This window comes from Cetorhinus maximus, chromosome 1 (assembly GCF_964194155.1).
Source record: "Cetorhinus maximus chromosome 1, sCetMax3.hap1.1, whole genome shotgun sequence".
NCBI classification, from domain to species: Eukaryota; Metazoa; Chordata; class Chondrichthyes; order Lamniformes; family Cetorhinidae; genus Cetorhinus; species Cetorhinus maximus.
Window position 1 is genome coordinate 135316986 of NC_135879.1, and position 288358 is coordinate 135605343.

Genomic DNA, 288358 nt, shown 5'->3' on the forward strand with positions numbered 1-288358 from the left:
GTGGCATGAATGCTACTTACCGCTTGTCAGACCAAGCCTGGATATTGTCTAGGACTTGCTGCATTTGGACTTGGGCTGCTTCAGTATCTGAGGTGTCGTGAAAGGCGCTGAACATTGTGCAATCACCAGCAAACATCCCCACCTCTGACCTTATGATGGAAAGAAGGTCATTGGTGAAACAGCTGAAGATGGTTGGGCCTTAATTCCCGGGAATTTCAATCTGAGTGAAATGTGGATGAATCGGATTATCCCTCTGGAACAAGAAAGAGATAAACTCCAGTACAGCAAATATGTATGGTATTGGTTGGACAAAAATTCCATTTTATTTCCCTAAAGTTGGGATTGCAGAGGCGCCGGCTCATTTAAAAGGAAATCAGTCCCTGCTGGAGAGCTGTCAATAAAGCGCTGAGAGGCTGCCACTTTTTCATTTTGCAGGTGGTGTTCTTGCAGCCTGATGTTCTCTTCTGAGCTGTCTACTGATCATTGAGGGTAAAAATGTTACCACCAAAAGTAATCAAGAGCCAGTTTTTCCTCTTCACTACACATCACTCTCTCCCACATTCATAAGCTGTGACCATTTAAAGGGATAGCCAATAGGTCAATGCAATGTGGAAGGTTAACAAGTGTTTGCAAATTGTAGAATGGGAATTCATTTTGAAATAAGCTGGTGTTTCCTCCGCCTTCAGAAAAGGGAGTTAGCAAACAGTACTCTGGGTGTTATCAACCCCAGTAAATTAAAGTGACAAGGAATAATAATCTCAAACAAAAGCAAAAAATGCTGGAAAAACTCAGCAGGTCTAACAGCATCTGTGGAGAGAGAAACAGAGTTAACGTTTCGAGTACGTATGACTCTTCTTCAGAGCTGAAGGGAAGTAAAAATGTGGTGAAATTTATACTGTTTAAGGGGGTGTGGAGCAGGTGAAGCTGGGTAGAAGGCTAGCGATAGGTGGAGACAAAGGAGAAATTGCCCAACATGTCATAAACAAAAGGTCAAATGGGTGTTAATGGTGGTGGTACTGGCTAAAGGAGGTGCTAATGGTGACATTAAGGATAGAAAGCAGAATGTGATAACAGCCAGACAAGGGTAAGCACTCTGAAAAGAAGAACATGAACAAGTGACAGATGGCCCTAGTGGGGGTGGGGTGGGGGGAGGGGATGGTGGTGGGAAAAAATGATTGAAAATAGGATAAAAATTGGTGATAAAACAATGAATAAAAATGAAAATAAATAAAAATAAAAATAAGTGGATTAAAAACAAAAATAAAAAAATAAAAATGAATATTGAAAAAAGGGGATCAAAAGGGGGTGAGGATGGAGGAGAGAGTTCATGGTCTGAAGTTGTTGAACTCAATGTTAAGTCCAGAAGGCTGTAAAGTGCCTAATCGGAAGATGAGGTGCTGTTCCACCAGTTTGAGTTTGGCTTCACTGGAACATTGCAGCAGGCCAAGGGCAAACATGTGGGCATGAGAGCAGTATGGTGTATTGAAGTGGCAATTGACAGGAAGGTCTGGGTCATGCTTGCAGACAGACTGAAGGTGTTCCGCAAAGTGGTCACCCAATCTGGGTTTGGTCTCTCCAATGTAGAGGAGACCGCATTGGGAGCAGCGAATGCAGTAGACTAAATTGAAGAAGATGCAAGTGAAATGCTGCTTCACTTGAAAGGAGTGTTTGGGCCTTGGACGGTGAGGAGGGAGGAGGAAAAGGGGCAGATGTTACACCTTCTGCGATTGCATGGGAAGGTGCTATGAAAGGGAGATGAGGTGTTGGGGGTGATGGAGGATTGGACCAGGGTGTCCCAGAGGGTACGGTTCCTCCGGAATGTCGACAGGGGGTGTGAAGGGGAGATGTGTTTGGTAATAATAATCTCAATATGTGTGTGCATGTGTATATCTATAGTATATAACTTGATTTGGATTAAATAGGTATATATATATTTAATGTTGCAAGTGTAATATGGAACTCTAATATGTTAGTCGAATTAACCTGGGAACATATTTATCTGACTGCATCAAAAGCAGACTGCTTGTACCCCCTCACCTTCTTACTGAAAAGCAGCAACATACACACAGGAAAAAGTTTACAAACTTTCCACAACACAGATTGAAAGAGGAAAACTCTAATTTAAAAGAATGGCAGCTTGTCAACAACAATTACTTACCTTATAAACTTATTGTGCTGCACATAGAGTAAAAGCAGAGATGTGAACATTAACGTGATCAAGGGTGTGACACTGAATTTTTTGGAGACATTTCCTGACCCAGATTGCCTCCATGTGTCCAAGGTAGAACAGGAGCCCGTTTGGATGGTTGGGAGCACAGTAAGGATCAGTACATCTCCACCATCGTCAGCGAGATAAGTGGCTGAAGGAATTCAGTGATTACACTGGTAATAGTGAGTCTGAGAATAGTTTGTGAAGGTAACTAGTATACTTAGATTTTAATAAAAAAAGAAGCAAATGTATTTGAGTCCAAACATGACCTGCAATTCTTTATCTTGCATGATTTGAATTTTAACTCTGAAACTCAACCTGACTCCCTCTCCAGTCTTAAAAAGATTTGTCTAATTTATCTCAATTAAAGTTTTCCCTTCCTAATCTCAATGGGTTTCATGCAGTCATAGATTCTACAACCTCAAATTTGTACCAAATTAAAGAAGTTTGAATAGACAGTTTAGATTTCACTACCTGACACAGAGAGTGGTGAATGTTTTGGGGGTGAGCTGCCAGGGGAAGCTTTTGGGCTCATTACACCAGCAGGTTTAGGAGAGAGTTGTAGCTGGACAAAAATTTGATAGCGGGATATGAGAAGAATTGTGTGGTAAAATATTTTATAGATATTGGAACCTGTCAGATGGGCTGCAATGTTTTTTTCCAATTCTGAATATTCTTTTATTCCATAAAGATCAGAACCTTCTTGTGAATTTTCTTGCACCCCTGACTCAGTATTGTCAGCAACAACATGCAATTATGCAATTCCCTGAACTCAGGAAAATGCCACAAGGCACACCGAAGAAGTGTAATTGTGGGGGGTGTTCAAAAAGGAAATGGGGAGGGTAAGGGCTCAACATGTTCCCTCTAGGGTGATAGGAAGGAGTAACAATCCCAGAGAACCATGGATGACCAGAGATATTCAGGTTACGATGAGAAGGAAAAGAGAGGCTTTTAGCAGGTACAAGGGAAGCAAATCAGCGGAGGCATTAGTGGACTACAGACAGTGCAGGGTGGAGCGTAAGAAAGCAACTAGGAGAGCAAAGAGGGGATATGAGAAAGCTCTGGCTGGTAAAAGTAGGGAAAATCCCAAGATATTCTATAAGTATATCAATGGGAAGAGGATAACCATGGAAAGAATAGGGTCCATAAGGGACCAAGGGGGCAATCTATGGGTGGAGCCAGAGGACATCGTTAGAGTGTTGAATGAATACTTCACATCCGTCTTCACCCAAGAGAATGAGGATGAAGGTATGGAACTTGGGGAGAGAGACTGTGAGGTTCTTAAGCAAATTGATATAGGGAGTGACAAGGTTTTGGAGGTGTTGGCAGGCTTAAAAGTGCAGCATTTCTTCCCTGGTAAAGGAAGATGCAAAGTGCTTATTTAGCATCTCAACCATACTCTCTGCCTCTAATGGCCTTTTTTGGTCCCTAATTGGCCCCACCCCTCATCTTACCACCCTTTTACTATTGAAATGCCTATAGAGATGTTTGGATTCTCATTTAGGTTGCCTGCCAGTCTCTCCTCATACTCTCTTTTTGCCTCTCTGGTTTCCTTTATCACTTCTACTCTGAAATTTCCATATTTAGCTTCGTTCCCACTTGTACCCTGCTTCCTGTTAGCACAATCATACAAATTTTTTCCTTTATTCTTTCATGGGACGTGGGCATCACTGGCAAGGCCAACATTTGTTGCGCATTCCTAACTGCCCTTGAACTGACCTGTCTAGGTCATTTCAGAGGGCAGTTAAGAGTCAACCACATTGCTGCGGGTCTGGAGTCACATGTAAGCCAGACCAGGTAAGGATGGCAGATTTCCTTCCCTAAAGGACAGTAGTGAACCAGATGGATTTTTACGATAATCAATGGTCCCTGAGAGCATGGTCCCCATCACTGGGGCTAGCTTTATATTCCAGATTTATTAACTGAATTCAAATTCCACCAGCTGCCATGGTGGGATTTGAACCCATGTCCCCAGAGCATTAACCTGGGTCTCTGGATTACCAGTCCAGCAACATTGCCACTACACCACACAGGAGTAGACCATTCGGCCCCCCGCCCCCCGAGCCTGCTCTGCCATTTGATAAGATCATGGCTGATCTGATTGTGGCCTCAACTCGACTTTCCTGCCTACCCCCGATACCCTTTGACTCCCTTGTCAATCAAGAATCTATCTAACTCTGGCTTTAAAATATTCAATGACCCTGCCTCAACTACACTCTGGGGAAGAGAATTCCACAGACTAACAATCTTCTGAGAGAAAAAAATTCCCATCTCCATCAAAAATGGGAGACCCCTTATTTTTAAACTGTGTGACCTAGTTCTGGTTTCTCCCACAAGGGGAAACATCCTTTCAGTATCTATCCTGTCAAGTCTCCTCAGGTTCTTATATGTTTCAACTAGACCACCTCTCAACTCCATTAGATACAGGCCCAACTTTTATAAGAACATATGAACTAGGAGCAGGAGTAGGAAATTCAGCCCCTCAAGCCTGCCCCGCCATTCAATACGACCATGGGTGATCTCATTTTGGCCTCAACTCCAATTTCCTGCCCTCTCCCCATAACTTTTCAACCCGTTACTAATTAAAAATCTGTCTATCTCCTTCTCAAATTTATTCAGCGTCCCGGCATCCACTGCACTCTGAGGCAGTGAATTCCACAGATTCACGACCCTTTGAGAAAAGTAATTCCTCCTCATCTCTGATTTAAATCTACCATCCCTTAGCCTAAAACTATGGCCTCTTGTTCTAGAATGCCCCACAAGGGGAAACATCCACTCCACGTCTATCCCCTTTTGCATCTTATATACCTCAATTAGATCTCCTCTCATCCTTCTAAACTCTAGCGAGTATAGGCCTAAACTGCTCAATCTCTCCTCATAAGACATGGCCCACTTCTCTGGAATCAATCTAGTGAACCTTCTCTGAACCGCCTCCAATGCAACTACATCCTTCCTCAAGTAAGGGGACCAAAACTGTGCACAGTATTCCAGGTGCAGTCTCACCAATGCCTTGTATAGTTGCAACAACACTTCCCTACTTTTATACTCAATTTCTTTAGCAATAAACGCCAAAATTCCATTTGCCTTCCTTACTACCTGCTGTACCTGCATACTAGCTTTCAGCGGTTCATGCACGAGGACACCCAGATCCCTCTGCACTGAAGCATTCTGAAGCTTCTCTCCATTTAAATAATAAGTCACCTTTTTATTCTTCTGACCACACACTGATCCACGTTAAACTCCATCTGCCAAATTTTGGCCCATTCACCTAACCTGTCCATATCCATTTGTAAATTTCTTATTTCTTCAATGCAACTTACTTTCCCATCTATTTTGGTGTCATTTGCAAGTTTAGCTAAAGTACCTTCTTTCCCTGAACCCAAGTCATTAATATAAATTATAAATAGTTGGGACCCAAGGACCAAACCCTGTAGCACCCCACTAGTTACAGCTTGCCATCCAGAAAAAGACCCATTTATCCCAACTCTGCTTTCTGTTGGTTAGTCAATCCTCTATCCAAGCTAATATATTACCCCTAAGTCCGTGTGTTCTTATCTTGTGTATTAATCTTTTGTGTGGCATCATATCGAAGGCTTTCTGGAAGTCCAGATATACTACATCTACAGGATCCCCATTATCCACTTTGCTTGTCACATCTTCAAAGAACTCTAGCAAATTAGTCAAGCACGATTTACTCTTCATAAAACCATGCTGACTCTGATGGATTACATTTTGACTTTCCAAATGCCCCATTACCACTTCCTTAATAATGGATTCCAAGAATTTCCCAACGACAGACGTTAAACTAACTGGTCTATAGCTTCCTACTTTCTGCCTCTCCCCCTTTTTGAATAAGGGCATTATATTAACATTTTTCCAATCCACTGGAATCTTTCCAGAATCCAGGGAAGTTTGGAATATTATAGCCAATGCATCCGATGTCTCCGCTGCTATTTCCTTTAAGATCCTGGGATGCTTTATTTTCTTCGTAAAATAATCCTTTCATACCAAGAATCAGTTGAGTCTACCTTCTCTGAACTGCTTCTGATGTATTCATGTGCCTTCTAAATAAGGAGACCAAAACAATACTCCAGATGCGGTCTTACTATGGCCCTGTACAGGTGTAGCAACACTTTCCTACTTTTATATTCCACTCCCCTTGCAATAAACTGCAACATTCCATTTCCCTTCCTATGCTGTATTTGCATACTAACTTTTTGTGATTCATGTACAAGGACACCCAGATTCCTCTGTACCACCGAGTTCTGCAATCTCTCATTTAAATAATATGCTGCTTTTCTATTCTTCCTGCTAAAGTGGGCAAGTTCACATTTTTCACATTATAATCCATCTGCCAAATTTTTGCCCATTCACTTAACCTACCTATAACCCCTTGCAGATTCCTTATGTCCTCTTCACAACTTACTCTCCTACCTATCTTTGTGTCATCAGCAAATTTAGCAATCATACATTTATTCATCAGCTAATCTAGTAAATTATACCGTATGCCTTCTTAACCAGTTAATCTGCCTGTCTTGCTACCTTCAGAGATCTGTGCACTTCAAACTCCCTCTGTTCCTTTACATTTCTCATCTCCTATTATGATTTCCCTTGCCATATTTGCCCTCTCCAAATGCATTACCTCACACATCTCCAGATTTCATTTCATCTACTACTTTTCTTTCCCTCTGACCAGTTCACTGTTACCTTCCTGCAGTCTATAGCTTGCTTCCACACTATCAACCTCACAACAAGTTTTGTATCAGTTGCAACCTTCTTAATCATACCCCTTACTCTTTAGTCTAAATCTTTGATATATCGCATGAAGAGAAAGGGCCCGCTGCTAAGTCCTGCAAAACCCAAGCGGAAACAGCCTTCCAGTCATAAAAACATTCATCAACCAATAACCTTTGCTTCCTCACACTGATCCAATTTTGGATCCTAATTGCTAATGGATCATGTGAGCTTCTAATTTTCTTACCAGTCTGCCATTAGGGCCTTGTTAAAAGCTTGGTTAAAATCCATGCAAACTACATCAAGCATGCTAGCCTCATGGTTATTGAACAATGATGTCTCATGTGCTGCTGACAGTCAAAGCTCCAGGATGTGAAGACAATTCCATAAAATTTACTCATAGAAAGAAAACTTGCATTTATATCATATCTTTCACATCCTTAGCATTATGCCATGGCCAATTAATTATTTTTGACATGTAATCTTTGTTGTTTTATAGGGCAACTTGGCAACCAAATTGTGCACAGCGAGGTCCTACAAACAGAAAATGAATGAAGTATGTTTTTGGTTCAGGAACAGAAACTAGGCATGATACTAGGGAAATGACCCACTCTTCTTCAAATAGTGTACAGGTCCGAAAGGGTCTTCATGTTTGTGGTGGTATGCCGTGCCTGCTACAATTTAGCAATTATGAGGGCCCAGACATTATTCTCTGGGATGCAGTTGGACAGGTTGAGAGGAACTGCATTGTGAGACTTTGCTTCAGTTAAAAGGAACTTCCCCTTTCCCAATAATATAAAAGCAAAATTCTGCGGATGCTAGAAATCTGAAATAAAAACAGAAAATCGCTGGACAAACTCAGCAAGTCTGGCAGCATCTGTGGAGAAAGAAACAGTTAATTTTTCGAGTCCAATATGAGTCGTCTTCCTCATTCTCAATATAGACCCACAATTCCCTAGTACATCTATTTCAGACTCCCTCCGACAAAGACCTCTTGGCCAATATCATTCAAATAAAAACCAACAGCAAAATAATGGCACACAACAATTTTATGCAGTAATACATGAATAATAGAAAAAAAATGAACTAGTTACTCTTCCTTTTTACTGCTTGTCTTCCTTTGCCTGTTCTGGTGTTCCTATGCAGTGCTATCCCAGTGGCTGCAGCATGCCTAGTAGAAGGCTGCTGACTTTCACTAGGGGAGACTGCAGATCGCCTTGCAGGACAACCTCGAGTAGCTCTGGGTCTAAAAGGTCTGATTTCTAGGTCACTGTAAGACCATAAGACCATAAGACATAGGAACAGAAATTAGGTCATTCGGCCCATCGAGTCTGTTCCGCCATTCAATCAAGGCTGATAAGTTTCTCAACCCCATTCCCCCGCCTTCTCCCCGTAACCTTTGATCCCCTTACCAGTCAAGAACCTATCTATCTTGGTCTTAAATACACTCAATGACCTGGCCTCCACAGCCCTCTGTGACAATGAATTCCATACATTCACCACTTTCTGGCTAAAGAAGTTTCTCCTCAACTCTGTTCTAAAAGGTCTTCCCTTTACTCTGAGGCTGTGCCCTCGGGTCCTAGTCTCTCCTACTAATGGAAACATCTTCCCCACGTCCATTCTATCCAGGCCTTTCAGTATTCTGTAAGTTTCAATCAGATCCCCCCTCATCCTTCGAAACTCCATCGAGTATAGACCCAGAGTCCTCAAACGTTCCTCATATGTTAAACCTTTCATTCCTGGGATCGTTCTCGTGAACCTCCTCTGGACCCTCTCCAGGGCCAGAACATCTTTCCTGAGATACGGGCCCAAAATTGCTCACAATATTCCAAATATGGTCTGACCAGAGCCTTATAAAGCCTCAGCACCACATCTCTGCTTTTATATTCTAGTCCTCTCGAAATAAATGCCAACATTGCATTTACCTTCCCAACTTCCGACTCAACCTGCAAGTAAACCTTAAGAGAATCCTGGACTAGGACTCCCAAGTCCCTTTGCAGTCCAGATTTCTGAATACTCTCCCCATTTAGAAAATAGTCTATGCCTCTATTGTTCCTACCAAAGTGCATGACCTCACATTTCCCCGCGTTGTATTCCATCTGCCATTTCTTTGCCCATTCTCCTAACCTGTCCAAATCCTTCCCACCTCCTCAATACTACCTGTCCCTCCACCTATCTTTGTATCATCTGCAAACTTAGCCAGAATGCCCTCAGTTCCTTCATCTGGATCATTAATGTATAAAGTGAAAAGTTGTGGTCCCAACACTGACCCCTGCGGAACTCCACTAGTCACCGGCCGCCATCCTGAGAAGGACCCCCTTATCCCCACTCTCTGCCTCCTGTCAGACAGCCAATCTTCTATCCATGCTTGTACCTTGCCTCTAACACTATGGGCTCTTATCTTACTGAGCAGCCTCCTGTGCGGGACCTTGTCAAAGGTCTTCTGGAAGTCCAAGAAGATAACATCCATTGGCTCTCCTTTGTCTAACCTACTCATTAGCTCCTCAAAGAATTCTAACAGATTTGTCAGGCGTGACCTCCCCTTGATGAAACAATGCTGACTTTGCCCTATTTTACCATGCACTTCCAAGTATTCTGAAATCTCATCCTAAATAATGGACTCTAAAATTTTACCAACGACCGAGGTCAGGCTAATCGGCCTGTAATTTCCCGTCTTTTGCCTCACTCCCTTCTTAAACAGGGGGGGTTACATTAGCGATTTTCCAGTCCTCTGGGACCCTTCCTAACTCGAGTGATTCCTGAAAGATCACCACTAACGCCTCCACTATCTCTTCAGCTATCTCCTTCAGAACTCTGGAGTGTAATCCATCTGGTCCAGGTGATTTACCCACCTTCAGACCTTTCAGTTTTCCTAGCACCTTCTCCTTGGTAATGGCCACCATAGTCACCTCTGCCCCCCAACTCTCTTGAACTTTGGGGATGTTACTCATGTCTTCCACCGTGAAGACTGACGCAAACTGAAGTACCTATTCAGTTCCTCTGCCATTTCTTTGTTCCCCACTACTACTTCTCCAGCGTCATTTTCCAGCGGCCCAATGTCCACTTTTGCCTCTCTCTTACCCTTTATATATCTAAAAAAACTCTTGCAATCTTCTTTTATATTACTGGCTAGTTTACCCTCATATTTAATCTTCTCCCTCTTTATTTCTTTTTTAGTTGCCCTCTGTTGATTTTTGTAGGCTTCCCAATCCCCTGGTTTCCCACTGCTCTTCGCCGCATTGTATGCTTTCTCTTTAGCTTTTATGCTGTCCCTGACTTCCCTTGTCAGCCATGGTTGCCTCGTCCTCTCTTTAGTATGCTTCTTCTTCCTAGGGATGAATTTTTGCTGTGTCTCCCAAATTACTCCCAGAAACTCCTGCCACTGCTGTTCCACTGTCTTTCCTGCTAGGCTCATCTCCCAGTCAATCCTGGCCAGCTCCTCCCTCATGCCTCTGTAGTTGCCTTTATTCAACAGTAATACCGTTACATCTGATTCCAGCTTTTTCCTCTCAAATTGCAGGGTATATTCTATCATATTATGGTCACTTCCTCCTAAGGGTTCCTTCACCTTAAGCTCCCTGATCCAATCTGCCTCATTATACATCACTAAATCTAGAATTGCCTGTTCCCTAGTGGGCTCCACCACAAGCTGCTTCAAAAAGCCATCTCATAGACATTCCACAAATTCCTTTTCTTGGGATCCACTACCAACCTGATTTTCCCAGTCTACCTACATATTGAATTCCCCCATGATCACTGTAACCTTGCCTTTCTTACACGCCTTTTCTATCTCCTGGTGTATCTTGTGCCCCACATCCTGACTACGGTTCGGAGGCCTGTTCATAACTCCCATTATGGTTTTTTTACCTTTGCGGTTCCTCAACTCTACCCACACAGATTCTACATCATCTGACTCTACGTCATTTCTTGCTATCGATTTAATTTAATTTCTTACTAACAAAGCAACACCACCCCCTCTGCCAACCTGCCTATCTTTTCAATAGGATGTATATCCTTGGATATTTAGCTCCCAGTCCTGATTGCCTTGCAGCCATGTCTCCATGATGCCCACCACATCATACCTGCCAATTTCAATCTGCGCCACAAGCTCATTTACCTTATTTCGCATACTGTGTGCATTCAGATACAATACCTTTAGTCCTATATTTCCCGTCCCCTTTCTTATTGTCGTCCCTTTATCTGATGTGCTTGAAGTTAGATTCCTAGCCCTTTCCAAACACTCTGTCCTATCTTGGCATGAGTGACAGAAGTCCGGACTGGCTGGCTGAGAGACAACAGCAAGGGCAGTGGCAGACTGGCAGCTGTGGGAGCATGAATGCTGTTATCCTGAGAGAGGACAGCAGGTTCACACACCACGGAATCACTGCCATTCCATGGAATGACAGTTCGGCAATCCTTTAATCCGCTGGGGTACAGCTTGCTGGACTGCTGTGTAAGTCAACATACCCCTTTGAGCACTGTCATCCACATGCACAAGGGCAGCTTTCTGTGCCTGGGTGTCAGTGGCCTTAGATCTCATGACCTCCACCTGAGCTTCCACTGCAGCACTGATAGATTGGGAACCTTCACCTGTGCTGCAGTAGAAGCCTGCACAGAGGCAGCTCATTGTGGGTTAGTCTGACAGTGCTGCCATGGAGTGCCCACCACTTTCACAATGGAACAGATGGGCTCCAAGCTTTGCATGTCACCTTGTGTCATGATGTAGTTGGATTCCTCCATGCTTCTAGCCAGTAACTCTGGGCTATTTGGCCAACCTCCCAATGAACCAGTGTGTAGATCCAACGCTCCATCAGCGGTTTCTTATAATCTGCCTGATCAGTCCTCATCTGTGCCTCACCAGCAAAACTTGTCTGAAACCTTGTGCTCAGGACAGGTTATACATGAACTACCTATTCCACATCCTGTCTGCAGCTCATCTGTGCCTGGGGACTCATCATGTGCAGATCCCGACCCGAAGCTAATGTTCGTGCAGTGCTAGTATCTAAGCCTTGGCTGCGAGTGTTAGATCAAATAATGGTGCATCTTCTTTAGGGCTCTATTCCTCCTCTTGTCCCCCTTTGTGAGGCTGCAGTGGCTGAACAGCTGGCACTTCTTGACCATCTGAAAACTGAAAAAAGCATAAGGGGAAGGTAAGAATGAAGGGGGGAGGTGGTGGAGAGAAAAGCAAAAGGTCCACTCTCACTCCATTGGCAGCTTCCATTTCAGGGCACCTTTCAGAATGAGGAGTGAATGGAGAAGATGCACAGGGAGCAACTTAACATCACCCAGGAAGGCCTTGGCTCCGTGCTAAACTGATGGATTCTTGTGATTCTCTGCTGTTCATCCGCCTCACCTGCCTGTTGTGGGACCTTGTCCTGAAAAAGAGAGGGAAGAATGTCAATGCTTGTGTGTCAGTATGTTGTGTTTTAGCTGAAGATCCAGAAGTATGTATGGCGGTGAGAGGTGGGCGTGAGGCTAGCAACATTGGTAGGGATCTGAGGTTGAGGTGGGGTGTAAGGATGTTAGGGGTGAGTCCTAACTGTCATGATGTGGTGATGGGGGAGTGATAGGGGTATAGTGAATTGAACAGCATAAGAGAGAAATATGATTTGCAGTTGCACTCACTCACCTTGACCACCCAATTGAGGTCATTAAACCTTTTGTAGCACTGCTGCCAGGTTCGTGGAGCCACATTCTAGGCATTATCCATTCTCACCCATCTACTCCATTCTTTTCAGAAGGTTAGTCTTGAGGCACCCTGCCCCCACCAGAAAGATGGGGGCATGCAGCCGACCTGACCGGCCATAAAGTAACATATGATGACGTCAGTCGCGCGATATTTAACTCGGCGGGCACATGCAGGTGCCAGACCCGCGCCTGCCATTAATTAACAGGCCACATAAGGCCGTTAACAGTCCAATTGACGGCAATTTTTCATTGCCCATGTGATTTTGCGCTTGTTGCACAGGGAAAACAGGCAGGCTGCAGCCCACAATTTCAAATCCTCATCCAAGGGCGGGATAAAAATGGTCAGCAGCATTGCCAGTGTGAGTAGTAAGGAATTGTGGAGATTGTTTGCTGCTGGTGACTTATTGGCACTTGGCAGCTTCATCTCTGTTCGGGGTTTCATTCTTTGCATTTCCAGGCTTCATTTCAGGACTCATTGGTATCTGCAAAGCCCCCGGAGGATTCAGACCATGTGGATCCTTCCAGGTATCAGACAGCCTTCCGTTACCCTGGTAATGGGGATTGTGCTCTCTGCTGGCGGCACCTCCTCTGAGGAAGAACAGAGGGGCAGTAGGGAGAGGAGGCCAGATGTCCCAATGCAGCTTCCAGGGGAGTGACCTGTGGGAGGAGAGACTCAGGCACAAGAGGCGCAGGGTCAGAAGGAGGTCCAAGGCAGAAGGGGCCACAGAAGACGCCACTCTCCTGTTGCCAGGGTTTATAGGCAATGATGCAGCATCCTCAATATGTCTGAGGTGCAATGCCAAAGGAGGCTCTGCCTCTCCAGGGAGACTGTGACCTCCATTTGTCAGATCATTGGGCCTGAGATCACCTCCAACTGTCTGGGTGGACACCCCTGCCAGTGGCTCTGAAGGTCACAGTGGCCCTGAACCTCTATGCCTCTGGCTCTTTCCAGGGGCCAGTGGGGGATCTGTGTAGAATCTCCCAGTTTGCTGGCAAGCTGGTGCCAAAGGCTCTGTTCAGACAGGTACTGGCCTTTATTCTTTACCGTATGGACAATGCCAGCCAGGCTGTGCGAGCCAAAAGGTTTGCAGCGATTGCTGGGTTCCTCTGCGTCCAGGGTACAATAGACTGTACACATGTGGCCATCAAGGCGCCAGCAGGTGAGCCCGGTGCCTTCATCAACAGGAAGGGCTTCCACTCCATGAACGTGCAGATAGTGTGTGATCACAGGATGCTGATTCTGCAAGTCTGTGCAAGGTACCCAGGCAGCTCCCATGGTGTGTACTTCTTCAGACACTCCTAGGTGCCGAGCCTCTTTAGTGCTCCAGCCCGACTGGATGAATGGCTGCTGGGTGACAAGAGCTATCTGTTGAAAAGGTGGCTCATGACGCCTCTCCACCATCCAAGAACAGAGGCAGAGAAGCATTATAATATGAGTCATGCCTCCATAAGGGCGGTGGTAGACAGGACCATAGGTCTTCTTAAGATGCGCTTCCAATGCCTGAACTGTTCAGGGGTGCATTACAATAGCCCCCAGAGTGGGTGACACTGATAGTGGTTGCATGTTGCGCTCTCCACAATCTGGCTCTGGCAAGGAGGGACCCACTGGAGGAAGAGGATCTTGACACAGCTGCACAGGCCACAGATGGTGAATCCAGTAGTCAGAAGAGCAGCACGGTGAGGAGAACGCTGAGGGTGTGGAGCCAGACCTCGGTTACCTCCAGAGAGGCAAGGACACCTTGATCCAATGCTCCATCAACAAGGCTTCCAAAGATCAGCTTCTACCGCATGCCAGGGCTGCCGCCTCCATCCTGGATGTCTGAAAGGACCCTTGCATTTGAACCCAAAAAACACTCAGTGCCTGTGCAATAAAGTTCAGAGCCATTCATGTCCTGCATTACATACTTGTGTACCTTGCGTAAAAAAATAAAAAAGGTGAAGCATACTCAGGCCATGATGACAAAAACAAAATTTATCTTATTTTGACAATTCCAAACTATTTACATAAACTTCTCAGGTCTTTATTCCCAGACCAGTATCGATAAACTAAACATAAATGAACATAAAATCACCCTTGACCTGTCCCTCCTGTGCTCAAGGTGCCTTAAACTTAAGTTTATGAGTGTTACTTGGTGTCCCCCTCTCACTGGCAGTGAAATTGGAGGCAGCTTGTTGACTCTGGTGTCTTGTTGGCCTTGATAGTCTTGGCGATTGTCCTCTGGCCCAGCGGAGCCTGTGCTAGCCCCGGCTGGGAGGGAGCAGCCAGTGCCATGGCTGGCATCTCCCCAGTGATCACACATACCCTCATCGGATGCCACGGTCACTGGCAGAGGGGCTGAGGAGCTGCTGCCATCATCCAGAGCACCCTGAGAGGAGCCCACAGAGATGACAGGCAGCTGATGCACCAACATGAGGTTGCTCTGGACCTCTCCGCTCGCCATTTGTGGACGGGCACCTAGCTGCGATACTGGGTGCCTCATCCATCTTCCACACTGGCACTGACCACCTGAGGTCATTGCCTGTGTGAGGGCTTGCAGGTCCGAGCGCAACCCCAGGAACTCCTGAATCTGTCACTGGAGCTGGCTCTCCATGGGAGTTGCTGCTTTCTCAATGGAGGAGGCAGTGCGCTTGGCCATGAGGGTCAACGCAGTGCTGTTGCTCTGCGTGGACTCCTCCATAATGGAGATCATGGCACACATACCCTCATGGATCTATGCCAGATCCTCCTGCACATCTCACTGGACGTCCAGCACCTGCTCCCTAATGGATGACTCCAGAAGCTCATCATCTGCCTTTGACTGAGCATCGTCCTCGTCCCCAGCAATCCTCTGACTGCTGGCACCCTGGGAACTCTCTGCCTCCACCTGCACTCAAGTGAGTGTGAAGTGCCCTCACCAATGTGCACCGACATACTTGCCACTGAACTAATGCCCACCGAGGTGCTGGTATCTGCGCTGGTGCCTGCTTCAAAGAGCGGGTGTGATGCAGGTGCAACAGAAGCTTGGTGGTTCCTCTGGTGTCAAGGGTGGCCCTTCAGGGTCTGCAGAGTGAGTGCCTACTGGTGTACCTAAAGGAAGAACAAGGACATGTCATTAGTTAAAGCCACCACACTGTCACTGTGTACGCCAGGCACCCTGGCGAGACCATGGGGACCTGCATCATGGTGCCATCATCTTCCAATGATCAACGGGGACTCCACATTCGAGGCTCCCAACAGTGAAGAGGCTACACTAGAATGGCTGCACTTGCGCAATCCGAAACCCTCACCTCTGTGCACTGGACTCTTTCCTTTGTCTGGCACCCCCACCTCTCCACGGCCGGTTGCATGGGAAGCGTGCCAACTTTCGAGCCCCAGGGCATCTTGCTCGAACCTGTTGAGCAGCAGGAGGTTGGGCTACTACCTGCCTATATGTGCCCTCTCGGCCTGGTTATGGCTTGTCTTCTCCTGAAAGGACAGAGGAGCATTGATTAGTTCACTCTCTACCTGCAGCGCCATTGCAGCCTGACCAACCCCAGCTGAGGAACACTTCCCAGGGCACATCCGAGTCGTGGCCCTCGAGCTGCATGGCACTCAGTCCAAGCAGCCAGGGCTCACCCCCTTGGCCAGCTCTGATGCCATTGACAGTTGGCACTCAGACTCTAGTGGCCCCTGAGCTCTGTGGAGGCATGGCCATACCTTAACACTTCTGCACACTGATCCATGCCAACATAGTACTCACCCTTCCTGAGCGCAGCAGGTCATTGAAGCACTTCCGGCACTGCACCCAGGAGCGCCGCACCACATCATGGCTGCTCACCAGTGCTGCCACCTCCCATGCTCTCTTGGCGAGGTGCGGTGGCCTCCTTCTCCCATCTCTGGGGACAAGGATGTCCCTCCTGACAACCACCTGCTCCAGGGGTACGGTGAGGCACTCATTGGAAAAGCGGGGGCTGAGTGCCCACCTGACCTGCCCTCCCACCTGCTGTGTCCATTGGGACTCCATTAGGAATGCTGAACACATGTCCTTCCATGGCAGCCTTCCAGGGGCTGCCTGAGCAGTTTTTAAACTGGCCGCCGGGTCGCCATTGGACCCAGCGGCTGACAGACCCTCGCCCGCCCCTTCCCGGCCAGTGCGGAGCCGTGTTTCATGCTGGGCGGGCCTTAATTGGCCAGCGTGAAATCACGGTTGGGGGCTGATCGCGGGCAGCAGCCCGTTTCCTGTCTGCTCTCGGGTCCGTCCACCGTGCCTGCCTGACGGCCTCAAAATCCTGCCCATGACCTCCTTCCTGGCTTCAACTTCTTTATATAACGCATCCAGGGTGGCATCACTAACATGGAGAGACCCTCCCTTTCTGTCACAATCTGTCACTCATTGGCAAAAAATAACTATGCAGCATCCTGGGGTGCATTGCTGTAACTTTGCTTTTGTAGGGACTGTGCCTTAAAAAGGAAGGTTGCCTGGAGCAGATGGTTCCTTCCCAATGCTTTCCTGGAGTGTGCAGAGGCCACGTCACAGAAATGGAGACTGGGACAGTGTGGGAGCAGCACTTGGCCATGTTGTAATCATGGAAATGAGGTGGGGAGACAAATTTTGTGTCCTACCCATCTTGGCTTGAAATTTTCCAACTGAAATTAGCCTACTGCTCGGATCAAATGAGGATGCTGAGCCCCGCAGCTCACTGGATGGGTTATTAATTGAGAGGCTGCTGCTGGGACCACTGTCTGATTGAGGCCTTCTCAGATCTGCCGGCTCAGTTAGAGAGTCAGCCGCTCATGGATAGAGGGGGCCACTGCTTTGGCTGTAGGAAGAAGAAGAAGAGAGTATCTCCGTGTTGAGGTGCCCTTGGAGGCCAGGTAATTTTTAAACTCACATTGCCAGTGGCAGGTAGGCAGACCCTGGTGCTCTGGAAGAAGGAACCCTCAAGTGGTGGCTTCAGAGCTATGGGAGTTAGGGGTATGGGGGGATGGGTGAGTGGAGTGGGGAGGTGCTGCCTGGAGGTCCCTCTATGGGGCATGCAGTGGCCACTAAGGGAGGCACCTCCGCAGGAACCCCTCTGGGACATGGCCACAGTTTACTTAACAGTTCGTCCACATGGCAGGGCCCATCCCAATGCAGTTAAAAGCTGGCGGGGAAGGGAAGTGGGTTGTTAATTGGCCAATTAATTGGTTTAACTGGCCACCCACCTCTGGTCAGTGTGCAGCCGCACTGCCCTGATCCCGCTCCTGCAAATATTCCATTGGCAGCAGGAAGGTGTTGAGCTTCCCTTCAGCTGCTTTCTTCCACCATCTTACAAGGTCTTCTGCCTCTCAGCCCGTCTCCAAAAGATTGGTAAAATACGGCCCTTCATTTCCAACAGGCGCAGGCATGATTCTGAGGGGGCTTCACAGGTAGACACTGAGAGGTTGTTTCCCTTGGCTGGAGAATGTAGAACACGGGGGCACAGTCTCAGGATAAGGGGATGATCATTTTGAACTGAGATGAGAGAAATTTCTTTACTCAGGGAGTTGTGAATTCTCTACTCCAGAAGTTTGTGGATGTTCCATCTTTGAAAATATTTAAGGCTGAAATAGGCAGGTTTTTGGTCTCACAGGGAATCATGGGAATTGGGGAGTGGGCAGGAAAATTGAATTAAGGCCAAGGATCATCCATGATCATATTGAATGGCAGAGGAGTCTCAAGGCTTTTTGGTTTTTTCCTGTTCCTATTTCTTACGTTCTTATGAATCACGCCCCTCCCCACAAAGTCAGGGCTCATGAATTTTGTGCCCTAAATACCCATCTGATATTTCTAATATCGCTAACGTTAATTTCTAAGCTACAGATTTTTCCCTGCTAATGGACTGATAGCAGGAATGTATATAATACCAAGCTGCTCAAGCCACCATCCCATAAATGGAGCTCCGTCAGGCTTCAAATGCAGCATTCCAAAATTTTGAAAAGTTACCAAGCCGGAAAATTTGAAACTTCACTCCAGACTTGGATTCTTGCTCAATGAGAGCACAGATTGAAGCATTAGCTGTGGTTTGCAGTACATCTGTTTTATAGGGCTCTCAGTCTTCTGGCCCTTAAACTTAGATTTTGCCCTTTTTTCTGAATGATGTGTGATCAGTGCAAGTTTGAACCAAGAGGCTCAGGAATTGTTGGAAATTGGTCATCCCTCCACGGACAGCTTGCTTGAGCATTGAGATCAATGCCAGGTTGCTTTCCTTGCCATATTAACCTGGATATATATCATCATTCTTTCATTGCCATAGGGACAATAATCTGGAATTTCCTACCTAACATCATTGTGGGAGCGTTAACACCACAAGAATTAAACCAGTTCAAGGAGGAGGCCCATCACCATGTTCTCAGGATAACTGGTGACGGGCACTAAATGTGTCCTTGCCAATTTTACTCACATGCCAAGAACAAAAGGCCCGCTGACTGGAGTAATCCTCGTTCCAACTCATGAGTTTCTTTTGCCCACTGCATTTCCAAACGTTTTTTTTCTTCTCATATCACCAAAATATGCCTGGCAATGATTTCTACATTCATGCATATGATTGCAAACCTCCAATGCTAATTATTACTCCGCTGCTTATGACAGCCCTTCATTTTCATTAACCTCCTTTCTGCTAGATCAGCACTCTGTAATATACTCTATACATTGCTGCATAGGAACAGGAGAAGGATATGCAGCTCCTCGAGCCTGTTCCATATTCAATTAGTTCATGGCTGATCTTGTCTACCCAGTTTGGTTTTACAGTTCTTAATACCCTTGACTAAGAAAAATGTATCAAATTTGGATGCACCTCCAAAGCTCTAAATACTGCGCTAATTACTTATTCATGATGGTTAATAAGGGCTTAGCAAATGCAGTTAGCTTTTATTTCCAACTTTTAATAAACTGCTTGAGGATAGGATTGTTCAGAGCACAGATGACTAATCTATTGATGCTTTCTCCTATAACTCTTTAATCATGTCTTGTTCTTCATGAGCAGAGGAATGCTGGGCCCAAGAAATAAAGCATTCAGAGACAGAATGCCATGGGTGCAAATACTTTTTAAAATTTATTCATTCATGAGATGTGGGCACCTCTAGCTAGGCCAACATTTATTGCCCATCCCTAATTGCTGTTGAGAAGGTGGTGGTGAGCTGCCTTCTTAACTGTTGCAGTCCATGTGGTGTAGGTACACCCACAGTTCTATTAGGGAGGGAGTTCCATGATTTTAGCCCAGTGAGAGTGAAGGAACGGTGATATATTTCCAAGTCAGGATAGTGAATGGCTTGAAGGGCAACTTGCAGGTAGTGCTGTTGCCATACTTCTGCTGCCCTTGTCCTTCTAGGTGGTAGAGGGTGTGTGTTTGGAATGTGCTGTCGAAGGAGCCTTGATGAGTTGCAGTAGTACATCTAGAAGATAGTACACACTGCTGCCACTATGTGTCGGTGGTGGAGGGAGTGAATGTTGAAGGTAGTGCATGAGGTGCCAATCAAGTGGACTGCTTTGTCCTGGATGATATTGAGCTTCTTGAGTGTTGTTGGAGCTGTACTCATCCAGGAAAGTGGGGAGTATTTAATCACACTCCTGACTTGTGCCTTGTAGATGGTGGACAGACTTTAGGGAATCAGAAGGTGAGTTATTCGCCATAGAATTCACAGTCCCTGACGTACTCTTGTAGCCACGGTATTTATTTGGCTGGCCCAGTTCAGTTTCTGGTCAATGATAACCCCTAGGATGTTGATAGTGAGGGGTTCAGTGATGGTAATGCCATTGAAGGTCAAGGGGAATGGTCAGACTCTCTCTTGTTGGAGATGGTCATTGCCTGGCACTTGCGCGCACTTGTCAGCCTAAGCCTGGATATTGTCCAGGTTTTGCTGCATTTGGACATGGACTGCTTCAGTATCTGAGAAGTCACAAATGGTGCCGAACATTGTGCAATCATCAGCAAACATCCCCACTTTTGACCTTATGATGAGAAGGTCATTGATGAAGTAGCTGAAGATGGTTGGGCCAAGGACACTACCTTGAGGAACTGCTGCTGTGATGTCCTGGGACTGTGATGACTGACCTCCAACAACCACAACCATCTTCCTTTGAGCTAGGTATAGTTCTAACCAATGGAGAGTTTTCCCCCTGATTCCCATTGACCCCAGTTTTGTTGGGGCTCCTTGGTGCCACACTCGGCCTTGACGTCAAGGGCAGTCACTCTGAGCTCATCTCTTTTGTTCATGTTGGATCAAGACTGTAATAAGGTCAGGAGCTGAGTAGCCCTGGTGGAAACCATAGTGAGCAGGTTATTGCTGATTAAGTGCCACGAGATAGTACTTTCGATGACACCTTCCATCACTGAGGAGAAAGGTTCACAGAGCAAGTTAAAAATACATTAGAGCTGAGTGAAGTCGGTGTTGAAGTGTTAAACAGATTATAAGGAAACATAACGGGCTATATCTTAGCTATGTCGGGCGGGCTGGGCGGGAGTGGGAGGGGACAGGCGTGAAGCTGATCGCCGTCCGCGATGTGGGCAGGCCAGTTAAGGCCCACCTGCATAACGCGCGGCTGGTAGCACTCAGCGCTATCTGTGCAGGCGGGGAGAGGAGGGAGAGTTGCAGCCTGCGCTCTTTCACGCATGCGCACAAAAGAGTGCAGCAATGCCTCAGGGAGATTAAGTTGATAATGAAAGTTTTGAATGATGAATGGAAAAATTATTTAAACATGTCCCCTCATGTGACAGTGTCACATGAGCGGGGACATGTTTGTACATTTAGTAAAATTTATTTAATTATTTTATTAAACCTTCAGGAAATCTCATCCCGCCCGTGGATGAGGTTTCCTGAAAAATGCGAAGGCCACTCGGGCTCTTTGCCTGCCCGCCAACCTCAAGTTTGGACGGGCAGTGTTATCAATAGAGTTAATTACTTTCTTAATGGCCTTAATAGGCCGTTGACAGTTCGGTGGGTGTGCAGCCACCTCCAGCGCGTGCCCGCTGATCGAAAGATCGAAATGACACGTGACGACGTCGGGACGCACTCCCAACATCACTTCGTATCATTTTGTGCGTTGGCGTGTTGGGCCCGCCCCCGCATGCCAACAGCAATATTCTGGCCAACGTTTCTATGTCGATCAATTCTCACCTCTTCCAGTCAGAATTTTATACACTTTCTTGTACCGTTAAGCCCACTGCAGTAAACTGCTGGTTTTCTGCAGAGTAATGGACCTTCAAAGCTCCTGTTTTCCTTTTATTGCTGTATGTAATTCTGCATAAGACCTGACTCCTATTCTTGTTGATGTTTATTGGTGCAGTGGTTCTGAAGTTTTATTGGTTGAAGGGGCTATTTTCAAAAGAATTAATAACACAGACACCCGCATTTAAATTGTAATGATTATATGGAAATGCTGCTTGCAAAGAGTGTTTTAATAATGCTTTTAAGAAAACAAGCATTTACTATTGTGCTGCTCTCAGCGCTCCTGCATGCATACTCCCCTCCCCTCTACATTGGACATGTGATGGCTGCATTCTGCTCCTGCCTCCCAGCTCACACTTTCAGGTTATTTTGTGAACCCTTTCGAAAGTCTCTGCAGACACCCAGAGGTCCCTGGACCCCAGTTTGAGAATCATTGCTTTTTTTTTGTAAAAATATACTTTATTCATAAAAAATCTTCAATCACATTCAAAACCATTTCAAAAACAACATTACAAGGGTACAATCCAGGTTAAACTTTTACAAAATGTATCACCAGGTGCATCAGTACAAACAATATTACAATCATTTACAGCCTTTCATTTTGATCTGTACAGCCCGAGGGGCTCTAAACAGTTCCCAGTCTCTCGGTGCGCTGTGGTAGAAAGGTCTTAGACAGCGACCCTTCCCCATTGCGCCTTTGCGGCAGCTGCCCCAAGCTTTAGTGCGTCCCTCAGCACGTAGTCCTGGACTTTGGATTGTGCCAGTCCGCAACAATCGGTCGGGGACAACTCTTTGTGCTGGAAGACCAACAAGTTTCGGGCAGACCAAAGCGCCTCTTTCACCGAGTTGATGATCCTCCAGCTGCAGTTGATGTTTGTCTCGGTGTGTGTCCCTGGGAACAGCCCGTAGAGCACAGAGTCCTGTGTCACAGAACTGCTCGGGATGAACCTCGACAGCAACCACTGCATCTCTCTCCAGACTTTCTTTGCAAAGGCACAATCCACAAGGAGGTGGACAACGGTCTCTTCCCCACCACAGCCACCTCGAGGGCAACGTGCAGAGGGGGTGAGCTTCCTGGCGTGTAGGAAGAATCTGACGGGGAGGGCCTTTCTCACCACCAGCCAAGCTACGTCTTGGTGCTTGTTGGAAAGTTCTGGCGATGAGGCATTCTGCCAAATGACTTTGACAGTCTGCTCGGGGAACCATCCCACAGGGTCCACCCTCTCCTTATCCCTCAGGGCCTCTAGGACGTTACGTGCTGACCACTGCCTGATGGACTTGTGGTCAAAGGTGTTTTTCTGCATAAATTTTTCCACCAGGGACAGGTGGTACGGCACGGTCCAACTACTTGGAGCGTTCCGCGGCAGCGTGGCCAGACCCATCCTTCGCAACACTGGGGACAGGTAGAACCTCAGCACGTAGTGACACTTGGTGTTTGCGTACTGAGGGTCTACGCACCGCTTGATGCAGCCACACACAAAGGTGGCCATCAGTATGAGGGCGATGTTGGGCACGTTTTTTCCCCCTTTATCTAGAGGCTTGTACATCGCGTCCCTGCGGACACGATCCATTTTCGACCTCCAGATAAAGCGGAAGATGGCTCGAGTGATCGCCATCGCGCAGGAGTCTGGAATGGGCCAGACCTGCGCCACGTACAGCAACAGCGAGAGTGCCTCACACCTGATGACCAGGTTCTTACCCGCAATGGAGAGGGAGCGTCGCTCCCACATGCCCAGTTTCCTTTTCACCATAGCCACTCGCTCCTTCCAGTTTCTAACGCATGCCCCGGTCCCTCCGAACCATATCCCCAGCACCTTCAGGCCGTCAGCCCTGACAGTGAAGGGGACAAAGGATCGGTCAGCCCAGTTCCCAAAGAACATGGCTGCTGTGAAGAATGTAGGCTACAGTTCGGCTGAGGCTCTTTTAGTTTGCTAACTTCTGCAACTAGGAGATGGCAGGCTGGAGGGAAGCATACTAAGGTCATTGCAGATTTTCTGTAATGAATATTCAGGAGGTATTCTTGGCCAGTTTAACAAAGGTGTCCAGCAGAAAAGTCGTTGTAGCTTGTCATTTTCATTTGTGCAGCTTTGTGATGTGGATAATTTACAGAAAATTTAAGAAATTGAAATGAGAATGGGAGGAACAGTAAATGTAGTACATGAAGACAAAACAACAACATTGTTCCATTTGTTCAGTTACCCCCCAGAGTTGGAGATAAGACAGCATGAGGATGTAATGAGAAAAATAAGAGGGTTTGTGAAAAACAGTGAGAAAGTTATATAAAGAATAAAATAAAACCTGGTAGAAATATGACGTAGGGGTGTATTTTCAACTTGTTACTGGGGCATAAAATTGTTGTTGTAAATTGGCTGCTCGTTACATAAAACTGCTCAATTTTCAAAATGAGGTGGTTTCTATAATGTGCGTCAGATCCCAAAGTTAGTTTTATGCCTGGGTGGAAAATTGAAAATCTACCCCACAGAGTCAGGACTCTTACATCCTCTTTGCCTTCCTCCTAGTCTATTTTGCCAGATAAACAACTTGTCCACAAAAGTTACATTATCAACTTTGCTACCTTCAGTATTTTGATTATTTATGACATTGGTGCTGTTGCACTGAAGAAAATTCTGCTGGAATATTCAAGGTCACAGCCTTCATTTTCATTCCTAGAATGTTATCTTACAGAAAGAGTTTCTATTAAACTTTTCAATCAACTGCTTGATTTTGAGAAAATTGCAAATGTGAAAATGTTCCTTATTCATCTGTATTCTCAAGCTGTTTATGTAAAGCAATACTTGATGGCTCTCCGACTGGAATAATTTGGATTAATATGTTTCCAAACAGGTTGTTGCAAAGCACTATTTGATTTTCCTTAAATTATTATTGATAAGGACTAATTATATGATTTCTGAGTTGAGCATTGCTATAGTTTGGTGAGTTTGCCACTGTGCATTGGTTGTTTTATGCAGAAACCCTTAAATGACAATTCCATTTGGCACTAATTAGGTACATGCACACTGCATAAAATGAACATCATTTTCACAATCATGCGACATTAAAACAAAACTTTATCAAATTTTATGGCAGGAAATGATGAAGAATCGATAGCTTTGTGAGTTTGTTTCTCTTCAATTTAATCCATAGTTTTTTTGTTTTTTTATTCCTCTAATTCCATTTGCTGCACTTCTCAATTCTTGTAAGTTTTTCCTTTTGGTAAATTATAGAACATAAAGATGCATGGGTAGAAATTCATCTCAGGTGGTGATGCAAAACAGGTGTGATCAGATTAGTTGCCGATTATCAGCAGCACCTGAAAGCTGATTCCATTGACTGTAGTGGAACTGAATATCAGGGGTTACACATGACAGGCTGATCTGATATCGCCCATTTTGCACCACTGCCTGAGATGAATTTCTCCATGAAGTTCTTAAAATGACTATTAGCACTGCTTATCGCAGAACAATTTGACCATACATTTATAAGAATAACATCAAAAATTAATGTCACAGACAGCTAGAAACCATCAAATTATAAAACAAGTATATTGGAAAAGTAACATGTAAACTTCATCACTTTGTTTTCAAAAGATAACTCTTATTAACAATTCATACTTTGAAATAGATTTGTAGCCAAAATTAACAAATAACTTCTGATGTTGAGAAAATCTAGAAGTGTAAGCCATTACAAGGCAGATTCATGTGTAATACCATGAACAGGCACTTCATCTCCTGGAAGTATTTTGTGGATTGCTTTCCTTTCCCCTCACAAGAGGAGGTTTTCTCCTCATCCCTACATGTATTGACTCCTCCTCGCCACATTCTGCTTCCACAGGCACTGGTTCCTCATTGATGCCTCACCAATTGTACATGGTTCAGATCTGAGCCTAGGCAGTGTTGCTTGGCAACCTTTATAGTTCAGTGACTCAGTAAAGATATTTCAGATGAAACCCAATCCTGTCCTTCACCGATTTCCACATGCATGCTCTTCCGACAGGATTCACCAGATAACGGTCCAGAAAGAGGAACTGGTCTTATTTTGACCCTCTATCCCAAAAATGTGGTTAGCATTCCTATCCCCATCCTGGCCATCGTCAACAAACTAGCATAGAGCAGGAGGCAGGTATAATGGTATTATTACTGGGCTAGTATTCCAGAAACCCAACGTAATGCTTTAGGGCAAAAACAAAAATAGCTGGAAAAACTCAGCAGGTCTGACAGCATCTGCAGAGAGGAACACAGTTGACATTTCGAGTCTGTATTACTCTTCATCAGAATTGAGGAAATAGAGAAATGAGGTGAAATATAAGCTAGTAGAAGGGGGTGGGACAGGTAGAGCTGGATAGAGGGCCAGTGATAGGTGGAGGCAAAGAAGAGATTGCCAAAGATGTCATAGACAAAAGGACAAAGGGGTGTTGACGGTGGTGATATTATCTAAGGAATGTGCTAATGGGGACATTAAGGGTAGAAAGCAGGACAAGCAAGTGGCAGATGGCCCTAGTGGGGGTGGGGTGGGGGGAAGGGATCGAAATGGGCTAAAACGTGGAGATAAAACAATAGATCGAAATAAATTTAAAATTAGGTGGGAAAAGAAAAATATATTTTTTAAAAATTATATATTGGAAAAAGGGGGATCGGAAAGGGGGTGGGGATGGAGGAGAGAGTTCATGATCTGAAGGTGTTGAACTCAATATTAAGTCCGGAAGTGCCTAGTTGGAAGATGAGGTGCTGTTCCTCCAGTTTGCGTTGAGCTTCACTGGAACATTGCAGCAGGCCAAGGACGGACATGTGGGCATGAGACCAGGGTGGTGTGTTGAAATGGCAAGCAACATGGAGATCTGGGTCATGCTTGCAGACAGACCGAAAGTGTTCCGCAAAGCAGTCACCCAGTCTGCGTTTGGTCTCTCGAATGTAGAGGAAACCGCATTGGGAGCAGTGAATGCAGTAGGCTAAATTGAGGGAATTGCAAGTGAAGTGCTGCTTCACTTGAAAGGAGTGTTTGGGCCCTTGGATGATGAGGAGAGGGGAAGTAAAGGGGCAGGTGTTGCTTCTTCTGTGGTTGCATGGGAAGGTGCCACGGGAGGGGGTTGAGGTGTAGGGAGTGACGGAGGTGTGGACCAGGGTGTCTCGGAGGGAACGATCCCTGCGGAAAGCCGTCAGGGGGCAGTAATGCTCTGGGGACCTGGGTTTGAATTCCACCACAGCAGATGGTAACATTTGAATTCAATAAAAATCAGGAATTAAAAGTCTAATGATGACCATGCAGCCAATGCTAATTATTGTAAAAACCCATCTGGCTCACTAATATGCTTTAGGGAAGGTAATTTGCTGTCCTTACCTGGCCTGGCATACATGTGACTCCAGATCCACAGCAATGTGGTTGACTCTTAAAAATTCCCCCTGAATGAGGGCAATTAGGGATGGGCAATAATTGCTGGCCTAGCCAGCAATGTCCATGTCCCATGAATGAATAAAAAAAGAACTGAACTGGCTCCTTCCATAATTTGGCTGCCTACTGGCTAATCTCACTGAACCAGTGTGGGAGTGATACTGGCTTTATTTTATCATATAGGTGATGTTTTACTGATTGACTATTCGTGAGAAAAGGTGAGCTGCCAGATCATTTATGTTCAAAAATCTGGCAGTGCTTTAGAAACAACTGCAAAATGTGAGTTTTTCATGATTTTTAAAGACTACTAAACATTGTTATGTGACCGGTTCCAAAAGCAGATGAGGGGTTTCATACTATGTAAAGTATTTTTAAAATAGGTTTACACCAATTCACTTTTATACCATTTGGCAGCTCAATATTTGGGAAACATATTTCACATCAAGACTATATGCAATTGATATAAAATAACAAAGCTGATATTTGAAGGAGTACTTCACAGGATAGTAGATTTCAAAAGTTAATTGTTTGGACAGAAATGCTGTCACATAAATGACATTTTTCATTCACAGTGAGTGTTGTGACTATATGGCAGGTAATTTTAAGATGGTGCTTCGTGTCAAATAAAAGTATAAAATAGAAATTAAATTTAGTGCTATCTGTTTATGTTTCTGAAAACTGATTGAACTAAAATTCAAGTACACAGCAGTATCATATTCAAAATTCAGTGCTGATCCATTGGATGATTGCAGAATTAAGGTGCTAAAACCCTAGCCACTTAAAACTGATCTCAAGAAGGTTAAGAGCAGGTGGGTAATCATCAGATCCTTTCTGTACTTTCCGGAAGTTTCTTACTCCACAGCAGCTTAAATTTAAAAACACATTTTCCCCCTCAATTTTCTTTCCTGTTTTATTTAGGATGAAAGAAGAGAAAAATATACCTTTGCATTTCTTCCCAGAATATCCCTACTAGCAAAAGCACAGCTGAAATTATAAATTTCATAATAAGTACATACAAATATATAAAATAAATATGACTTAAGTAATCTATATCTTATTGAATATTGGACTGTATACTTCCCTCAGTTATGACTGACAAGCAGCAAGTTTAAACATTATAAAACATGTGCAATAAAAACACAATGGCCCATAACTTCCAAGCTCCGGGCGTCGTCCGGGCTACCCCAAAGATGCGCTGGAGAACACCCCTCGGAAGTCCCTAGGTAAGGATGGCATAGCAATTGCCCGGGAAGTTCAAACTTTAGTTGGGAAATTGCCCTGCAATGGGAACCGTCCAAAAGTACGATTTAAATCGCAAACTTCAGATGGTTCCGACTGACTTACAGTAATAGTTATGCAAAAAAAGTTGGAAGAAGTAAAACCACTTCTAACTCCTGGGTAACTATAGAATTCACCCCCCAACCCCCATGAGACTCCCGCCACTCCCCTGACCACCCCCAGGGATCTCCCGACTAACCCCCGACCCCCTGACTGCCCTCCCCTCCCACCCACTGACCACCCATCTTACCACCCACCCCGCTGACTCCCCCCACTGATCACCCGAATCCCCTGACCACCCAAACCCCACCCCTCCACTGACCACCCGACTCCCCAACCACCTGACCCCTCCTACCAGCCAACGCCCCTCATTGACCATCCTCCCACTGACCACCCCCCTGACTACCTGACCCCCAACTGACCACCTTACCCCCACCCCCAACTGACCACCCAACCCACTATCATCTCCGACCAATTGACCCCTCCCCGACCAACTGATACCCCCACACCCTCACCCCAATCCTACCCACTTATCTTCCAAAATTACCTTCCCCCTGGCTTCTGAAAGTGGCCGGACCTTTACATTTACCTGTTTTGTGGCAGCTAGTGCCATAAAAAAAGGGGTGTAGCTTCCTTACCTCTGACTCTCCTGCCCTTGACACAAGGCCTCAGAAACTGTACTACCCTGTTCTCACCTGGCCTGAGTGGGAAGGTTGGGCAATAAAGGAGTGGCTTGATTTCAAGGTAAGAATCAAGGGCCGAGCTTTTTCGGCCCCATCGCGGGTGAGACCCGCTATAGGGAGGTGGCGCCCCAGCCACAAGCCCATTGACCGGGAGATCCCGGCGGCGGGCAGGTGCGGGAATCCCGCCCTAGGAGTGGAGTGGCAATCCGACCCTGATTGCCGCTGCATGGAAGTTACGGACCAACATAAGATTAAGATTTGCGACTGATAAATTCTAGGAACTAACAAGTGAGAATTATCTTCTTTTATATTAAAAAAAACCACAGGCTGGGATTTTCTAGCCCGGTCGTGGTGGGGCCACCGCGGGAGATTCGACAGCCCAGCCAGAAGCCCATTGAGTAACGGCGGGACTGTATGATCCTGGTGGTGTGTAGGGCTGGAAAATCTTGGTATTGGAAGGTTTGAGAAGGAGGATGATCCTTTTTGTTTAAAAGAAACTTTATTTCTTCTTTACTGTCTTTGGTCACCCTAAACGCTGCAGTGTTTCCTGACAATGGAGGACGAATAATAACTTTCTCCCAGGTTTCCACCAGTAATGCTCTTCAGTTAGGCTGCATGGTGGGCAAGGGAAGCTGAAGCCCTCACTCCCTTTGAGATGGAACACCCTGTTTTTGCATAATGTACCAACAATAGACCACTGAAAAATTAATTGAACCCAGGCAACCAAATCCAGCAACAACCTAAGGTCCTAACATCCTTCTGACTCAACCTCTGACTTTCAGGCTGGGATTTATACTAATGAACTGTGAAGGCTATCCATTTCTTTGGTAAAATCTCAGTATCAGTCTCCAGGAAATGACAAAAGTGACATTTTCACTGTTATAAATACCTTGCTTCTGTGACTTACCCAGAGCATGTTCACTTTAATAGGACGCTGTAAATGTGACAGCTGACTATTGTTGAAAGAAAATTGAAGAGATTTAAAGGTGTTTCAAAGGATTCATTTAATCAAACCATAACAGATCTCAAACCCTTATTTATGAAGCTTCACAATGAATAGAAAAATGTGAATTAGCATCAAATGCAGATTTGCATCTTTCTTGAGTGTTCAACTTAATAGGTACACAATTACAAGCAAATAATAAAAAAAAATAACCCTTAAAGTACTGAACAGCATATGCCCTGTTTTCTCTAATAAAATAAACAGCTTGACAGATTGATCAATTAATTGATACAATGCTCCTGATGCCAGGCATGCAGTATTCCTGTAATTGACTACAAATGACCCAACTCCCAGAGGCCTGATGACACTGAGCACATTCTGCACGTCTTGCCAGCTGTCATTTGGTCTCCTATTAAAACTCAGAGTGAGGAGTTGTGTTCCCTCCCTCTTATCAAGGGGAAACCAAAGCTTCCAGCCTAGACCTGGAATGGTAGCAAGGAGAAAATAAAATGGGGAAGAGCAGTGCATGGAGGCTATGGGTCACTATTTGAGTGTTGTTCCTCCAGAACCACTTTTATAACATGAAATGCATTAAAAGACCCAAAATGTGGCAATTTGCATCACTAAGATCTGTGAGGTGGAAAATGAAACCACAACATTGTTGCAAATTCAAATTTTGTTGTGACAGATTAAATGGTTTACTCGCGTTTTTTGGGACAGAAAATGTGCTGAGATATTTGTAATGAATGTATTAATACTTCTGTGTGAAATTCTTCTATCCAGTATTTTATAAAGCATTAACCTACTTAAAATAAATTTATTAACATATTTTTTGAAACTCAGGAAAAAGGAATTTCATTTGAACTTTAACGCAGTAGTTACGAATATTCCACAATTCAGTTTCGACCATTGTATATTTTTAACTGTGGCAAATAGTACGTACTACAGACACAATGCAAGGATGTTAATTGTGTAAGATACGTGTCATAGGAAAATTATGGCCTGAATTATGGCCTTGGTGACCGTGCACGACCAGCGGGCCCACGACCGGTCAGGAAACGGGCTGTCGCCCACGATCGCTCCCCGACTGCAATTTCACACTGGCTGGCCAATTAAGGATCGCCTAGCGTGAAACGCATCTTCCCGATGGTCAAGAAGGGCTGGGCAGGGGCCTGCTGGTCGCCGGGTCCAATGGCAACCTGGCGGGTGCTTTAAAAACAGCACAGGCAGTTCCCTGAAGGCTGCCAGGGAAGAACATATTTGCAGCCTTCTGAAGACTGAAGTTATGGCCTCAAGTGCGGCTGGAGACACCAGGCAAGAGAGCAGGTCGAGTGGACGAGTGCCTCGCGGTCCTCCCGGAGGAGGTGGCTGCCAGAAGGGACACTCTTGTCCCTAGAGATGGAAGGAGGTGGTCACCGTAACTGCACCATGCACCTCGATCAACTGGCCACGGAGAGGCTGGGGTGTCAGTGCACAGAGGTGAGAGTTTCGCATAGTGCAAGCATTCTTGTGTAGTCTCATCATTGATGGGAGCCTCAAAACTGGATTCCCCATTGATCATTGAAAGACGATGGTACCATGATGCAGATCTCCATGGTCGCACCAGGGTGCCTGGCATGCACAGTGACAGTGTGATGATTTAAACTAGTGACATGTCATTGTTCTCCCTTAAATTCGCCAGCACGCACTCAATCGCAGGACCCTGAAGAGCCACCCCTGACGTCACAGGATTGCTGAGCTTCACATGCACCTGCACCACACCCGCTCTCTGAACCAGGCACCAGCGCAGATACCAGCACCTCGGTGGGTGTTAGATCTTCAGCTAGAATGTCGGTGCACATTGCTGAGGGCACTTCACACTCGCTTGAGGAGCAGGCGAGGCAGAGAGTGCCCAGGGTGCCAGAAATTGGAGGACTGATGGAGACCAGGACGATGCTGAGTAGAAGGCAGATGATGAGCCTCTGGAGATGTCCATTAGGGGGCAGATGCTGGATGTCCAGCGGGATGTGTGGGGGGATCTGGCGGAGATCTACGAGGTTATGTGTGCTATGGTCTCTGCTGTGAGGAGTACATATGGAGCATAAGCACTGTGTTGACCCTCATGACCGAGTGCACTTCCTCCTCCATTGAAACAGTGGCGACTCTCATGGAGGGGCAGCTCCAGGGACAGAATCAGTGGTTCCTGGGGATGCTCTCAGACCTGCAAGCCCTCACATAGGCAATGACCTCAGGTGGTCAGTGTCAGTGTGGGAGATGGATGAGGCACCCAGTATCCCAGGTAGGTGCCTATCAATCAATAGTGAGCAAGGAGGTCCAGAGAGACCTCACGTTGGTGCACAAACTGCTTGTCATCTCTGCGGGCTCCTCTCAGGATGCTCTGGATGATGGCAGCAGCTCCTCTGCCCCTCTGCCAGTGAACATGGCATCTGGTGAGGCTGTGGTCACTGGGGAGATGCCAGCCTTGGCACTGGCCGCTCCCTGGCTGTGCAGAGCTAGCACAGGCTCCACTGGCCATAGGACGACCATCAAGACCAGCGAGACACCAGAGTCAGCAGACTGCCTTCAATGTTGCTGCCAGTGAGAGGGGGACACCGAGACATAGCACTCGCAAATGTAAGTTTAAGGCATCATGAGCACAAGAGGGACAGGTCACAGGCGATTTTCTGTTCTGTAATGTTTTGTTTATGTTTACTGGCTTTCAATGAATCATGGGGAGTTTAAGGGAAATATTGGAGGAAGAATTTGAAGAAGATATTTTAAGGAATGGATGATTAAGTCGTATTAGATTTTGGAACTAGCCAGATGGATTAATAAGTTTTTTTCTGTCCTCCACATTCCTGTGTTCTTGTTCCAGGAATTAATTCCGAAGCAAAAAAGCAGTTGAGGTCATCAGTAAACATCGTCATATCACAGCTTTTTTTGTTTAAAGTTAGGTGCTGCCATTATAGAATTTTTATTTTATTTATATGGTTTTGGTTCCTTAAATATGGTTTTGGGTGATTAAATTGCTAATTCAGTTTGACTTTCACAATCAACTTCAAACTATCTATAACTGAATGCTTGCTAATTCAATTTATCATCGTCTTTGAAAAAGTTCAAGTAAAGGATGGTAGTGGCAGAAAGCCCCATTGCATTTAAGAAACACTTGGATATGCATTTGAGGTGCCATAATCTATAGAACTACTGAGCAGGAGTTGGAAGGTGGGATTAGCCTGTTTTTCAGCCGGCATGGATCTGATGGGTTAAATGACCTCTTCCTGTGCCATAAATCTTCCTACGTTTCTGTGGACGGAATTTAATGCCCTCCCCCATGGCAAATTTGGCTGAGGGAGGGCATTTAATCAGGCGGGGAGGAAGTTGGTGGAAACCCTGCCTCTTGCCCGCCTCTGCCCAAATTAATGCCCATTTGAGGGCCTCATCCTACCATCCCAGTATACAGCCAGCAGCGGGCAGGAGACTGGCCAAGCAGGAAGCCCTAAAAGAAAGCCTGTCAGGGTTGCTTGAGGGCTTCCGGGGAGGATCCTTCATTCAAAGGCATTCAGTGCTCGATTGAGGGGCCCAGCATTTGGAAGGTGGGGGAGTGGGGGTGCAGTTGAGGGCCATCCCTTGCCCTTGTTGCCGAACCTCCTCCCCACTTCTCTGCAGCACCTACCCTGCAATCCCCTTCCTCCCATAATTCACCTGTGGCCTGGGTCCGTCAGCGATCCTTGGCCACAGGCAAGTGCACTACCGGTAGCAGCCACTGCCTCCCCAATGGTACTGCTGAGCAATGGAAAGTTGCCAGCGCCTGATTGGCTTGCAGCTCTCAGCTAGCAGGATTTCTACTGGGGTCCTTGATCCTGGATAAGGCCTGCTATTGCCGAATTAAGTGCCTGATTTAGGCACTTAACGCAGTGGGGCCTTCTCAAGAAGAGGTGAGGCAGGGCACTCACTGGTTCTTCAGCCAGCTAGAGAGACCCCCTTATCACCTACATTAAATTTTGCCCTATGTTTCTAAACAGAATTGATATCCAGAAAACATGGCAATCCCTAAGGATTATATTTTTATTCTAGCATGAATGATTATAATGTATCAATTGGCTGCTTTTTATTGAAAACTATAAATGCGATAAGTCCATAAAATGTACCTGCATTCTCCCATCAGTGTAAATTTGAAGTGACATTAGCAACCTTATCACTTTCAGTGGAAAAAGAAGGAATAAAATGCTTTGTTAACAGAATTATCACTAGGGACAGACAGTCTGGATTAAATATGCAAATTTTAAAACTTTGCTAAAAGTTGGATTTTCCTGGTCTTGTGTCTGGGTGAATTAGACAGTCTGGAAGCAGTAAAGTAAAGCTAATCAGGTGGGGAGGCATGTATCCCATATGAGAACTTAACAGTTTGCTGTCCACAAATTTAAATGGATGAAAAATCAGGTATAACTATACGCTCCTTCCTGTCTTCATTGTACCCAGGCAATCTGGTGTATCCAGGCTTAGGGTCAGGAAATCTATCTTTAAATGTTAAGAGTATTCAAATTTAAATGTCAATATGGAGTTATGCAACAATGAACGGTTTGGATCTTGTGCATATCACTTCCTTTCACATATATTTTCACAGTGCAGATGCACTATTCAGTATTGAAGGAATAATCCAAGACAAATTGCATAATACACATTTAAAATACAGACTTGGATTATTTTTAAGTATTATTACTTCTGCATATTTAAAAAAAAATCACAATAAAGCAGTTGCTCTCCCACCCAGGGTTCTTACCTTTATGATATTTCTGAATCCTTGGCATCACACCATTAACCTTGCACTCAACTGCTAAATGACAGAACGTTTTGCTTCAACACCCCAGTCTTTGCTATTCAGAGAAGGCGGTGATCATAACTGGGGCTGATCATCTCCTGTTAAGCATTTTAATTTTTACATTTTAAAATAAGATATAAACGTGGCGTAGTGGACCCTTTATGAAACTGATTTGATTTTAGGTCTATTGATTTCAATGGAATAAAATTGTGGCGACTTTGACCATAGTTATCACCTAGATGGTGGTGGAAAATTGCCCCTAGTGACTGTTATAGGGACTGACAGCAAAATAATACTCACTTCTTCAATAAAGACTATATATTAACTGATATAATTACCCACAGTAACCTTAACTCAAGGATCAGATGATAGTTATAAACAGAGCATGTTGCATTCTTAGGGTTTAGGATGCCATCTCAGCCCTTTGTTAAGAGAGTGTCATATTGAAACTGTGCCAAGGATTCACCCAATTAAATGTAATTTGGTAAAGAGATTGCATACACCTTCACAATCACTGTGGAAGATCAAATCTATGTAGGGGAAAATTTTAACCTAAAGAAAGGGCGGGTTTGGATTAGGTGTGGGGTTGACCCAAACTGACCCCTATCTTTAACTGAGGCTGGAAGATGAGCGAGTGACCAACCTGCTTCAAGGAGGCGTATTGGTACTTTAAATATGACATCATTTTCATTCAGCTTTTCTGTTTTAACTGTTGTTGACCGAGTATCCCAAATGTTGTGAAACCTTCACCCCATGGCTTCCGATTTCTCACCCTGGTCTGCAATCTCCCCATGCACGAGGCCTCTGACCTCCCATCAGCTCAAGCATACAGTCCTTCCTGACCCTCCAAACCACTGCTGTGCCCTTCTTCCTATCCCTTCCTTCCATCCATCCATCTGATCTGTCCCTGATTTTTCCTTCCACTCTGGCCTGCAGTTCTCCCCCCAGCCTCCAACACGAGGGCTCTAACCTTCCTCAACCTCCTCCCCAACCACAGAAGTGGAAGCCTACCCGATCGACGCCTACTTTTCCCTCCAATCATCCCTCCCGATGGAGACTTCTGCCACCCTGATTGACCATGCGTCCCATATGCTATGCTGCATACAATGTCTTTGTGTCAGTGTTAAGTTTGGAGATGTGACTTCCTATCCCATCATCTAAGTTGTTTATAAATAAGGTGAATATTGAGGCCCCAACACAAATCCTTCCAGAAACCATGAGTCACAAATTGATGATTAGAAAACATAATAATTATGCCCACACCCTCTCTCCTGAACTCAGACAATTTCCTAATCAGGTCAATACTTTGCCTTCGATTCAGCAAACATTCTCTTATGAGGAATTTTATCAAAAGTCTTCTATAATTCTGTATAAATAACATCCATTGACATTCCTCTGTCCACTAATTTAGTCACCTCTCCAAAATATTCAATCAGTTTAATCAGGAAAGATCAACCCTTTATAAATCCATGCTGCTGTCTCTGATCAGCTGAAAATTTTCAAGGTGTTTAGTCCCTCTATCATTAATTATAGACCCAAGTAATTTCCGGACAACAGACGTTAAGTTAATCTAGTTCTTCCCTCTCACATTTCTTAATTAACGAAGTGAAGCGCACAATTTTTTGATCTAAAGGAACAGTTCCCAAAATGAGAGAACTTTGGAATATCTTAGTTATGACATCTGCAATGTTCTCACCTACATCCTTTAAAATGCTGGGATGGAAACCATTTGATCCAGAGTATTTGTGATTCTTGTGTGTGATTGTTTTCCTCATTACTGTTATTTTGCTTACATTAATTTTGGTGAGTCCCTGTTCCTGATTCAATATTAGTTTTCTTGGAATGTCTGACATGTTGACCTCTTCTACTGTAAATACTGATGTATGTCTGACTGCATGTTTGACATGTTGACCTCTTCTACTGTAAATACTGATGTATGTCTGACTGCATGTTTGACATGTTGACCTCTTCTACTGTAAATACTGATGTACGTCTGACTACATGTTTGACATGTTGACATCTTCTACTGTAAATACTGATGTGTGTCTGACTACATGTTTGACATGTTGACCTCTTCTACTGTAAGTACTGATGTATGTCTGACTACATGTTTGACATGTTGACCTCTTCTACTGTAAATACTGATGTATGTCTGACTACATGTTTGACATGTTGACCTCTTCTACTGTAAATACTGATGTATGTCTGACTGCATGTTTGCCATTTCCTTATTTTCATTGACAACATTACCATTATCAGTTTTCAAGGGTCACATTGCTTCTGTTCGCCCTCTTTCTCCAAATATAATTATAAAACTGTTTTGTGTTGATTTTTATATACCTTGTCAGTTTCTTTTCATTCTCCTTTTTGTAACTCTTGCTGTTTGTTTTGTCACCCTTTTTTTTTGTGTCTTTCTCATTCGCCAGAATTTGAACTGTTTTTGCATTTTTTAATGCTTTTAGTTTTATGATGCCTCTTACCTCTTTAGTTGTCCAAAGCTGTGCTTTCTATCAAGTAGATTTCTTGCTGCTTAGGGGTTTAAACTGGTTCTGTACCACATTAAATTCGTTTTTGAACATCACTCACCTGTTTTATGTCTTCTTCCCATTCACAAATTTGCCAAGTCTATTGTGGACAGTCTCTGTCTCATTGCATTGAAGCCAACCTTACCTAAATCTAGAAACTTTAAGCTGTTTCACATTTGTCCCTTTCAAACACTGGGTTTGATCACTATTAGCAAAAAAAAAATAAAATTAGATAGTTAAATAATTGAAACTAGAACTTATTCTTGATATCATGTTGCAAGTTGCTATGGGGTTCCAATTTGCAAGTGTTTAATTTATTGCTTACATCTAGATTTTAGAGATTTCCATTAAATGTATTGAATATAATCTGAAGATTAAATGAATTGCAGCAATTAAGATTGACTGAGTGAAACTGTTTTTTAACAAATACTCAGGTTTCCATTCCATAGAAAGCCTTCTCTAATTCAGCATTAAGAGTTTAACAGATATTATTTTTGCATATAAACTGTATAAATTTTTGAAATGAATCAAATTTGCCACCTTTTTGATAACACTGCACAGATATAATTCAAAATTCAGACACAGAATCCAAAAATTACCTCTGTGGTCAAAGCGTCTCACTGGGTGTATAGAGCTTAGGTCCAAAGGGGTGTTTAAAATATATCACAAAATTTGCACCCATGTTGACTGTAGTATAAAAATGAGTTGTTTGAAAGTGTTTCACTAGCAGTTTACATTGAGTATTCCTGAGCGTCAGAAAATCTTCACAATTTATGTCTTATAGTGTATGAGACATGAAATTGTTCTGCAGCATTGTACTAAATGATATTAAACCCGTACTAAGAGGATTGAACTTCAGTGATTTTCACTGTAATGTGTATACCAGCACTAACTGCTCTCTACAAAGTGTGGCTAGCACTGTAAGTCAGCTGTGACACATCTTCATCTGCCAATGTTTCTGACCAATATTGTCTCACTCTGAGTGCAGGACATATTGTTATTTCTCAGTGTCAAACACAAGGGATGCACTTTCCACCGGAATGTTTAAAGGTACTTGGCACATTACTTTTCAATCTATATTTTGCAGTCATTAAATTATTATAAAAAGGTTTAAGTAGCAAATTGTAGAATTGTATGCATTAGTGTTCCTAATGTGTGTGACTTAATAAACAATTAAGGCACTATATTCAGCCATATACAGGATAAATACACTTATAAAATCTGTCTGTTTTTACTGCAAAACCTGTGAATAATCATTAGAAATATGGTTGAATATAAAGCTTTGGTACATGAAACAAGGCATGGATTAGAATTCTGCTCTTTTGCTTCTGGATTTAAAGTATAATGACGGAGATAGGTGGTGATAATTTCCTCCATTTGCTATTTGTGATAAAGTTATATATGTGTGAATCAAGAAATTATGATTTCATTACAAATAGTCAACTGAAGAAATCCCTGTGAATCTCACTCTTACAGGTGTTAAGGTCTCTGGGTGAGCTTAGTTTGGGAGCATTCACAATATAAAATCGATGATTAATTCAACAGTCTAAACAATCTGAAAAGACTACAAATGAAAATATTTTGAGATATGAAGATGTCAAACCTGTGCAGTAGAAAGGGATGAGTGGGTTCAATGCTTTGAATTTTTAGATACATGTTAAGGTAAGGACATCTTTACATTGTAATAAATACATGCTACAACTACCTGTAAGTTAACTATGAAGTTTGTAAACACATAAAATGGCCCATCCAATTGCACTGCTAATTCTCATGTCGACAAGCAACTATGTATTGAAGAATACAATAAAAATGTATTTACATGAAGATGCAGAAAGCAATCCTATTTGTTAAAACAAAATTGCTAAAAATAAAACAAAAACAGAGTATCTCATCACCAAAACAGGGGAATTGTCAAGAGAATGGTAATTGATTTTGCTGATTCCAAACTCAAGCCAAAGAAAATCTAAAGATAGAAAGGCAGTAGACTTGAGGGATATAAAAGAGAAAATAATTTAATCAAAAACAGCTCTGGCTGATGCCATGGATTAGCAAACAAGGACAATGGTAAAATGATTCATGAAAGTTTTCTTGATTTGTTATTTGCAACAGCCCTATGCGAAATGAGCTTCAGCAGTCTCAATCCATTTGTTTGTGGATACAGGTCAACAATGCATCATAGAACATCTCACAGTATGGCCCTAAGTTTGTGATATCATGATTGCACACTTCTGTGGGAAATAGAGAAATGCGCGCTGCTCTAATAAGCAGAGATTAAGTTTATCACACAAGGGTGGAGCAGAGTAGATGGAATTTACACTGCATGCTATAGTCTAGGTGGGAGTCCTCAGCCCAGATATTAATAAGGAGGTGGGGAGGGTGAAGAGGGGCGTGGTAGCACGGTTTTAAAGCCTGGGTCTCATTTAAATAATTTTCTTCAAACCCCTGCCTGTCAGGCGGTGATTGGCAGATTGGCTGGTGGGTGGGAGCACAAAATAGTAGCAGGAGGCCAGAAATCCACGGGGACATTTCCCCAGGTCAGTCAATGCTGAGTGCTCTGGGCTGCAATTGGGGCCGGGGGGAGAAATGAACATGGGCATCAGGTTCTCATCATGGGGTTTGCAACTGGGGCTAGGATGGTTTGACGACATCAAAGCTGTAATCAGGAGAGTTGGATCCAGGATATTGTGGCTGTGATTGCTGGGGGATGGACCAAGGACATCAGAGCTGCAATCAGGGTTTGGTAGGGGGCTGTGGTGGTTATCGAAAGGACAGAAATGTGCTTGGGTGGTGGGTTAGGTTGCTCAACCCCAACAGTTTAACCTCCCCTGCTCCCACCCACCCCCTCCCTCCGCCCCAACCAATCTGACTCTCTCCCGCCTGGTTTCTCAATTTGGCTTAGAAATTGCTGTTGCTGATATTAGCAGACACATGCATGATGCCTTTGTATTTGCCCATTTTTTTTTGTAGTTGTCAATTAATTTAAAATAAAGTGGTCAACACTGAAAAATAATGGACAAAAGGAATGTCATACAAAGGCATTAAGCATTCACCTGCTCCTACCATCTGATCAGGTAGGAAGGCAGGGACGAAAAGCCTATCGCCTTCCTCACTCATCCCGATTAAGTCAGGGATGGCCTGGAGGCCAACTGAGGCCCTTAAGTGGCCAATTAGCTGCCATTTAAAGACCTCATCCCAGTGCCACTGGTATTCTACCAGTGGGGGGGGGGGTGGGGTGGGGATATACACCAGGACAAATTTAATGGCTGTAGTGGAGGCCCCGTTTTCCAGCTAGAAAGCTGGTGGCAACCCCGTCGCATCCATTTCTAGGAACCCTGACGTGATTAAATGTTAATCAGGCAGTTAACTGCCATCTGTCGGGGTTCCCGTGCCTTTAGAGGCAAACATCCCACCTCCAAGAGCTGTGGGCCAATTAGAGGGCTGGCAGCTTTTGAATCTCAGTGGCGCCACTGGGAGAAATGGCCACTGCTGGTACTGCAGGAGACCCAAATTAGTGACCACTGAGGAAGCCCCAGAAGACAAGTGAGGGAGGTGGACTCATTGGGGTCAATCAGGCAGGCCCTGGTGAGGGGGTAGGGTGCTCGTTGTGGAAGATAGGAGGAGTCTTTCAGTAGGGGTGGCCCTTGTCTCAATCAAGGGCCAACCCCCTCCCCAAGCCTGCTGGGCACACTGAGTGGCCTCTCCACATGGTGTGGGCCCTTCATGTTACTGATAGAATACCACCAGTGGTGGCAAGTTGAGGCCCTTGTGGCCTTTAATTGGTCACATAAGGACCCCAATTGGCATTCAGGCAGGAAGGTGGTCCTTGACCTTCCTCACTGCTTTAGGGGGGGCTGTGTGGAGTCGGGAAGGCAATGGGCTCTCCACACCGTGCCTTCCCTCCTGATTATATGGATCCTTGCTTCTCTGCCATGTCCTGTCTGACTAGCCCTAGCGAGCCCACCTCTTTCATTTGTCTTCTGCAGCCTCCCTCCCGGTTGTTGCTCCAAGGCTGCTACAGTTCCAGTAGTAGCCACCACTTCTGGTGGCACAGCTGGGACTGACAGCTACTGGCTCTCTGATTGGCCGGCGGCTCTCGGGGAGCTGAATCTTTGCCTTCAGGCCCAGGAACCCCAACAGCAGCCAGTTAACTGCCTGACCTTTAATCCTGTCAGGGCTCCCATAAATTGCTGTAGCATGGCTGCCACCGGCTTTTCATAGGATGGGTGGGCCACCGCCATGACCATTAAATTCAGTCCTAAATGATTAAAGCAGAAGTTACCGAATGGCTATCACTCGGAGTTAAGCATTGAACTACAGCAATATACTTTAAAGCCAAACCATTCATAGTGATCAGACACAAGTTCATTGACAGATACATTTATGTATTTAATCCCCAAAACAATATTAGGGCTGAATATCTTACCTTGAGGTTGTTGCTATACTGCTATTACAGTTTTTTAAGGGTTAATAAAAGAAAACAAGAGGGAATTCTACCTGTACTGTACATAATGTTAGAGCTAGTGCACATAGTAGAGCCAGGAAACCAAGTTAAAAAACCCAGATGTAACAGGAAAGACCACCCGTGACCACCTGTCTATGGCATTCATGTCAGCCAGATCTGGGATTTTAATTTTCAGTTGTGACGTTCGTCGCCGTAACCGTCCCTTCTTCTGAACCATGTGTCTTTCTATTGTGCTTCTACCATAGCTGACCCTGCTTGTAGCTGGCCTCCTGTACTGGATGTTGGCTCTGTCATAAGAAAACATGGTCGTTCTTGGGTCATTGATATTCGTCAACACGTCAGAAGCTGTCACTTCATTCCTAATTTCAAGGGTCATTAGGAGAATATTTCCATGGGCATCCACCTGTGTTGAAAAGAGAAATATTCTGAGAAACAGAGAAGCATGTTGATCTACAGTTGATGTTACCATTTGTATAGAAACAGGGGCACTTCATAAACTGAAGAGTAATTAAGTGTCATTCCTGTGTGTAACCCATGGCCATCTTGATTTAAAACTTGACTTCCTAGATGCACCTTGCAACTCTGACCTTGTAACTTGTTAGGGCTTTGGAATTCCAATTGGCAGCTGTAGCACCCAGAGATAGCTGTTCAGCCCACCAGTCTCCCTGGACACTGACTCTATCCAAAATTCTGGAGATGAGTTCATAAGGACCTGGCATATTTTTGAAATTTCCTGGTTGTTGACCCTATGAGACACCAGAAATTTGGAATGGCATCTTATCGCTCTGTGGGAGAGAGAGCAATGGTGGGTCAGTCTGGCGAAAATTGCCAAGAAAAGGTTTTCACCCTGAGGTACCACTTGCTGTTGTTGTCACTTTCTTAGAAGGCACTCAATCTCTTTGAGGTTGCTGGCCTATGGAAATTATGATGCAATGCTGTACAGCAAGTACACTTGCATTATGACATTGCAACAGGTTGGCTATTGGGGGAATTGGTAGTATTTCCAGATTGTTAGGTTATCCCGCTAGTCTTGACTTTTACATTGATACCATAAAGGGAATAGGGGTCAGGCAGACAAAACACCTGACCCTCTCCTGTTCAAAACCTGCATCTGTTTCTGAAAGGATTTGGTAGTCTAATGGTGATGGATGCAGCCATGAGTTTAAATTCCACCACTGCAACTTGTGAAACTGAATATCGTGAACCTGGTAATTTCTCATTCACTAGCCTTCTTTAGAGAAGGGGTCAGTCTGATCGACATGTGACTTTAGTCCTACATGAAGCGATTGATTCTTAACGTCCACTGAAATGGCCTAACAAATCTAGCAAGCCATTCACTTGTAAACAATTGTTACCAAGGGCAAGGTAAAAATCAGCATAACTGTTCACAATAATTTAGTCATTGAATTGCAACAAGATTCAGGCACTGAAACTCTGGAAAATGGTCTCCATTGGCATTTGGGACTGGTGTTCAAGCTGGAAGCAACATGCTGATGTAGTCACACTTAACGTATCAACATTCAGATGCCTCCTGTATATGTCCTTTGTCACCGGCAGGATGAGCATTCTGGAACTGGTGTACAGCCGTATAGAGTCTTTTGAGAGCCTTCTACATTGATTCAGATTATTTCCAGTCGAAAATGGTGGTGGACAATCAGGCAATTAATAGGAGGGGAAGATTCCACGAGCATCCTGAACCATGGTGGAGTCCAACGTGAGAGTGAAAGAGTTTGAAGGCTAAACTGCTTACAACGTATCGTTAGCCAAAAGTGCCAATGGCCAATCTAACCTGGCTTCCTTCTGAGGTCCCCACCAACACAGTGTCAATGTTCACCAAATTTGGTTCACTGAACATGATGTTTTGACATGGCTGAATGCATTGGTCAAGAAAATATGGACCCTGATAATAACCTGGCTGTAAGTGCTGAATACCTGTGCATCAGAACTAACTGCTCCTCTAGCCAATGTGCCTTTAGTGTGCAGCACACCATGTTAGCTGATGGGATGAATATAGGAAGCCCCGACTTGAAAAACTATATCTGCCTGGGCCTTATACATCTTTTTTCTCACCGCTCCTAAAGCCTTTGTAAACATTGTCCTGGGGTTGTGACATTACAAGCAATGAAGGTAAATGAACATAGAGGATGACAAGGAAACTTCTTTGAGTTCTTTTGAGGCCACTTCTGGTCTATTATCTTAGTTTATTCCTAACGGCACATAGATTCTCATTATCCTCTACTAGTTGATGTCATTTATTTCCTGCAATACCATTACCATCAGATATCCCCTGAAGGAGTGACAGGTTCCCTATGATGAATGAATGATACTCTCTGCTTACCTACCAGTGATTACATCTGCAGACTGAGCTTTGGATATGTCAAAGACTAGGGAGGGTGGCGAATGAAAGATCTTCTAAGGTTGTTGGAACAGTCAAATCTCAAGATGACAAATGCGTGGATGAGGGTTTGAGGGGCAGTTGGACTGAGGTAGGAGTGGACAAATATAGGGAGATAGAAATAAGGGCCAGAATTTTATGGCCCCGCTGTGGCACGTCTCTACCCCCCGAAGGATGCGGCGAGCCATTTAAATCTCCATTCAGTTTGGCAGGACCTTAGGTGGGAGGAGCGGTAAAATCTTGGCCAAGGAGCCAAAGTAGATAGTTTTTGTGATGTCAATGATATGGAGTCACACATAGTAAACACCTTTGTATGTTTTTTTATTAGTTCATGGGATGTGGGCTTCGCTGGCTAGGCCAGCATTTGTTGCCCCATCTCTAGTTGCCCTTGAGAAGCTGGTGGTGAGCTGCCTTCTTGAACCGCTGCAGTCCATGTGGTGTAGGTATACCCACAGTGCTGTTAGGAAGGGAGTTCCAGAATTTTGGCCCAGTGGCAGTGAAGGAACAGGAATAGTTGAGTCGGATGCTCAGGTTTTTAGCTGTCTGATTAATTTGAGACAGAAGCTGGGGAGTTGATGATGAGGGTATAACGTTTGTGGCTGGGACTGGCTCAGTTTGAATACAGCGGTGAAGAGAGTCAGGAGATCAAGTGAAGCTACACCAACCCCTTTTCATCATGAACCAAAGACTCGCTGTTTAAGGTCTATCATCTTTCACCACACACACCATATTTCCTGCTCTTGTAGGCTCCATAAAATCCCTCCCAATGTTTCCCCTCATGAGGGATCTAGAACTATGGGGCACAGTTTCAGAATAAGGGATCTCCCATTTACAATGGAGATGAGGAGGAATTTCTTCTCTCAAAGGGTTGTTAATTTTTAGAATTTCCTACCCTGGAGGGCAGTGGATGCTGCGACAATGAATATATTTAAGGCTGAGTTAGACAGGTTTTGATATACAAGGGAGTCAGGGTTATGACAGGCGATAAGGCCACAGTCAGATCAGCCACGATCTTATTGAATGGTAGAGCAGGGTTGAGGGACCACATGGCCTACTCCTGCTCCTATTTCTTATGTCCTTATGTTTTCCCGTTCTTAACTGGCCATTTAGGTGGCTCAATTGGGCTCTGTATAATGGTGGCTGATCTGCCATCTTTCACAGCACGGGCAAAATGGCATTGCTGCAGGGAGACATCAGGCACGCCATCTCCCAGCGCCATCTAGTCAACCTTCTCGTCAATGCACTACCTGAGAGTGTGGTGCAGGCAAGTTCAATAGAAGTTTAGAGGGAGAAGGTGGGCGAATGGTACTAGGTGAATTGCTCATTCAGAGAGCGGGTGCAGACACGACTGGCTGAATGGCCTTCCTCTGCGCTGTAACAATTCTATCGGCGGGATTTTCCACACCCGCCCACCACCACGATCTTCCGGTGCTGCTGCAAGTCAATGGACTTCTGGCTGGGGCGCCGCCTCACCCACGGCGGGTCCGGAAAATCCCGGTCTATGATTCTGTGAATTCATTGATTTATACTGTTTTTAAATGGAACCGTCAATCTCCGAAACGGCACAGCCTCACCCCCCCACAACAATGTTAATGTTACCCCCCACCCACCGACAATGCTCAACCCCTCCCTCACACCCCTTATAAATGCTCACTACCCCTTGCCCCAACATTGTACAGCCTCTCACCCCCCTGACAATGTTCACCACCCACCCCCCAAAATGCTCACCCACTCACATCCCTGACAATGCTCAAGCCCTCACTTTCCCTCATCACTCGACGATGCTCATCCTCTACCCCTCATCCCCGACAATGCTCACCCCCTCACACCCTCGACAATGCTCACCCCCTCACACCCCGACAATGCTCACACACTCACACCCCGACAATGTTCACACCCTCACACCCCGACAATGCTCACCCCCTCACACCCGACAATGCTCACACCCTCACACCCCGACAATGCTCACACCCTCACACCCCGACAATGCTCACACCCTCGACAATGCTCACCCCCTCACACCCCGACAATGCTCACCCCCTCACACCCCGACAATGCTCACACCCTCACACCCCGACAATGCTCACCCCCTCACACCCCGACAATGCTCACACCCTCACACCCCGATAATGCTCACCCCCTCACACCCCGACAATGCTCACCCCCTCACACCCCGACAATGTTCACACCCTCACACCTCGACAATGCTCACACCCTCACACCCCGACAATGCTCATACCCTCACACCCCGACAATGCTCACACCCCGACAATGCTCACACCCTCACACCCCGACAATGCTCACACCCTCACACCCCGACAATGCTCACACCCTCACACCCCGACAATGCTCACACCCTCACACCCCGACAATGCTCACACCCTCACACCCCGACAATGCTCACCCCCTCACACCCCGACAGTGCTCACCCCCTCACACCCCGACAATGCTCACCCCCTCACACCCCGACAATGTTCACCCCCTCACACCCTGACAATGCTCACCCCCTCACACCCTAACAATGCTCACCCCCTCACACCCGACAATGCTCACACCCTCGACAATGCTCACAACCTCGACAATGCTCACAACCTCGACAATGCTCACTCCGCCTCACCCCGACAATGCTCACCCCCTCACACCCTGACAATGCTCACCCCCTCACACCCCAACAATGCTCACCCCCTCACACCCCGACAATGCTCATCCCCTCACACCCCGACAATGCTCACACACTCACACCCTTGACAATGCTCACCCCCTCACACCCTGACAATGCTCACCCCCTCACACCCCAACAATGCTCACCCCCTCACACCCCGACAATGCTCACCCCCTCACACCCCGACAATGCTCACTCCCCCTCACCCTGACAATGCTCACACCCTCACACCCCTGACAATGCTCAAGTCCTTTCACATCCAATATTGTACGCCCCCACACTCAACCCCAGCAATTCTCACCACTCTCCCACCCCCCCCCCCGCCAATGTTCATCACCTCCCCCCACTCAGTCTCCTATCCCTGCACAGTGCTGACTTTCCTGACATCGTTCAGGCAGTAGTCAGGAATACCAGGTGGGGTGAACATTATCAGGAGGGGGAAAGCATTGTCAAGGGGGGGCGTTGAACAACTTGGGGGTGGGGGGTGGGGCATGGGTGTGATGATCATTGCTGGTGGTTGGGTGAATATTGCTGGCAGTGGGGTGAATATTGCTGGGAGAGGGGCTGAGCATTGTTGGAGGTGGGTGTGAGCATTGTTGGGGGTGGGTGTGAGCATTGCTGGGAGGGGTTGAATATTGTGTCAGGGACTGGTGACCATTTTCGGGAGGAAGAGCTGGACATTGTCTGGGATGGATATTCTCGGGGGTGGTAGTGGTAAGCATTGCTGGGAGGCTGGGGGATGCGGGTGAATATTACTGGGGGTGTTGAGCATTGTTAGGAGGGGGTGATGCACATTGACGGGAGGGGGTGATGCACATTGACAGGAGTGGGTATGAACATTGCAGAAGGGGGATTGAGCATTGCTGGGAGAGGTTGGAAAATATTGTTGGGAGGGGGTGCGAACATTGCTTGGAGGGGATGACTATTGTTCGGTAATGAGTAAACATTGGCGGAGTGTTTGAACATTGGTGGGAGGGGGTGAATATTGTCGAGGGAGGGTGATCATTGCTGGGAGTTGCTGTGGCATTGGGCTTCTTTGACACTCCAGCTGATCTAATTTTAACTGTGCTCCTTAGCAGGCTTTAAACATGCTTGGAAAAGCTCTAAGTAAATCTGTGTGAAAGCCAGGGTAGGTTTAGGGCAAACAGCCCGTGTCTGCATGGTTATTGCTAACTGGTTGCACTGTCATAGAGAATTGTGCAACAATCAGTGCAGAATAAAACTGATAATCGGAAGTTTAAACTTCCTGCATGGGTACTGCGTGTGCTTTCATATCGGGAATTTCTCAGAATCCCGAGGCGCATCAGTGACTTAAGTTGAATCGTTTGCCTCTCCCAATATCAGATGATTCAGGCCTACACTTCAAAAATACTTCACTGGCTGTAAAATATTTTGGGACATTGTGGCGTCATGAAAGGTGCTACATAAATGTAAGTTTTTCTTCCTTTAAGCCTCTTGCTGTCCAACTTAAATGGCTGGACAGCTGCTTCCCTCAGATTTGTTGACTATTAAAACCCCCCTCTCTCAATCGCTTCAACATTCCCTCATCACCTCACCACAGATGCAGAATCTGCACATGCCTGGGTTCTACTGCTTGGGATGCTTTTCCTAAACACCACTGCCTCTCCAGTTCTCTTTTCTTTGTGAAAACTTCCTTAAAGCTCAGCTTTTAGTCCTCTTTCCCAATCTTTCCCTTCCTGGCTCAGTATCAGTTTTCCAGAACAGTACTTGTGAAGCAATTTGAGTGTTTGTTATAATTTTTTTCCCATGAACGTAAATTAGTGGTTAATAATTTTATTGAGCAGTTTGAACCTAGGTAACAGTCCAGTATAGAATCATTTTCTCACCTTCTGAAATCAAGAAAGATCATGCAATAATTCCAATAAGCTGAAATAAAGAGGTTATCTTCTTTTATTCTTGGGCTTGAAATATGAGGGTTGGATTTCCACAGAAAATCTTCTGATTATCTGCTGTAAACTTGAGGGAGAATATCCACAAAGTCCTGGAGAAAGGCCAAAAGCTAAAGTGTAAGGGCTCAGAGTTTACTGAGAGTGGCAAAGGAATAGCTTTCGCCATTCACCTCGTGTACTGTTGCCAGAGAATGTGGGTGAGCTTGTCAGTGGAGACTTCCACTCTTTTGGTGTCAGTCTGAATTTGGTGGCCTCTAAGAGGATCTGTGGTATCTGCGAGCAATGCAAGAAGCAGAGAGGCTATTCAACCAATCAGGTTGCAGAATCCTCACAGATGGCAAAACACAAAGTAAAGGCAGGACATATAAAACACACGTAAATCATCGTCTGGGAAGCAAAATAAAGGTTGGGACATGCACATGGGATTTTAAAAATTCATTCATGGGATGTGGGCTTCGCTGGCTAGGCCAGCATTTATTGCCCATCCCTAGTTGTCCTTGAGAAGGTGGTGGTGAGCTGCCTTCTTGAACCAGTGCATTCCCTGTGGTGTAGGTACACCTACAGTGCTGTTAGGAAGGGAGTTCCAGGATTTTGACTTAGCGACAGTGAAGGAATGGCAATATATTTCCAAGGCAGGATGGTGAGTGACTTGGTGGGGAACTTCCAGGTGGTGGTGTTCTCATCCATCAGCTGCCCTTATCCTTCTAGATGGTAATGGTCGTGGGTTTGGAAGGTGCTGTGTAAGGAGCCTTGGTGAATCCCTACAGTGCATCTTGCAGATGGTACACACTGCTGCTACTGTGCATCGGTGGTGGAGGGAGTGAATGTTTGTGGATGTGGTGTCAATCAAGCAGGCTGCTTTGTCCTGGATGGTGTCAATCTTCTTGAGTGTTATGGGAGCTGCACTCATCCAGGCAGGTGGGGAGTCTTCCATCACACTCCTGACTTGTGCCTTGTAGATGGTGGGCAGGCTTTGGGGAATCAGGAGGTGAGTTACCCGTCGCACGATTCCTTGCTTCTGATCTGCTCTTGTAGCCACAGTATTTATATGGCTAGTCCAGTTCAGTTTCTGGTCAATGGTAATCCCCAGGATGTTGATAGTGGGGGATTCAGTGATGGTAATGCCATTGAGAGTCAAGGGGCATTGGTTAGATTCTCTCTTGTTCGAGATTTCATTGCCTGGCACTTGTGTGGCGTGAATGTTACTTGCCACTTGTCAGCCCAAGCCTGGATATCGTACATGGACTGCTTCTATATCTGAGGAGTCGCGAATGGTGACAAACATTGTGCAATCATCAGTGAACATCTCAACTTCTGACCTTATGATGGAAGGAAGGTCATTGATGAAGCAGCTGAAGATGGTTGCACCGAGGTCTGTACCCTGAGGAACTCCTGCAGTGATGTCCTGGAGCTGAGATGACTGATCTCCAACAACCACAACCATCTTCCTTTGTGCTAGGTGTGAATCCAACTAGTGGAGAGTTTTCCCCCTGATTCCCATTGACTCCAGTTTTGCTAGGGCTCCTTGATGCTGCACTCTGTCAAATACTGCCTTGATGTCAAGGGCAGTCACTCTCACCTCACCTCGGGAGTTGAGCTCTTTTGTCCATGTTTGAACCAAGGCTGTAATGAGGTCAGGAGCTGAGCAGCCCTGCTTCAGTTCCTCGGGGTAGAGTCTTCAGTGCAACCATCTTCAGCTGCTTCATCAATGACCTTCCTTCCATCATAAGGTCAGAAGTTGGGATGTTCGCTGATGATTGCACAATGTTCGTCACCATCCCAAACTGAGTGTCAGTGAGCAGGTTATTGCTAAGCAAGCACCGTTTGATAGCACTGTTGATCACTCCTTCCATTACTTTACTGATGATGGGCAGTAGACTGATGGGGCAGTAATTGGCCGGGTTGGATTTGTTCTGCTTTTTGTGTGCAAGACATACCTGGGCAATTTTCCACATAGCCAGGTAGATGCCAGTGTTGTAGCTGTACTGGAACAGCTTGGCTAGGGGCGCGGCAAGTTCTGGAGCACACCGTCTTCAGTACTATTGCCGGAATATTGTCAGGGTCCATTGCCTTTACAGTATCCAGTGCCTTATACTGTTTCTTGATATCATGTGGAGTGAATCGAATTGGCTGAAGACTGGCATCTGCGATGCTGGGGACCTCCAGAGGAGACAGAGATGGATCATCCACTCGACACTTCTGACTGAAGATTGTTGCGAATGCTTCAGCCTTATCTTTTGCACTGATGTGCTGGGCTCCTCCATCATTGAGGATGGGGATATTTGTGGAGCCTTCTCCTCCAGTGAGTATTTAATTGTCCACCACCATTCACAACTGGATGTGGCAGGACTGTCGAGCTTATATCTGATCCGTTGGTTGTGGGATCGCTTAGCCCTGTCTATCACTAGCTGCTTATGTGGTCAAAATATTGGGTAGATTTTCTAGTTAAATCTGAGATTGAGGAAGAAATGGGCACAGTGGGCTTCATGCCCATCAATTACTTTGAAGTCAACCATGTTCAGGCTTCTGTAGTACATAACAAGATGTAACGCTCAGACTGGGAGTTAATCCACTGTGTGTGTAAGATCTGATACTTTACACTGCCGGTACAGAATATTGGAAGATCCTTCCTCTGAGACAAAAAGTAATCTTGCACAAACTCCATAAAATTGTCTTTGTTTTTCAAAAATGACATCAATTCTTTTCACTTTAATTCTGGTTAATTTAAACTTGTCCAAGATTAATATCCTCCTCCTCATAAAGATCCCAATCTACTCAAACAATTCCATATTGATTTAATCATTTTGCCTCAATGATCTATGGCAGGCTATTATTATTGGTTTTCTACTTGTGCTGTCATACATTTCTATACAAATTAGCTGTGACCACTTCTCCTCTGTGGATACAGCTGTCAGATTGCCCCTGACTAGCATACTAGCCTCCTGCATTTAATTTGTTTTTATCTCTTCTGTACATTCTGAGAATGGTATAAAGTTCACATCCGTTCTTTGCTTTTAACCACATACAGTAAAGGTTGAGTCTCTCCTCTCAGCATGATCTTTACTTGATGGGGGAACAGATCAGGCATTTGTGCGCACAGATCTGCAGGCTCAATTTGCTGCATTTAATTCTACGATCCATGCTCATGCTAGGAGCAAAATCACAAGAAGACCTATCCATTTCTCCAGTAAACTGATTGGGTCTAGCTTTTCAAATTCACAAACTGGCTTTTCAACTTTGGAATGTTTACTATAACCAGATTTATTTTGATTTTACTCTCCCTAAAGACACAAATCTCCTGGGGCAAAATTTTTACCTCAGCAGGCGGGCGCGCGCCCAACCCGCTTGAGCATGGAATAACGCATGTTGACGTCGGGCGAGCGCCCCGATGTCAACGCGCAGTCGCGCGATATTTCGGTTGGCAGGTGCGCGCCCATGTCAGCAGCTCATCCACCGACAATTAAAAGGCCTGTTAAGGCCATTAACAAAGTTATTAAAGGAATATTTTTGCTGCCCATCCAACCTTACGGTCGGCGGGCAGCTGAAAAGGCCAAGCGGCCTTTGTACTTTTTAGGAAACCTCATCCATGGGCGGGATGAGGTTTCCAACAGCAAATAAAAATAAAATAAAAATTTTAAAATGTAATTAATAACATGTTCCTGCTCATGTGACAGAGTCACATACGGGGACGTTTCATAACATTTTTCATTTCTTTATTTTTTTTTTAAACTCTTCCTCTCCCTGAGGTAGCTCTGTGCCTCAGGGAGATTATCAAGTGCGCACGTGCGCGCATGCGTGAAGTTGGCGCTCGCCCCGGTGGCCCTCCTCCCCCCGCCCGCACAGGCAGTGTCGAGCGCTGCCCCTCACATTTCATGCTGGGCGGGCCTTTACTGGCCCCCCAGCTTGAAATTGCCTTGTGGCCTCAATCGCGGGTGGCAGTTGGTTTCTCCCCTGCCCCTGCCCACCCCTGCTGAGATCACCCGACAAGGGCAAAATTCTTTCCCTGGTCTCCGCATCGTTGGAAACCTGACACATGATGGAAGATGTGAATCAGAACTCTGTGGAAGTCCAGACTTACGTGGGAATTGCCCGGGAAGTTTAAATTTCTAATGAGCAATTTCCCTGCTCCCTGGGAATCTCTGTGTATATCTCCAACTCTGAACTACAGACAAAGGCTTGGGACAGATCTTCGGTGCTTTCCTTGATAGTTACCCAGGAAATGTTAGATGGTCTAAAACCTAGTCTAACACCTAGGTAACTCCACAACCGACCACCCTCTCCCCGCCAAATCATCCCCCCAACCACCATACTACCCTTCACCTGACCACCTGACTACGTCCTCGACCACCTGACTATCCCCCCAATATGACCTTACTACCGCCCGGCCACCCAACTACCCCACCCTGACACAACTACTCCCTGCCCCCGCAACTGGACCTAGTTACCCCCTGACCACCCACTGGCAAACCTGACAGGTTGGGAAAATCTTTGCGGACAGCGGCAATCTGCTCAGCATTGCTGCTGACCTGAAGATTCAGGCCATAGTTTTTAGTTTGTCCTGAGATATATCTAGGCAAGTTGTTTTCCCTTCTGACCTCTTTATAAACAGCTTTTGTTTCAGAGTCCCATGCTTCTTCCTGGCATCTTACTGCTTCACTCCCTGTATTATGATATAATTGTGGCTCTGTGTCTCCCACTGTCCTGTGTAGGCACTCATTTCATTCACAGCAGCAATTTATCTGCCTCATGCTCACTGCTGAAATAGTATTTGGCTTGCAGTCTTACATTTCGTAAATTAATGCAACCCTTCAATTGCATTCTAGTTCCGTATTAATGGGCAAGTTCAGTCAGTGTTTGGTTTTCCGTTATACATTTTAATATTCAATGCAACCCCTCTTAATTCTTCGTAATCAGTAGTGACTTGGCATGGTAATCCACTCAGTATGGTCATTTTCAAGCATGAACCTTGGAGCAATCTGTTACTTTGCCAATATAATGATAAGATCTGTTTCATCAGCTATTGCCACCTTCACATTCTTAAGAACAAGACAGTACTAGAAACTATGTAGGACAATTTCCCAAATTCTTGGCCACTGTAGAGAAAAATAAATAGTCAAGTGTGACAGACATTCTTTCATTTAACGATTGACATCTTCTAACCTTTGGCTGGAAAGCACAGGAAAGCACACTGCCCTCTTGATGGTACGATGGAGTTTCATGTTTACCACCTCTGTAAAATAAAAGCCAGGAAAATTAAGGCATTTATGCCCTTTTTTGATTGCTTGTAATTCGTAGAAAATAATGTGCACCTTTATTACAGTAGACTCTGCTCATCAGAAGATGGTGTTGAAGTACATTGTCGTAACAGAATAGGGGGAATTGTTACTCTGGGCTGAATTTAATGCAGCCTGTTGTGGTCGAACCATGGTAGCCAGGTCCACCTATCATGGGAGAGGCTGCATGTCAGGCTGCTGGGGGTGGGAAAACCTCCCCTTGATTAAGTTGGCAGGAGGAAGGGGCAGACTTGGGGTTCCTGGCCAGCAGCAGTGGGATGTCAATTAGGCTCATTATTAAGACAATTGACACCCATTATCCCTGACCCCACTGCAATTTAATGGAGCCTCAGGGATTTAATGTGAGCAACGAGGCTTTCTGCGTGGCTTTCCCACATCCTCAGAAGGCTGTCTAGCAAACCCTGTCAGGTTTTCCAGCAGCCTTCCAGCGGCTGGGAGTGTGGGGGCCCTTCATAGTCAGGTGGTCTCCGTTCGATTGAGGGACCCGACATTGGGAAGTGGGTAGGGCAGTGAGAGCCACCTCCCTGCCTTGCCTCCAATCCACCCCTCTTCTCCTGTCCCATGATCCCTGCCCAGTGACCCTCATCCTGCTCTTCCTCATCTTTGGGCTGGCATCCCACCATGATCCTGCACCTCTGATGGGTGCAATGTCACCAGCAGCCATTACTCCCACTGGCGTTGGTAGCATGAGGAGTTGCCAGCCTCCGATTGGCTGGCAGCTCTAGGCAAGCAGGACTTCCGCCACTGGGGACCTCAAATCCGAGGAGGCCCGATGGTGGCCACTTAAGTGGCTGAAGGACACTTGATTGCGCCAGGCCTCTCCCATGGAACTGATGGGATTCCCCACGGTTCTCCTACCAGTGTGCGAGACCCCTGTCAGCAGGACAGAATCCCAGCCTCTGCTTCTAGCTGGACTGTACCTGATCTATAACTGCCTGTGGCTGACATTGGTTGCTCAAAAAAAAATGGAATCTTGGCCCATTCCCCGGTGTTAACATCCATCACCCTAATGACCATAAATTCACCAAAAGTTGTTGAATGAGTACTGCAGACTGTCATTCCTTTCTGACTCTCAACAATAATGCTGGTACATTCACGCACTGATATCTACACAAATTCACATTGAAATATTACAAATGTGGCACATTCTGTAAAAAAAGCATCTGAGTATTTTGGCACATCAGTTATTAATGTAGTGTTATTAGCAACAATGATCTGCTATTCTGGGTATAATTACAATTCATATTAGCACCAATGCAATAGGAATAACAGCTTCCATTTATATATGCAATACCGATCCATGTACTGAGATATTAAGATATGTGACTGAAAGATTGGCCCAAGAGGTAGTTTTTAAGAAACATCTTAAAGGAGGAAAGAGGGGTAAGGAGGGATTTCCAGCATTTAGGGCCTTAGCAACTGAAGGAACGGCCACCAATCATGAAGTGATTAAAATCAGGGGTGCTCAATAAACCAGAATTGGAGGAGTGCAGTGATCTCAGAGAGCTGAGGGCAATTAGAGATAGAGAGGGGTAAGGTTATGAAGGGCTTTTAGCATAAGGATGAGAATATTAGATTTGAGGCATTAGGGACTGGGAGCCATGTAGGTTAGTGAGCACAAGAATGATGGAATGCATGCGACTTGGTGTAGGTCAGGATATGGGCAGAATTTTTAGCTCAGCTTGTGTGTTGCACAACCTGGTGCTGCAAAGGGTGGAGGACTTGCCAGATGACTAGATGGAGGAGCTGCACACCTCCTCCAATGAGGGGGGCCTCGAAGGGGACGAGGGTGATGAGTTTGAGGAAGACGAGTTTGCAGAGGGAGAGGCCATAGCCTGGCAGACAAGGCAGGCAAGTGTACAAGGCCCTGATAGCCACCAGATTCCAGTTGTAGTGTGTACCCTCTTGGACAAGAGCCCTTCATCATGGGCCAGCATGAGCACCAGCATTGCTGTTCCTCTCATTTCGCCCATGCACTTCAATATGAGATTGAATAGTTACACATCAAGCTCACATTGTCCTGATTTTTTTGAAGTATGATGAACCTTCGGCAGCATGTGTCCTTGCTGAGATGAGGTGCTAAATGGAGGAAGGCGTCCCAGCATCAGACATCAGAAGGTGCTACTTCTTCAAGCATCTCTCCAGCATTCCAGTCGCAACGGCACCCTAAAGGAGTCAGGAGCTGTTGGCCAATCCTCAGTGGTCTCATAGCTGTATGCCTTCAATGTGACAGGGCCCCTCAAGGAGATCCATCTCAAGCAATGGAACTACGCACTCTGTGTAGCATCGATGGTGAATCAGGTGATTCACACTTGGGTCAAGGCAGCCAATGACATTTCACTGTTGTGAATCCATTTATAGATGACTCAGTCATCTGTGTGCCATTCTTCCAAATCACAGTGACATCCAGCACTCTCAGTTACGGATCCTGGGCTGCATTTATCCTCAGCTTGATATGGATGCGGACCACCTGAACATAACAATGTCAAGCACTTACCTGCCATACATTAAAGTGCCTCCTCTTTAACATAGACATTGTGCCCTCATGTCCAGCCCTGGCCTTTGCCAAGTCCAAAATGCACACACATCATGAAGCCTTTAACAGCATGTATCATTGCTAATAAGGATCACACTTCAGCTTCAGTACATCCTCACTCCTATCCCAGCCATGTGTGCTTCCAGAGCCTGCTCAAAGCCTCTATTGCCTACCAGAATTCCATTTGGATTTAGCATCAGTGACCTTGGTGAGTGCTCAGCTGAGGGAACACACAGTGATGCATCCGTAGTTTGTGATGAGCTTGTTTGACCCCGCAAGACACACAAATACAGACTAAGAGATGCACAAGATTGGACGTTAGAGTGCCAGTACAATAATGTGGCTGAGAGGGGTCAAGCTTCGTCACTTTGAGGTGGCAAGGTGCCCTCAGGTTATTGGTGAGCTTAGCAGATGTACACTCAGAAAGTTGAAAATGTGGTTGGCTGACCGCAGCGCACACGAATATGGGCTCATAGCATGAAAACCCTGCAGAGAGACAGAGAGTGCATGGGGTTGCATGATACATGACCCTTCTCCATGAGTGAACACATCTCTCCTTGTACACTGCATCTTTACGTTTCAAGAATGCAGATGAGATAGGAGAACACCTCTGCCTCAATCTTACACAGCCAAGAATAAACATGAGATAACCCTGTAAATTGTGTGAATGAGGTTCATTCCACAAGCACATTTAACATTAAGGTCGAGACATCACTGACGTCAAGAATGATGTGCAAAAGGGTCACATACTGTGGTGATGCCAGCGCTATGATCTTAGACTGAATGCAGACAGGCTCCTCCATCTTATGTTGCAATCTGAGGAATGCAGTTGACATTCCTTCCTGATGTTCCAGTGATTGTCGCTGCAGCTTCAGCAACTGATTTAGGACTGTGTCTTGAAGTTCATCATCAGATTTGGACTCAGCAGAATCATGGCCTCCAGTAGTCCTCCGAGTGCTGACGACCTCGGATATCCCTGCCTCTGCCTGCTGTGGAGCAGATTGTGCACTGTTCTCACTAGATTGTGACCCCAAAGCTGCTCTAGAACTAGCTTCCACTGAGGTGTGTGTGTCTGCGATGTTGGAGGATGTGGGTCACCTTTGTGATGGGTCTTCTCAGGTTCCTCATCTGAGGTGTCCTTGGAGCTAAGGGCTTAGCTGGTTGAGGACCTCGGGAATTTGGCAGAGGTGCCTATGAAAGAAAGTAGAGATAATTAGTGCATGGCAGCCAAATAAAGAACAGGACAGTGCACTCACAGTAGCATTGAGCAAGGGATGAGCTGGTGCAGGACCCTCACGTGGGTGAAGACCTCATCATTGCCGCAGGCATGGTCCATGTCCTCTACAGCCAGCTCAGTAGCGTGATTTTCAAAGGGAGTGAGAACCTTGAGTTCCAGCACTCTACTACCTGGTCTGGGACCTCTCCCTTTTATTGTGTGCAAGCTTGTCCTGCATAAAGACAGATGGAGAGAGTGTGAGCAATACATATGCCAGGGCTGACAATAAGGATGCCTGGCATATATGTGTAGTGAGTGGAGCCATGGATGGATTGAGGACGCGATCTTCAGAGGAGATGAGGCCAGATGGAGATGTGAAGGTGTGTGTAAGAGTGAGTGGTGATGTGCCTTGAGCTGGCGGTGAGTGAGAGTCCTGTGATTGTGTGATGGGCTGGTGAGTGTGTGAGTTGACAGTGATGAGATGGTTGACTTACCCTGGCAGCATGGATGAGCTCATTCATCTTCTTTCTGCACTGGGTGGCGGTCCTCTTGTGGGCAGCGTTAGCACTGCCCGCCACTGCCACTGCCGACCAAGCCGGAGTGGTGAGGTTGGTGAACCTCCTGTGACCATCACAGGGGTGGAGGACATGGTGGTGGGCCCCAACAGCATCCAGCAGGCATTCGAGGGACCTGTCACTGAACTTGGGGGCTGCTGTCTTCTTCCCTTTTTGGGTCATCTGTGGTATCTGCAGCAGTTCTGGGCTGGAGAGATTAAGAGAGCTGTGCATGAGTGCCGTTTAAATATGGCACCTGGGGCAAGGAACTGGTGAACTGACAGCAGGGTGGGCGAATCAGAGGCCGCCCACCAGTGATCTAGCGTCTTTCCCGTGCACGCTAATTAATGCAGCGGGAAACAGACAACACGGCGCAAAAACACCATTTTTCATGTCCGCTCCCAGACTTAATGAGGGGAAAATTCTGCCCTATGTCTTTGAGCCACAAACTTGGCACATTGAGTCCTTCCTGTTTTCAGTTACTCCCAGTCAGGGTCCACTGAACCGCCAGTCCAATTATATCATTGGTCTCAAGAAAATCTTCTTTTTTATTTGGATGCGTTTCAAAGTATTTTTATGTTTTTATGTGTTTCCTTCTGTAGAAAAAAATACAAGTTCGAATCTTGATCTACCCACACGTTTGCTTCTACATTATAGGAGAATGAAAAACTGCATAAATACAGAAAATGAATTAATGCATTTGGTTTATGTATTTGTTGGGTCTTCCATAATTGTGGTATTTATGTTGGTTTCTGATATACTGATCAAGTATGTGCTCCTACAGTTGAAGGATTATCACTTGATGAAGGCCATGAGAGAACTATCCGGATAAATAGGCAGTATCTGGAACTAAGGGAAAGCAAGTACTTATGTCTATTTGGTGTCCTAGTGCTCCTGATTCAGTGTCTTTGCTTTCAATATTCTTTACTGAAATTATGTCACGTTAATTTTGGAGGTAATGTGAATCATTCTAGAGTTTGACTTTCAAGTCTTTATAGCAACAATGAGAACATTTATGAAACTTGATCCTCATGGGCTTGCCACTTTTGACAACTGAGCAGGCATTATGACACTGTAATAATTATAGTTTTGATAAACGTCGGACTGTAGCTTTAAGAATAATCCTGTGTTGCAAGATCACATGATCTGTGTAAACCAATTAGTTTGCAGCGCGGGCAACCTCTTTGAGGGAGTTCTTCTTCAGTTATAGAGTTAGATGCACACATGTAGCTGTGCCTGCTGTCTTGTAAATAAAGCTCAATGTTTCCACCAAGAAAAGTTGCCTGGAAAATCAACTCTATAACAAACTGGCAATGAGGATGGGATCAGATCTGGTACTGTCCTCGCCTAGTGATTGTGAGTATCTAAGATAATTAAAAAAGAAAGGAAGATATACTCATCCAATGTGCCACAGTTTGGCAGGATCGATCCCTTTGAGCCAGCCACAGATGACTGGTCTCAATATATAGAATGTCTTGAGCTCTGCTTTCAAGTCAACGAAATTAAAGGGAGGAAAAGAGGAGAGTGATTCTCCTGAGTATTTGTGGGACCAAAACCTACAGTTCAATTGAATGCTTGATGGCCCCCAGTGTCCTGGATTTGAAGATCTTCAGTGAATTAGTAGACCTTGTTAAGCGACATTTCCAACCCAAGCCCTCACTCTCAATGCAGAGGTCAATTTCAACTCATGGAGTAGAGAACCGGGGGAGACCATTGCTACCTACGTGTCGAACTTAAAACAACTAACGGAATATTGTGATTTTGGTGAAACCCTAGATGATATGCTCAGGGCTCCTTTGGCCTGTGGCATGCAAGAGATTGCTATTCAGCAAAGATTGCTGGCTGAAGTGAATCTTGACTTTAAGAAAGCGTTAGAAATAGCGCTTGTGATGGAAAGCACTGTAAGGGATTCACAAGCGATTCAAGGTGTGCAAAATGGTGCTGTTTTCCTAGATGGACAGGAATGGTTGGCCAAAAGTGGCCTGAAAAGCCAGAACTCCGCCATGAAGCAGGAAACAGTGATGTCACCATTAGACGTATAACTTTATTTTATGCCAGCATGGCTCCTGAAGTTTGCCTATGGTGGATACTAAGTGAGTTGGTATGGAGGGGTTAAGGAAAAATGGTGAGGTGCATGGGTTGATATGAGTTGGAACTAAGTTGGCATTGGGGTTATAAAGGGCCATTGTGATGATTGGCGGGGCATGGGTTGGCATAAGGAATAAGAGGGTTCATGGTGAATGGATAGGGGGCATAGGGTAGCATGGAAGGTAATAGGGGCCAATGGGGGTGTGTGGGGTGTGTGAGGTGGCATAGGTTGGCACGGATGGGGCATGGGGAATTTGTTGGGGGTGATAAGGAGGTGTGAGGGGTGAGGACTGGAGGAGTGCTTTTTGTTTTGTTCTTTTTTAAATAACTTCAACAAAGTGCTGGGGCACTGAGACAGGCCTTCCGCACAGCTGCCTCCGCACCCAGCATCCTCTGTACTCGTTCTGTGGGCAGCGGAGCTGACTTGTAATCCAATCACCCAGCCCAATCCCCCCCACCAAGAGCTAAAATCCAACCCTCCAGGCCCCATTCTCCATTCGCCTGGGTTGAGTCCACAGAGCCGGGAAATGTCCTGACTTCACATGCACACAACTCGGGGGCAAAAATCCATGCCCGAGTCAGACCAGGTATTAACCAGCATAACATTTCCAGGATAAGTATATAGTTATGTCCTTTGTAGCTAGCCCAAGTCTCTGACACTGAAATAAGTGTAAGAGACTTTTGTACAGGGTCCAGGGCAATGCAAATCAGCCCATCGGAAGTTTAAACTTCCTGGGCAATTTCAGCACGTGCACGGACCAGGGCTTCCTCAGGGTCCCGACGTGCCACTGCAACTTAAATACAGGTTGCATTGCTCTGGACATCAGAAGATTCAGGCCTTTGTATCAAGCTCAGAATTTTTTTTTTCACTATTGCTGCCGTGAGCATTATATTGTTTTTAAAGAGCCAGTATATTTAGATGGCCTACAATAAGACAGAATATTTGAGAAGTAATCATAGATGTAGTTGAGAGGAGCAGACAAAACAATTCAATGGGGGCATTGTAGGTGCCTGTAGATTTAAGTAATTCAGGTAATTATTCATTGCTGTAAGACAGTCTGTTAATGCTTTTTAAAAGTAATGTCCCCTAAAAGATTTTCTCTGTGTGCTATATGTAGCAACATCATTGCTATACTTTTAAAGAATACATTCACAACTTTGCTGCATATATGAGGTCATAGATGCAGTCCAGAACATCCAAAGAGGCTGTAACAGTATCCAATCTGCTGTAGAGGCCTAAGGCCTCTAAGACCAGAATTTAATTGAGCATTCACTTCAGTGTACCATTCACTGTCAGTGGCATTACTTCTTAGGTGAGGAATTAACCTGGGGCTTCCACACACAATTTTCTCCTGATTGCCCTTTAATATCAATGAAAACTACTTAGTGTGACCTACTTTTCCCAAATATACTTTGGTTTGAGAGTACAAAAAAGGCAATTAAATGAAAAAAAAAATGGTCATAGTCACATAGATAAAAGCAAAGAACTGCGGATGCTGGGATTCCAAACAAAAACACTCCACCGATGCTGCCAGACCTACTGAGTTTTTCCAGGTATTTCTGTTTTTGTTTTTGTCATAGTCACATGTTTACTTGCAGTTAGCTTTTGAGTTAAACTTTGCTCCCAGAAGGTAAATACATTGCTTACGAGTAAAGTTCTTGAATAACCCTCGCAATGCTTCTATGAAACCTCACCAATGCATCAATATTCTTTTGGAGATATACTCTTCCAGAATGCATCTTCCTGTCATTGACTATTTGATTTAAGTTAGCTAAGCACACAGCACATTCTTCTTGAGAACACTGGAGAATCATGCCTTGTGTTATTTTTGTCCATTTCCTTACTTTATAACATCAACATGAAGCTTTTGTACAGAAATTTGTAGCAAAAATGATTTGTCCAGGAATTTGTCAACTTTCCCTGGCAGCATAACTGATCCCACTGACCAGAAAATCTAGCAAGCAGTACCCTGTTCTTGCTTGTTGTTATATTGCAAATAACTCAATAATCCCAGAGTTGTTTTAATGGAAAATTATACAGAATGTCACTGGTATCTCAGAGGGTAACATTTTTCTTATAGTAGTCAATAGTAAATATGCTGAATTGCATTAAAAAATTAGTTTAATGCCTTTTATCCATCTGACAATTGCATCAATGCTTTTATCTCAGAAGGCTAAAAAGCAGTTTTACACACTTAAGTTCACTTTCCAATTTGCATTACTTCAATTCAGCTGACTGCAGTACATAGTTTTATTTTATATTGGTATCATATTTCATGGTTTATGGAGCGGAACACATTGAATAAGTTTTCCTGGGGAAGTCTGACACATTGGACCACATAAGAACAAGATGCTTAATTTCCATGTCATTGTCTACGTTATCTTTAATTCAACCATAGTACATTAAACAGAATATTTAACAACAATATATGTCACACCATCCCCATTAAGCTAGTGTGTTGCTTGTGAATTCAGAATTAAAATAACTAATTCTGAAGAAATCTTACCAGGTCTTATTATTTGATTTAAAGTAGGACTGATTCCTATGTTTTTTTCTACAGGTTCAAACATGTCTCACTAATTACTTTGGTGAAATTATAAAGTTGCTATCACCAATGTTCTCTCTAGATAGACACTTGACAAGAGTTCCACAGAAATATGTTTGAGTCCCGCTGCAGCGTCTTCAGTGTAAGCGTTGCCGGAGGACTGTGTTTGTTACAAAGGATGAGTGGCGTATTACATAACTAAGTTTCTGTAAATTAAAAATAAATTTCACAGGAGACCTTTATAAGATTAAGAATTACATTACAGAAGGAACCACTAAGGGATAAAGTTAGCAGTTCATATGATTTTAGTTGTATCAAATTGCTTTGCTGCTAGGCACTTCCTCACTTGGGAGCTCCCCATCACTTCAACACAGGCTTGATATTTCTTTCATCAATTGATTTTCCCATCAAAGTTTGAAATTAAGCAAAATGGTATTTGTTTTAGAAAGCACTCAGTAAGGAGATTTTTTTTAAAAAAGAACTCTTCAATTGGTTTTGTATTTGACACTCTGGTTAAAAAAGCGATTTAAACTTTTGGAAAACAGGAAAAAATGATTAGTGTCCCAAATCCAGCTGTCCAAAAACTGGAGTTGTCTGAAAACCAGACATTTTTAGAATGTGTCATGCATTAATTTTAACTGAATAAAATTTTTAAAAATTCCGGGACAATTTGGCTAGGTGCTGCATCGGCATTGTGTGGTGCCTGACCAGTTATCCATGTCGCCTGCTGCCGGTTTAATCCCAGGTTCTGAGTGACCTTTGACCTCACATGACCCAGCTTGACCTATGGCCTAAAACATCCAACACAAAATTCGGCAAGATCTGAAATGAGCATGGCCTCAGTCCTGGATTCCTGTTTTTGAGACACATGGCCGTATACAGAGTAATGGTTTCACCTTTGTACAATGTACATGTTTGCGACAAAGACAGGAGTAACATCCACCAAGCATAAAGCTAGGAACTTCAGCATTGAAAACTCAGAAGTATTGAAATCCTCAATGAATGCTTCTCAAGATAAAAGGTGCCAAATGCATAGCCCTCTAAGGAGAAGTGTCTTGCTAAGCAGGTAGCTTGGTACTCAGGGATTTAAGGTGATACCTTACCTTAGATGTTGATGGATACGCTAAGATATTTTGACTGTGACATTATAAAGGTTTAACTTTTGGATTCTATATTAGAATTAAGATTATGTTCTCCATCTTTTAATAATCTTTAATGTTGCGATATATTAGCCACTTAGTGTGTTGTATGTTGGTTCCTTTAATAAATTTTTAACTAAGTTAGTAAAATATGATGTCTCACATGGTATTCTGCATACAATTCCAAAGAACCCCTCTTTGTACACTCCTAAGTGGAGAGATACATTACTGAAGAGAGACCCCCGGACCCTTATGATATGTGGGATATTTATAACCTAGCTGATGTTAATTAAAGACGGCTATCTGGAAGAAGGTAATTTTAAAAAATTGATTCCTCTCCTTGAGGGAGAGATAGATCAGTTCTTCAGACCCAAACAAGTGCTTGTGAGAGCTGGCTACCTTTAACTTGACTGAGAGTAATTACCAGAGAAGTGTTCCCGATCTGGAATAGCCCATAAGGGTTTAAGATTATCGTCCACTTCAAGGTGTGATTTTGAAAGTGAGAGGTGAGGTTTCAAAGTAGTGCACATCTGCCATGTTGTGCCTTCCCTGTGTCTTTCCCAGGTCACACTGATTTCTAAAATAACTTCTAACATCTGCTTCAGCCGAATGCATGTACCCTTTAAGAGGTACTGGTTGGCTTTTAGTGGTGCCGGCTAGCTTGAACTCATGGTCGTGTCTCATGATTTTCCACCTCCTGTTCAGGCTTGCAGCCACTCTGCAGCGCACTTAAGACTAGCTGCTGGCTGTAATCAGAAATGAGCAGCAAACATGAAGTTTGCTGCCTGCATCAGAAGCAATTGAGACATCATAATATCCCCACCCATTTTTGGGGGCGATCGAATTTTGTCCCTTATGTGCCTTTGTTGAAAGTAAAACTGAAAAATTGTCATCCAAGGGAAGTAAGAATAGAAAGCTCAAATTCATTGATTTTTTTTTCTTAAAAGCTGAAGAAACTTCAGTTATGCCCAGAAATGATAACTAGCTGAAGACTGTGGGTATGAAAAGGATGCTGTACCGTTGAAATCCTGAGGCGATAAATAGAAATAGTAGGGAAAAAATCAATTTCAATAGAGCCAGCACATTATTGAAGTTTTACAGTTTGCTTGGACGAAAACAAACACTTAACACCCAATTTTCTATTAGACCATCGTGACTATAATTAATGTAGGAGCATATTTTAAAAATTACAAATGCTAAATTCAGCAGCTACTGTTTATTGTTAACTACTTCAAGAGGAGGATCTGAGCAGTCAATCTACCTTGTCCCTGCATGCCAGGGCAATATTTAAATATTATATTGTCACAGAATTAGCTGCAAGAGGGACAAAGCAGCAATAATATCAGGTTGAGATTTCACATTGAGCCGATGGCCCTCGAGATTACTGCTGGCTGCTTACTATTTCTAATCTACACAAACAAACTGGATTCAGATTGGTCAGATTAACAGATGATACTAAAATAAGAGAGGAGGGTAAATACGATAAAGCGACCAAGGCTGTGGATCTGGATGAAATTTGCAAGTGTGCAGAACTACTGTGGATGAAATTCAAGCTAATAATTGTAAATTGTTGCACATCAGAAGTAAAATGGGACAGATGCCAATGTTACACATCGGAAATGAAATGGCAAAAGTGTTGGCTGGTGTTATTCTTGTAAATTCCACCCTCATCTCTGACACTGCCATAGCTCTGACCCAACTGGGTTGGAATTCACCACTCATGTATGGCTCCCAGCAACAATTCCAGTGTCAAAGTGGAGCCCTCCTTTGCTGGGTGTAATCCTTGTATGCTGCAGTAGTGCCATTAGAATCAGCCTAGCAACTTAAAGGCAAAAGCATTACCTCAACAGCCTAAACAACTCCAAACTGAGATTCCAACCCAATAATGACTCAGGGCTCTTCACTCCACTTTTGGGAGGGCAGCAGACTTTGTGCCTGACTTTGAGTTGAATTTAAATTCTCCCCTAGACTTATGGAGAAGTGATTTGAGATACTGGGACTCCTGATTGATATGCTATGCATATTGAACATTGCATTTGCTTTTAAAATTCTGGCATTTGCAATCTGATGTTTCTTTATTTCAAAAATTGCACTGTTCCATCTAAAATCTTCAACCCTAAAAATAGAAACTTTACAAACAGCTTATGTTTCATTATCTAACCTTGCCAGATGCATTAACTGCACAATGTTTCATGTTCATAAATTAACTTATATGTAGTTGAAATGAAAACACAGGATGCATTTACTACCTGTCCTCCGCTGGCCTGGGAAGGTGTTGGGGGCTCTCCTTCCTGAACTACTGCAGTTGTTATGGTGATGATGCTTCCACAATGTTGTTCAGAAGGAACTTCAGAATATAGCCCCAGCAATGATGAAGGAATGGTAAAACTGTCCAAGATAGAATAGTGTTTGACTTGGAGGAGAATTTAAGAAGTAAGTATTGCAGGGGAGGGAGGTGTTGGAGCAAGCTTGGTGGGTTGCTGCAGTGCACTGTACCAATGATGGAGCTAATGGATATTTGGTTAAGTGGCAGAGGCACCAATCAACAAATTGCTCCATCCTGGATGGTGTTAAGCTTGTGGAATGTTGATGTAGCTGCATCACCCAAGTGATTGGTGATTATTCCATCATATTTTTAACTCGAACTTTGGAAATGGTGGAGAAGCTTTGATGGGTTAGTAGGTGACACACTTATCACAATGCGCCTATCTTCTACCTTGCTCATTCAGATACAGTGCTGAAGCGACTTATCCAGTTCAGTTTCTGGTCAATGTAGCTTACCAATGACAGTGCCATTGTAAATCTCCAGTTAATTAATCAGGGCCTCTTAAATTTCTGGGCCAGTTTACTGTAAAGTACACTGTCCAACAGATCTATCACATGAATTTACTCAGTGAATTCTGAAACCAATATCAGTTGCTTTCTCTTAGGAAGGAATGAGGAATTATATACACTCTTGTGTATTTGGTTGTAATTAATGATAAAGTGGTAAAAGTCAGATCATGGTAAAAGTTATTTTACCTATTCTTTTGCCTCGAGCATGGATATGTCAGGAGAATATTAAATAGACAGGCAGGCAGACAGATATAGATGGATTATAGATTATTAATTTATGATGTCAACGGCTGGACACATATTACTTTATAACTGGGCGAGAACTTCTGAGGAGTAGCAGTCGTAGTCGGATTGCCACTCCGCTCCTTTTTACTTACCTTAGTTGGGAGCTGAACATTTCTCGTATGAGCTTCTGACTCGGGCCTGCCAAGAAATATGCAGCGTACCTTGTTAGGACTCAATCCAGTGTGAAACCATGCACCCTTTTTGTGGTGCCAGCTGCTGTAACGCAGGTAGGTTTAAAGGCTCCAGCCACTTCTTTGACAAACAGGGAGAAGGTAAGTGTATAAGGTAAGTGGGTGAGGGGTTAGGGTGGTTGAGGGGGGTAGGATGGGTTGAGAATAAGGGTGATAGCTGGGTGGGGGGTCGGGTGGTCAGTCATTGTGGTATGGAGGCTAGTTGGGGGGTGGGGTTTGTCGGGGGGTGGGGTGAGTGGGTAGTTGGAGGGTGGGGTTTGTCGGGGGGCGGGGTGAGTGGGTAGTTGGGGGTGGGGGGGCTAGTCGGGGTCAGGAGGGTAGGCGGGGGATGGGAAAGGTTGGGGGGGGGTGGTAGACGGGGGTGCAGGGGGTGTAGTCGGGGGTCCAGTGGGGACTCAGTGGGGTAAATAATATAGTTACCCAGGCGTTGGAAGTGGTTTTAATCCTTCTAACTTTTCCTGGGTAACTATTCTCCTAATCGAGTGGGTGGAGAGTAATTGTTGGTGCAGGGTAATACCTGGTGCAGGGTAATTGCCCATTGGAAGTTCGAACAACCTGGGTAATTCCCGTGTAGGCCTTGCATAGGGGCTTCCAGGTTTGGGGGTGGGGGTGAGTCCCTAGCACATCTTCTGGAGTACCTCTGAGGTACCATTCCTCTGGGGCATGGAGCTTTTGGGCCAATGTCATCAGCTGGACATACATTTGTATTGAACATTTTTTCAAAAGAACACTTTTGCTAAGCAAAGGACATTGGCCTATAGCAGCTACTATGTTGTATTTGCAAAGGACACAAGCTGCTTTATGGAGGCAGAGAATCTACGGAACTCTCAGAGACAGCGGTTAAGATAAGCCCAGGTTGAAACTAGAGAGAAGTCATGTGACCCAGCTCTTGGGCATAAAATATACTTGATTTGAACTAACAGTCAAAGAGACTGCCACATGGATAGATGGGGCAGCAGCCCTACCCCCTCTCTTTTTCTCTGAAACATTTTTTATCAAAGCTGAGCTATTTGCGATTTGAGAAACCACCCAAAGACCTCATTGCTGCAAAGCAAGAGTTCTTAAAGGAGGATTCAAAATCGACACTACTGTCTCCAAGGGCAAGATTTTCCCCTCATTGGACAGACGCGGCAGGGGGCCTGGGAGCAGCCGCGAAACCAACTGCCAATTAACGGCCAGCCAGCCTAAAACATGCACTACAGCACTCAGCGCTACCTGGGTGGGGGAAGGAGGGGGGCAAGTGCAGAAGTTTGTGCTTGTACACAATTGTGCGCAGTGAAATCTCCCTGAGGCACAGAGCTGCCTCAGGGAATTAAGATTTAAAAAATCAGAAATAAAAAAACTTAGCAATGTTAAAAACGTGTCCCCTCATGTGACTCTATCACATGATTGGGGACATGTTATAAATGAAATTTAAAAATTTTTCTTTAATTTCTAATTGCTGTTGGAAACCTTATCCCTCCGCTGGATGGGGTTTCCTAAAAGATCCAAAGACTGCTTGGCCTTTTCATTCAATTATCACTTTAATGGTTTTAATGGGCCTGTTAACTGTTGCCGGGCATGCTGCCGTCTCCCGTGCATGCCCGCCGACCGAAATATCGTGCGAGTACGCGATAACATTGGGCGCTCACCTGACGTTCTCGTGAGTCATTTTATGCTCAAGCAGGTTGGGTGAGCGCCTGCCCGCTCAGCGCAAATTCCTGCCCCAAGAAAAAAGAAATTCAACCAGTCATGACTGCAGAGTGACTGCTCTAGTGAGAAACCCCAGTCCCAGCAGCTACTGTGGAAATTGACTCTTCTGCTGGAAACAAGCATCTGGACAATCCGTGAATTTTTTTTTTAGTTGGCCAAATTTTAAGATCTGATACTCTGTAGTTTTATTTCTCTTTTGTATACTTGCTGGGAGGGGGAGGGCGGGTGGTGGAGGGGGTGGGGTGTGGTGGTTATAAGCATGCTGTTTTTGCATCAGTTGGTAGTTGGACATATTTGTATAGTTTAAACCTGAGGAAGACTGCAACAAATTACAGGAGGGAATTAATAAACTTGCAGAATGGGCAAATAATTGGAAACAAATTCCAAAATAGATAAATCAAAGGTCGTACATTTCGGCAGGAAGAATAGAGAGAGCTCTTATTATTTGGAAAATGCACGTCTAGGTGGGCGGAAGAACAAAGGGACCTTGGAATACATATATGCCAATCACTAAAAACTGCACCACAGGTTAGCCAGACAAAAAAAAACAAACCAAGCACTAGGCTTTATTTCTAGAGGGATGGAATTAAAAAGTAGGGAAGTTATGCTAAATTGTATTGAAGCTTGGTTAGGCCACACTTTGTAGAATCACAGGGCAGAAAATGGTGGGTGCGCGCCAGAGCCGGAAGTGCGCCCGCCGACACTTAAAAGGCCTGCTAAGGCCATTAAGTTAACAATTATACTGAATTTTTCACTGTCCGTTCAACCTAACAATTGATAGGCAGACGAAAAGGCCAAGCAGCATTTACATTTTTTAGGAAACCTCAATCACGGGCGGGATGAGGTTTCCTAAAGCAAATAAACATTAAATAAAAATTTAACACTTGAATTAAATGTCCCTGCTTATGTGATAAAGCTGCCTCAGGGACATGAAGTGTTTAAAAAAAAAACAAAGGAAATTAAAATGTCATAAAACATGTTCCCTCATGTGACAGAGTTTTATGACATTTTAATTTTCTTTATTTTTTTTAAAATAGCGCTTCGTCTCCCTGAGGCAACTCCATGCCTCGGGGAGATTGAAGTGATCTTTCGTGCCTATACGTGAAGTTTGCGCTAGGCCCGCCCGCAGGCAGTGCTGACCGCTGATGCTTGCATTCCATGCTGGGTGGGCCTTAATTGGCCCACTCATGTAAAATCGCGGTATGGAGCCGATAGCGGGTGGCGGTTGGCTTCCCGACCGCCCCTGCCCACCTCCGGCAAGCACCCCCGCCAAGGGCAAAATCCTGCCCACAGAATTGTTACAGTGTCGAAGGAGACCATTCGGTCCATTGTGCGTGTACCAGTAGAGCGCTGTGTGCAGTTCTTGCCACAGAGGCACTGGATAGGGTGTAGAGAATATTTACAAAGGTGATACTAGCAATGTGTGGATATACATATAGTGCAAGGATTGACAGGTCAGGTCTCTTTTCTCTTTGAGAAAGAAAACTAATAGAGCTCATTAAAATTATGAAAGAATTTGATAGAATAGAAACAGAGGATGGAAGCTTAAAGGGCCTCATTTCATCACCACTGACACTTTACTAGGGGCATGGGGGCAACCTGCCATTTTGGGGGGTTGTGCAGTAAACTGGTAGCATCCCTGCAGGCTCAGTGGGGGGTGAGTTCTCCTGGTGAGCACCCATGCCTTGGATAGCACCTCCAGTGGCAAGGGCTGTGCCCGCTGACTGACACCCCTTGCCCTCCACAATACCGACTCTCACCACCCCCGCCCCCTCGTCGCCTCGTTGGGGCCTGCCTGACTGGCTCTGGTGAGCCGTCTAAACTTACCTTTCCTCTGGATGCCTTCTCCAAATTTGCTGTTCTAGGCCTGCTGTAGTACCAACAGTGTCCACACTCCCAATAGATCTTCTAGGACTGAAGAGCTACTGGTACCCTGATTGGTCAGCAGCTCTTGGAGGCTGAACCTCTGCTCTTAATGGGATGGAAGACCCAATGGCAGACAGTTAACTGCCTGATTGCCATTGAATTCCATTAGGGCTTCCAAAAATTTGCCACAATAGGATTGTCCCTGCTGTTCTGTCCAGAGGATGGAGCCACAGCCCGGCTACTATGTTCAGCCCAATGTTTCCACTAGTGGGGAAGAACATAACTAGCAGCCATCAATATTTGATAATCACCAAGAAATTGAATAGGGGATTGAGAAGAAACTTCTTTACCAAAGGCTGATGAGAATGTGGAACCTGCTGCCACGTGAAATGGTTAAATTAAATAATATAGATGCATTTAAGGGGAAGCTAGATAAGCAGCTGAGGGAAAAGCGATTAGAGGTTTACAATGATAGATTTAGAGGGCAACAAGGGATGGGCAATAAATGCTGGTCCAGCCAGTGAAGTGCACACCCTGTGAATGAATAAAAAAAAACACAGGAGATGACTCAAGTGGAGCATTAATGTCGGCATAGACTGGTTGGGCCGAATGGCCTGTTTCTGTGCCATCTATGTAATCCTATGATAGATAGACAGACAGACAGAACTTTGTATTCTTGAAATGCCTCCATGACAACCCATGTCACCTCATGCCCTGTACTTAGCCCCCAAACTTCTACACATACCCTCCATGCCACCTCATGCCTCTCGCTTACCCCCTTAACCACCCCCCCCCCCCCATGTCCTCCATGCCAACCTCTATTCCTGTACCCATAGCAGTGTTTCTTTTTAACATTCCAGGCTTTTTTTCCCTCAAAAATTTAAAGGGCAGGACTTTTAAATTCTTGGTCAGCTTAACAGCTCTCTTTGACAGTTGGACTTTACAGGTCTTCCTGACATTTCTGACAGATCCTCTCGACAGTCTAGACAAGTTCTCTTGATGTTCCTGACAGTTCCCTTTGTCAGGTCCCTTTGACAGGTGCTTATGACTTCTTACCTGATTTTGACAAGTCTGTTGAAGTTCCAATGAACTCGGCAGTAATGAGTTCATGAGAGTTCATGTACTTTCCACACACATTTATGCCTAATTTTAACAATTCCAAAGGGTACCTAACCTCTCCCAGAGGGCATCTGACCTTCCCCAAAGGTGTTCAGGGAACAAATCCAAGGGGTACCTTACCTGTCCAAAGGGATATATTAGCTATCCAAATGAATCGACAAAATTCAGACCTCCTCTTACATGGTCTAACTTGCATATTCCATGTTTCACACTACAGGGATGCAAAAATCGGAATTGAGTGGAGATAGCTGATGGTTTAAATGGCCATCTACCTCAGCAAACCAACCATGCACAAACTCCACCCTGCCCCCATTCTTGCCCTGCGAAAATAGAAGTGCTGTGTTCAGGGGAAGGACTTAGGATTTTTGGCCATGCCTGTTATTTTCACCATGGCAGAGCACCTCTTCATCATAGCAAAAATTCAGGCCTAAGTTTTCATACAAATGATGGAAATTGTGTGAGCTACCTGAGAGAATGAAGACAAATTTTGTCTATTTACAATTTTTAGCTATTAAATATAGCATGTGCCAGGTTATGAAAATGAAACTGATTATATAACTCTCAATGTTTTCATTGTCCCTCTGACATTGTAATTCATTTTTTTATGATTCCAGAGATGGTCTGATATTATACCCCACACACACATTCATACATTAACTCACATACTTACTCACACCCACACTCACTCATTTGCACTCCCATGTGCACACAGACTCACACTCACACTCATGCAAACATGCACAGTCTTTACTGAATACTACCTCTTCAGCTTTGATTTGAGGGAAATCAACATAAAGTGATTTTTGACATCTTACTCCCTGTTCCAATTTAATATTCTTTGTGCTAAAACCATCCCTATGGCAGCAACGTTAGAAGGTAGGTTCACCTGAAAATTTCATTTAATGGTGACCAATGATCAAATACACTTGCTGAAATATTAAAGATGATACTGTAATTGAGAAAAATGCAAAATATAATCCTGTCTGTTTTATCATAACCTTTATATTTCACAATCTCATTGTATTGTCCAACTATGATATCATTTAAATAAAACCCTATCATGCCTACATGCTTAATTTATCAACTTGTCTTCAAGTTAGGGCTCAAAGGATTTGTAGTTCAATGATCTGCAGTCCTGATTTATGGAGAAACCACTTCTCAATTTCACAATAATCAAGGAGAGCCTGGCTAGAGCTCACAGACTAATGGCTAATCTCAGGCAGTGCACACTATCCGCCACCTTACAAACGGCAGCAGGTACATCCACGGAGGACGGGGGGTCATTTCCACTGGATGGGTTATGTTTAAATTGTGGTCCAAATGTTTGATGTGGACAGTGATGGGAGTTACTGTCTAAAAAGTAACTTAACTCCAAGTAAATTAAAAAAAAAACATGCAACAGGGCCAAGAAACTCCCAGCACTTTTTTGATACCACATTGAAATCAAGGTCTATACAAATTCAAACTGTGATGACATTGGTAGTTTCACCAACAGTTTCATTTTCATAATTTAACACATGCTATATTTAACAGCTGAAATTTACATGAACATGTTACTCTTCGTTATTCTGTTTGCCACATCACATAATTCCCAGCATTTGCATGAAAATTTAATAGATGATATTGAGACACAACAAATACCACGTGATATGCATTGCTATCAGGTCACAGATTGATTTAGGAAAACATAATTAGCAGCAGTTGTGGGCCTCAGAAATTTTCAAACATCTGGCCCAATAATGTTATTTGGACCATAGGCTCCATGAGTCGCACTCAATGTTGATTGCACTGGGCTAAGTTGCCTCACAATTAGTCCAGGGCAGAAGAAGATCAGGAAGGAAACACATTTTAGGCTTCTCATGGTTTCCATGTGGGCCAGGAGCAGGAATCAGTCTTCTGAGCTTCCCCTCCTCCTACCACAGTGATCGCCTCCCAACCCTACCCCAACCACCTCGCACCCTTGCAGCCCGCACCGCAACCACCCCAGCCCCCTGCACTTCATTGCCCCTGCTAGCACCCACAAAGTTGACTCTCAGAGACTGTTCCCTCAGGTCCTCTGTGGTGGCTGCCTGCCACCCTAAATCCACACTTGCTCCTTATCATTCCCACAGTGTTTGCGCTAGAGTCTATTTGGATTGGCATGGGCCTATCACTAGTACAGGGATTTGAGCTTGACTTTCCCCACTCTTCCATTCCCTCTCACCACAGACATGCCTCAAGTTAACATTGGAATTGTAGATTCTAATAGGCATAAATTATTAAGAATGAATACTCCCATTCTTGCAAAAGTAGCAGCAAAAAATAGATAATGTAAGGCACTGTAATGCATACTCCGCCAACATTGCCAAACATTGGATGGCCTTGTCCAGCTTGAATTGTGTGAATTTTTAGATCGAGAAAATAACATTTTTGTTCCAAAGTCCTTTGTTGCTATGGCTCAGGTAGCAGCTGGTCATCCTGTGCCCATCATGCAAAGAGAAATTTTTGGCAGGATGGCAGACATTGGCAGTTCTCGTGTGCAGATGGATGTTGTTCAAATTCGCGTTCAGCGAATGAACCCAAGCAAAGCCTATTTGAGTAATTTTGAATTCAGAATTTTGCTCATTCCTGTGTCTACAACATACGGCGGAATCGACCCAGATTTGCACTAAGTGCCGTCGTGGGCGGGAGAAACGACGTTTTACCCGTTGGCCGCAATGTGGGTTTCTCAAACTGTATTGTCACCACCCTGCCGTATTAATTATGCATTCCCGGGAAACACACCGTTTTGAGGGCAGGCAGGCTCTCATTCGCCCACCGCTCCATCACATCACCATTTCATCACCACGGGCAAGGTATTTAAAGTGCAGCCATGCGCACACCTCTCAGTGCTTCCAGCCCAGTCCTGCTGCATGGAAGACGTGGCCCCAAAAGGTGAAAGGACTGCAGCCCCAAGGTTCAATAATGTGACCCTCGAGCGCCGTTTGGATGCAGGGGAGTCTCGCTGTGATGTCCTCTACCCCCACCCTGGATGCACAATGTGCAGCAAAATCACTAAGCTAGCTTGGGAGGTGGTGGCAGCTGTGGTCTGCGCCAACATGCTGCAAAAGAGGACAGCCACCCAGTGCCACAAGAGGATGAATGATCTCCTCCATTCTTCCAGGGCAAGTCACTCTTCTCATCACTCTCAACTCACACACTCACAAACCCAGCACACATCCGCAGGGCTCTCACTTACTGCCAGTTCAAGGGACATTGCCATTTACTCTCTCACACATACCACGCCAGGCATACTTATCATCTGGCCTGGCGGGCATACTGCTTACACTCTCTCCATCTCTATTCATGTAGGAAAAGGTGGCAAAAAAGAGAGAGACGGCGCAGACTGGTGGAGGAATGCCTGAAATCAAGGTCCTCACAGACATTGAAAACAGAGCTATCCAGCTGGCCATGGAGGATCTGGACAATTCATGTGCTGATGGTGAGGTCGGCGGTGCTCCACTTCTAAGTCAGGATCCAGCAGTGCAACATCCATCAGACAACCAGGCCGTGAGTGATGTGTCCTGTTTCACAGGCCTCTGCCGTGCACTAATTATCTCCCCTTGCTTTTGCAGGCACATTTGCCAAACAGCCGACAGAGTCCGCTATCTAGGGCCTTCAATCAAGCCCTGAATAAACCTCTGAAGAGCAATCTGAAGGCACCCTCTTTGAAGTCCCGTCACAGCGCTCACCCACACCCTTCACCAACGCAAAGACACACACCTTGGTAGGACCATCACTTTCTGATCCACAGGAGGCAAAGGCAGGAACTTCCCAGGTCCCCGGCACTCGGGGGACTGCTGGAGGCCAGAAATTTGCTGAATCCGAATCAGATGACAAGCCTTTGGACTTGGTCATTTCACAGTTGCTGGAGCTGCAAAGGCAAGCTCGGGAATATCAAGAAGAGATGTCTGCTTCACTCCTCAGATTGCAAGCCACAATGGAGGAGTCCGCCCATCTTCAGGCTGAGGTGATAGCACCGGCATACAAATGCACCAAGGCCAACAATGGTAGGATGGCGGCTGCCATGGAGACCTTGGTCCAGGACGGGTCTCCTGCACTGCTGTGCGGGCTTAACTCCATCGCTGATGCCATAGTTGACCTCCAACAGTATGTATGTGAGAGGGGTGTGGGGCAGCTCGATCTTACTCCAGCTTCCCCTTCTCCTCAAGGAGTCAGCCAGGGACCCTTGGGCATCTATAGGGAGAAGGATCAGCAGGTGCACATTCTGGGGTCATCTACCCAGGTGACTCCGGGAGTGTCCAGCCCATTCTTATCCCCTCATCCTGTGACCTCAGTAACTCCAGCTCCACAGGTCGGGAAGGGTGCTACTGCCACATAGCAGGACCCCGAAAGCAGGTCGGGGCCCTCCAAGTCTTGATTGTCCAGAGGATGCCCACCAAGGTCATCACAGACAGGGTGTAGCAGTCAGCAGGCTGCCTCTGCCTCCGCTGTGGATGTCCGGGGAACATCAAGACGTAGTGGCAGAGTTAGAAGAGTTAAGAAGATGTAGTTGCTCCCTTCTTCCGAGGGACGGGAGGCGGAGGCTCCCCACCTGACCAAACGTGCCTGGGAGGAGGAGGCCGAGAGGGTCAGCTCCCATGGTGTGGTGCAACGCACATGGGTCCAGTGCCAAAAAAGATTCAATGACCTCCTGCTCTCAGGGAAGGGTGAGTACTATGTTGGCTGAGGCCACTTAATGCATGGGTGTTAATCACTTGTACATAATGTTCACTATCTTCAGCGTTTATGACCACTGATGCTGCACTCTTAAAGTGTCAGGTGCTGAAGGCGGACAAAGGATCAGATGCTTTTAAAGTTTCATGGTTGAGTCTCCGTGATATGACTCTGATCACAGAGTGCAAACGAGATGTCCTCGGACAGATAGGAGTCAGACATTCTCAGGCGCTATGTGAAGATCTATGGTGTCTCCTCACTGCATATCGTCATAATCCTCCACAAATCTACCAGCTATGAGGGCCTCCTGAGTGCGCCTGCCTTGTCTGGCCAGTGTGAGGGCCTTATTGCCGTCACCGTTGCCTTCGAGGACCTCCTCACCCTCATCCTCTTTGACATTCTCCTCATCAGAGGAGAAAACAGCTTCTCAGCTAGCTCCTCTCCACGTTGCAGTGCCAGGTTGTAAAGGGCGCAGCAGATGACGACGATGCATGGCACCCTCTGCGGACTATATTGCAGGGCTCCACCAGACTGGTAGAGGCACCGGAACCTAAAGGTCACAAAAAAATATAGGGGAGAATTTTGGGTGGGCCGAGCAGGAGCGGACGCGGACCCAATTGCCATCCACGATCGGGTCTGTGTTGACATTTTATGCAGGCGGACCTATTAAGGCCCGCCCAGCGTATTTCTCAACTCCCAAGGATAGCAGGAGTGGGCCGTCAGCGGCGGGCATGCACAGGCCACTGGGTCCAATGGTGACCTGGTAGCCTGTTTAAATGAAGGCCTGGCAGCCTTTGCAAAGCTGCTCATAATGGCCGGCAGAAGGGCTCAGCAGAGGGCTTCTGTTCAGCACACAAGTCCGGAAGGTAGGCCAGTGGGTCAGGCCAGGCCGGAGGGTAGGGCAGCGGGCTGTGTGTCCCTTGGTTTTCGGATGAGTGCCTAGCTGTCTTCCTGGAGGAGGTGGCAGTGCGGTGGGAGGTCCTTCTTCCGAGGGACGGGAGGCGGAGGCCTCCCCACCTGACCAAATGTGCCTGGGAGGAGGAGGCCGAGAGGGTCAGCTCCCATGGTGTGGTGCAACGCACATGGGTCCAGTGCCAAAAAAGATTCAATGACCTCCTGTTCTCAGGGAAGGGTGAGTACCATGTTGGCTGAGGCCACTTAATGCAGCCGTCAGCCTTTCCCCCGAAACCTCCCCCCACCACAGCAACTCTGAGTACAGTTATGGCATTGAATCCTTCACGGCATGTATCCCTCGTTGGGTGTGACAGCAGATATTGCCCATGAGGGGTTAAGCTAGGATGTGTTCTGCACCCGCGGCATGTGTGACACTAACACCCAGAGTATAGAATGAGGTTGAAAGTCAAGGATCTGCACCTAGGCAGAGTGCTGGAACTGATAGGCATGTCAAAGTCAGGGTGCTAACATGCTGGGAGGGGAGCTTCCAGGTGCTGGGGCACCAATCCATCTGCTGGCCTTTGCACTCCATGTGCTTGTGCCTCCTTGATCAGCGAGGTTAAACCTTGTGGTGCCACATGTGATGGAGGCAGCATCTGGGCAATGGTGGGGTTCAGCCTTGGCTTCTTTGTGTGAGTGTGCGGCAGCTGCGAGGTAACCAAGCACTAGAGCCCTGCAATGACCCACTCTGGTTGTGTTGGCAGAGATGCGATGGGAATCCGGGTACAGGCTGGACTAATCAATGCTCCTCTCTCCTTTTCAGTAGAAGACTGCACGTAATACTGCTGAGTGGATTTGGACTGGAGGAGGCCAGGCCCAGTTGACCATCTTGACTTTTTTGAACAGCAAGCCATGGATCTGGAGAGGCGCCATGCCCCCAGGTCCACCGGTGGCGGTGAGGCTGGGGTGCCTTGGGGAGGTATGTTTGCTGAGCACTCAGGTCACCATGTGTGTCCCTGCAGCTGTGGCACTGCTGAATGCTCAGTGATTGAAGGTTACAACATAGGTTGACCATTGATTATGGAAGGATGAGCGCATAATGATCCGCAGGGACCAGCATTCATGTTGACATTGTCTGCACTGTAACTAACCAAATGCCCTTGTTCTTCCTTTCAGCATCACCGGAGCAGGGCCGGGAGGAGGAAGCAGAGGGTCCACCTCTGACACCGGAGGGTACAGGGGAAATCGACTCATCAGCGTCACACCATCTCTGCCAGGCAGGCAACAGTGCCGATACCAGCACCTCAGTGGGAATTAGATCTTCGGCTAGTGTCCCAGGGCACAATGGTGAGGACACTTCACAGTCGCTTGAAGTGCGGACACAGACAGAGTGCCCAGGGCGCCGGCAGTCGGAGGACTACTGGGGACCAGGAACATGCTCGGTCGGTGGCTGATGATGTGCCTCTGGAGTCGACCATGAAGCAGCAAACGCTGGAAGTGCAGCAGGATATGTGGTAGGATCTGGCGGAGATACATGAGGCTATGTGTGGCATGGTGCCCATGCTGGAGGAACCCATGCAGAGCATCACCAATGCAATGAGCCTCATGGCCGAGAGCCATGCTTCCTCCATGGAGAGAGTGGCGACTCTCATGGAGAGGCTTCTCCAGGAGAACAATCAGGGCCTCCTGGGGTTGTACTCGGACCTGCAAGCCCTCACAGCAGCATTGGCCTCAGCTGGTCAGTGTCAGTGTGGGAGATGGTCTGGGTACCAAGTTTTCCAGCTGCGTGCCCATCCATCTATGGTGAGCAGAGAGGTCCGAAGCGACCTCATGCATCTTTGCGGGCTCCTCTCAGGGCGCTCTGGATGAGGGCAGCAGCTCCTCTGCCCCTCTGCCAGTGACTGTGGTATCCGATGAGGCTGTGGCGACTGGGGAGAAGCCAGCTATGGAACTGGCCGCTCCTTCCCTGGCGGGGCCATCAAAGGCTCCACGGGCCAGAGGACGGTCGACAAGGTCATCGAGGCCAACAGGACATCACAGCCTCAGATGCCAGTGCTAGCAAGGGGCAGCACCTAGACATAGCACCCGTAAACGTAAATTTAAGGCACATTAGGCACACCACGGGTTTCTCACTGGTGCTTTTATGTTGCCCCATATTAGTTCATTAAGACTTAGCGTGATGTGCAACGCCTTTTTCTTTGGTTTCTGAAGTTACTTTTGTAACCTCATTAAATTTTGACATGTTGCCATGCCTCAGGGTGATTCCTTACTCCTGCATGTGTACGAGAAGCCATGATGTTACGAGTGAGTTGTTTGACATTGAGCTTTATTGACAAGGGCCTCAGTTAATGTTACTACCCAGGCAGATTTAGCACTCAGGTATCGAGTGTGGAGCCTGCAGCCCTGGCGTGTGTTGAAGGCCCATCTGTGGTGTGCCAGCTGAAGGTTCTTTGGATTAAAGCCTCCTGGGTGTCCCTGCCTACCTGGAGTATGCCTGGGTTAGCGTCCACCCCCTTAGCGTTCCCCTGTGTGTGCTCATCCTTGGACTCACTGCTGGTCTCATCGTGTGCATCTAGAGCAACTGTGTCTACATCTTCTTTGTCCACTGCGTCGCTCCTTTCCAGCGCCAGTGGAGAATGCAGCATGCAACCACTATCAACGACACACGATCTGGGGGGTACTGGAGTGCGCCCTCTGAATGGCCCAGGCATCAGAAGCGCATCTTGATAAGACCGATGATTCTCTCCATTACAGCCCTTGTGGAGGTGTGGCTCCTATTGTACCGCTGCTCAGCCTCTGTTCTTGGATGGCGGAGAGGCGTCATGAGCCACCTTCTGAGGAGATAGTCCTTGTCGCCCAGCAGCCATCCATCAAGCCGGGGTGTAGCATGGAAGTTCCTCGGCACCTGGGAGTGTCTGAGTATGTAAGCATCATGGGAGCTGCCTGGGTACCTTGCACAGACTTGTAGAATCAGCATCCTGTGGTCACACACTATCTGCACGTTCATGGAGTGGAAGCCCTTCCTGTTGATGAAGGCACCCGACTCACCTGCTGGCGCCTTGATGGCCACATGTGTGGGTCTATTGCACCCTGAACACGGGGGAAGCCAGCAATGGCCGCGAAGCCTCTGGCTCGCTCTGTCTGGCTTGTCTGGTCCCAACGGTAATGGATTTTAAAAAATTCATTCATGGTAAGTGGGCTTCGCTGGCTGGGCCAGCAGTTATTGCCCATCCCAAATTGCTCTTGAGAAGGTGGGTGTAAGCTGCCTTCTTGAATTGCTGCAGCCCATGCAGTGTAGGTACACCCACAGTGCTGTTAGGAAGGGAGTTCCAGGATTTTGACCCAGCGACAATGAAAGAATGGCAATATATTTCCAAGTCAGGATGGTGAGTGACTTGGAGGGGAAGTTGCTGGTGGTGGTGTTCCCATCTATCTGCTGCCCTTGTCCTTCTAGGTGGTAATGGTCATGGGTTTGGAACGTGCTGTCGAAGGACCCTTGGTGAATTCTTGCAGTGCATCTTGTGGATGGTACACACTATTGCTACTGTGCATCGGTGGTGGAGGGAGTGAATGTTTGTCGATGTAGTGCCAATCAAGTGGACTGCTTTGTCCTGATGGTGTCAAGCTTCTTGAGTGTTGTGGGAGCTGCACTCATCCAGGCAAGTGGGGAGTATTCCATCACACTCCTGACTTGTGCCTTGTAGATGGTGGGCAGGCTTTGTGGAGTTAGGAGGTGAGTTACTCATTGCACGAATCCTAGCCTCTGACCTGCTGTTGTAGCCACAGTATTTATATGGCTAGTCCAGTTCAGTTTATGGTCAATGGTGACCCCCAGGATGTTGATAGTGGGGGATTCAGTGATGGTAATGCCATTGAACGACAAGGAACGATGGTTGGATTCTCCCTTGTTGGAGATAGTCATTGCCTGACACTTGTGTGGCGTGAATGTTACTTGCCACTTGTCAGCAAGTAACTGAACTGCTTCAGTACCTGAGGAGTTGCAAATGGTGCTGAACATTGTGCAATCATCAGTGAACACCCCAATTTCTGTCCTTATTATGGAAGGAAGGTCATTGATGAAGCAGCTGAAGATGGTTGGGTCTAGGACACTACCCTGAGGAACTCCTGCAGTGATGTCCTGGAGCTGAGATGACTGACCTCCAACAACCACAACCATCTTCCTTTGTGCTAGGTATGACTCCAACCAGCAGAGAGTTTTCCCCCTGATTCCCATTGACTCCAGTTTTGCTAGAGCTCCCTGCTGCCGCACTCGGTCAAATGCTGCCTTGATGTCAAGGGCAGTCACTCTCACCTCACCTCGGGAGTTGAGCTCTTTTGTCCATGTTTGAACCAAGGCTGTAATGAGGTCAGGAGCTGGGTGGCTCTGACGGAACCCAAACTGGGCATCAGTGAGCAGCTTATTGCTAAGCAAGTGCTGCTTGATAGCACAGTTGATGACCCCTTCAATTACTTTACTGATGATCGAGAGTAGACTGATGGGGCGGTAATTGGTCTGGTTGGATTTGTCCTGCTTTTTTCTGTGCAGAAAATACCTGGGCAATTTTCCACATAGCCTGGTAGATGTCAGTGTTGTAGCTGTACTGGAACAGATTGGCTAGAGGCGCGGCAGTTTCTGGAGCACAAGTCTTCAGTACTATTGCCAGAATATTGTCAGGGCCCATAGCATTTGCAGTATCCAGTGGCTTTAGCCGTTTCTTGATATCACGTGGAGTGAATCAAATTGGCTGAATACTGGCGCCTGTGATGCTGGGGATCTCTGGAGGAGGCCGAGATGGATCATCCACTCGGCACTTCTGGCTGAAAATTGTTGCGAATGCTTCAGCCTTATCTTTTAGCACTGATCTGCTGGGCTCCTCCATCATTGAGGATGGGAATATTTGTGGAGCCACCTCCTCCTGTGAGTTGTTTAATTGTCTACCACCATTCACGACTGGATGTGACAGGACTGCAGGGCTTAGATCTGATCTGTTGGTTGTGGGATCACTTATCTCTGACTATCACATGCTGCTTATGCTGCTTGGCACTCAAGTGGTCATGTGTTATAGCTTCACCAGGTTGACACCTCATTTTTAGGTGTGCCTGGTGCTGCTCCTGACATGCCCTCCTGCATTCTACCTTGAACCAGGGTTGACTCCTTGGCTTGGTGGTAATGGTAGAGTGAGGGATATGCCGGGCCATGGGGTTACAGATTGTGCTCGAGTACACTTCTACTGCTGCTGATGGCCCACAGTGCCTCATTGATGCTCAGTCTTGAGTTACTAGATCTGTTGGAAATCTATCCCATTTAACACGGTGGTAGTGCCACACAACACAATGGAGGGTATCCTCAATGTGAAGGCAGGACTTCGTCTCCACAATGACTGTGCAGTGGTCACTCCTACCGATACTGTCATGGACAATGTGCATCTGCAGCAGGCAGGTTGATGAGGATGAGGTCAAGTATGTTTTTCTCTCTTTTTGGTCCCTCACCACCTGCCGCAGACCCAGTCTAGCAGCTATGTCCTTTAGGACTCAGCCAGCTTGGTCAGTAGTGGTGCTACAAAGCCACTCTTGGTGTTGGACATTGAAGCCACCCACCCACGGTACATTCAGTGCCCTTTCCACCTTTAGTGCTTCCTCCAAGTGATGTTCAACATGGAGGAGCACTGATTCATCAGCTGAGGGAGGGCGGCACGTGGTAATCAGCAGGAAGTTTCCTTGCCCATGTTTGACCTTATGTCACAAGACTTTATGAGGTCCAGCGTTGGTGTTGAGGGCTCCCAGGGCAACTCGCTCCCGACTGTATACCACTGTGCCACCACCTCTGCTTGGTCTGTCCTGTCGGTGGGACATACCCAGGGATGGTGATAGTGGAGCCTGGGACATTATCTGTAAGGTGTGATTCTGTGAGGATGACAATGTCAGGCTGTTGCTTGACGAATCTGTGAGACAGCTGTCCCAATTTTGGCACAAGGCCCCAGATGTTAATAAGGAGGACTTTGCAGGGGGTGATTGCCATTATCATTTCCGGTGCCTCGGTCGATGCCAAGTGATCCATCTGGTTTCATTCCTTTTTTGTAGCGGTTTGTTACAACAGAGTGGCTTACTAGGCCATTTAAGAGGGCATTTAAGAGACAACCACATTGCTGTGGGTCTGGAGTCACATGTAGGCCAGACCAGGTAAGGGCGACAGATTTCCTTCCTTAAAGGGCATTAATGAACCTGATGATGTGGTGGGGGGGGGTTTTACAATTATCGACAATGGTTTTATTGGACTTTTAATTCCAGATTTTTATAGAATTCAAATTCCACCATCTTCTGCGGCGGGATTCGAACCCGGGACTCCAGAGCATTACCCTGGGTCTCTGGATTACTAGCCCAGTGACAATACCACTTCACCATCACCTGAACAGAGTGTCTGTCACCTGCTTGACACAAGTGTGGGCAGCTGACTGGGAGACTCCGCAAAGATCACCCACCGACCCCTGGAAAGAGCTGGAGGCATAGTAGTTGAGGGCTGTCATGACCTTCAGCTCCACTTGCATGGGGTGCTCACCAACACAGTTGGCGCAGATCTCAGGGCCTATCATCTGACAGATAGAGTTGACTGTCTCCCTTGAGAGACGGAGCCTCCTTTGGTACTGCACCTCAGACATATTGAGGTAGTTGCTTCGTCGCCTGTACACCCTGGCAGCAGGATAGTGGCGCCTTCTGCAGCCCCTTCCGCCTTGGACTTCCCGTTGGCCCTGCACCCCAGGTGCCTACACCTGTCCTCCCAAAGGTGGCTCCACTGGAGGCTGAATGTGGATTCCTGACCTTCTCCCCCTTCTGGCCCTCCCTTCCTCCTCAGAGGAGGTGCCTCCAATGGGGAGCACAACTCCCATTCCCAGGCTAAGGGAAGGCTTCCTAAAACTGGCATGCCGCAAAAATGATCTTCACAGTAGAGCCCTGACCTGAAGGCTATTACTCATGTCCAAGCAGCTGTGAAGAGTTTTGAAGTATTTCTGCTCACACAGGCAAGTATCAGTAACTTTCACAATTAAATATCTAACAAATAACATTCGCGACCCCACTCACCCCTCTTATCCCGTCCATGGATGAGGTTTATATCAATGTCTCCTACCCGCCTGCCCGTTGCGCCCGTGCGATGTCCTGAAGATTGCACAGGCCCAAAAAATTGCAGTCAATTGCTGCCTCAAGGACCTTAACTACATGATTAATTATTGGCGGGTGCGCATCTGAGAACATCGTGCGACCGCCAACCTAAACATTGTGATAGCACATTGTGTTCCCCTGGAGTCAGGCGATGGACACTCGCCCGACGTCACCACGTATTATTTTACACGTCGATGTGCGGGGACAGGCCCCGCACACCAACGGGAAAACTCTGGCCATACAGATGCTGCCACCTTCACCACAGAATCTGCTGGGACATTCAACCATGGACCCGGTAGAAGGGCTTTTCTTTCACCTTTGTTCTGCCTAGACGTAGTTGCTGTAAAACCCTCCTTAACATTTTCATATCCGATGCCAGGAAAATGCAGCGGGCAATGAAACATTGTGGCTGATTTGGTTGTTAACAAGCTAGTAACTTGTTAATTAGGTATTTCAAAATGGCAGGCAGGCTGCCAGTTCCCACGTCTTCTCGCCTTTCATAATTTGGGGGTTTAGTGTGATGACATTGTATTGCCGACATGGCATCACTATGTCCTATTTTATGTTTGCTCTGTGGGTGTTGGGGGCGGGGTGTGGCGGGATGGCCTGCCTGATTTGTGGATGTAAAATCCAGCCCAATGTTTATGCACCTCACATTCACTGGTTTCATAGTCAACTAAAATTTGACATCCGATTTATCCATTCAATGAAAAGCTCAGATTGTTGGTATCCCTTATGCCCTGTCCTTGTCCCACATCCTGAACAAAAGTGATCTCCCAAATGATGGTTGTAAAAATAAAATCATTGTGAATGCAGACAGCACTACCCTCCAATTCACTATCCTGTCTGTACCTGTTGTGTCTGATGTCCTTTGAACTGAAATGTCCCTAGTTTCTCAGTGACTATTTCATTAAGATCCTACCCGTAACCTTGACTGAATAAACTTTATTTGGTTTCCTTCTATTCTAGGAGTAAATTGTATGTTTTAGTTGTGTACCTTCCATGAATCCCTTGGAGTGCTTTCTGTCAGTTCCATACATTACCAAACATGCATTTTAAAAATCTTTTGCTTAAGAGTATCAAACTAATCTGATCCCTTAGAGAGTTCGGCAATGTTAAAGGTCAAAATGTTTTGGTCTGACATGGAACTGGTCAGTCATACATGTGTCCCCAGTAGAAATTGATATTTTCTAGAGTGTGGGCCAAGTTATAGCTCAGGGTATTTACATGGCATTACTATAATTAAACAAAAAATCTGGTTGTACTTTACATCAAAAGAAATGGCTATTAGGGATTTTGAGCAATTTTTGGATGAATGACAAGGATTAATGATCATTTCCAAAATATTTCTTATTATTTTTGGTAGGAGCAATATTGCGACTATTGTGCTTCATCTAATAGTTTATTATCTAAAGCTATTTCCCTAGCCTTCAAGCCTTTTCATAATTAATCGCAATTCACCTCTCTTTAAAGAGATGGCCAAGGCAGCAATAATTATTTCACACGTTCGCTATTTTGCAAGAAAAGCATTTTTTAAAATATTTAGCTGAGGCTGGAGTTTTTTTTTCCACGGAGGCAAGAAACAGGATCTGGGTCTGTTTCTGTGACAGGAACTCCCCTTCAGTGGGAGACTAACTGAGGTTGAGATGTTTGAGGGGGTGAGTCCTAAATGGATATGGAGACAGGTTTCCTGTCCAATTAAAGATGGTGGGGGAAAGAACGGAGGCAGGTCAGCTGATGTGGGGAGCTCATTTAGACACCCCACAGCAGCCTTCACTGAGACTGCTGGTTGTCCTGAGGTAAAGGATTTGTGCCAAGGCATCCACTGCACCACAGGGAAGCATGATGCCAGAGGCTGGGCACATATGAAGGACAGGAGGGAGGTCTTCTTTGTGGAGGGTGGCAGGAGGAGGCCACCCCATCATGAAGCTGTAGCACCTCTCCGTTCAGCATCATCTCCACCTGCATCCAATTCTCCTCCTCTCTTACCTTCTGCTCCTCCCCCAGTGAGCTGTCCCCTTCTAGGGTCCACTGTTCTCAAGGTCCACATCTCTCTGGAATGCCATGTTATGGAGGGCACAGCAGACCAAAATATTGCAAGAGCAGTGGAGATTTCTTAAAGAGCTAACCACATTTTGAAAACAAAAAAAAAAATCAGAGTGTGACATCATAGGGAAGCAGGTAAGTGATTGTTTGATGAGTACTTTGCTCATTTTTCCTTCAAAACTTGTGTAATTTGTTAGAAATTGAAAGGTTTCATTAGTATCAGTAAACTTTACTAACAGTAGAAAAGCTCATTGTGGGTAGTAGGGTTTATTAATTATATATTAATAAAGAAAATAACAAACAGATAAAAAAGATGACAAGGCAGGTGATCTGTTGTGGCTGCAGAATGTGGGTTTCCTGGCCACCAGTGTGATCCATGATAAACACGTCTACAGTAAGTGTCTGCAGCTTGAGGAGTTTCGGCTCAGAAATGGAGGTCAAGCTGCAGACGCTGCAATGCATCAGGTCAGGGCAAAGTTCCCTGGACACTTTATTCCAGGAGGCAGTCACACTCTTTAGGATAGGGTCACCTGATTTGGTCAGCATCCAGGGACAGGAGGGTGTGACTGCGAGTGAAGCAGGCAAGGGGATCGAAAAGGTAGAATTGGAGGAGCCTCAGCCTTTGCAATTGTCCAACAGATTCAAGGTTCTTGCAACCTGCATGGATGAAAGCAGTGGCTGCAGGGTGGATGAGCAAAATGACCATGACACCATGTTACAGGAAACCATTCAAGCAGGACTAGTAAGAATGTAATAAGAATGTAATTGGAATAAGAATGTAATGGTAGTAGGGAACAACATAACCAGGAGGATACACAAGGTTCCCAGCAGCTGAGTGGGTGAGTCCAGACAGTTGTGTTGCCTGCCTGGTGCTAGAGTTTAGAAACATCTACTCTAGGCTGGAGAGGAACTTGCATGAGAGGGAGGATCCAGTGGCTGCGGTCCACGTAGGTACCAACAACATAGGTTAAACTAGGAAAGATGTTCTACTGAGGGAGTGTGAGGGAGGGGCTAAATTAAAAAGCCGAACCTACCAAAGGTAATAATCTCTGGACTACGACCTGAGCCACGAGCAAATTGGACTAGGATAAATCAGATTAGAGAGTTAAAGGCATGGCTCAAAGATTGGTGTGGGAGAAATGAATTCCGATTTATAGGGCACTGGCACCAGTGCTGGGGAGAGTGGGAGCTGTACTGCTGGGACGGTCTTCACCTGAACATTCTGGGGTCAGTGTTCTGATGAGTTGTATAATTAGGATGTTGGAGGTTGTTAAACTTAATAGTTGGTGGTGCGGGGTGGGGGGGGGGGGAGTGGGGGGCGGGGGGATCGAACTTGGGAAGATGTGATAAATTAACTAGAGAAACAAGGCAAGAGAACAAGGTAGCAATAAGGGAAATGAGCATCAGAACGTGGCAGGAAGGGACAGGGTGTACAAACCTAAGAATGCGCCAGAAGATAAGGCTAGAGGTTACGAAAATAGTAAAAAGACAGAACTAAAGGCCTTATACCTGAAAGCATGTAGCATTCATAACAGAACAGATGAATTGTGCGTGCAAATAGAAATAAATATGTATGATCTGATAGTCATTACAGAGACATAGCTACAGATGACAAAGACTGACACTTAAATATTCAAGGGTACATGACATTTAGAAAGGACAGCAAGGTAGGAAAAGATGGAGGGGTAGCTCTGTTAATTAAGGATGACATTGGTACAATAGGGAGAGATTACCTTATTTCTGGAGATCAAGATGTAGAATCAGTATAGTGGGGGCAAGAAGTAGCAAAGGTAAGAATTGACTTGTGGGAGTGGCTTATAGACCCCATAACAGTAACTACACTGCAGAATGGAAAATACAGGAAGAAATAATGGGAGCTTGTGAGAAAGGCATGGTGATAATCATGGATGATTTCAATCTGCATATAGATTGGACAAATCAGATTGGCAAAGGTAGGCTGGATGATGAGTTCATAGAGTTGTTTTCTGGACAGTTTCTTAAAGCATCATGTTCTAGAGCCAACCACAGAGCAGGTTATACTAGATCTGGTAATGTGCAACGAATTAGGATTAATTAATGACCTCATAGTGAAGGCACCCCTAGGTAGCAGTGATCATAACATGATTGAATTTCATATTCAGTTTGAGGGAGAGAACAGTAGATCTAAGACAAATCTGTAAACTTAAATAAGGGTAATTATGAGGTCATGAAGATAGAACTGGCAGAAGTGAAATGGGGAATTAGGTTAAGGGTTAGGTCAGTAGAGATGCAATGGCAGACATTTTTAAAAATTCATTCATGGGATGTGGGTGTCGTTGGCTAGGCTGGCATTTATTTCCCACCCCTAATTGCTCTCGAGAAGGTGATGGTGACCTGCCTTCTTGAACTGCTGAAGTCCATGTAATGTAGGTACACCCACAGTGCTGTTAGGGAGGGAGTTCCAGAATTTTGACCCAGCGACAGTGAAGGAACGGCGATATATTTCCAGTTCAGGATGGTGAGTGGCTTGGAGGGGAACTTCCAGGTGGTGATGTTCCCATCTATCTGCTACCTTGGTCCTTCTAGATGGTAGTGGTCATGGGTTTGGAAAGTGCTGCCTAAGGAGCCTTGGTGAGTTTCTGTAATGCATCTTGAAATAGTACACACTGCTGCCACTATTCATCGGTGGTGGAGGAGTGAATGTTTGTGGATGTGGTGCCAATCAAGCAAGCTGCTTCGTCCTGGATGGTGTTAAGCTTCTTGAGTGTTGTTGGAGCTGCACTCATCCAGGCAAGTGGGTATATTTCAGAGTACTCAGAAAAAAATATATTCCAGTGAGAAAGAAAGACTCTAAGGGAAGGATGCATCATCTATGGCTAATTAAGGAAGTTAAAGCCAGTGGGATGATTTTCAGGCTCCTCCCACTGCTGGGATCGTCTAGTCCCGCTGAAAATCAATGGCCTTTTGGCTGGGCTGGCGAATCTCCTCTGGCGGGTCCCGCTACAACAGGGCTGGAAAATCCCGGCCTGTATAAAATTAAAGGCAAAAGTCTATAATTCCACAAAGATGAGTGGCAGTTCAGAAGATTGGACAGAAGATATAAAACAGCAAAGAATGAGTAAAAGATTAATCAGAAGGGAGAAATTAGAGTATGAGAGTAAGCTAGCTAGAAATATAAAAACAGGTAGCAAAAATTTCTACAGGTATTTAAAAAGGAAAAGAGTAAGTAAAGTGAGCTTTAGTCCTCTAGAGAGTCAGTCTAGGGAAGTAATAATGGAAAATGAGGAAATGGCAGATGAATTGAACAAATGTTTTGCATCTGTCTTCACTGTAAGGGTACAAATAACACGCCAGAAATAAGTGTGAATTAGGAGGTGAAAGCGAGCGAGGTAATTAAAACAATTACAGTCACCAGGGCCAGAATTTTCTCCTTGTCGGGCGGGCTCAGCAGGGGCAGGCAGGAGTGGTCTGGAAGATGACCGCCGTCTGCGATCAGGCCAGACTGCAGATCGAGCATAATGTAGGAAATGCAGGCCCGCCGAGCATGAAACGTGTGCTTCAGTGCTTAGCACTGCCTGTGTTGTGAGGGGTGGAGAGTGAGAGCGCAAGTTTGTGGGTACCTGGGTTTGAATCCCACTATGGCAGATGGTGAAATTTGAATTCAATAGAAACCTGGAATTAAAAGTCTAATGATGACCATGAAATCATTGTTGATATAGGCTGGGCCTATATCCATTGGAGTTTAGAAGAATGAGAGCTGATCTTATTGAAACATATAAGATCATGAGGGGATTTGACAGGGTGGATGTCAAAAAGATGTTTTCCCTCGTGAGAGAGGCTAGAACTAGGGGAGACAATTTAAAAATAAGGGGTTTAACATGGAGATGAGGAGAATTTTTTTCTCTCAGAGGATCGTAGGCCTTTGGAACTCTCTTCCCCAGAGAGTGGTGTGACAAGTAGTGTACCACAGGGATCAGTGCTGGGCCCTCAGCTACTTACAATTTATATCAATGACTCGGATGATGGGACTGAATATGTGGTTGCTAAATTTGCTGATGACATATAGGCCAATAGGTAGGAAAGTAAGTTGTGAAGAGGACACAAGGAGCTAGCAAAGGGCTATAAATAGATTAAGTGAGTGGGCAAAAATTTGGCAGATCGAGTATAATGTGGGAAATGCAAACTTGAACACTTTGGCAGGGAGAATAGAAAATCAGCATAATCTTTAAATGGAGAGAGATTGTAGAACTTGGTGGTAGAGAGGGATCTGGGTGTCCTGGTACATGAATCGCAAAATATTAGTATGCAGATATAGCGATTGGGAAGGCAAATAGAGTGTTGTCCTTTATTACCTATAAAATAGGTGTGTTTTGCTACAGTTTTACAGGGCATTAGTGAGACCACATCTGGAGTATTGCATACAATTTTTGTCTCCTTATTTAAGAAAGGATATAAGTGCCATTAGAAGCAGTTCAGATAACTTTCACTTGACTGATGCCTAGAATGAGGGAGTTATCTAATGAGAAAACGTTGGACAGGCTGGGCCTATATCCATTGGAGTTTAGAAGAATGAGAGCTGATCTTATTGAAACATATAAGATCATGAGGGGACTTGACAGGGTGGATGCCAAAAGGATGTTTTCCCTTGTGGGAGAGGCTAGAACTAGGGGTGACAATTTAAAAATAAGGGGTTTAACATGGAGATGAGGAGAATTTTTTTCTCTCAGAGGATCGTAGGCCTTTGGAACTCTCTTCCCCAGAGATTGGTGGAGGCAGGGTCATTGGATATTTTTAAGGCTGAGGTAGTTAGATTCATGGCTAACAAGGGCATCAATGGTTGCCAAGGTTAGGCGGGAATATGGAGTTCAGGCCACAATCAGAACAGCCATGATCATATTGAATGAAGGAGCAGGCTCGAAGGGTCGAATGGCCTACCCCTGCTCCTAATTTTTATGTTCGTATGTACCACCACAATGACGGAGACCCTTGAAGTAGGGTATTGCAGGACACCACCAATCCAGACCTCACACCCAATGCCATCTGAGCCAGTGATGCCCCTTCAGTTGTGACTCTGATGTGTTGTCCAACTTTGGTAAAGAGACCATCTGTCACCTGGGTGATGCACCAGTGTGCTGCCACCTGAGATGCCGCAGAGGTCTGCACTGACAAGGGTACAGATGTCTGTCACCATCTACCTAGAAAGCCATGGTCTCCTTCGGTACTGGTCGTCAGTCATCTCCAGATACCTTTGGCTCTACCTGTAGATCGTGTGCTTAGGGTAGTGTCTCCTTCTCCATTGTGGCCCTCTCCTCTGGCCTCCTGATGCCTAGCGCTCTGCCCTTCCTGTGCAGGCTGCTGCTCCTCATCTTCAATGGCCTCGATTTCTGAGGGTGCAGCACCCATTTGCAGTTCACCTTTCCTGGTGCTCAGATGGATTTCAAACAGCTGTGCCCACTGTTCCAACGCCCATATAGTGTCAGGAGAATGAGGGCCTGACAACGTTCTTAATGCTGCCTCTTCTGCTGATGGGCTGCTGCTTCTGGGTCAGGTGCAGAGTCGGGAGAATTCCGAGCTCTGCAAACCTGACCTTTAGAAATAGTCACCTACAAGGTCAGATTTTCATTCTGGGAGTGGGCTGGCTTAGAAGTTGGGCCCACCACCTTGGAATGAGTGTGCAGGCTGCTGGGTGTGGAGGCAGACTTGGGGGGGAAGGCCTGCCTCTGTGCCCTGGCACTTTAAGTTGTTTTAAAAAAAGATTAGAACATAAAGCAGTACTCCAGCGCTCACCCCTCACCCCCCTCATCTCTTACACAATCCCCATGCCCCATCCATGCCAATCAATGTCACCTCTTGCCCTCTAACCCCCATGGCTCCTCACACTCCTTATGTCCCATATCCCCCTGCCCCTTTATATGCCAATTTAGTGCCAACTCTTGCCAACCCATGCCCCCCACCAACCAGCCTTTGCCCTTTACTCCCTCCATGCCAACTCAGCTAGCATCATTTGATAGTTCTTTGAAAGTTCTTTGACAGCTTTCATGGTTTTTATGGTTCCTTGACAGCTTTTTGATAGTTCTTTGACAGTTCTTTGACAGCTTGACAATTCTTTGACAGTTCTTTGACAGCTTTGACATTCCCAATGAGGTTATACACTTTTTAACACAATCATGTTTACTTTTAACAATCCCAAAACGCGCATTACCTATTCCAAAGGGTACCTTACCTCTCCCAAAGGTGTCCCAGGACTATATCCAAAGGGGTACCTTACCTCACCAAAAAGGTACCCTGGCTATCCAAATGAATCTGCCAAGTTCAGACCAAGTCTTACTTGGTGTAATCTGCACACTTCGGGTTTCACACGCCTGGCCTACCAAAATCCCACTTCAGTGGAGGCAGCTGATGATTTAAGTGGCTAGCTGCCTCTGTAAACCATGTATGCAGAAACCCCAGCCTGAATATACTCTAGCCCCCCCCTAAAATAGGAAATGTCGTGTTTGGGGATGGGACTTAGAATTTCCAGTCATTCCCAGGATTTACACCGAGAAGGAGAGCCTCTCCGTCATAGGGAAACCTGAACCTTTACCTCTATTTTAACTATGATCAGCAGTTAACTTCATAAACTTTTCTGGCCTCCATGACTCAGCCCCATGCCTGCATTCAGCTGGTCTGAGGCAGGTAGCTCCTAAATGCTGACCACCTCCACCAAATTCAAAACTCTTTAGGGAGTTGGGGTTTTAACAAGCTCTTAACCGGCTTAATTGGTCTAAACAGTAGCGCAGGTGAGTTTTCAGGCTCCTGCTCCCCGCCACCCTTACAAAGATTGCTGATATCGGGAACAGAGATGAGACATTGCCACCGTTTTCTCCGTCCGCCCGCCTCCACTCTGGCTGAAATTGAGCCATGACAGTCCGACCCCTGATATGTATTGACAAGTTTTATGCTCAAATCCTCTAGTTCTATAAACAAAGTTGAAATATAATCATTGAGATCTGACATGACTTTAGTTTTTTTCTCCAATATGAACAATTCCAATAGTGTTAGCGTATCTTGAATTGTTAACATTTTGAGTGCTGGGAGGTAATTTTCAACCCAGTCACTGTGATGACTCTGTAGAACAGACTGGTTTCATCAAGAAACAATTAAACTTTATTACAGAGACATTTCAGTGCTTGCACACTCGACCAGATCTCTCATTGGACAAATCTTGCCCCGTGGATTGCCCGCACTAAGAGCTCACTGGACGGAGGCCCCACAGTACATCACATGACCTGTGATTGGCAGGAGGGAGTGACTATACATCCAGTTACCACATTTCCTCCCCCTTCAGTTTTTTACAATGACTCTTTACAGAAAAACAGTTAAACAATTCAACAAACATATATACAATTTCAGGTGATTATAAATCAAGTCTCTGAGGTGCTCTTCTTATACATCTGGGGCGGCATAACTCTACCACTGGAGGTTCCTGAACAGGATCGACAGGATCTGGAGCTGCACTGTGAGACACATAATCAGAACTGGGCAGTTCAGGATTGGCAACTCTTCTGAAACATCTGGAATGTCTGTTCTAGGCTGATCACACACCTCAGAAGTCGACAATTCAACTTTAATCACAGCTTGATCAGTTAATTGTTGGAATGCCCCCCTGGCACAGACATGATCTATGTGCTTACAGATGATTCTATCTCCCACTTATACTTGGAAAGATAATGGACCAGCCTCTGAAACAATGGCTTCCGGAGCCCAGCAGGATCCATTGCTGAAATTTTGCATGTGTACTGTGTCACCTGCACTGAAAGTGCAAGTTTTACTGTGTATGTCATGGTTACATTTCTGATTCCTCTGGTTCTGTGCTACCTTCCCCTTTAATTTTGGAAACACCAAGTGTAAACGTGTAAACAGACACATTTCATTAATAACTCCGATGACATGAAACCTCTAGTCAAACGTGGCATTGCACGATGACTGAAGAGAAACAGGGAAAGTCGAGATTCCAGAGTGCCTCCCAATAATTTTTTTCATACCAAACTTAAAAGTTTGTACTGCCCTCTCAGCTAGACCATTTGATGAGGGATGACAAGGGGCTGTTTTAATATGTCGGGTTCCATTCAGATCCATAAATTTTTGAAACCCGGTGCTAGTAAAGGCTGTACCATTATCAGAAACAACAGTTTCAGGTAGGCCATGAATGCTGAAACAGTGATGGAGCTTCTTGATAGTTGCGTTTGGCATTGGGGATTTGACTTCGTACACATCCATCCATTTTGAACGTGCATCTATAACTAACAAGATCATGGTAGCTAAGAATGGTCCTAGCCCAGCGTTGTCTTCTTGCTGATGCTACTGGTGGAATGGCTTTATCCTCGCTGAATAATCCCATTCGTGGTTTATGGTCCGACACAATGGTAAACTGTTGTCCATGTAGGTACTGGTGAAACTTTTTTATAATGAATATTACTGATAATCCTTCCTTTTCTAACTGAAAATCGGCCTTCGCAGCTTGGGAAATGGTTCTCGGATTAGACAGGCCCATTGGCTGTGACTCGAGAACCATTTCCCATTTTATGTGATGACAGCTCCTACACCATAAGGAGAGGCACCACATGTTAATACCAGCTCTTTCAATGAGTTGTAGTGTACCAATAAACATGACAAATGCAGTAATTTATTTGCTTTCACAAAAGCTTCTTCCTGTTGTGAACCCCATGACCAATGGTGGTTCTCTTTTAGCAGCGTGTGTAATGGTGCCAAAACAGTTGATAGGTTGAGTAAGAAGCGGCTATAGTAGTTGATCTTACCCAGGAAGGACTTGCATAGCGATGGTGCGTCTTTTATAGCCTGAACTCTATCTTCTTCGGGATGTAAACTCATGGCGTCCACCCTGTGGCCTAGGTAAGTGACTTCTGGTGCTTGAAATGTGCATTTTTCCTTCTTTAACCATATGGCAGCTTCCATGAATCTTCTTAGCACTTCCTTCAGGTTGGCCAAGTGTTCCGTCTCAGTTGACCCAGTGACAAGAACATAATCCAAATATACTACCACTCGTGGGAGTTCTTGCAAAAGACTCTCCATTGTTCTCTGGAAAATAGCACATGCTGATGAGACTCCAAAGGGTAGACGAGTGTACTGATAGAGACCCTTGTGTGTGTTAATGGTCACGTATTCTCTAGATGTGCTATCCAGATCTAATTGTTGGTAGGCATGGCTCATATCCAATTTCATATGGGACTTGCACCCAGCCAGCTTGGCATGTAAGTCACCTATCCTTGGAATGGAGTACTTATCTAGTTTTGTTGCCTCATATACAGTCAATTTATAGTCTCCACAGGTGCATATGGTGTGGTTAGACTTAACCACTGGAACTATGGGTGCGGCCCACTCCAAGAATTGGACAGATTGGATGATGCCCAGCTTTTCTAACCTGCTCAGCTCTTATCCATCTTTTCTCTCAATGTATAAGGCATAAGTCTGGCCTTAAAGGAACATGGTATCGCCTGAGGATCAACATGTATCTTGACGTGCATGCCTTTTAACTTCCCTAATTCATCCAAAAATCCATGTTGTATTTCCTTAGAAGTTCTGGGATTCCATCTGATTTTATTTCAGACCAGTCAAGTTTAATCTTCTGTAACCAATCCCAACCTAAAAGACTGGGTTTCTCTCCTTTTACTATTATTAAAGGCAGTTGGGCTGTCTGTCACTTGTAAGAGACTGGGACAGTGACGATGCCCTTTACTTGAATAGATTTTCCCTTGTAAGCTTTTAATTTAATGGTTGTCTGCTCCAAGTTTATTGGTTGTCTTTCTTCATTAAGGTATCTGAAAGTGTGCTCTCCAACCACCGTAGTTGAGGCACCAGCATCCACTTCCATTGTCAGTGGCTTCTCATTCACTTGTACTGTCACCGTAATAGGCTCAGTCTTCACAGCAGTCACATCATATAAGGAGTAAACGTCAGGAGCAGCAGTACCTGTACTGCTGTACCTGTACCCATTACTTTTATCATGTTTGTTTGCTGTTTTGCAGACTGCTTCAACTTTGCCCAGCATTGCCTAACCATGTGACCCTTCTTATCTCAGTATTGGCATTCTGCCTCTTTGAATTTACAGGTATCTGCACCGTGGTCACCTTCACATCTATAGCTCCTTAATGTTTCTCGCAGTGGTCATTGAATTGTGCTTTAATTCTGCAGGTTTGGCTTTTGTGCCACGCCCGGCGGCAGGTTCCTGCCCAACATGAAGTATGGCGCCATTATCCATGTTTTGCAAAACCTGCAAGTCTCTTGCAGCACTTTCCATGGCAAGGAAGGTTTCTAGGGCGTGTTTAAAATTGATATTGACCTCGGCAAGCAATCGGCGCTGAATGGCATTGTCCTTGACTCCACATACCAAACAGTCCCTCAGCATATTGTTTAAAATGTCTCTGAAGTCGCAGCGTTCTATTAATTGCTTGAGGTTCACTACATAGGTTGCATGGGTGAACACATTTTGTCACTTTACAATCTGGAAATATATTCACTTTCACTGGATAACGTGTAATGGTATCTTTCAGCTTCATTGACAGGCTTCATGACTCCTCCCACTGCGTCTCCCTGCACCCACCCCCCCCACCACCCCACCGCCCCACCCACCACCAGCAGTTCAGCTGCACACAGCCGGCCTGTGAGTGATTCTGTAGGGAGAAGAGTGTGTGGGGTAGAGCTTTTTGGAGCCTTGTGCAAGCACTCTCCCACCTATGCGGATCCTTCCCACATCACATGCATCTCAATGTCCTGAGCATTTTCAATGCTGCTGGGGTTCACTTTCAGTTGACCATCTGAGCTGAGCTGCATGTCTGCCCACCTACTGATCACATTTCCATGGAGCACCTGATCTCGCCCACCAGAACCCTTATTTTACTTTCAATTTAACAAGCATGGTGTGTCTAACATTTTCCTTCAGGTCCTCCATCCTTTCTCCTTCCCCAGTCACGCATTTTTTTCCCCCTATCACTGTTGAGCCTCTGGCATCACCTTCCACCTCTTCACCATGACCTACCAGCCACACCCCTTTTCCTTCAGGGATGTCCAGGTTAACGTGCATGTTCCCTTCCTTCTCAAAAATCCCAGCCCCATCCAAATTAACCTCCCTGACCTCCTCCGTCCCACCCACAAGGTTCACGTTTGCCTTCGAGTCCCCACCAACCACCCTAACTGACCCTTCTGCTGATACCATTGCACCCTCCCTCTCCCACCCTACTGCCTCACTCTGCCCTTGATCATTCTCATTATTCCCTCCGACCATGCCCACCCTCGGTTCACTCCCCAATAGGCAGTTAGGGACTCAACAGAGCCCTTCCTTGCACGTTCACCTGGACATCCCTCCTTCTGTACTCTTTCCCCTCTTGGAACTCCTCCCCCGCTCCCGGACTCCCCCCCACCATGGACTCCACCCCCGTCCTTAGTCCTTCCCCCTTTCCTGACTCCTTCCTCCATCCTTACTTCTTCTGCCACCCTTACTCCATCCCCTCATGGGACACCTTCCTACCCCTGGACTCCTTCCGCCCCCTGGACTCCTTCCCCTCTCTGGACTCCTTCCCCTCTCTGGACTCCTTCCCTTACACCTTCCTCCCCCCTTACACCTACCTCTCTAGTTGCCATCTTCTCCCTTGTAGCCCCCTCCTTCCCCCACCCCTCAACCTCACCCCCCAACACCTTTGTTTCCCCCCCAACTAACCTCACCCCCCGACACCTTCATTCGCCGCCCCGCCCCCCCCCCCCGCCACTGACCCCCCCCCACCCCCCCCCCCCCCAACCCCACCCCCACCACCGACACCTTTTCCTCTCCTAGTTGGTCCTAGACCTGCCTCTCCCACTCTCCAGTACATCTTCCTCTCCCACACACAGCTGGACCTTCTTCTCCACCCCATCGACGATCATCCGTTGTGAGCAGAGCCTCAACGGTGACTTTCCACCTTTCGTGAGCTGGTTCATGATGGATGCTCCTCCAGGGTCCCGTTGCTGTCCGACTCCAGCATTTTCTGCTCCTCCAATGTGCGCGATGTGAGCAAGGCCCTGACAGTAAGCCTCGACTTCTGCACATCACACTTGTCAAGACATGTTCTGTTTACCCCTGGACATGCCCCCGGATGTTCCAGCGTGGGGAGGATGATTCCATCGAGCTGGGCTTATAATGATATGCAGATGTATTACAGTGGAGTTCCCGATGTCTGAATGTGGAGAAAGCGGCCCGCCATTGATGGGCAGAATAGACATTTATAACAGGTTTCATGACGTCGTGAAACTGATTTTTGGTCTTCTTGGCATATTGTCCGCTCACGCTGCCAAACACGCCTGACGCCAGTGGACATGGAAAACTCTGCCCTTTGTTATATGAGCTGATTACTATAATTCCGCATATGCTGCCATTCAAACTTTCCCAATCTTTTGAAAGCTGGTTTGATGAAAACTTTAACAAGATGTTACCAGCTAAGTGCACTTATCTTTGTAATATGCCTCATAACATAAGAAGTCAAAAAAAACCCCGTTATCCTTGCTGGTGGGATAAATCCACTCTTCTCACCCAAACAAACTATCCCTAAGTTTAAAGAGAGAATCCTTGGATTTTAGGATAGACTTCAGTGCCATCTCAGACTAGGCAAATTCAGACCATGTGCTCCTTTGTTCTTAGTTGGATGGAAAAGGCAAAAAGGTAATAGAGGTGGAGTAGCACTAGTAATAAAGGATGAGAACAGTACATTAGGGAAAGAGGATCTTAGATCGGGAGATCAAGATGTAGAATTCAATTTGGGTGGAGCTAAGAAACAGCGAGGGACAGCAATTTGAGTAATTTGTAGGCCACTAAACAGTAGTGTTAAAGTATGGCATGTAACAATTGGGTAATACAGTAATCATAGGGGACTTCAATCTACATACAGTCTGGATAAACCTAATTAGCACGAATGCTGTGGAAGACACTTGCTGGAATATATACAAGATGGTTTTCTAGAACAATATGTCGAGGAACCAACTAGAAAATGGGCTATCATAGATCTAGTATTGCGCAATGAGAAAGGGCTAATTAATATTCTCGTTGTAAAGGAGCCTTTAGGGAAGAGTGGCCATGATATGATAGAATTTTACATTAAGTTTGATAGTGATGTAGTTTAATCTGAAACTAGGGTCTTAAATCTAAATAAAGGAAACTACGAAGGAACGAGGGACAAGTTGGCTGTGGTAGATTGGGGTTTACAACAAATTTACATTCCTTTGAGGCACAAAATACCCAGCAAGAAAGGTGATCTAACCATGGCTAACAAGATAAGTTAAAGACTGTATTAGATCAGATGAAGAGGCTTCTAAAGCTGCCCAAAAAGTAGTAAACCTGAAGAGTGGGAGCATTTTAGCACTCAGCAAAGGAGGACCAAGAAACTGAATAAGAAAGAGAAAATGGAATCTGAAAATAAATGGGTGAGAATGAGGAGCTGACAGAAATTGTTATTTGTGAAAAAGTAGCACAGAAGAATTTAATGGGGCTGAAAGATCGCAAATCCCCTGGACCTGATGCACACAGCACACAGTGTTGAAAGAAATGGCTGTAGAGATAATGGGTGCATTGGTGGTCATCTTCCAAAGTTCAATAGATCTGGAATGGTTCCTGCAGATTTGAAGATAGCAAATGTAACCCCACCATTTAAAAAAGGAGAGAGAGAGGGCAAATAGGCAATTACAGACCTGTTAGTCTGACATCAGTAGTAGGGAAAATGCTAAGGTCTAGTATAAAGGATGTGATAACTGGATACTTAGAAAATAATTCTTGTCCTTGTCTACAGTTTCATTTTATTCTTCATCTCATCCGACGCCTTAATAAGAAACTTTTTCACTTTCTTTCAGGTGTTAAGGAACGCAAGCTCCAACAACTCACTGATACCAACGCCCATCCAGGACCCTCCACCCCTTCACATCCCTCTGACCCCATCCCGTCTTCTAACCCCAGCCCTTGCTGCGTATTCACCATATCCTCCGACCTTCCCCTCCCTGATGCTGTTCATTCAGTATTCAGCAGAGGCTCAGTTTCATATCCTTACGCCCTCACCTCAATGAATTCTGGGCTCGGCATGATGCTGAACTCTTCTTCCGCTGCCTTCGTCTCCATGCTCACTTCTTTGGGCAGGAATCCTCCCACCGTTCCACGGATCCTTTCACCCACCTCCAGTATTGTCCCTCCACCTGGACCCCTCCCTGTGGCTTCTTACCTGTTCTTGATCTTTTCATTGGAAACGGTTGGCGTGACATTGGCTGTCTCAATTTCTCTGCTCCTCTCACCTACTCTAACCTGTCTCCATCTGAACTTGATGCACCCCGTTCTCTTAGCTCCAGCCCTGACTTTGTTATCAAACCCGCTGACAAGGGTGGTGCTGTTGTCGTCCGGCGCACTGACCTCTACCTCGCAGAGGCTGAGCGCCAACTCTCAGACACTTCTTCCTACCTCCTCCTGGGCCATGACCCCACCACCGAACATCAAGCCATTGTTTCCAGGACTGTCACTGACCTCATCTCCTCTGGAGATCTTCCCTCCACAGCTTCCAACCTCATAGTCTCACAAACCCGGACAGCCCGCTCCTGTCTCTCCCAAAATCCACAAACAGGACTGTCCCAGTAGACCGATTGTGTTGGCCTGTATCTGCCCCACGGAACTCATTTCTTCCTAAATTGACCCCGTTCTCCCTCCCCTTATCCAGTCTCTTCCCACTTACATCCACAATTCCTCTGAGGCCCTACATCATATCAACAATTTCCAGTCCCCTGACCCCAACCGCTTCCTCTTCACCATGGACATCCAATCCCCCTACACCTCCATCCCCCACCTGGATGGTCTGAGGGCTCTCCACTTCTTCCTTGAACAGAGAATCCCCATCCACCATCACTCTCCTCCACCTGGCTGAACTTGTTCTCTCATTGAACAACTCTCAGACACTTCTCCCTAAACTTGTCTCATTTCCTCCAAATAAAAGGTATGGTTATGGGTACCTGCATGGGCCCCAGTTACGCCTGTCTGTTTATGGGGTATGTGGGACATTCCTTGTTCCAGTCCTACTCAGGCCCCCTCCCAAAACTCTTTCATCGCTGACTGTTTCCGCTTCATGCCCTCGTTTGGACCTGGAAAAATTTATAAATTTTTCTTCCAATTTCCACCCCTCTATCATCCTCACATGGCCCATCTCTGACATTTCCCTTCCCTTTCTTGACCTCCCTGTCTCCATTTCTGGTGATAGACTATCCACCAATATTCATTAAAAGTCCACCGACTCCCACAGCTACCTCGACTACACTCCTCACACCCCGCTTCCTGTAAGGACTGCATCCTATTCTCTCAGTTCCTTTGCCTCCGGCACATGTGTTCCAATGATGCCACTTTCCAAAACGGTACTTCTGACATGTCTTCCTTCTTCCTTAACCGAGGTTTCCCAGCCACTGTGGTTGATAGGGCCCTCAGCTGTGCCTGACCCATCTCCTGCGCCTCTGTCCTTCCTCCCAGAACCATGATAGGGTTCCCCTTGTCCTCACTTTTCACCCCACCAGCCTCCTCATTCAAAGGGTCAAACTCCGCCATTTCTGCCAACTCTAGCATGATGCCACCGCCAAACACATCTTCCCTTCACTCTCCCTGTCAGCATTCCATAGGCACAGTTCCTTCTGTGACACCTGGTTCACTCCTCTATCAGCCCCAACTCCTTATCCCCTTCGCAAGTTACCTTCCCATGCAATCGCAGAAGGTGCAACACCTGTCCCTTTACCTCCTCCGTCCTCACTGTACAAGGGCCCAAACACTCCTTTCAGGTAAAGCAGCACTTCACTTGCAACTCCTTCAATATGGTCTACTACATTCGCTGCTCCCAATGCGGTTTCCTCTACATTGGAGAGACCAAATGCAGACTGGGTGATTGCTTTGTGGAACACCTTCGGTCAGTCCGCAACCATGACCCAGACCTTACTGTCACTTGCCATTTCAACACACCACCCTGCTCTCATGCCCACTTGTCCATCCTTGGCCTACTGCAATGTTTCATTGAAGCCCAACACAAACTGGAGGAACAGCACCTCATCTTCCGATTAGTCACTTTACACCCTTCCGGACTTAACATTGAGTTCAACAACTTCAGACTATGAACTGTCTCCTCCATCCTCACCCCTTTTTTAATCCCTTTTTTCAACAATCATTTTTATTTTTTATCCACTTATTTTTATTAATTTTTATTTTTATTCATTCATTGTTTTATCTCCTTTTTTATCCCCCCCTTTTATCCATTTTTCTATCCTTTTTCCCACCACAGCCCCTTCTCCCCATCCCACCCCCCAAAGAGCCATCTGTTACTTGTTCCATGTTGTTCTTTCACTGAGTGCTTATCCTTGTTCTGCTATTATCACATTCTGCTTTCTTACCTTTACGCTACTATCAGCACCTTTTTTAGCCCTTACCACTACCATTAACACCCCCTTTGTCCTTTTGTCCATGACACCTTTGTCAATCTCTCCTTTGTCCCCACCTATTGCTGGCCTTCTATCCACTACACCTGCTCCACCACCCGCCGCCCCCCCCACCCCCCACCCACCCCACGCCTTTAAACAGTGTAAATTTCATCACATTCCTACTTCTCTTTCATTCACACACTTGGAAATATATTGCCATTCCTTCACTGTCGCTGGGTTAAAATCCTGGAACTCCCTCCCTTACAGAACTGTGGGGGTACATACACCACATGGACTGCAGCAGTTCAAGAAGGCAGTTCACCACCACTTTCTCAGAAGCAATTAGGGATGGACAATAAATGCTGGCCTAGCCAGTGATGCCCACATCCCATGAATGAATAAAAAAAATATAACGTGGAAAAATGTGAAGTCATCCACTTTGGTAGGAAAAACAGAAATGCAGAGTATTTCTTAAAGAGTGAGGATTTGGGTAGTGTTGATGCCCAAAGGCACTTGGCTGTCCTTGTTCAAAAGTTACTGAAAGTTAAAACATGCTGGTGCACCAAACAATTAGAAAGGGAAATGGTATGTTGGCCTTTATTACAACAGGATTTGAATACAGGAGTAAATAAGTCTTGCTGCAATTGTTTAGAGTCTTGGTGCGACTGCTTCTGGAGTATTGTGTACAATTTTGGTCTCCTTAACTAAGGAAGGATATACTGGCTATAGAAGGATTTAACGAAGGTTCACCAGACTAATCCCTGGGATGTTGGAATTGTCCTATGAAGAGACCTTGAAGAGACTGGGCCTATATTCTCTGCAGTTTAGAGGAATAAAATGCGATCTCATTGAAGAATTCAAAGTTTTTGCAGGGTTCAATGGGTAGATGCAGGAAGGATGTTTCCCCTGGCTAATTCAGGGGACATGGTCTGAGAAAAGAGATAGGCCATTTAGGACTGAGATAAGGAGAAATTTCTTCACTCAGAGGGTGATGAATCTTTGGAATTCTTTACCCCAAGGGGCTCTGTAGGCTCAGTCATTATGTTCAAGACAGAGATCGACAGAATATTAGATATTAATTATATCAACGAATATGGGAATAGTGCAGGAAAATAGCGTTGAGTTAGAAGATCAGCAATGACCTAGTTGAATGGTAGATCATGCTTGATGGGCCGAATGGCTTACTCCTCCTATTTCCTATGCTCCAATCTTTCACCCACCACTCAGCCCTGGCATTTAACGTGTGATAAGATGTGACAGGGGAGATTTGGACAAGCTGTATTTTGTGAAGGATGGAATGTAGTATGAGAACGGTTTCTCATAGGTATGAGAATGCAGCCACAAAACTTAAAAGCCATTTGGCACAATGGGTGGATTTGACATATTTAATGTTCTAAGCGGAGATCTTCATGTTACACAGGTTGCAGAGGTCAATATGCCCAAGCACTTGATACGCCCTTCTGCAGCATGAAGTTCTGTGAAAGACCACAAAATCTTAAACTGCACCCTTCTTTTAACAATTTGATGTCAAAAAGAATATACCGCACAGATTAAAGTGCTTCAAGAAGGCGGCTCACCGTCAGTTTCTCAAGGGCAATTAGGGATTGGCAATAGATGCTGGCCTTGCCAGCAACGCTAGCATTGCATGCACAAATGAAAAGCTTAAGTGGATAACCCACTAACTGCAGCAAGGATAATGTCTCCAAATGCTGTTGGAAATCAAGATCATAGTTAGCAAATTCTTTTAGTACAAAAATAATTGATTTATGTTAAGCTCCACTTTATGTCAAGCTATAGAATTATATATAAAACTGAAAGTCTGCAAATGCAGATGACAGGTAGGCTGCAAAATTTAGTGCTTTAGCACCATATTTTCAATGCAATATGTGGTGTTTCATATTCAAAATGGCACGTGTGCAGTACACTCACCTTTTGTGTAAGCTGTGCTAAGCACCATTTTGGGTAGGTTAGCATGGCTGCAGGAAGTGTGTGCTGGAAATATGAAGGCAGATTGTGGCCTCATTCAGCATGCAGCACTGATTTGGTGCCAGCACTGCCATTTTTGACCCAAATACTCAGGCCCTCTCTTAACCTTAAACAGCTGAACATGCTTACAGCAGCAGGAAGGATCCTCCATCTGTGCTATTTAAAGGGATTAGCCCTTTCAGGTTAGTTGCTGATTGATTTCTACTGACTGTAGCTGAGTTAATAGAAGTGTTTGATGGGTTGTACTGCTACTTAAATTTGGTGAGGTCTACAGTAAATGGGGTGGCATGCAGTGAAGTCCTTGGTTCATACTTCAAGGGTTCTGTTCAGAACACTTGTTCCCAGTCATGCATGCTGTAGTTTCCATCTCCCTTGGCCTGCAGCATGACATGACAGGGAGAACAAACAGATATGACACAGAGGAGGACAAGCTGCTTGAAGAGAGAGGACAGGGAGCAAGACAAGTGCTCTCAGCATGAGACCATATCCACCCACGGTCATCAGGGAGCAATTGTCCTGCATGAACCTCAGCCAGGAACAGTGTACGTGACATCTCCATTCACTAAGGAGGTGTTGACTGAAACCTTTCAACTGTTGTAAGGAGACCTACAGCCTCAGAGCACTGTGAGGACAGCATTGCCAGTGGCTGTAAAGGTGACTATGATCATGTACTTCCTTGTGTCATATTCCTTCCAGGCTGCAGCAGGTGGCATCTTCGATATCTCACAGTTCATCATCCACAATTAAGGGAAGTAATATATATTCTATATGCGGAGAGATGAATACATTTCATTCTCTCTTTTCAGAGAGAAGCAGGTAGAATGTGCAAGTAACTTCTCCAGGTGAGAGACCTTCCTTATGGATGCAGGGTGTCATTGAGGGCACACATGTTGCTTTGTGGTCACCAAAAATTCGTGTGCAACTGCAAAGTGTTCCACTCGATCAATGTAAAGCAGGTGTGTGAACAAATACAGTATAGTATGCAAATTAATGTCCAGTACCCTGGAATCAAGGCACTTTGAATATCGGTATCCATAGCCATAATGGCAGCAGTCTCTCATGGATGGCATTAAGCTGTGATTGCACCCTAACAAACTGAACTTGCATGACTGTGGCTTTAGTTTTCACTGCAGCAGTCAGACATTGTGTGATTTCTGCTTGTCCTGCCATGGAAACTGAGACATAAGTCATCAAACACTGTATCATGTTGGGCCCACAACTATGTTCATGAGCTGGATACCATTTCCACACTGGAAGGGATGAGCCCCAAGCTGTGTAAAACCAAGGTCAGAGTTGGACTCCTCCATGTTCCTTCAGAGTGAGAGCAGGCTCTCTGGCAGGCCTGCCAATGCACCAAGCATTTCTGTGTGCATGCCCAACAGTCCTCTTCTGTACCCCATCCCATTGAAGTCCTCAAATGAGTCCTTTGCAGCAGAACACGTGTGCAATCTTGCCCACTAGGCAGAACTGGCACCTGTAATACTCTTTCCGTTTTCCCTAGTTGCAGGCCATTAATGCCCACAGTCTTACCACATGCAGATCCCCTTTTATGTTAACTTCCAAATTATGCGCAGTGTCAATATCTAAGCTGATGGCTGTGAGCGTGAAATTGGTACTTGTACAATTTCAATCTCTTCTTCCCCTTCCATTTCATGCTCTTCCATTACAACTTGGTCAGGTTGCAGTTCTTGAGTATGTGAAAGGAAAAGGACCAATGGCAGAATTGCAGTGAGAGGAGGTTGGGGAAGGCAAGGGAGGGTGTTGGTGGGGCGGTGGTGGGGGGAGGGTGGTTTGGGGGCAGGGCGGAGGCGGGTGGCGGCGAGATAAATTGGTGCATCTGTAAACCATCTTCAGTTTGTAAATCAAAAGAGAATATGGAATGAGGGGAAAATGGAACATGAGGAGGGTTATGTATAAGGATACCATCATCTTCAAACTTTTCATCCCTGTTGTTGGCCTCATACATGGCCGCTTCAGTGATGGCAACCAGAGTCTCCTTCATCAGGGTGAGGTCTTGCAAACATGCCTGTCCCCTGCTGATCAGCTGTTGTTGTCTTCAATTGGGCTCCACCTTGTCCTACAACACAGAGGAAATGTGGCTATGAGTGTGGTGCATTGCATCGAAGTGATACTCATGTCATTGAATAGCGGGCAGTATGTGCAAGCCGTGAGATGTAAGTGTAAGGCTTTTAGCTGGGTGAAGTGCTTGAGGGTGAGGTGAAACTACGAATGTGAAGTATGAGTCATAGCTGATAGAGATAGCTGGAAGTTAAGTGAAGGGGGTATGGTGAATTGAGGATTGTGTTAAGCTAATGGTTCAGTTGTAAGGCTATAGCATTTGAAAATGCTTTCACTAGCCATGGCAGCTGAAACGATGTTGCTAAGCTGCATTTAGGTCCTTGGGGCAGCACTGCTGGCATTAACTGCAATGTCTATCTGTTCACAACTGCCTTCTCAGTATGTGTCTGGAGGGTCTCCTGGTTGCCTGACTGTAGAAGACCTCTCTCATTCTGCCCACCTCATGCACCAAACATCCAGTGCTGCATTTGAAACTCTTGGAGTCTGCTCTCTGCCATATTGTGAGTTCCTTTAATCTATCCCAGGTAACATTCTCTCAGAGAATGATATTCAGCACCAGTCAAACAGCACCACAGGCTGGCTTTGAACAGTGCAGGCTAGATTGACCCCATGCTAGCCTCTCACAATATTCCTTCCTCTGCTGATGTGTGTAGCCACTCAGCTGTGTGCTTAGTGCTGGCTGCATTGTATTATGATGTTAGACGAAATCATAAGAAGAGAGAATAATCTTAGCATCCGTAAAGCATTTCTGCTGTCCTCCTGGGGGATCTCCTGCCACGATCGAGTTCCAGGTAGAATAGTTGCTTTGTGAATCTGGTGTCAGACACACGAGTGACATGTCCTGCCCAGCAGAGCTGGTTTTGAGTGATTAGCGCCTTGATGCTGGCAAGTTGGGCTTGGGAGATGACGCTGTTGGACCACCTTTCTTTCCACTGGATTTGGAGGATCTGGCAAAAGCACCACTGGTGGTACTTCTCCAGGTCTTTGAGGTGCCTGCCTTAGGCCGTCCAAGCCTCCGAAGCATAAAGGACTGCAGGATTCACTGCTGCCCTATAAACCTTGACCTTAGTTTCAGGTTTGAGATCCTAGTCCTCAAATACTTTTTTCCTTAGTTGGCTGAAGGCTGAGCTGGCACATTGGAGGCGATGATGAATTTTGTCATCTACGTCTGCTTTCATTGAGAGGAAGCTCCTAAGATACGGAAAATGGTCCACATTCTCCAGGATCTCGCTGTTGATCTTAATCAACAGGGGGAGTTATTGTGCTGTGGGAGTTGGTTGGAAGAGAACGTTATTTTTCCAGATGTTTAAGGAAAGGTCCATTTTCTCATATGCTTTAACGAAAGAGTCGAAACTGACCTGAAGTAAGTCCTCACAGCTGCTTTCTTAATTACTAGTGGGAAAGGCTTACCTCAAAGAATATTTATTTTCTACACTTTGGAGCTTTTGTGAATCACATCAGGAAGGGGAGCATTTTGGCTGCCTTAGATTGGAACTCAGGCAAGGAGAAATGAGATGAGAATTAGGAGCAATGGCAGCCAGCTGTTGAGTTACCTGCAGACCTGTCAGCTACCAGAGAGGGGAGCAGCAAAGAGACGAACAGAATAGAGGGTAGAAACAAGGCCAAGATTTTCCAGTGGTTGGGTGGGCTCAGCGGGCCTGGGGGTGGTTGGGAAGCCAACCACCACCCGCGACTGGGCTCCAACCATGATTTCACGCTGGCTGGAGAATTAATGGCCAGCCAGCGTGAGCGCTGCCAGGGTGGGGGCGAAGGGAACGTGAGCACTGAAGTTCACGCACTCGTGCGGGAGCGCAGAATTAAAGCTCCCTGAGGCACAGAGCTGCCTCAGGGAACTGAAGGTTTTTAAAATTAAAAATTAAAAACTTAAGCAATGTTAAAAACATGTCCCCTCATGTGACTCTGTGGCCATTAACAAGGTTATTAGATTATATTTTTCGCTTGCTGACCAACCTCAGTTGGCGGGCAGGCGAAAAAGCCAAGCAGCCTTTGCACTTCTTAGGAAAACTCATCCTAAAGCAAATAAAAATAATACAAAAAAATTAAAATTTAATTAATAACATGCCCCTGCTCATGTGACAGAGTCACATGAGGGGACCTGTTTTATTAAAATATTTATTTATTTATTATTCTTTTTGAAAATGCTTCATATCCCTGATGCAGCTCTGTGCCTCAGGGAGATTCTGAAGCGCGCACTTGCGCGCATGCGTGAAGTTCGCCCTCACCCTCGCCCCACTCACCATCCTGCCCCACCCACACAGGCAGCACTGAGCACTGCCGCTCGTGTTTCACGCTGGACGGGTGTTAATTGGCCCGCCAGTGTCAAATCACCTTCCGGTCTGGTTCACGCCCGAAAAGGGCAAGATTTTGCCTCAAAGGCCTTAGGTTTAAGGTTTAAAGGTCTTAATAGGCCTGATAATTGTCTGCAGGCGTGCTGCCGACTCCGATGCGCACCAGTCAAACGCAATATCGCTCAAGTGCGCGATGATATGGGGACAATCACTCGACGCGAACGCACGTCATTTTACGCTTGTTCGGGTCGAGAGGGCGCTCAGCCGATGAGCGCAAAATTCTGCCCTGAGAGACGAGCAGCAGAGAGGGGAGCAGCAGAGGGAAGAGCAGCAGAGAGAGGAGCAGCAGAGAGAGGAGCAAAAGAGAGGAGAACAGCAGAGAGGGGAGCAGCAGAAATGGAGCAGCAGGGAGAGGAGCAGCAGAGAGAGGAGCAACGGAGAGGAGAACAGCAAAGAAAGGGGAGCAGCAGAGAGGGGAGCAGAATAGAGGGGAGCACCAGAGAGACAAACTGAAGAGAGAGGAGAAGCAGAGGGGAAGCAGCAAAGATGGGAGCAGCAGAGAGGGGAGCTCAATAGAGGGGAGCAGGACAGAGGGGTGCAGCAGAGAGAAGAACAGCAGAGAGGGGAGCAGAGGAGATGGGAGCACAAGAAAGAGGAGCAGCAGAGAGAGGGGAGCACAATAGAGGGGAGCAGCAGAGATGTGAGCACAAGGGAGAGGAGCAGCAGGGAGAGGAGAAGCAGAGAGGGGAGCACAATAGAGAGGAGCAGCAAAGAGGGGTGCAGCAGAGAGAAGAGCAGCAGAGAGGGGAGCAGCAGAGAGAGGAGCAGCAGAGAGGGGAGTAGCAGAGATGGGAGCAGAAGAAAGAGGATCAGCAGCGAGAGGAGAAGCAGAGAGAGGAGCAGCAGAGAGAGGAGCAGCAGAGACGAGAGCAGAAGAAAGAGGAGCAGCAAAGAGAGGAGAAGCAGAGAGTGGAGCAGCAGAGAGGGGAGCAGCAGAGAGGGGAGCAGCAGAGGGGGGAGCAGCAAAGGGAGGAGCAGCAGAGAGAGGAGAAGCAGAGAGGAGAGCACAATAGAGGGGAGCAGCACACCAGGGTGCAGCAGAGACGGGAGCACAAGAGAGAGGAGCAGCAGAGAGAAGAGCAGCAAAGAGAGGAGAAGCAGAGAGTGGAGCAGCAGAGAGAAAAGCAGCAGAGAGGGGAACAGCAGGGAGGAGATTAGCACGGAGCGGACCAGAAAAGAGGAGAGCAACAGAATGGGGAACAGCAGGGAGTGGGGAAACGGAGAGGAGGAGAGCAGAGAGGGGAGCAGCAGAGAAGGGAGCAGAATAGAGGAGAGCAGCAGAGAAAGGAGGAGCAGCAAAGAGAGGAGAAGCAGAGAATGGAGAAGCAGAAAGGGTAGCAGCAAAGAGAGAAGCAGCAGAGAGGATCAGCAGAGAGAAGGATTAGCAGAGAGAGGAGGAGCAGGGAGAGGAGCAGCAGAGAGTGGAGCAGAAGAGAGATGAGCAGAAATGAGGGGTACAATAGAGAGAGGAGCAGCAGAGAGACGAGCAACAGTGTGAGAAGCAGTAGACAGAGAGCAGCAGAGAGGGGAACAGCAGAGAGGGGAGCAGAAGAAAGAGGAGCAGCAGAGAGAGGCGAGCAGCAAAGAGAGGAGAAGCAGAGAGTGGAGCAGCAGAGGGGGGAGCAGGAGAGAGAGGAGCAACTGAGAGAAAAGCAGCAGATAGAGGAGCAGCAGAGATGGAACAGCAGAGATAGGAGCAGCAGGGAGATGATCAGCAGAGAGAGCGGAGAAGCGAGAGGAGCTGCAAATAGAGGAGCAGCAGATAGAGGAGCAACAGAGAGGGGAGCAGCAGGGAGGAGATTAGCACGGAGCGGACCAAAAAAGAGGGGAGCAACAGAGAGGGGAGTAGCAGGGAGTGGAGAAACGGAGAGGAGGAGAGCAGAGAGGGGAGCAGCAGAGAAGGGAGCAGAATAGAGGAGAGCAGCAGAGAAAGGAGGAGCAGCAAAGAGAGGAGAAGCAGAGAATGGAGAAGCAGAAAGGGTAGCAGCAAAGAGAGAAGCAGCAGAGAGGAGCAGCAGAGAGAAGGATTAGCAGAGAGAGGAGGAGCAGGGAGAGGAGCAGCAGAGAGTGGAGCGGAAGAGAAGGGAGAAGAAGAGTGACGAGCAGCAGTGGGAGCAGCAGAGAGAGGAGCAGCAGAGAGAAGAGCAACAGTGTGAGAAGCAGTAGACAGAGGAGCAGCAGAGAGGGGAACAGCAGAGAGGGGAACACAATACAGGGGAGCAGCAAAGAGACAAGCTGAAGAGAAGGGAACATCAGAGAAAGGAGCAGCAGATAGAAGAGCAGCAGAGAGGGGAGCTGCATTTAGAAGAGGAGCAGAGAGAGTAGCAGAAGAGAGAGGAGCAGCAGAGAAAGGAGCAGCAGACAGGGGAGCAGCAGAGAGGGAGTAGCAGAGCTGGAACAGCAGAGAGAGAAGGAGCAGGGAGAGGAGCAGCAGAGAGAGAAGCAGCAGAGTTAGGAGCAGCAGGGAGATGAGCAGCAGAGAGAGCGGAGAAGCGAGAGGAGCAGCAGAGTGAGAAGCAGCAGATAGAGGAGCAACAGATGAGCAGCAGGGAATGGAGTAGCAGAGAGAGAAGCAGAAGAGAGAGGAGCAATGGAGAGTAGAACAGCAAAGAGGGGAGCAGCAAAGAGGGGATCAGAATACAGGAGAGTAGCAGAAAGATGAACTAAAGAGAGAGGAGCAGCAGAGAGGGAGCAGCAGAGAAGGAAGCAGCAGGGAGAGGAGCAGCAGAGAAACAAAGTGAAGAGAGGGGAGCAACAGAGAGAGGAGCAGCAGAGAGAGGAGCAGCAGAGAGAGGAGCAGCAGAGAGAGGAGAAGCAGAGAGTACAGGAGCAGAGAGGGGAGCAGCAGAGAGTGGAGCAGCAGACATGAGCAGCCGAGAGCAGCCGAGATGGGAGCAGAATAGAGAGGAGCAGCAGGGAGGGGAGCAGCAGGAAGAGGAGAAACGGAGAGAACAGCAGAGAGGGGAGCAGCAGAGAGAGAAGAAGCAGAAAGAGGAGCAACAGAGAGAGGAGCAGGAGAGAGAGGAGCAACTGAGAGAAGCAGCAGAGAGAGGAGAAGCAGAGAGGGGAGCAGCAGGGAGAGGAGGAGCAGAGAGAGAGTAGCAGTAAAGAGAGGAGAAGCAGAGAGGGGAGCAGCAAAGAGGGGAGCAGAATAGAGGGTAGCAGCAGAAAGACAAGCTGACAAGAGGGCAGCAGTGAGATGAGCAGCAGGGAAAGGGGCAGCAGAGAGAAGAGCAGGAGAGAGGGGAGCAGCGTAGATAGAGCACCAGAGAGAAGAGCAGGAGAGAGAGGAACAACTGAGAGAAGCAGCAGAGAGAGGAGCAGCAGAGTAGGGAGCAGCAGAGAGGGGAGCAGCAGAGAGAGGAGCAGAAGAGAGGGGAGAAGCAGAGAGAGGGGAGCAGAGAGAGTACAACAGCAGAGAGAAAAGCAGCAGAGAGAAGAGCAGCAGAGAGACGAGCAGCAGAGTGGAAAAGCAAAGAGAGGAGCAGGAGAGAGTAGCAGCAGAGAGGAGGATCAGAGAGAGTGGAGCAGCAGAGAGGGGAGCAGCAGATGGGGGAGCAGAATAGAGGGGAGCAGCAGAGAGACAAGCTGATGAGAGGGCAGCAGTGAGATGAGCAGCAGAGAAAGGGGCAGCAGAGAGAGGAGCGGGAGAGGTGGGAGCAACATAGATGGAGCAACAGAGAGAGGAGCAGGAGAGAGAGGAACAACTGAGAGAAGCAGCAGAGAGAGAAGCAGCAGAGAGGGGAGCAGCAGTGAGAGGAGCAGCAGAGAGAGGAGCAGAAGGGAGGGGAGCAGAGAGAGTACAGAGAGAAGGGCAGCAGAGAGAGGAGCAGCCGAGAGAGAGGAGCAGCAAAGAGAGGAGCAGCAGAGAGAAGGGAGCAGAGAGAGTATCAGCAGAGAGAGGAGCAGCAGAGAGAGGAGCAGCAGAGAGAGGAGCAGCAGAGAGAGGAGCAGCAGAGAGAGGAACAGCAGAGAGAGGAGGAGCAGAGAGAGGAGCAGCAGAAGAGATGGGAGAAAAAGAGTGATGAGCAGCAGACAGGCACACAGAAATGAGGGGAACAGCAGATAGAGGAGCAGCAGGGAGAGGAGCAGCAGAGAGAGGAGCAGCAGGGAGAGGAGCAGCAGAGAGAGAAGCAACAGAGAGGGGAGCAGCAGAGAGGGGAGCAGAAGAGAGGCGAGCAGAAACGAGGGGAACAGCAGAGAGAGGAGCAGCAGGGAGAGGAGCAGCAGAGAGAGCGGAGAAGCGAGAGGTGCCACAGAGAGAGGAGCAGCAGATAGAGGGGCAACAAATAGAACAGCAGCAGGGAAGCAAGTAGCAGAGAGAGGAGCAGCAGAGAGAGAAGCAACAGAGAGGGGAGCAGGAGATAGGGGAGCAGGAGATAGGGGAGAAAAAGAGTGACGAACAGCAGTGGGAGCAGCAGACACGAGAGGAGCAACAGGGAGAGGAGCAGCAGAGAGAGCGGAGAAGTGAGAGGAGCTGCAGAGAGAGGAGCAGCAGATAGATGAGCAACAGATAGAGGAGCTTCAGGGAAGGGAGTACCATAGAGAGGAGCAGCAGAGAGAGGAGCAGCAGAGAGAGGAGCAGCACAGAGGGTAGCAGCAGAGAGGGGAGCAGCGGTGAGAGGAGGAGCAGAGATGGAACAGCAAAGAGAGGAGCAGCAGAGAGACAGGCAGCAGAGAGAGTAGCAGCAGAGAGTGAGGAGCAGCAAAGAGAGTAGAAGCAGAGAGGGGAGCAGCAGAGAGAGAAGCAGAAGAGAGTCGAGCAGAAATGATGGGAGCAGCAGAGAGGGGTGCACAATACAGGGGAGCAGCAGAGAGACAAGCTGAAGAGAAGGGAATATCAGAGAGAGGAGCAGCAGAGAGAGGAGCAGCAGAGAGGGGAGCAGCAGAGAGGGGAGCAGCAGAGAGGGGAGCAGCAGAGAGGGGAGCAGCAGAGGGACAAATGAAAGAGAGAGGAGCAGCAGAGAGGGAAGCAGCAAAGAGCGGAGCAGCAGAGATGGAGCAGCAGAGATGGAGAAGCAGAGCGAGGAGCAGCAAAGAGGGCAACAGCAGAGAGGGGTGCACAATACAGGGGTGCAGCAGAGAGACAAGCTGAGGAGAAGGGAATATCAGAGAGAGGACCAGCAGAGAGGGGAGCAGCACTGAGAGGAGGAGCAGACAGGAGAGCAGCAGAGAGAGAAGCAGCAGACAGACGGGCAGCAGAGAGAGTAGCAGCAGCGGGAGGAGCAGCAGGGAGAAGAGCAGCAGAGAGAAGAGCAGCAGAGATGGAACAGCAGAGAGAGAAGCAAGAGAGAAAGGAGCAGCAGAGAAAGAAGCAGAGAGAGAGGAGCAGCGGAAATAGAAGCTGCAGAAAGAGGAGCTGCAGAGAGAGGAGCAGTAGAGAGAGGAGCAGTATAGAGAGAAGGAACAGAGAGGAGAACAGCAGAGAGGAGAACAGCAGAGTGGGGAGCAGCAGAGCGACGAACTGAAGAGAGAGGAGCAGCAGAGAGGGAGCAGCAGAGAGAAAAGCAGCAGCAGAGAGTGGAGAAGCAAAGAGAGGAGCAGGAGAGAGAAGCAGCAGAGAGGAGAAGCAGAGAGAGGGGAGCAGGGGGAGTGGAGCAGCAGAGAGGGGACCAGCAGAGGGGGGAGCAGAATAGAGATGAGCAGCAGAGAGGGGAGCAGCAGTGAGAGGAGGAGCTGACAGGGCAGCAGCAGAGATGGAACAGCAGAGAGAGAAGTAGCAGAGAGACGGGCAGCAGGGAGAGTAGCAGAAGAGGGAGGAACAGCAGGGAGAGGAGCAGCAGATAGAGGAGCATCAGAGAGTGAGGAGCAGCAAAGAGAGTAGAAGCAGAGAGGAGAGCAGCAGAGGGGGGAGCAGCAGAGAGAGGAGGAGCTGACAGGGGAGCAGCAGAGAGTGAGCAGTGGAGATGGAACAGCAGAAAGAAAAGCAGCAGAGAGACGGGCACCAGAGAGAGTAGCAGACGAAGGAGGAGCAGCAGGGAGAGGAGCAGCAGATAGAGGAGCATCAGAGAGTGAGAAGCAGCAGAGAGAAGAGCAGCAGACAGAGGAGCAGAAGGGAAGGAGCAGGAGAGATGGAACAGCAGAGAGAGAAGCAGAGAGTAGAAGAGAGAGGGGAGCAGCAAAGGGGGGAGCAGCAGACAGGGGAGCAGAATATAGAGGAGCACCAGAGAGGGGAGCAGAAGTGAGAGGAGGAGCAGACAGGGGAGCAGCAGAGATGGAACAGCAGAGAAAGAAGCAGTAGAGAATTGGGCAGCAGAGAGAGTAGCAGCAGAGGGAGGAGCAGAAGGGAGAGGACCCGCAGAGAGAAGAGCAGCAGACAGGGGAGCAGCAGGGAAGGAGCAGCAGAGATGGAACAGCAGAGAGAGAAGCAGAGAGTAGAAGAGGGTATGGAGCAGCGAGAGGAGCAGCAGGGAAAGGGGGAGCAGAGAGCGAAGCAGCAGATAGTGGAGCAGAAGAGAGGGGAGAAGAAGAGTGACGAGCAGCAGTGGGAGCAGCAGAAAGGGGCGCAGCAGAGAGAGGAGCAACAGAGAGAGAAGCAGAAGAGAGGCGAGCAGAAATGATGGGAGCAGCATAGCGAGGAGCGGCCGAGAGAGGAGCAGCAAAGAGGGCAACAGCAGAGAGGGGTGCACAATACAGGGGAACAGCAGAGAGACAAGCTGAAGAGAAGCAAATATCAGAGGGGGGAGCAGCAGAGAGGGGAGCAGCAGAGATGGAGCAGCAGAGAGCGGAGCAGCAAAGAGCGGAGCAGCAGAGATGGAGCAGCAGAGAGAAGAGCAGCAGAGAGAAGAGCAGCAGAGAGACCGGAGAAGCGAGAAGAGCCGCAGAGGGAGGAGCTGCAGAGAGAGGAGCAGTAGAGAGAGAAGCAGCAGAGAGTGGAGAAGCAAAGAGAGAAGCAGGAGAGGGAAGCAGCAGAGAGGGAAGCAGCAGAGAGGGGGGAGCAGAGAGAGTGGAGCAGCAGAGAGGGGACCAGCAGAGGGCGGAGCAGAATAGAGGTGAGCAGCAGAAAGACAAACTGAAGAGTTGACAAAAGGGAGATGAGCAGCTGAGGGCGGGCCAGCAGTGAGAGGAGCAGCAGAGACAGGAGCATCATAGATGCAGCAACAGAGAGCGAAGCAGCAGAGAGAGGAACAACTGAGAGAGAAGCAGCAGAGAGAGACGCAGCAGAGAGGGGAGCAGCAGAGAAGGGAGCAGCAGAGGGAGGGGAGCAGAGAGAGTACAGCAGCAGAGAGAAGAGCAGAATAGAGAGAAGAAGCAGCAGAGAGAGGAGCAGCAGAGTGGGGAGCAGCAGATATGGGAGCAGTAGAGAGAGGAACAGCAGAGAGAAGAGCAGCAGAGAGAGGGGATACAGCAGAGAAAAGCGCAGAATACACGTGAGCAGCAAAGAGAAGCAGCAGGGAGGGAAGAAGAAGAGTGAGGAGCAGCAGCAGCGGGAGCAGCAGAGAGAATAGCAGAATATAGGCGAGTATCAAAGAGAGTAGCAGCAGAGAGAGGAACAACAGAGATTGGAGCAGAAGAGAGTGGAGAAGAAGAGAGAGGAGAAACGGAGAGAGCAGCTGAATAGAGGGGACCAACCAAGTGGGTGCAGCAAAGAGAGGAGAAACAGAGAGGGGAGCATCAGAGAGAGAGAGAGGAGCATCTGAGAGGGGAGCAGCAAAGAGTGGAGCAGAAGAGAGTGGAGTCGAAGAGTGAGGAGCAGCATAAAGGGGAGCAGAATAAAGCAGATCAGAAGAGAGGAGAGCAGCAGAGAGGGCAGCAGCTGAAAGTGGGTAACAGAGAGGGGAGTGAAAGAGAGTGGAGCAACAGAGAGGAGCAGCAGAGAGAGGAACAACAGAGATTGGAGCAGAAGAGAGGGGAGAAGTAGAGAGAGGAGAAGCAGAGAGAGGAACAGCAGAGAGGTGAGCTGAATAGAGGGGAGCAGCCGAGTGGGTGCAGCAAAGAGAGGATAAGCAGATAGTGGAGCATCAGAGAGAGGATAGCAGAGAGAGGAAAAACAGAGAGTAACAGCAGAGATTGGAGCAGAAGAGAGGGGAGAAGATGGGAGAGGAGCAGCACAGAGAGGAGCAGCAGAGAGGGGAGCAGCAGGGAGGGACCACACATTTAGAGAATAATTAAGGAAAAGGTAGGGCCTGTCAGAGATCTACATGGGAGCTTGTTGGTTGATGCAGAAGATGTTGGCAGAGTTCTCAGTGAGAACATTGCCTCAGTGTTCATTAAGGAGAGGGGTCATGCAGACATTCTCGTTAAAGAGGGGGATTGTGAAATATTAGATAAAATAAGCATAATGAGAAGGGAAGTACTGGAGGGACTGGCATCTTTGAAGGTGGATAACTCACCAGGGCCAGGTAGATTGTATCCCAAGCTGTTGAATGAATCCAAGGAGGAAATAACGGATGCTCGGAGGATCATTTTCCATCCTCACGAGGTACAGGCAAGGTCCCAGAAGATTGGAGGTCTGAGAACGTTGTACCATTATTTAAAAAGGATGTAAAGGATAGGGCAGTTACTATTGCGCTGTAAATCTGTCTTCGATGGTGGGTAAATTATTGGAAACAATTCTGAGAGACAGGATAAGCTGTCACTTAGAAAGGCACAGATTGATCAGAATAGTCAGCATGGTTTTGTTGGTGGAAAATCGTGTCTTACTAACTTAATAGAATTTTTTTTGAGCAAGTAACAAGGGGGATTGATGAGGGTAGTGTAGTGGATGTTGTTTACTTGGATTTCTGTAAGGCATTTGACAAGGTCCCACATGCAGACTGGTCAGAAAAGTGAGATCCCATGGGAAGTAGAAGGTGGCGAGGTGCATCCAAATTGGCTCATCGACAGGAAACAAAGAGTAATGGTCGATGGATGTTTTTGGTTTCCATTGGTGTTTCACAGGGCTTATTATTGGGGGCTTGCTGTTTGTTGTATACATCAATGATTTAGACTTAAATGTGGGAGGCATGATTGGCAAATTTGCAGATGACACAAAAATTTGATATCAAAGAATGATATCAATGATTTGCTTGAGTGGTTGGAAAAGTGGCAAATGGAATTCAATCCAGAAAAGTGTGAGGTAATGCATTTGGGGAGGGCAAACAAAGCAAGGGAACACTCAATAAACGGGAAGTTATTGAGAGAGGTTGAGGAAGTGGGAGACCTTGGAGTGCATGTCCACACGTCCTTGAAGGTGGCAGGTCAGGTGGATAAGGTGGTAAAGAAAGCATATGGAATACTTTCCTTTATTGGACAAGGTATTGAATACAAAAGCAGGGATGTAATGCTGGAACTGTAAAAATTGCTGGTTGGGCCACAACTGGAATTTTGTGTACAGTTCTGGTCACCACATTGCAGGAAGGACATAATTGCACTGGAGGGAGTACAGAGGAGATTTACAATAATGTTGCCAGGGCATGAAAATTGCAGTTATGAGGAAAGATTGGATAGGCTAGGGTTGTTTTCCCTAGAACAGAGGAGGCTAAGAGTTATCCTAATTGAGGTGTACAAAATTATGAGGGACCTAGATTAGGTAGACAGGAAAGACTTGTTTCCCCAAGCTGAGGGGTCAATTACCAGGGGGCATAGATTTACGGTGATTGGTAGGAGAATTAGAGGGGACATGAAGAAAATCTTTTTCACCAAGAGGGTGTTGGGTGTCTGGAATTCATTGCCTAATTTGGTGGTTAAGGCTGAAATACTCAACTCGTTTAAAAGGTACCTGGATCTACATCCGAAATTCTGTAACCTGCAAGGCCACGCGCCAGGTGCTGGAAAGTGGGATTGAAATAAGCAGCTAAATTATTTTTTCTCTTTTTGGCTGGTGCAAACACCATCGGCTGTATGGCCTCTTTCTGCACCGTAACTTTCCCATGGTTCTATGGTACAGACATGGCATCAGCAGAGAGAGAAGCAGCAGAGTGAGGAACAGCAGGGAGGGGAGCAGCAGAGAGGGGAGCAGCAGAGAGGGAAGCAGCAGAGAGCGAAGCAGCAGAGAGAGGAGCAGTAGAGAGAGGAGCACTAGAGAGGGGAGGTGCAGAGAGGGGATCAACAGAGTGAGCAGCACTAGAGAGGGCAGCAGTAGAGAAAGGAGCAGCAGAGAGAGCAGATGTAGAGAGGGCAACAGCAGAGAGATAAGCAGCAGAGAGAGGGATATCAGAGAGGGGGCAGCAGAGAGGGGACAGCAGAGGGTGCATCCTCTTTACCGGGGTAATGCATTTGACAAAGGTTACACAGGGAGAGGCTGAGTTTCCTTGGCATACAGGAACATCAGTGCATCAAGAGGCTCAGGCTATCACATCAGGTGATGGCAGTTGTCTTCAGGCTCCTGCAGAAGACCTGTTGCCTGTTGGACATTAGCTGCAACTCTCAATTTCACTAGCCCCCTCTTGCTGTATATGGGCACAGACTGCTTCAGTGTTTTGAGGAGTTACGAGTGGTGCTGAACGTTGTGCAATCATCAGTGAACATCTTACTTCTAACCTAATGTTGGAGGGAAGCAGCTGAAGATTGTTAAGGCTAGGACACTACACTGACAAACCCCTACAATCATTTCCTGGGGCTGAGATGATGGGCCTCCAACAAACACAACTATCATCCTTTGTGTTAGGTATCACTTCTACAAGTAGGGAATTCCCTCCTCCCACCCCCTCACCACCCGCCCCCCGGCCCTTCCCAATCCCATTGACTTCAATATTGCTAGTCATTCTTGATGTCACACTCAATCAACTGCCGCTTGATGTCAAGCACAATCACACTCACTTCACCTCTTAAATTCAGCTCTTTTGTCCATGTTTGGATGAAGGATGTGATGATGACTGGAACTGAGTGGCCCTGGTGGAACCTAAAATGAGCATCAATGAGCAGGTTATTGCTGACTAAGTGCTGCTTGACGACAACTTCCACAATTTGATGATTGGAAGTAAATTGATTGGAGATGGAATAGGTGGTAATTGTCCGGGTTGGATTAGTCCTGCTTTTTGTGGACAGGACATTCTTGGGCAATTTTCTACATTGTCAGGTAGATGCCAGTGTTGTAGCTGTACTGGAATAGTTTGGCAGGGGTTCAGGTAGTTCTGGAGCACAAGTCTTCAGTACTGCTGCTGGAATGTTGTCAGCGCCCATAGCTTTTCAGTGCATTCAGCCATTTCTTGATTATCTTTGTGATTTCATGCTTCCAATTACACTCATCTTTCATCAGGACTGATCACTCATTGACCTGAAATGTTAATTCTGTTTCTCTCTTCACAGATGCTGCCAGACCGACCTATCAGTTCCAGCAGTTTCTGTTTTTATTTCAGATTTCCAGCGTGCACAGTATTTTGCTTTTCTATATGACTGATTCTCTTTCGAGTTATTAACAGATCGCATGTAACTCTTTCGGGTACATTCACAGTTCTTGGTTTCCGGGAGTGGGACATGAACCCACAACCTTCTGATTCAAAGGCGAGGGTGCTATGAGCTGAGCCACAGCTGACACCTCCTCTATATGACTGATTGTTGCATAACATGTGAGTCACTGATAATGATGTCACCAGGTAGTAGGCATGTCTTCACCTCCAATGACCAGGGATACTGAAATGACACTGATCCCTAGTGTTTCCTCCTGTGACATCTGTGTGGAGCCCCATCCAGTTCTCTCCCTCTCACTAACATTTTGTGCTCTCTTCTTCTGGAAAGGGGAAAGGATAGACCTATAAATGACTGTAATGGTATATGGTCACCTGATGGACACAGTGCTTTTAGCGATGGTGACTTTTGCAGAAAGGAATCAAATTGTATAAAGGTGAAAGTGACTGCCAGCAGTCGAAGGATAGATGGGGGTGTGAGGATGTTCATAAAGAGGAAAAGCTAGGTGCGCTGTATAATGTATAATACATAATCAATGTGTAAAGAGACAGGAATAATTAATAACCTCATGGGAAAAGAGCCTTTAGGTAGCAGTGATCATAACGTGATTGAATTCTGCATTCAGTTTGAGGGTGAGAAGTGTGGGTCTAAGGCTAGTGTTTTAAACTTAAATAAAGGCAATCAGAATGGTATGAAGACAGAGCTAGCTAAAGTGAACTGGGAAATAAGGTTAAATCATAGGACAATGGCAGACATTTAAGGAAATAATACATTCCAGTGAGAAAGAAAGACTCTAGGAGAAGCATGCACCATCCTTAGCTAACTAAGTAAGTTAAAGATAGTTTCAAATTGAAAGAAAAAACATACAATTTTGAAAGGATTAGTGGTAGGACAAAAGATGGAATAGAATTTTAAAACTAGCAAAGAATGACTAAAACAAAAAGTGCAGAAGAAATTAGAGTATGAGAGAAAGCTAGCTAGAAATAAAAAAGAACAGATAGAAAGAGTTTCTACAAGTATTTAAAAAGGAAAAGAATACCTGAGATGAGCATTGGTCCCTTAGACAGCAACGGCTGAATGTTTGGCTCGGCGAGCGGGCGTGAGGCCTGCTCGTTGAGGCATAAAATGATGCGTGTGATGCCAGGCGTGCGTCCCGACATCACGGCACATCATTCAGACTTTCAGTTCAGCAGGTGCGCACCCGAGTTGGCTGTGCGCCCGCCAAACTTTTAAAGGCCGACTAAGGCCATTTAACTGTCAATTAAAATAATTAACAGAGCTGTCGTCCAACCTTAAGGTTGGCGGGCAGGCGAAGAGCCCAGGCGGCCTTCATATTTTTCATGGAACAGTACCCTTGGGCGTGATGAGGTTTCATGAATGATTTTAAATTTTGAAATTTTTTTTTAATTGACATTAATGCACATGTCCCAGCTCATGTGACAGTTTCACATGAGGGGACATGTCCAAATATTTTTTAAAAATCTTTTTCCCTGTTTTTCACACTCAAATTAATCTTCCTGAGGCAGCTCCGTGCCTCAGGGAGATTTCTGTGCTCTTTCGCGTGCATGCGTGTAAGAGAGCAGTCCCGACCTCAGGGAGCACCCCCCCCTCTCCGCCCGCCCGCACAGGGAGTGCACAGCATTTCTGGGTGCACGTTAAGGCCTGCCCACGTAAAATGGCGACACGGACCCGGTCGGGGGCGCCAATCGGATCTGCGCCCGCCCCCGCACACCCCCCCCCCCCCCCCCCCCCCCCCAACGGGGAGAAAATTCTACTCCAGGTGTGGGGAATTAATAATAGAAATAAGGAAATGGTGAAAGCATTGAATGGACATTTTTTGTCTGTCAGCACTGTAGAAGACACAGATAACATTCCAGAAACACTTATAAATCAATAGGTGAAAGGAAGAGAGGAACTTAAAACAATTACAATCACCAGGGAAATGGTACTGAGAAAATTACTTGAACTAAAAGCTGATAATTCCCAAGGTCCTGATGGTCTGTATCCTAAGGTCTTAAAAGAAGTGACTAGTGAGATAGTAGATGCATTGTTAATAATTTTCCAAAACTTCCTAGGTTCTGGAAAGGTCCCATCAGACTGAAAAATAGCTAATGTGAATCCTCTACTCAAGGAAGGAGGGAGATAGAAAGCAGAAAACTATAAGCCAGTTAGCTTAACATCTATGATAGGGGAAAGCTAGAATCTACTATAAGGAGGTTATAACTGGGCACTTAGAAAATCTTAATGCATCAGGCAGAGTCAACATGGTTTTGTGAAAGGGAAATTGTGTTTGACTAATTTATATGAGCTTTTTGAGGAAGCAACAAGTAAGATGGATAAAGGGGAACCAATAGATGTGGTGTACTTAGATTTCCAAAAGGCATTTGATAAGGTGCTACATCAAAGGTTACTGTGCAAAATAAGAGCTCATGGTGCGGGGACGGGTGGGGTAACATATTAGCATGGATGGAGGATTGGTTAACTAACAGGAAGCAGAAAGTTGGGATAAATAGGTAATTTTGGGGTTGGAAAGCTGTAGCTAGTGGAGTGTCTCAGAGATCTCTATCACTTGGATGAAGGGACCAGATGTATGGTTGCTAAATTTGCTGATGACACAAAGATAGGTAGGAGGGTAAGTCGTAAAGAGGACATAAAGAATCTGCAAAGGGATACAAATAGGTTAAGTGAGTGGGCAAAAATTTGGTAGATGGAGTATAATGTAGGAAAATGTGAACTTGTCCACTTTGGCAGGAATAACAGAAAAACAGCATACTATTTAAATGGAGAGAGATTGCAGAACTTTCTAGTACAGAGGGATCTGGGTTTCCTAGTATATGAATCACAAAAAATTAGTATGCAGGTACAACAAATGATTAGGAAGACAAATTGAATATTGTCATTGTTTGCAAAGGGAATGGGATATAAAAGGAGGGAAGTTTTTGATCCAGTTGTACAGGGCTTTAATTAAAGCACATCTGGAGACTGCATACCATTTTGGTCTCCTTATTTAAGAAAGAGTATAATTGCATTAGAAGCAGTTCAGTGAATGTTCACTTGACTGATCCCTGGAATGAAGGGGTCATCTTATGAGAAAAGGTTGGGCCTGTAACCATTGGAGTTTAGAAGAATGAGAGGTGAACTTATTGAAACATAACAGATTCGGAAGGAACGTGACAGTGTGAATGCTGAAAGGATGTTTCCCCTTGTGGGACAGACTAGAACTACGGGACACAGTTTAAAAATAAAGGGTCTCCCATTTAAGACGGAGATAAGGAAATATTTTTTTATTGCTGAAAAAGACATTTTGTGGAAGCTTTTCATGTTGCACTCATCAGAACAATCACAAGAATACCAATGTCAGGGGAAGCAACAACTTTATACTGTATGAGAAGAGAGTGCTGATTGGTTGGCAAGTTGTCTCTGATTGGTAGAGGCATTGCCATGGAGAATGCACCAGTTAATGGTGACTGACCATTACCTGCCAAGCATTGTTTGAAATTTAAACCAGGGAGCTTGACTCTAATTGTTCAAGGCATTGCCCTGAGGAATGAACCAGTGAATGTTTTTCTCTCAGAAGTTAATTAATCTGTGGAATTATCTTCCCAGAAAGCATTGGAGGCAGGGTCATTGAATATTTTTAAGGCTGAGTTAAGTAGATTCTTGATTGAGAAGGGAGTCAATGGTTACAGGGGGTAGACAGAAAAATAGAGGCTACAATTGGATCAGCCATGATCTTATCAAAGGAGGAGCAGGCTTGAGGGACCAAATGGCTTACTCTACTCCCAATTTGTAATTAAAATGCTGCAAGGTAAGTGAGTGTGAAGAGTGATCTGATGGAATAGTCTTGACCAAGCAGAGAAAGGAGAGGAGACATTTTCATTGAGGTGGGGCCTTTGAGAATTTGGGATCCATTATTACACATTGACAACTATTGTTTACAACTCCAAATTCCTCTAACTTCTATCTTTGGATTGGTTCTTTCAATACTGGACATGAGATTGCATCATGAAGGCCCTCATCATTCCCTCTGCTGTATAATTGACCTCAAATCAGGAAGTAAAATGGCACGGGCAGACATGCTGAACTTACTTCTGAATTGCTGAGACAATGTTGGATGCCTGCCAGCTCCCAATGCACTTCTGAGTTAATATTAGGGCTCATGTTTCAAACTCATTCTTGGCACATAGGCATAGGGCTGTAGCCTGTGTCAAATTATTATAACAATTCCAACAGTGTTCCTGATAGTTTTACCAGAAAGCTGCTCATAATCACTTTAAATACTGTTCCAAATGGTGCTCATCTGACTTGTATTATTCGTAGTTGGTGGATGGGAATAGAAATTGGCAGCGGGAATGTGGTGAGGGTGGAAAATAGCTTTGGCATCCAATGCACATCACTGGGCATCTACCTGCACATATTGATGAGGCTTTCACCTGTTTTCAATGACAGGATTCACCTCTGTCCAAAAGCCAGTCCACATAGAAGAGGAATGGCTGCATTATTTTCAGGTCACCATCACCCTGTTTTTTCTTGTTAACACAAATTGGATATTAATGAAGAAAAATTGCCCATCATCTCCTGAAAGCGAATAGATTTTAAAGGGGGGAAAGTGCAGATAATGGCATCATTGAGGACCAGGGAGAAATTGCAAAGCACTTTTACATAGGAGATTAACTAACCAGGGCCAAGTCCACAACAGCAAAAAATGTGTTTAGATTGGGAGAAATGGGGCTAAATATCCTATGCTATATTATGTATGATTCTAAAACAAGGAAAGGTTTGAAATGTTATTTGAAAATAAAAGTAATGATGTATATCATTTAGAGCAGAGTATCATAAATTTTATGACATAGAATCTACAAGGTAATTGGATATTGACAAGAACTGCATGAGTGCTGGAAAATTCATCATATGATATTTATTATAATATCTTCCAAGTCCTAAGCTCTATAACCATCCACAACTTAACAATATGCATTTTTCAAGCTGATGTTCCCATTAATCCTTCAGAAACCTTTTTTTGGAGGGTGGGTTTCTTATTTTTACTTTGTCCAAGTTATCTTTTTTTTTTAAGGTCACTGCAATTTTCTTGAAATAAATCATTAGTATGTCAGCAGGCTTCAGACAAAACACTGCAGGATGCCAATTATTGCAGTAATGAAAAACTGAATTGCTTGAAGAAATGGGAAAAATGAAATGTATTCCTCAGACTCTGTTGATATGTTTACTGTTGACTCAGTGAAGTGTAACCTAAGGATTTTAGAACAGGAAATTGAACTTTGTACAAATCCAAATGCATAAGGCCTTTTGCTTCAAAGGATTTGAAAACAAACCTTCACAAGTACTCTTCCTGTGAAATGCTGTGACACTTTTGTTTCACAGACAGCTTCTCTGGCAAACATTTATTTTTGAAATAATTCTCACTGCTTTGCAGTCAGAGCATTGAGTTTCAGCAGCTTTGACTGGTAGATGTTTTTGCATTTTAATTCAATTGATGCCTGACACTCATAGGGTTTGAATAGGTGTGGGTCATAGTACAGAAAAGTATTGAAAATATACTCTCAAAATATTCAACTTACCATACTGGTAATATGTTATTATTTCTAATCATATTGTGTTAGAATTGAACTGGGTTAATTTTGGGATTCACTCGAGATTATACATCATTTTCCACCCAGGAGATAAATAAACATACCATCAATGCCATTCTGTAGTGAGCTACTAAGGTGTATGTGAGAGTAACTCACACTGATGCACTCTTTTGTTTTCTCTGTAGGAATACGCTTCAGCTTCTTTTGATGATTCCTCCTAACAACACTCTACACAGGTGTGATCTCTTTTCACTCTATTGTGTAACATTTTTAACACACGGGACAACTTCTATCTCACACTCTTTTTGAAATAAGATCTCTCTGCCTACTGACATTTACTTGTCCCAATTAACAGGATCATTCTTAATGAATACTTGGCTATAATATTTTGATGGGGCTTATGATAATTGGCTTCAAATTAAGATACGTTTGTGTTCATTTTGAGATTTTCCGTACAGATGTTAATAGTTCGCTCCAACCATTCAGTTAAACATTTTGCCCTCTTTTCTCATATTAAGTTGTTTTCAAATGGTTGTTTGGTTGTACAGAACTTGAACATTGCTGAAGCGAGAACATGTTGCTGGAGCTTTTTGTCTTGCACTCATCAGGACAAATGCAAGAATGCCAAATTTCAAAAGATCACAAAAATTTATACTACAGGAGAAAAGCGTGCTGATTTATTAGCAAGTTGACTCGAGCTAAGGCATTGCCATGGAGAAAGCAGTGGGGAACCAAAGGCTCCACAAGCCTTTGGGTAATTCAAGAAAGGTGCAAGGTTTGAACAATTTCCTTTTGTTTGTAGAGAATGGATCCTTCTAATGTGGCTCATTTAAGATTGCTAGAGGCAACACACAGTCATATGCAAGGATCCGTTCTCTGCAAACAAAAGGGACATATTTAAGCCTTGCATTTTTTTTTGATTTACCTGGAGATTGGGAAGCCTATAGTTCTCCTCTGCTTTCTCCATGGCAATGACTTGGCCAATCAGAGTCGACTTGCCAATCAATCAGCATCCCTTCTTCCTGTTGTATAGATTGATGTGATCTTTTGAAATGTGGTATTCTTGCATTTGTACTGATGAGTGCAAGACAAAAAGCTTCAGCAACAAGTCTCTCTTCTCAGCAATTTTCAAGTTGTTTTCATCATTTTTATGGATGAAACATTGTTAAATCAGTCTACTGGTAAAGAAATGATTCACAAAATTTTCATGAATATAAATCATTTATACCTTGCATTTTACTCTAAATTTTAAATGCTGGAATGTAGCTGCAGGTTATACTAACATAGAATGCCTTTATTTTCTGCTATATGTCTACATTGGTAAGCCATGACTATTAATAAAGGGACCAGAATGACTCAGTGAAGCAGAGTCTTAGGCCAGGGAAATCCCTCAGCTCTCAGTTGTCAACAGTTTTAGGAATTGATTTTACTGAAAGACAAGAAGTCACTAGGGGGAAGAAATAACCTCTGTATTGAGTTTTATAATTCTCCCATCCAATCAATATCAAGTAAAAATTACATTTTCAGAAGTACTGATACTTTCAGATATTTGACTACTGTACCACACAATGATAAATGATCGCCACCAGTGTAATAATGTCAGCAATGAATACAAGGTGGATCCTAGTGATGTTAATCAAGTAACCATTTCAGATATTTTAAAGGTCTTCTATCACCAGGAATGTACATTTTAATCAAGCAGGTCCTTTATTTTTATTCATTTAAGGGATGTGGGCGCTGCTGGCAATGCCAGCATTTATTGCCCTTCCCTAATTGCCCTTGAGAAGATGTTGGTGAGCTGCCTTCTTGAACTGCAGCAGTCCCTATGGTACACCCACAGTGCTGTTAGGGAGGGAGTTCCAGGATTTTGATGCAGCAACAGTGAAGGAACGGCGATATATTTCCAAGCCAGGATGGTGAGTGGCTTGGAGGAGAACTTGCAGGTGGCGGTGTTCCCATCCATCTGCTACCCTTGTCCTTCTAGATGGCAGTGGTCATGGGTTTGGAAGGTGCTGTCTGAGTTCCTGCAGTGCACCTTGTAAATGGTACACACTGCTGCTACTGTGTGTTGGTGGTGAAGGGAGTGAATGTGGGTGGGATGGGGTGCCAATCAAGCGGGCTGCTTTGTCCTGGATGGCGCCAAGCTTCTTGAGTGTTGTTGGAGCTGCACTCATCCAGGCAAGTGGAGAGTATTCCATCACACTTCTGACTTATGTTTTGTAGATGATGGACAGGCTTTGGGGAGTCAGGAGGTGAGTTACTCGCCACACGATTCCTATCCTCTGACCTGCTTTTGTAGCCACAGTGTTTATATGGATGTTCCAGTTCAGTTTCTGATTAATGGTAACCCCCAGGGTGATGATAGTGGGGCATTCAGTGATGGTAATGCCATTGAATGTCAAGGAGCGATGGTTAGATTCTCTCATGTTGGATGTGTCCATTTCCTGGCACTTGTGTGGTGCAAATGTTACTTGCCACTTGTCAGCCCAAACCTGGATATTATCCAGGTCTTGCTGCATTTAGACATGGGCGGCTTCAGTATCTGAGGAGTCGCGAATGGTGCTGAACATTGTGCAATCATCAGTGACCATCCCACTTCTGACCTTATGATGGGAGGAAGGTCGTTGATGAAGTATCTGAAGATGCTTGGGCCGAGGACACTACCCTGAGGAACTCCTGCAGTGATGCCCTGAACTAAGCAATGTCTTTTCAGCCATTTGGAAAATGAGTTTGTCTACCAGAAATCGTTATATAGTCTGAGGCAGTCAGAAAATGCTGATGTAATTTAAGTGGCCCTGCAATGCCTGAGATCCAATTTCTCCCATTTGCTGCCTGTTATCTGGTCATCACTAAAGAACCCTTCCTTTCAAAATGACTTCAGCCTTGCTAGGTGGCTGCTGAGAAGTGGAAGTAGATTTCAAATGAATTTTTATTCAACAGAACCTCATTGTAATCCTTGATGTAATCATTGTGATTTTCTTGACTTTCTCCATCCAAATCATCCTGAGATTCTGCATTGCTCCTCATACATATTGTAAATATCAGAAGCATACATGATGTTGATGTAATAATGATGCCAGACCACATGACTGAGTACTAAGTGAGATCTTGAAAAGTGCAGAAGCTCTTAGCTTTTGTGGACATCCAATAGTGGAAATACTTCCGGTTAGTAAATAGTTCTGGTTAAAAAGACTATGGATTCACGCAGCATAATTTTGGAAGACTAGACAATCCCCAAATTCCATGTAAACCCCTACTACACGGCAAAACATGGTGGCAGTGAGTGAAAGACACAGAAAAAAACTGAAGGAAGCTACAAGGGTGGCAAGAAAAGAGAACCTCAAAGGAAGGACAATAGAAAAAATTCCAAGACTCACTAAGTCAATGGAACATCGTGAGAGCAGCAGAGGCAAGTTGTGACAGACCCAGAGTCCAGGCAGCAGTGAGCACAGACCCAAAACAGCGAGCAGCAGTGGAGAAGCAGGATCAAATGCAAGAATAAGCCTAGAATGTGGCAGAAGCATGGAATCCACCCTGCCATGCTCAGAACCATTTTGGCGTGTGGAAGGTCCACAGCAGGCCCAGAAGTGGGGCAGCTTGAGAAAATAACTGCTTTAGGGTTGCATAAAAAAGACTGGAAAGACCAGGTCAATACCCTACTTTATGCTGTAGGAACTATTGCTGACAACATGATAGCAAGGCAGGGGGTTGATGAGACTCTTATGAAGAAGTCATGCAAGCCTTTGACTCTTACTTCTGCATCCATGGGAACTTAATAATTGAGAGGAGTAAAGTTGACAGAATAAAACAAAAGTCAAGCAAAAGCATGGATTTGTTCATTAACAATTTCAATAGGCTGGCAGGGAACTGCATTTACGGAATTTTAAAAGACAAGCTGATTCACAACAGGTTCATTGTAGGGGTGTTACATGAAGCATTATCAGTTCTCTTACAGACAAGGGAGAATTTAATGTTTTTGAAAGTGAGACAAACGGAACTTAGAAAACAGAATCAGGCATTTGTTCATGGGGAAGGAGGGATCCCATGGAAAAGATCAAGCGAGACCACTGAATTTGTAGACCATAAAATGAAAAGCATGTCAAAGTCTAAGCCTACAAAAATGGGGAAACGTGTGCCAATTGCTATTTTAAAATGTCTGCGGTCAGGTAGGGACAAGCTACATGTCCAGCAAAGATGGAGGGCTGGGGGGAGTGGGGGTGGTGATGGGGGTGGTGGTGATGGGGGTGGGGTGCACACAGTGCCACAACTGTGGAGAAGTAGGCCACTTTAAAGCTATTTCTTGCACAAAAACACTGACTACCTGTAAAAAGAGGGAGAAAATTTTAAAACAGAGCCACATACAGGGAATGGAAGAACCACAAGAACAGAAATTAACCTTCCTATGGGAGATATTGACATTGAAAACAAGTATTAGAGTGTTAAAATCGAAGTAGATGGATACCCCATAGAGTTTAATAAATTAAACACAGGAACAGGCCTTTCTATTTCATCAGGTGAAGTAAAATAGCTTAAACAGATTCCCCTGCAACCCTCATACATGAAATTATAAGCTCCTGGGGGGACTACAGTAAAAGCCAACTGATGGCAAAGCTGAAATATAAAGATCAAAAAATTCTCAGAACTATGTTTTTCAAGATCAAGAATACCAAGCAGAGAGGTTTGTCTAAAAATGGCATTAATCTGTGAGGTGGATGAAGTTGCTGCTGAGAATTACAACACTAAATTCCAAAACAAATTCCCAAATTGTTTAGAGAGCAGGGAATATTAAAGACCAAGTACCACATCACCCTATGAGCGGATGCTAAACCAATTTGCCTCTTTACTGCAAGGAAAGTCCCTCACCCACTCTTGGTCAAAGTCAAGGTCAGAATAGAAAGGATGCAGGAGGTTATTTCACTGGCAGTTGCTTCTGGATAAAGAATCCAGATTGCTGGCCATATTTATAATGCCCTTCGAATAGCGTCCACTCCAGAAACTTTCCAGAGAACGATGTCAAAAATTTTATAAGGCATGGAAGGAGTAATATGTCATATGGATGATGCACTCATATATGAATTCATGAGACAGGAGCATGATCACAGGTCAAAGCAGTCCTGAGGGCCTTACAGGATGCAGGTCTAACACTGAATGAAAAGTATGAGCTTGTCAAAGCCATGATTAAGTTTCTAGGTCATATAGTACAAGCCACTGGAATTACAGTTGGTCCGAAGAAACGGAAGTTATGGGAGAATTCCTGCAACCCAGGAACATGACTGAACTTCAAAGATTCCTCAGTTGGTGAACAAAATTAGGCAAGTTCCTAACAAATTTAGCAGAGGTCAGCACACTCTTGAGACAACTTTTGAGACAGAGTCAACAGTGGTGCTGGAACGTAGACCAGGGAAATGCTTTTGAAAGGATTAAACAACTTTTAATCTCTTCTGAAATCTGGACACATTACGACCTAGACTCACTGCCCATTGTGGCGGTGGATGCTTTGTCTACTGTCTGGGGGGCAGTACAATTTAAAGTGCAAAAAGACGTCAAGTGTAGACCAGTCTACTATGCCTCTAGGTCACTGATAGAAATGAACAATGATACGGCCGTGATAGAAAAAGAAGCTTTGGCAGCCATGAGGGCATGTTAAAAAATTTCAGACTATGTTATGGGATTATGTTTCAAAATCAAAACAGATCATAAACCACTAGACACCCTTCTGAACATGAAAGAAATTGCGAGGATGCGGCCCAGAATTAAACGGTTCAACTCCATCATAGAGTTTGTGCAAGGAAAATGTCAAACAACAGCGGACACAGTGTCATGAACACCATCAGAAGGAACTGATAAATAGGATTTAGACTTCATTGAGGCAGTTGAAGCATATAAGGTTGAAGTCCTTAATCATACAGCACTTAGCAGCTACCACAAGAAAGTTGAGGAAATAAAGCAAGCCCAGAAATGAGATGAAGAATGTTTTCAAATCTGGGAATATTGTCTGGAAGAATGGCCAGGCTATATCCCCAGTAATCTGATATTACGTCAGTATTTTGAACAGTGCAAGCACCTCACTGGCATTGACAACTTACTAGTTTTCAATGAGACATTAGTCATACTGAGAGCCCTTCAGCTTGATATTCTTCACTGACTTCACCAAGGATATTTAGGAATTACAAAGTGTCATACGAGGGCACACAAATCAGTCTGGTGGCCAGGTATTACTCGCTCTATAGAAGAAATTATTTCTAACTGTGTTACTTGTGCCATACACTGCGAGGAACAAAAAGAACCGTTATTATCTTCTTCCTTTCCAACAAGGCCTTGGGAGTGCCTGGCTTATTTGACTTTAAGGGGAAAACCTTCCTTATTGTTATTGATTATTATTCATGGTGGATTGAAGTAAACCGATTGCATAGTATTGTGGCAGAAGCAGCCATTCAAGCCCTCAAAAGAGTCTATTCAATGAATGGCATTCCAGACATTGTAGTGTCTGACAATGGGCCACAGTTTGCAAATGAACAATGCTAATATTTTGCAAACAAATATGGCTTCATTCATGTAACCAATTCACCTCACTATCCTCAAGCAAATGGAGAGGCCAAGAGAGGGAGTCATTAAAGAAAAACAAATACCTTAATCTAGCTGTTGTGAGTTATTGATTCTCCCTGCTACAGAAAGGTTTCTCACTATCAGAGTTACTAACGTGTAGGAGATTGAGAACACAGCTTCCATCTCTGACACAACTTCAAACAGAATGTCACCATGAATGACCATGAGAGGGTAAAACAGTGTGAGAAAGAACAGAGAACCAACCAGACTTGGATACTTTAATCACAGGCATACAGCACATGAGTTACCAGTGCTGAAGCCCAGAGAAAGAGTATAGGTCTGAAACCAACAAATGGAAGGTACAATTGTCTAAAAAACTCCACAACCAAGATCGCACAGGGTTAAGGCAAGCCAGGGTATCATAAGGAGTTACTGCAGCACCTCAATATCCTCAAAGAAAACCAGTAGAAACTTGGGCTTACTACTCAGATCAAGAGGAAAGACCTACTACAAGCTCTGCAGCCACCCAGGAGAAGAACACTCACACCAACAGAAGGGAGAGTATTGAAAATCGTCAACCTCAAAAGGAGATCAGAACAATATCAGGGAGTTGGTCAAGACACCTCAGAGACTAAACTAGCAAAGCCTGTGACTTTGGGGGGAGATGTAGGAGGAAGTAAATATGATGGCTTTTAAAGATTTGGTGTGGAATAATACAGGGGGGAGCAGACGGCACGACCCCCGAAAACCAGGTCGGTGTGGAGCCGACATGCTGCTCGCCGACCCGCCCCACAACCATAAAGCACTGCGGGGCAGACTAATGAGGGCCAAGTGGGACTTCTGCTACTCATTGGGGTGGAAGTCCTGCCCTCTGGAGCTGCCAGCCAATCAAATTGGCTGGCAGCTCAATCATTCCCAGTAACATCAAGAATACATCAGTGGCTGCTGCTGGGACTGTGGAAGGAAAAGAAATTCAAGACCTATGGATCCCCGGAGCAGGTAAGGCCGAGGTCTTGGGCTGGGAGCGTTTGAGTAGGTTAGGTAGAGGGACAGAGCAATGCAGGGGTGGGCTTAAAGGAGGAAATGGCTAGGAAGGAATGGGGAGATTGACCTAAGGGGGCCACCCCACAACCAGTCAAGGGCAGCCCCAGAAGAGCAAATCTCCCCCCTTGCTTCCCGCCCTTTAATTATTAAAGTTTAAAAAATGGACTTCCCGCTCCTGCCCTGCTGCCCATGCCAAACATTTTATGGTGGGGGCAGCATATTATCAGTCAATTGACTTGAAAACAAGCCTAATTGACCCTTAATTATTCATTTAAATATGTTGGGTGGGGTGGGCTGCCGATTTTGGCACCAAGGAATAGTTAACTGCCAAGGTTTTTTAAAAATTCAAACTAGGCTGGTCAACTCTGATTGATCAAGGCATCACTACGGGGAGGAACCAGGGAATAGCTATCTCCCAAGCTGTTGTTTAGTTGAAAAAGGGACAATGCATGGGCATGTTCTTCCTGTTTGCAAAGGACAGGGCCCTGTGTGTAAATATATGAAGCATCTAGCATGTGTAAGTGAGCTATACTGTGAGCCTGACTGCTAATCTTAAATTTTCAATATAATTCTTGGCAAAATCAGGATAGTTTAGCAACTGTTGTCCAATTGCAGAATCACATCTAATGTTGTACACAATGTCCAGAGTTTTGCAAGCACAGGTTGGTTGGTTATGGTCAGTCATTTGCCTGTTTCAAACCGATCCCTGATGCATTCTCCATGGCTATGCCTCTACCAATCAGAGTCCACTTTCAACTAATCAGCACCTTCTCATGCAGTATAAATTGTTGTTCCCTTTGAGATTTGGTATTCTTGTGAATCTGATCTGATGAATGTAAGACAAAAAGCTTTGAAAGCATGTCTCTTTTTCAGCAATGCTCTGATATATATACAATAGGTGAATAAACTGACAAAATACAACATTTAGCATCCTCAAAAGTAGATAAATTACCAGGCCGGCTTGAATGTATCCCAGGCTGTTAAGAGAAGCAAGGGAAGAATTAGCAAAACTCTGACCATCATTTTCCAAGCCTCTCTGGCTTCAGGTAAAGAGCCAGATTGCTGCTAATATACTATTGTTATAAAACGAGGAAGGGATTACCTGGGTAATTATAGGCAAATCAGCATAACCTCAGATTAGCATGGATCTGTTAAGGGATGGTCATGCCTAACTTGATTGAATTTTTTGGGGAGGGAACAAGGAGGTCAATGAAGGCAGAAATTTTGATGTACTCTACATGGATTTTAGCAGGGCTTTTAACAAGGGCCCATGCGGCAGAATGGTCAGAAAATGATTAGCTCATGGGATCCAAGGGAAAGTGGCAAATTGGATTCAAAAGGGAACAATAGGTAATGGTCCGTAGATGTTTCTACAGGCAAAAGGTTGTTTCCAGTGGGGTTCTGAAGGGCACTGAAGTAGGCCCTTTGCCGTTCATGAAGCATATCGATGATCTAGACTAAATGTAAAGAGCATGATAAGAATTTTGCAGACAATATGAATATTGGCCATGTGGTTGAAAGTGAAGAAGAAAGCTGTTGAGTCCAGGAAAATAGGAATGCACCCGTCAGGTGGGCAAAACATGGCAAATGGAATTCATTGTGAAGAAGTGTGAGGTAATTCATTTAGCAAAGGGCAACAAGACAAAGGAATACACAATAACTGGCGGAAACCGAGAAATATAGAGGAACAGGGGGATCTTGGACTGCATGTGCACAGATCCCCGAATGTAGCAGGGCGAGTAGATACTTCCCTATGGCCCAGATCATCCAGTCTCCAGATAATCAGAGAAGGGAAGTACCCCAAAAGATATGCGCGGAACTCCTTGGAAGTCCTGATGTAAACCCATCCCCAACACTTACACAGGAAGTTTAAACTTCCAATTGCTGGTTCATCCTATCTGGATTACTCTGTGACTGGCCAGAATCACGGAGGCTTGGGCTGTTTGCCCGATACTTATGCTGGTTTTTACACAGATTTACTTAGAGTTTTTCATAGCAGATATAAAACTAGCATAATTCTAAGTAAATCAACTGGAATGTCAAAGCACTCCAGAACCCACAGCAATGTTCACCCCACCTGTGGTAATCTGATATGCAATATACCTTGAAAAAGAACTTTAAAATAAAAGATCACATGATCTTATTATCCAATGACCGAGTAGAGCGGGCTACTTTAGTAGCCTGTCGTCCGCAGTCAGTAGTGAATAGCCCTAGAGTAAGAGTCTGTAATGTAGAGACAGGGTTTTAGTGGTAAGTACACAAATGTAGCTGCTGAGTTCTTTTGTAAATAACTAGAATGTGTTCGACATAAGAACCATCGACTGATCTGCTATGTCTACGGTACCAACTTGATCATCCCGAAACAAGCGTGCGATCCATTAGTCCATCTCAACTGGTGACCAGGATCCAACATCACCCCTTTCCAACAATCCTCACCCCCTCCTGCACCTCCTCTCCCAACTCACCTTCCAGAATCCCCATCTCCTGGCAGCCGCTGCTGGAAAAGTCAGCATTGTTGGGGAGTGAGGGGGAGACGGGGTTGAGCATTTTTGTTGAGTTAGAGGTGGTGTCGGGGGCTGAACATTTTCACGGATGTGGGTTAGCACTGTTTCTGGGGTGAGGCTATGCAGTTTTGGATGTTGACAGTTCCAGGTAGCCTAAAACCCATGAGTTTTTTCCCTCAATCTCAGCGTGTTCATTAAAAGAATTGTAAGTATCACAGAATCACACAGTGCAGAAGAGGCCCTTTGGCCCATCGAGTCTGCACCGACAAGTGAGAAACACCTGACCTAACTACCTAATCCCATTTACCAGCACTTGGCCTGTAGCCTTAAATGTTATGATGTGCCAAGTGCTCATCCAGGTACTTTTTAAAGAATGTGAGACAACCCGCCTCCACCACCGTCCCAGGCAGCGCATTCGACTGTCACCACTCTCTGGGTATAAAAGTTTTTCCTCACATCCCCCCCAAACCTCCTGCCCCTCACCTTGAACTTGTGTCCCCTCGTGACTGACCCTTCGACTAAGGGGAACAGCTGCTCCCTATCCACTCTGTCCATGTCCCTCATAATCTTGTACATCTTGATCAGGTCGCCCCTCAGTCTTCTCTGCTCCAACGAAAACAACCCAAGTCTATCCAACCTCTCTTCATAACTTAAATGTTTCATCCCAGGCAACATCCTGGTGAATCTCCTCTGCAGCCCCTCCAGTGCAATCACATCCTTCCTATAATGTGGCGACCAGAACCGCACAGTACGCCAGCTGTGGCCTCACCAAGGTTCTATACAACTCCAACATGACCTCCCTACTTTTGTAATCCATGCCTCGATTGATAAAGGCCAGTGTCTCATATGCCTTTTTCACCACCCCACTAACATGCCCCTCCGCCTTCAGAGATCTATGGACACACATGCCAAGGTTCCTTTGTTCCTCAAAACTTCCTAGTGTCATGCCATTCATTAAATACTTCCTTGTCAAATTACTCCTTTCAAAGTGTATCAGCTCACACTTTTCCAGGTTAAATTCCATCTGCCACTTATCTGCCCATTTGACCATCCCGTCTATATCTTCCTGTAGTCCAAGACACTCAACCTCACTGTTAACCACCCGGCCAATCTTTGTGTCATCCACATACTTTCTAATCCCACCCCCCATATAGTCATCTATGTTGTTTATATAAATGACGAATAATAGGGGACCCAGCACAGATCCCTGTGGTACGCCACTGGACACTGGCTTCCAGTAACTAAAGCAGCCTTCTGTCATCACCCTCTCCTACAACTAAGCCAATTTCGAATCCACCTTATCAAATTACCCTGTATCCCATGTGCATTTGCCTTCTTTATAAATCTCCCATGTGGGACCTTGTCAAAGGCTTTGCTGAAAACCATATAAACTACATCAACTGCACTACCCTCATCTACACACCTGGTCACCTCCTCAAAAAATTCCATCAAATTTGTTAGGCATAACCTCCCTCTGACAAAGCCATGCTGACTATCCCTGATCAAACCTTGCCTCTCCAAGTGGAGAGAGATTCTCTCCTTCAGAATTTTCTCCAATAGTTTCCCTACCACTGACGTAAGACTCACTGGTCTGTAGTTTCCTGGCTTATCTCTACAACTCTTCTTAAATAGTGGAACCACATTAGCTGTTCCCCAGTCCTCTGGCACCTCTCCCGTGGCCAGAGAGGAATTCAAAATTTGGGTCAGACCCCCTGAGATCTCCTCCCTTGCCTCCCTCAGCAGTCTGGGACACATCATCCGGGCCTGGAGATTTGACCACTTTTAGGCCTGCCAACACCTCCAATACCTTGTCACTCCCTATATCAATTTGCTCAAGAACCTCACAGTCTCTCTCCCCGAGTTCCATACCTTCATCCTCATTCTCTTGGGTGAAGACGGATGTGAAGTATTCGTTCAACACTCTACCGATGTCCTCTGGCTCCACCCACAGATTGACCCCTTGGTCCCTAATGGGCCCTACTCTTTCCCTGGTTATCCTCTTCCCATTGATATACTTAGAGAATATCTTAGGATTTTCCCTACTTTTACCAGCCAGAGCTTTCTCATATCCCCTCTTTGCTCTCCTAATTGCTTTCTTAAGCTCCACCCTGCATTGTCTGTACTCCACTAATGCCTCTGCTGATTTGCTCCCCTTGTACCTGCTAAAAGCCTCTCTTTTCCTTCTCATCATATCCTGAATATCTCTGGTAATCCACGGTTCTCTGGGCCTGTTACTCCTTCCTATCACCCTAGAGGGAACATGTTGAGCCTGTACCCTCCCCATTTCCTTTTTGAATGCCCCCACTGCTCCTCTGTAGATTTCCCCACAAGTAGCTGTTCCCAGTCTACCTTGGTCAGATCCTGCCTTATTTTACTAAAATCCATTCTCCCCCAATCCAAAACAGTTTTTTTGCAACTAGTTTCATTCATAAATACCGACCACGGGATATTTAATAATTGTAGATACTGAAAATAACTGTGAAACAGAGCTGGAAATAGCACAATTAACACAAGTTTTGGGACACTTACTCTTACTTCCCAGAATACGCCAGCTGGTGCCATAAAAAGGGGCACGGCTTAGCATTGAGGCCTGCCTCATTTCCCACGATGGAGGTCTCAGGAGAGGCCAGCATCGGAAGCCTGGCCTTTAAAACACTGGCAGGTAAGTGTGCATTTTTTTTCTGTGATTAGCGTTGGTCAGAACTGTTCAGACGCTAATTAGAAGATTGGGCAGCAATTGATCGAGGCCTCGGGTATAAGAGCAGGGAGATTTTGCTGGAATTGTATAAAACCCAAGTTAAACTGCAGCTAGGGTGCTACAAACACTGCTTACCATGCTACCGGAAGTATGTGATTGCTCCAGAGAGGTTACAAAGGAGATTTAGGAGGATGTTGACAAGACTGGAGCATTTTAGCTATTAGGAAAGATATAGTCTGGGGTAGCTTTCTATGCAACAGCGATGGCAGAGAGAAGATTTAATTGAGGTTTATTCATTATCAGGGGACTATATTGAATGGATAGGAAAGATGTAAGCTCAGATTTTCGCTCCCAAGTTGAGTGCGCAGAGATGGGAAAATTCCCAGTTCCACGAACCCAACCTTTACAAATATCTGCCTGAATTTCTGATGTTCAGTCCCGGGGAAGGGGCAAGCTAGAATTGGAGTCGGGGTGGTCAACCATGGAAGTAGTGAGTGGTCAGAGGCAAGCCTAGCACAAGGCAACTTGGACACAGATAAAATGCCGGGCCTTCAGAAAGGCCCATTTGAGAGGTAGGTTGTCAATGTCCTCCTTCTTCAACCCCTTTTTTGAAATCCTTTTTTATATATAGATTTTTTAAATTTACCTACTTTTTATTTTTTTTATCTCTTTTCTAATTCCCCTTTTAAATCCTTTTTCCCTACCACTACCCCCTTCCCCCCCCCGCCGTCCCCCCAACAGGGCTATCTGTCACTGGTTCTATGTTGTTCTTTCACAGAGCGCTGACCCTTGTTCTGCCATTAACACATTCTGCTTTCTCATCTTTATGCCACTATCAGCACCTTCTTTAGCCTTCACCACTACCATTAACGCTCCCTTTGTCTTGTACCCATGATACCTTTGTCAATCACTCCTTAGTCCCCACCTATTGCTGACCTTCTATCCTGCTTTACCTACTCCCCCACCCCCTCAACAGTATAAATTCCATCTCATTTCTACTTCTCTTGGGCTCTGAACAAGAGTCATATGGACTTGAAATGTTAACTCTGCTTCTCTCTCCACAAATACTGTCAGGCCTGCTGAGTTTTTCCAGCATTTTCTGTTTTTATTTCATATTTCCAGCATCTGCAGTACTTTGCTTTTTCATTGTGAAGTCCCTGTGCCTCGGAGGAGATATTGCATTGTCAGGTGAGTGTCCAAGCTGTAAATGTCATTCAGATGTTAGCTGGCCTTGGAACGGATGGCCCATCATGGGCTTTCCCTAAGGGAGAATTGTCATGGTTACTGCCTAACCAAAGTGTGCTGTACTGAACCACTGAAAGCATGGAGTGGATTCTCAAGACACAGCCATGGAGATGGCATCATCTTGCCACCACTATCTGGTACAGATATTATGCTGCCAAGACTCAGTGGGTGGATGAACGATGAACAATGCCATGTTCATTATCCCACCCACTTGTCCTCATGCCACCCTTCTATCAGATTGTGCCTGCACTCTTGATACTTGACCAGGTTCCTCACAACTGCATACTGTCACAACGTAAGAGTGTAACTAAGAGGGAGAAAAACAAGAAGGGCTGTCAATGATTGCAGTGTACAGCATGTTATCTTGGAGTCACAGCCGCATACATACACAGCACCAAGCATTTGTGCAGAGCCAGTTTCTCCCCAAACCTTACCAGTAATTATTGATGATATGGTGAAAATGGCTAGTGCATGTAAGCACACAAAAATGAATAAGAGCATTGTAATCTGCATGGCACATGATTCTTTTCACCTTACATTTTTAATCAAAGAATGTCACACAGACGAGATCAGCGCTCATGGATTCAGTGCCGATTCAGTGTCAATGACCTGCTGCGTTCCGGCTAGGTGAGTAGCTTACCTCATCCACAAAGAGCTCCAAGGGAAGGGTCATATCTGCATGCTGCAGCTAAGGTTCAAGACATGGCACATAGCTCTGCTTCAGCGATGAGGCTTGTACATGTATGCAGCTCATGTAGGTGTGCACAGAGTATGCATGAATGAGCACTGTGGTGCACAGACTTAGTGAAAAGCAATATCCGTATGTATCAAGCTAATGTAAATTCATGCTGTCCTTGCAGACCAGAAGAACGCCATGGAGATGGCCCAGACTGGGGGTGGGTCTGCCTGGCTGGGATGCATTTTCCTCTGGGACAGGTGGCCATGGAGATTGCCAGGGTGCCTGAACAGCTGTCTGTTGGTGATGGTGAATCACTGTTACGAGGTGGTAAAGGCGCTGTTGAAATCACCTTGGCACATGGTGGTAATGGTAGAGGTAATGATGTCACTTTGGTGAGCACAGTGGCACATTAGCAAGACAGGGAGTGTAAGGATGGGGCTGGGTCGTACGGGCAGCATGAGCATGATTAAGGCAATGGTGTGCATCACAGTGTGCTTTTATAATGAGAAGGGCTGTCCCTAAATAACTCCTCTTGTGTCTCACAGAGGTCTCAGTTCTGCTCCCTCACCCCTCCTACAACCCCCCACCCCCACCACCAGCTAGATCATCCCTTGAAAATCAAGAGTAGGAAGAGATGCCATAAGGAAGTGATGTCATGACATAGGAACCCACACTCCACCAACTCAGATATCAGCACTTTGGAAGGAACTAGCGCACATGTGGTGTTGGTGGCACAGGATGAAAGTCACCGCACCAGAGTGCAGGAGGAGGTGTCAGAGACATCTGTGCACAGCGCCCTCGGAGGAGGGAGGAGATGCACGATGATGCTCCAGTGGACAGGAACATGGAGCCTTGCAAATCACCTGTTAGGGCACAGTATTTAGAACAGGCTTGTCCAACCTTTTTATGTGGGTGGCCACATTTCAATTTTTTTTTTCACTCAAGGGGCAAATGAGCAAATCCCGCAAAGATAAAGTTTGGCACAAAATTAAGCATCAAATTAAATAAAAGGTATGAAAGTATACCACTTGCTGAGCAAAAGGACAATGAGTAATAAATAAAGATGGGTATTAGAGTGTAACAGGGTGAGTGTGTGTGTGTCCTGCTCGTTCCCAGGCTCAGGGTGCTCACTCACTTGCCCTCACCCACTGTGTGAGTGGATGAAAGTGCATGATGTTGTGTGTGGGTGAGGGTGAATGAGAATCCTGATACTGGCTGTGAGACAGACTTGTGGACGCACTCTATGCCTGCAGACATGCTTCCCTCACTTTCTCTCCCTTCCCCCTCACACTCTCTCCCTTCCCCCTCACATTCTTCCCAGTTTTTACTGGCATTCCATTTTAAGGTATACAAGATCGGTTTAGATCAGTATTCTTATTTTCCAGTTTTTATTGTTTTTTTGTTCTGCGTCCTCACAGTCTCTTACCACCTCTCCCTCCCCCGTCACACTCTCTCCCTCCCCTGTCCCACTCTCTCCCCCCACCTTCACGCTCTCTCCCTTTCCCATAACATTCTCTCCATTCCCCTCACACTCTTTTCCCAGTTTTAACTGGTGTTCCATTTTAACTTATTCAAGACCAGTTCGGATCAGTTGTCTTATTTTGCAGTTTTTATTGATTTTTCGTTCTGGGCCCTCACACTCTCCCTCCCCCTCCCACTCTCTCCCTCTCCCTCCCACTTTCTCCCTCTCCCCACACCATCTATCCCTCCCACACTCTCTCAATGCCCCCCCATACTCCCCTTGCACACTCTCCCTCCCCCTCAAACTCTCTCCCGCTCACACTCTCTCCTTTCCCACAACACCTTCTCCCTCCCCCATCACACCCTCTCCCTCCCCCTCACACACTCTCCCTCCCCCCTCACACCCTCTCCCTCCCCCCTCACACTCTCTCCGTGCCCCTCACTCTGTCCCTCCCTACTCTCACTTTCTCCCTCGCCCATCACACCCTCTATTTCCCTGTCACACTCTCCATCCCTATGGTAAAGTGGAGTGCTATGTACCTTTAAGAGAATGTAGTTAATTGAACACATGACTGTATTGACTAATCACTATGTAGCGTGGGCTACTTTGGTAACTGTAAGTCTAGAGCTGGAGGTGATTGGAGAAGCTCATCATGCCCACTGATGCAGAATTGATGCCAAAACCAGAAGTAAAATGATAAAGGTCTGGCTACATTAAAATGCCACTGACAGAAGTACTGAACTTACTCCTGGATCTCCCTCTGTAATATTGACCATCCCCAACTTCCAATGAACCCCGAGTTATTATTGGGCCAGTATTGGAATGGGGTCAAAATGACAAGTAGCCCACTGGGCCCCCAGTTAAAACAACGATGGAGTTATACACTCAGATGCATGAGTCACACACAGTTTCAGAACTGGAAACAAAGTCTGATGGTAAGCAGGTTTGTGGTGAGAAGAGGCCCAAGTAAATTCCTTTTTATTTTCCAAAGTTTCCTTTTGAGCCAGGAAGAACAGAGGAGTTTCTCCTGATCCCACAAAGAAATGGTAGATGTTATTTATTTTATTCTTATTCGTTCATGGTGGGCGTCGCTGGCTGGGCCAGCATTTATTGCCGATCCCTAATTGTCCTTGAGAAGGTGGTGATGAGCTGCCTTCTTGAACCGCTGCAGTCCATGTGGTGTATGTACACCCACAGTGCTGTTAGGGAGAGAGTTCCAGAATTTTGACCAAGTGACAGTGAAGGAATGACTATATATTTCCAAGTCAGGATAGTGAGTGACTTGGAGGGAACTTCCAGGTGGTGGTGTTCTCATGAGCCTTCTGCCCTTGTCCTTCTAGATGGTAGTGGTTGTGAGTTTGGAAGGTGCTGTCTAAGGATCTTTGGTGAGTTCCTGCAGTGCATCTTGTAAATGGTACACACTGCTGCTACTATCCACCGGTGGTGGGGAGAGTGAATGTTTGTGGAAGGGGTGCCAATTAATTTTGGGCGCAATGGAACAGTTTGACAATTTGGGGCCCCTGTGCTTCATTTGGATTGTGAAGTTTGTTCAGCCCAGTTTTAAAATGAACAGCCTGTCACTTTAATAAAAACAGAAAATGCTGGAAGAACTCAACAGGTCTGCCAGCACCTATGGAGGGAGATACAGAGTTAACATTTTGAGTCCATATGACTTTTCTTCAGAACTGAAGAGAGGTAGAAATGTGATGGATTTCATACTGTTGAAGAGAGGGGGTGGAGAAGGTGGAGCAAAATAGAATGTCAGGGATTGGTGGGAGCTTAGGAGAGATATGACAAAGATGTCATGGACACAAGAAAAAGGGAGGGTTAATAGCAGTGTTAAAGACTAAAGCCAAAGCCAGAAGTAGAATAAAGGTAAGATAGCAGAATGTGTTAATGGCAGAAGAAGCGCTCTGTGAAAGAACAACATAAGAACAAGTTACAGATGGCCCTGTGGGGAGAGGGGGTTGGGAAAAAATTTTTAAAAGATCAAAATGGAGGACAGAGTTCATGGCCTCAAATTATTGAACACAATGTTAAGTCCAGAAAGCTATAAAGTGCCTGATCAAAAGATGATATTGTTCCTCCAGTTTGTGTTGGGCTTCATTAGAACATTGCAGTAAGCCAAGGATGGAAATGTGGGCATGAGAGCAGGGTGGTGAATTGAAATGGCTAGTGACAGGAAGGTCGGTGTCATGCTTGCAGACTGAGCAAAGACTTGTCAAATCTCTCCTGAGTTCCCACCTATCCCTTACCTTCTGTTTTGCTCTAACTATTCCCCCCGCCCCTTAAAGGGTATAAAATCGATCACATTTTTACTTCTCTTCAGCTGTGAAGAAGGGTCATATGGACTCAAAAGGTTAACTCTGTTTCTCTCTTCACAGATGCTGCGAGATCTGCTGAGTTTTTCCAGAATTTTCTGTTTTTATTTCAGATTTCCAGCATCCACAGTATTTTGCTTTTAGTCTGTCACTTTAAGCAGCAGCAGCAGCATCTGTAGCAGTGCTGGTTCCCCAATGCCCCTAGTTCAGCAAACTCCCTGCACAGAGTGCTAATAGCTCCGAGAACCTGCACTGAATGCAATAGACCCTGAATGAGGGGATATATGGCAGGTTCAGAGCTGGGTCACACCACTGGGCAGGAGTTATGCCACGATGCATTTCTGGCAGGAACATTGACATGAAGGAAAACCTAGGACAGAGTTTTAACAAATGGCTCTCTCATACTGAATCAATCTTATGTGCTTCATTAGTCTGAGAAGAATGTCTTTTGGGAACTCTGAAAATTGTTTGAAAGCATAGGCTCTGATGCTTTTACACTAACCACAAATGCCTGCAGAGTATAAAGTCAGCTAGGAAAATTCTGCAATCGCAATTATACGAGAGATATTTAGGTTACTCAAGGGTAATTTGAGGGTATTGACCAACCCTGATAATATCCTGCACTATAACAAATTAATATTTGCAAATGTTTTGTAAGGGGCTGCATAACACAATGGTCTGGAATTCGTATGTCTGTGTGCTCCATTAGTGAACTTTTTCCCATTAATCTGCAGCTCAAAAGATGTTTGCACTGCAAATTGCTGAAAATGCTAGCTGACAGCAGCATGGAGAGGACAACGGGGTATCTGGAACCTTGGTGAACAACAGGGCCAACAGTCTATCTCCTCCATCACCAAGATTTAAGGTTTAAGAAAACAACCTAGTAACAGTGGAATATGAAATAGGATGAATTTGAGTTAAATTTGGTACAAAAAAGAGAAATAAAGAGAGGGAAAGAAAGATAGGCTTAATGAGACAGAATGGAAAACTAAGAAACATTTTTCAAAATGTTTCATTTAAATAGTCTCCAAGAGCAACTTACCACCTGTAGGAATGCAACTCCACAGTCCCCTTTCTGGCTGAAGAGATTGAGTGGTATTGCAGGAGCTTAAATATTGTCTTTAAAAAGGCACTTATGCCACTAAGGATCATCTCTAACTTTCTACAGCAAGTTGAACTGGTATAGAGTTTAGTGAATTTTTATGATATTTTTATGATGTTGATTGTCTGTTTATGCCAAGGCAAAGAGGCACTGCATGACTGTTAGCTTTGCTCAAAAGATGTCAATTCAAGTTGTTTGTGCCACTCCGTGTATGTTTAGAGAGGAAGGGTATTTAGACTCCTAGGGCAGAATTTTCTGCTCGTCAGGCGGGCAGGCTCGACCCAATCTCCGGCGTCTGGGGAGCCGATCCCCGCCAGCGAAGTGGGCCCCACCGCCATTTTACGCTATGTGCTTCCTGTGCAGGCGGGCGGGGGGATTCCCCAAAAGCGAGAGTGCGCTCTTCCGCGCATGCGCACGAAAGAGCACACATCTCCCTGAGGCTAAGTGCTGCCTCAGGGAGATCGCTTACACTCTGAAAAATGTTAAAAATAGAAAAGAAAATTCCCTAACATGTCCCCCTCATGTGACAATGTCACATGAGATGGGACATGTTCATAATATACATACTAACTTTATTAAAATGTTTAAAACCCTGCCTGAAACCTCATCCCGCCGCTGGATGAGGTTCCATATTCTATCTATTAGCCACCGGGGCTCCTGGCCTGCCCGCCAACTTTAAGGTTGGATGGGCAGGTCCTTTAATGATCGGCCATTGACAGGTCGGCGGGCGCACAGCTGAGTTGGTTGTGCCAGCACCTTCCTGAAAATTTAAATGGGGCGGGATGATGTCGGAGGTTCCACCCGACATTATCCCGCGTCATTTTACGTGCCAGCAAGCGGGCCCCACCCCCTACTCGCCAATGGCAAAATTCTGCCCCCGTCTACATAAGCAAGCATTTGGTAAGTTAAATTAATGTGTGTAGACTCTTCTAGTACAGATGAGCTGTGCTTTTGTCACTGTATTCATAAACTGCTTTAATATTAGAAAAGTAACTGCAAGGTATAATGATGTAGCCTCAATGAATATAATAATAGGTAAATATGATAATTTGACTTATATACAATTTTGATATACTTGTACAAGTGCTTGTGTTAGAGAAAACCCTGACCTTTTTCTGATTAAATATTAGAAAACCTTGTTTATCTGCACTAAGAACAATGGCAGAGATAAGGAAGGTCAACAGAAACAAGTGAGTCCACAAAGTTGCAAACATTAATTCAGTCATAAAAACAAAAAGCTAAAAGCTACTGCGGATGCTGGAAATCCAAAACAAAACAAAACAAAATCCAAAACAGTGAAGCCCAACGCAAACTGGAGGAACAGCAGCTCATCTTCCGACTAGGCACTTTACAGCCTTCCGGGCTGAATATTGAATTCAACAATTTTAGATCTTAAACTCCCCCTCCCCCCATCCCCACCCCGTTTCTTCCCCCTCCCCCTTTTTTTCAATAATTTATAGAGATTCTTCTTTTCCCACCTTTTTCCATTATTTTTAAATCTACAACTAATACTTTGTTAGTCTGTCCACCCCACCCCCACTAGAGCTGTACCTTGAGTGTCCTGCCATCCATTCTTAATTAGCACTTTTCTTAGATAATATCACCACCTTCAACACCTCTTTGATCCTTTTGTCTGTGACATCTTTTGATTCTCTGCTCCTATCATTGCTTGCTTATCCCTACAACGACCCCACCCTCAACTTCTCTCTCCCCCCGCCCCCCACCTTAGACCAGCTTATATTTCACCTCTCTCCTAACTATTCTTCAGTTCTGCCGAAGGGTCATGAGGACTCGAAACGTCAACTGTTTTCTTCTCCACCGATGCTGCCAGACCTGCTGAGTTTTTCCAAATAATTCAGTCATGTTAGCTTGATTACTGTAAGTCTAATTCAATTATGTTAGCTTACTGAATGTCATATGGTCATTGGGGAGCAATGATGTAACGCAAATCTAATTATGTTAGTATGACAAGGCACGAGCACCCTGAAAAAGATAAAAATGAGATGCTTCAAGACATCAGTGCACACTGACAGAAGAAGAATTAAAGATCATCAGTCAACAGAACACTTGAAGAGACGGTGTCACAGCTATCTGGAAGGCAAGGACCAGACTCATGATGAAGCTGAAAAATGCTGCCTAATGCTAAATACCAAATCATTTAACTTGTGTTGCTTAATAACTCATCTTAGTCACTCTAATAACTCAACTCAACTTAGTCACTCATAATCACGGTCTGTATCTGTGTGGTCCTTAATCAGTCATGAACAAGCCTCAAATCAACAATCCAACAATGGTAATTAATGCACTAATGTAGTGATTTGTTGAAATTCATGGGGAGGTTGAGGGTGAGCTGCCATTTTTGAAAGGCTAACAGCAGAATTTTGCAAATCATCCAGCAATTTCTGGCGATTTACAACTCTAGGGGTACCCCTTCCATGCCAGAAGTTGCTGAACATTTTACACACTAATAGTGAAGAGCACCATTAATCTCATTGTTGTTTTGCCAACAAATTCTGACCCATAGCCTCACAAGTCAGAGGGGCATTTGCTTTGATGTCACTAAGAATGGATCTATTCCCAGAATGTAGGTGAGGGAGAATAAGCATTTATAATAGAAGTTCATGATTTCAGCATTGAACACAATTGATGAAATCTCTGTCGCCAATGATTTCCATTCACTATATATTTTCTGGTTAATTAATTCATTTTATTTTCATTATTTTCTAATAATGATATTATTGGTGTTATCATGAAGCTGCTGAAAAGTCTCATCCACTTTATTTTTAGCTCATTCATACTTATCAGCACCTTTTTTCAGACATCTACTGATTACTGACAGTATGAGTTAAGAAGCAGTGGATTAGAATTTTCTGCGCTTGTAGCTTACAAGGTCTGAATGTAGCAAACACAATGGGAGCCCAAAGTCCACTTGACTGACCATACAGCATTTTGGATTTTGTCATGTGAGACAATTGTTTTAAGGGATAATTTGCTGACAAACATACATGGAACATTTTACGCAAATATTACATTGAGCAGAATCGTCCCAGATTTGCAGTAAAGTGCGGTAGCGGACAGACAAAACAATGCTTTACTCGTCAGCCGCAATGGTGGCTTTTCATGCCATATGGTCCCAAAATTCCCGCATTAGTTATGCATTCACAGGAAACAGACCATTTCCATGGTGGATGGGCTCTCATTCGCCTACCATGCAATCACCTTGCCAGGCACCATATTTAAAGTCCAGCCACGTGCACACCTCTCAGTGCTTCCAGCCCACAACTTCTGCAAAGAAGACATGGCCCTGAAAGACAAAAAGACTGCAGCCTCTAGGTTCAATGACGCGTCCCTCGAGTGTCTTTTGGACACAGTGGAGGCTCGCCATGATGTCCTCTTCCCATGCTCTGGCCACAGGATGGGCAGCAACCTCACTAACCTGGCTTGGGAGATGGCGGCAGTGGTGATCAGTGCCAATGCCCTTCAAAAGAGGACAGCAAGAGGAGGAATGATCTCCTCCTTTCTGCCAGGGTAAGTCACTCTTCTCATCACTCTCAAATCACACACTCACAAACCCATCACACATCCAAAGCTCCACAGTGTCCTCATTCACTGCTGGTTCAAGAGACATCACCATTCACTCTCTCACACACCTTCATAAGACCATAAGATGTAGGGGCAGAAGTAGGCCATTCAGCCCATCAAATCTGCTCCCCCAATCAATGAGATCATGGCTGATCTGATAATCCTCAACTCCACTTTCCTGCCTTTTCCCCAAACCCCTTGCTGATTAAAAACCTGCCTATCTCAGCCTTGAATATACTTAACAACCCAGCCTCTACAGCCCTCTGTGGTAAAGAATTCCTCAGATTGACTACCCTCTGAGAGAAGAAGTTCCTCCTCATCTCTGTTTTAAACAGCCAACCCCTTACACTGAGATTTTGCCCTCTGGTCCGAGACTCTCCCACAAGGAGAAACAACTTCTCGGCATCGACCCTGCCAAGCCCTCTAAGAATCTTATATGTTTCAGAAAGGTCGCCTCTCATTCTTCTAAATCCCAATGAGTACAGGCCCAACCTACGCAACCTCTACTCATAAGAAAATCCTTCCATGCCCGGGATCAACCTAGTGAACCTTCTTTGGACTGCCTCCAACACCAGTACATCTTTCCTTAAGGGGACCAAAACTGTTCACAGTATTCTAGGTGTGATCTAACTGATGCCTTGAATAGTTTTAACAAGACTTCCCTATTTTTATACTCCATTCCCTTTGAAATAAAGGCCAACATTCCATTTGCTTTCCCTATTACTTGCTGAACTTGTATGCTAGCTTTTTAGGATTCATGCACAAGGACCACCAAATCCCTCTGTGCTGCAGCTTTCTGCAGTCTTTCTCCATTTAAATAATATTTAGCTCCTCTGTTCTCCTTGACAATGTGCATAACCTCACATTTTCCCACATTATATTCCACCTACCAAGTTTTTGCCCACTCACTTAACCTGTCTATACCCCTCTGTAGACTCGTTGTGTCATCCTCACCACTTGCTTTCCCACCTATTTTCATATCATCCGCAAACTTGGTGATAGTACATTCACTTCCCTCATCCAAGTCACTAATATATATTGTAAATAATTGTGGCCCCAGCACTGATCCCTGTGGCACTCCACTAGTTACAGATTACCTTCCTGAAAATGACACCCTTATCCCAACTCTCTGTCTTCTATTAGTTAGCCAATCCTCTATCCATGCTAACATACTACACCATGGGTTTTTATCTTATTAAGTAGCCTTATGTGTGGTATCACTATCCTCACTAATCACTATCCTCATCCCATCCATGGGACCACTCACCACCCACACATACCAGGCATACTTATCATCTGGGCTGGCAGGCATCCTACTTACACTATTCCCATCTCTATTCGTGCATGACAAGCTGGCACACAACAAGAGGGAGAGATTGCACACTGGTGAAGGAATGCCTGAAATCAAGGTTCTCATGGACTTTGAAAACAGAGCCATCGAGCTGGCCTGTGAGGATCTGGACCATTCCTGTGCTGACGGCGAGGTTGGCGGTGCTCTACCAAGTGAGGATCCAGCATTGCAACATCCATTAGACAACCATGCTATGACTGATGTGTCCTGATTCACAGGCCCCTGCTATGCACTAATTATCTCCCCTTGCATCTGCAGGCACATCTGGCAAAGAGCTGATGGAGTCCATGACCCAGGACCTCCAATCAAGCTCCGAAGAAACCTCTGAAGAGGAATCTGGAGTCACCGTCCTTGAAGTCCCGTCACAGCGCTCACCCACAGCCTCCACCAGAAGAGAGACACACCTCAGTGTGACCTAGCTCTAGAGTAGCCCTGGGATCACAATCTGGTGAGCACATCGCACTGCCTGACCCACAGCAGGCAGTGGCAGGGACTTCCCAGGTCCCCGACACTCGGAAGATTGCTGGAGGTCCGAAATTTGCTGAGTCTGAGTCAGATGATGAGCCTCTGGATTTGGTCATGTCACAGTTGCTGGAGTTGAAAAGGTAATCTCAGGAACATCAGAAGGGATGCCTGCTGCACTCCGCAGATTGCAGGGCACGATGGAGGAGCCCATCTGCCTTCAGGCTGAGGTGATAGCGCCGCATGCCAATGCACCGAGGTCAACACTGGTTGGATGGCGGCCGCCATGGTGACCTTGGTCCAGGATGTTGCTCTTGCATTGCTGTGTGGGCTGAACTCCATCATCGAGGCCACAGTTGACCTCCAACAGCGTGTACGTGAGAGGGGTGCGGGGAAACTCGATCTCACTCCCGCTACCCCTTCTCCTCAAGGAGTCAGCCTGGGGCACTTGGGCACCCATAGGGAGGAGGATCAGCAGGTGTACCCTCCTGGAGCCATCCGTCCAGGTGAGTCTGGGAGTGTCTGGCCCGTCCAAATCCACTCTTTCTGTGACCTCGACAGCTCCAGTTCCACAGGCCGAGAACGGTGCCACTGCCACACAGGACCCCAAATGTGGGTTGGAGTCCTCCAGATCTCGGCCCTCCAGAGGACAACCACCAAGGTCATCACAGACAGGGTTTAGCAGTCAGCAGGCTGCCTCCACCTCTCCTGTGGGAGTCTGGGAAGCATCAAGACATAGCGGCAGGGCTGGGAAAGTTGAATAGATGTAACTCTTTCGAGTTATCAACAGTCACAGATTGTAACTCTTTCAAGTACATTCACAGTTCTTGGTTTCCGGGAATGGGACATGAACCCACAACCTTCCGATTCAAAGGCGAGGGTGCTATGAACTGAGCCACTGGACATGGGTGTTAATCACTTGTACATACTGTTTCCTATTGTCAATAAACTACCAAGAATGTCTCCCTGCCTATGGTTCCTTGTTTTGATGAGCCATTTTCATGTCACTCAAATGTGAAACCTTTCTGTACAAGATAAAGGCAGGTGTCTCAGTCCAGGGCCTCTTCCCTATTCTCTGTGCAGCCTTCAGACCAAAGTGATGGTCCGGCCTCTCTCTCCCTGGAAACACTCCCTGAACCTCAGCAGTGCTTGTCATTGCTGCCAGAATGTCGAGGGCAGGTGTCACAGAGTTCCATCATTCTCTCTGTGTACTCTCAGCACCTTTTTAAGGTGGGACTTGCCCCCATCTCTCCAGTATCTGTGACCTGTGACTCTACGCTTCTGAAGGGCTCAGGTGCTGAAGGCAGACAAAGGATCAGATGCTTTTAAAGTTTCATTGCTGCGTCTCTATGATATAACCCTGATCACAGACTGCAAGCAAGCTGCGCTCGGAAAGAGAGGAGTCAGACATTCTCAGATGCTATGTGAAGATCTATGGAGTGTCCTCACTGCATGTCGTCATCATCGTTCTGCAATCAAGCAACTATTAGGGCTTCCAGGGCGTCACAGAGAGTATGTGCATTGCCATAAGCCAGACTGGAGTCAAACGTTCACAGATGTAATGTGAAGATCTATGGTGTCTCCTCACTGAGTGTTGTCATCATCTTCACAAATCCAGCAGCTATAAGGACCTCCAGAGCACACCTGCCTCATCCGGCCAGTGTGAGGGCCTCATACCCATCATCGTTGCCTTCGAGGACCTCCTCACCCTCATCACCATCAGCGTTCTCCTCATCCGAGGAGACTCCAGCTCCTCCACCTCCTCCTCAGCCAGTTCCTCTCCCTGTTGCAGTGTCAGGTTGTAAAGGGCGCAGCAGACGATGACAATGCGTGACACTCGCTGTGGACTATATTGCAGGGCTCCACCAGACCGGTCCAGGCACCGGAACCTCATTTTCAGCATCCCTATGGTTTGCTCCACCAAGTTGCGAGTTGCAGCATGAGCCTCATTACACTTTCGCTCTGCTGCAGCCTGAGGCCGCCACACGGGTGTCATCAGCCACGGCCTCTACTGGTAGCCCTTGTCCCTGAGGAACCATCCCTGGAGCCTCAGTGGACTCTGGAAGACGCCAGGGATCTGTGACCGACTGAGAATGTAGGATCATGCACCCTCCCTGGAAACTGTGCACAGACCTGCAGGATGCGTTTGTGGTGGTCGCACACCAGCTGCATATTCAACGAATGAAAGCCCTTGCGGTTGACATAGTTGACCGCGTGTTGCGACAGAGATCTGAGTGCCATGTGAGTGCAGTCGATGGCACCCTGGACTTGTGGGAAACCCAAGATCTGGGCAAATCCAGTCACTCTTGCATCCTGGCTGTGCTGGTCCCAGGCCAAATGCCCGAGTTCTGTACCCTCACGAAGATGACATCCATGACCTCATGGATGCATTTGTGGGTGGAGGCTTGTGATATCCCACAGAGGTCACCTGTGGAGTCACGAAAGGAGCCACTGGTGTAGAAATTGAGCACCACAGTCACTTCCTTGCCCGCTGGCAGTGGATGCCCTCCATGTCCCCATGGCACCAAATCCTGCAGGAGCTGATGTGTGTGACCAACAGTTCCCTAGACACTCGCAGTCTTTGGCGACACTGGTTCTCAGTCATCTGCAGGAATGAAAGGCGGCATCTACAGACCCTAGCTCTAGTTAGGTGCCGACTAGCAATGGCTCGCTGTGGCTCTTCGGCAGCGAGTGCGGAGCGCCAGCTGCCCCTTCTTCCAGAGGTGTCTGCTCCTCCCTCTGTGCAGCCAGGCGCCTCAGTTGCTCTCTTCTCCATCGTCTTCACCTTCACTGTAAGCCATGAGGCATACAGCTAGCTTACCAGACTCCACGCTCCTGATGTACTTCTCCTGCAGGACAAAAGAGAGGGACATGTGGGTCAGCATGGGTATACTAAAAACCTGTCTTGGTTAAGTCTCAAGGTCCCTTAGAGGTGTCCCTTAAGTCTCAAGGTCCTGGAGAGTGCTGGCCACCACTTGGATGGCCAGAGGTTAGTGAGCTTCATGGCTACTCAAAACCCCACCCACATCTCCCCCACTCCACCTGACAATTGGCTGCAGCTTTTCCCACTGAACTTCATGCTGTGCTCTCAGCTCAGGTGCAGGCATTATCCTAACCCGCACTGCTAGGCTGCATTGTTAGCTTGAACCATAGGGGAGACTGGTCCAAACTAGGATCATTACATTGCAAGGAGCTGTGAGTGCATCCACCAGTGACTGCTCCTTGTCCAGCTTTAGCAAAGAGATTGTACAACATGCCCAGTCGTCCAACTGCTCTGCAGTCCACTAAAACGCTCATAACTTTGCTCCCCCAAGTCATCTCAGCCGCAAGGCAGCTCTTGTCCTCCACCCCTGCCCCAAATGCACCTCAACCGCAGGGTAGCCCTTGCCCCCCCGCCCCCCAATGCGCCTCAACCTTGCAGTCCAACAGATGACCCGCGTGAGCACTCTGCAACATTACTGTGTACTCACCTCCGAGTCTCTCTCAAAGTGCAGCCCGCCAAGTGCACACCTTTTATATGCTGCTGGCCTTATAATGATATGCAGATGTATTACAATGAGGTTCCCCACATCTGATGGTGGGAAATGCAGCCCACCATCGAAGGGCTGAGTGGATGATGGCAAACTGGTTTCATGACGTTGTGAAACCGATTTTTGGCCTTCTTGCCATATTGACCGCTAACGTCACCAAACACACCCGGTGCCAGCGGGCATGGAAAATCCCTGCCATTTTGTCTTGTTCCCAGTTATAAGGCAAAATGTACTTGTCTATAATATATGTGCCAAATATCCTGTTTCTAATAAGAGAGACTGAAGGTTATCACAGTCATTATCTTTGCTAGCTTTCAGCTGTGAGTGTATTTAAATAGCTCATTTGGCTTTAGCCCAGGCTTTGATCTCGTCACAAAGGATAATTACTGCCATTTTATTCTGAATTCATTAATGAATTGCTAGAGTGTAAAAAAAAATCAAATGGAATATTAAACTATACCCAGGAATAAAATGACAACGATGATGGTGGCAGGATTTAAGGCAATTGGACCTTAATACAGATTCTGGTTGGCCTTAGGTAGCTCCTTGGGTTCAGTGGTGTCAGTCACACCATCTGAGCACCTTTTTACAAAAATTCCTTTCCATGGCCTGGCATCTACTTGTACCAGAGTGGAACCATGGAACAGGGCCTTCCAGGACTTTATTCCCTGCAGTCTCCCTACTTTTCCAGCCTCCCTGTAGTCATGTGTTACTTGACTCTTCATAATGTTTAAGATCTAATTTTCATATGTGTCCCTACATATGAGCATACGATTTCAGTGCAGGAGTAGGCCATTCAGCCCTTTGAGCCTGCTCCGTCATTTGGTAAGATATATGATTCTTGCCTCTCCTTTCCTGCCTCCTCCCTAAATCCTTGACTTACTTGTCAGTCAAGAGTATATCCAAATCAGCTTTCATAATATTCAATGAACTGCTCCACTGCTCTCTGGGGAAGAGAATACCACAGACTGCTGACCCTCTGAGAGAAAAAAAATCCCCTCATCTCAATCTTAAATGGGAGACCCCTTATTTTTAAACTGTGTCTCCTAGTTTGAGTCTCTCCCACAAGAGGAAACATCCTTTTGTCATCCATCCTGTCAAGTTTCCTCAGGGTCTTATATATTTCAATAAGATCAGCTCTCGTTCTTCTAAACTCCAGATGGATGCAGGCCCTCACAAGCTAACAGAGATTTAAGCCCCAAGGTGCAAGGTGTCTTCCTGAATACCCAGACACACTCATGAACTTTGCATTTCTCATATTGTTTATCTCCTACCTGGCCATGGATCCTCAACTTGAGATTAGGTTTTTATTGGGAAATAAAACTCTTCGGGTAACATTTTTAGTTAGCTTTTGCTCAAAACACATCTTCAAAATACTTTACCAAAATATTTTCGAAGATCGAAAAATATAGTGACATGCCCATTTAACTGCCCGCTGTGTCAGTTCAGTAACATCTTGAAAAAACATTGGAAAATTAACTAAGCATAGCAGCCTAGAATATATGGACTTGCGGAACCCAATTTTAAAAGGCACAAAAGGACTTCCAATTCTATCGTTATGGTGAGCACAAAGATTGCTATATAAATACATATTTCTGTTTCCTCAACTGATCAAAATCAAACCTACCAGGACATCAGTGTGCAGCAGGGATCAGTGTGAAGCAGAGCGGGACGATTGTGAAGCAGGCCAGGATCACTGAAATGAGAAAGAAAGAAAGAAAAAACATCAAACAATGACATCACAAGAAGGCTGTGATTTTATCGGTTGTGAGTATTACGACTTTATTTCTCTTTCTCCAAATTATGAAATTAGTCTAAGGAGCAGCAAAATTTTTAATTTTTTTTTGATAATAATGGTTAAGTAAAACACTTCAATTAACCTCATATTTAAGTGACGACAGAAGAAGTGAGTAGCTGTTGAGTTCTTAAAAAGTTTTTTAAAATTATCGAATAGGTAAAGGAATGTCAGGGCAGCTCATTGCACATCCTTTTAAAGTTTTTTTTAAAATCTGGAATTAACAGTCTAATGATGACCATGAAACCATTGTAGATTGTCATAAGAACCCATCTGGTTTATTAATGCCCTAAAGGGAAGGAAATCTGCTATCCTTACCTGGTCTGGCCTACATGTGACTCCAGACCCACAGCAATGGGGTTGACTCTTAAGTGCCCTCTGAATTGGCCTAGCAAACCGCTCAGTTGTAACAAACTGCTACAAAGTCACACTGTGGGTGTGCCTAAACCACATGGACTGCAGCAGTTGAAGAAGGAAGCTCACCACCACCTTCTCAAGGTCAACTAGGGATGGGCAATAAATGCTGGCCCAGCCAGCGAAGCCCACATCCCATGAATGAATGAAATAAAACTGGAGTATTGAGTCCAGTTCCGAGCATCAACTTTAGGAAGGACCTGAAGGCATTAGAGAGAGTGCAGAAAAGACTCACGAGAATGGCTCCAAGGTTGAGGAACTTCAGTTACATAGAAAGATTGTAGAATTTGGGACTGTTCTCCTTTGAGAAAAGAAAGCTGAGAGGAGATTTAATAGAGGTATTCAAAATCATGAATGGTGTGATAGGGAGAAACTGTTCCTTTCATGGAAGGAATGGGAGCCAGAGGACATAGATTTGAGGTAATTGGCATAAGAATCAACGGCAACATGAGAAAAAGCCTTTTCACACAGCAAGTGGTTAGTATCTGGAATGCACTGCCTAAGAGTATGCTGGAGGCAGGTTCAGTTGAGGCTTTCAAAAGGAATTAGATCAATACTTAAACAGGAAAAACTTGCAACGCTATGGGGGAAAAGGCAGGGGAGTGGCACTGGGTGAACTCATTCAGATGGCCAGCACAGACACGATGGGCTGATTGGCCTCCTCTTTTGTAACCATTTTACGATTCTGTGAAACCTGCGATTCTCTCATCCACACTAGATTCAGCTGAGATGAGCAGTCCTACCAGTGGATCAGAGCCATTCACCTCCCTGTATATACCCAGATGGAATGCAGTGCCACACGAGCACAATGTCACAAGCCCCATGAGGACCCCGCCTGACATACATCACCCATCCTCATCCTTTAGTCTCTTTCATGCTCTCTATTTTAATGCCAAAATATGTGGTCATGGGCCCACTGGGGTAAAAAGAATCACATGACATGTTGAACTAAACCTTAAACATATCTTTAGAAACACAAATGAAAGTGTCATACATGAAATAAAGTCAATGCTGAGATTCCCATTGTGCAACTATGTGTAATTCTATATTGTGTTCCCCCTGTGTTTGGAGCTGATGTTGGGGCAGCCTGCTGGCCTAGCTGCTGGAGTGTCTTGGTTGCCATGGTGAATGACTTCTTACTTATAGTGGTGCACTTGAGAGGCCTGACACAGACTGCATCACCTGCATCTCTGCAGTGAAAGCTGCTGTCATATTTGCATGCCACAGTCAGAGAGGACAAGGGGCCAGGGGACGTGGTGACATAGTGGTATTGTCACTGAACAATGCTCTGGGGACCCAGGTTTGAATCCCACCACGGCAGATGGTGAAGTTTGAATCAATAAAAACCTGGAATTGAAAGTCTGATGATGACCAGGAAGCCATTGCCAATTGTCATAAGAACCCATCTGGTTCACTGATATCCTTACATGGTCTGGCCTACATGTGACTCCTGACCCACAGCAATGTGGTTGGCTCTTAGTTAGTGATGGACAATAAATGCTAACCTAGCCAGTGATGAACGAATTATAAAAAAAAGCTACCATCAAAGCCTTGAACTGCCTTGAGCAGTAGCCTCATTACCGCAACCCTTGGCTCTTTCATCATTCAACTGCACTCCCCTGCTTACCAGGATCACATGGTCACCTGAGCCAGCACCCAACATTGCTCAAGATTGACATGACGCTTTGGAGACCAATGCGTGTATCCTGTGCGCACTTGGTGGCCTGTCACATATAGCTTTCCATGAGGGTCACCACTTTCTCAATGGAGTAGGCCATGTGCCCATAAGCCAGAAACATGGACCTCCCATGGCATAGATGGGCTCCGCCATCGTACACACATACAAGCTCTGACAGATGTCTGCATATTTCCTGCTGCTGCTCTATAAGCACCTGTTTCACTGATGAGGCTCAGCATCTGCATGGAGCTAAGCATTGCTGGGCCTGTCCTTACTCCGCCAATAGTGGCATAGCTTTCACCACCTCCATCACCTGCTTCTGCACGTGTACTGTGCTTACTCATTCTAACCACGATTCATGCCCCTCTGATCTGGGAGTATCTGTGCTGGTGGCGGGTGCACTGGGCCGGATGTGACTGTGCATCCTCAAATATGGCACCTCTTCCTCTGAGGTTTTTCTGCTGGCTCTGATGTCCCCTGCTGTGCTGCATCCACCACTGACCCCGCAGGAGACACAAGATGCTGTTAACCATGAGTCCTGTGCATTCCCTTCCTCCTGGCTGTAAATGCTCCTGAGCCCGTTTTGCCCATGTGACGAGTGTGAAATCGCACAGGCAACATAAAATCGTGGACAAAAGGATTTTTAATGGCCTTAATTAGTCCTTTAATTGTCAGCAGGCAGGACTCCGACTCAAGCGCACGCCCACTGACCTCAGTATTGCTCGTGTGTGCAATGACATCAGGACACATGCCCAACTACATTTCGCACAATTTCACGTGCATTTGGGTCGGGCACGTGCCCGCCTGATCAATGTAAGATTCTGGCCATGGTGTACCTAATGTGTATAAATGATATAAAAGTGTTGAAAGCTAAATTTTCATACATAAAGAAGAAACACGTGGCCTGGGTTTAGTGTTTTCCTTGGGCTTTGATTATTTACTCTGATCTACACTTACTTTAAGTTTGGGGTTATTCAAACGTGATTGGGAGAATCCTTTGGTGTAACTTGACATCAACAAAATGGACACAATATCGAGGACTTTTTTGGGTTTAACTTCTGGATTACCCTGGAGAAGGAAACTCCAAGCCACTGTATTTTACATATGCCTTCAACAACTGCATTTTTTGCTTCATGTCCTTTTATGTCCTGTGCAAACGCTTGACTGTTACATTCATGCCTTACCTTGGTGTTGTTCTTTAAATCATACAACTTTTCCCAGGTGATGTCAGAGTCCTCCGAGTAGTTGAGAAAGACTTCAGTCTTCCTGGAACACATTTAAATAGTCGATGCCACCCTTTCAAATGTGGGAGATCTCGTCTTCCACCAAGGTTATGTCTATGTTACACTTTTACATAGGATACATTTGGAAGGCCTTGTTAAATTGGATTTTCTCACATACCCAACCGTTTTCACTAAAAATGACACTTCATCAGCTGAATCTAATTGTTGAGTAGTACATTGACAGCTTGGGAAGCATCAAAGGATTACTGTTATTATAGTGCACTATGGTTGGCCATTAGTCCTTCTTTGCCACTGAGGAAATCACAGAATGCTCAGAAGTTGCACATTTCAATGCTACCCATTGCTACATTTAGTTTTCAGCAATTCATTAACTATGTTGAACAAAGGCATTCACTCATTTTTCTTCAAAAGGAAAATGGCAGACTGTCTGTTTTAATTGCTTTAATAGCAGCTGGTGCAATTTCAATTCAATTAACTAATCTGGAATTAAAACCTAGTCTCAGTAATGGTGACTGAGACTATCAGATTCTCGTAAAAGCCCATCTGGTTCATCGATGCTCTTTAGGGAAGGGTATTTGCCATCCTTATCTGGTCTGGCCTACATATGGCTCCAGACACAATTGTGTGGTTGACTCTTAAATGCCCTCTGATATGGCCCAGCAAGTCACTTGGTACCAAACCACTACAGAAAAATCAAGAAGAAATAAAATTGGACAGACCACCCAGCATCGACCTAGGCACCAAAAATGACAATGACATCTTGTGCCCTGTTGATCTTGTAAAGCCCTCCTTACTAACATTGGGGGAGCTTGTGATAAAATTGCAAGAGCTGTCCCACACAGTATTCAAGCAATAGCTTGGCATAGTCATTCTCACTGAATCATATTTTACAGACAATGTCCCAGACACTGGGTGGAGTTGTCCCTGATTTGCGCTAGGTGCAGTAGTGGGCGGGTAAAATGATGTTTTACCTGTCGGCTACAATGGTGGCTTCTCACGCCGTATTGTCTCAAACCCGCCGCATTAATTATGCATTCCCGGGAAACATGACATTTCCATGGCCGGTCGGTCTCCCATTCATCCACCACGCCATCACCCCACCGCTTCATCATGCCGGACGCCATATTTAAAGTCCAACCGTGTACACACCTCTCAGTGCTTCCACCCCAGGACTGTTGCACGGAAGACAGGATGGCCCCAGAAGGCAAAAAGACTGCATCCCCCAGGTTTAGTGATGCACCCCTCGAGCTTTTGGCTGCCACGGAGGCCTACCGTGATGTCCTCTACCCATGCTGTGGCCGGAGGAGGGGCAGCAGCATCAGCAATCCAGCATGGGAGACCATGGCAGCAGTGGTCATTGCCCATGCCCTACAAAAGAGGACAGCCACCCAGTGCCGAAAAAGGATGAACAATCTCTTCCATTCTGCCAAGGTAACTTACTCTTCTCATCACTCCCAACTCACACACCCACAAACCCATCGCACACCCACAGGGATTTCACAACTCAAGGGATAACACCCCTAAATCTCACACACACCCTCACATCTCAATCAGGCTCATATCCTTTCGAGCTCACGTTCTCATTCCTGTCCATGGCTCCACTCACCACACAAACATTCCAAGCGATGCTGTGCGTCCTGTTCACACTCTCTCCATCTGTTTTCATGCAGGAGAAGCCTGGTCACATCAGTAGGGAAAGGTCCCAGACCAGGGGTGGAGTGGTCCACACTGGGCCCCTCACTCACTTTGAGGACCATGCCATCATGCTGATTGGTGAGGACGTGGACCGTGCCTGCGGTGATGGTGAGGTCAGCAACGAACATCCGCATGAGGGCCCTCTCACAACGCAAATGTGAGTGCTCTCTCTCCTGCTTTTGACTCTGCTGCTATGCACTAATTATCTCTACTTTGGTTCACAGGGAGCTCTGCCAAGTGACCAACACCCTCAGCCAGCAAGTCCCTCAGCTCCATCCAGGTCCTCACCTCCAGTGAATAGGACACCTCCTCCATTGAAGAGCTGGAAATAAGCAGCCTGGAAGACCTGTCACAGCTCTTATTCATACCCTCCACCAGTGCAGAGAGACACACCTCGGTGGGACCTAGATCTAGAGCAGGCTCGGGTTCACAATCTGGTGGTCACCGCATGGACGTGCATTCATAGCAGGAGGAGGCAGATTCAGCCGAGCTCCCTGTCACTCGGAGGACTGCTGGGGAAGAGGCATCTGTGAGGTCCGAGTCAGATGACGAACCTCTGGGTTAGGCCTTCAAACTCATCCTGGAGAGTCGGCAGAAGGTGGGGCAACATCACGCAGAGCTGTTGGAAGCCCTCAACAGAGAGGCACATGAGTCGGAAGAGTGCGTCCACCTGCTCTCTGATGAAGTGGTGCCCACATATGCACGTATGGAGGTCTCCATGGGGAGCATGGCGGAAGCCATGGAGAGCCTGTTCCAGCAGAATGCAGAGATGTGCATAGACCTGCACTCCATCACTGAAGCCATGGGTGAGTTCCTGCAGTAGTAAAGTAAGAGGGAAATGTGGCACCTTGGTGCCCCTCCAGGTGCTCCTTCTCCTCAAGGATTCAGGCTGGGGCCCTCAGGCACTGAAGGGAGGAGGACTGGCAGCTGGACACCCCTGGGTCATCCACGCAAGATTTTCAGAGTCTGTCCAATCCCTCCGGAGCCCCCTTTGCCTGTGAGCCCCTCAACCTTGTCCTCTGTCACCGCAGAGGAAGCGGTTGGCCCATGAGTGATTCTGGAGGGAGAAGTGTGTGTGTATGTGGGGCAGGTCCTTTCGGAGCTTCATACAAGCACTCCCACACGCACACAGATCCTTCCCATATCACAGTCATTTCAATATCCTGACCATTTTCAATGCTGCCTGCTGGGGTTTGCTTTCAGTTGACCATCTGAGCTGAGCTGCATCTCCGCCCACCCACTGATCACACTCCCATGCAGCCCCTGATCTCACCCTCCACGACTGTCATTTCATTTTCGATTTGGACAACATGGTGCTAATTCAGTTTTACTTTCGCTCTCCCATCCTTTACCCTCCCCCAGTCACCCATTTCCTTTCCCCCATCACAGTTGACACTCCTGGCATCACCTTTCACCTCTCCCCCTTGACCTACCAGCCACAACCCTTTTCCTTCAGGGATATCCTGGTAAACATGCAGATTCCCTTACTTTCCGAAAATCCCATCCTCATCCACATTTAACCTCCCTGACCCATCAGACCTCTCCCTTGCACTTTGACCTGGACATCCCCCCCTCCAAACCCCTTCTGCCCCATAATAGCATCATCCCTCCGGACCTCTTCCCCTCCCTGAAACCCTAACCCCCGAGAACCCATCCCCCCCCTTAGTCCTCCCAGCCTTCCTCCAGCCTTACTCCTTCTCCCTTCCTGACCTCCTCAGACACCCTCACTTCTTCCTCCAGCTTTACTCCTTCACTGTTCCTGACTTCTTCCTCCACCCTTACCCTCTCCCCTCTCCGCACTCCTTCCTTCCACAGATTTCCCCTCCTCTCTGCACTCCCTCCTTCCCCAGACTCCCTCCCCTTTCCGCACGCTTTCCTCCCCCTTCTGCACTCTTTCCTCCCCCGGACTCCCTCCCCTCTCCACACTCCTTCCTCCCCTGAACTCCTTCCCCTCTCCACCCTCCTTCCCCACTCCAAGCTCATCCCCTAATACCTTCCACCCACTCTACCTCCCCAGATAACATCTTCTCCTCCGTTACCTCCTTCCTCCCCCCGAAACCTTCGTTCTCCCTCCCAACCTCACTCCCGACACCTTCATCCCCCCCCCCAACCTCAACCCTTCCGACACCTTCATCTCCCCTCCCAACCTCACCCCGACATCTCTTCCTCTCTTAGTCGATCCTAGACATTACTCTCTCACCCCCTCAGCCATCAACCGTTGTGAGCATCAACAGTGACTTTCCAATGTCCATGAGCTGCTTCGCAGCAGAGCCATGTCCATGAGAATCCACCCAGTGTGCTATGTGTGCCATTGCCGTTGGGCTCCAGCATCTCCTGCTCCTTAGATGTCCGCCGTGTAAGCAAGGCCCTGGTGGGTAAGTCCCAGCTTCTGCACATCACAGTTGTCAAGACATGTTCCGCACCGGCGTGTGTTCCCACTGATGTGGGCGGACGATCCAGCATGAGGAGATAAGTCCGGCGGACTGGCCTTAAAAAGATATGCTGATGTATTACAATGAGGTTCCTGATGTCCGATGGCGGGGAACGCAGCCCACCATTGACAGGCTGAGCAGATGATCACAAACTGGTTTCATGATGTCGTGAAACTGATTTTTGGCCTTCTTGCCATATTGCCCGCTCACACCACCGAACATGCCCGATGCCAATGGGCACAGACGATTCTGCCCACCAGCATCACCATCCTTGGACATGTACTGTCCCATCAACAGGACAGAGCCACCAGTGGTGATGGCAGTGATAGACACTGAGGAGGCAGTTGCTCGTGGAGTCCTCAACAATGAGTCCAGGCTCATTGAAGTCTTATGACATCAGGTCAAACATGGGCAAGGAAGCCTACTGATTACCACCTACCGCCTGGTGAGCTGATGAATCTGTACTCCTTCATATTGAACATCACTTGGAAGAAGTGATGAGGGTGGAAAGGTGCAGACTGTCCATCAAGAGTGTCTCAGTAGCACCACTACTGACTGAGCTGGCCAGGTCCTGAAGGGCATAGCTGCCAGACTGGGTATGCGGCAGGGTGTGAGGGAACGAACAAGAAGGAAAAACCTACTTGACCTCGTCCTCACTAACCCACCTGGCATAGATACTTCTGTCCATGACAGCATTGGTAGGAATGACCAATGCACAGTCCTTGTGGAGAGAAAGTCCCGCCTTCACACTGGGGACACCACCCTTGTGTTGTATGGCACTACTATTGTGCTAAATGGGATAGATTCAAAACAGATCTGGCAACTCCAAAACTGTATACCCTAGAGGCTCTGTAGGCAGCAGCAGAATTGTATTTAGCCACTGTCTGTATCTTCATGGACTGGCGTACCCCTCACCCTCCCATTCTGATCAAGCCAGCAATTTTTTTTATTATTTCACAGGGTGTGGGTGTCACTGGCTGGGCCAGCATTTATTGCCCATCCCTAATTGGCCTTGAGAAGGTGGTGGTGAGTTGCCTTCTTGAACCATTGCAGTCCATGTGATGTAGGTACACCGACAGTGCTGTTAGGGAGGGAGTTCCAGGATTTTGACTCAGCGACAGTGAAAAAAGTGATATATTTCCAAGTCAGGATGGTGAGTGGCTTGGAGGGGAGCTTCCAAGTAGTGGTGTTCCCATGTGTCTGCTGCCCTTGTGCTTCTAGGTGGTAGTGGTCGTGGGTTTGGAAGGTGCTCTCTAAGGAGCCTTAGTGAGTTTCTGCAGTGCATCTTGTAGATGGTGCACACTGCTGCTGCAGTACATTAGTGGTGGAGGGAGTGAATGTTTGTGGATGGGGTGCCAATCAAGTGGCCTGCTTTGTCCTGGATGATGTTGAGCGTCTTGAATGTTGTGGGAGCTGCACTCATCCAGGTGAGTGGAGAGTATTCCATCACACTCCTGACTTGCGCCTTGTAGATGGTGGACAGACTCTGGGGAGTAAGGAGGTGAGTTACTCGCTGCTTATTAGATTCCTAGCCTCTGACCTGTTCTTGTAGCCACAGTATTTTTATGGCTAGTCCAGCTCAGTTTCTGGTCAATGGTAACCCCAAGGATGTTGATTGTGGGGGATTCAGTGATGGTAATGGAATTGAATGTCAAAGACTGATGTTCAGATTCTCTCTTGTTGGAGATGGTCATTGCCTGGCACTTGTGTGGTGTGAATGTTACTTGCATCTTGTGGCCCAAGCCTGGATATTGTCTAGGACTTGCTGCATTTGGGCATGGACTCCTTCAGTATCTGAGGAGTTGTGACTGGTGCTGAACATTGTGCTATCATCAGCGAACATTTCCACTTCTGTCCTTATGATGGAAGGAAGATCATTGATGAAGCAGCTGAAGATGGTTGGGCCGAGGACACTACCCTGAGGAATTCCTGCAGTGATGTCCTGGAACTGAGATGATTAACCTCTAAGGATCACAACCATCTTCCTTTGTGCTAGGTATGACTCCAACCAGCAAAGAGTTTTCCTCCTGATTCCCATTGACTCCAGTTTTGCTAGGGCTCCTTGATGCCACATTCAGTCAAATGTTGCCTTGATGTCAAGGCCAGTCACAGTCACCTCACCTCTGGAGTTCAGCTCGTTTGCCCATTTTTGAACCAAGGCTGCAATGAGGTCAGGAGCTGAGTGGTCCTGGTAGAACCCAAACTGGGCGTCAGTGAGCAGGTTATTGCTAAGCAAGTGCTGCTTGATAGCACTGTTGATGATCCCTTCCATTGCTTTACTGATGATCAAGAGTAGACTGATGGGGCAGTAATTGGCTGGGTTGGATATGTCCTGCTTTTTGTGTACAGGAGATACCTGGGCAATTTTCCACATTGTCGGGTAGATGCCAGTTTTGTAGCTGCATTGGAACAACTTGGTTATGAGTGCGGCAAGTTGTGTAGCACAAGTCTTCAGGACTATTGCTGGAATATTGTCAGGACCCATAGCCTTTGCAGTATCCAGTGCCTTCAGCCATTTCTTGATATCATGTGCAGTGAATTGAATTGGCTGAAGACTGACATCTGTGATGCTGGGGACCTCCGGAGGAGGTCAAGATGGATTATCTATTCAGCACTTATTGCTAAAGATTCTTGCAAATGCTTCAGCCTTATCCTTTGCACTGATGTGCTGGGCTCCCCCCTCATTGACGATGGGGATATATGTGGACCCTCCTCCTACAGAGTTTTTTAATTGTCCACCACCATTCAGGACTGGATGTGGCAGGACTGCAGAGCTTAAATCTGATCAGTTGGTTGTGGAATTGCTTAGCTCTGTCTATCACTTGCTGCGTATGCTGCTTGGCACATAAGTAGTCCTGTGTTGTGGCTTCACCAGGTTGACATCTCATTTTTAGGTATGCCTGGTGTTGCTCCTGGCATGCTCTTCTGCACTCTTCATTGAGCCAGGGTTGATCCCCTTGGCTTGGTAGTAATGGTAGGGTGGGGTTATGCCAGGCCATGAGGTTACAGGTTATGGTTAAGTATAATTCTGCTGCTGATGATGATCCACAGTGTCCCATGGATGCCCAGTCTTGAGTTGCTAGATCTGCTCGCAATCTATCCCATTTAACACGGTGATAGTGCCACACAACACGATGGAGAGTATCCTCAATGTTAAGACATGACTTCATCTCCACGAGGGCTGATACTGTCATGCACAGATGCATCTGTAGCGGGCGGTTGGTGAGGATGAGGTCAAGTATGTTTTTCCCTCTTGTTGGTTCCGTCACCAACCGCTGAAGACCCAGTCTAGCAGCTATGTCCTTTAGGACTCGGCCAGCTTGGTCTGTAGTGGTACTACTGAGCCACTCTTGGTGATGGACATTGAAGTCCCCCACCCAAAGTGCATTCTGTGCCCTGGCCACCCTCAGTACTTTCTCCAAGTGGTGTTCAACATGGAGGAGCACTGATTCATCAGCTGAGGGGGGCGGTATATGGTAATCAGCAGGAGATTTCCTTGCCCATGTTTGACCTGATGCCATGAGACCTCATGGGGTCGATGTTGAGGACTCCCAGGGCAACTCCATTCCAACTGTATACCACTGTACTGCCACCTCTGCTGGGCCTGTCCTGCTGGTGGGACAGGACATACCCAAGGATGGTGATGGTGATGGCAAGGTATGATTCCGTGAGTATTAGATCAACCCTGGTTCAATGAAGACTGCAGGAGAGAATGGCAGGAGCTGCATTATACATACCTAAAAATGAGGTGCCAAACTGGTAAGGCCACAACACAGGACCACATACATGCTAAACAGCATATGCAGCATGCAATAGACAGAGATAAGTGATCGCACAAACAACGTATAAGATCAAAGCTCTACAGTCCTGCCACATTCTGTCGTGAATGGTAGTGAACAATTAAACAACTAACCTGTGGAAAAGGCTATATAAATATCCACATCCTCAATGATGGGACTGCCCAGCACATCAGTGCAAAAGACAAAGCTGAAGAATTTGCAACCATCTTTAGCAAAAAGTGTCAAGTAAATGATCCACCTCAGCCTCATCCTGACAGCTAATTTGAATCACTCCACATGATATTAAGAAATGGCTGAAGTCACTGGATACAGCAAAGGCCCTGACAACATCCTGGCAGTCAGACCAAAGACTTGTGCTCCAGAACTTGCCGCGCCCCTTGCCAAGCTGTTTCAGTATAGCTACAACACTGGCATCTTCCAGACAATGTAGGAAATTCCCCAGGTATGTCCTGTCCACAACTAGCATAACAAATCCAACCTGGCCAATTAGCACCCACCAATCTACGCTGCACCACCAGTAAAGTCATGGAAGGGGTCATTGACAGTGCCATCAAGTGGCACCCACAAAGAAATAACCTACTCATCGATGCTCAGTTTGGGTTCCATTAGGGCCAATTGGCTCATGACCCCATTACAACCTTGGTCCAAACATGGACAGAAGATCTGAATTCAAGAGGGAGGGTGAAAGTGACAGTCCTTGACATCAAGGCAGCATTTGACCGAGTGTGGCATCAAGGAGCACGAGCAAACCTTGAGCCAATTGGAATCAGGGGGAAAGCTCTCCGCTGGTTAGAGTCATATCTAGTTAAGTGGTTCATGCTCCTGTTTCCCCTGACTGATGGTTCTTGACTTTAGGATTTTATTAAGGACAAAGTTACACAACCACAAACCCGTTTATTAAAACATTCCTAATGCCCTGATACAAGAGCTCTAAACTAGTATAAATAACACTACACAACACTTAATTGGGTAACACCTTAATTGGAACATCTTCGGTCTGTCAACAAGCATGACCCAGACCTTCCTGTCGCTTGCCATTCTAACACACCACCCTGCTCTCATGCCCACATGTCCATCGTTGGCCTGCTACAATGTTTCAGTGAAGCTCAACGCAAACTGGAGGAACAGCACCTCATCTTCCGATTAGGCACTTTACAGCCTTCCAGACTCAACATTGAGTTCAACAACTTCAGATCATGAAATCTCTCTCCTCCATCCTCACCCCCTTTTTGATCCCCTTTTTTCTAATAATTATTATATATTTTTTATATATATTTTTTCTTTTCCCACCTATTTCTATTATTATTTTTAAAATTTATTTCCATCCATTGTTTTATCTCCACCTTTTAGCCTATTTCGATCCCTTCCCCCTACCCCATCACCACTAGGGCCATCTGTCACTTGCTCGTCCTGATTTCTACCCTTAATGTCACCATTAGCAAACCCTTTAGCTAATATCACCACCATTTACACCCCTTTGTCCTTTTGTTTATGACATCCTTGGCAATCTCTCCTTTGCCTCTGGCCCTCTATCCAGCTCCACCTGTCCCACCCCCCTTAAACAGCTTATATTTCACCACATTTCTTATTCCTCTTTAGTTCTGATGAAGAGTCATACGGACTCAAAACGTTAACTCTGTTTTCCTTTCCACAGATGCTGTCAGACCTGCTGAGTTTTTCCAGCAATTATTGTTTTTGTTTCAGATTTCCAGCATCCGCAGTATTTTGCTTTTAACTTAATTGGGTAGCTCGATTTAAATCCCTCCATGCATTATCCTTGGCTTCCTGTAAACACATTTTAAAAAATCATGACTTATTAAAAATCCTCTACAGAAAAATCAGTCAAAATCCCACGCTTCTGCTCGAAACCTTCCTCAGTTCAACCCAACCCCCTCAGGATTTAGTTGTTACCCTTAAACTACCTTTTAGACCTCAGCTGCTATGCCCCTCAGATTTGGCTGATAACTTACAACTCCCCACATGGTTGATCCTCGCGATGAATGTTGTAGGGCCACGAGTCAGGTCAACCATTCTTCTGATGAAGAGTCATTTGGACTCGAAACATTAACTGTGTTCCTCTCTGCAGATGCTGTCAGACCTGCTGAATTTTTCCAGGTATTTTTGTATTTGTTATGCATGTAACAAGTTCCTCTCCTTCTTGGCCATTGTTGATGTTGTTTGTATGATAGCTGTTGTCTGGGGCCATTTGTTACAATGGCCCTCCCAGCTTCTTAATTGAGCTATCCGATGGCAGCTATCTTATGTCATTGTGATAATGTCCCAATGTAGAATCGGTTTTGCTTCGATATTGGAATGTTTTGAAAAGTAACCTTGATAGTATAGCCTGTCTCATGTGTTTTTCGTGTTGAGGCTTGGCCTGTTTATTTGCAGTACTTGTGTTCGTGGGTTTCTGGAGTTTTTATATTTCATAAAGTTTGGTTGGAGGGGATTCCGATCTTACACTAGCACAAAGGAAGGTGGTTGTGGTTGTTGGAGATCAATCGTCTCAGTCCCAGGACATCGTTGCAGGAGTTCCTCAGGGTAGTGTCCTCGGCCCAACCATCTTCAGCTGCTTCATCAATGACCTTCCTTCCATCATAAGGTCAGAAGTGGGGATGTTCGCTAATGTTTGCACAATGTTCAGCACCATTCGCAACTCCTCTGATTCTGAAGCAATCCGTGTCCATATGTAGCAAAACCTGGACAAAATTCAGGCCTGGGCTGATAAGTGGCAAGTAACATTCATGCCACACAAGTGCCAGGCAATGGCCATCTCCAACAAGAGAGAATCTGACTATCGCCCCTTGACGTTCAAAGGCATTACCATCGATGAATCCCCCGCAATCATCATCCTGGAGATTACCATTCACCAGACACTTAACTGGACCAGCTATATATTGTGGCTACAAGAGTGGGTCAGAAGCTGGGAATTCTGTGGCAAATAAATCACCTCCTGACTCCCCAAAGCCTGTCCACCATCTACAAGGCACAAGTCAGGAGTGTGATGGAATACTCTCTACTTGCCTGGATGAGTGCAGCTCCAACAACACGCAAGAAGCTTGTCACCATAAAGTACAAGCAGTCTACTTGATTGGTACCGCATCCTCCACCTTAAACATTCACTTCCTCCACCACTGATGCACAGTGACAGCAGTGTGTCCCATAAACAAGAAGCACTGCAGGAACTCACCAAGACTCCTTCAACAGCACCTTCCAAACCTGTGACTTTTATTGCCTCAAAGTCCAAGAGCTGCAGATGCATGGAAACATCACCATCTGCAAGTTTCCCTCCAAGCAACACACCCATCCTGACTTGCAACTGTATCTACACCACGTGGATTGCAGTGGTTCAAGAAGGCTGCTCACCACCACCTTCTCAAGGATAATTAGGAATGAGCAATAAATTTTGTCCTTGCCAACGATGCTCACACCCCATGACCGAACATAAAAAGAAACGCAGATGGAGAATTTGTAGTCTTTAAGTCCGATAGTATTAACAAACTATCTGCAGAGCTGAGTCATCAAGATCACAAATCATTCTATTTTCCAAAGACAAAGTTAGATACAGTTAGTCACAAAAGCATATTACCGTATGACGCTTGATGTTCATCTGCGTTTGCTAATTGATGTGTTGCCCCATTCATCATTACATATTAGAAGGACATCAGATAGTTGGGAACACCTGGAAGTTCCCCTCCAAGTCACTAACCATCCTGACTTGGAAATATATTGCCGCTCCTTCACTGTCACTGGGTCAAAATTCTGGAACTTCCTCCCTAACAGCACTACACCTCATGGACTGCAGCGGTTCAAGAAGGCAGCTCACCACCACCTTTTCAAGGGTAACTAGGGATGGACAATAAATGCTGGCCCAGCCAGCGAAGCCCAGATCCCATGGATGAATAAAAAAAAACATAATCTGAATCGCAGTAACAAAATCCCTGTAAGAGATTTTTATGAGGTGGTACAGTAAAATAAGTTCCACAATGCTGTGCTCCCAGTGAGGATTCTGAATGGATTGCACAGAAGAAATAGGTCAAACTTTGTAACCCCAATTCTTCGACCCCAACTACCTTAAAGCATGGTTCCCCACTGGCCGTGCAGAAGTTCTAATCCTTATCATCTTCATAAAATTTCATTAGGGAGGTAAATAAAAATGTGATCCAGCATAACATGTTAAAGAAATAGCCCTAAAATTCCATTAAGAAGGCAGAGTGCACCAATTTTCCACCATAACTTTGATAGTAGATCAATAGCAACCGGAAAATAACTGGAAATGGTAGCTCCCCATTTTTACCTGAGGATTTTGATAGTCTTTCATTGAAGTTACAGGGGAAATTGGGAGGACCCTCACAGAATTTGCAGATGGTGAAAATAGGACATACTGATAATATTTTATTATTTATTTGTTCATGAGATGTGGGCACCACTGGCTAGACCAGCATTTATCGGCCATTGAATCTCCAGTAATAATTCATTATCTGAAGAAACGAGACTCCACGCTTAACTCTTCACTTTCTGTGACAGAGAGGTTGATTGGCAGTCATGAACATTCATCAGTGGGAGGGTGGGAGGGTCGGCAGGGAGGTGGCGAGTGGGAGGGTCAAGCAGGGAAGTGGCAAGTGGGAGAATCAGCAGAGAGGTGGCAAGTTGGAGGGTCAAGCAGGGAAGTGGTGAGCAGGAGAGTCAAGCAGCGAAGTGGCAAGTGGGAGGGTCAGACAGGGAGGTGGTGAGTGGGAGGGTCAAGCAGGGAGGTGGTGACCGGGAGGATTGGCAGGGAAGTAGTGAGTGGGAGAGTCAGGCAGGGAAGCGGTGAGTTGGTGAGTCAGAGAGAGAGGGTTGGCGAGATAGAGAATGTCTATCTGCGGAAGGGAGTAGGCCAATTGAAGAGAGTTGGATAGCAGGAGAGAGGAGCGAGTGGCAGCGAAGTAGAAAGTTAGCATATTTCTTTTATATTCTTAAATTTATTACAATTTAAAAGTACTTCACTTACGAATATAGGAATTAAGAAATGTACAGTATTTCAGCTGAGAGGGTATTAACTTTTAAAAGGGCCTGAACGTCCTCAGAGTGGCAATCAGCGTCGGATTGCCATCCTGTTCCCACTTTATTCGCTTAATTTTTATCCCAGTCTGTCTCGCCCAACCTTCCAACTCAGGCGAGGCACGATCTGAGCAGTGCAGTGCATTCCCAGGGCCTAGTGTTGAAGATGAGTTGAAGTTGAAGCACTAGCTGCCATAAACCAGCTAAGTTTAAAGGTCCATTGAAGTTTAAAGGTCCTTGACAGGTGATGGAGAAGGTAAGTGTCTAAGGTAAGTGGATAGGATTTCGGGAGTGGAGGGGTTCAGAGGTCAGGAGGCTAATTGGAGATGAGGGCATGTTGGAGGTCGAGGGTAGGAGGTCCGCAGGTGGGTGGGGTTGGAGTTCGGGGAGCCTTGGAGGTCAGTGGGGATGGTGGTCAGATGTTGGAAGCATCAGAGGTCCGGGGATAAGAAGTTGGGGAGTTGGAGGTTGGATTGGGCCAGAGGTTGGGGGTTCGGAGTTCAGCGGGGTTGTAGCGGGGAGGGTGATCGGAGGTTGGGTCGGGTTTGGGGGATGGTCAGGGATCAGGTGTGGGGGGCGGGGTTGAAGGCCGTGTTGTGTCGGGCATTGGGTGCTGGTGTTGGGTTGAGTTGGGCTTGGCAGTGATGGGTTGGAAGAGTTCCCTGTTGGGGTAAACAGCACCTTCCGAGCCCATGACTGCTATCATCTAGAAGGACAAGGGCAGCAGACACATGGGAACAACACCACCTGGAAGTTCCCCCAAGCCACTCATCATCCTGACTTCACTGTTGCTGGGTCAAAATCCTGGAATTCCCTTCCTAAAAGCACTGTGGGTGCACTTACACCACATGGACTGCAGCAGATCAAGAAGACAGCTCATCACCACCATCTCAAGGGCAATTGGAGGTCGGCATGATAGGAATGAAAATAAAATCCCGTGGGTTGGATAGTTCCTGTCGGGGGTTGTAGTCCCTGGGGTTGAAGGGAGTCTTGTTGGCGGGGGGAGCCCGTGTGGGGTTTGGGAGTTGTGTGGGAGTCCTGTGGCGCGGCGAGTTGTGGGTGTGGAGGGAGTCCCCTTGGTCTGCACAATAGTTACCCAGAAGTTAGAAGTGGTTTTAATTCTTCTAACTTTGTCTGGGTTGATGTAACCCAGTTGGAACCAGTTGCAATATAAATCACATCTTCAGATGGTTCCTAGCACAGGGCAATTGCCCAGGGGAAGTTTGTGCTTCTGGGCAATTGCCATGAAAACCTTACCTGGGAACTTCCGAAGGGGATTTCACGCATGTGTCGGACCGTGCCCGCCATCAATTAAGGGGCCATTTAAGGCTATTAAAAACCCAATTGAACCAGATCTAACATTGCACATAAAATTTCGTGCTCATCACATGGCCAAAACGGGCAGGCGGGCAGCCCACATTTTGCAAAGCCTCATCCAAGGGTGGGATAAAAAAGGTCTGCAGCATTGCCAGTGTAAGTAGTGAAGAGCTGAGGAGATAGTTTGCTGCTGGTTGCTTATTTGAACATGACAGCTTCATTTTAGTTCTGAGCTGCATTCTTAGCATTTTGAGGCTTCATTCCAGGACTCATTACTGTCTCCAAGGCCCCTGGAGGACTTTGACCAGGTATCAGACAGCCCTCTGTTACCCTGGTAATGGGGATTGTGCTCTCCGCTGGAGTCAGAAGGGAGAGGAGGCCAGGTGTCCCTATGCAGCTTCCAGAGGAGCGACCTGTGGGAGGAGAGGCACAGGCACAAGGAGTGCAGGGCCAGCAGGTAATCCAAAGCGGAAGGGACTGCAGAAGACGCCACTATCCTGCTGCCAGGTTTTACAGGCAGTGATGCAGCTACCTCAATATGTCTGAGGTGCAATGCCGAAGGAGGCTCCGCCTCTCCAGGGAGACAGTGACCTCCGTTTGTCAGGTGATTGGGCCTGAGATCAGCTCCAACTGTGTGGGTGGAAACCCCATGCCAGTGGCTCTGAAGGTCATAGTGGCCCTCAACTTCTATGCCTCCAGCACTTTCCAGGGGTCAGTGGGGGATCTTTGTTGAGTGTCCCGATCAGGTGTCCACAGTTGCGTCAAGCTGGTGACAGAAGCTCTGTTCAGGCGGGTAATGACATTCATTCATTTTCTTATGGATGAGGCCAGCCAGGCTGAGCGAACCAGAGGGTTTACAGCGATTGCTGGCTTCCTCCACATCTAGGGTGCAATTGACTGCACACATGTGGCCATCAAGGCGCCAGTGGGTCAGCCAGGTGCCTTCATCAACAGGAAGGGCTTCCACTCCATGAACGTGCAGATAGTGTGGTGACCACAGGACGCAGATCCTGAAAGTCTGTGCAAGGTACCCTGGCAGCTCCCATGACGCTTAAATCCTCAGACACTCCCAGGTGCCAAAGCTATTCAATGCTTCAGCCAGGCTGGATGGATGGCTGCTGGGTGACAAGGGCTATCTGTTGAGAAGTTGACTTATGACGCCTCTCAGCCACCCAAGAACAGAGGCAGAGCAGCGTTACAACAGGAGTCATGCCTCCGCAAAAGTGGTGATAGAGAGGACGATAGGTCTACTGAAGATGCGCTTCCGATGCCTGGACTATTCAGGGGGAGCACTGCAATACCCCCCAGCACAGGTGTCACTGATAGTGGTTGCATGCTGCGCTCTCCACATTCTGGCACTGGCAAGGGACCCAGTGGAGGAAGAGGATGTTGACACAGCTGCACGGGCCACAGAGGATGAATCCAGTAGTGAGTCAGAAGAGGAGCACGGTGAGGATAATGCTGAGGTCGTGGAGGCTGAACTTGGTAACCTCTAGGGAGGCAGGGACACCAGGGATGCCTTGATCCAACGCTCCTTCAGCTCGGCTGCCAAAGATCTGCTTTCACCTCATGTCAGGGTTGCCGCCTCCATCCCGGATGTCTGAGGTGACCCTTTCATTTGAACCCAACGTCCACTCAGTGCCTGTGCAATAAAGTTTAGAGCCACTCACATCCAGCATTACAAACTGGCGTACCTTGCACCAAAAAAATAAAAATGTGAAGCACACTCAGGCCATTATGACAAAAACAAAATTTATCTCATTTTGACAATCCAAACAAATTAACATAACCTTCTCTGGTCTTCATTCCCAGAGTAGTAAACAAACAAAACATCACAGAACAGAAGATCACTCGTGACCAGTCAGTCTTGTGCTCATGTTGCCTTAAACTTATGTTTGTGAGTGCTTCGTCTTGGTGCCCCCCCCCCATACCTCGCTGGCACTGGCATTGAAGGTAGCCTTCTGACTCTGGTGTCTTGCTGATCTTGATTACCTTGGTAGTCATCCTCTGGCCACTGGAGCTTGAGCTGGCCCCACCAAAGTTTACTTAAAAGCACGATTAAGTTAGTTAAAAATATTACAGTTTCTTACAGTTGCTTTCTTGCAGCTTGTGGCTGGTTTAAGACCTCTGTTGTGTAGTTTGAAGACAAGCAGGATAATAGATGACACGCTTTTCCTTTTCTTCCTTCTTGCACCATTGGCACTAACATTGTTCACCCTCTAAAAATAATTACCAGGATTTTCCGTGCCCACCGGCATCGGACGTGTTCTGTGGTGTGAGGGGACAATATGGCGAGAAGGCCAAAAATTGGTTTCACAACATCGTAAAACCAGTTTGCGATCATCTGCTCCACCTGCCAATGGAGGGTTGCGTTTCCCACCATTGGACATCGGGAGCTTCATTGTAATACATCAGCATATCATTATAAGTCCAGCCCACCGGACATATCCTCTCTCCCAACCAACCGCCACGCCCCCCACCGGCCCCCCTTCCCCCCACCCCATCCCCTCACCTCTGGCAGCTGGATCGTCCGTCCACGTCAGCAGGAAAATGCACCAATGTGTTTCACAACAGCACATAAGTGGTGATTTCCCTTGAGCTAGCAGTGACTGTGAGAATGGCCTTGTGAGTGTGTGAGTTTAGAGCGATGAGATAGTTGCCATATCCTGGCTGCACAGATGAGATCATTCATCCTCTATCTGCATTGGATGGCCAACCTCTTCTGTGCAGCTTTGGCACTGACCACTACTGTCACCGCCTGCCATGCTGGATTGGTGATTCCGCTGCCCGTCCTGCGGCCAGAGGAGGGGTAGAGGACATCACAGTGGGCTTCCATGGTGTCCAAAAGGCATTCCAGTGACGCGTCATTAACCTGGGGGCTGCAGTCTTTGCCTTTCGTGTTCATTTTCCCTGCAGCAGTCATGGGCTGGAAGCACTGAGATGTGTGCACGCGGCTGGACTTTAAATATGGTGCTCGGCGTGATGAAGCAGTGAGGTGATGGCGTGGTGGGCAAATGAGAGCCCACCCGCCATGGAAACATTGTGTTTCCCAGGAATGCATAATTAATACAGCGGGTTTGGGATGATACGGCATGATAACCTGCCATTGTGGCCGGTGCCCGCTGCCACACTTAGTGCAAATCTGGGATGATTCCGCCCTATTAGTTGCACATGTCACCCTTCAAACTGCACTGTGGATAAGGGGGAACTTACTCGACATTTTACAATAAATGTTGCCGTCTTCCATAGCATCAAACCTTTGAATGTAGAATTCATCCCTTCATTTTGCCAAGTGTTAGGAAGTAGAGATAGTTTTAAATAACTTATATTTGTATTTGTGAGTGTTAAGAACAAGATACAGCTTTAAGTTTAATTTATTATTTTTAATTTGTATGTTGAGAAATGTGAAACTTGGGTCTAGTTTCATTTATAGTTTTTCTCTGGGTGAATGTTGACTGCAAATTTGTGGGTTTGTTTGTATACCTACATTTTAATGAGGTTTTAAGACCCTTGAAGTGGTTTATGGAAGTTAAAACAAAGTAGGAAACACTGTGATGTTGCCTAGCAACAAGGGCCCATGGAGACAGAGAGAAACAGAAAAGCAGTTTAAGTTCAGTTGGTAGGACCATTCCACAGAAACTGCCAGACCAAGCAGGGAGGGAATAGCAGGGAGCAGGTCCCAAAAGGAAAGCAGAAAGTCCCAAAACCATGGCATGGGGACAGGAAAAGGTCCCAAGATGACAGCCAAGTGAAGGAATGGGGACAGGGAATCTGGGACAGATCCTGTTCAGTGAAGTTAAAGCAGGGAGCAGGGGAAAAGGCTCCAAATTAAAGAGAGAAAGCTGCAGGGAGCAGAATCAAGAGGAATTGGGTTTGCGAGAAGCCAGAAGATCCAAGGAGACAGCCGAAGGTTGGTGACTCCTTACTACAGGCATGTGAAGCAGCGGTGTTCTGTTGGCGTGGCTGAGTATCTGAGAGAGAGACTTCGAAACCCTGGAGGTGGACCCTTGTGGAAGGCGTCCAAGAGAAGACGTCATTTAGGAGAAGATTCCAAAGCGAGGTCTTTGAGAGTGGAGACTGGAAATCCTCGTGTGAAAGACGGAGTGCAGTGAGACTGGTTGGCTCACGATGTGACAAGCATCTGGGGGGAGTTGATGAGAAATCCATTGCACCTGTTTGTGGTGGAATCTGTCACTTGGTTTCGGGTTGTGGTGTGCCTGACCACAGCCTACTGGTTTACATGGACTGTGTACTTACTGTGGACATTAAAGTATAAGATAGCGTTTGTAACTTGTGTTATCCTTACAAATCTGTATATATCTGTAAAGGTATAGGTGTGGGTGAAAGAGTATTGTAATATAGTTCTTCTTTTCTTGTTTCATTAATGTTTTATTCTTTTGTTTCAAGCTCATTAGCTGACTCCTGTGACTCTGTTCAGTAGCCATGCTCCATGTATCTAAACAAAAAATAAAAGTTAGGATCTAACAAGCTGGGTTCTACCCTGGGATCTGACTTGTCCATTAGTAAAATCATTTGGGATCACAACACAAGGTGAAACCCACAGATCTATTGCATCAGCTACCTGAATCCACTTGGGAGACACCCTTCAAAATGTTAGCATTATCCTTAGACTTGCGACTGCAGAAACTTGCACATAATTGCCATAAAGGGCAGAGGACTTGAGGGGGCATTCTGGACATTGTTGAGTTAACCCAGACCATGAGGCTACTGGGAGACTTATGCTTTAATTGTGGGATATAGTGAGAACAGTGTAAGCAGCACGTTAATGGGTACACAATGCTCTCAGACTGGCATATATGTGAAGCAGCATACATCCTACTTATTCTTAGCTTACGCCCTCCTTTCGTGTAGATCTGTCACAACAACAAGGAGCAAAACTGCTTTTCTAGCTTTTCATGCTTCCATTTCTACCCGCTTTACCTGTAACCCCCTCAGCTAGTCACCTTCTTTCTGTGTCTTTCGTTTATTTTTAAATTCCTCTCATTATACTTCCCATAACTTCAGCCATTTAACCAGCTCCGGATTTTCATTTAAACACTTTATATATCATTCTATTTTTTTCTCACAGACCTATGTGTTCACTTGGTTGCATGTGTGTGTACAAATGCATGCGTGTGCCTGTGTGTATCCTCCCCTTTTTAGTTCTGCTCCTTTTTAGATGCTGTTCACTTTTAACTTTATGCAGTTCTCACAGAAGGGTCACCTGAACCAATAACTTGCATGTTCCTCACTCCACAGATGCTGACTGACCTGCTGAGTGTTTCCAGCATTTTCTGGGCTTTTTTTTCATTTCAATTAACTTGAGCTGTTGACTTTAAAAGTGAGAATTTTAAACGTGGAGCTTATATAAAATTTAAATCTATACAAACATAGACGTCAAATAATATGTGCTATGAATGTGATCATGATGAAAATCAATTCTAAACATGCATATCTGAGCATCAACAGCAAACTGTTTCTAAAACATCAAAAAATAAAAACTGTAATCATATATTTCAAGTTAGCCAGGTAGAATTAGGGATGGGCAACAAATGCTGGCCTTGCCAGTGATGTCCACAGTCCATGAAAGAATAAAAAATAAATAAATGGGAAATGTTTTTGTTTCCAGTTGCTGCTACTTTCTGCTCCTGGACTGACCTTTGTTTTATTTCTTTTTACCACACAAACTATTGTTGTTCGACACATACTCCTAACTCTCTATGGCACATCTCATTGGCAAACCAATGAGGTTAATATGGAGGCAAATGCGCTTGAACTCAGGAATGCTGCAGCAACTAACAGGTGCACATAAGCACCTCCAATTGATCACCGTGCAATTTACTCCTGCTTCTAGTGCATTAGATTACTGAGCAACCTATAATTGCCTTCTATTACAGGCTTAATAGCTTGTGTTGCTATGGTCACTAAAAGCTAAAAGTTATAAAGAAACTAGTGACGGTCATCTATTCCATTGGTTGATTTACTAAATCATCCTATTGTTTCTGGAAGTTTTTTCTATATATATTAAGGAAGCTTTTTATAAAAATAAACAGCATACTGGCAGTTTACCATTTCAATAGTCTTTTGCCACCTGTCTGTCATTCAGACAGGTAAGTCATAGTCAATAATGAGAATATGATACTATTGAGTATGTTGACCTTACTAGTGTATCTTTCACCATCTTGTGTAGTATGAAGATGCAGTGATGATCTAAAAAGAAGCTGCTGATCATCATGCTTTCTTTCTTTACTTTTATTGACAAATGCAACATAGTATGATGCTGAAGAGCAAAAAAATGCAGCAGATTTTGGAACTGATTTTCTTGACCTTTCCCCGAGAGATTGCCAGTTTAGCTTGTAATAGAAGAGCACCCATTTTGCTGTGATACTGAGGTGGGAGGGAGTCTTACTTACTACCCACTGTTTTTTCTATAGCTACAGTTGTGGAACACCCAGACTCAGGGGCACCCACAAAGCTAACAGTGGAGGTGTGATTGAATAACCCTTTCATATTCGGTGGATGACTGGGGCTGATAGTAAACTAATGAGAACCTGTAGTGATTGAAGGCATAGTCTTTTCCTACTGCCTATTGGGGTCACGTGATTGTTCTTGTAGACTCTGACGAATGAGCCCTCAGCACAGTTAATCCGGGGGGCAGGGGGTGGCTTTTCTAATCAAGGACCTAGTTCAAGCATGTAACTTCTGAAAACCTGTCTGTAATAAAGTTATCTGTTTCTAGTTGAAACCTGTCCAGTACGTCAAGTCATTGTATTTGGCGATGAAGGTAAAATAGCTCCAACACTGCATCTCGCCTGATGTGAGTACATCAGTTCTTAAGATAAAAAGAAAAATATACTCAGCAGTGATGCCACTCTTCAGCAGAATCAACCCTTATGATGTGTCTATGGAAGACTGGAGCCAGTAGGTAGAAAGCAATCCTTTTGAGTGCCTGTGGTAGCAAGACATTTAACCTCATCCACAGCCTGGTGGCCCCAAACGTGCCCAATTCTAAATCTTTTTGCGAATTAGTAGACTTCGTGAAGACACATTCTCAGCCGAAGCCATCCATTATAATGCAGAGGTTTAAGTTTAACTCCAGCTTAAGGGCCCCAGGACAGTCCATTGCAACCTATGCAGTGAAGTTGGAGCAGTTGAACGAATACTGCGACTTCAGAGGCACACTCAATGACGTGTTGCTAGACCAATTAGTTTGTGGAGCTCACAACACCACTCAGCACCACTCCCTTGCAGAAGTCAACATCGACTTGAAGCGCACCATGGAAATACAACTAGCCATGGAGAATGGTGTGAGAGACTTGCAGGCTTTACAAAATGTGCAACATGATGCCATTATTCAGGTGGGGTGGGAACCTACCACTGGGCGTGGCGCAAAAACCAGAGACACAGCGGCGAAGTGAGAGGCAATCTCTGCTGCTCGAAAAATGAAAAGGCCAAGTTGAAGCATTTCAGCAATGACTTCAAAATTAATCTGTTACAGATGTAGGGGTAACCATGTACCGGACACCTGCAGATTCAAGGATCCAGGATGCCATTACTGCCACAAAAAGGGCACATAATAAAGCAATGCAGGGTGGAAATGAGACAGCTCATCAGACAGCAGACCAAGATGATTTAAGTGAATAATATAACAGAACCAGAAGCTGCCGATACCAATATCTATTTCCTGTACAATATTAAAGCAATAAAAACTGAGCCTATAACCATCATGCTTCAAGTGAATGGGAAGCCACTGGTAATGGAGGTACGTACAGGAGCCTCAACCACAGTGGTGGGAGAGCACACATTTAAATGAAGGTACCCAACCACTGCAGCTGGAGCAAACAATGGCTCAATTGAAGACATGCACTGGAGAGTCAATACAGGTAAAGGGCATCACCACAGTACCTGTATTCTATAGGCAACAGACAGCACAGCTTCCATTGATCATAGTGACAGGTGAAGGACCTAGTCTTCTGGGCCATGATTGGTTATAAAAAAATTAAGCTCAACTGGTCTGAAATATTTCACCTGAGAACAGGAGGAGTTACTGAGCTGCTCAGGAAATACAACAGTGTATTTCATGATGAACTAGCAAAGTTAAAAGACTGGTGAGCAAAAATATATGTAGATTCTCAGGCGACACCCCATTTCTTTAAGGCCAGACCTGTGCCTTAAAGGAGAAGGTGGATGCAGAATTGTGCCACTTAGAGAAGTTAGACATTATCCAACCAGTCCAATTTTCGGAATGGGCAGCACCCATAGTCCCTGTGGTGAAACCTGATCAAACTATAAGCATTTGTGGGGACTATAAATTGACTGTGAACAAGGCTGCTAAATTAGATAAATATCCTGTCCCGAGGAGAGAAGATTTGTATGCAAAGCTATATGGAGGCAAATCCTATACCAAACCAGACATGAGCAATGCATACCAACATCTAGAGCTGGGTAGCACATCTAAAGGGTATGTAATCATTAATATGCACAAGGGCCTGTACCAATATACACTCCTACCCTTTGGTGTATCATCTGCCTGTGCAATCTTCCAAAGGACAATGGAGAGTCTTTGCAAGGACTTCCCCGAGTAGTAGTATACCTGGATGTTGTTCTGATCACAGGGTTAATGGAAGCCGAACATTTTGCCAACCTGGAAGAGGTGTTCAGAAGATTCTTGGAAGCCGGTGTATGATTAAAGAAAGAGAAATGTACATTCCAAGCACCAGAAGTTACTTACCCTGGGTCACAGGGTGGATGCCATGGGTTTGCGTCTGGTAGAAGAGAGAGTCAGGGCAATCAAACCTCTCCTTCCAGTGTCACTGAACTCAAGTCTTTTTTGGATATGATCAATTATTATAGCCACTTCTTGCCAAACTTGTCAACAGTGTTAGCACCATTACACTTGTTGTTAAAAAAATGGTCATGGAACTCACAACAAGACGAAGCTTTTGTGAAAGTTAAGAAGCTATCACATTCATCATATCTACTGGTACATTATGACTCAACTAAAGAATTAATATTAACCTGTGATGCATCTCCTTACAGTGTGGGAGCTGTGTTATCACACAGGATGGAAGATGGTTCTGAAAGGCCCATCGGCTATGTCTCCAGAACCCTCTCTGCAACTGAGAAATATTATTCCCAACTAGAAAAGGAAGGTTTATCAGTGGTATTTAGAGTGAAGAAATTCCACCAGTACCTGCATGGACAACATTTCACCATTGTGTCAGACCATAAACTACGAATGGGTTTACTCAGTGAGGATAATGCCATTCCACAAATAGCATCAGCAAAGATCAAATGTTGGATTTTGATATTATCTGCATATGAGTATACCTTTATGCACCGTCCTGGCTTGCATTTGCAAATATGAAGCTCAGTCATCTTCCGTTGCCAGGTAGCATTGCGCATGCTCCAGTGCCACAAGAAGTTGTGCTTGTACTGAATTTCTTGGGCTCTTCACCTGTGTCTGTTAAGCAAATAAGGAACTGGATGAACATAGATCCAATTTTGTCAAAAGCCCAAAACCTTGTATTGCAAGGGTGGTTGAATTCACCAGTGTCTGAAGAGATAAGACCATTTTATGCCCAAAAAACAGAGTTAAGTTGTCAAGATGGAATCTTGTTGTGGGGATCAAGAGTTATTGTCCTTTCACAAGGAGGAGAATCACTCTTGACAGAGCTTCACAGTGTGCATCCAGGCATTTTGAAGATGAAGATGCTTTTGCGAAGCTATGTCTGGTGGCCAAGCATAGGCAGTAACATTGAAAGAATGGCTAATCACTGTCTCCATTGTCAGCAACAACAGAAGTTGTCTGTTTCAGCTCCACTGCAACTGTGGGAGTGGCCTGGTCATCCCTGGGTTAGACCGCATATTGATTATGTAGGGCCATGCTTAGGTACCATGTTTTTATTGATCATAGATGTACATTCTAAGTGGATGGATGTGTATGAAGTCAGATCACTGAATTGAGTGCAACCATTGAAAAGATACATCAATATTTTAGTATACATGGCCTACTGAAGTCATTGTTTTGGATAACGGTACAATCTTTGCGAGTACAGAATTTCAGAGATTAATGAATTTAAATGGAATCAGACATATTAAAACAGGCCCATATCATCCCTCAGCAAATTGTTTAGCTGAAAGAGCTGTGCAAACTTTCAAATCTAGAATGAAGAGATTATCCGAAGGTACTCGAGAAACTCGACTTTCCCGCTTTCTTCTCAATTATTGTATGACACCTCATTCAGTTATGGGTTCAGTGAATGAATTATTGATGAAACGCTGCCTAGGTACAAGTTTAAGCCGGGTGTTTCCAAACTTAGAGGGGAAGGTAGAGATGAATCAGAGTAATCAAAAATTGAATCACGATATTCACAGCAAAGCTCAAAGATTTACTGTAGGAGTTACTAGTTTTAGTGCGGAATTTTGGAAGTGGACCTTGTCAGGTTCCTGGTACAATTGTCTCAGAAACTGTCCTTCCAGGTGGAAGTGGAAGACCGAATTGTTCAAAAACATGTGGATCATCCAAGGAGTAGAGAGACATTTCGACAACCAACTATTCCGCCTGTGATTAATGTCGAACCATTAGTCCCTGAGATGACAGATTGACCAAGAATAGACATATTCAATGTCTCTGTCGAGTGCCTAGCCCTGAACTGCCATTTTCTAATGATGCACCGGATGCCGCAGTTCCTGATCATGTTGATCCATTGGAAGAACCTCAGGTGGTAGAGCTTCACCGCTCTAACCGAATAAGGAAACCACCTTAGAGACTTAGGCTAGGATTTTCCAGCCCCGTCGCAGGTGGGACCCACCCTGGGTGAGGCGGCGACCCAGAGAGAAGCCTATTGACTTGTGGTGGGACCAGAAGATCCCGGTGGCAGGCAGGTGCTGAAAATCCCATCCTTAATCTTTAATCACCTGACTTGCATATATGTATATGTTGTGGATTAAGATGTCCTTTGTAAATAGGAAATGTAAAAAAGCTAAGCGGGGAGAAAATGTAGGGATTGAAGGTTTCAATTTTTCCTACTGCCTATCAGGGGTCACATGATTGTTCTTGTAGACTCTAATGAATGAGTCCTAAGTGTGGTTAATCTGGGGCGGTGGTGGGGGTGGGGGTGGGGAGAGGGTGGCTTTTCTAGTTGAGGGCCTGGTTCAAGCATGTAACTTCTGAAAAGCTTTCTGTTATAAAGTTATCTGTTTCAAATAGAAACCTGTCTAATGCATCAAGTCATCATAGAACCCCAACAGTAAGTCGGAAATGTTTAAATACTCACCCAGTGTAGCTGACCATGGGGGTTTCCTCTAGCAGCAGCCAGTTCGCCAAGTTCAATAGCAAAGAACACATCATTTCAGACCTGAAGCTGTACTCAACTTTCTTCCCGCTTGACAAGGCCTTGTCAAGGTCAAAGACCTGTGGCAGACGTACATGGAGGCCTTGTCACGACATCTGGCCAAGAAGTCTCAGTGCATGTGCTGCACTGCTTCAGCCCAGAATCAGAGAGAAATAAGAGCCGAGTACATCAGCCACTAAACATTTTACCCTGACTTGAACAAATTCTATCTTGTAGCCACATCAAACCATAGTGATTCGGTAGATTCCTTGTCAGTTTTGTGACAGATAAATTTTACTTAGCAATTCTTAGTGATGACATGTTATAATCCACTCACCTATGAAGCTGGAGTTTGTTGACTCTAATTACACAAGACACAAGCATCTTCTGATTGAGCAATATTTTAAAATTAATCGTGCCAATGGGAATTTATATTATATTCACCAGCCACATGTAAGCTTGTCATTGATTTATGACATTTTGTAGTCTGAAACGTAGTGTGACAGATATATCATTAAGTTTAAAAGTTTCATCTTGAATGTCATTATGAAGAAATAAAATGAAACATGTTTTCATTAAAAAGAGGAGCCTAAGCTAAAAACAGACTGGCAAATGTTGATGAGGGATATGGATGCACAGGTCAATTAAAAGAGGAATAAAAATGAAACCAGATTTACACAAAATTCACAAGTTAAAGGAAAACAAGGATCCTGACATTTTCTCATGGTCTTCTGATGTAACTTCAACAGAAGATTGGAGATAATTCTCAAGGAAATAGTTGAGTCCCACAGTACCTCAGTTATGTTGGATCACTGCCATTGTCCCTGGTGGTTCTGCTGACCCCTTACCAGAGTCACTGTTGGACCTCAGGAGAACTCCTGTGGGATTTCAGGGCCAAGAAGAACGGGAGTTGGATTCTGGATAAAAGGTGCTTTGAAGGTGTGACGTTGATTATCGAGATGTGTATAGCTGAAAATATTAAACATTATACTAAATGTTCTTCTTGTAACGCAATAGTAACAGGGAAGTGATAGTGAAAGTTAGAATTCTAAAAGTGAAGAATGCTTCAACAACAGAGGGCATCACACCAGACACCTTTCAGTGAAAGTGGCTGGGATGGCTATCAGTAGTGGGAATGCTTGCCAATTTCCCAATCCCCAGACTAAGGATGCTGCAACTAAACTGTTATACCATAAATGCTGCCCAGCTGGAACCAGTTAACTCAGCATAGATCAGAAATTGAATCTACCATCTTCTGATCTGCATGGTTTATTGCTACACTGGATGGTGACTTTACCCATGGAGGAGCTATTGTGAAATGTCTAAATGATAATTTGAATCTGGCAGTTTCATTTAACCCTTTCAGTATTGAATGTAAGAATAGGGTGAAAATTCAATTTGTTGTACAATGTATTTTCAGTACCTCTTTTTCAGACAAGAGGACAGAAGAATCGAGGTGATGAGCTTCTCTGTGATTTGCTGATAGATGACTCATGTAATGGGCAGGAAGCCATGTCAGTTTTTCTTTTCATGTCATGAGTTATAAAAATAAAATATAACTGCAGGCCAAAGTACCAAATGTGTTAAAGATAATTGATTTCGGTGGCAGCAGCATCCTTCCATCTCCAAAAGATGATGTCACACAGCAAACAATACATTTCAGAAGGGCTGTCTTCATGTGGCACACCTTTGCTGATGACTGAAGAGGCAAATCCAGGTTCCACAACAAGTGCTGCACATGAAGCTACCAGCTATTCCCATGGGTTGTTGTTTTCAGCATTGGCATCTGTTGCCAAGCCGCTGTAGCCAGTGGTGATCGTGGTGTGCATGCCAGCCCATTTTCCTCTGTCAACACCCAGTGACACTGGGTGTGATAATCAATATCCAGGGCCTTCATGTCACTCTTGCAAGCATCCTTAAGGTGGAGTTTTGAGTGCCCCACTGATTGTCTGGCTCCGTCAACCCCACTATACTGAAAATCCTTGGATATGCAGGCATGCCCGAGCCAACAAAGCCTTCTCTGTTTGATGAATGTTAACAAACTTGGGAGCTCTGACTTTGAGAGGGATGCCACATTTGTGGTTTGGTCTTGCCAGGATATACCTATAATGCACCACAGACAGCAAAGATGGAAACTTTTGAGCTTCTTTTCTTGATAGCTGTAAGTCACCCATGTTTCACAGCAATACAACAAGGTGCTGAGAACACAGGCTTTGTAAACAATCAGCTTGATCCCAAGGGACAGTTTGATGTTTATCTATGCACATTTCATGAGTTGGCCAAAGGTGATGGCTGCTTTCCCTATGTGTCTGTTAAGTTTTGCATCAAGGGACAGGTTTTCTAAGGCCATAGACCCAAGGTAGCTGAATTCGCTAACCATTTCCAACGGGGATAAAAGCAAAATACTGTGGATGCTGGAAATCTGAAACAAAAATAAAAATAGCTGGAAAAATTCAGCAGGTCTGACAGCATCTGTGGAGAGGAACATAGCCAATGTTTTGAGTCCGTATGACTCTTCATCAGAATTCTGATGAAGAGACATACAGACTCAAAACGTAGGCTGTGTTTCTCTCTGCATTTGCTGTCATTTCCAACAGAGAGTTGTTTAGTGTGACTGGGGCAGAGATGCAACACTTTGTCCCAGGACCACGGTTTTCTTGATGCTATAGTCAGGAAGAACAAGTAATAGGCATGGGAGAGACACTCTACGAGTCTTTGTAGTTGAGTTTTCGTATGAGCAACTAGCGCAGCATCTTCAGTGTAGAGAAGTTCTCTGATCAGGACGTGATGTGATTTTGTCTTCACTTTCAGTCAAGATAGATTGTAAAGCTTGTCGGCTGACTTAGTGTGCAAGTAGACTCCTTCCATATCGTCAGGGAAGATGAACATCAGGAGCACGGAGAATAAGATACCAAACAGAGTGGGGGATGTGAGAATGAGGATTAGGTATGAGGATATTGTCATCCTCAATGGTTTCAGCCCCAACACTGGGCACAGCCTTGGCAGTAGGTGTCCAAATAATGACTGGTGCCATCTGCTTCATGGGGATTACGACATGCAGGCATACCTCTCCCAGTCAAGTTAGCTCCTGTTATCTCTGGTTGTGCACCAGCTTGTCCTTTAAGAAAGAGGTAGGTGTGTCAATAAGTTTTGTGCAATCTGTTTCCTGCACAACTCCCAGCACCTGCCTATGTCACAGTGAGGTGCAGCCTTTTAAGAAGTGCAGTGTAGCTTTAAGCCATGCAAGCTAATTTTAAGTAGAAGTTTTGGGTCCCCTGCTGATGTATTTAGTAAATGAACAGTGTGGTTAGCGTGGCTGCATACAGAAATCATTGTAATGAGCACGCAGCATGGAGTTGGCATGCTTCCTACATTTCAATCAATGGATACAGGTTATTTGTGAATCATGATCCTCGCACCTGTTTTCAGAGCCATCCAATTTAACCCCCTAAGTATTTCTGACAACTGATGTTAGACTAATTTATCTATAGTTACCTTATGCATCTTTCTTTCCTTTCTTGAACACAGATGCTATGTCAGTGACTCTCCAGTTCCAAAGGCCAATTTGAATATTTAAGGAGTGTTGAAAAATTGTCAGCAGAACCTCTGTTATCTCCTCCCTGACTTCTCACAACAGGCTAGCATGCACATCAGCATTGTTCAGTGAGGCATCAAAACCAATTCCTTTCCTATGATAAGCTCTGTCGATTAATGCACAACTCCCTCTCCACTTATGGTTTCACCATCATACGGAAAGATATCCCAGAAGGAAAAAAACAGTAAAAACTGGGAAATAAGAATACTGGTCCAAATTGATCTTGTACAACTTAAAATGGAACAATATTAAAAACTTGGAAATAAAAGTACTGGTCCGAACTGTTTTTTCCTTCTGGGATTCACAAGGTATTTATTTAACGTCTCTGAGCACATTCAGCCTCAGCATTTAGCTGCTGTGCCATTCCCTAATGCCCTTCCTTCCCTAACCTCACCCCATTAATCACTGAGTTGTCTTACCTGCTCAATGGCTACTCTTAAACTTTGTATGTGCTTATAAAAGCCATTACTATTTCCTTTAATATATAATTTGTTTGTTTTTCATATTCAGTTTTAGCCCATTTATCTGCCATTCACTCCCCTGCTATACTTTTTATATGCCCTATGAATTCATTTAATATTGTTAGCCATAACTTTATCATATATCTCCATTCTAAATTGGTTCTAATCTATTTATTCTTAGGATTCTTTACGTTAGTACATCCATTTTTGCCTTGTAAACATATATTTAATTTGGTTCTATCTGTGTTGCATCTGAAGATTTCCCAGTGTTGATTTATATACTTTCCTACACAGTCAATGTTGCCCAGATTCCTTCTCACTGATTTGTTTTCCTTTTTCCAGTCCAGCACCAGTATCCTTGATTTTTCATTATCCTATTCTATTCTTACATTATTTACAAAATTATTTGGTGGTCAGTTATTCTCCTGTTCTCACATCATTTTTTTGTCCTACTTCATGTTCCAAAACTAATTAAATTATTTTTCTTGCTGGACTAGAAACATATTTATCCAGGAAACAGTCCTGATTGAATTCCAAAAATTATTCCCTACTTTGACCATTTGTATTACCTTTATTCCAGTCTGTACTGGGGAGATTCTTGTGGCGCAGTGGGGAGTATCCTTGCCTCTCATCCAGAAGCTCCAGGTTTGAGTCCCACTCCAGGACTTGATGGCCATGTAAGCTGCATTCATAGGCTTGGCCAAGCAAGTTGATTATCATCCTGTGAACCCTTCCAGTATGTCTATGGAAGGAGAGCAGGGGAGTCTCCTGCTCAGCCATGCTTGATGAAAAGTGGCACCCCTCAAGCTATAGCTGCTGCAGACTGAACTATTCCAGAGAAATCTAGCTACAGGTACATACATAAGCATGTACTTTGTCTGTCTTGTGTCATTAGATGCAGGAAGTTTCTAAGTCTAGGATCACTGGGATCGTCTGGTCCCACCGAAAGTCAATGGACTTTTGGTTGGGCTGCCGAGTCTCCTGCGATGGGTCCCTCCATGACAGGGTCGGAAAACTCCAGTCTGAGTCTGTATTAGGATTGTTATAATGACCTTGTGTTAGTCTCCTGCTGCATTTATCTATCCATTTGAAGTCTCTTCAGATTTCACATGTACCTCATTTCCACCGTTTGGCCTGTAATGCACGCCAAAACTTGTATCATTTTCCTTCCTGTTTTGTAACATTTGGGTTCCATCTAACCATCATGTCCAGGACATTATTACGTTGTAGAGCTCTGACAAAATCCTTTGCAAACTCTGTCATCACATCCACTCATTATTTTACAATTGCTACCAATAGATTTCTATCTTCACATGTCAAGCACTTTTTGAATTTAAGTTTCAGTTATGAGAGTGCAGAGATTTTTTTATATCACACTTAATGATTCTGAGCCATTGATAAGTTTTTGCATTATTGATTTTTTTCTGCAAAATTGTTCTGAAATCTAACTTAAGTGTGCACATTGAGCTGAATGCCACTGTACAGAATTAATAAGCACTTTCAGCTCTTGAGAAAGTACAAGTGTTGTTGCAAATATAATGGAGCTAAATAACAAACAAGATATCCTGTCTTGAGTTATTTAACAAAGAAAAAAGACAGCTTCCTGCATTTGTTTTCACATGACTGATTTTAGACACCAATCCAAACTTACTTAGTCTACAATTACTGGAATATTTTTGGATAAAGACTGAGTAATTAGCAGTAATACCCACCAGCAATTAAAGCAATTTGGAACATTTACAGGATCATTCATTGCTTCTCAATATTTCATGGAGATAGCTAAATTGCATTTTTGTGGTGCCAAATCTGAGGTTATCATCTGAACAGCCAATATCCCTGCTTACAGAAGCTGACTTGAATATATTTGACTACATTTTTTTCCAATTTGCTCTTGGGTGGGATTTTCTGGCCCCGCCCTCTACTGGGATCATCTGGTCCTGCCGGAAGTAAATGGACTTTTGGCTGCGCTGCCAAATCTCCTGTGGAGGGTCCTGCCACGATGGGGCTGGAAAATCCATGCCCTTGCTTCTCATCTCTTCTCCTGAGGGGCTCTTCTTGAGATTGTTGGAGATATTACAGTCTTGTCTAAAACACTGACCTCCAAATGAAGTAATACCCTCTCTTTGTACAATTCTGGTATTGGTGTTCAACCATTCTGTATCAATCCTATTTATGCAGTCACTGATATTTGAGTTTCTTTCAAATTTTTCCATGGCTGCACTTGTGCATGAGACACAATTGGCCAAATCATATGATGGCTGACTAAACACAACCATGAGTTCTCATACTGAGAAATACAGAACAGGAAGGTTGCAGGCTTTCATCTCTGCACTGTATCAATTTAGCTGCTAGATCAGTGGAGGGCTTTTTACAATTGGCCTCAGTCTAGTGGGTAAAGACTGGGCTCATTGTGATTCCCTGTGCTGATGCCTGTTGGCTGAACTTGGATATAGATAATGAACAATTGCGTGAAGTTTTGATAAGCAACAACTGCCCATGGAAATGTACCACACCAACATAAATTACATCCTCAGGACAGGAGGAGAAAGCAGGGAAGAAATTGTTTTAAAAAGAAGTACAGGGGGTTAAGTTGAAGTAAGATAAAAAAAAACAGCCCTTTTATATATGAGGCTTGGGTTAAAATTTACTCTAGGCAAGCCCCTTCTTCCTTGTGCTTGTGTAAGAGTCCTGGATGAAATGATTTTGTGCAACTTTAGTACAGTTTATATTAACAAAAGAACAAATATTTGAGGGTCCTTTTTAATCTGCCTATTTCAGATATTGCTAAGAAAAAATCCTTTGATACCATCTGCAATGTTTTTTGATTATTGATCAAAACCTACCACTAATGGTGGAGCAAAGTGAGGGTGAGATTTACAGAATGAATCAAAAGATCAAAGGATAAGGCAGAAGTTATAAGACAGCAGGGATAAGGTTGGCAGGGGGAAAAAAGGATTTTAAACTCCATTTGCTTAGAAATAGGAAGTCAGTGGAGAATGAGGATAATGGATCACTGTGAGTTAGTACACTGTGAGTGAGGGACAGGCTATGGGTGGTGAAACTTTGGATGAGTTGATGTTTATAGAGGCTGGAGGAGGACATTGAAGAAATCAAGTTTGGAGCTGGTGAAAGCTTTTATGATAGGAGAGGTGAATTTGAGTTAGAGGTCAGAAATGTTGCTGAGGTGCAAGTTAATGGTGTTGATAATGGATAGGATATGGATCTGAAGTTCATCTTTATGTCAACTAGAAGTTTAGAGCTGGATCATTTTGGAAGTGAAATCAGGGTCACCTTTTTCATAAAGGGTAATGGAAACCTGGAGCTCTTTGCATAGGCTTTGCATTGACTGTAGATGGCGGGTCAATTAAAATTACCAAGGCTGAAGTTGGTAGATTTTTGTTGGGCAAGGCTATAAAAATGTTCATTTATATAGTGCCTTTCAGCAAAGTTAGAACCTATGGAAGAAAAGGGACTGTAACAGAGTAGACACAAAATTTGCTGTGTGACAGGAAATAAAGGGTAGTGGTGAGTGTTGTTTTTCAGACTGGGGCAAGGTATAGAGTGGGGTTTTCCAAGGGTAGGCGTTAGGACCCCTATTTTTCTTAATATACATTAATGACCTAGGCGTGGGTATACAGGGCACAATTTCAAAATTTACAGATTGGGTAAAACTTGTAGGTTTTGTGAACTGTGTGGAGGACAGTGATAAACTTAAAGAGAATATGGGGCTGCTGGAATGGGCTGATATGTAGCAGATGAAATTTAATTGAAGTGTGAAGGGATTCATTTTGGTAGGAAGAAAGGGGGAGGCAATAGAAAATAAATGGTACAATCCTAAAGGGGAATTCGAATTCTGCAGGAGCAGAGGGATTGAGGGTATATACATAAATCATTGTAGGTTCAGGGTGGGTTGAGAGAGCAGTTAATGCAGCATACAGGATCCTGGACTTTATCAATCGGGACACAGAGTATGAAATTAGGGAGGTTATGATAAACCTGTATAAAACATTGGTTCAGCCTCAGTGGAGCATTTGTCCAGTTCTGGCACCATACTTTAGGTAGGATGTGAAGGCATTAGAGAGGATGGAGAAAAGATTGACAAGAATGGTTCCAGGGATGAGGAACTTCAGTTATGCAAATGGGAGAAGCTGGGGCTATTTTCCCTAAAGTGAAGAGTAAGAGAAGATTTAATAGAGGAATTCAAAATCATGAGCAGTCTAGATAGAGTAGACAGGGAGAAACTGTTCCTGTTGGCAGAAGGATCAAAAAACAGAGGGCACCAATTTAAGCAGAAGAAGCAAGGGCAACACCAGGAAAACTTTGTCACCCAACAAGTGGTTAGGATCTGGAATGCACTGCCTGCGAATGTGGTGGAGGCATTGGTTTGACCTCTCATCCAAAAGACAGCACCTCTGATAGTGTGCAGCACTCTCTCAGTGCAGAACTGGAGTGTCAGTTGAGATTTTTGTGCTCAAGTCTCTAGAGCATTTCTTGAAAGCACAGCTTTCTGATTCAGCTACCAATTGAAACATAGTTAACAAGGGATACTCTTTTGAGTTACCAACAGTCACAGATTGCAACTTCTTTCGAGTACAATCACAGTTCTTGGTTTTCCAGGAGTGGGACATGAACCCACAACCCTCTGATTCAAAGGCAAGGGTGCTATGAACTGAGCCACAGCTGACAACAAGGGGTACACATCAACGATGATCTAATTGAATGACAGACCAGGCTTGAGGGATTGAAAGGCCTATTCTTCTCTTTATCTCATTACATTGAGAATTTGCATTGCTTAATTCGCTAAATGAGTCCATCCTCCTGTCTAGCCAATGTCAAGAGAATGTAACTTATGATGGAAACTAAAACAATGGCCTTAGCCCTTCTAGTATTTAATTGAGGAAATTTTAGCTTATCCATTGCATAATGTTAGATAGAGAAGCTGACAACACAAAGACACAAGGATGGTCTTGTGGTTGTGAAAAGTAATTGGGAGGTATACTGAATGTTGACAGTATAGACATGAAAGGTGACAATTTGCCTACAGATGATCTCACAAAGGGCAGTATATAGACAAGGGAAAGAGAGGGTGCCTCTGGTAATAAGTAGAGGCAACTCTTTGGAGGTATGATGTGAAGCCATGGTTGGAGATATGCTAATGGGGCCATTATGTATACTTTTCCTGGCATATTTATTTTAAAATGTCCAAAATAGTTCATTTTAATAAATTTTAGCTTCAAACTTCAGAGGGGATAATAAAGCATTAAATCTCCACCAATTAGATAAACATTGGAACTGTCAATTTAATGTTAAAGTATTTTCTCTTTAAAAGACCCAATTCTTAGCCCAATTCTATATTCTTTAAATCACTAATGACAATTTTGAACAGTCGCATCATGCTCAATTTGGAGATTTACAATGAAAGACCTGCAGACGGATTTACAACAGTAATTCAGAATTGTCTGTCATTTGCTCAGTCATCATTAGACTTCTTTTATATTGGTTCATGATAAACACTGTCCACTTTCAACATTAGGCTAAATTGGGAGGACAACAAGATCAGGGAATACGGAAGAATCATCTGAAAGCAGTCACAAGAAAGGGTTGGCCTGTATTAGAAGAAAGAATTAAACAAGTAGACAGGGACTAAATTCCTCATTTAATTATACAAAAATAATTGAAAAATGTTTTGGGCAGGCTTTTCAGTAATGTTTGTACTTATATCGTGTAATGATAATATTTGCATCAGTGCCTCAACAGAAATATAGGTATGTTGAAATTGATATTGTCCTGTAAAAAGGCATTGAGAAATCTTCCTGCAGTAACAGATGTTTCACAAATATTCCCATCAGTTAAAAAAACAATTTTTATAACAGACTTTTCACAGCAGCCTGCTTCAGGAATGGAGCCTGTCTAATACCTTTGTGAAGAAACACCAGTGTCTGTTTTATATTTTTCACTTTCTTTTTATTTCTTCCTGAGTTACATGTGTCCAATCTTCAGACAACAAGCGGCTATCTTCATCCTGAGGAATTGCTCTTCCCGTAGGTGTGTCTCTATCTGCTCGAATGAATTTCCTGAGTTGATGTGTCATTGATAGTGACTGTTGAAAAAGATCTAAATGGGGATGAGGATACAAATAATTTCTTATGCTATTTTCTTATTGCAATGGACTCATATTCTTCAATGTAATGTTTTGCCTGATTTGATTCTTCTGATTCCAAATAATTTAGCTGAGTATTGCTGAAAAAGGAGACATGTCAAAGCTTTTTGTCTTGCATTCATCAGGACAGTTTGCAAGAATACAAATATAAGGGGAAAACAACAATATATACTGTTTAGAAACATAGAAAATAGGAGCATTTCGAGCCTGCTCCACCATTCAACATGATCAGCGCTGATCCTCTATCTCAATGCTGTACTCCTGCCCTCTCCCAAAACCCCTTGATGCCTTTCGAGTCCAGAAATCTATCTATTTCCTTCTTAAATATATTCAGTGACTTGGCCTTCGCATCCTTCTGTGGTAGAGAATTCCATAGGCTCACCACCCTCTGAGTGAAGAAGTTCCTCCTCATCTCAGTCCTAAATGGACTAACCCATATCCTGAGACTGTGACCCCTTGTTCTGGATCGACCCGGGCAGAGGAAATATCATCCCTGCATCCAATCTGTCCATCTGTGTCAAAATTTTATATGTTTCAATGAGATTTCCTCTCATTCTTCTAAACTCCAATGAATACAGGTATAAGAAGAGAGTGCTGATTGGTTGGCAAGTGGCCTCTGATTGTTAGAGTCATTGCAATGGAGAATGCACCAGTTAAGGTGACTGACAGTTAACTGCCAAGCATTGTTTGAAATTTAAACCAGGCAGCTTGACCCTAATTGGTCAAGGCATTGTCCTCAGGGATGAGTCAGTAAATGGCTGTCACTTACTTTATTTAGCTGAAACAGGCGTAATGTGTGTACATGTTCTTTCTGTCTGCAAAGAACAGGGACCTCTGTGTTAATATACGTAGCTTCCAGTACATGCAAATGCACTACACTGCGAGCCCGACTAACAATTTAATATTTAGAGCCCGCTTACCAACCAACCAGCACGCTCTTCTCATACAGTATCAATTGTTGTTTTCCCTTTACATTGGTATTCTTGCAAAGTGTCCTGATGAGTGCAAGATGAAAAGCTTTGACATGTCTCTTTTTCAGCAATACTGCAAAAAATTTGCTATGTAAACTTTAAAACACTTTTAAAATCGCCTTATAGAAACTGGCTGAACAGTTCACAAGTTCATCATGAACTTAATAATAGTACATGATTTATGATGTAACAAACAAACAGTGCTCCTGACATCCCTTTTCTTCCTGTTACATGATACTATCCAATGGTGAATATCTGGAATTGAAACACAGGGCACAGAAGGAGGCCATTCAGCTTATTGGGCAAGTGCTGGCCCTTGTAAAGAGTTATACATTTAATTCTATTTTCCTGCTCTTCTAAAAGGTGATTTTATACCTGCCCATCCATGGAAACTGGGCCAGGGGTGTGGGGGGAATGGGCAATGAAAATCATCCATGCGACTCACCTTCTGATGTTTTGTTCCCTTCTCCTTCAGTTGCACTTTTAACCTGCTCTTTTGAGAAGCTGAGAAGAACCCTTTGTCACTATGTTATCTCTCCCTGGTCGCTGAGAGTCCAGGTTCCCTCCAAGGGCTAAAAGGGGGGCATGGCTACTTTGTATCATTGTATTATATTCTTTTGTGGCTGCATTAAAGTTCAACGTTTTCACCTCAACACTGTTGACATTGTGATCCTGTGTATGTGCTAACCTGAAAGTAAACACGACCTACATTTTCATGCCCTCTTCAAAGTAAATTGGTGAGTTGACTTGGCACTCATGCTTGGATATTGACCTCTATTTAGCCCACAATATTACAGTGTATTAACACTGGAAACTATGGCAGCCAAGCATCAGGCAATGAAGCAGGATAGATTGAGGCACTCAATTCAGTTGAGCATTAGCGTCAGAACCTCGTTTACATTTTAATGCTTGATCTTAACTTTGCCCCTTTCCTCATTGAGAGTTTCACCTGGGAGAAAAGAACCAAGAATAACCTTCTCCATGGATTCAGAAACACAGAAGTTGAAGGTACATCTCCAGGACTGACCACCCAACAAAAAGTGAACTTATTGGACCTGATACTCGGGCAGATATCAAATTACCACCCTGTTATAACATGCAACTCTATAGTTAAAACATCTACATCACATGCTTTGATATGGCTTACCATCTGCCTACATTCTGGTTTCCAGGCCATGGCTACCCACCTCTTAGACCTGGCTGATTTCAGAATGCAATCAGGCAAAAGGTAATGAGGATCCGTATCAATGTCTGATGGCCTTCTTTGAGGATAACCCCTTGCTGAAAGGTGGGCTCAGTCATCACGGTCTACCTCCTGACAAGGATGAGGAGATGTCACCATCGCTGGAGAGCATAGTGGTTCTATGTTGGCTATAACTCATTCATCCAAGCCTACCATATCTAGTGAAGCAGACATGTAGCACTGAGCTCAGGTCATGCACCTTGACATCCATCAAGTCAGAGATCTCCCAAACCTTGGATTCACTGTTAGATGAGATTCACGCATCTGCTGATGCCAAGGTTCTCCATGCTGTTGCTTCCTCCTTCCAAGAATGACAGACTGTTTCATCTTCACCTAACAAGACCAGACTCTGTAGCTCCCTTCTTTTATGCACATGACAGGTACCTTGCCCATTATGTAAGCAAGCGGGCTGAATGGATAAGCACATTCTCAGCAGATGTAATTTTGGTCCAGATCAAGACTGACAATATATGGCTAAAGCTCGTAAGGTAGCTGCTATCTTGGATGATGGTGATAATGATATTGTCACAGATACTCATTTAGACAAAGGGGATAAGGAACCTGTTGACATCTCATTGGAATCAGCTGCGCTGTGTGTACAGATTCATCAGTCACCCTCCTTAGACACATTCTCCAACCATCATGTTATTCGGGTGACCATCGACAGTAGAGCCACTGGCAACATGATCCAAGCTAGGAAATTCGATGTCCCAGTCAAGAGTTCATCCCAATCTTATCGTCTTTACACCTGGTTGATGAAACGCACTTCTCTCTGTCCAGAGACCATTACAACCTTGCCTTTGAAGGCCTGGTCAAGGAGAACCTTGATGCTGAGGTATCTGCAGGCAGTTTGTTCATGGAAACCAACGATGTGCCAATTCAACCAGTCAAATGCCTGGTGCTAGTTGGTGACTCCACCACCTATGTTCATGGATCTCATCCTTCCTCTAGCCCATGCTGAGTAAGATGAGCCCATATACTTCATGGTCTCTCAAGGGCAACAACAATCAGGCCATGGGATTTCATCAGGATGACACTACCCGATGATTTAGCAGACCTCTCGACATTTGTAGTTGAACTGTCCCCTCTTTCTTCAGGACCAAAGTGTAACAGGCCACCCAATACTTTTGGCCTCCAAAACATGTTTTGACTCATGTTGCTGAGAAGATTTGCCTCGCCTCTCCCTTGAACCGCAAGTTCTTTCTTGCAATGAGCATTTTGTTCAGGTGCAACTTGTCTTCACTCCCAGCAACTTAAATTCTCAGCCTTCTCTGGGCAACATGACACAGTGTTTACCAAGCAACGCAAACATAAGCACCATCAGCTGTTTTCAGAATCTGTCCTTGTGCATTCAGATCACACCCTGCCTCAGCACATACATTAGCAGTTCCACACACTCCTTCGGGAATATGATGACATCTTTGATCCAGCGTTCCCAGGTTACAATGACAAAGCTGGGCCCTTCAAGGCTAATGTCAACATGAGACCCATACAACCTCCACAATGAAAAGGTTGCCTTCCCCAGTGTTCCAGAGACAAACTTGTTGAGTTGCAACAAAAGTTTGATGACCTTGAAAGCTTTGGAGTCTTTGCTCGACCTGAAGATGTGGGGGATTGCTGTGGAGTACCTTAAAGCACCATTTCTATTGAAGAAGTCAAATGGGGGTTTTCGACTTGTCACAGCATTTGCTGATGCTGGGCGCTACCACAAGCCACAACCTTCACTCATGGTAGATGTTGACTCAATCTTACATAAACCATAGTGTACCTGACTGTGAGGACCTGACATGCCAAGTCTGTTCCTTCATACACTCTCAGATTCTGTCGCTCACCAGGTATCTGTTAATAACATTGTGTCAAGTTCAACGAAGCTCCCTTTCACCAGCAGGCCAGCATTGCTATCCAGTTTGAATGTCCCCTTCTTCATTGCACGTATGCCCACCAGCTGCAGGGCAGTCAGTTTTCAAATAAGTTTACCAACATTCGCAATGTCGCTACCTCTGGGTGTCTATCATTGCAAGAGAGGGTTTGCTCATTGTTCAGCATGATGAGCCCTTCGCCCCCTCCAGGGAACACATTATCATTCCAATTGATGTTCTGGAAGGCCCTATCACCGCTCTCTACCCATGTTTTGGTCATCCATCATGTCATCAGTTCAAATTGGTCACCTGCCGATATTTCTATGCATTTGACATCAATACCTCCATTAAACGGGTTACAGCTGGCTGCCATACTTGCACTGCCCTCAAAACCATCCCGCACACTATCATTGTCTCAGTCCTCAGGCTGGCATCTCATTTACTGCTGATGTTTTCATGCATGAGTTGCAACTCCTTTTAGTTGTACTATGTCATGAAAATATAACAATTCTCATAATATTATTGTGATTTATTGTAAAGGTAGGTTAATAGTCAGTTTTGGATTAGTTTCTCTGTGTATATGTGTGTATGGGGGGATTTAATTGAATTGGAGTTTTGAGTTATTAAAAAGGAAGCTAGGTTTGAAATGCTAAATACGTAAACATGGCTAAAGTTTTAGAATGTGAGGTGTGAGGAAAATTAGCATTTTTAGATAAACCAGAGTGGTTTGAATTTCAAAGGGATGGTAAGATGTTACACCCAGCCAGAAGAAGCTAAACCAAACAGTGTGTTTATTTTTTCCTAAAATTAGTACTATGGAAAGATTTATATTTATATTATGAGAAACATAAAGTTCCAAAGATATAGCGGAACAATGAAATTTTTGTTAAAAAAGGGAGAAATACGTATAAAGGAGATGAGGTTATGTGTCAGAGGAGAATGCATTCTAAGATCTAACAAGTGTGAAAAGCCTCCAGCCTCTGTGTATCAAGTTTCTGTCTACAGGAACTGAAGCTAAGAAAACTCACTTTGAATTCTCCTATCCAGGGTATTGTGTGTTTTGGCTGGGTCTGTTTAAATCTATTTGTTTTTACTGTTGCCTTAACAGAGGTGTAACTGTGAGCCAGGCATGTTAGGAATTATAGTAGTAGTCATTTGTGGACCTATGTATGTGGCTGAAATCTTTTATTTTGTTAATAAATGTTTAATTTAGTTTCCTAAAAACCTCTGAAGTTGTGGTAGCCTTATTACTTTTGAATTCAGGGCATGCATCTCAAAATAAAATACAAATTGCAAAACAGTTGTGATTGTGTGATCAAGTTTCCCTTGTGGATTTGTTCCACCTGGCACACATCATCTGTCACATCATAACAACTAGATTTTTTACATAGCTGCTTGCATCATTGCCAGTGAACAACCTGACACCTTATGGGATACTCTCCTCCTGTCGTGCATTGGACTTTGTCCGTTAGATGGTCCTAAAGCTGCCATACAGACAGATCCCATCCCTGGGTTTTCCACCCTGCTAGGAGACAAGCTGCTTCAGGAGCACTGCATTGCAATTGAACTCAGGAGATTGAAGAACCCCAACAGGAACCTGGTGGCAGAGAAGGCAATACAGGAACTGAGGTTGAGCTCATTTGCTACTAACTACGTATCACACCTTTGGCCCTGTCCATCACCTCTGCATGACTCAACTCATGCCTTCATTCCCAATGTCTTTCTGCTCAAGAGTTATGAACATAGAGGGACCAGTTCACCAATGTGCAGACCCCCCACCCAACGGCAGGACTACCGAGGCTCAGCATCAACTCTGTCCAGCTAATCACCCACACAGTCAGAAGTCCAAGGTCCCCCTAGAAGTGCAGGCTGCCAGCATTGCTGATCTGGTCTACCTTCATGCCGATCAAAACAAGTCACAGGCCTGCCAACACAACTTGGTTACCTCTGTTGATGATGACTGGTGCAATATTCACACATTCATTGGTTCCCAGCTCCATAGCACAATGTATCGAGTCAAGAGATTTGAATGCTACAAGATATGGTTTTACCACTTATGGTGAATGGGCCCACCCATCTGGCCTGTTCCTGCAAAACCTGACATATTGGCTGAGCTATCTACACCATCCAGCTCCAGTGATGTCAGAAGTGCCAACTATGGAGCCAACCATGTAAATCTCTACAATAGATCCCATGGTCCTGCCTCAATCGCCAACATTGGGACAAATCCCTGAGCTGCTACCCCTTATGTCCGAATACTGATATCTAATCCAGGACCAAAGGCTGGGATTTTCCGTGCCTGCTGGTATTGGGCGTGTTTGGTGGCATGAGCAGACAATATGGTGAGAAGGCCAACATTCGGTTTCACGACATCATGAAACCAGTTTGCAATCGTCCACTCAGCCCGTTGATGGCAGGCCATGTTCCCCACCATTGGACATCGAGAACCTCATTATTATACATTAACATAGCGTTATAAAGCTAGCCCGTCGGATTCATCCCCGCCCATGTCGGCAGGAAAACAGGCGGTGCAGAACACATCTTGACAACCGTGATGTATAAAAGTTGAGACTTACCGCCAGGACCTTGCTCACATCACGGACATCCAAGGAGCAGAAAATGCTGGAGCCTGACAGCAACGGGATCCTGGAGAAACGTCCATGGCATACTGGGTGGATTCTCATGGATATGGCTCTGCTGTGAAGCAGTTCATGGAAGGTGGAAAGTCTCCGTTGACACTCAAAATGGATTATGATTGAGCGGGTGGAAGAGGAAGGTCTAGGATCCAATGGGGAAGGAAGAGGTGTTGGGGGGGTGAGGTTAGGAGGAGGAAATGAAGATGCCAAAGGGGTGATGTTTGGGGGGGAGGGAGTATGGTGGGAGGAGGGGTTAACAGGGGAGAAGATGGCAACTGAGAAGGTAGGTGCAAGTGGGATGGAAGGTGTAAGGGAAGGAGTTTGAATGGGGGGCAAGGAGTGTGGAGAGGGGAGGGGGACCAGGAGGAGGAAGGAGTGCGGAGAGGGGAGGGAGTCTGGGGGAGGAAGGAGTGCAGAGAGGGGAGGGAGTAAGGGTAGAAGAAGAAGTAAAGGTGGAGGAAGAAGTGAGGCTGGGTGAAGAGGAGGCTGGAGGAAGGCGTCAGGAGGTGGGAAGGACTAAGGGTGGTGGATGAAGTACAGCTGTCTAAGGGAGGGGGAGGGACTAAATGGGGGAAGTCTGGGGGATGGTTGGGAGGACTAAGGGTGGGGGGAAGGGGTTCCAGGATGGAAGAGATCCAGAGGGGTGGAGAGGTTCTGGGGGGGTGGGGGGAGGTGTCCCAAGGGGGGTTGGGGCTTCAGAGGGGGAAGGGCTGCTGGAGGAGGAGGGAAGTGGTTGGGAGGGGGGAAGGGATTCCAGGGGTAGTGGGGGGTGGTGGGAGGAGTCCGGGGGGGAGTGTCCAGGTGAACGTGTAAGGGAGGGGTCTGATGGGTCCATGACTGCCTCCTGGGCAGCAAACTGAGGGTGGGCGCAGTATGAGGGTGATGATAATGAAGGAAAACCAAATTGCATCCAGAAATATTGGACTTTAAAAATAAAACGTGAGTTTTTATAAAATGCACCCAAGCCACTGGCTGGAATTCTGCAGGGTGACTCCATAAGAGGTAATGGATCCCCACCCTCTTGCCAGACAAGCAAGATACTTCTAAAGGCATTCAGAAACTAATTGCCCCCTCCGGTAGAGATAATGGGACATAAGGGGAGACGAGTATCATCTCAAGAAATCTTGTGAGCAATGCCAAGACAGATTTGTGAATTTGTGTTCCACTTGGAATATACAAGGGGGGGGGGTTAAAAGTGAGCTGAAAAGTTGCCCCTGTGTCTGTCTGTTACTGGGTGTTCTGAGAGAGAGCAAGTCCTGGAAGTTTGACTCAGAAGTAACAGCCACGCATGGTAACCCTACCAATCGTCAGTTTGCAGGTATCCCGATCTCTCTTCCTCTCTGCCGAATTCAATATTACTGGAACCTTGAAAATAACTATTCATCTACCAGAGTCAATTCTACTGAAATCATGTACTTAAAGCTAAATTCTTACCTTTAACCTGTATGACAGTATATGCATGTGTTTTATCCTTTCTTGCCTTTACTAGTTAATAAACTTACTCTTACCTTTAACTCAAGGAAGTCTGATCAAATTGGCTCCTTCAAAACCAGAACAATTGGGCCTGAGAAAAAACGTATTCATAAAAGGGATCCGTTTTAGATTAAATCCTGTTGCGACCAACAGAAGGTGGGGGGTGGGGCAGTGGGTTGGGGGATGGGGTTGCTGAATAAAGGAATGGAGCTAATTCATCCCACCACACCCAGGGCATAACAATTTGGGTGTATCCCAGCAAGATGGTGAAAAATTGAGGGGTCTCACATTGATCGACAACTTTGGAGAACCTCACTTGGGGCTGGGTCATAACAAGAGAATGGTGGGAATGACCAAGGGCAAAGAGAGACGGTAGGGTGGGAGGGTGAGGGTTCGATTGTAGCAGTAGAAGAGACTGTGAGGGTGGTTGATGGGGACTCGGAGGTAAACATGGACCCTGGGGTGGGAAGGAGGAGCTCGGGGAGGTGAATGTTGATGGGGGTGGGATTTTTGGGAAGGAAGGGAATGTGTACATTCATCTGGACGTGCCTGAAGGGAAAAGGCTGTGGCTGGTAGGTCAAGGAGGGGAGGTGGAAGGTGATGCCAGGGGGGGTCAACTGTGATGGGTGAAAGGAAATGGGGGGGACTCCGGGAGGGAAAAAGACGGGGAGCACACGAAAAACTGAATCCAGGCCATGCAGTCTAAATCGAAAGTGAAACAACAATCATGGTGGGTGAGATCAGGTGCTGCACGGGACTGTGATCAGTGGGTGGGCGGAGATGCAGGTCAGCTCAAATGGTCAACTGAAAGCGAACCCCTGTAGGCAAAATTGAAGATGCTCAGGACATTGAGGTGAGCATGAAACATGAAGGATCCACATGCCTGGGAGAGTGCTTGCATGAGGCTCTGAAAGGTCCTGCCACACATGCCCTTCTCCCTTCAGAATCACTCATGGGCCGGCTGCTCCCTCTGCAGTGACAGAGGATGAGGTTGAGGGGGTCACAGGCAAACAGCACTTGGAGGGAGAGGACAGGGTCTGAGATTCCCCAATGGGTGTCCAGCTGCCACTCCTCTTCCCTTCAGGTGCTCAGGGCCCTGGCCTGAATCCTCATGGGGAAGGAGCACCGAGAGAGACATCGAAGTGCCTTGGTTCCCTCTCACTTTGCCACTGCAGGAACTCACCCATGGCTACCGCGATGGAGTGCAGGTTTGCACACATTTCCACTGTGTGCTGGACCAGGGTCTCCATGGCATCTGCCATCCTCCCCATGGAGACCTCCATACGCGGACATGTTAGTGCCGCTTCATCAGAGAGCAGGCGGACGCACTCCTCTAACTTGCGCACCATTCTGCTGAGGGCCCCCAACAGGATAAGCGCTGTGACAGGTCTTCCAGGCTGCTTATTTCCAGCTCTTCAATGGAAGAGGTGCCTTTTGGCTGGAGGTGAGAACCTGGACGGAGCTGAGGGATTGGCTGGCTGAGGGTGTCGGTCGCTTGGCAGAGCTCCCTGTGAACCAAAGTAGAGATAAGTAGTGTATGGCATCAGAGTCAAAAGCAGGAGAAAGAGCACTCACAGTTGCGTTGAGAAGTGCAGGATCCTTATGAGGGTGTTCGCCGCTGACATCACTGTCACCGTAGGCACGGTACACATCCTCACCAGTCATTGTGATGGCACGCTCCTCAAAGTGAGTGAGGTGGGTATTGTGGCCACTCCAACCCCATCTGGGGCCTCTTCCTGCTGATGTGAGCCAGCTTCTCCTGCATGGAAACAGATGGAGAGAGTGTGAGCAGGACACATGGCACTACATTGAATGTTTGTGTGGTGAGCGGTGCCATGGACAGGATGAGGATGCGAGCTCAAGAGGATATGTGCCTGATGGAGATGTGAGGGTGTGGTGAGAGTTAGTGGCGGTGTACCTTGAGGTGTGAGATCTCTTTGGATGTGTAATGGGATTGTGAGTGTGTGAGTTGAGGGTGATGAGAAGAATGAATTATCCTGGCGGAACGGATGAGACCATTCATCCTGTTGTGGCACTGGGTGGCTTTCCTCTTTTGCAGGGCATTGGACCTGACCACCGCTGCCACCGCCTCCCAAGCCGGATTAATGAGGTTGCTGCCCATCCTGTGGCCAGAGCGGGGTTAGAGGATATCACGGCAAGCATCCACTGCATCCTAAAGGCATTTGAGGGACACATCATTGAACCTGGTAGCTGCAGTCATTTTGCCTTTCAGGGCTGTGTATTCTTTGCCGCGGTCGTGGGCTCGAAGCACTGAGACGTGTGTGTGTGGCTGGGGTTTAAATGTGATGCCCATTGTGATGAAGCAGCGAGGTAATGGTCTGGTGGGCGAATGAGCGCTCGTCCACCGTGGAAACCGTGTGTTTCCCAGGAATGCATAATTAATTCAGCGGGTTTGGGACAATATGGTGTGAAAAGCCACCATTGCGGCTGTGGGTAAAACGTTGTTTTATCCGCCCTCTACTTCACTTAGTGCAAATCTGGGACGGTTCCGCCCACAATCTTTATCTCCGACTTCAGCCCCACACCCTGCAGCTCAAGCTCCTGATCAGCCGACTACGTGTACCACTAGTCCTGTTCCCTCGAAGCCTGCTTTAAGGCGCTCCATTCGTCAAAGATATCCCCAAACCGCCTAGCAGGTTTCATCCTTCTTTAAAACCATTCTTTATTTTTACTATAAATGTGGGGCAAACATTCATTCTAAATTCATCAAAAAAATTCAAGTTGTGCTTGATTCAGCCACACTGTATAAAATTCTGGATTTATACCTTTGCTAAAATATGTAAAGTTTTGTATTTGCTTTGGAGCAGCTGCTCATCAGCTGAGACAAGCTGTCACTTCCAATTGAAAAGACATTTCTTTCAGTAGAAAAACAGCCCTTGTTTCAGAAAAGCTTAATAGCTTAGTATCAAAGTCTGACGGTGAAATGTGACTTTTTGATAAGCTATTCTATTCAGTTTAAATGCAGTCCACCTTGGTTGAAAAAACACCCTGGTTAACTCAATGCTTGTCATACATGAAGTATTTAAATAAGATAATTCAAATTGCATTTGGTATTTTCTCATTCAAGCAATGCCAAGAGGTAATATCTTATAGAATAAACAAAATTAATTAGCAACACTATGCTATGAACCTGATTCATTTGCATTTTGCCATCTTCATTAATTGGCAGGTAAATGTATACTAAGAAAATCAATCCTAAATTAAACATTGTACTAGTCCAATTTTTCTTAATTATTACTTGACAGCTTTGGTGTCAATTGTGTTACTTTATAACATTTGCTGATGTGAACTTTAATTCTCTGCTGCCCCACAGAATCTGAGAGCATCCAATGCACAACAAACTAAAGAAAGGCACCACCACTGAAATGGTCTTAAGCATCAATCTGGCTATTGAGTCTTCATTGTGAGCTTAGAATAACAACTGACTGTTGGTGCCATTTGTTAATAATTAATTGAATAATGATTGCACTTTAATTTCTCAGATAATTTGTTCTAATTGATTAAATAGAGCCAATAGCATCAGAGTTACATGAAAACCCTTTTTTGACAGCTTCAGGATTAGATTTTTTTAATATTCATTCATGGGATGTGGGCATCACTGGCTAGGCCAGCATTTATTGTCCATCCTTAAATGCCCTTGTTCAGAGGGCATTTAAGAGTCAACCACATTGCTGTGAGTGGGCCTGGAGTCACATGTAGGCCAGACCAGGCAAGGACAGCAGATTTCTTTCCCCAAAAGTGAACCAGTTGGGTTTTTACAACAATCATTGCCTGGTTATCCGGACTTTTTATTAAACTCAAATTCCACCATGGCCAGGATTTGAACCCAGGTCCCCAGAGCATTACTCTGGGTCTCTGGATTACTACTGCACCATTGCCTCCCTACTTGTTTAATTAGAGCAGTGGAATATGCTCTGGGTTGTGCAAAATCTAGAACCAGGGACACAAACTCAAACTTAGAGAAGGAAGTGCACCACCATCAACTGCCTGTATTTATATAGCACTTTTGACAAACTTTGATAAGTGCTGTTTTGTACAGTGAGAGGGACAGATACCTGATCAGAGAGATTCAAATATGGGGCAGAATTTCATCCTTGACGTGCGGGCGCGTACCTGACACGCCCATGCGTGAAATAAAGCGTGTTGATGTCGGATGAGTGTCCCAAACCCTCACGATATTTCACTAGGTGTGCCCCCCATTAATTAAATGGCCAGTGAAAGCCTTGTGAGACCAATTGTTTCCGAGTTTACGTAGACCGTGCGATTTTTAGGCCTCCACGTGAGCAAAACTGGCAGGCGGACAGGCCATAATTTGCAAAACCTCATGCACGGGCAGGATAAGAGAGGTCAGTGGGCTTGACAAAGTGAATAGTGAGTAGTTTTGGATATCACTTGATGTTCCTTGCTCCTTTGAACAAGATAGCTTCATTTCACTTCAGAGCTGCATTGAGAGCATTTAAAGGCTTCAGTTCAGGACTCAGTATTGTCTTCTAGACCCCCGAAGGATTCACACCGCGTGGGGCCTTCCAGGTATCAGACAGCCCTCTGGTACCCTGGGAATGTGGATTGTGGTCTCCGTTGGAGGCATCTCCTCTGAGGAGGAAGAGAGGGCCAGAATGGGGAGGAGGCCAGGTGTCCCTATTCAACTTCCAGGGTAGGGGCCTGTGGGAGGATAGGCAACAGGAAGGCCAAGGAGGAAGGGGGCACAGAACATGTCACTATCCTGCTGCCAGGGTTTACAGGCAACGATACAGCTACCTCAATATGTCTGAGGTGCAGTGCCAAAGGAGGTTCCATCTCTCAAGGGAGACAGTGACTTCCATCTGTAAGAGGATCAGCCTTGAGATCAGCTCTGACTGTATGGGTGGACACCCCATGCAAGTGGCACTGAAGGTCACAGTGGCCCTCAACTTCTAAGCCTCAGGCTCTTTCCAGGGCTCAGTGGAGGATCTGTGTGGAGTCTCCCAATCAGCTGTCTACAGTTGTGTCAAACTGGTGACAGACACTCTGTTCAGGCGTGCATTGACTTTTATTCATTACCGTGCGGAAGAGGCCAGCTAGGAAGAGCGAGCCAGAGGCTTTGCAGTGATTGCTGGGGTCCCCGCATCCAGGATGCCATCGACTGCCCACATGTGGCCATCAAGGCACCAGCGGGTCAGCTGCGAGCCTTTGTTAACAGGAAGGGCTTCTACTCCATGAACGTGCAGATAGTGTGTGATCACAGGATGCTGATCCTACAAGTCTGTGCAAGGTACCCAGGCAGCTCCCATGATGCTTACATCCTGAGAGACTTCCGGGTGCTGAGGCTCTCCAGTGCTCCAGCCTGGCTGGATGGATGGCTGCTGGGTGACAAGGGCTATCTGCTCAAAAGGTGGCTCATGACGCCTCTCTGCCACCCAAGAACAGAAGCTGAGCAGTGCTACAATAGGAGCCACACTTCCACAAGGGCTGTGGTAGAGAGAACCATTGGTCTTCTGAAGATGCACTTCCAATGCCTGGACCATTCAGGGGGGTGGACTCCAGTACCCCCCAGATCATGTGTCACTGATCGTGGTTGTGTGCTGCGCTCTCCACAATCTGGCACTGGAAAGGGGGGACACAGTGGAGGAAGAAGATCTTGAAGCAGCTGCACAGGCAAAAGTTGATGAGACCAGGATTGAGTCAGAGGATGAGCTCGATGAGGAGAACACTCAGGGCATAATCGCTGATGTGGGTAACCTCCAGGGAGCAGGGACACCCGGGATGCTTTGATCCAATGTTCCTTCACCTAGCGTAACAAATAAGAACCATCACCACATGCCAGGGCTGCAGGCTCCATTCTTGATACCAGACAGGACCAGTTGCTTGGTGAACAATATAAACTATGTGCCAGTGCAATGAGGTTTAAGGAGTCACACGTCCATTATAACATCATGGCTTACCCTGCACCTTCAGGACAACTGAAGCATCCAGTGGCCAGTTGCAAAAAGAAACATTTACTGCTGATTGACAAACATAGCAGAAATTAACACTGACCAGTGTTTTACATCACACCATTAAAAAAAACAGAAAAATGGGGGAACCAAATATCACCCATGATCAGGCTGTGTTGTGTTTAAGGTGCTTTAAGTTTTCTCTTGTGAGTGCTATGTCCAGGTGTTCCCCCCTCGCTGGCAACAACATTGGGGACAGACTGCTCACTATGCTGTCCTGTTGGCCTTGATGACCTTGGCAGACGTCCTCTGACCCATGGAACCTGTGCTGGCCCCGCCTGGGAGGGAGCGGTCAGTGCCTTGGTGGGCATCTCCCTAGATGCCGCAGCCTCATCAGGTGCCATGGTTGCTGGCAGAGAGGCGGAGGAGCTGCTGCCGTCATCCAAAGTGCCCTGAGAGAAGCCCGCAGAGACGACAGGCAGCTCGTGCGCCAAGGTCGCTCTGGACCTCCCTGCTCACCATTGATTGCAGGGCACCTTGCTGGGATATTGGGTGCCCAATTCATCTCCCACACTGACACTGACTAGCTGAGGTCATTGCTGGTGTGAGGGATTGCAGGTCCGAGCGCAACCCCAGGAACCCCTGATTGAGTCCCTGGAGGAGCTTCTCCATGAGAGTCGCCACTCTCTCCATGGAGGAGGCAGTGCGCTCGGCCTTGAGGGTCAATGCATTGGTCAATCTCCGCAACGGACACGATGGCATGCATTCCCTCATGTATCCCCAACAGATCCTCCCGCACACCCTGCTGGACATCCAGCAGCTGCTGCCTCATGGACAATTCCAGAGGCCCATCATCAGCCACCAACTGAGCATTGTCCGCATTGTCCTGGTCTCCAGTGGTCCTCTGACTGCCGGCGCCCTGGTCACTCTCTGCCTCTGCCGGCACCTCAGGTGAGTGTGAAGTGCCCTCACCAATATGCAGTGAGATATTGAATGCTTATCTTATGCCCACCAAGGTGCTGGTATCTGTGCTGGTACCTGCTTGACAGAGAGGGTGTGACGCAGGTGCGTGCTCGGCAGGCTGGTCCTCAGGGGTCGGGGTGGGCCTTCAGGCTCCTCATAACAAAAGGCTGCTGGTGAGCCTAAAAGGGAGAAGAAGGACATGTCATTCATTTAAATCATTAAACTGTCAGTGTGCATGCCTGGCACCCTGATGGGACAGAGATATGCATCATGGTGCTCTCGTCTTTCGATTATCAATGGGGGTTCTATGTCCGAGGCTCACATCAGTATAGAGGCAACACTGGAATGGTAGCAATAACCGACCTTCTCACCTCAGTGCACTGCGCTCTTACATTCCTCTGGCACCCCAACCTCACTGTGGCCGCTTGATCGAGGTGCATGGCGCCTCTCCAGCTCCAGGGCCTCCTGCTCGGATCTGTTGAGGATGAGGAGGTGTAGGGGTACCCCGCCAGTCTGCAACCTCTCTGCATTGTTATGGGATGTTTTCTCCTGAAAGGGCAGAGGAGCATTGATTAGTCCACTCTGTACCTGCAGCACCATTGCAGTCTGGCCAACCCCACCTGAGGAACACCTCACAGAGCTCAGCACATGGAGCAGCAAGGCACTCAGTCCAAACAGCCAGGTCTCACCACCTTGGCCAGCTCCTGCCTCGTTGACATTTGCCACTCACACTCTAACACCTCTGAGGTCCATTCTTCATTATTTTTCCATACCTGTTCATAGGATTTTAACCATATATGTATCCTAACTCCTAAATCTCTTTGGAGCCCCACTGTCTTTAGCTATTCACCATTTAGACAGAACCCTGTTCTATCCTTTTCAGGTCCAAAGTGCATGACCTCCTGTTTGCCTACATTGAAATACATTTACCACAGTTTTGCCCATTCTCTTAATTTATCAACATCTATCTGTAATGTTAGTTTTCCACCTTCACTGCTTACAATGCCACATATTTATGCGCCTTTGGAAAATTTGGATATGTGGCTTTCTATCCCAATATCTAACTCACTAATGAATACAGTGAATAGTTGAGGCCCCACCACAAATGCTTGCAAGACACTACTAGTTATATTTTGCCAATTAGGTTACCTGTCCATTATCCTTAGTCTCTACTCCTGTTGCTCAACCAATTTTCTAACCAAGTAACTAATTTGCCTTCAATTCCATGACACTCAATGTTAGCTGACAGTCTTTTATGTGGAACTTTGTAAAATGCCTTGTGGAAGTCCATTTAAATGGCCTCCAAAGACATTCCCCTTTACAATACTTTAGTCGCCTCTTCAAGAAAAGTAAATGGAAATGCATCAGGCACAACCTATCCTCAAAAAGTCCATGCTGGCTTTCTCTGATCAGCTGTAAATTTTCAAGCTGCTCAGGCACCATCTCCTAAATCGCAGATTCTAGTAATTTCCCAAGAACAGATGTGAGACTAACTGCTCTATAACTTCCTTGTTTCCCTCTGCCACCTTTCTTAAATAACGGAGCTGCATGTTTGATTTTCCAATCTCAAGATACACTTCCAAAATCGAGAGAAGTTTGGAAGATTATAGTTAGGGAATTTCAATGTTCTCACCAATGCTCTTTAAAACCCTAGGATGGAAACCATCTTGTCTTGGAAATTTGCCACTATTATTTTCTTCATTAATGTTATTTTGCTTAAGTTAAATTCGGTGGGTCCTGTCCCGGATTCATTATTAGCTTCCTTGGGATGTCTGTCATGCTAATCCCTTCTTCTACTATAAATACGAGGTGAAGTAATTATTCAGCAAGGCATCCATTCCTCCCTATTTTCATTGACAATATCAAGGGATCCAATTTGCTCCTGAGCACCTGCTTTTTCCTAAAGCGATTATAATTTTTTGTACTGATTTTGAAATCCCTTGCAAGTTTCTTTACATATTTCTTTTTGTAGCTATTAGAATCTGCTTTGTCTTTGACTCTTTGCTGTTCTTTGCATTTTCCCTATTTGCCAAAATTTGCGCTACTTGTTGCAGTTTTGTATGCTTTATCTTTTCACTTTACGTTTGCCTCTTACCTCTTTAGTTGCCCATTGCTCCCTTTTCTGCTTTTGTCCCTTAGGCATATAAACTTGTTTTGCATCATATTAAATTCTTTTTTGAATGCCTCCCACTGGTCTTCTGTTATTTTACCCATTACTTTTGCCAAGTTGACTGTGGACAGCCTTACATAAATCTAGAATCTTAGTGGCTGTTTCATGTTTCGCCCTTTCAAGCATTACACTGAATTTGATCATATTATCATCGTTATTACTTAAATTTTCATGCGCTTCTAGGCTGTTAGCTAAATCTGCCTCATTACACATTACTAAATCTAATATGGCATGCGCCCTTGATGGTTCTAGAACATATTGTTACAGAAAACTATCCCAGACACTGTCAAGAAATGCACTTATTTTCAGTCATTTTCTGGTCTGCTTATTCCAACCTATGTGAAAGTTAAAATCCCCCACTATAACCATTCTGTCTTTGCAGCATACTTGACTGATTCATGCAATTATACAAACTGTCACTTTATAGCTGCTACCTGGGGGCCAATACACAACTCCAATTAATCATTTTCTGTCCCTTACTTCTATCCATAAAGTCTCCACTACCTGTTTGCCTGTCATTATAACTTCTCTTATCATTAAAGTAATTTTACCCTTAATCACTCAGGCTACTCCACCCCTCTACCAATTTCCCTAATTTCCTTGTAGACCTTTCACCCATTAGATTAAGTTCCCAGCCATGACTGTCTTGCAGCCATGTCTCAGTACTAGCTATCATATCATATCATCCAAGCTGAATTTGCAACTTGAATTTATAATTATAATGAAGGTGTGTAGGCATTTCAGTTATTAAAAACATTTAGGCATGTTAAGACCTCTGTTAAAATAGCAAGCAAAGGAATTTCAGATGAACACATTCAATTGCTAAAATTACTAAATGTGATTTCACCCCACCAAAAAAGAAGCAAATGGCTTAGCTGGTTAATGTACCATGAATTGTGCTACTGATTCTTACGGTCCAGCGAGCCCAACAGGTAAGAAAATCATCAGGATCAGGGATGTATCTTAGTGGCTGGTGGAAGTTGTGTTGTGTTGAAGGTGTACCCTGATTCTGCTGAAGTAGACAATCTAGGTATATTTGGTTTGAGTGAGGTTGACACTCTCACTTATTGCCCATTCCCAGTTACCCTGAGAAGGTACAAATAGCTTCTTGAATCATTGCAGACCTTGCGGTATACCTGTATATGGAATATGCACTGGACCTTAATGATATGTACCAATAATGCAAACAGAAGTAAAGATAGAAAATACAAGTATTCTGACCATAATCTTTCGTGTAGTCTTAATTAAGGAAGTTGTGTCAGAGGACTGGCAGGTTGCCAATGTAACACCTCTGTCAAGAAGGATGAAAAAAAAAACTGATCAGTCAGCAGAACAATTGTAGTGGGTAAGCTTCTAATGGGCATGATACAGGATAAAAGTAATGCTCTTGTAGAAACACAAGGGTTAATTGTGAACAGCTAACACTGATTTGTAAGAGATAAGCCATGTTTAACAAATGTAACTTTGGTGGAGATCAGTGGAAAATAGAGAAAAATGGCTTGAAGACCTGATTATGACCATGTTTGTTGTTCCTCCAGTATTTACGCTGATTTGCTATCCAAGTTACCACAGAAAATGAGGAGAACCCCACAGAATCTCAAGACAAATGACTATTGATAAAGGGAGTGCAGTGGATGTTGTGTACATAGATTTTCAATAGATGGATCAATAAGGTGAAACATAAAAAGCTTGTTAATAAAATTAAGGCACACAGGGGATCATTTTCCCTAGGTACTATTAAGAGTCTTCAATGTGGCCAAACTGGGGTCTTGAGCTACAACGCTTGGATAGCTCACCTTTAGCACAAAATGCCATCTTGCTGTGAGCTGTGGCTTGGTTGGTATAACTTTCACCTCTGAGTCAGAAGTTTGTACATTCATATCCCACTCCAGAGACTTGAGCACAGAAATCAACACTGATGCTCCACTGCAGTATTGAGGAAGTACCCGCATTGTCAAAGGTGCCATTTTTCAGATAACATGTTAAGCAGAAGCCCTGTCTGTTCTCAAAAGTGGATGTAAAAGATCCCATAAAACTATTTTGAAGAAGCGCAATGATTGTCGTTTGGTAATACAGAACTTGAGTATTGATGAAAAAAGGCATTTTGTCAAAGTTTTTCATCTTGCACTCATCAGGACAGTCACAAGAATACCAATGTCAGGGGAAGCAACAACTTTATACTGTATGAGAAGTGAGTGCTGTATATCATGCAGACTCATGAATGGGCCTAAAGCTGTCAAGTGAAAAGTGCCCAGTCTAACTTAGATTACTCTGGAAAGGCAAGGTTTCTCAAAAATTTGAGCAAAGGTGAAGCTAGCTGTTTCACGTTGCTACTATGCGGTAGCAACACGAGCGTATTTACCACTAACAGGACGCTGTCGTTAAGCCAAAAAGACATTCTGCCTAACACACAAATGAATAATGTGGTATATGAATTTCAGTGCCAGAGCAATGTTAGGTAAAGACTAGCGGGTCATATCAAGCAACATGTCCTAGCCGCTGTTCACAACGGGCAGGGTACAGACCGTACCCAACCAGCCTGTGCTTGCAAAACTCAAAACACAGTGTCCATCATGAGATATGATTCCGCGATTGGACAACATTTGCTAAATAATCCTCAGTGTGCTAAAAATTATGCTGACAACCAATTTAAGATTGTCATTTGGGCTTGCAGTGTGACACATTTGCATGTACTGGAAGCTACATATATTAATACACAGGGCCCTGTTCTTTGCAGACAGAAGGAACATGTCCACACATTGTGCCTGTTTCAGTTAAACAAAATAAGTGATAGCCATTCTCTGGTTCATTCCTCAGGGCAATGCTTTGACCAATCAGAGTCAAGATGCCTGGTTTAAATTTCAAATAATGCTTGACAGTTAACAGTTATTCACCATTAATACCTCTACCAATCAGAATCTACTTGCCAACCAATCAGCATTCAAGTGCAGTGATTTTATCCCTGGTATCCTGGCCAATATGTATCCTTCAATCAACATCAAAAAAATGGATTAACTAGCCATTCTTACATTGCTGTTTGTGGGAGCTTGCTGTGTGCAAATTGATAGCCCCAGCATTGCAACTGTGACTACACTTCAAAAGTACTTAATTGGCTATAAAGTCCTTTGGGATGTCCCAAGGTCTTGAAAGGTGTTATACAAATGCCAGTCTTTCTTCTTTCTTAGTTAAAGGAGTCAAAGTGCGCTAGGAAAAGCCACTCCCAGGGTCTTAAAGCTCTGATCAATTAAAGTAATTTCTGACATTCAGTAAAGAGTCTGCATGCCATTTTACTGGCTAGCACTGCAATTAATGCTCTCTCCTAACAGTGATCAGCTTAACAGGAGTAAAAAAGCCATTGTGTGCTGCTCAAGGCCATGCTCAGCTTTCACTGTTTACTTGTTGCTGGAGATTAACTGACAACACTGTGTTTGAAGGAAACTTATGATACACATCAAGACCTTCTGGGACACTTTGCAAAACTTTGCCAATACTCTACTGTATTAAACTTTGGACACCGGACAGGTTTCTTACTTGAAACAGATAACTTTATTTACGTAGCTCTTGTAGAAGCTATGTGCTTGAACCAGGCCCACAACTGAAAATCTCTGCTCTGAAGATTACCCACGCTTAGGGCTGTTTCATCTGTACGGTCACATGATTCCCAAAACAGTATAAAATGTAAATATTCTTATTTACCAGAATATCTTAATCCATAACATAGACATATATATGTATATATATATATATACAGTTCATGCGATTATAGATTAAGTCTCTGAGGTGCTTTTCTGATTTAGTTAGAGCAAATTAGTAGCTCTATGGCTTGAGATTATTCCACTCTGGATCAACTTGACCAGGAACTGTGGCATCAGAGACATCCTTGGAGAATGGCAGTTCAGAATTATTTACTTCAACAGGGACATACCTATTCTATGTCAATCTGACACTTCAGGAATCAAAGTTTCTATTTTAATTTCAGGTGGGGTAACTAATTGTTGGAATGTCTCTCTACTTCTTAGATGATCCACATGTTTTCAAACAATCTGGTTTTCCATTTCCACTTGGTATGACAGAGGTCCTGCTTCACGAACCCATCTAGGTCCAGTTTCAAAATTTCATACACAAACTGACCCTGCCACAGTAAATTTTCTATCTTTACTGTGAATATCATGATTTAATTTCTGACTCCTCTGGTTCTTCTACCTTCCCCTCTAAGTTAGGGAACACCTGACGCAATCTTGGACAAAGGCAGCATTTCGTTAGTAATTCAGATGGTGTTGAACCCGTAGTTTCATGAGGAGACGTGATAGTTGAGAAGAAATTGTAAAATTTGTGTTTCTAATGTTCAGTCGGATAATTTCTTCGTTCCTCTTTTAAAAGTGTGTACAGCTCTTTTTGCTAACACATTGGATAAGGGATGATATGGTGCTGTTTTAATATGTTTAATCCCATTTAAGATCATGAATCTCTGAAATTCCGTACTAGTGAAGGCAGTAGCATTGTCTGAAACAATGACTTCCGGTAGACCACGTGCACTAAAACATGCTTTGTAGCATTTCAATAGTTGCACACGATGTCGGTGATCTAACTTCATACACAACCATCCATTTAGAATGCATATCGATGATCAACAAAAACATGGTAAAAATGGACCTACATAGTCTATATGTAGTCTAACCCAGGGCCGACCAGGCCACTCCCACGGATGCAGTGGAGGTGAAATGGGCAACTTCTGTTATTGCTGAGACTGGAGACAGTGTTTAACCATTTTTTCTATACCACTGTCTATGCCTGGCCACCAGATAAAACTTTGCGCAAGCATCTTCATCTTCAATATGCCTGGATGCACACTGAAGCTCTGTCAATAATGGTTCTTTTCCTTGTGAAGGGATGATGGCTCTTGCTCTCCATAACAAGATTCCATCTTGACAACTTAATGCAGTTTTACGGGCAGAGAATGGTTTTAAATCTTCAGGGACTTGTGCATTTGACCATCCTTGCAATATCGGTTCTTGGACACTTGATAAAATTGGATCCTGGTTTGTCCAATTCTTTATCTGCTTCGCTCAGACCACCCAGGAGCCGAGGAAATTTAACACAATTACAACTTCTTGAGTTACTGAAGTATGTGTAATACTATCTGACAAAGGAAGACGACTAAGGGTGTCTACATTTGCTATATGCACACCCGGACAGTGCATAAAGGTGTACTCATATGCCAACAAAATCAAGCCCCATCATTGAATTTTGGCAGAGGCTATCAGCAGAATTGCTTTATCTTTACTAAATCAACACATTCGTGGCTTGTGATCTGACACTAGGGTGAAATGTCAATCATGTAAATATTGATGGAATTTCTTTACTCCAAATATTACGGATAAGCCTTCTTTTTCAAGTTGCGGGTATCCCTTCTTGGCTGCAGAGAGGGCCTTGGAAACATATCCCATTGGCCTTTCGGAACCATCTTCCATCATCTGTGACAATACTGCTCCGACCCCATAAGGAGATGCATCACAGGTTAAATATTAATTATTTTGATGGGTCATAATGTATTAGCAGACATGATGAGTGTAGTAGCTTCTTGACTTTTATGAAGGCTTCTTCTTGTTGTGCCTTCCATGACCATCTATGGTTCTTCCTCAATAATAAATGTAAAGGGGCTAACACTGTGGACAGATTTGGCAAGAAGCGACTGTAATAATTTGCCATGCCCAAAAAGGACTTGAGTTCAGTGACACTGATAGGAGAGAGCGCTTGATTGCCCTGACTTTCTCCTCTAATGGATGCAACCCTTGGGCATCCATCAATGACCCAAATAAGTGACTTCAGTCGCTTGGAAAGTATACCTCTCTTTTTTTAATCGTACACCAGCCTCCAAAAATCTCCTTAAAACCTCTTCAAGGTCGGCCAAATATTTGGTTTCCGTTGATCCTGTGATCAGGATGTCATCCAGGTACACTACCACTCAAGGTAAGCCCGTGTAGTAGACTTTCCACTTTTTTTTGGAAAATCACACTGGCAGGTGATACACCAAAAGGTCGGCATGTATATTGATACAGGCCCTTGTGTGTATTGGTGGTTATATACCCTCTAGATGTGCTGTGTAGCTCCAGCTGTTGATATGCATGGCTCATGTCCAGTTTGGTGTAGGATTTTCCTCCTGCGAACTTAGCGTACAGATCTTCAATCCTCAGGATTGGATATTTGCCTAATTTAGCAGCTTTGTTCACAGTTAATTTGTAGCCTCTGCAAATGTGAATAGTTAGGTCTGGTTTCATCACAGGGACTGTTGCCCATTCTGAAAATCAGACCGGCTGGATTATTCCTAACTTCTCCAAGTGGCACAATTCTGCATCCACCTTCTCCTTTAGGGCGTAAGGCACAGATCTGGCCTTAAAGAACCAAGGTGTTGCCTCCGAATCTACATATATTTTTGCTTGTAGGCCTTTTCTCTTTCCAAATTCATCACAGAATACGCTGTCATACTTTTTAAAAGCTCAGGAATTCCTCTTGTTCTAACCTGAAAAATTTCTGACCAGTTGAGCTTGATTTCTTTTAACCAACCACAACTCAGAAGGCTAGACCCTTCACCTGTTACAACAATCACTGGAAGCTGGGCTGTCTGTTGTCTATAGGACACTGGTACAGAGGTGATGCCTTTAACCTGTAACCTGGGTAACCTGGGTACCTTCACTTAGGTATTTAAAGATGTGTTCTCCCACCACTGTGGTCAATGCTCCTATGTCAACCTCCATGACTAGAGGTTTCCCATTTACTTTGAGGGTGACAGCGATTGGTTCAGTTTTCACTGCCTTGGCATTGTATAGGGAATAGATATCAGTATCAGCAGCTTCTGCTTCAGTTATGTGGTGCATTTCAATCATCTTGGACTGCTATCTGATTGGCTGTCTTGATTTTGCCCTGCATTGCCTTATAACATGGCCTTTTTTATGACAGTAGTGGCATTCTGCCTCTTTAAATCTGCAGGTTTCCGTTATATGGATATCCCCACATTGGTATCAAATGAATTTCTGAATCACTGTTGAGAGGCTTCCTGTATGCCTTTTTGTTTTTCAAGCAGCAGAGACTGTTCCCCAATTCGCTGTTGTCTCCCTGGTTTTTGCACCATGCCCAGCGATAGGCTCCTGCCCCAGCTGAAGAACGGCGCCATATTGTACACTCTGCAAATCCTGCAAGTCCCTCTCAGCACTTCCATTGCTAGCACTATTTCCATGGCGCGCTTCAAATCAATATTAACTTCTGTAAGCAAACGGTGCTGAAAGGTGTCGTCATGTACATCGCAAACTAAACGGCCTCGCAAAATATCATTGAGTGTATCTCCAAAATTGCAGTGCTCAGTCAACTGTTTTAGCTTGGCGATATGAGTTGCGATTGACACTTAAAAGGATTGCTTTCTGCTTCTCTTCTGCTCTTATTTCATTTGCCATGAAATAAAAACCTAGGCACCCTATGCACTGGCCCCAGCCTTCCGTGGACACATCATAAGGGTCTATTCTGCCAAAAAGTGGCATGGCTGTTGAGTATACTTTTCTTTCTTTCCTTAAGGATTGGTGTACACATATTCATAAAGGTGAGGTGCAGCGTCAGACCTATTTATCCTCATCGCCAATTGTGATAAACTTTGGGAACCAGGCAGGTTTCTTATTTGAAACAGGTAACTTTATTTACAGAGCTCTTGTAGAAGCTACATGTTTGAACCGGGTCCATGACTAGAAAGCTCCGCCCCAAGAATACCCGTGCTCAGGGCTGATTCGTCAGTACAATCGCATGATCCCCAAAACAGTATGAAATATTTTACTTATAATCACTACATCAACCAGCATTTATTTCACACTTTCCCTGAGGAAGTTAATGCCTGCAAGATGAAGGAGTGCTGTGCTACTATACATTATTAGATACCTCTTAGGAGTCACCAGAAGGAAAGGAGCGCTTGGTCAGGGGCAAGTTGCCAGGCATCCCACTTGGTGGGAGGATGAATGCGAAGGGGAAATGAGATCAGGCAGAGCTGGAGAAAAGAGAGACAGGGGAGCCAGAAGGGCTTCAGATTGATAGTGATTTTCTGCATGCTCCACAAACTGGTGATCATGAGAGACAGCCACTATCACCAGCAATTGTGCCAGACGGTCAAGTTCAGGAACCACAAAAGGAGAAGGAGTAGGAGGGGAAAGAGGAGGAGGAGAAGTGGGAGGAGGGGGAAGAGGAGGAGGAGGAGAATGAGGAGAAAGAGAGGAATACTGGGAGGAGTATAAGAGGGTTCCAGATAGATGACCCGCACTTGGGAGGGTTTTGGTGAAAAGATGGATGTTTCATTTTTATCCGAGTAGTGCCAAAAATAGGTAATGCTGAGAAGCTCAATAACTTTATTTCTTCCTTCAGCAGAAAAAGCAATTTACCAGTGAAGTAGGTCTCGAACACAGCATTTACACTACTATTTTCTTAGCAAGCTTGAATCTACCTCCTTTCCCTCGATTTACTTCCTTTACCATCTGACCTCACAAGATATGTCCCCTTCAGTGATTCCTCATCACTCCTTGACTGATCCAAGGCCAATGTTTATGCTGCATGTAATCTTTCCCTTATCTGTCTCTTTTCACTGTCTGACCTGTATGTTTTCTTTGTGAAAACTACAACGACACGCAGTTTCAGAAATCCCCTTGGTTTCAAACTATTCCAATCAGGAGCCTCCTTCTTGCAGCCACAATGTCTTATTCAATAGATCATTGTTCAATTAGGCACACGTATTATCTTGCAGTGTGATTTCTATTCTATATGATAAGCAAATTTTTAAATTTCCATTTACCTCACTGCTGATTTTCAGTTTCCCACCTACTTCTCTGCTGACCTAATTTTAACTCCTTAATTACCTCCCTGCCACACTTTAACTCATGTTCCAAGAGAGGGACACTCACCATGATCATATTGATGAGTGCTGTTGAGAGATATCTTTCATCATTGGACTTTGGAGCACTGTTGGCACGTGCCTTACCTTCCATGACTGAGGATCCATAAAGTATTCCACCATCTGCAATCTATTTTTTCAGCCCATTCCCCATCAACAACCCATTAATAAAAGACTACCAATTTCCAGCACTGCACAATTATCATATTCAGTCTTTATCTAGTACAAACACAAAAGAATGAAAACTTTCAGCCAACAATACTTACAAATACTAATCTATCCACCCTTAGCCACTATCCTATAAAAGCTCTTGCCTAGTCTGTTGCTTTTATGAACTGTAGCCCTGTGGTAACAGCAGGGGAGGTGAATAGCTGCTAAAAATCTAAAGAGAGCAGTTCAGATGTCTGCCTGCAACCCTTGAGAGAGTTCAAGTGAGGTGGGACGGTCCTGGTTTAGAGTGCACTGTCAACATGGGTTTGAGCAGCCTGGGCTGCCTGGCTGATGGGTAATGGTGATGGCCATAATGGAGTGGCAGGGAAGGGAGCAAGAATGTTTCCGTCCAGAAAAAATATCAATAGGTTCCTGTTGCATGATTCCTGAGCCAGTACCTTGGGGCTCCTCATCCAGCCCACTGTTATGCTGCAAGACAGATCTCTGCACAGCTGAGACAGTCTGCAAGTCCTTTCAGGCAAAGAGCCCATCACCACCATGGCAGCCGTCTGAGCTTCCATTGTAGCATCAGTGCAAGGTCAGAATTAATTGCCCATTCCAAATAGTCCGATGGTGGTGAGCTGCCTTTTGAACCACTGCAGTCCATGTGGTGTAGGTGAACCCATAATGTTGTTAGGAAGGGAGTTCCAGGTTTTTGATTCAGCGACAGTGAAGTATGGTGATATAGTTCCAAGTCAAGATCATGTTTGATTTGGAGGGGAACTAGCAGGTGGTGGTGTTCCCGTGCTGCTGCCCTTGTCCTTCTAGATGGTAGAGGTTATGGGTTTGGGAGGTGCTGTTGATCTTGGTGAACTGTTGCTGTGAGCCTTGTATATACTGTTGGTACTATGAACCGATGGTGGAGGGAGTGAATGTTAAGGGTGGTTGAGGAGGTGCTGATCAAGTGGGCTTTGTTGTCCTGGATGATGTCATGTTTCATGAGTGCTGTTGGAGCTGCACTAATCCAGGCAAGTTGAGTATTCCATTGCAACCCTGACTTGTGTCCTGTAGATGGTGGAGAGGCTTTGTGGCATTAGTAGGTGAGTTACTCACTTAAGAATTTCCAGTCTCTGACCTGGTCTTGTAGCCACTGTATTTATATGGCTGGTCCAGTTCAGGTTTGATCAATGGTAACCTCGGGATGTTCTTGTTGGGGTATTCAGCGATGGTAATGCCGTTGAATGGCACGAGGAGATGGTTCGAATCTTTCTTTTTGGAGATGGGCATGGCCTGGCACTTGCGTTGTGTGAATGTTACTGCACTTATCAGCCAGGCCTGAATGTTGTCCAGGCCTTGCTGCATATAGACACATCTGCTTCAGCATCTGAGGAGTTACAAATGGTACTGAAAACTGTGTAATCATCCACAAACATTCCCATTTCTCGCCTTATGTTGGAGGCATTGATGAAGCAGCTGAAGATGGTTGGACCTGGGGCACTACCCTGAGGAACTCCTGCAGTGATGTCCAAACCATTGAGAGTTCTCTCCCTGATTCCCATTCACTTCAATTTTGCCAGGGCCCCTTGATGCCACACTTGATCAAATGCTGCCTTGATCAAAGGGCAGTCATTCTCACCTCACCTCTGGAATTCAGCTCTTTTGTCCATGTTTGAATCAGATTGTAATGTGGTCAGTAGCTGAGCAGTTCTGACAGAACCCAAACTGGGCACTGGTGAGCAAGCTATTGGTGAGCAAGTGCCATTTGATAGTGCTATCAATGACACCTTCCATCACTTTGCGATTATTGGCAGTAAACTGATGAGGCGGTAATTGGACTACAGAGATTTGTCCTTTTTTTGTGAATAGGACATGTATGAACAACCTTCCACATGGTCAGGTAGATGCCAGAATTACAGCTAGGCCAGCTTGACGAGGCGCATGGCTAAATCTGGAGCACAAGTCTATAGCACTACACAGTCAGGTTGTTATCAGGGTCCCTTGCCACAAACCATTAGCTTTTTTGGTAGGTTATCCATTCAGGCTTGGCCTTGAAATAGCCTCATCTGACATGTCTACAGTAGAACTAATCTGAGACCTTGCACCTCTACCCCTGCCACACCCTTTGCAAACTGAAACCTATAGTGTCCCCTCCACTGGGCATGTGTTATCTCATCCTGGAAGAGATAGAGAGGTGCTAATGAATGAACGTGCAGGCAGGTGTTTTGTGTGTGTGGTGCCTCAGGTGGTTGGAACGTTGTGAAATGTGTTAGAGATGTGAGTAGTGCCTGTGAAGAATGCAATAGTGTGGATTGTATCAAAGATGGTGGATGATGTATCTTGAAGCTGTCATGCTGGGGTGTGGTGGTGCAGCAATTAAGAGTGGATCAATGCTGTTTTCACACTGGAAGGATGTAAACAGTAGTGTCTCCTTAAATTCAATGTTGTGATAATTGCTTTTGCAATATAGCTGAAAGTGAGTCAATAATTGGAGGGCAGAAATTTAAGATTATCACTAACAGAAGCAAATGGTAAATTAAGGATTATATGTTCTCCACAGGGCTATTAGGACATTGCCAGAAACAGTGGTGGAAGTGGAATCCAAAATAGCTTTTTAAAAAGGAAATGGATCAGTATTTGAATAAAAAAATACCTAATAGTGTATGGGGGAAGGGACCAATGGGACTAAGCAACTGGCTCTTTTAGAGACCTAGCACAAGCCCAAAGAGTTAAGTGGCTTCCTCCTATATTGTACAATTCTGTGATCCTATATTATACAGTGGGGCCTCTGTTACAACATTAAAATATTTGCAATCTTTACAAGAATGCAAAGTTAACTACTAATGCTTCTTCACTCTAAGTTGCAGCCATCTATCACACACATCACCCTGGTTATTTCTTACTTCATTAAACATAGTTCATAGTTATGCCTCTGATACACACTGATGCTAAAATAGATTCGATAGAGTCTCTTGAGAGAAACTTAATTGCAAATAAATGCATGAATCTCCTAGCACCATACAGCAAGCTGCCCATGAATTACTGAATCTGACTTAAATCTAAGGCTTTGCAAGTCTATGCAAATATAACATTCAATCTTTGATTGTTAAAAATCAAAGGCAGGGAGAATTTGAAGATTTGTTTATACTTAACACCTCACAGTTTTTCAGCACTGACAGTCACAAATGTAAAATACCATCAATTTCGAATGCTCAACTTTTTCACTTGCATGGAAATTGTTACTGTGACATCTACTTATGAGCCTTTGGTTAGAAATGGAAGTGCAGATTTCTTACATGCATGCTCAATGCATTTAATATCCTGGAAAAAAAATTAAACCTTATTTGTCTGCGCTTTTTAAAGGTGAACAATTTGTACAATGTAGCTCTGTGATAATAACAGATGCTGGAATGTCAGTACAAATGGTTTTCTGTCTCCTTGAGATAAGAATCTCAAGTGAGTTATCACAAACTGGGTACAAGGAAGGATACCTGCACCAGAAAGGCCAGAGAGGCCCAGGGCACACTGCAATTCTCGGCCCTCATTTGAATTAGACTGCTGAGCTGGGAAGTCAGCTGTACATCACGAGGGAGCTCACCAGCTACACATCACCAGGGAGCTCACCAATTGTACATCACCAGGGAACTCACCAGCTACACATCACCAGGGCACTCACCAACTGTACATCACCAGGGAGCTCACCAGCTACACATCACCAGGGAGCTCACCAATTGTACATCACCAGGGAACTCACCAATTGTAGATCACCAGGGAGTTCACCAGCTACCCATCAATAGGGAGCTCACCAGCTGTACATCACCAGTGCACTCACCAAATGTACATCACCAGGGAGTTCACCTGAAGAGAGGATTGAATTTGTAGGTGACTGCGTCACTCGGCAGTGGCCCTCAGTAAGTCCTGCAGGACAGAGTATTGGTGATTAGAGGATGATCAAAAGAATTGTGGAATTATCAGGAGATGAGGGGAGATGATCAGGAAGAGCGGTGATTTGGCGAATGAGAGAGGGGTGGAGGCAACCAGAGGTGGTGTGGAGGAGCTCAGAAGAGGAGGGAAGGTGCCATTGCATAAAGACTGGCCTGCTGTCCAGCCTTCCTCTGCACCCAGCTGCCTCCGACCTCATTTCAGTGTCTTTCGCCATCACTCCCATTTTCACATGCCGCTTTTCAGACTGAAAATCTGACCTGCTAGGGCACATTTTCCCAGGTTAGGTATGCGGAGCTGGGAATTGTCCTCCAGGATGCACCCCACACCCCATCTTTGCATTCTTGGACACTGCCAACGATCCTTTAATCCCCTCATTGGCAGTACCTTCCGCCCTAGCTCCTGCCCCAGTCCTGGAGATTTAGCTCTAGCAGATTTTGTTCAATCCAGAAAGCTATTTTAAACATAAATGGTTTAATCAGTTAAACAATAAATTTACCTAATCATATTAGACCTGCAAAAATACTTTGATAATTTAGAGCACATAGTGCTCTATTTTTCTATCTCTTTTTCTATCACTGGGGTCATTTGTTGTTATGTCATCCCATAAATAAGCTTCAACAGCATTTCACTTTAATAGCAATTTTTGTTGTAAGCATCGATGAAGAATGTCACCTTTTGTTATTCACTGACCACTGAAAATAATGCACTTTCTCAACACCCTTTCAAAATGTTAAATCTATCTGTTGGATTTACTTCCCTTTCAACTGCTCTACTCCAGTGAATACAGTCCAGATTTCAAAGGCTTTTCTTTCAGAATTCTGAAGATGCAGGATTTCAAACAAACAAATAATTTCTGTAAATTATTTTGAACAACTCAATTCCTCCTTTGCCAATACTAAGCAATTCTTTGGAAGGTAACAATAAGATAATGCCCTCTTGGATGTCATAGACTTTAACAGTAAGGAACACATTGTGTTTTAATAAATGAAAGTAGTTATTATTTGTAGTCATTCTGTGTAGGGTCAGCTATTAGCGGAATCCTGGCGGAATCATTACTTTTCTCTAGTTCAAACAACAATCTGGATGAAAGCCTAGAGAGAACAATTTGCAAGATAACGTATGGCACAGGGAGAGGCCCAGGTATAAAGATTTATATTTGAAAAAAGATGTAATTGTAATAAAAAAAACCTTGTATGAATGTAACAGCTTTCACTTCCTTAGAATACCCCAAAGTGCTTCCCAGCTAATGAAATATTTTTGAAAAGTAGTCCTTGTTTTAATGTAGGAAAACATACCAGTCAATCTCTGCACAGCAAGAATGTGATAATGACCATATAACCTGTTTTAGCCATGTTGGCTAAGAGACAATTGTTGCCAGGTCACTGAGGAAAGCTCTGCTGGCCTGCTTCAAAATAGTGTTATGGGATCTTTTGCATCCATCTTTGAGGGTAGATGGAGCCTCAGTTTATTGTTACATCTAAAAGACAACAAGCTTCAACAATGCTATACTTGCTTGGTGCAACTCTGAATTGTTACCTTAGATTAGGTGCTTAAGTCCCAAGAGTGGGGCCTGAACAGGCAACCTTTTAACTCAGGGGTAAGAGGCACTGAGCCAACAATAACATCAATGGACGGGTGTGGGAATGAGCCTACGAACATATGAATTAGGAGCAGGAGCAGGCCACCGGTCTCCTCAAGCCTGCTCCACATTCAATAAGATCATGGCTGACCTGAATGTAACCTCAACCCCACATTCCTGCCTACCCCCAATAACCATTCACCCCCTTGTTAATCAAGAATCTATCTATCTCTGCCTCAAAAATATTCAAAGACTCTGCTTCCACTGCCTTTTGAAGAAGAGAGTTCCAAAGACTCACGACCCTCTGAGAGAAAAAGATTCTCCTCATCTCTGTCTTAAATGAGCGACTGCTTATTTATAAACAGTGACCCCTAGTTCTAGATTCTCCCACAAGAGGAAACATCCTCTCCACATCAACCCTGTCAAGACCCCTCAGGATCTTAAAGGTTTCAACTAAGTCACCCCTTACACTTCTAAATTCCAGTGGATGCAAGCCTAGCCTGTCCAACCTTTCCTCATAAGACAACACATCTATTCCTGGTATTAGTCTAGTAAATCTTCTCTGAACTGCTTCTAATGCATTTACATCGTTCTTTAAATAAGGAGACCAGTACTGTATACAGTACTCCAGACATTGTTTCAACAGTGTCCTGTACAACTGAAGCATAACCTCCCGACTTTTGTAATCAATTCCCCTCACAATAAATGATAACATTCTATTAGCTTTCCTAATTACCTGCTGTACCTGCATACTAACCTTTTGTGATTCATGCACTAGGACACCCAGATCCCTCTGCACCTCAGAGCTCTGCAATCTCTCACCATTTAGATAATAAACTTCTTTTTTATTCTTCCTGCCAAAATGAACGATTTCACACTTTCCCACATTATACTCCATTTGCCAGGTCTTTGCCCACTCACTTAACCTATCCATATCATTTGGTAGCCTCCTTACATCCTCTTCACAATTTACTTTCCTGCCTACCTTTGTGCCATCGGCAAATTTAGCAACCATTCCTTCAGTCCCCTTCATCCAAGTCATTTATTTAAATTGTAAGAAGTTGAGGTCCTAGCACTGATCCCTATGGCACACCACTCGTCATATCTTGCCAACCAGAACAAGACCTATTTATGCCAACTCTCTGCTTCCTGTTAGCTAGCCAATCTTCTATCATGCCAATATGTTATGCCCTACACCACGGGCTTTTATTTTCTTCAATAACCTTTGATGTGGCACTTTATCAAATGCCTCCTGGAAATCTAAGTACAGTACATCTACCGATTCCCCTTTACCCACAACACATGGGACTCCTTCAAAGAACTCCAATAAATTCAGAACCACACAGAATCAGACAGTGCAGAAGAGGCCCTTCAGCCCATCGCGTCTGCACCGACACGTGAGAAACACCTGACCTACCTACCTAATCCCATTTACCAGCACTTGGCCCATAGCATTGAATGTTATGACGTGCCAAGTGCTCATCCAGGTACTTTTTAAAGGTGGAGGCAACCCGCCTCCACCACCCTCCCAGGCAGTGCATTCCAAACCGTCACCACACTTTGGGTAAAAAAAATTTTCCTCACATCCCCCCTAAACCTCCTTCCCCTCACCTTGAACTTATGTTCCCTTGTGACTGACCCTTGAACTAAGGGGAACAGCTGCTTCCTATCCACCCTGTCCATGCCCCTCATAGTCTTGTACAGCTCGATTAGGTCACCCCTCAGTCTTCTCTACCCCAACGAAAACAACCCAAGTCTATCCAACCTCTCTTCATAACTTAAATGTTTTATCCCAGGCAACATCCTGGTGAATCTCCTCTGCACCCCCTCCAGTGCAATCACATCCTTCCTACAATGTGGTGACCATAACTGCACACAGGACTCCAGCTGTGGCCTCACCAAGGTTCTATACAACTCCAACATGACCTCCCTACTTTTGTAATCTATACCTCGATTGATAAAGGCAAGTCTCCCATATGCCTTTTCCACCACCCCACCAACATGTCCCTCCGCCTGCAGAGATCTATGGACACACACACCAAGGTCTCTTTGTTCCTCAGAACTTCCTAGTGTCATGCCATTCATTGAATACTTCCTTATCAAATCACTCTTTCCAAGGTGTATCACCTCACACTTTTCAGGGTTAAATTCCATCTGCCTTATCTGCCCATTTTACAATCCCGTCTATATCTTCCTGTAGCCCAAGACACTCAACCTCACTGTTAACCACCCGGCCAATCTTTGTGTCATCCTACTAATCCTACCCCCCACATAGTCATCCATGTCATTTATATAAATGACAAATAATAGGGGACCCAGCACAGATCCCTGTGGTACGCCACTGGACACTGGCTTCCAGTCACTAAAGCATCCTTCTGTCATCATCCTCTGTCTCCTACAACTAAGCCAATTTTGAATCCACCTTATCAAATTACCCTGTATCCCATGTGCATTTCCCTTCTTTAGAAGATTCCCATGTGGGACCTTGTCAAAGGCTTTGCTGAAATCCATATAAACTACATCAACTGCACTACCCTCATCTACACACCTGGTCACCTCCTCAAAAAATTCAATCAAATTTGTTAGGCATGACCTCCTTCTGACAAAGCCATGCTTGGTCAAACATGATTTCTCTTTTACAAAACCATGTTGAATCTGCTTGATTGTCTTGAATTTTTCTAAATGCCCTGCTATAACCTCTTTAATAATAGCTTCTAACATTTTCCTTATGACAAACGTTAGGCTAACTGGCCTATAGTTTCCTGCTGTCTCCCACCCTTTTAGACTAAAGGAGTTATGTTTGCTACTTTCCAATCTAATGGAATTTTCCCCAAATCTAGGGAATTTTGGAAAATTAAAACTAAATGCATCAACTATCTCACTAGTCACTTCTTTCAAGGCCTTAGGGTGAAGTCCATCTGGACCTCGGGAATTGTCAGCCCAAAGCCCCAACAATTTGCTTAATACCACCTCCCTGGTGATTGTAATTTTCTTGAGTTCCTACCTCCCTTCCATTTCCTGATTTACAGCTATTCCCGGGATGTTACTTATGTCCTCTATAGTGAAGACTGAAGGAAAATACGTGTTTAATTCATCCTCCATCTCCCTACTTTCCATTATCAATTCCCCAGATGCACTTTCTATTGGACCCACGGTCACTTTCTTAGCGCTTTTCCTATTTAAATATCTATAGAAACTCTTACTATCTGTCTTTATATTATTAGGTAGCTTTCTCACCTACTCAAATTTTCCCTCCTTATTAACCTTTTTGTCATTCTTAGCTGTTCTTTATATTCTTTCCAATCTTCTGACCAGCCACCCGCCCTTGTGTCATTATATGCTTTTCTCTCATTTTGATACTATCTTTAACTTTTTTCGTTAACCACAGATGATGGGCTCTCCCTTTGGAATTTTTCTTTCTTATTGGGATGTATCTATTCTGTGTATTCTGAAACATCTCTTTAAATGTCTACTACTGAACCTCTATTAACCTATCCCTTAACTTCATTTGCCAGTTCACTTTAGCTAGCTCCCCTTTCATGTCCTCATAATTGCCTTATTTAAGTTTAAAGTACTAGTCTTGGACACATTCATTTCTCTCTCAAAATGAATGCAAATTTCAATCATATTATGATCGCTGCTACCTAGGGATGCCTTCACTATGAGGTTATCAACTAATCCTATCTTGTTGCTCAATACCAGGTCCAGCATAGCCTGCTTCCTGGTTGGCTCCAGGACATGCTGTTCTAAGAAACTATCCTGAAAACAATCCATGAACTCCTCTTCAATGCTACCTTTGCCTGTCTGATTTTTCCAGACTATATGTAGATTAAAATCTTCCATGATTATTGCTGTACCTTTCAGGCAAGCTCTCATTATCTCTTCTTTTAAACTCTGTCCTACTGTGCAGTTAAAATTAAGGGGCCTGTACACTACCCCCACAAGTGACTTCTTGCCGTTATCATTCCTCATCTCAACCCAAACCGCTTCTACATCCTGGTTTCCAGAATTTAGGTCATCCCTCTCTAATGTTCTAATACCATCATTAATTAACAGAGCCACCCCTCTGCCTTTTCCTAACTTCCTTCCCATCCTAAACATCACATATCCTTCAATATTCAGGTCCCAATCTATGTCATCCTATGGTCATGTCTTTGTAACAGCTATCAGATTGTACTTATTTATTTCTATTTGCACTATCGGGTCATCTGTTTTGTTTCGAATGTTACATGCATTTAGATACAGAGCCTTTAGTTTTGTCCTTTTATTAGTTATGTAGCAGCTAGCCTTATCTAAGGATTTACTCATAGATTTATACTCTCCGTTCCTTCCTGTCACAGCCTGTTTATCATTTCCTATATTACTACCTTTCTCTCTTGCCTTGCCTCTACTCTTTGATTTACCACATCTTCCCAAATTTGGTACCTTTCCCCCACTATTCAGCTTAAAACCCTCTCTACTTCCCTGGTTAGGTGGATCGCGAGGACACCAGCCCCAGCACGGTTCAGGTGTAGACCATCCCAGTGGTACAGCCCCCACTTTCCCCAGTACTGTTGCCAGTGCCACACAAACCAGCACCCAGTCTTTGAGCCACACATTCATTTCCTAATCGTATTTGTCCTATGCCAATTTGCATGTGGCTCAGGTAAGAATCCAGAGATTATTATCCTTAACCTTCTGCTTCTTAATTTGGTGCCTCGCTCATCATACTAACTATGCAGAGCATCCTTCCTCATCCTATGTCATTAGTACCTACATGGGCCATGACCACTGGATCTTTGCCCTCCCACTGCAAGTTCCTCTCCAGCCCTGAGCTGATGCCCCAAACCCTGGCACCGGGCTGGCAACAAAGCTGTCCGGACTCTCACTCTTTGCTACAGAGAACAGTGTCAATCCCTCTCACTATACTGTCCCCTACTTTCACTATATTCCTTTTAGCTCCCCCCACTTGGATGGCTTCCTGTACCACGGTGCCGTGGTCAGTTTGCTCATCCACCCTGCAACTCTGCTCTCATTCAAACAAGCTGAGAGAACCTCAAATCAGTTGGACAATTGCAGAAGCTCACAACCCTGCACTCCTGCCCTCTGAGTCCCCTTACCTGCCCCATTTGCAGTAACAGCCTCCTATCCCTGGCCACTGATCAAATAGGAAGACCCTACCCTAAGTGATGTGACTGCCTCCTGGCATAAAGCATTCAGATAACTTTCCCCCTCCCTGATATGTTGCAGAGTCTACAGCTCAGCCTCCAGCTAAATGACTCTGAGTCGAAGGTCATCAAGCTGCAGACACTTAATGCAGACACATTTGCCCTGGATCACAATGGTATCCAGGGGCTCCCACATGCTGCAGCCTTAACACATCACCTGCCCTGCCATCCTCAATGTATTTTAAATAGCTACTCAATTATATTAATCACTTATTTATGCAGTCTTCTTATATATTTTATTAGCTTTAACACCAATTTGTGTACTATTTTAAACCTTAGGGATAGAATAGAACATAACCACTTTCCAGATACTCACCAAACAGTTAACTGCTTGCCCTGTAGTAGAGAAAGTACTAATTTCTATGGGGTGAGAAAGATAAAAAAAGGAAACAAACATGCCCTTCCCTCACTTCACTGAACTCCCCTCTCACCAAAATCCAAATCTTCACTCAGTTAGCTCAGCTGCACTCCATTTGCCAAGACTGCACTAAAAAAACCCTGATAAAACATTTTAACATGCACATAATGTTGAATTTGGGTAGGCACAGCTCCAAGCATGCATGCACCATGCAGTGTTGTGCACTCAAGGCTGCTGAGTGGGAGAAGAACTCAAAGGTTACAGTGCACATATCACTGAAGGCCCATCACCAGTGCCACAAGGCTTTTGCAAAATGGGAAAAAGAGTGTTAGGTTGCATTGCCAGGACAATTAAATATATAAAAAATATATTTTCCTTTGTTTGTCTAAGGCTTTGATCACACCAGGTTGAGAATGTTGTGCCCAGTTTTAATTCCCACATGGAGAGGGATAGAGAAATCTCTCTCTCTTTGTAACTTTCTGCTCCCATCTACCTAACTTATTGTGCATCTAAACTTAGTGTCATCAGCATACCTGGATACAGTATGTATCTACCTATTCCTTTATCGAAGTCATTGACATATGTGTTGAAATGTTAAGGCCCCAGTTACCAGGTTTCTCTCTTTCTCTTTAATTAATGGATAGACATTTGCAATTTTTGAATCCAAGGGAACAATTTCTGAATCCAGGGAAAATGATGAATATTCTACTTATTATTCATTCTCTGTTTTCTCTCTCCTCTAAAACATATCTAATTGTGACCCCTTCAACAGATTTTCTTGGTAACTTATTCCAGGAGTGTATTTCTCTTCGCATAAAAAAGACCTGCCTAATTTATCTTCTAACACTTTCACTTTATTAATTTGTTGCCCCGGTATCTGAACTTTTCATAAAGTGGACAAACGTTGTTAACTGTCCAGTTTTAATTGACAGTATCCCACAGCGAAATGTCCTGAGACCCCAACCATTCATTGCTTATTAATTAGTAAATACAAGAATTGTAAATAGATAAGTTTGAGTTTACTGATGGTATTGCAACACCATTATGTTTGCAAAACAAGGTTTTCTCAGAAGTGAGAATATAATTGTCTTCAGAGGCTTGAGAACTGCAAAGGTAAATGGCAGAAGATACTTAATATTGACAGATTAAAAATATATAAACATCGGTACAAAAACTGTTTAAGATCAGTCAGGTGATAACAAGGGTTCTACTGTAACAGTTGACTAAACTTTAAAAAGGCTATATTAAATGGCAGCAGTTGCCAATGTAAATAAAAAGTCTGGCTGTGCAAGAATGGAAATAAATTATACTGACACCAGAAATAAATTTGATATATTGCATTGACTTCTGATCATTTCCTACAGAACCAGAATCATTTGCTTTGATTCTATCAAGGTGCAAGAATCACAGAATCACAGAATCTTTACAGTGCAGAAGGAGGCCATTCAACCCATCGAGGCTACACTGGCTTGCTGAAAGAGCATTCTACCTAATCCCACTGCCCTCCCTTATCCCTGTAACCTTGCATATTCTTTCTTTTCAGATAGCAATCCAATTCCCCTTTGAATACTTCAATCAAACCTGTCTCCATCACCCTTTCAGGAAGTTTATTCCAGACTCTAACCACCCTCTGGGTGAAATTTTTTTTCTTCACATCACTTCTACTCCTTTTGTCCAATTATTTTGAATCTGTGCCCTCTAGCTCTTGATGCTCTTTTGAGTGGGTACAGTTTCTCACTAATTACCCTGTCTACACCCCTCAGGATCTTGAATACCTCTATCAAGTCTCCTCTCAGCCTTCCTTTCTCCAAGAAAAACAGACCCAACCTCTCCAATCTATCCTTATAGCTACAGTTGCTTATCCCTGGAATCATTCTTGTGATTGTTCTCTGTACCCCCTCCAATGCCTTCACATCCTTCCTCAAGTATGGCACCTAGAACTGGACGCAGTACGCCAGATGAGGCCTAACTAGCGTCTTCTACAAGTATAACATGACCTCCTTACACTTGCACTCAATGCCCCTATTAATAAAACCTAGGATACCATATGCATTATTACCTGCTCCCACAGCATGTTCTGCCACCTTCAATGACTTATGTATATATACACTGAGGTCCCTTTGTTCCTGCATCTCTTTTAGGGTTTCTCCCTTTATTTTATACTGTCTCTCCACATTCTTCCTGCCAAAATAAATCACCTCCCCCTTCCCTGTATTGAACTTCATCTGCCATTTGTCTGCCCAGTCCACCAATATCCTTTTGAAGTTCAAGACTATCCTCATCACAGTTGACAATGCTTCTAATCTTGGTATCATCCGCAAATTTTGAAATCATGCCGTGCGCATTACAGTCTAAGTCATTAATATGTATCAAGACGAGCAAAGGTCCCAACACTGACCCTTGGGAAACTCCACTACAAACCTTCATCCAATCTGAAAAAATTAACATTTATCACTACTGTCTGTTCCCTGTCACTGCAAGCCAATTTCTTATTCAAATGGCTACTTTTCCTTTTATTCCATGACGGAGAACTTTTCTCACAAGCCTGTTGTGTGGCATGTATCAAATACCCTTTGAAAATCCATATACACCACACCAACAGTATTGTCCTTATCAAACTTCTCTGTTACCTGCTCAAAAAAAAACTCCAGCAAGTTAGTTAAACATCATTTTCCCTTGATGAGTCTATGCTGGCTGTCATGAAAATATAATAACTTTCATAATAATATTGTGATTTATTGTAAAAATGGGTTAATAGTTGGGTCTGGATTAGTTTCTCTGTGTACACGTGTCTGCGGGGATTTAATTGAATTGGAGACAGCTGGTATGGAGGTTTTGAGTTATTAAAAAGGAAGCTAGGTTTGAAATGCTAAATATGTAGACATGGCTAAAGTTTTAGGATGTGAAATGTGAGGAAAATTTACATTTTTAGATAAACCAGAGTAGTTTGAATTTCAAAGAGATGGTAAGATGTTAAACTTAGCCAGAAGAAGCTAAACAAGTGCTTTTATTTTTCCCAAAAGTTGCTTATAAAATTAGTACCGTGAAAAGATTTTTACTATTAGAAAAGTAAAGTTGCAAAAACAAATGGGAACAATGGAATTTGCATTAAAAGGAAGAAACATGTAATAAAGGAGATGAGGTTGTGTGTAAGGCAGAAGGCATTCTAAGATCTAAAACAAGGGAGAAAAGCCTCCAGCCTCTGTGCATCAAGTTGCTATCTACAGGAACCGAAACTGACAAAACTCATTTCGAATGCAACTGTCTAGGGTATTATATGGCTTTGCCTGGGCCTGTTTAAATCTATTTGCTTTTACTGTTGCCTTAATGGGAGTGTAACTGGAAACTAGATTAATTAAGGGTTTAGGGGTTATTATAATAGTAACTTGTAGACCTATGTATGTGCTCAAAATCTTTTCTTTAGTTAATAAATGTTTAATTTAGTTTCCAAAACCTCAGAGGTCATGGCAGTCTTATTATTCTGAATTTTTGGCAGGCAACTTGAAATAAAATACAAATTGCAAAATCGCTGTAACCGCATAGTCAAGTTTCCCTCATGGATTTGGCTCACCTGGCACACATCATCTGCCACAAATTGGCTCTTTGTAGGATATATTTGAAATTCCTTGATTGGCTTGTAGCTGGTGAATCTTAAGGTTATGAGTACGAGAAGCACTTCAAATTCAGGAGTTGGTGTGAGGTTTTTTTTAAAGTGGTGAGACTGCAATATGGCTTTGGCAGTTGCTAAGACTGGCCTGGGAGTTGAAGTTATAACTTTGGTTGGTTCACCAAAGGTAACTAAAGCCAGGTTAATGGAATTGGCAGGTAAATTACAATTAGGATTACCTCTGTAAGGAAATCAGACATAATTGAAGGTTTAGCACAGCATTTGAAATTGGAAGGAAATACCCATGAAACTGAATTCTCCAAGGGGTGGGCTGTTGGAATGGGCTCCAACTCAGTTGCAAATGAAAATGATTGAATTGGAGGAAAAGGAAAGGGAATGAGCACTTCAAAGGGAACAGGCAGAAAGGCAGGAAAGAGAAGAAGAGAGAAACAGAGAATTCCAGCTTAAAATGCAGGCAATTAAAAAGAGACATCAGAAGGTGAGGAAGGACTTATTTCCAAATCAGAACCCAGTGTGGAGATGTTTAAATTTGTGCAACCTCTTCAAAAGTTTGAAGAAAGAGATGTTAAGGCATTCTTTATTTCATTTGAGAAGATAGCTAAACAGCTGAACTGGCCAAAGGAAAACTGGACATTTTTGTTACAATCTAGGTTGGTGGATAAAACATATGAGGTTTATGCTTCACTGTCAGAAGGAATGTCGATGGACTATGATCTGGTAAAAAAGACTATTCTGAGTGTATATTAGTTGGTTCCTGAGGCATACAGGCAGAAATTTAGAATATGAGAAAACAGCCAGGGCATACTTATATTCAGTTTGCAAGAGTAAAACAAAGTAATCTTGACCGGTGGATACGGGCATTAAAGATAGAAACGACATATGCAGCTCTGAGAAAGCAATTTTTTTAGAAGAATTCAAAGATTCAATTCCTTCAGTAATGAGGCGTCATGTGGAGGAACAAACTTTTAAAACGGTAAGACAAGCAGCAGAGATAGCTAATGATTATGGGCAGAATTTTCTGGATGGCGGGGTGGCAGAGTGGGAGCAGAGTGGGAGCAGAGTGGGAGTGGGCGCGGACGGGCACAGACCTGATCGTCGCTCGCAATTGGATCTGCACTACCATTTTACGCGGGTGTGCCAATTAAGGCCCGCCCAGTGTACTTCACAACTCCTATACATAGCAGGAGTGGGCGGGCAGTGGCAGGCACGCTCAGACCCCCAGGTCCAATGGCGACCCTGCGGCCTGTATAAAGGAAGGCCTGGCAGCCTTATAAAGGCTGCTCACAATGGCTGGGTGAAGGGCTCTGCAGAGAGGCAATGGAAGTGACGCAAGTCCGGAGGGTAGGCCATCGGGGCAGCATGAAGCCAAAGGGGATTTGGGTTGGGGGGTGGGGTGTGAAGCAGGCCTAGCACCTTTGTGTGAGTGTTCAGCAGCAGTGGGGTGAGGAGACACTGGAGCCCTGATATGTCCCACTCTGGTTGAGATGGGCCGTGCACGAAGAGAGTCCATGTACAATTTGCACTATTCAATGCTCCTCTCTCATTTTCAGGAGAAGAATGCTCATAATGTGGCAGAGTATGTGAGGACTGGCGATGGCCAGGCACAGTTAGTCATTCTCAGTCGGTTTGTGCAGGAGGCCCTGGATTTGGAGAGGCGCCATGCGCCCAGATTCACTGGTGTCGGTGAGGCTGGGGTGCCACGGCCAGGTATGTTTGCCCAGCAGTGAGGTCACCATTGTTCTCCCAACAGCAATAGCGATGCTGAATGTTAAGTGATTTAATTTTACAACATGGCTTGGCCATTGCTTATGGAAGGATGAGCGCATAATGACCTGGGGGACAAGGATGCATATTGACATTGTCTCCACGTTAACTGATCCAATGGCCTTGTTCTTCTTTTCAGCAACATCGAAGCAGGGCCAGGAGGAGGAGCAGCAGAGGCCACCTTTCACACCTGAGGGGCCTGAAGTCTGACCAACGTCACACCATCTTTGCCAGGCAGGTACCAGCGCAGATACTAGCACCTCGGGGGGAGTTAGAACATCGACTAGTGCCCCGGGGCACAGTGGTGAGGGCACTTCACAGTCACTGGAGGAGCTGGTGGAGACAGAGAGTGCCCATGGCACCAGCAGTCAGAGTACTGCAGGGAACCAGGCACATGCTCAGTCGGTGCCTGATGATGTGCCTCTGGAGTCGTCCGCGACGCAGCTGGTGCAGGAAATGTGGCTGGGTGTGCGGGAGCATCTGGGGGAGATACATGAGGCTATGCTTGGCTTCATCTCCGTGATGGAGGGGTCTACGCGGGCGATAGCCAAAGCAATGAGCCACATGTCTGAGTGCCATGCGTGCCCCATGGAGTGAGAGGTGACTCTTGTGGACAGTCTCCTCCAGGAGACCTGTAAGGGCTTCCTGGGGATGCACTCGGACCAGAAAGCCCTCACATCGGCGTTGACCTCAGCTGGTCAGTGCCAGTGTGGGAGATGGTGTGGGCACCAAGTTTCCCAGCTCGGTGTCCATCCATCCACGGTGAGCAGGGAGGTCCGAAGCGACCTCACATCAGTGCAGCAGCTGCCTGTCGTCTCTGTGGGCTCTTCTCAGGGCACTCCAGATGAGGACGGCGGCTCCTCCGCTCCTCTCCCTGTGACCATTGCATCCGTTGAGGCTACGACGACTGGGGAGATGCCAGCTGTGGAACTGGCAGCTCCCTCCAAGGCGGGGCCAGCACAGGCACCATGGGCCAGAGGACAACCGCCAAGGTCATCAACGCCAACAGGACAGCAGAGTCAGCAGGCTGTCTCAGATGCCACTCCCAGCGATGGGGCAGCACCAAGACGTGGCACCCGGAAACATAAACATAAGGCACCATAGGTACAACACGGGTTTATCACTGGTGCTTTTGTGTTGGCCCGAGATGAGGTCTTTTTGATTTGCTTTGAATTGAAACACCCTTGTCATTTTGTTTCATTAAGTTTCTTTGCCTGTGATATTAAATTCAGACATGTGACCATGGCTGAGGGTGCGTCTTTTCTTCTGCATGTGTATGGCTTTCAAAAATGATAGGAGTGCTTTGTGGGACATTCAGCTTTATTAACAAGGCCCTTAGTTACTGTTCCTAACCTGGAAGATTTGGCACTTAGATATCGAGTATGGAGCCTAAAGAACAGGCTTGTCCTGGAAGTCTACCTATGGTGTGCTAGCTGAGGGTTCGTTGGGTTAAAGCCACCCGGGTGTCCCTGCCTCCCTGCAGTATGCCCAGGTCAGCATGTACCCCCTCAGCATTTCTCTGTGCATGCTCATCCTTGGTCTCACTGCTGGACTCATCGTGTGCAGCTCCAGCCACTGCGTCGACATCTTCATCATCTACTGCATCCCCCCTTTCCAGCGCAAGAATGTGGAGAGTGCAGCATGCAACCACTATCACCAACACACAATCTGGAGGATACTGGAGTGCACCCTCCGAGCAGCCCAGGCATTGAAGCACATCTTGAGAAGACCGATGGTTCTCTCCACCACAGCCCTTGTGGAAGCGTTCTGTTCTTGGTGGTGGAGAGGCATCATGAGCCACCTTCTGAGAGTATAGCCTTTGTCACCCAGCAGCCATCCATCAAGCCGGGCTGGAGCACTGAAGAGCCCCGGCACCTGGGAGAGTCTGAGGATGTAGGCATCGTGGGAGCTGTCTGGATACCTTGCACAGACTTGTAGAATCAGCATCCTGTGATCACACACTATCTGCACGTTCATGGAGTGGAATCCATTCCTGTTGATGAAGGCACCAGATTCACCCGCTGGTGCCTTGATGGCCACATGTGTGCAGTCTGTTGCACCCTGGACGTAGGGGAAGCCAGCAATGGCCGTGAAGCCTCTGTCTCGCTGTGTCTGGGTTGCCTGATCCCAACAGAAGTGGATGAAGGTCAATGAACACCTGAACAGAGGATCTGTAACCTGCTTGAAACAAGTGTGGAAAGCTGATTGGGAGACACCGCAAAGATAACCCACTGACCCCTGGAAGGGGTCAGGGGCATAGAAGTTGAGGGCAACTGTGACCTTCAGAGCCTCTGGCATGGGGTGTTCACCCACAAAGTTAGCAGAGATCTCAGGCCCAATCATCTGATGGATATAGTTGACTGGCTTCCTTGAGAGATGGCGCCTCCTGCGGCACTGCACCTCAGACATATTGAGGTAGCTGCTTCGCCGCCTTTATACCCCAGCAGCAGGATAGTGGCATCTTCTGCGGCCTCTTCTGCTTTGGTCTACCTCTTGGCCCTGCGCCCCTTGAGCCTGTGCCTGTCCTCCCAAAGGTGGTTCCCCTGGAGGCTGAATGTGCACTCCTGGCCTCCTCCCCTTTCTAGCCCTCCCTTCCTCCTCAGAGGAGGTGCCTCCAGTTGAGAGTTCAGCTCTCAGTCCCAGGCTATGGGAAGGCTTCCAGAAACCTGCAGGCCCAAAAAAGATTCCTCACTGCAGAATGCTGAACTGAGGGTTAAGAGTCCAGACAAAGCAGTTGGTATGCGTTTTGAAGTATTGCAGATCACACAGGCAAGTTTCAAAAACTTTGAAAAATCAATACTTGAGAGAGCACACTCGCGACCCCAGTGAGCCTTCTTATCCCAACTGTGGTTGAGGTTTATACAAATGTGTCCTACCCGCTTGCCCGTTGTGCCCATGCACTGACCCGAATATTGTACGGACACCGAAAAATTGGCGTCAATTGGTTAGTCATGGGCCTTAAGTGGTCCTTAATTAATGGCAAGCATGCAGCGGATATCATCGTGCGCCTGCCCAACGAAATATCGTGATGATGCATGGTCAGATCGAGACACTCACCCGACATCACTACGCATCATTTTACGTGCGGACATGCGGGGCCCGCCTCTGCACGCCAATGGGAAAATTCTGCCCTATGAGTTAGTTCATAGATTTAAACCTTTTTTTCGTCACCTTTTAAATCAGAGGAGGATAGAAAGTGGGAAGTTGAAAGAAAAATGGATAGTCAGGGAAGAGAAGGAGTAGGTGGAAATTCCCAAGAAACTTTTTTCTCAGAATAAAAGGGAAGGTGTTGAGGGTGGAAGTGACATTCAAAAATTGGAGTGTTTTCATTGTAATAAAGTTGGGCACACTAAGTCAGTGTGTTGGAAATTACAGGGAAAATCTGTTGGGATTATTGGGATACAGAAAAGTTCTGGAAGTAAAGTGCTGTGGGTTCTGAGGTTCAAGCACAGGAAAAAAAAAGTGGTTTGTGTATAGGTAAAGCAGGGAGAATCAGTGATAGGTAATGAATTGGGAATGAGTTTACAATTTACCCAATGGAATTCTGAAGATCAGGTTGCAAAAATGTTTAAAGATTTTGTATGTGAGGGGGCAGTCTTACCATGTGTACAGGGTGGAGTATGTGAAGAGTTTAAAATTTTAAGAGACACAGGGACTAGTCAATTATTAATGTGGGATAGTGATATTTGTTGTTCAGAGGCAGTATTGCAGTAAAAGGGGACAATAAGTGGGGTTCATGGAGATGTAAATCCTACTCCATTACGGAAGGTAAATTTAAAGAGTAAGTGGAAAACAGCTGAAGTGATTGTTGGAGTAGTGGAAAAGAATTTCCCATTGCAGGGGTCCAATTAATTTTAGGTAATGATATAGCTAGGTCACAGACGTGGGTGATGCCCATGCTACCTGCAGATATTTTTTCAACAGACGTGTTATAGAAAGAGCATTCTGGATTGTTTTCAGATCAAGCATTCACTAGTTGAAACAAAATGAACTGGAAGCTAACAGGGAGGGAGAAGTTGTTGAAGTCCAATTAGCTGACACTGTTTCTGATAAGATTGTTCAGGAAGAAAGAAGGGAGGATAATGCAGCTGGGACATTTAGCACAAAGCAGTTGGTAGAGTTACAGAAAAGGGATACTCAATTAAGACAGTTTTATCAAACAGCTTACTCGGAAACAGAGGCAGAATGCATTCCAGAATGCTATTACTTTAAGGGTAAAGTTTTAATGAGAAAGTGGTGGCCATATCATGTTTTAGCAGATAAAAGCTGGAGGGAAGTGCATAAGATTGTCAAAACAGTTGGATACAGAAATGAGATCCTGAGAATAGCTCATGAAATTCCAATGGGGGGATATTTAGGAATTAGAAAGACACAGGCGAAAATACAAAAACATTTTTATTGGCTTGGATTGCATAGAGATGTAGTCGGATTCTGTAGAACATGTTATGCATGTCACACATGTCAGGTGATAGGGAAACGATGAGCAGTGATTAAGCCAGGTACCTTTAATTCCAATTCCAGCATTTTAAGAATCTTTTACTAGGGGCATGGTTGATTGTGTAGGACCCCTCCCTAAGACTATAAGTGGAAATCAGTACTTACTGACAATAATGGATATGTCTACTAGGTTCCCCGAAGCAATACCTTTGAGAAATATTACAGCAAAGAAAATTGTGGAAGCATTGACTAAATTTTTTTTACAAGATATGGTTTATTAAAAGAAATACAATCAGATCAGGGTTCAAAATTCATGTCACAATTGTTTAAGGAAGTAATGAACAGTTTGGGCATAAAACAATTTAAGTCAACAGCTCATCATCCTGAATCACAAGGGGCTTTGGAAAGATGGCATCAAACTTTAAAAACTATGATGAGGGTGCATAATCAGGACTATCCACAGGATTGGGATAGGGGAATTCCATTCTTGTTATTTGTTATTAAGGATGCTCCTATTGCATTGGCTGGAATCCTTTTGAACTAGTTTATGGTCATGAGGTAAGGGGACCACTGAAATGGATTCATGAGAAATTGCTGAGTCAAAATTCAGAAAGTACTGTCTTGGATTATGTATCAAACTTCAGAGAAAGATTGGACAGAGCATGTGAGTTAGCTATGGAACATTTAAAGATATCACAGCAAGTGATGAAAGTGAAAGCAGATAGGAAAGCCACAGCTCGTAGTTTTGTTGCTGGGGAGAAAGTGCTAGTTCTGTTACCAGTACTGGGTGACTCATTAAACGCAAGGTTTAGTGAGCCTTACAGGTTTGAAAAGAAACTGAGTGAGGTAAATTATTTAATAAATACTTTAGATAGAAGAAAGAAGCAGAAGGTGTGTCATGTAAATATGCTTAAAAAGTACTTTGACAGGGGAGAGGACCAAAATGAGGTATTAGTAGCAGTAGATAAGAAGAAAGAGGCAGAATTAAGACCATAAGACCATAAGATGTAGGGGCAGAAATAGGCCATTCGGCTCATCGGGTCTGCTCCACCATTCAATGAGATCATGGCTGATCTGATAATCCTTAATTCCACTTTCCTGCCTTTTACCCGTAACCCTTGATTCCCTTACTGATTAAAAATGTCTATCTCAGATTTGAATATACGTAATGACCTAGCCCTTACAGCTCTCTGTGATAGAGAATTCCACACATTCGCTACCCTCTGAGAGAAGAAATTCCTCCTCACCTCTGTCTTAAATTGGGCAACCCCTTACTCTGAGATTATGCCCCCTGGTCCCAGGCTCACTCACAGGGGGAAACAGCCTCTCGGCATCTACCCTGTCAAGCCCCCTGACAATCTTGTATGTTTCAATAAGGTCACCTCTCATTCTTCTAAACACCAATGAGTACAGACCCAACCTGCCCAGCCTCTCCTCATAAAATAACCCCTCCATATCCAGGATCAACCTAATGAACCTTCTCTGGACTGCCTCCAATGCCGGTATATCTTTTCTTAGTGACGGGGACCAAAGCTGTTCACAGTATTTAGAGTAGATAGTCAGAAGCTTTTTCCCAAGGTGGAAAAGTCAATTACTAGGGGACATAGATTTAAGGTGAGAGGAGAAAACTATAGAGGAGATGTGCAGGGCATATTTTTTACGCAGAGTGTAGTGAGTGTCTGGAATTCGCTGCCAGAGGAGGTGGTGGAAGCAGGTATGATAGTGGTGTTTAAGAGGCAGCTTGACAAATACATGAATAGGATGGAAATAGAGGGATACGGACCCCAGAAGTGCAAAATGTTTTAGTTGACGGGCAATATGATCGGCGCAGGCTTGGAGGGCTGAAGGGCCTGTTCCTGTGCTGTACTTTTCTTTGTTCTTTTCTTTGTTCTTTGTATTCTAGGTGTGGTCTATCTAGTGCCTTGTATAGTTTTAGCAAGACTTCCCTAATTTTATATTCCATTCCCTTTGAAATAATGGCCAACATTCCATTTGCCTTCCCTATTACCTGCAGAAATGATGGATTCTGAAATTGATTTTCCTCGAAGCAAATTGGATAACGAGGGGGTACTTGAAAATTTAAATGTAATGTTGAGTTACCTTCCAGACAGGTGTCAAAGTACTTTGGAGAAGCTATTGAATTCATGCAAGTTTATTTGTGGGAATAAGCTAGGGAGGACAAGTCTAGCTATACATGATGTGTGTGTACAAGTTTCATCTTCGATAAGGCATCATCCTTTTAGATTAAATCTGGCAAAGTTATCATAAGTACAATAAGAAATTGAATTCATGCTTCAAAATGACATAATTGAGCCTACTTGCAGTAACTGGATTTCGCCTATTGTGATGGTGCCAAAACTGGATTGAACACAAAGGCTGTTTGTGGATTACCAAAAGGTGAATGCAGTGAAAAAAGCCAGTTCATGTCCTATACCATGGTTGGAAGATTGCATTGAGAAAGTGGGACAATCAAAATTTATCACAAAGATTGACTTGCTAAGAGGGCATTGACAAGTACCGTTATCGGAGAGAGCAAATGAGATATTGGCTTTTGTGACACCAAATGGACTATGTCAGTTTAAAGTCATGCCATTTTGTATGAAGAATGCACCTGCAACAGTTCAAACGCTGACAGGCAAAGTAATTGCAGGACTGAGCAATTGTGCTGTTTATATTGACGACTTAATAGTTTTTAGTCAAACGTGGGAGGAGCATTTACAACATCTGGAAGAATTATTTAGTCGACTACAAGAAGATAATTTTGTGATAAACTTGGCTAAAAGTGAATTGGCAAAAGCGCAAGTTACATATCTACACCATACCATTGGACATGGTAAGGTGGCTCTGAGAGATGTGGAAGTCAAAGCTATCATGGATTTCCGCATACCTACAACAAAATGAGAAGTTTTGAAATTTCTGGGCATGAGTGGGTTTTACTGGAAATTTGTACCTAATTTTAGTCATGTGGTTGCTCCACTGACTGAACTATTAAAAAAGAACAAGAAGTTTCAATGGACTCTGGAGTATCAGAAAACCTTTGACAGTTTGAAAACTGTATTGACTATGAAACCAGTTTTGGCAGTACCCAATTATGCCAAGCAAATTTATTGGCCGTTGATGCAAGTGATATAGGCATCGGGGCTTACTGTTACAAGAAGATGAAACTGGAATTGAGAAACCGATGGCGTATTTTGTGCGGAAGTTAAATGTACAACAGAGAAATATTCAACAATCAAAAAAGGAGACTCTGGGTCTGATGTTAGCAGTGCAGCATTTTGGGATTTACACTGCAAACAATTCATCAGAAAGAATTGTTTACACAGATCACAATCCTTTAAAGTTTCTGGATAAATTTCGAGACAAAAGTGCAAGACTTTTCAGATGGAGTTTATTACTACAACCATTTGATCTACAGATTATACATGTAGCTAGATGAGAAAATTCAATTGCAGATGCATTATCAAGAGTTTGAAGCCCAAAGGAAATTGAACATTTAAAAACCTGAGGACTGGACTAGAATGATTTTTGTTGATACCAAGGGTTTGTATATATATATTGATATGTTAATGCATGCATCTGGTAATGTAATAGTGTGAGTTTATAGATAAGTATAAGAGGTAGTGTAAGATGAATTAAGAAAATAAAGCCTTCTTTTTAAATTATTACAGTTTATTTTATTGTATGGAGGGGAGTGTCATTAAAATATATTAATTTTCATAATATTATTCTGATTTTTTCATAAAAGTGAGTTAATAATGGGACTCGGATTTGTTTCTCTGTGTGTATACGTGTCTGCGGGTATTTAATTGAATTGGATACAGCTGGTATGGAGGTTTGAGTTATCAAAAAGGAAGCTAGGTTTGAAATGCTAAATACGTGAACATGGCTGAAATTTTAGAATGTGAGGTGTGAGGAAAATTTGCATTTTAAGATAAACCAGAGTAGTTTCAATTTCAAACAGATGGTAAGATGTTACACCCAGCCAGAAGAAGCTAAGCCAAACAGTGTGTTTATTTTTCCCAAAGGTTACTGATAAAATTAGCACCATGAAAATATTTTTATTATGAGAAAAGTAAAACTGCAAAAACATATGGAAACAATGGAATTTACATTAAAAGGGAGAAACATGTAATAAAGGAGATGAGGTTGTGTGTAAGGGAGAGGGTATTCTAAGATCTAACACAAGTGTGAAAAGCCTCCAGCCTCTGTGCACCAAGTTGCTGTCTACAGGAACCGAAGCTGACAAAAATCATTTCGAATGCAACTGTCCAGGGTATTATGTGGCTTTGTCTGGATCTGTTTAAATCTATTTGCTTTTACTGTTGCCTTAATGGGGGTGTAACTGGAAGCCAGATTAATTAGGGGCTTTAGGAGTTATTATAATAGTAATTTGTAGACCTATATATGTGCTTAAAATCATTTCTTTTGTTAATAGGTGTTTAATTTAGTTTTCTAAAACCTCTGAAGTCATGGCAGTCTTATTACTTCGCAATTCAGTGCACACAATTCGAAAAAAAAAAACAAATTGCAAAATTGTTGTAATCGCATGATCAAGTTTCCCTCGTGGCTTTGGTTCGCCTGGCACCCATCATCCACCATGTAATAACACTGGCTTTCCTTAATTATCCTGCACCTATCTAAGTGACTATTGATCTTGTCCCAAACTATAGTTTCCAGAAGCTTCCCTATCGCTGAAGTCAAACTGACTTGTCTGTAGTTGCTGGCATTATCCTTTTTGAGCAAGTGTGTAACGTTCACAATTCTCCAGTCCTCCAACACCACCCCTGTGTCTAAGGAAGACTGGAAGATTATCACCAGTGCCTCTGAAATTTCCACTCTCACCTCCCTCAGTGTCCTCTGATGCATCTCATCCGGTCTTTGTATCTTATCAATTTTAAGAAAAGATAGCCTTTCTAATGCCTCCTCCTTCTGAACTGTAAATTCCTTGAGTGTACCAATTACCTCCTCTCTCACCTCAGCCTGGGTAGCATCCTCTTCCTTTATAAAGACAGATGCAAAGTACTCATTTAATACCTCTGCTACTTTGCCTCTTCCACATGCAAGTCTCCTTTTTATCCCTAATTGGCCCTACCATTTCTTTTACCACACTTTTAATATTTACATGCATGTAGAAGACCTTGGATTTCCTTTTGTTAGCTGCTAGTCTCATTTCATGCTCCATCCTTGCTTTTCTGATTAGTTTTATTTTCATTTCTCCTCTGGTCCTTCTATATTCAGCCTGATTCTCCATTGTATTTTCTACCTGACATTTGTCGTCCGCGTACTTCTTCCTTTTCATTTTCACCTCTATTTCTCTCGTCATCTAGAGTGTTCTAGATTTATTTATCCCGTCAAGGGAATATACCTTGACACTGATTGCAATTCTATCTCTTTGAAGGTACCCCATTGTTCAGCCACCGTCTTTTCTGCCAACATTTGATTCCAACTCACTCGACTCAGGCGCATTCTCTTCCCATTGAAGTTGGCTTTCCCCCAATGAATTATCCCTGCTCTGGATTGTTCCTTGTCCTTCTCCATGGCCAACCTAAACCTTATGATACTAATGGTCACTGTCCCTTAAATGCTCTCCCACTGATATTTGATCCACTTGGGCCAATTCATTCCCCAGAACTAGGTCCAACAGTGCCTGCCCTCCCATTGGACCAGGAACATACTGCTGCAGAAAATTATCTTGAACACACTCCAGGAACTCTCACCGCTCTTGTCCCTTTGCACTATTCCTATTCCAGTCTACATTTGGATGATTGAAGTACCCCATTATAATTGTTCTTTAATTCTTGCGCCCCTCTGTGATTTCTTTGCAAATTTGTTTCTCTACATCCCTTCCACTCTTTGGTGGTCTATAAACTAGACCGATCAATGTTATTGCACCTTTTTCATTCCTTACCTCTAGCCAGGGATTCCGTCCTTGACACCTCTGGAGCATCCTCTCCCCAGAATTGTAATACCATCCTTAATCAATACTGCTGTATGGTGGAAATCATTGGAAATCATATGGTGGAAATGGGGCGATGCGCAAGTGCCACAAAACAGTAATGCATCTGGAAAAGACTAAGGTGTCGAGGCCCAGCAGCAGTTTTAACATTTCAAGAAATTTCCCCAGGTTCCCAGACAATCCCAGCCAAGACCTGGGAGGACGAGTGTGAGAGCTGAAATTCAGGTGCCAGGTAAACCGCAGCCATGGACCAGAATGATCCATGGTCCCCAGCCATCAGGTAAGCAGTAGGGTGGGGCAGGGGAACCCAGGAACAAGTGAGGTCCAAGTTTTCCATGTCAGCTGGATTACACACTCCTGCCCCTCCTGCTCACAAGGATATCTAAAAGAAAAATTTAAACTAGCTTGCGTGGGCCTCTTCTGTCCCACAATCCAACTGCCGACAGTGAAGCCACCACTGTTACCCGGCTGCTCAGATCCCCAATGAAAATAGCAGTCAATTAATATCTGGACTTGGTGGGAACAGAGGGGGATTACAGGGAGTCAGTTGCTGCCTTAACTTTAGCTGCCCCATCTGATTTCCTACTCAAGTGAACATCAAGAACTAAAGGGCACAGATTCAAAGTAGTTGGCAAAAGGAGTAAATGAGATGTGAGGAAATATTTTTTCACCCAGAGGGTGATTGGAGTCTGGAACAAACTGCCTGAAAGGGTGATGGAGGCAAATTCAAATGAGGTATTCAAAAGGGAATTGGATTTCTCCCTGAAGAGAGAAAACGTGCAAGGGAATTGGATTTCTCCCTGAAGAGAGAAAACGTGCAAGGCTACAGGGATAAGGCAGGGGAATAGGGCTAGGTGGAATGCCCTTTCAGAGAGCCAGTGCATACTCGATGGGCCAAATGGCCTCCTTCTGCACTGTAAAGATACTGTGACACTGTGATTTCCATCATACAGCACAAGTTAAAATGTTGGTCATTGTTTCTCTTGATTAACTCCTTGGGTTTCAACATTTAATTTGCAATATCTTAATGAGGGTCTTAATAATCATCATCACAAATTATAGATGGAAGAAAAGATAAGAATTCAAAAAAATATAAATAGGATGGTTTGGTTCTTATAGGTAACAGTTAAAATCATGAGTGGAGATGGTGGAGTAGATGTGCATAAAATTACCAGCAAACTATGTCTGACCCAAAATAACACAATGTAACTTGCTATACCATTTTATTTCTGTCTTTGGCTTTGTCTTTCTGTCCACATCATGATACCTAGAACTTAAGTTTTATCCTGCCTAGTGTTCCAGATATTCAGGCTCATCTGTTTATAGGGATCATTCTTGTTTTCACTGATGTGATTCTTAATCTTCCAAACAAAGACAACTAAGCACATACTGAAGCACCCAATTTATCTATAATAACTTTTGGTTAACTGATTCTATTTGCTTTATTGGCTATTTGCCTTCAGTTCAACAAATCTGTGGTCCAGATTATTTGCTGAATTATTTCGGCCCCAAGAGATCTCAACTGTCCAAACTCATTGCATTGCTGTGTTTACAGATAATTGGCTCTGTTTTGTAAAATAAACATTGAAATACTTTAAAAAATTAACCATGTCCAGCCCATCTCCTGCACATCCACCCTCACACCTTCCTCTCCCTCCCAGAACCATAATAGGGTCCCCCCTGTCCTCACTTATCACCCCACCAGCCTCCGGATTCAAAGGATCATCCTCTGCCATTTCCGCCAACTCCAGCGTGATGCCACCACCAAACGCATCTTCCCTTCACCCCCCCGTTGGCATTCCATAGGGACCGTTCCCTCCGGGACACCCTGGTCCACTCCTCCATCACCCCCTACACCTCAACCTCCTCCCACGACACCTTCCCATGCAACCGCAGAAGGTGCAACACCTGCCCCTTTACTTCCCCCCTCCTCACCGTCCAAGGGCCCAAACACTACTTTCAAGTGAAGCAGCACTTCAATTGTACTTCCCTCAATTTAGTCTACTGCATTCGCTGCTCCCAGTGCGGTCTCCTCTACATTGGAGAGACCAAACGCAGACTGGGTGACCACTTTGCGGAATACCATCGGTCTGTCCGCAAGCATGACCCAGACCTTCCTGTCGCTTGCCATTTCAACACACCACCCTGCTCTCATGCCCACATGTCCGTCCTTGGCCTGCTGCAATGTTCCAGTGAAGCTCAACGCAAACAGGAGGAACAGCACCTCATCTCCCTATTAGGCACTTTACAGCCTTCCGGACTTAACATTGAGTTCAACAACTTCAGATCATGAACTCTATCCTCCATCCTCACCCCCTTTTTTTGATCCCCTCTTTTCTAATAATTATTTTATATTTTTTAATATATTTTTTTTCTTTTCCCACCTATTTCTATTATTATTTTTAAAATTTATTTCCATCCATTGTTTTATCTCCACCTTTTAGCCTATTTCGATCCCTTCCCCCCACTCCACCCCCACTAGGGCCACTTGTCGCTTGCTCATCCTGCTTTCTACTCTTAATGTCACCATTAGCACATCCTTTAGCTAATATCACCACCTTTTGTCCTTTTGTTTATGACATCATTGGCAATCTCTCCTTTGCCTCCACCTGTCACTGGCCCTCTATCCAGTTCCGCTTGTCCCACCCTCCTTAAACAGCTTATATTTCACCACATTTCTCTTCCTTTTTAGTTCTGATGAAGAGTCATATGGAGTCGAAATGTTAACTCTGTCTTTCCCTCCACAGATGCTGTCAGACCTGTTGAGTTTTTCCAGCAATTTTTGCTTTTGTTTCAGATTTCAAACATCTGCAGTATTTTGCTTTTATTTCAAAAAATTATTACATCTTATTCTATTTATATTTGCCTGCTGGGTCTACTAAATTAATACGATGAGTGGATCAAATTGTGGAACATTTGTTAATGAAAGAAACATATGTTTAGAATCTGCAAGAGGAACTGATTAAAAACAGAAGAATTTAGAAGGAATACCTTAGATGTATGGAAAGGTAGCAGCAGAGGAAGTTCCCTTTGAATATAATATCCCTTCTTCTTTCAGCTGGCTTCTCCATTAAATTGCCAAATTATTCATCTGCTTTTCTTTCAAACTTCATTCAGCACATTTAATTCACTGGAAAGTCTGAAACCACAGTCTGCCAAAACAATGATGCCAACTTCAGTGCGACTTTGGACTAGAGCCCTTTTTGCTCCATGAGGTACATGATATGAAGAATAGACTTTCTGAAAAATAAACTAACACAGTCAGTTACACAATTCAAGGGGATATTGTCTCCAGTGCATGTACCAGGTGGGGTGGGAGGAGCAGAAAATAAGGACAAAAGTTGAGTGCTCAAAAGGCACAAGTTACAGTAAGTTGTCAAGTAATTGCTGGTGATTCTGCGACATCTTGTCCCTTTTAAAAGAGGCACACTATAACCCCAAACAGGGGTAGTTACTTTCTGGTACAACTAAAGTAGTGTTGTTCGCATTGTTTCAGAAAACAATTTAGGAACTTTCTTTTGAAATGTTGGCTATCTTTTGGTTACAGTAATTTTGTTACATTTCCATTGTTCCATTTCAGTTCAATCGCCTTTTCTTTTGTTTCACTTTTTCTCTTCTCATTGACAACAGTCTTCTGACCCTTAGAAAGGTATACAGTTAGTAATTCCTCTTGGAGAGTTGGAACATAAGGAGGAGTTCTATTGGGATGCAATGAAGCAAGTAGTCTTGCAGACTTTCCATATCTGGTGTCCTAGTAACTGCCCCTTATTGAAGTTTGGCCATTTCTTGGGTGTTTATCAAGTTCTCCCCTTTGACTTTCTAAGCTGTCTTTGCTGATATATTTCATCTTTCTGCCACATTTATTCTCTGTTTAAAATACTAAAGCAAAGCATGCTGGAATTAACTATTTTAAGATATTATAGAGTTACTCAAATAAACATTCCAATGCTACCTGCGTACTTCTGAAATTTGCTGCTGTAAAACTAATGCTTCATCAGGGAATTATATCACAACCCTGCCATCTCCTTCAGGCAATCTCTAAGCTTTCACTACCACTTAAGTGGCTCTGCCGAAGGTGGTGAAAGTCACTACTGCTTTGAACTCCTATGCAGCTGGCTCCTGTCAAGCTACCTCAGGTAATATATGTGAGATCAGCTAGTTTACATTGTGCCACTGCATGTTTGTTTTCAACAAGGGAGTTTCTGGCTAGGAAGTTCCTTGGAAACAATTTTAATTTGTTTTATATTTTCCCAGTATGTGGATGATGGTTGCAAGGCTGCATCCTAGGAAGAAAGAAACAGTAAAAATTGAGAAATAAGAATACTGGTCTGAACTGGCCTTGTATAGCTTAAAATGGAGTACCAGTACAAATTGGGAAATATGAGTACTGGTCCGAACTATTTTTTACCTTCTGGGATTTATTGACCATCTCTCGTTCCCTGAAAACATATTTGTGGGCCTTCCATTTAAACTGGTGCAGTCCTTTCACTAATGCTGCTCCCACAATGATGTTAGCTATGTATCCCTGGGATATTGATCCATCTACGATGAAAGTGCACTACATATATCTTTAAGTCAGCATGATATGTGACTTGGAAGGAAATGTGCAGGTGACAGTGGGCAGAATTTTCCCAGAATTGCACCAAGTGTGGTAGCGGGTGGGTAAAATGGAGTCCTACCTGTCGACAAAAATGGCGGGTTTTCACGCTGTATTGTCCTGAGCCTGCCTCATTATTTATTCACTCCCGCAAAACAGGCCATTTCCATGGTTGGCAGGTTCTCATTCGCCCACCCACCATCACCCCGCTGTTGCAGCATGCTGGCAGCCATCTTTAAAAGGCAGCCGCCAGCAAAGCACTCATCGCCACCAGCTCACCACCGCTGCCTGGGAGACATGGCCAGCAAAGGAAAAAAGACTACAGCCCCCCGCTTCAATGATGTGTCCCTGGAGCGACTGCTGGATGCCGTGGAGGCCCGCCGGGATGTGTCCTACCTCCATTCTGGCCGCAGGGTGGGCAGCAATGTCACCAACCCAGCTGGCAGCAGTGGTCAGCATGAACACCCTGCAGAGGAGGACAGCCACCCAGTGTCACAAAAGGATAAACAATCTCCTCCGTTCCCCCAAGGTAAGTCACTCTTTTCATTACTTTCAACTCACACACTCACAAACCCATCACACATCCACAGGGCCCTCACTCACTGACAGTGCAAAGGACTTCACCATTCACTCTCTCACACACACCATCATTGTCCCCACTCCTTCCATGAGACCACTCACGAGCCCCACAGGCCAGGCATACTTATCATCTGGCCTGGCCTGATACACTCTCCCCATCTCTGTCCATTCAGGACAAACTGACTCACAACAGGAGGGAAAGGTAGCAGACAGGTGGAGGGATGCTGGAGATCAAATATCTGACAGAATTTGAAAACAGAGCCATCCAGCTGGCTGGCGATGACCGGGACCAGTCATGTGCTGAAGGTGAGGTTGGCGCTGCTCTACCAAGTGAGGATCCAGCAGTGAAACATCCATCAAACAACCATGCTGTGAACCATGTGTCCTATTCCACAGGCCACTGCCATGCACTAATTATCTCCCCTTGCTTTTGCAGGTATATCTGCCAAACAGCCAACAGAGTCCATGACCCAGAGCCTCCAATCAAGCTCCGAAAAAACCTCTGAAGAGGAACCTGAAGGCACCCTCCCTGAAGTCCCATCACAGCGCTCACCCACACCCTCCACCAGCGCAGAGACACACACCTCGGTGGGACCTAGCGTTAGAGTAGCCTCGGGATCAAATTCTGGTGAGCGCATCACACTTTCCGATCCACAGCAGGCAGAGACAGGGACTTCCCAGGTCCCTGGCACTCGGAGGACTGCTGGAGGCCAGAATGTTGCTGTGCTCAAGTCAGCTGATGAGCCTCAGCACTTGCCCCCGGACACCCACCCCACAGCGCCCCTCGCACCACCCCCCCCACACCCCTACCACCCACCTTCAGCAGTCGTGATGAAGGTTGTGCCATATTTTCCGCGCACGCCACCTATCAAGCCCGCCATGAGCGGGCTCAGAAAATCCTGCCCAGTGCTTCCCTGGGTCACAGGAATGGGAGGTATTTTTGAAATGTTTGGTGAAATGCTGAAGTGCCTCCTGAAGATCACACATACTGAGATCACAGTGTTTCAATGGAGAAGGGGTTGAGTATTGAATCCAGTAGCAGGGGTGCTGATTCCGTATAGTTTTGCCCCAGGTGGTGACGAATTTCTTGAGCATTTATATAGTTGAGCAGGAAGCATTCCTGACCTGAGCCTTGAAGATGGTGGAGAGGCTTGGCATGCTCAAGAGATGAAGTGCTTGTTACAGGGTGCCCTGTTTCTGTTCTGTTCTTCTAGCCACAGTTCAAGAGTTCCTGCATTGGAACTTATCGGTGAACTGGACACGAAACGCCAAATATTAAATCTTCCAGGAGCTACCATTTTAGAATTTTTTTAAAACAGGCTAGGAAAATGTCATGCAAGGAAATTGCATTGATAAAATTTCATTTACTTGCACACAGTTTCCTTGGGTGGCAGAGCCTTTCTTTGTGAGATAAAAATGGTTGAGTTAATTTCCTCATACACTGGAAAAGCACATGGTCTGTGCAGAAAATATGTTGGGTGGGCAAATAAAGTTTACTTGTCCCATTTTTTAAATGTCTACATCAATAAATGTACCTCTAAGGCTTCCCCCAAGATCTGAATATACACGGTCACATGTTCTAATCATCTTCTCCCTTAAATAAGAGTTCCTTATTTCAAAAATAAATCAGCTTGCAACAACGTCAAAGAAGCAATTGGTAGTTAAATGCTACCTCTTTCAATTTCCAAATAGGAAATTGTAATGTTTTGGTTAAATAATGTTGCTTATTAATCGCTGAACATGGATGTGCAAAATTTTCAGTATATATTGTTCTGTTGGCTGCACAGAAAATTTGTTGACACATTTTGCAATAACCTTTATCACAAGGACATAAGATTGTAAACAGTCAACATGAGTACCTAGAAGATAAATTTATAATATGCACTTTGACAGCTCAGTCTGCTCTCAGCACGTAAAGACAGGAAACAGTTTATACAGATCAATTCGTTTCTTCCCTGTGGAGTCTAGGATGCATTCCTTTCAGATATTACTAATCATGATCCATGGCTGACCATAGAATACCCCAAAGTGTTCCCTCCAAATTCTATATTGCTGTATTATGTAGTGATATTAAACAATTCTGCTAAAAATTGCTCAAATGCTCTGGCAGGTTTTTATTATTTCAGCATCATAATTTTATATGTCTGATTGCTCCCCAAATCCTCATTACAGCCAAGCTGTGCCTGTGAACTTAAAGAAATGATATGACAAATAGATACACAAATAATGTTATGGTAGGTTCATTCAAACTGAGCTCAGTAAATCCTTTGCAGCAAAGGAATATAGAATTACCAGAATGATTAGCTTATCAGGTATTTTATCCAGGTCTAGTTATGTTCATCCAATTAATGATCTTTCCGATTGTTCAAGCATCCCACTTCACTGTAGTGAGCAGATACGGTTCCTATTTTGGCATTGCATTTGTTTGCTAATAATTTGAGGTACCAGAGAACACGGTGTATAAGTTGACTTGGCTATAAGATGACCTAATCTTTTTCGGCACCAGATTGCACATTTAGGCTCAAACTCAACGTTTTGTCGGTACCCCACCACCTCCTTTCCAGACAATAAATTTCCGCAGTCTGCTCGTATTATTCGAAAGCACAATTTTAAAAAAATGTTCAAATGCGGGCCCAGATTTTTGCTATGATGACAAGGCTCTCCGTCATACCGAAAATCTTGGATATGGCCGAAAATTCTAAGTTCCTCCTCCGAGCACGGCATTTCCTATTTTTGTGGGAGGGCAGGGGAGGGGACTGCAGTTGAGCTGGGGTTTGCACATGTGTGGCTTACAGGGGCAGTTGGCCATGTAAACCACCAGCTGCCTCCACTGAAGTGGGACTTTGATAGTCAGAAGTGTGAAACCTGACATGATTAAACCTGATAAGAGGAGGTCCAAAATTGGTAGATTTGGTTTTATTTTTATTCATTCACGGGATGTGGGCTTCGCTGGCTGGGCCAGCATTTATTCCCCATTCCTAGTTGCCCTTGAGAAGGTGGTGGTGAGCTGCCTTCTTGAACCACTGCAGCCCATGTGATGTAGGTACACCCACAGTGCTGTTAGGAAGGGAGTGCCAGGATTTTGACCCAGTGACACTGAGGAACAGCGATATATTTCCAAGTCAGGATGGTGAATGACTTGGAGTGGAAATTCCAGCTGGTGGTGTCCCCATCTATCCGCTGCCCTTGGCCTTCTAGATGGTAGTGGTCATGTGTTTGGAAGGTGCTGTCGAAGGAGCCTTGGTGAATTCCTGCAGTGCATCTTGTAGGTGGAGCACACTGCTGCTACAGTGCATCGGTGGTGGAGGGAGTGAATGTTTGTGGATGGGGTGCCAATCAAGCGTGTTGCTTTGTCCTGGATAGTGTCAAGCTTCATGAGTGTTGTGGGAGCTGCACTCCTCCAGGCAAGTGGAGAGTATTCCATCATATTCCTGACTTGTGCCTTGTAGATGGTGGACAGGCTTTGGGGAGTCAGGAGATGGGTTACTCTTCGCACGATTCCTAGCCTCTGAGCTGCTGTTAGACTCATAGACTCATAGTTGTTTACAGCGCAGAAAGAGGCCACTGTGTCTGTGCTGGCCAACAAGGATCTGACTACACTTACCTTTTTTCCAGTGCTTGGTCCATTGCACTGGAGGCTATGTCAACACAAGTGAATATCTAAATACATCTTAAAGGCTTTGAGAGTTTGACTCAACCACCCTTTCAGGCAGTGAGTTCAAGACTTCGACCATCCTCTGGGTGAAAAGATTTCTCCTCAACTCCCCTCGTAGGCTTGCACCTCTTACCTTAAATCTATGCCCCCTGGTTATTGACCCCTCTACTAATCGAAAAAGTGCCTTCCTATTCACCATATCTATGCCCCTCATAATCTTATACACCTCAATCAGGTCCCCTCTCAACCTTCGCTGCTCCAAGGAAAACAACCCCAGCCTATCCAATCTTTCCTCATAGCTAAGACCCTCCAGCCCAGCAGCATCTTGGTAAATCTCCTCTGCACCCTCCCCAGTGCAATCACATCCTTCTTATAGTGCGGTGACTAGAACTGCACGCAGTACTCCACAGCATTTATATGACTGGTCCAGTTCAGTTTCTAGTCGATGTTAACCCCCAGGATGTTGATATTGGGGCTTCAGTGATGGTAATGCCATTGAACATCAACGGTGATGGTTAGATTCTCTCTTGTTGGAGATGGTCATTGCCTGACACTTCTATGGCGCGAATGTTACTTGCCACTTATCAGTCCAAGCCTGGAAAGCGTACAGGGTCTTGCTGCATTTGGACATGGACTGCTTCAGTATCTGAGTAGTCGTGAATGGTGCTGGACATTGTGCAATCATCAGCGATCATTCCCACTTCTGACCTTATGATGGAAGGAAGGTCATTGATGAAGCAGCTGAAGATGGTTGGGCTGAGGACACTACCCTGAGGAACTCCTGCAGTGATGTCCCGGAGCTGAGATGACTGACCTCCAACAACCACAACCATGCAACCACATCCAACAGAGGGTGCTGGTGAGAAGTAACTGAAGCATTCTGGGAGAAGTCACTGCAGCCACCGCGACTCAGGAGGGAATTGAGGAGGACCCACTGTCAAAGAACAGAATAGCCCCAAACATTACATTGTTGTAGTGTTTCCATCCCTCCCTTCTCCTCAAACCTAAAAAAAAAGAGAGAGAGAAAGAGGCAGTGCCTTCAGGAGTGCACCAGACCTGCGAGGGACACTCTTCAGAGAGTGGATTTTAAAGAAAAAGCAGCTGATTGGTGAGTAAATCCTGGGGGCAGACTCAGAGGGAGGAGCACCAGAGCAGTGACCTCGGGGCACAGAGTAACTGAATCCAAAACTGAAAAAGTGACATCACAGGAAAGCTGTGACCTGATTGGTTGGTAGCAAATCTGCACCAAATTTGAAAAAAAAAAACTCTGCAAAGCTAATTAAAAAATTAATTATCTAAGTCGAGATGGCTGGGCAGGTGATGTGCTGTAGCTGTATGATGTGGGAGCAGGCAGATCCCATTGCGAGCCGCAGTGACCACATCTGCAGCAAGTGTTGGTTGCCGGAGGAACTCTGGCTCAGAATTGATGAGCTCGAGTCCGAGCTCCAGACGCTGCAGCACATCTGGGAGGGGGAGAGTTACCTGGCCGCTTTGTTACAGGAAGCGGTCACACCAGGTAGATTGAGTACCTCAAATTCGGTCAGTGTTCATGGTCAGCAGGGTGTGACTGCAAGTGAGGCAGGTAGAGGGATCCTGTGTTCAGAAACAGAGGAGCCTCAGCTCTTGACCTTGTCCAACAGGTACGAGGTACTTGCTCCCTGTGTGGATGAGGAACAGGGCTGTAGGGAGGATGAGCCAGCTGACCACGGCACCGTGGCAGAGGAGGCCATTCAAGAGGGGGGAGCAAAAAGACAAGTGGTAGTTGTAGGGGATTCTATAATTAGGGAATTGATAGCATCCTTTGTAAGCAGGATCGAGAGTCCCACATGGTATGTTGCCTGCCCGGTGCCAGGGTGAGGGACATCTCTGACTGGCTTGAAAGGATATTGGAGAGGGAGGGAGAGGATCCAGTTGTTGTGGTCCACATCGGGACAAATAACATTGGTAAGACTAGGAAAAAGGACCTGTTTGGGGATTATCAGGAATTAGGAACTAAATTAAAGAACAGGTCCTCAAGAGTTATAATCTCCGGAGTACTATCCGAGCCACATGAAAATTGGCAGAGGGACGCGAGAATAAGGGAAATAAACACGTGGCTAAAGGAGTGGTGCGGGAAAGAGGGGTTCCATTTTGTGGGGCACTGGCATCAGTATTGGAACAGGAGGGATCTGTACCGTTGGGACGGTCTCCACCTGAACCGATCTGGGACCAATGTTCTAGCGAAAAGGGTAAATAGGGTGGTCAACAGGATTTTAAACTAGAAAGTAGGGGGGGAGGGAAGGGTAAAACTCCAAGAAGTATGACTAATGGGAAACAAAGCAGCAGGTTAGCGTGTGGGTGGGTGGATTCAACTACATGGAAAATTATGAAAAAACTGAAAAGAAAGGAGAGCCCAGGAGAGGCTATTAAAGTCCCCAGCAGATAAAATAGGACAGAGTGTTTAGAAAGGGCTAGGAATCTAACTTCAAGCACATCAGATAAAGGGACGACAATGAGAAAGCGGACGGGAAATACAGGACTGAAGGTGTTGTATCTGAATGCACACATTATATGAAATAAGGTAAATGAGCTTGTGGCGCAGATTGAAATTGGCAGGTATGATGTGGTGGGCATCACGGAGACATGGTTGCAAGGGGATCAGGACTGGGAGCTAACTATCCAAGGATATACATCCTATCGAAAAGATAGGCAGGTTGGCAGAGGGGGTGGGGTTGCTTTGTTAGTAAGAAATGAAATTAAATCGATAGCAAGAAATGACGTAGGGTCAGATGATGTAGAATCTGTGTGGGTAGAGTTGAGGAACCGCAAAGGTAAAACAACCATAACGGGAGTTATGTACAGGCCTCTGAACAGTAGTCAGGATGTGGGGCACAAGATACACCAGGAGATAGAAAAGGCGTGTAAGAAAGGCAAGGTTACAGTGATCATGGGGGATTTCAATATGCAGGTAGACTGGGAAAATCAAGTTGGTAGTGGATCCCAAGAAAAGGAATTTGTGGAATGTCTACGAGATGGCTTTTTGGAGCAGCTTGTGGTGGAGCCCACTAGGGAACAGGCAATTCTAGATTTAGTGATGTGTAATGAGGCAGATTTGATAAGGGAGCTTAAGGTGAAGGAACCCTTAGGAGGAAGTGACCATAATATGAAAAAATTTACCCTCCAGTTTGAGAGGAAAAAGCTGGAATCAGATGTAACAGTATTACAGTTGAATAAAGGCAACTACAGAGGCATGAGGGAGGAGCTGACCAGAATTGACTGGGAGATGAGCCTAGCAGGAAAGACAGTGGAACAGCAATGGCAGGAGTTTCTGGGAGTAATTTGGGAGACACAGCAAAGATTCATCCCTAGGAAGAAGAAACATACTAAAGGGAGGACAAGGCAACCATGGCTGACAAGGGAAGTCAGGGACAGCATAAAAGCTAAAGAGAAAGCATAGAATGTGGCGAAGAGCAGTGGGAAACCAGGGGATTGGGAAGCCTACAAAGTCCAACAGAGGACAACTAAAAAAGAAGTAAGGAGGGAGGAGATTAAATATGAGGGTAAACTAGCCAGTAATATAAAAGAAGATTGCAAGAGTTTTTTTTAGATATATAAAGGGTAAGAGAGAGGCAAAAGTGGACATTGGGCCACTGGAAAATGATGCTGGAGAACTAGTAGTGGGGAACAAAGAAATGGCGGAGGAACTGAATCGGTACTTTGTGTCAGTCTTCACGGTGGAAGACACGAGTAACATCCCCAAAGTTCAAGAGAGTCGGAGGGCAGAGGTGAGTATGGTGGCCATTACTAAGGAGAAGGTGCTAGGAAAACTGAAAGGTCTGAAGGTGGATAAATCACCTGGACCAGATGGATTATACCCCAGAGTTCTGAAGGAGATAGCTGAAGAGATAGTGGAGACATTAGTGGTGATCTTTCAGGAATCACTGGAGTCAGGGAGGGTCCCAGAGGACTGGAAAATCACTAATGTAACCCCCCTGTTTAAGAAGGGAGTGAGGCAAAAGACGGGAAATTACAGGCCGATTAGCCTGACCTCGGTCGTTGGTAAGATTTTAGAGTCCATTATTAAGGATGAGATTTCAGAATAGTTGGAAGTGCATGGTAAAATAGGGCAAAGTCAGCATGGTTTCATCAAGGGGAGGTCATGCCTGACAAATCTATTAGAATTCTTTGAGGAGGTAACGAGTAGGCTAGACAAAGGAGAGTCAATGGATGTTATCTACTTGGACTTCCAGAAGGCCTTTGACAAGGTGCCGCACAGGAGGCTGCTCAGTAAGAAAAGACCCCATGGTGTTAGAGGCAAGGTACTAGCATGGATAGAAGATTGGCTGTCTGGCAGGAGGCAGAAAGTGGGGATAAAGGGGTCCTTCTCAGGATGGCGGCCGGTGACTAGTGGAGTTCCGCAGGGGTCAGTGTTGGGACCACAACTTTTCACTTTACACATTAATGATCTAGATAAAAGCTAAAGAGAAAGCATAGAATGTGGGCATCCCGGCTAAGTTTGCAGATGGTACAAAGATAGGTGGAGGGACAGGTAGTATTGAGGAGGCGGGGAGGCTGCAGAAGGATTTGGACAGGTTAGGAGAATGGGCAAAGAAGTGGCAGATGGAATACAACGTGGGGAAGTGTGAGGTCATGCACTTTGGTAAGAAGAATAGAGGCATAGACTATTTTCTAAATGTGGAGAGAATTCAGAAATCTGGAGTGCAAAGGGACTTGGGAGCCCTAGTCCAGGATTCTCTTAAGCTTAACTTGCAGGTTGAGTCGGTAGTTAGGAAGGTAAATGCAATGTTGGCATTTATTTCGAGAGGACTAGAATATAAAAGCAGGGATGTGCTACTGAGGCTTTATAAGGGTCTGGTTAGACCACATTTAGAGTGTTGTGAGCAATTTTGGGCCCCGTATCTCAGGAAGGATGTTCTGGCCTTGGAAAGGGTCCAGAGGAGGTTCACGAGAACGATCCCAGGAACAAAAGGCTTAACATTTGAGGACTTTGGGTCTATACTCGATGGAGCTTAGAAGGATGAGGGGGGGATCTGACTGAAACTTACAGAATACTGAAAGGCCTGGATAGAGTGGACGTGAGGAAGATGTTTCCATTTCTAGGCGAGACTAGGACCCGAGGGCACAGCCTCAGAGTAAAGGGAAGACCTTTTAGAACAGAGATGGGGAGAAACTTCTTTAGCCAGAAAGTGGTGAATCTATGGAATTCATTGCCACAGAAGGCTGTGGAGGCCAGGTCATTGAGTGTATTTAAGACCGAGATAGATAGGTTCTTGATTGGTAAGGGGATCAAAGGTTACGGGGAGGAGGCGGGAGAATGGGGTTGAGAAACCTATCAGCCATGATTGAATGGCAGAGCAGACTCGATGGGCCAAATAGCTTAATTTCTGCTCGTATGTCTTATGGTCATTTTCCTTTGTGCTAGGTATGACTCCAACCAGCAGAGTGTTTTTCCTCTGATTCCCATTGATTCCAGTTTTGCTAGGGCTCCTTGATACCACACTCGGACAAATGCTGCCTTGATGTCAAGGGCAGTCACTCTTAGCTCACCTCTGGAGTTCAGCTGTTTTGTCCATTTTTGAACCAAGGCTGTAATGAGGTTAAGAGCTGAGTGGCCCTGTCGGAAGCCAAACTTGGCATCAGTGAATAGGTTATTGCTCAGCAAGTGTCGCTTGATAGCACTGTTGATAACCTCTTCCACTATTTCACTGATGATGGAGAGTAGACTGATGAAGCAGTAATTGGTCGGGTTGGATTTGTCCTGCTTTTTGTGTACAGGGCATACATGAGCAATTTTCCACATAGCCAGGAAGATGCCAATGTTTCAGCTGTACTGGAACAACTTGGCTAGGGGCGCGGTAAGTTCTGTAGAACAGTCCTTCACTGCTATTGCCGGAATATTATCAGGGCCCATAGCATTTGCAGTATCCAGTGCCTCCAGCTGTTTCTTGATATCACGTGGAGTGAATCGAATTGGCTGAAGACTGGCATCTGTGATGCTGGGGACCTCCGGAGGAAGCCGAGTTGGATAATCCACTCAGGACTTCTGGCTAAAGATTGTAGCAAATGCTTCAGCTTTATCTTTTGCACTGATGTGCTGGGCTCCTCCATCATTGAGGATGGGGATATTTGTGGAGTCTCCTCCTCCAGTGAGTTGTTTAATTGCCCACCAGCATTCAAGATCGAATGTGGCAGCACTGCAGAGCTTAAATCTGATCCGTTGGTTGTGGGATCGCTTAGCTCTGTCTATCACTTCCTGATTATGCTGTTTGTCATGCAAGTAGTCCTGTGTTATAGCTTCACCAGGTTGTCACTTCATTTTCAGGTATGCTTGGTGCTGCTCCTGGCATGCCCTCCTGCACTCTTCATTGAACCAGGGTTGATGCCCTGGCTTGATGGTAATGGTCGAGTGGGGGATATGCCAGACCATGAGGTTACAGATTGTGCTTGAGTACAATTCTGCTGCTGCTGATGGCCCATAGTGCCTCATGGATGCCCAGTCTTGAGTTGCTAGATCTGTCTGAAACCTATCTCATTTATCATGGTTGTAATGCCACACAACACGGTGGAGGGTACCCTCAATGTGAAGATGGGACTTTGTCTCCACAGCAACTGTGCAGTGGTCATTCTTACCAATACTGTCATAGACAGATGCATCCTACCAATACTATCATGGACGGATGCATCTGCAGCAGGTAGGTTGGTGAGGATGAGGTTTATTATGTTTTTCCCTCTTGTTGGTTTCCTCAACACCTGCCACAGACCCAGTTTAAAAGCTATGTCATTTAGGACTTGGCCATCTCGGTCAGTAGTGATGCTAGCAAGACACTCTTGGTGATGGACATTGGAGTCCCCCACCCAGATTACATTCTGCTCCCTTGCCGCCCTCAGTGCTTCCTCCAAGTGATGTTCAATATGGAGGAGAACTGGTTCATCAGCTGAGGGAGGGCAGTACATGGTAACCTGCAGATGGTTCCCTTGCGCATGTTTGACCTGATGTCATGAGGCATCATGGGGTCCAGAGTCAATTTTGAGGACTCCCAGGGCAACTCCCTCCCAAATGTATACCGCTGTGCCACCATCTCTGCTGCGCCTGTCTGGCCGGTGGGCCAGGGATGGTGATGGTGGTGTCTGGGACATTTTCCGTAAGATAGAATTCCGTGAGGATGACTATGTCAGGCTGTTGCTTGACTGGTCTGTGAGACAGCTCTCCCAATTTTGGCTCCAGCCCCCAGATGTCCGTAAGGGGGACTTTGCAGGGTTAACAGGGCTGAGATTGGCTTTGTCATTTCCAGTGCCTAGGTTGGTGCCGGGTGGTCCGTCCAGTTTCATTCCTTTTTTGAGACTTTGTAGCGGTTTGATACAACTGAATAGCTTGCTAGGCCATTTCAGAGGGTATTTAAGAGTCAGCCACATTTCTGTGGGTCTGGAGTTACATGTAGGCCAGACCAGGTAAGGACAGCAGATTTCCTTCCCTAAAGGGCATTAGAGAACCAGATAGTTTTTTACAACAACCAGCAATGGTTTCATGGTCATCAACAGACTTTTAACTCCAGATTTTTATTGAATTCAAATTCCACCATCTGCCATGGCGGGATTCGAACCCAGGTCCCCAGAGCTTTACACTGGGTCTCTGGATTACTAGTCTGTTTACTAATTTTTTTCGATAGCCAGTGTGTCCGTTTGGAGACATAAGGAACCATTTTGGATCTTGTCCTGGGATACCTTTTGGGAGAGGTAAAGCATTCTTTGAGAGAGATAAGGGTCTCTGGTTTTGTAAAAAATAAACATGAATGTGCATTTTTCTTTTATTCGCTCATGGTCTGTGGACATCACTGGTCAGGTCAGCAATCATTGCCCATCCCTAATTGCCTTGGGGAAGGCATTCGTGAGCTGCCTTCTTGAACCACTGTAGCCCATGCGGTGTAGGTACACCCATAGTGTTGTTAGGGAGGGATTTTGACCCAGCGACGGTGAAGGAACGGCGATATATTTCCAAGTCAGGATGGTGAGCGGCTTGGAAGGTGGTAATGTTCCCATCTATCTGCTGTCCTTGTCCTTCTAGATGGCAGTGGTCGTGTGTTTGGAAGGTGCTGTCTAAGGAGGCTTGGTGCGTTCCTGCAGTGCATCTTCTAAGTGGCACACACTGCTGACACTATTCATCAGTGGTGGAGGGAATGAATGTTAGTGAATGGAGTGCCAGTAAAGTGTGCTGCTTTGTCCTGGATGGTGTCAAGCTTCTTGAGTGTTGTCGGATCTGCACTCATCCAGGCAAGTGGAGAGTATTCCATCACACTCCTGACTTGCGCCTTGTAGATGTTGGACAGGTTTTGGGGAGTCAAGAGGTGAGTTACCACCACTGGATTCCTAGCCCCTGACCTGCTCTTTTAGCCACTGTATTTATATGGCTAGTCCAGTTCAGTTTCTGGTAAATGATAATCCCCAGGATGTTGATTGTGGGGGATTCAGTGATAGTAATGCCATTGAATGCCAAGGAACTGTGGTTAGATTCTCTCTTGTTAGAGATGGTCATTACTTGGAGCTTGTGTGGCATGAATATTACTTGCCACTTGTCAAGCCAAGCCTGACATTGTCCAGGTCTTTCTGCATTTGAACATGGATTGCTTCAGTATCTGAGGAGTCACGAATGGTGCTGAACATTGTGCAATCATCAGCGAACATCCCCACTTCTGACCTTATGATGGAAGGAAGGTCATTGATGAAGCAGCTGAAGATGGTTGGGCCGAGGACACTGCCCTGAGGAACTCCTGCAGTGATGTCCTGGAGCTGAGATGATTGACCTCCAACAACCACAGCATCTTCCTTTGTGCTAGATATGACTCCAACCAGCAGAGGGTTTTCCACTGATTCTCAGTGACTCCAGTTTTGCTAGGGCTCCTTGATGCCACACTCAGTCACATGGTCAGATGTTAAAGGCAGCCACTCACACCTCGCCTCGAGAGTTCAGTTCTTTTGTCCATGTTTGAATCAAAGCTGCAATGAGGCCTGGAGCTGAGTGGCCCTGGCATCAGGTTATTGCTAAGCACTGTTGATGACCCCTCCATCACCTTTTTTTTGTAAAGGACATACCTAGGCAATTTTCCACATTGTCGGGTAGATGCCAGTGTTGTAGCTGTACTAGGACAGCTTGGCTAGGGACGCGGTAAGTTCTGGAGCACAAGTCTTCAGTACTATTGCCAGAATATTGTCAGGGCCCATAGCCTTTGCAGCATCCAGTGCCTTCACCCGTTTTTTGTGGAGTGAATCGAATTGGCTGAACGCTGGCAAATGTGATGCCGGGGACCTCCGGAGGATGCCGAGATGGATCTCGGCACTTCTGGCTGAAGATTGTTGCATTGCTTATCTTTTGCACTGATGTGCTGGACTCCACCATCATTAATGATGAGGATATATGTGGAGCCTCCTCCTTCAGTGAGTTAAGCATTCATGAATGGATGTAGCAGGACTGCAGAGCTTAGGTCTGATCCGCTGTTTGAGGGATCGCTTAGCTCTGTCTATCAGTTGCTGCTTGTGCTGGTTGGCATGTAAGTAGCCCTGCGTTATAGCTTCACCAGGTTGACAAATCATTTTTATGTATGCCTGGCGCCGCTCCTGGCATGCCCACCTGCACTCTTCGTTGAACAGTGGTTGATCCCCTGGCTTGGTGGTAATGGTAGAGTGGGGGATATGCTGTGCCATGAAGTTATAGATTGTTGTTCAGCTACTGCTGCTGACCCACAGCACCTCATGGCTGCCCAGTCTTGAGTTGCTAGATCTGTTCGAAATCTATCCGATTTAGCAAGGTGGTAATGCCACACAACACGGCGGGCGGTATCCTTAATGTGAAACAGGGACTTCATCTCCACAAGGACTGTGCGGTGGTCACTCCTAGCAATACTGTCATGGACAGATGCATCTGCAGCAGGCAGGTTGGTGAGGATGAGGTCGAGTATGTTTTTCCCTCTTGTTGGCTCCCTCACCACCTGCCGCAGACCCAGTCCTTTTGAACTCGGCCAGCTCAGTGTGTAGTGGTGATGGAAATTGAAGTCCCCCACCCAAGGTGCATTCTGCACCCTTGCTACCCTTGCTTCCTCCAAGTAGCTTTCAACGTGTTTCATCAGCTAAAGTAGGGGTTGGGGGGGAGCGGGCGAGGTACATGGTAATCAGCAGTAGATTTCCTTGCCCATGTTTGATCTGATGTCATGAGACTTCATGGAACCTGCAGTTGATGTTGAGTACTTCCAGGACAACTCCTTCCAGGCTGTATACCACTGTGCCGGATCTGCTTGCCAGTGGGACAGGACATACCCAGGGATGGTGATGGTGGTGTCTGGGACATTATCTGTAAGGTATGATTCCATGAGGAGGACTATGTCAGGCTGTTGCTTGACTAGCCTGTGAGGCAGCTCTCTCAATTTTGGCACTAACCCCCAGGTGCTAGTAAGGAGAACTTTGCAGGGTCGTCAGGGCTGAGTTAGCCAGTGTCGTTTCCGGTGCCTAGATTGATGCCTGGTGGTTCCATCCCTTTTATACATTTTAGCAGTTTTGATACAACTGAGAGATTAGGTTTTCTAGGCCATTTCAGTGTCGACCATATTGCTGTGCATCTGGAGTCACATGTAGGCCGGACCAAGTAAGGCCAGCAGATTTCCTTCCCTAAAGGTCAATCGATGATGGTTTCATGGCCATCATTAGACTTTTAATTCTCAATTATTATTGAATTCAAATTTCACCATCTGCTGTGGTGGGATTTGAACCCACAGAGCATTACCCTTGTTGTCTGGATTACTAGTGCAGTGACAATACCACTGCTCCACTACTTCCCCTTAAACTCATTGAAACTGTCAAAGCTGTCAAGGGACTGTTAAAGGATAATAAGTAAGTTGGCATGGAGAGGGTAAGGGCAAAGCCTGGTGGGTTGGGGGCATGGGTTGATATGATTTGCCATTAAGTTGGCAATGGGCTATAAGGGGCCATGATGATGTGGGGAGGCATAGGGGATATGAGAGGTCATGGGGTGTGAGTAGAGGGGTTTGGGTTCGCATAGGGGGCATGAGGGGCCATGGGGATGGGTGGGCCATGAGGTGACATACATTGGCATGGATGGTACATGGGAAATGTGTAGGGGGTGAGGGGGAGGTGAGGGATGAGCCTGTTTTTTGTTTTAATCTTTATTTAAAAAATTAAACAAAGTGGCACCGCACAGATGCAGGCCTACTGCTCAGCCCGTTTCTGCACCCGACAGCCACCACACTCATTCTGGGGCCAGCAGGCCCAAGACCGACTTCCACTCCAGCCCCGCCAACACCCCCACACCCCCTTTCCACCCCGTCCCTCCCCTCACAACCGAACAAAGCCCTCTCTTCTCTGCGTACCCAACCTGGGAGTGAAAATCTGGGCTGCAATATGACTGTATGAATTCAATTATACCATGGGAAGCATCAATGAACATTATAGTTACATGAAAAAAGATGATTTGCAACTTAAAAGAAAACATTTATTGAAACCATGTCGAGAACTTTCAATAAAATGTATGTTCAATTTTTCATCTTGGTTATTAACATTTTTCTTACTATTTTATGTGAACTGTAAACTATTCAGTAGGCAAAACTCTGTGGGTGACATATATACATTTTATCATATCTGCTCTGGGGATTGCCGTAACCGGCAGTATTATTGTGGGGATCTTATTAACTGAAACTTGAGGCAGGGGCGCTGGCAAAAAGCATCTTAAAGGTGAACAAAGAAGGCTGAGAGGTAACTTGATTGAGGTGTACTAAATTATGAGGCGAATAGATAGAGTGGGCAGGATAAAATTGTTTCCCTTTGTGGAGAATTCTAGAACCAGGGGACATATATTCAAGATAAATGGCAGAAGTTGTAGGGGTGACATGAGGAAGAACTTTTTTATGCAGTGTCTGGAATTCGCTGCCCAAGTTAGTGGCAGAGGCAGAAACTCTAAACTCTTTTAAAAAGTACCTGGATCTGCACCTTGAGTGCTGTAAGCTGCAGGGCTATGGGCCGGGTGCAGGAAGGTGGGATTAGAAAGGGCACCTGGGTGTCCCTCGGGCTGGCGTGGACAAGATGGGCCGAATGGCCTCCTTCTGTGCTGTAACTTTTCTATGATTCTATGGTTCTATGGAAATGGGCTTCAGTGCATGCATAAAAAGAGTCCTTAGAGTCGTATTAATAAATTAATAGATTTTATGTTAGCTGTGCAGGATTTCAGTTCATTCGAAAGCAGGACCTTGAGTTTTTTATGGAGTTACCTGTACATCATTTAGTCAAACCTAGATCAATGGTCCCATCTGTGATTTTTCTGTTGGTAAATTAAAGCAGATGGAGGAGAAAAATGAAATTTTTGCAATAGACCTTAATATGCATTTGATACATCTCTCGTTTCTTTGGTGGATGCAGTTAGATGGGTGGACAATTATTTTTCTTTTCAACTCTCTCAGTACAAATGTCTATTGCAAAGCACGAGAACAATCTAGATTTATGAAATAAAATATCGAAATATTCCTCCTCCCCAAAAAGAGTAACGTTTTGGCTTTTCCATCTTCCCACATAAGAAATGTACAGTTTCTCAGTGTCTCCCAATGGAGGTGAGTCCAAGTATTTACATTCCTTTTTGCTGCTTAGCTTGACACATTTTATGCTCAGCATGTATGTCGACCCCTATTTTTGGAATGATTTTTTTGAAACTTCAAAGATCAAATTTATGCCATGATCTATGGTAAATGTTTCCTTCCTTATGGGATTGAGAGTGCTTGAGTTACAAATTAGAAATGTTCCAATTGGGACTTTGTTGAAGAATATTTTGCTTCATGGTTTTGCCCTTCAGAAGTAATTCAATCCATGGACTAGATCACAGCTGCAATATTTCTGTTTGGGTCCAGTCACCAACAGAACTCAAGGACCACTTAAGCCATATGTAGGAATCATTGAATAGAACTCCAGATTTAGAGACTGAAACAGGCTTTGTATGAAAATCAGAGATTTTCAATATTACTTTGAAAATATCATTAGGCTAATGATAATGATATTTAGTAATAATTCTCGTTTACTTCCGTTACTATCATTATAATTCAGCCAAGGTTTAAAACAAAATAGCTAGGCATTTGTTTTCTGAGAAGGAAATGGTGAAATACATATTTTGTTGCAATATACTAAGATCAGATAACACCCTGCTTCACACAGCCATTACTGTACATTTGGCTGGAAAGAAGCTTCATGCTTAGGAATGCAGGTAAAGAAAATTATTAATTAAGTATATTAATAATAATGAGTAGAATTGTCTGATGCGCTAAATAATTTCTTTAAATCATTATTGTGCTAAATTTACAAAGCTTGTTATTTTTCATAAAAGTAAAATAATATGGATGCTGGAAATCTGGAATAATAACAGAAAATACTGGAAAAACTCAGCAGATCGAGCAGCTTTTGTGGAGAGAGAAACAGAGTAAATGTTTCAAGTCCATATGACACTTCTTTGGAACTTTTTGGAGTTCTGAAGAAGAGTCAGATTGGACTCGAAAGATTAACTCTGCTTTAAAGTTTAAAGTTAACTTTCTGAGATGTTTTGCGAGTTCAGTGAAACGGAAAGGTAAAAGTCAATGTTGCCTAGTAACATGACCAGCCCTACATGAAAGAAAACAAAATCATATACTTGTGCTATTTTTGATAACTTTCTTGGAGGAGGGTGTGAGGGAGCGAAAATCCAAAATAGCGCGGAGTCATCCCAGATTTGCAGTAAGTGCGGTAGCAGGCAGGTAAAACACCGTTTTACCTGTCGGCTGTAATGGCGGCTTCTTGTGCTTTATCATCCCAAACCCACTGCATTAATTATGCATTCCCGGGAAATATGCCGTTTCCATGCGGACGGACTCTCATTCACCATCATCTTGCTGTTTCATCATGTCAGGTGCCATATATAAAGTCCAGCCACCTGCACACCTCTCAGTGCTTCCAAACAGGGACTGTTGCATGGAATACATGGCCCCAAGAGGCAAAAAGACTGCAGCCCCCAGGTTCAATGACCCGCCCCTCGAGTGCCTTTTGGACACTATGGAGGCCCGCCGTAATGTCCTCTAACCCTGCTCTGGCTGCAGAATGGGCAGCAACATCAACAATCCGACTTGGGAGGCAGTGGCAGTGGTGGTCAGCGCCAACACCCTGCAAAAGCGGACAGCCACCCAGCGTGCCAAGAGTATGAATGATCTCTTTTGTTCCACCAGGGTAAGTCACTCTTCTCACCACTCCCAACTCACACACTCACAAACCCATCACACATCCACAGGGCCCTCACTCACTACCAGTTCAAGAGACATCACCATTTTTTCTCTCACACTCACCTTCATTGTCTTCATCCCATCCATGGGACCCTTCACCACCCACACAGGCCAGGCATACTTATCATCTAGCCTGGCAGGCATCCTGCTTACACTCTTCCAATCTCTATTCAAGCAGGACGAGCTGGCACACAACAAGAGGGAGAGATCGCACACTGGTGGAGGAATGCCTGAAATTAAGGTCCTCATGGATTTTGAAAGCAAAGCCATCCAGCTGGCCGGCGAGGATCTGCACCATTCCTGTGCTGATGGTGAGGTTGGCGGTGCTTTACCAAGTGAAGATCCAGCAATGCAACATCCATCAGACAACCTTGATGTGTCCTGTTTCACAAGCCACTGCCATGCACTAATTATCTCCCCTTGCATTTGCAGGCACAACTACCAAACAGCTGACGGAGTCCATGACCCAGGGCCTCCAATAAAGCCCTGAAGAAAGCTCTGGAAAGGAATCTGGAGGCACCCTTCCTGAAGCGCTTACCCACACCCTCCACCAGCGCAGAGACACAAACCGCGGTGGGACCTAGCTTTAGAGTAGCCTCAGGGTCAGAATCTGGTGAGCACATTGCACTGTCTGATCTGCAGCAGGCGGCAGCAGGGACTTCCCAGGTCCCCAGCACTCAGAGGACTGCTGGAGGCCAGAACATTGCTGAGTCTAAGTCAGATGATGAACCTCTGGACTCAGTCATGTCACGGTTGCTGGAGCTGCAAAGGCAAGCTCGGGAACATCAGGAAGGGATGTCCGCTGTATTCCTCAGATTGCAAGGCACGATGGAGGAGTATATCCGCCTTCAGGCTGAGGTGATATCCCTGGCATGCAAACGCACCAAGGTCAACACTGGTAGGATGGTGGCCGCCATATAGAGACTTTGGTTGAGGACATCGTTCCTGCACTGCTGTGTGGGCTGAACTCCATCGCCGACGTCATAGTTGGCCTCCAACAGTGTGTACATGAGAAGGGTACGGGGCAGTCTGATCTCATTCCAGCTACCCCTTCTTCTCAAGGAGTCAGTCAGGGGCTGTCAGGCACCCATAGGGAGGAGGATCAGCAGATGTAGCCCTTAAAGCCACCCATCCAGGTGATTTCAGGAGTGTCCAGCCCATCCGAGTTCCCTCTTCCTGTGACCTCAGCAGCTCCAGCTGCCAATGTCACACAGCAAGACCCTGAAAGCAGGCCAGGGCCTTCCAGGTCTCGGCCCTACAGAGGACACCCGCCAAAGTCATCGCAGACAGGACAGGTCAGCAGGCTGCCTCCACCTCCACTGTGGATGTCCGGGGAACAACAAGATGTAGCGGTCTGGGCACAGGTGTTAATCACTTGTATATAATGTTCACTATTGTAAATCAATTCCCAAAAATGCCTCTCTGCCTGTGGCTCCTTGTTCTGATGAGCAGTGTTCATGTCACTCAGATGTGAAACCTTTCTGTACAAGATAAAGGCAGGTGTCTCAGTCCAGGGCCTCTTCCCTGTGCCTTGTGCAGCCTTCAGACCAGAGTGATGGTCCAGCCTCACACTCACTGGACACATTAGTGATGCCTGCACCCCCCATGGTGCTTGTTGTTGCTGCCAGAATGTTGTGGGCAGGTGTCACAGAGTTCTGTCATTCTCTCTGTGTGCTCTCAGCACCTTTAAGGTGGGGCTGGCCCTCATCTCTTCAGCATCTGTGACCAGTGATGCTGTGACCCTGAAGGGGTCAGGTGCTGAAGGCGAACAAAGGATCAGGTGCATTTAAAGTTTCATGACTGCGTCTCTACGGTATGACCCTGATCACGAGCACAAGCAAGCTGCCCTCGGCCAGACAGGAGTCGAACATCATCCTCCTGCAATGAAGCAAATGTTAGGGCCTCCACTGTGGCTCCATGTCAGGAGCATTATCACAGAGGGTATGTGCTATGCCATATGCCAGGCCGGAGTTAAATGTTCGCAGATGCAATGTGAGGATCTATGGCATCTCTACACTGCATGTCGTCATCATCCTCCACAGGTCTAACAGCTATGAGGGTTCGCGAGCACGTCTGCCTCGTCTGGCCTCATCGCCATCATTGTCGCCTTCGAGGACCTCCTCACTCTCATCACCATCGGCATCCTCCTCTTTGGGCCAGACCTCCAGCTCCTGCACCTCCTCCTCAGCCAGCTCCTCTCCGCGTTGCAGGGCCAAGATGTAAAAGGTGCAGCAGATGACAACGATACGTGACACCCTCTGTGGACTATATTACAGGGCTTTACCAGACCGGTCCAGGCACCAGAACCTCTTTTTCAGCATCCCCATGACTTGCTCCACCAAGTTGCGAATTGCAGCATGAGGCTTCAGTCTGCTGCAGTTTTAGCTGCCGCATGGGCATCATCAGCCATATCCTCTGTGGGTAGCCCTTGCCCCCAAGGAACCAACCCTGCAGCCCCTGTGGACCCTGGAAGATGTCAGGAATCTGAGACTGGCTCAGAATGTAGGAGTCATGGACACTCCCTGAGGACTGTGCGCAGGCCTGCAGGATGCGTTTCCGGTGGTCGCACACCAGCTGCACATTCAGCGAATGGAAGCCCTTGCGGTTGACATAGTTGAACCCCTGTTGTGAGGGAGATCTAAGCACCACGTGAGTGCAGTCGATGGCACCCAGCACCTATGGGAAACCTGAGATCTGGGCAAAAACAATCGCTCTTGCATGCTGGCTCTCTTGGTCCCAGACAAAATGCACAAAGTTGTGTGCCCTCGTGAAAATGGCATCCATGACCTCATGGATGCATTTGTGGGTGGCGGCTTGTGATATCCCACAGAGGTCACCTGTGGAGCCCTGAAAGGAGCCATTGTCATAAATTGAGCGCCGCGGTCACTTTCACAGCCACTGGCAGTGGATGCCCTCCATGTCCCTGTGACGCCAAATCCTGCAGTAGCTGGCAGTTGTGACCAACCAGTTCCCTAGACAAGAGCAGACTTCAGCAATGCTAGTTATTGGTTGTGCAAAAATGAAAGGCAACGCCTATAGACCCTGGGTCTAGCTGGGTGCTGACCAGTGATGGCCCGCTGTGGCTCTTCAGTGGCGTGTGCGGGAGCCCCAGCTGCTCCTTCTTCTTGTGGGTGCTGCTCCTCTCTCTCTCTCCATTGCTCTCTTCTCCATCATCTCCACTCTCTGTACGCCACAAGGCATACAGCTAGTTTATCAGGCTCTATGATGTACTCCACCTGTAGGATGAAAAAGAGAGACACGTAGGGTAGATTGGGCAGACTAAGAAACTATCTTGGTTAAGTCTGAAGGCCCCTTAATGCATCCACTTGGGTGGCCAGAATTTAGTGTGCTGCATAGTTGCCTGAAACCCCACCCACCTCTGCCCCACTCCACCTGACCGATTGGCATCAGCCTTGCCCATTGGCAATGCTGTGCTCGCAGCTTAGGCGCAGGCATTCTCCTAACCCACACTACAAGGCTGCCCCGTTAGCTTGAACCATGGGAGGCTAGTCCAAACTAGGATGATGACATTACAAGGGGCTGTGAGCGCCTCCACCAGTGACTGCTCCATGGCCAGCTTTCGCAAGGAGATTGTACAACTTGCCCAGTTGTCCAACTGTTCTGCAGTCCACTAAAACACTCATTAGTTTGCAGCCTGTACCCAGGGGGTGAAAAACTCTGGAGCACTTGGTGGCACTTTCATGCATCTGCGTTGCTTGAGTGGGCAGATAAGCTAGAGACCTGACTCCACGCATGTCAATGTGGCTGTGCCTGAACTGTCTCAGCTGCAGAGGAATGATCACTTTAAACATGGTTTCCTTAATGCGTGGCTGCTTCCCCCTCCCTCACCCTGCACATGTTTGTGCACTACCTTCAACCACAGGGCAGCCCTAACACCCACCCCCCAAGCCACCTCAGCCGCAAGGTAGTCCTTGCCCCACCCTTGACGCCACCTCAACCGCAGGGCAGCCATTGCACCCACCCCAAGTCACTTCAACCGCAGGACAGCCCTTGCCACTGCCACCCCCACAAGGAGCCTGAACCTGTAAGTCCAACAGGTGACCTGGGCAAGCGTTGTGCAATGTTACAGTGCACTCACCTACGAGATCACCTCAAAGTGCAGCATGTTAAGTGCATGGCTTTTATATGCTGTTGTGAAACACATCGGCGTGATTGCGGTGGACAATCCAACGTGGGGGTTGATTCCAGCAGGCTGGCCTTATAATGATATGCATGTCATGGAGAAACCAGTGGCATAGTGGTATTGTCACTTAGTATTCCAGCCACCTAGGGTCAAATCCCACCATGGCAGATGGTGAAATTTTGAATCCAATAAAAATTTGGAATTAAAAGTCTGATGATGAATATAAAGCCATTGATGTAAAAACTCATCTGGTTCACTAACACCCTTTAGGGAAGGAAATCTGCTGCCCTTATCTGGTCAAGCCTAGATGTGACTCTAGACCCACAGCAATCTAGTTGACTCTTAAATGTCCTTTGATCAAGGACAATTAGGGATAGGCAATAAATGCTGGCCAAGCCAGCAACACCCATATCCTATGAATGAATTAAAAAAATGTACTACAATGAAGTTCCCAACAGCCAAAAGTGGGGAATGTGGCCTGCAGTTGACAGGCTGAGTGGACAATTGCAAACTAGTTTCACAATGTCGTGAAACTGATTTTTGGCCTTCTGTCCGCTCCCGCCACCGAACACGTATGATGCCAGCAGACACGGAAACCTCTGCCCTTATCGGTTGTTTTATTTATTAGGATAATGTCTATGATTAGTTTTCAAGGATGCAACACAATACTTGAATGCAATTTTATTAGTTCCGTCATTGTTTCAATTCTACAAAGCTCTTGGTAAGTAACTTTTCCTCTCAGGAGAATAGGTACCTGAAATTGTAGTACAGGTACAGTGTCTCAAAACTGGCAACCTCAGGACCGTAGGCCAGATTTCAGATCTTGCCGGATTTCAGGACTGGTGGTTCGGGCTGTGGGCGACTCAGGTCAAGCGAGGTCGTATTGGGTCAAGGGTTGCTTGGAACATCTGAATAGGTGGGCGCACAAGCGGCAATGGGATAACCAGTCAGGTGTCACACTGCGCAAATGCAGCACTTGGTTGAATTGTCCAGGTAAGTATTTTTTTATTTTACCCAATTAAAATTGATGCATGGCACATTCCAAAAAATATCTGTTTATTGGACAGTTGGATTTGAGACGCTGCATTGTAATGTATGACAAAGAATTGAAAAGTAAGATCCTAAAAACGGCAAACAGTTATGGTTGGGGCTATATATACATGTACATGATATACATAATTTTTGTAAGATTTTCTAATCACTTATACTAACCACCTTCTAACGCTAATCACCTGCTTCTGCCAACTATAAAAAAATCACCCAACCTTCAAGGATCACTTACAGCTTTATTGGTACTCCATCAATTAGTTGCAGCATGCTTATTCTACCTAATAATGGAACTCAATCTCCTCGTGCCATTCATTCACTGGTGTTGTTTTCCTGTGTGTTTTATTATAATCTTTCACCTAATCCCACATGCCATGTTACAGAGCATTTTCTAATTCCATCAACGTGGTGGGTGCCAGGTTAACACTTTATTAAGTGTAAACAATAGCGTTGACATTAAAAACAGATTTTCATGTATTTTGAATCAATCAAGAGAACCAAAGTTTATTGAGAGAAAATGCTCTTCAACATATCTTAGTAAACAGAAAGGGAGTTTAGGTATAAGGAAACCTTGCTACAATTGTACAGGGTTTTGGTGAGACTACATTTGGTATACTGTATGCACTTTTGGTTTCCAAATTTAAGGAAGGGTATATTTGCATTGAAGGCAGCGGAGTGAAAATTCACTAGACTCTTCCTTAGGATGAGAGGCTTGTCCTATGATGAAGATGGGGTGGGGGCCAGGGGGAGGCAATGGCGTAGTGATATTGTCACTGGACAATAATCTAGAGACCCAGGGTAGTCCTCTGGGGACCCAGGTTCAAATCCCACCATGACAGGTGGTGAAATTTGAATTCAGTAAATATCTGGAATTAAAAGTCTAATGGCAATTGTTGTAAAAACCCAACTGGTTCACTAATCCCCTTTAGGGAAGGAAATCTGCCATCCTTACCTGGCCTGGCCTACATGTTGCTCCAGATTCATAGTAATGTGGTTGACTCTTAAGTACCCTCTGAAATGGCTTAACAAGCTACTCAGTTGTGTCAAACTGCTAAAAAAGCTGAAAAGGAATGGAATTGGGCAAAACCAATGGCATTGACCTAGGCACCAGAAGCAACAATGGCAAACCCGGCCCTGTGGATCCTGCAAAATCCTCCTTATTAACTTGTGCCAAAATTGGGAGAGCTTTGCTCACATCCTGGACATCCAAGAAACAGAAGATACTGGAGCCCAACAACAACAGGAGTCTCAAGGAACGTACATCGCATGCTGGGTGGATTTATATGGACATGGCTCCACTGTGAAGGTGGAAGGTCTGCTTTGGGACTTCAGTATCATGGCCATGGTCTGCAGTAGATGAGCATCGAAGGGTTGGAGAGGAAGGTATAGGTTTCACTGGGAGAGGAAAGTGTGTTGGGGTGCGGGCTGAGGTTGGGAGGGGGTGAATTAAGGTGCTGGAGGGGTGAGGTTTTGGGGGGAACAGTACGGGGTGGAGGGTATAATGGGGAGAATACAGCTACTGGGGAGGTAGGTGTAAGGGAAGGAGTTCGGGGTGGGGGGAAAGAGTTCGGAATGGGGAAGGATTTCCAGGGGAGGAAGAAGTTCAGAGGGGGGAAGGAGTTCAGGGGGAGGAAAGAGTTCCAAAGGTGGAAGGATTCCTGTGGGGGGATGGAGCTCCAAGTGGGGAGGAAGGATTGAAGGAGTAAGGGGAGTGGAGTAAAGGTGGGGAAGGAGTAAGGATGGAGGAAGGAATTCTAGGAGAGGAAGAAGTCCAGGTGGAGGGCGGAAGGAGTTCCAAGGGAGGAAGATTTCCAGAGGAGGGGGAAGGATTCCAGGGGGGAGGGCAGTGTTTGAAGGGTGGAAGAAGTCTGGGGGAGGAAGGAGTTGAGAGGGGATTATCCAGGTGAACATGCTAGGGAAGGGTTTGTGGAGGCAATGACTGCCTCCTGGGAAGTGAAATGAGGGTGGGCGTGGTAGGAGGAAACGGTGAGAATGAGAGGGCAGAGTGTGGCGATAGGGTGAGGGTGCGAAGATATCAGTAGAAGGGATGGCAAGGGTGGTTGGTGGGGACTCGGAGGCAAGCAGGTGGGAAGGAGGAGGTCAGGAAGGTCAATATGGATGGGGGTGGGATTTTCAGGAAGGTAGGGAACATGCACATTCACCTGGATATCCACGAAAGAAAAAGATTCTGGCTGGTAGGTGACCGTGGAGGGGTGGAAGGTGATGCCAGGGGTCAGCAGTGATGGGGGAAAGGATATGGGTGACTGGGGGAGGGGAAAGGGTAGGGGAGTTAAAGACAAATGTGACATGCACCATGCTTCTAAAACCGAAAGTGAAAGGAGACTCATGTTGAGCAGCAACAGATGTGGATGAGAGTGTGATCAGTGGGTGGGCAGAGATGCTGGTCAGTTCAGATGGACAACTGAAAGCAAACCCTAGCAGGCAGTATTGAAAATGCTCAGGACATTGAGATGAGGGTGGTGGAGATTATAAAGTGACAAAATGTGTTTACCTGATCAGAATTTCTTAACTTTTCCAGGCCAGCATTTCTAGGTGCTGCCCTGACATCCACAGCAAGAGTGGAGACAGCCTGTGCAATGGTTGGCCCTGTTGCCTCTGATGACTTTGGCATGTATGCTCTGGAGACCTGAGGCCTTGGGGGCCATGGCTTACTTTGGCTGTCCTCCTGTGGGCCAGATGCTGCCTCTGTGCTGACAGAAGATGCAGTTGAGGAGTCACAGGGAAAGGGGACTCAGAGGGAGAGGACAGCCTCTGAGATTCCTGAGTGGATGACCCAGGGCTGGTCAGCTGCCTCTACTCCTCCCTGCGAATACCCGAGGGCCACGGCCTGGCTCCTTGTAGGGAGGGAGCACCTGGAGGGTCATCAAGATGCCCAATTTCCCTCTCGCGTTGCCACTGTAGGAACTCACCCATGGCTACCGTGATGGAGTACAGGTCTGCGCACATCTCCGCGTTCTGCTGGACCAGGCTCTCCATGGTGCTCACCATCCTTCCCATGTGCGTACATATGGGCTCCACTTCATCAGATGAATTCACTCCTTCAACTCGCATGCCACTCTGTTGAAGGTATCCAACAGCTCTGCGCGGTGTTCCCCCACCTTCTGCTGACTTTCCAGGATGAGTTGAAAGGCCAACTCCAGAGGTTCGCCATCTGACTCGGACCTCATAGATGCCTATTCCCCAGCAGTCCTCTGAGTGCTGGGGAGACAGCTGAACCTGCCTCCTCCTGCTGCAGACACATGTCCATGCGGTGACCACCAGGTTGTGAACCTGAGCCCACTCTAGATCTAGGTATCTGGGGCCCACTGAGGTTTGTGGCTCTCCGCTGGCAGAGGCTGTGGGTAAGCGCTGTGACAGATCTTCCAGGCTGCTTATTTCCAGCACTTCAATGGAGGAGGTGTCCTCTTGGCTGGAGGTGAGGACCAAGATGGAGCTGCGGGATTGGCTGCCTGAGGGTGTCGGTCGCTTGGCAGAGCTCCCTGTGAACCAAAGGGGAGATAATTAGTGCATGGCAACAGCGTCAAAAGCAGGAGAGAGAGCACTCACAATTGTGTGGAGGGAGGGATGATGTGGTGCAGGATCCTCAGGTAGGTGTTTGCTGTTGGCCCCAGCGTCGCCGCAGGCAGGGTCCTCAAAGTGAGTGAGGGGTCTAATGTGGGCCACTGCACCCCCAGACTGGGATCTCTCCATGCTGCTGTGAGCCTGCTTCTCCTGCATGAAACCAGATGGAGAGAGTGTGAGCAGGACACATGGCACTGCATGGAATGTTTGATGAGCAGTGTCATGGACGGGATGAGGACACGAGCTCGAGAAGGTATGAGCCTGATGGAGAGGTGAGGGTGTGTGTGAGAGTTAGTGGTGTTGTCCCTTGAGGTGTGAGATCACTGTGGATGTGTAATGGGTCTGTGAGTGTGTGAGTTGAGAGTGATAAGAACAGTGAGTTACTCTGGCAGAACGGATGAGACCATTCATCCTCTATCAGCAATGGGTGGCTGTCCTCTTTTGCAGGGCATTGGTGCTGACCACCACTGCCACCACCTCCCATGCTGGATTTGTCATCTTGCTTGCTGGTCTTCACCCAGAGTGGGGGTAGAGGACTTCATGGCAGGCCTCCAAAATGACCATAGGCACTTGAGGTACACGTCATTAAACCGGGCCAGGGGGGCTGCAGTCTTCTTGCCTTTCAGGGCCATGTCATCTGTGCAGCAAACATGGGCTAGAAGTATGAAGAGATTTGCATGTGGCTGCATTTTAAATATGGCGCCAAGCGTGAGGAAACAGTGAGGTGACGGCATGGTGGGCAAGTTGGAGGCTGCCCATATGTGAAATGGTGTGTTTCCCAGGAAAGCATGGTAATGAGGTGTAATTGGGAAGACTCGGTGTGTAAAGCCGCCATTGCAACCAACAGGTAAAACGTTCTTTTTCCTGCCCGCTACCGCAATTAGTGTAAATCTGGGACAATTCCAGCAATGTCTGGGTATGTCCTGTCCCACCAGCAGGACAGACCCAACATATGTGGTGGCACAGTGGTATACAGTTGGGAGGGAGTTGCCCTGGGAGTTCACAACATCAACTCCAGACCCCATGAAGTCTCATGGCATCAGGTCAAACATGGGCAAGGAAACTTCCTGCTGATTACCACGTACCGCCCCCTCAGCTGATGAATCAATGCTCCTCCATGATGAACACCATTTGGAGGAAGCACTGAGGGTGGCAAGGGAACGGAATGTACTCTGAGTGGGGGACCAAGAATGGCTCAGTTGCAGTACTACTGACCGAGGTGGCCGAGTCCTAAAGGGCATAGCTGCTAGAGTGGGGCTTTGGCAGGTGGTAAGAGAGTAAACAAGAGGGAAATACATACTTGACCTCATCCTCACCAACCTGCCTGCCGCAGATGCATCTGTCCATGACAGTATCAGTAGGAGTGACCACTGCACAGCCCTTGTGGAGACAAAGTCCCATCTTCACATTGAGGATACCCTCCATTGTGTTGTGTGGCACTACCACCGTGCTAAATGGGGTGGATTTCCAACAGATCTAGCAGCTCAAGACTGGGCATCCGTGAGATGCTGTGGGCCATCAGCAGCAGCAGAATTGTACTCAAGCACAATCTGTAACCTCATGGCCTGGCATATCCCCACTCTACCGTTACCACCAACCAGGAGATCAACACTGATTCAATGAAGAGTGCAGGAGTGCCTGCCAGGAGCAGCACCAGCCATACCTAAAGATAAGGCGTCAACCTGGTGAAGCTACAACACAGGACTATTTGTGTATCAAACAGCATAAGCAACAAGGGATAAACACAGCTAAGTGATTCCACAACCAACAGATCAGATCTAAGCTCTGCAGTCCTGCCACATCCAGTCGTGAATGGTGGTGGATAATTAAACAACACATTGGAGGAGGAGGCTCCACAATATCCCCATCTTCAATGATGGAGGAGCCTGGCACATCTGTGCAAAAGATAAGGCTGAAGCATTCACAACCAACTTCAGCCAGAAGTGCTGAGTTGATGATCCATCTCGGCCTCCTCCGGAGGTCCCCAGCATCATAATTGCCAGTTTTCAGTGAAATCGATTCACTCCACATAATGCCGTGAAATGGCTGAAGGCACTGAATGCTGTTAAGGCTATGAGCCCTGACAACATTCCAGCAATCGTACAGAAGACTTGAGCTCCAGAACTTTCCGCGCCCCTAGCCAAGCTGTTCCAGTACAGCTACAACTGGCACCTACCTGGCAATGTGGAAAATTGCTCAACTATGTCCTGCCCACAAAAAACAGGACAAATCCAACCTAGCCAATTACTGCCCCATCAGTCTACTCTCAGTAAACTGATGGAAGGGGTCATCAACTGTGCTATCAAGTGGCACTTGCTTAGCAGTAACTTGCTCACTGACACCCAGTTTAGGGTCCGCCAGGGCCACTCAGCTCCTGATCTCATTACAGCCTTGGATCAAACATGGACAAAACAGCTGAGCTCCAGAGGTAAGGTGAGAGTGACTGCCCTTGACATCAAGGTAGCATTTGACTGAGTGTGGCATCAAGTAGCCCTAGTAAAACTGGACTCAGTGAGAATCGGTGGAAAACTCTCGGGCTGGTTTGAGTCATACCTAGCAAAAAGGAAGATGATTTTGGTTGTTGGAGGTCAATCATCTCAGTTACAGGACATCACTGAGGAGTTCCTCAGTGTAGTGTCCTAGGCCCAACCATCTTCAGCTGCCTCATCAATGACCTTCCTTCCATCATAAGGTCAGAAGCGGGGATGTTCACTGATGATTGCACAATTTTCAGCACCATTTGCAACTCCTCAGATACTGAAGCAGTCCATGTCCAAATGCAGCATGACATGGATAATATACAGGCTTGGGCTGACAAGTGGAAAGTAACATTTATGCTACACAAGTGTCAGGCAATGACCATCTACAAAAAGAGAGAATCTAACCATCTCCCCTTAAAATTCAATGGCATTACCATCACTGAATCCCCCACTAACAACATCCTGGGGGTCACCATTGGCCAGAAACTGAACTGCACTAACCATGTAAATATTGTGCCTACAAGAGCAGTTCGGAGGCTAGGAATTCTGCAGTGAGTAACTCACCTCCTGACTCTCCAAAGCCTGTCCACCATCTACAAGGCACAAATCAGGAGTGTGATGGAATACTCTCCACTCGCCTGGATAAGTGCAGCTCCAACAACACTCAAGAAGCTTGACACCACCCAGGAGAAAGCAGACTGCTTAATTGGCACCCCATCCATAAACATTAACTCCCTCCACCACCAATGCCCAATAACAGCAGTGTGTACCACCTCCAAGATGCACTGCAGGAACTCCCCAAGGTTCCTTATGCAGTACCTTCCAAACCCATGACCACTACCACCTGGAAGGACAAGGGCAGCAGGCACATGTGAACACCATCACCTGGAAGTTCCCCTCCAAGTCACCTACCATCCTTACTTGAAACTCTATCACTGTTCCTTCACTGTCACTGGGTCAAAATCCTGGAACTCCCTCCCTAACAGTACGGTGGGTGTACCTACACCACATGGACTGCAGCAGTTCAGGAAGGCAGCTCACCACCACCTTCTCAAGGGCAATTAGAGATGGGCAGCAAATGCTGAATGAAAATAAAAAGCCAGGTATATTTGGCCTATATTCTCTGGAGTTTAGAAGAACGAGAGGTGATCTGATTGAAACATACACGATTTTGAAGGGCATTGACAGGGTGCACACTGAGTGGTTGTTCCTGCTGGCTGGGGAATCTGGAACAGTCTCGGGATAAGGGATCGGTCATTTCAGACTGAGATGAGGAGAAATTTGTTCACTCAAACAGTTGTGGGCCTTTCGAATTCTCCATCCCAGAGTGCTCTGAATGCTCCATCATTGATTATATTAAAAGCTGGAATAGAACGATTTCTGGTCTCTCATGGAATCAAGGAATATGGGGAGCAGGTGGGAAAGTTTAGTTGAAGCCTAAGATCCGCCGTAATCATATTGAGTGGCAGAACTGGCTTGACCGGCCTTATGGTCTTCTCCTCCTGCTACATCTTGTGAGAACAAATTGTTAATAGTCAGGAACGAATAGTCCTAAATTCGTATCACAAGTAGTTCCTGGATTACATAGTCGTACACAGAAGACCGTAAAACAGTAAGTGAAGTAGTTTAGCTGGCACTATTTCAATATAATCCAGGTATGTGACTTTGAGAGGCGCAATGTAAATTAATCCATACATAAATTGCAAAGATTTAGTCCTACATATAAATTACTGAAAACAGTCACCGCTAAACTGACAGAAGTTTTGATCATTCAGTTGGGTGCAGGAGAATCATTATATTCCTGTTCTGTTGGCGTTGCAACTGCTGAGACCAATTATTTCATGATTCCGTTCCAAAAGCTTTTCAAGTTTTTAGCCAAAAAGCAAACCTTAGCAAGCAGGCAGGTTGAGAGAATCAATGAATTGCAATAATTGGTCTGTTACTGTCTAATAATAGCTGATGTTCAGTATCTTGCTGCAATTGATGTATTTACAAACTGCTCAGGACTTTCTTCAAACCGTACAATGCCTGTGAGCATCCAGCCCTGGAAAATGGCCACCAATCTCGGCACATTAGAACTTGCTGATGTAGAAAATTGAGTTAAATCAGTGATAGAAATGACACTGGAGGCTTGAGTGAAATGGTTATAATTGGAAGAAGAATTGTATATAAGTGATTAGAAAATGTTATATCCCCACCCATGACTATTGTATGCAAAGAGATCAGTGTGCATGAATTGTGTGGCTTTAGACCTTCCAGAGGAACCTCTGATATAGTTTTTGTTGCCAGGTAAACTCAAGAAAAATCTCAAGAACAACACCAGGAACTCAAAATTACATTTATCAACCTGACCAAAGCATTTGATTCAGTAAATCATGAAAGTCTGTAGATTGCTCTCCAAAGATTTGGATGACCAAGCAACTTCATCACAATCTTGTAATTGCTTCATGATGCTATGACCGCAACTGTCTTGAGTGGGAGATTTGAAGCCGTCACTTTTTAAATCCAGACTGGTTTCAAGCAAGGCCGTGTGATAGCCCCCGTACTATTCACAATCTGCCTGACAATGGTTATTCACTTCATTAGAGATCAACTCCCTTGTGGTGTGAGTGTTAAATACCACCTAGATGGATAACTCTTTAACGTCAGTCGCTTCTGTGCCAAAACTAAACTTACCACTGATCTACAGTTTGTGGATGACTGCAGTGTTGTCACCCACTCTACACCAGATTTGCAAGTCACTCTCAATCTCTTTAATTCTGCATACAAGAGACTCAGTCTGTCCTTGAATGTTGCCAAAACAATCATATATTGATCCAGACCTGGAGAGTCAAATATTCCGCTTCCCATATATGTTGAAGGAGAGACTGGAATATGTTGAGCACTTCCCATACATTGGCAGCCATCTCTCTCAAAAGGCAACAATTGACTAGAGGATCCAATACAGGATCAGCTGCACCAGCTCAGCCTTCTACAAACTACAGCTGTGAATGTTTGACAACAAAGACTACCGCGAGTCAACAAAAGTCCTAGTGTACAGAGCAGTTGTCATCGCCAGACTTTGGTTCTGCAGTAAGACCTGGACTGTGTAGCACCAACACATAAGAGAACTAGAGAAATTCCATCAGCAATGCCTCCACCACATCCTCCAGATGTGATGGAAGGATAGTTAGACAAACTCTAGTGCCCTTCTTGAAGCCAGCTTCACAAGCATTCAGGCAAAATGCCTGCAAAATCAACTACAACAGACTCGACACTATGTCCCAATGGCTGAAAAAGTGTCTCCTCCACCAGGTCTACTTTTCTCAACTCTGAACTGGCCAATGCTCCAGAGGAGGACAGAGAAAACACTTCAAAGACACCCTGGAGCTCTCCTTGAAACACAGCAGCATTGACATTAATGTCTAAGAGGAGCTTGCTACCAGTAATTCAAAATGGCACCAGCTCCATCATGCTTTGAGTCCAAATGTTTTAATGGTGAGGAAGAGGTGGCAGAGAATGAAAGAAAAGGAAACAAGTCCTCACTCCAGGCCCCACTACCTCATGGGACATCCTGCCTCACAGGCCCAAAGACCTGTGGGTCAAGAATCCCTCTGTCGAGTCACATGAAGGCTCATGACCCTGAGTAGGCATCCTTGAACCAAGGGACAGCCATCAACAATGTATGAATTGCTCAGTGTGCATGAATTGTTGATGTATGGCTTAGCAAAGATATTTCATAACCATGATAGCCTACATTAGATGTGTTTGGTGTGTTTATTCAATTAATGAAATCACATTACTTATATAATACCAATGGAAATTTGAGGTAAAACTCTCCACTGGTTGGAGCAATGTGCAGCATTGAGGAAGAAGGTTTGTTGGAGGCCAATCATCTTAGCCCCAGAGCATTCATGCAAGAATCCCTCAGGGCAGTGTAATTGGCTCAACCATCTTCAGCTACTTCATCAATGGCCTTCCCTCCTTCATGGAAATTATGAAAGGCTTGCATTTATATTTTTCATAACTACAGGATGTACCAAAGCACTTACAGCCAATGAAATACATTTGAAGTGCAGTCACTGTAGCATTGTAGGAAACACGACAGCCAATTTGTGAGCAGCAAACTCCCACAAACAGTGATATCTGCATTTGTGATGCTGATTGAGGGATAAATATTATTCAGGACATAAGGGATAACTCCCCTGCTCTTTGTTGAAATAGTGTCATGAGGTCTCTTACATTCACCTGAGAAGATGATGAGGCCTTGATTTAATGTCTCATTGGAAAGACAACTAGGGTCAGAAATGGGGGTGTTCTTTGATGAATGCAGTGTTCAGTTCCATTTCCAACTCCTCAGATAATGAAGCAGCCTGTGCCTGCCTGCAGAAAGACTCAGACAACATTCGGGCTTCAATTGTTAAGTGGCAGTAGTATTCGCGCCACACAAATTCCAGGCAGTGACCATCTCCAAAAAGAGACTCTAACTACCTTCTTTTGATATTCAACATTATTACCATCATCGCACCCCCCACTATCAACATCCCAGGGGTCACCAATCAACACCTATCCAGGT